This window comes from Sorex araneus, chromosome X (genome assembly GCF_027595985.1).
Source record: "Sorex araneus isolate mSorAra2 chromosome X, mSorAra2.pri, whole genome shotgun sequence".
Taxonomy (NCBI): domain Eukaryota; kingdom Metazoa; phylum Chordata; class Mammalia; order Eulipotyphla; family Soricidae; genus Sorex; species Sorex araneus.
In genome coordinates this window covers 106,509,596-106,797,953 of record NC_073313.1, presented here as the reverse complement: position 1 = coordinate 106,797,953, position 288,358 = coordinate 106,509,596, and the positions used below count along the sequence as shown (strand labels likewise).

The window sequence follows — 288,358 nt, the reverse complement described above, 5'->3', positions numbered from 1 at the left end:
TGCAGAATTAAATGTAAGAATGAATGGGGCGCCTTTGGAACCATATAAACTTTTCTATCAGCCATGATTTAGAGACTCAGAAATAAAACTCAAAAGAGATCTACAACTGTCAGAACTCTCCTGGTTCCTACACAAGGTTGATTAGACCAGAGCAACCCAGAGGGGGGTGGGTGAGCTCCCCTGCCCATGCAAATAGAGCCCTAGCATCCAAAAACCACACTCCACAATCACCACCATGCACCTGGCTGGACCACACTGCTCGGAGGAGCCTCATCTAGAAATTAATTTGCTGAAGCACTTGAAGCACTCAGGTATGAGGGTTTTGTGGCTGAAATCTCCAGCTCTCAAGGGATCAGGAATGGGCTACCTTCCCCAATATCTATGCACCTCTGGAAGCCCAGCAGTCATACAAATGCCCCAAAGCTGCCAGTCAGTTAAAAATTTAATTCCATCTGCATCACCCTGTTAGAAATTTTGGACACTTGGAGTGCATTACCATGATTTTAGCTGAGCAACATATCTAATTCAAGAACACTGTTAAGACAGGAGAAGCATACCAGATGGGATGGGATATAATGTGGAAAGCAACCAATCTCAATTAACAAAATGTAAACACATTTACAAAATGTAAACAAAATGTAACAACATTTTAGTAATCCCTTTTACAAGAGTTTAAGGACTCCATGGCAAGATAAAATAATCTTCACTAACTTTCTCCTAAGGAAACATTTTTTTTGATCATTCTTTTATCAAATTATTTATAACAAGCACTTTAAAATAAAATATTGAGGACATGTTGTGGGGGCAGGCTCAGGGGTGGTTTAGGAAATATGAAATAATGGTGGTGGGAAGGTACAATGCTGGTGGGATTGGTGTTGGAATATTGAATATCTGTAACTAAACTAAGGACTTAATAAAGTTACTTTTTAAAATAAAAATAATAAATAAAATACAAGTCAATAAAAAGCCTCCCTCTATTTTAGTGTTAATTGGAAATGGAGCATCAAGTGAAAAATATAGGAAATGAATGTATTTTCATTTTACATTTTCAGAATACATTGCTTTTACACAGTATATTGCCTTTCAGAATACATTGCTAGCCAGTATGCTTAGCAAAATAAAATATATCTTATTTTAAAAAAGAGTTTATTTTATATTTTATGTCTGTTTTTCTACCAGGTTCTAAACAAACCTTGTTTTGATTTTGAGAGAAATAAATCTTTTTTTTTAATTATACTATATTGAATCACCTTGAGATAGTTACAAGCTTTCATGTTTGGGTTGCAATCTCACAATGATCAAACACCCATCCCTCCACCAGTGCACATTCCCCACCACTGATATCCCGGGTATACCCCCAATTCCCACCCTCCTCTTACCTCTGTGGCAGACAATATTCCCTATACTCTCTCTATACTTTTGGGCATTATGGCTTGCAACACAGACACTGAGAGGTCATCATGTTTGGTCCATTATCTATTTTCAGCATGCATCTCCCATACCAACTGGTCCCTCCAGCCATCATTTTCGTAGTGATCCCTTCTCTATTCCATCTGCCTTCTCCCCTCCACTCATGAAGCACGCTTCCAGCTATGGGGAAATCCTCCTGGCCCTTGTATCTACTGTCCTTGGGTGTCAGCCTCATGTGATGTTATCCTATACGCCACAAATGAGTGCAGTCCTTCTATGTCTGTCCCTCTCTTTCTGACTTATTTCACTTAGCATGATACTCTCCATGTCTATCCAGTTGTAAGAAGATTTGAGAGAAATAAATCTTTTATGAAGTTTTAAAGGTTTTACTGCTGTGCTTAAATGGATAAGTGAGTATTGTTTTGTGGCAATTTATGTGTCAAACATTTTGTTAGACAAGACATCCCAGAAATCAAGATTCTAAGGAAAGTAACCACAATTGATTAAAAGGAAAAGCATGCGAAGAAAGTCTTAGACGAGCTCCTAAAACATTCGATAATAATTACTTTCTCAGCTGGAGACATAGTACAGGAGTTAATACTACTGCACTTTCCTTGCTAGTGGCTGGCAGGTTCAATCCCCTGCACCAAATATGGTCCCATTAGAACCACCAGGAATGATTCCTCAGTACAGTTGGGCATGACCCTAAGACAAACCAAGATAAATTTCCCCTAGTAGATATATAAGTATGTCAGACCAATTTAATATGTTAAAGATTCATTGGAGTCACTGTTGCATAAGAAATATTTAATTTTCTTAGCACATGTAAATACTAACAGGGAGTATTCCAAAAATTATATTAAATTCTTAAAACACCTATTTGTCCTAGGGATTTTAGGAAATTTTAGTGGACTGGAGTGTTAACACAGCGGGCAGGGCATTTGCTTTGCACGCTGCTGACCCAGGTTCGATTCCTTCATCTCTCTCTGAGAGTCTGGAAAGCTGCTGAGGGTATCCAGCCCACACGACAGAGCCCGGCAAGCTACCTGTGGTGTATTTGATATGCCAAAAAACAGTAAGAACAAGTCTCACACAGAGAGACATTACTGGTGCTCTCTCGAGTAAATTGATGAACAACGGGATGACAGTGATAGTGACACTGTCACCCCATTGCTCTTTGATTTGGTCAAGCGAGCACCAGTAACGTCTCCATTGTGAGACTTGTCGTTACTGTTTTTGGCATATCGAATGTACCACGTCTAGCTTGCCAGGCTCTGCCGGGTGAATGAGATACAATCTCGCTAACTTGCCAGGCTCTCTGAAAGGGGCGGAGGAATCCAACCTTGGTCGGTCGCATTCAAGGCAAATGTCCTACCGGTTGTGCTATCGCTTCAGCCAGGATTAAATAGACTTACAAAATTTTATTGTTCAAACTGTATGTTTTACTTATACAGGTTTTAACAACTCTTTCTTGAACTATGACAGCATATGAATAAATTACATCTTGTGAGTAAAAGTGAAGTATTTGCTTTTCTCTCTTTTTGACTCTTTTTGGATGTCAAGAAGTACTTGTCACATTTAGAATGTCAATAAATACTTCAGTGTCTTGATTGCACAGACATAGGGAAAACTTGGTTATGTTACTAAAACTTTTTATAGAGTTCCAATTTGTTAACAGGGTAACAAAATAGTTACTTCGATACTTTAAAACTTCAAACAGGGAATGATGAACCCCCAAACAAAAGCATTTCAGATGAATCTTATAGCACCTTTTTAATTTGTCATGCTAATTGGGACACTTAGTTTTCCTAAATTTCTGGCCTATGTAACTCTTTATTGCCCATTATGAGTACTAGAGAGGCACTAATATGGATCCAGAATAGGTAATATATAACCAAATTTATAACTTGAAAACCTAAGGGCTCAAAATATATGATTATGTAAGGGTAATGTCTTAAAGAAACAGTCTCAAATCAGCTGAAAAGAAAAGACATTTCTCTCTCTAAGATATAAAAGAACCCTATGATTAAGAGGACTGAAAACAGTCTTGCCTGAGGGCTATATAAAATATAACAAAATTCTCCCTGAAAAAACCACTTTACTGTAATTTTACTAAATCTAAAATACAAATTAAAGACATCTGCTTTATTAAGTCATTATTGTGCCTGTTTCAAAAGACCCATCACCTTTATTAGAAGTAAACTATCTTATAAAAATTTATTTATTTATTTAATGACTTATTTTTAATGAATCACAGTGGGAAATAGTTACAGACTTACAAACTTTTGTGATTAAGTTTCAGTCATATAATGATCAAATATCCATCCCTCCAACAGTGTCCATTCTCTACCACCAATGTTCCCAGTATCCCCTCCCGCCACGCCCACCCCACCCAGCCCACTGCCTCTAATTTTTTGAGAAATATTCATTTTGTTTTCCAAAAAGCTTAAACCAGTCGGCATTCCCACCAGCAGTGTAGAAGGGTCCCTTTCTCCCCACATCCTCTCCAACAGTGGTTGCTTTTGCTCTTTTGGTTGTGTGGCAGTCTTTGTGGTGTGAGATGACATCTCATTGTTGTTTTGATCTTCATCTCCTAGATGATTAGTGATGAAGAACAATTTTTCATGTGCCTTTTGGCCATTCATATTTATTCTTTGAGAAATTTTCTGTTCATTTCATCATTCCATTTTCTGATGGAATTGTATGTGTTTTTCTTGTAGAGTTCAACCAGTGCTTTGTATACCATTGATATTAACCCCTTATTAGAAGGGTATTGGGTGAATAACCTTTCCCATTCTGTATACTGTCTTTGAATTCTGGTCATTATTTCTGTTAAGGTGAAGAAGTATTTTAGTTTGAAACAGTCCCATTTGTTTATCTATGTTTCAACTTGCTTAGTCAATGGCATATCATCTTTGAAGATACCTTTAGCTTCAAAGTCGTGTAGGGTTTTGACAACCATTACTTCAATGCATCTTATGAATTCTAGTCTGATGTTGAGGTTTTAATCCACTTTTTCTTTTTGTGTCACACGAGGCATTGCAAAGGGATTATTTCTAAATCTGCACTGAGGAATTACTCATGGCAGTGCTCAGGGGACCATATGGAATGTTGGGAATCAAACCCTGGTCGGCCGTGTGCAAGGCAAACACCCTACCTGCTGTGATAATGCTCAGGCCCCTTTAATCCATTTTAACTGACTTTTCTGCACGGGGTTAGGTAGAGATCTGTGCCCATTTTTTTTGCATGTAGCAGTGCAGTTTTGCCACCATCATCAGCGAATGAGGCTTTACATGCACCACCTTATATTTCTTGATCACTTATCGAAGATTACATTACCATAGAATCAGCAAGATAGAAAATGTATCATCTACCTTTTGAGACCACGATTCACTTTCTATCACTAATTTCTATCACTGAAGATAGAAATTAATCACACAAAGAGGTGGAGAGTCAAATTAAACACCTGGAAATCAAACAAATCAATGTTGAACAACAGGTGGGTCAAGGAGGAAATCAAGGAAGAAGTCAAAAGATACCTGGAAACAAATGAGAATGAAGATACGAGATAGCAGGATCTGTGGGACACAGCTAAAGCAATGTTAAGGGGAAATTTAGCTCTGCAAGCATTTTTCAGGAAAGAAGAAAGGGACCACATAAATAATTTGACTTCACAGCTCAAGATCTTAGAAAAGGACCAGCAAAAGGAGCCCAAACCATGAAGAAGGAAAGAAATAATAAAACTTAGAGCAGAAATTAACGACATGAAAACCCTAAAAACAATCCGAAAGATCAATGAAGCCAGGAGCTGGTTCTTTGAGGAAATCAACAAAATTGATAAACCACTAGCAAGACTCACAAACAAAGAGAGAGAGAACCCAAAAAAAACTGAATCAGAAATGAAGAGGGGGATATCACAACGAAAACCAAAGAAATAAAAATGATCAGACATTACTTTGAAAATCTGGATGCCATGAAACAAGAGAAGCTAGAAGGAATGGATAAATTCCTGGATTCCTATAATTTCCCCAAGTTCAGCCAAGAAGATTTGGAAGACCTGAATAGGCCTATTACTATCAAGGAAATTGAAAAAAACAATTTTTTCAATTTCTTTTTCAAAAAGTCTTTCCAAAAGCAAAAGCCCAGGTTCAGATGGATTCACTAGCAAGTTCTTCCCAACCTTCAAAGAGGACCTACTCATAATCCCGTGCAAGCTCTTCCAAGAAATTGAAGACAGAGAAACACTTCCAAAAAGTTTATTGAGGCACACCAAAATACCAAAATGAGGCATACCCTCATGCCAAAAGCAGACAGAGAAACCACAAAAGAGAGAATTAAAGGCCAATATCCTCAATGAATACAGATGCAAAAATCTTCAACAAAATACTAGCAAATAGAGTCCAAAGACTCATCAAAAATGATCATACACTACGACCAAGAAGGATTTATTTCCGGGGATGCGAGGATGTTTTAACATTCCCAAGTCAATCAACATAAACACCAAATCGATAAACGGAAAGATAAAAACCATGTGATCATATCAATAGATGCAGAGAAGGCAGTGGACAAGATCCAGAACCTATTTATGATAAAAACTCTCAGCAAAATGGGAGCTGAAGGAACTTTCCTCAATATAGTCAAAGCTATCTACCACAAGCCCATGGCAAGCATTATTCTCAATGGGGAAAATGTAAAAGCCTTCCCCCTAAGAGGTCAGGGACAAGACAAGGATGCCCACTCTCACCAATACTGTTCAATATAGTACTGGAAGTACTTGCCATAGCAGCCAAGCAAGAAAAAGATATTAAGGGTATCCAGATAGGAAAGGAAGAATATCAAGCTCTCATTCTTTGCAGATGTCATGGTACTGTACTTAGAGAACCCTAAAGCTTCTACTAAGAAGCTCCTGGAAACAATAGATCTGTTCAGTAAATTCGCAGGCTATAAAATCAATACCCCAAAGTCCATGGCTTTTCTATATGCAAATAATGAGAGAGAAGAAAGTGATATGAAGAAAGCAATCCCGTTCACAATCATGTCTCAGAAAATCAAGTACCTCAGAATCAGCTTACCTAAGGAGGTAGAGGATCTGTACAATGAAAACTACAAAGCGCTAGCTACTTCAAGAAATAAAAGAGGACATGAGGAAAAGGAAACACATCCCCTGCTCACGAATTGGGAGAATTAACATTGTCAAAATGGCAATACTCCCCAAAGCATTATACAGATTCAGTGCAATCCCTATAAGGGTGCCCATGACATTTGTCAAATAAATTGATCAAACACTCCTGAAATTCATATAGAACAACATGCACTTACAAACAGCTAAAGCAGGGGCTGGAGTGATAACACAGAGGGTAGGGCTTTGCCTTGCACGCGGCCAACCCGGGTTCAATTCCCAGCATCGCATATGGTCCTCCAAGCACTGCCTGGAGTTATTCCTGAGTGCAGAGCCAGGAGTAACCGCTGTGCATCACAGGCTGTGACCCAAGAAGCAAGGAAAAGAATGGGGAAAAAGTCAATAGCTTAAGCAAATTCTGGGCTTAAAAAAGATGGGAGGTATCACCTTCCCCAACCTCAAACTGTATTACAAAACGGTGTAATAATTAAAACAGCATGGTATTGGAACAAAGACATATCCGCAGAGCAATGGAATAAGATTGAATATTTTTACATGCATTATCTTAAATATATGATCATCTATTCTTTGATATGGGAGCAAGAAATATAAAGTGGAACATGGAAAGCCTCTTTAACAAATGGTGCTGGCAAATCTGGACTGCTACAGAAAAAATAGGTTCAGACCTTTACCTAACTTCATGCACAAAAGTCAGATCAAAATGATTAATGACTTTAACATCAGACCAGAATCCATATGGTACATTGAAGAAATGGTCAGCAAAACCCACCATGATATTCAAGCTAAAGTTGTCATCAAAGATGAAATGCCACTGACTAAGGAAGTTGACGCAAAGATAACCAAATGGAACCATCTTAAAGTAAGAAGCTTTTGCACCGTAAGAGAAAGTGACCCATGAGGCTGACACCCAAAGAGAGTAGATACAACGGCCAGGGGGATTGCCCCATGGCTGGAAGACTGCTTCGTCAGTGGAGGCTAGAAAGCAGATGGAATAGAGAAGGGGTCACTAAGAAAATGATGGCTGGAGGAACAAGTTGGAATGGGAGATGCATGACAAAAGTAGATAATGGACCAAACATGATAAACTCTCAGTGTCTGTGCTGCAAGCCATAATGCCCAAAAGTAGAGAGAGAGTACGGGGAATATTGTTGGCCATAGAGGCAGGGGGAGGGTGGGAAATGGGGATATACCTGGGATATCAGTGGTGAGGAATGTGCACTGGTGGAGGGATGGGTGTTTGATCATTGTGAGATTTTAACCCAAACACGAAAGTTGTAACTATCTCACGATGATTCAGTAAATTATTTTTATAAAAAGAGAAACAGTGACCAGGATCCAAAGACTTCCTATGGAATTTCAAAGGATGTTCATCCAATATCCTTCTGATATACAAGGAACTGGTTGAACTCTACAAGAATAAAAGAACATCCAATCCCATTAGAAAATGGGGCAATAAATGAACAGAAACTTTCTCAAAGAAGAAATCTGAATGGCTAACAAAGAAGAAATATGAATGGCCAAAAAGCACATGAAAAAATGCTCATCATCACTAATCATCAGGGAGATGCAGATTAAAACAACAATGATGTATCATCTCACACCAGAGACTTGCACACATCCAAAAGAATAAAAGCAACTGGTGTTGGCGTAGATGTGGGGAGAAAGGAACTCTCTTTCACTGCTGGTGGGAATGCCGACTGGTTCAGCTCTTTTGGCTATCAGTATGGGCGATTCTCAAAAAATTAGAAATTGAACTTCCATTTGACCTAGCCATGCGACTTCTGAGAATATATCCTGGGGGCCCAAATATGCACAGCAGAAACACCATCTGCACTCCTATGTTCATTGTAGCACTATTCCCCATAGTCAGAATCTGGAAATAACCTGAGTGCCCAATAACAGAAAAATGGATAAAGAAACTTTGGTACATCTACACAATGGATGCACATTTATGCAACTGTCAGGAAAATAATGTTATGAAATTTGCCTAATCATGGGTGGACATAGTATCATGCTGAGTGAAATGAATTAAGAGTAGGGACAGGTATAGAATAACTGCATTCATTTGCAGTATATAAAATGTATAGTAGAAGATTAATGTCCATGACCAGGGGAAACAGGGATTAGGAGGAACGGTCAATGCTTGTAGCTAATAACTAACCACAAGTGTGTGTGGGGCTAGCGGTAGGTAAGAATCAGAAGAATCCAGTATGCAAATAATAGCTGGGAATGATCAGGCTGGACAAGAACTAGGGATAATAGCAGGGAAGGGATATTTTCAACAACCTTTCAATGTCAATATTGCAAATTACAATGCCCAAAAGGGAAGATAGAGAGAGAGGAAGAGAGGGAGGGAGGGAGAAGGGATGGAAGGAAAGAGAAGAAATGAGCCTGTAATAGAAACAGGAAGGAGTTTGGAATGGGGGGTGATTGGAGGGAACCCAGGGACACTTATGTTGGGAAATGTACTCTTGTTGAGGGATGAATATTTTATGACTGAAATCCAATCATGAAGAGTTTTGTAAGGTTCCTTACAGAAGCTTCCTAAAAAAAAAATACAAATGCCCAAAAGATACATGAAAAAATGCTCCACATCGCTAATCATCAGGGAGACGCAAATCAAAACAACAATGAGATATCATCTCACACCACAGAGACTGTGACACATTCAAAAAAACAAAAGCAACCAATTCTAGCATGGATGTAGGGAAAATGGGAAGCTCTTTCACTGTTGGTGGGAATGCCAACTGGTCCAGGCTTTCTGGAAAACAATATGGACAGTCCTTCAAAAACTAGAAATTGAGCTTCCATACGATCCCGCAATACCACTTCTGGGAATATATCCTGGGGATGCAAAAAAGCATAGTAGAAATGACATCTGTACCTATATATTCATTGCAGCACTGTTCACAATAGCCAAAATAGGGAAACAACCTGAGTGCCCTAAAACAGATGACTGGTTAGAGAAACTTTGGTACATCTACACAATGGAATACTATGCAGCTGTTAGGAGAGATGAAGTCATGAAATTTTCTTATAAATGGATAAACATGGAGAGTATCATGCTAAGTGAAATGAGTCAGAAAGAGAGGTACAGATATAGAGGGACTGCACTCATTTGTGGGGTATAAAATAACATCAAGTGAGGCTGACACCTACAAGGGCCAGGTGGATTGCCCCATAGCTGGAAGACTGCTTCATGAGCGGAGGGGATAAGGCAGATGGAATAGAGAAGGGATAACTAAGAAAATGATGGCTGGAGGAAGCAGTTGGGATGGGAGATGCATGCCGAAAGTGGATAATGAACCAAACGTGATGACCTCTTAGTGTCTGTGTTGCAAGCTATAATGCCCAAAAATAGAGAGAGAGTACGGGGAATATTGTCTGCCATAGAGACAGGGGGAGGGTGGGAAAGGGGTATATACCTGGGATATTGGTGGTGGAGAATGTGCACTGGTGGAGGGATGGGTGTTTGATCATTGTAAGATTGTACCCAAACATGAAAGCTTGTAACTATCTCACGGTGATTCAATAAAATTTAAAAAAATAAAAAATGGAAATGACATCTGTACCTGTATGTTCATTGCAGCACTGTTCACAATAGCCAAAATCTGGAAACATCCCAAGTGCCCGAGAACAGACGATTGGTTATTGAAACTTTGGTACATCTACCAATGGAATACTATGCAGCTGTTAGGAGAGAAGAAGTCATGAAATTTTCTTATATGTGGATAGACATGGAGAGTATCATGGTATGTGAAATAAGTCAGAAAAACAAGGGTAGATATAGAAGGACTGCACTTATTTGTGGAGTATAAAATAACATAACACAAGACAGACACCCAAGGACAGTAGATAGAAGGGTCAGGAATATTGGTCCTTAGTTAAAAGCCTGCCTTACAATCAGACCGGTAGACGACAGTTGGAATAGAGAAGGGATCACTAAGAAAATCATGGTTGGAGGAATCGGTTGGAATGGGAGCTGAAAGTAGATAAAGGACCAAACATGATAACCTCTCAGTATCTGCATTGCAAACCATATGCCCAAAAGTAGTGAGAGAGAGTATAGGGAATCTTGTCTTCCTTGGAGGCAATGGGAAGGTAGGAAAGTGGGGGCATACTGAGGAGATTGGGGGTAAAGAATGTGCACTGGTGGAGAGATGGGTGTTTGATCATTGTGTGATTGTAACTCAAACATGAAAGCTTGTAGCTATATCTCATGGTGATTCAATAAATTAATTTTTAAAAAAGGAAAAATTAAAACAAAAAAACAGGGCAAAAATAGGATGGCAAGACATGTAAGGTCCTGAAGAAGCTCCTAAATATGTAGTTGAAGGTCCCAGAAAGGGCAATCTGAGGGCTTCCTCACCTTAATGTAATGAGTAGAAGAAGCAGGAGATGAGAACTAACACCCTGCTCCCACGCCAACCGCAACTCAAGCTTCAGCCCAAGTTTTACCTGCCAGGAGAGACACACAGAAATGCCAGAGTTTGGAAGCTGTCCTGCCTCACTATTACCCACCCTGTAGCTGATCTCTAAATCATACGCCCTTCACTGACCACTGCCCATAGACAATGGTGCTGCAAATATTACTGTGGCAGCAAAAGTGGATCAACACATGGCCTGAGCAACTGGCCTGGTTTTATATGATTCCCGACTTGCGGACTCATTTTGGGGATGGTGGCTTGCCTGTTTTCTCATGTCAGATAAATGAAAGGGTTGAAACGAGACCCAGAGTGACAGTCAGAATGGAAAGCAAAGCTTGTCTGAAGAACGTTCCTTCACTCAAAAGGTGTTTCAGGGAATGTGCTGATAGCCAAATTTGTCAAACATCTGAGTCTTAAGACTGGTAGTTAACCTTTGTGTTTTTCACTTAGATGTCAGATGTCCAATATTTGTAGAAAAAGTCTCCCAATGCTGGCACATATTTGTAGACAAAGTCTCCCAATGCTGGCACAAGAAGTGCCATTATAAAGTGTCAGCACAGCAGAAAGAGATACATGACAGGGTTTGGAGCTATAATACAGTGGGGAGGGCATTTGCCTTGCATGCAGCCGACCTGGGTCTGATCCCCGGCATCCCATATGGTCCCCCGAGCACCACTAGGAGTAATTCCTGAGTTCAGATCTAGGAGTAACCCCTGTGCACCACAGGATGTGACCCAAAAAGAAAAAAAAAGAGATACATGACAGAATAAAAGACAGCCAGAGGAAGCAGGGCTCCAATTATGCCACAACTTAAGTGTACCAGACAAGTGTGCCAGAATTGAGCCCTTATGGGGAAAGAAAATGTCACAATGAATGGGAAAAGTGGTTTCTTATAATTGTATTCCTTGTTGTTGAATTTTTTCATGCTTCTGGCACAGAATAGAAAGCTAATTGCAATGCACCTTCTAGATTAACCTTAAATGGAAGACTTCTAGCATTGATGGTCCTTGTGGTATTTAACTGATCAACCTGTGCATGCAGATTTGTGGCAAGATCTCAAAGTCAAACTCAGGCTGTAGGAGAGGGGAAGGCAAGGGAAAACTTCATCCAACTGGGCATTAGATTTCTCATGAGTTGCTCCAAAACAACTTTCATAAATATCTTAGGAGTGCCCCAAGTATTCTTCAGTTGTCCTCTGGGTATCTGTATTTTACTTCTGAAGATTCAGAAAACCACATAAAGAAGCAGAGTGGATGCCAGAGACTAGGATTAACTGAGAAATTGGAAGAATTATGTCAAAGGAAAAAGTGGACAAGTTTGGCTGGAGAGATAGTTCAGAGTTTGTGGTACTTTCCTTGCCTGCATCCAACCCTAAGCCCTGCTAGATGTCATCTCTGGGCACAGAGCCAGGTGTAAACCCTGGAGTAAGAAAAATTTTACTCCTTTGTGGTGGGGATGGAGGCAGAAGGTGAATTGAAAGGTTCACTGGCAGAGATAAGATAAAATTATCTAGCCTTGCCAATTGACACACTCTTGGCTGACACCAAGTAGCACTTACCAAGGGCAGGCTATACTTTCTGGCCAGCAAGTTTTAAAAGCAAGAGATTAAACAAAAATGGCCTAACTGAAGTAGTTTTTATTAAAAATATAAGTGAAAGAAAGCAATAAAGCTCCCATGGCATGGGAGTATATCTCAAGATCAGAACATCCTATGAGGAGGGACTACTCTCTTATTTTTATACTACTCTAAGTAGAAATGTGAAAGAGCATTTAAATGTTAATTAAACCTAGATTCTGTCCAGTCCCCTGTCTCCAGGGCCCCTCTAGTCTTGATGTCCTGGAAAAAAGCAGACAGAATACTAAAATGGCTATTAACTGCCATTTGTGCAGATATGGCTATTAACTGCCATATCTGTCCTCATGATATTCTATCCTCACATTCCACTCTTGGGGAAATTCCCTTATTTTACCTTGCTTATTTTCCCTTTTCCTAGATATTGATTTACATCATGTGGATCTATCCTGTAATGACAATATATCCTTCAATATCCCAATTTTTATGCTCACAAGGGACCTGGAAATGATTCTTGTCAAAGTTTTATTTTGTGTAAATTTAAAAGAAACAATAAATTTGGAATCATAATAGCTCACCTTTAGCAATCTTGGAAAGTGGCTCTAAAAGCACAAAATAGTTAAACAAGTTGCTAAATAAATCCTGTTTGTGTCATCTGCAGGGCTTGGAGTACTTATTCCACAAAGAATTTGTTCATGGGAGGCTGAAGTCTAGGAACTGTGTAGTAGATGGGCATTTTGTACCAAAAGTGACAGATTATGGCTATAATGACATATTTCAAACACTACTCTCCCAAGAGCGACCTTCTGTGGAAGGTAAGCGGTGAATTATTTGGTGCACAAAAGGTAAATCCAAAGTTCAAATGAAAATATGCACTGAATTCAAGCCTCAGGCATATACAACTCCTACTTTTGTTGGAAATTTAGCCTCATTTCCAAGGCAAAAGAGTCAGAATGAAGTTTCCTGGCTGTAATTTCAGCATAGCATAGACTTCAGAACAAAGCTGATGCAATAATGTGGAGTTCCAGCTGCTGCAGGATTAGGTTGCATTGTTTAAAGACCCTAGGAGTCCCTAGAGGAACTTGCTGAGTGCAAGACACACAGTAGGTGCTCAATAAATACTTGTCAGATTGAATGGAAGGTAATTTGGTAGTTGGACTCCCACAAAGCACATTCTGCAATGGGATGTCACTAGAGCCTACCCACATTGTCTCTGTCTGAGAGAAAGAAGCAAGGAGGGGGCCTTTAGTAAGTAAATGCTCTGTGAGTTGTGTGTGGGTGACTTCAGACAGATCTCTGGCCTTCTAGAAAATAGGCTTGCCTATAACACCCATTTTGTAATTTTGTTTTCTGTCTGATGCACCAATGACAACACCAAACAGAGCCTGTAGAGGTCATAACAGATCAAAGAAATGGGAGAAATCTGAGACGGGAATGAGAACTACAAAGAAATGAACTGATGGAAAAGACAGAGGAGGAAATGAAACAAAAGGAAGAGAGAATGAATAAGGTTAACTATCTATAGGATACTTGGTCATAAAAATTTTAATTAATATTGCAAAGGTAAAATGATAGTGATCTGAAACATGAACAAACAATTTAAAAAAGAGACTGATTGGGAGATATGAAATTACAACATGTATTCTTCAAAGATTAAGGCTTTTCATTTTTAAGTGGCTGACTTCACTACATAGAACAACAAGGACTAAGAGGCACAGAGAGACATACACACAGATACGGACCATTAATCTATTCCTTGCTTGCTTCAACTTTGCTCTTTACAAAACTTGTGCCATTTCAAACTTTAGGGAATTATCTACTTCTATCCCATCATTCTGTAGATGAGATAACTGAGGCTCAAAATTTGCCTAATTCTTGCAGCAATTTCAAGATTTCAATTAAAGTTTCCTGAAGATCAGCATTTATACTCAGGTAAATTAAAATTCATAGTAACAATTTGCTATTTCTCTGCCCATTCATGTTATGAGGGACTTGGAGTTCCTGGTGATTACAATAAAGCACATGTGATATGGCTCCCGTTTCAGTTCTTGGTGATTTTTATAATATTAGCTGCAATTTAGCTAATTCCAATTTGAAAGCTTGGAATAGTTTCCCTACATTAGCATTACTGTATCAGAACAACTGCTGCAGAATGGGAATTACTCACCTTCCTGTCAAAATCTGTCATCTACAAACATGAAGCACAATGCCTGTCTTCTCAAAGTTCTATTTAACCCAAGGTTGGGAACTTTAAAATTAAAAAGTACATTCTTAGAGTAAGGTATACATAATGTATGTTCATGTGTGTTCTGTGATATTGTCTGCCTCCTTTTCTATTACTGTTATCATTTTATCTCACTTTCCAATTGCAGTGACAATCTGGATGCTCAATCCATTCTTCACATATGGAAGCCAGAGGGATTTTTCTAAAATGCAAATTTGATTATGCTATAGCTCTGCCAAATTTCATTGGATGGTTTCTCCTTGCTCTTAGGACTAAGTTTAAATTCCGTTGTATGGCTAAGGAGTCCTGTATGATCTGGGCCTTGTAGACCTCTCATTATGAGCTACTCTATTTCCTTTTCTATGCTCATTTCAACAGTACTCATATCCTTACAGATTTTTATTTATATCAGTATTTAAAAATAAACCCAGGCATATTAAATTCTAAGATTTTGTGCAAAACTCAATTTGAATTCAATCTAGTATACACTGATGGGTACCAGAGAGCTTTACAAAAATTAAGGCTTTTATTTCCAGAAGGAATAAGGAACAAGTAAGTTATATTAGGCCAAAAAAAGGGGGATTGCTTATTGATGGGATACTTTGCTCTAGGGAATGGCAATAGTCTATTAGACAGATTAAGCAGTGCTGATCAAGGTATGCAGGCTGGTTTAAGAATCTATTTCTGACACAGCAGAAACAGTAATTAAGGCTTGGTTTGGTGATATGGGCTTATCATAAGTGAGTCCTCTTTTTTAACACCAGTCTTTCTCTCACTTCTAGACACTCTCTGCCCATTAATTGTAATATTACTCTTTTCCCACTTTGGGATACACTCATCTGTGTCTGGCTGAATTCTGCTTCTTCTATGATTCAACATAAATACTACTTATTCAAGAGACTTAATGAGGTCTTCTTCTCTCCCATACAGTCTCAACTAAATTTCCCTTTTTATTATCCTTTAGGGCATTGACTTCATTGTAAAACAGGCTGACATGCATGTGTAATTCGCTTTCTTCTTTCCTTAGTGAGTCTATAATTTCTGTGAAAGCAAATTTTGCCTCCCTCACTGTCCTTTATTGATCTGAGAAAATGTTTATAGAATCAATGAATTGGTAAAATACAATTAAATAAATAAACTTGCTACTCCCTACCTTAGATGATAGGGCCAGTAGAGTCTTATAATTGGAAAGTCCTTGCAAATTGTCTGTCTCAACTTCCATTTTGCAGATGGGGAAACTGAGGTTCAGAAAAGTGACCTGATTGATGACAAGCTGAGATACTGAATTCAGGTATCTTGATTTCCAGATCTATGTTCATTTATAATATACTGCACTGGCTTTCCAATGTTGATTTTAACACCGTAGCAAAGGCCAGAGTTAATACTACTTCCAGTAGATACAAAACAGGCCACAGTGATATTTTTTCTAGTTTTCCTGAGACTTTAGGAATAATGGTAGATAGTAGCTCTTGGTTTTGCAGTGGGACCAGGAATTAGGGGTATGTTGTAAGTGTATTTATTACTGTCCTCTCTCAATTACATAAGTATGGTGCAGATAAAACCTCATTTTAGCCATTAACAGCATATGTGTAAGTGCTCTCTAAAAATACTATTTAGTAATGAATGTATTTTATCACCCAGCTTTTTACCAGAGAATTTTGTCCTCTTTTCTGTTCTTCTTGTGCTTTTAAATGTGCACAGAGAGAGGATGACAGGAATAAGCAGCTATAGATCATTTTTCCTGTTCCCTCCATCACTTGTTTTATGTCTGAAACCTCACCATCAGAAAAATAGTCCTTTGACCAATATTCAGTTTGGTCATTTTCACTCTTTATGGGTTTTACTTTCAAATATCCATCTGTTTAGGCGTGGAGACCTAAGGGCAACACCACTATGATCTGGTAGTTTGTGTATTAGAGATTTTGAGAGAGGTAGAGGAGTTGTGTGTGAGGACAAACATTGAGGGCACCTGGAGGACAAAGAGAAAAACAAAGAGAAAAGATGAGTGCATGATTGGAGGTAAGTTTATAATCCCTATTTTACCAGTTTGATCAGCACTGGCACAAAATAAGACTTTCTGAAGGGAGTTTCTCTTTCCTGGGTTTTACTAACAGAGTAAAACTATTGCTCACCTTTCACTTTCCGACTTGTTTCAAAGGAGCTTCCCCCTGGGATACCTTCTCACATCCAAATTTTTACATGGTGAAAAGTTAGTCAACACTTATCCCACTGCCAATCCAACCATTAGCATAATCTTTCTTCTGGATGATATTTCTGAATGCCAACCTGCTATTTTCTTCAACTGCCTCGCCCTTATTGAACACACCCAGCCTCTCTCCAGCCCAGGCACTTCCATTTCCATTGCATCTTTCTGATGTATCTAATTCCCAGTCCTGCTGCTGCCACCCACCCTCCTCTGGCCTCTTTCACCTCACTTCTGGCACTTACTATAGTAACTTCCTAGCTGGTCTCCCTGACTCCAGCCTCTCTCCCTCTTCAATCCAACTTTTGCAGGTTGCCAGATTAATCATCCAGAACACAGCTTTCATCAAACCTCTCTCCAGCCCCAGAACCCCTACTGCCTTTTGTATTCACTCCAAATACCTTCATTTTGATCTCAGGGCCTCTCACCTTCTGCCCTCATTCTTCTAGCTACCTTCTCTCTTCTACTTCATCAATAACATTTCTCATTATTCCTTAACAGAGCCCTTCTCTTTAGTCAAGCTAATCTTCTTACCACTACTTCCAGTCACAATTTGCTCCATTCCACCTCTTGTTCTTTTGCACGTACTGTTCTTTTCCCTGCAAAGTCCGTAACCTCTTAGCTCTAAGAAACTGCATCTTTGACCTTCTTAACAAACTTTGTAAAGATTTAACTTTTACAGCAATCCTACCAGAATCAATCTTATCACCTCAGTTTTTTTCTTAGCTTGACCCTTAGGGAATTGCCAATATTTAACCACTTTTGATCTACTTAAATCATAATTTCGTATGTTTAATGTAAAATACTTACTCTACCTTTTAACTACTCTACACTGATAATGTGAACTTGCTTCTGTGTTGCTTTATGGGGACCTCCTCTCAAATTTGAATATCTAACCTCAATAACTGTCTGAAAGCAGAGCAGTATTTTCCCGAGGAGGGCCTGGAATTCTTCAGTGCATTCAGAGTGCTCATTTGGGGGCTTCACTAGATTAATTTCCCTGTATCTTATAGTGGGCCTCATCATTCTCTGTTATATTACAATAAGGTGTGCAAATGCTGTCTAACCCATTGGCATGAAAACTTCAAGAGAAAGACAAAGTCTAATTCATTTTTCTCACCACCCTTGCACTTAGCACAGTACATAGTATATCACATACCCCTAGTAAATATTTGCAGAACCAAGTTGAAGGTATTTCTGTAACTTTTTGCTCTTGAAGGAAAAGAGGAGTCCTAGAATTCTTGAATCCTCTTAAAGGAGACCTAGAAAATACAAGTTGTGAAGCTCTGAGCCCCAGCACAATCAAATGATCAGACACATATAGATCTCAGCAACAATAACTCCATGGCAACCATTCTGGCAGTGCGCTCTCCTCTCCATGGATGTCTGCTGGCTGCTACTTGCAGGCTCAAGAGAGCAAGAAAGCAAGTGTCAAATAGTTTTTCTACCTCAGGCTTCTGTGCCTTTCCCCAAAGGTCTTCTGTCTCTCCCTTTGTTGTCCTGAGGAGGGGGAGAGTATCTTACTGTTTCTGCTTAGTTTCAGAGATTTAGAGTCTGGGAGGAAGAAGACTCAAATGCCATCTTATCTAATAAAAATATAAAGCAATCAATGAAATAGCACCCCGGAAACTCTCAAGAGCACTGAAGATGCTGTCAGTTAATTCTTCCTTCATTCAGCAAACAAAGCTTTCTTTTCAGAAGTGTTGTTGACAATCCCTGAACGGTTGAGAGCCCCAAGGGGCAGGAGGTTAGGTTCTTTTGTGGTAGATGTCTATAGCTTTGCAATCACGATGCAGGAAGTGATGGCTCAAGGCACCCCATTCTGCATGACATGTCTGCCTCTTGAAGGCAATGAGGAGGTGGGGAAAGGGCACCAGATCCCACTATAACCCAGATCATCAGGCTGACTCATACTGTTGTTATCCGCCAGAAGAAGAGTGAACACAGTTATGTATTTGTGCTAACTGCCTGCTAGCTTGTATTGTGTGCAGGTGGTACTTGGACAGACAGCTTTAGGCATTTGGAAGAAATTTCCCTACCAATTAAGCTTGGCCTTTTTCTAAACTGTGACATAAACCAAAGGTCTACAGTACCTATATCAGAACTTTTGGTTTTGTCTTAGAAACACCCTATACTCTTTTCAGACACTTTCTGCTAGGTGTTTTAGCATATTCCATGAAACTTCTAGATGCCAAGGCCCTCCCCTTTCTTCTCCATGATATGCCATTAGGCTTATATACTCAATTTTCATAAAAATACTTTGCTATCTGGTAAATTCATTGGGCAAAAGTTTGAAATATTAGCATAATCTAGATGTATGAACTCATAAAATACTAGATATAAATGGAAAAATGTAAGTTTATTAGCCCGGGATACTGCAGATACCACCATAACAGAGCAAGGTACAGCCATATGATAGACTCCCTGACATGATATGCTGAGAAGAACACAATGGCATATCTCTGAAATTCTTACCACAAATCATATAACCTCAACATATCCTAAGAAAACCTCAGATACAGGGGCCAGGAGATATTACAGCAACTAACTTTGATCCCCAGCACCACATGGTCTCCTGAGCATTGCCAGGTGCAGCCCTGGAAGCCTAGCAAGCTTGAGCATCACTATATTCTTAGGCTCTTTATTTGATCCACTGGTGTGGTTGGTCAAAAATCGCCTTTGGGGTTCCAGGGCTTCCTGAGTAGCACGTGAGTGCCAACTAACAAATAAAACATCAGATACATACTTATGAAGAAGCATTGCTCCAAGTAATTGTGCAGATCTCATTAAAATTATCAAAGAAGTGAATAATAGGAAAAGAATGAGAAAACACCACTAATTGGAAGAGAATTGGGCACAATAATTGAATGCAATGTTGGATCTGGAATTGGATTATGGGAGAGAAAAAGATTAGGGGAAATTTGATGAAATTCAAATGTAAATTCTAGACTAGGAAAAGTAGTTTACTAATATTGATTCCTTTGTGTTTTAATTATTTAAGTTACTAGCATTAGGGAAAGTTGTGTGAAGGATGTGCATGAAATTGACAATTGCACTTATTTTTAGGAGAGGCAGGGTACACTTGGGCCAAACCCTGCACTGCTTGGGGGCTACTTAGATGTCTGTGCTTGAATGTTGCTCTCAGAAACAAATTGTATTGTAGGTATAATATTTAAATACACATACGTTAGGCCACATATATAAATCTAGCACACTAAGCATAAAGGCATACCTAAGTGATACAAGAGCTCAGACTAACTTCTCACCCCTCCCCAGTTGTCAACTACTTTGTTGGCTACAGATCAGTTTTCTTTGCCAAATCTCAATGCTTTTAATATGATTTGAAAATATTTTTTAATTTATTTTAATATAGACAAAAGTCATAACTGTTGTATAATTCTAGAGTTGAAATTGATTAGACAACAAACTCCAATGTTGAAATCAATAGGTATAAAAATCAAATTTTATGTGAAAATTGTTAAGTCTGATCACAGAGTTATTAAGTTCTTGTCTAAGAAGTTACTAGAGCAGTTTGTTTCTAGTTGAGCCTTCTGTGTTATTGTTTGTTGAGTTTAATTGGTTTCTATGTTACTTTCCCATCTAATTTTATGTGCTTCTACTGGAATTTCCATATTAAGGAGTTAAGAGGTGATGCACAGCCATATATGTGGCTGCACAGTCCAGAAACTTCATTATCTATAGTCTGGGCCAATGAGTTGACATGGTGGCAGATAGGGGAGTTGGGTCTGGCTGCCAGGGCATGATATATGAAAGCACCAGAAGTGAGAAGGCACCAGAGTTCTCAGCCTGGACACTGGGGCACCTAAAATTATTCTCAGTCTGGTGATGACTATAGAGAATATTAGTAAAGTAGTGGAGTTGAACCCTTGCTATGTCAAGATTCATGTCTATGTAGATGGGCAGGGCCTCAGGACAATGTGTGAAAAAGTTTTAGTGATTCAGGGACATCTAAGAGACTAGGGAACAGAATGGAGCAAAACTAATAAAATTTCTCTCATTAACCTAACTGACATGAAGGGCAGGTGCTAGGGGACACTGTATTCTTAGAGCATATGGAATGCACAGAAACAGAAGTAAATCTTACCATGCAGGTCTTGGGTCATGTTTAAAAGGTCAAAGTTTCCCACTCTCCAACATCTGACAACACAGCAGCATTGTAAGACAAAGATAATTTACTAGGCTGATGACTCAGAGGGTAAAGTAACACATCTCATTCTTTCTCCTTATTTTACTCTTAAATTGCTGTGCTCAAATCCAAACACTGGGAGGATCCTACCCAGAGCACTTTCACTCAGACTTGAAATAATTGGAAGGATTGTGGAAGAAATGCTCAAGAGAAAAGAAAAAAAAAAGAATCCTGTGAATGTGCCAAGTTGACAATTAGGTGAGGAGGGTTGTTTGTTTGTTTGTTTCTTCGGCTACACCTTGCTGTGCTTAGGGCTTATTTCTGGCTCTGTGCTCAAGTATAACAATTGGCAAGGTAAGGGAATCTTATGGGATGCTAGGGATCTAACCTATTAGCTTTGTGCAAGGAAAGCACCCTACCCACTATACTCTCATTTTGACTCCACATGCGGACTTTAAAAATTCACCAAATTCACCACTCCTGCCTTGACATTGCAAGAGGAAATGTTTTTGTGATGAAGGGACACTCTCATCATCTTTGCATTTGGGGAATAAGAGTTCACTGTTTCAAATTCATGTTTTATGTCCAGTCAAAAACTTTCAGTAAAGGGAAGTTGACCAATATCATTGATCATACGCTTTGAATGTTGGAGCAATATTCTATCATTTTGGAAGACTTGATCTGGGAGCAGACTGAAGAGATGAAAAAAGAGAAAATATGAAAAAAACACTTCTAACACAGATGCTATCACTGCATGTGTGAACACCTGAGGAGTGTGAATCCTTGTAACAGTGTGTTCTATTAAAAATAGGAAAAATATTCATCAAATAGCTTCTCCCTCCTCTTGTCCTGCACCCTGTCTACTCCCATGGTGTTAAAGTCACACTTTTAAATCAAAGAAGAATTGGGAACCAAGGGAGGAGAGCACACTTCCTAATTTTCTACTACCCGTGAATCATGCTGGTCATTTAAGTTTTTGATGCCTTGGTTTTTCTATGTGTCATTTCATGACTTTGCCTGAAAGTTGGCCAATTAAAAGGAAGCAGTTATTTGAGCTCCTAGAGGGCAGTAGCAAAGTTGTTTTTCTAGTTTTTTTTTTCTCCCTTAGTAAAAATCTTATCTGTCGTTACATTTTACAATTTTTTTCTTCCGGCAGTTTATCAAGTTTTAACATGATGAAGGGACGAGAACTGAGAAAATTTCCCAAAGGCATAGTTCAAGTTATCTTTCAGTGTTGTATTCTAGAGCCTGGCACATTTTAAACACCCAATATATACTCATATAATTAATAAATATATGTTTACATCACGGCGACATTTTCTCCCTTATTGTTTAGTTGGCAGTGAATTTTGGAAAAATTGTTCTCTGGCAGATGTGTGTGGCATGGAGGGAGACTTGTATTCCCCGAGGAACAGCTGTGTCTTCTTTTCAGATCAGTTGCTAAATCTCTTCAAAAAGGCTACATGGTCAAACTTGAGAGCTTTGACTTGGTCACCTTGTACTTCAGTGACATTGTGCATTTCATCTCTCTTCCAGCCTTAAGTGAGCCCCTTGCGGTGATGAATGTTCTCAATTACCTGTGTACCACCATCTGCAATCGTGATGCCTACAAGGTAAGTAGAAAAATGTTACACAGAGAAAAAATTATATCAACTCATATGTGCATATGTGTACTCAAATAAAAATAGTTTTGTTGAATATTGTTATGTAGAAATTAAAATTTAAATAATATTGCACTTCTATTAGTATCCCTTTGTAAAAGAGGACCAGAGAAAATGAATATGCTATCACACTCTACAAAATGACAGTCTTAACCTAGCAAGATACTGCTGGTCAGATTTCTTTTGATCTGTTTATTCCAATTGTGACTGAGAAAAGGTTGAGGCCAAGAGGGTTAATACACTTCAGAAGGTGATGTTTTTCTAAGAAATGATGAAACTACAGAAGTATTGTGTCACCTATAGTTAGTGACTGCTACAGAGTTCATATTGGTAATGTTTGAGTAAATCTAAAATATACTGATAAAGTTTAGTTTATCTCCTTTAGGTAATGTTTTTATATAGGAGAGAACTCTCACATTAGAGCTACTGAACCTGAGACTCATTGAGTTTGCTATAGGGTAACCAAAAGGCCACATATTGGTCTGATGTCTGGGGAAGTGATTAATTGTGAGGTTACAACCCCCATGCTCCGACTTCCCTCACCCTTCTAATCTATTAATCTTCATTCTTCCTATCAGAGGTTACAGAAGTTGAGTAGAGAACAGATGGTTCTCTTCACACATTTTGGCTCCATGCTTCTTTACCCTTGATTTTATGTGTTGTCTTATCTCTAGGTAGAAAATGACTAAAATCTACAGACTGAACAAGGACATTTCCACATAAACAGCAACCTGGATACTTGTCTTATTGATGGAGAAAGATGCCCCAGGCATCCCAAACTTTAGACAGCTCCTCTGTCCCAGGAACCAAGGTAAAACTGGAGAATGAGTAGCTCTATTCATTGGATCCTTCACAGTCGTCTGAAGTGTTCAAACTCTTAAATAATACACAGGGCAGTGTGTTTATCTCATATAGACAGAGCTCTTTCAGGTCAGGCTGTGAGCCTCAGGGCTAGTCCAAGCCATCTAAATAGAGCTCATAAATAGACATCACACCTGTCAATCAGTGGTAGCTGCAAACTAATCAAGAAGTACACATGGAAACCACGGTGGAGGAAAAATCCAGGGAATCAGACTACCTGTCTTAACTTGTTGAACTTCAGAACCTGAAGAGAAAAACAAATCATCGAAAGCTAATTTAGTTGAAACTAAAGTCAAAGATAATTCAGCGTGGGAAGTTATACAGCCTCTGGTTTAATCAAACTAGCTGATTTTGTTCAGAAAACTGTTGGGGTCGTAGGGAGGAATGAAGCTATTTAGTATTTTAGTACTTCACAGCTGCAGTAGGGAGTTAGTGGGGTATTTACAAGACAAATAAGAGCTATGTGATCCAATTTTAAATATTATGGAATCTAATTTTAAATCTTGTTTATGAATCACAATACAATGCAAAATAAATGGAAATTAGTCAGTGAGTCACCAAAATTTGTTTGGTTTTCATTTTCTTTACCTTTAAAATTGGAATCGGGCTAGAGTGATAGTGCAGTGGGTAGGGCGTTAACTTTGCACGCAGCCAACCTGGGTTCGATTCCTCTGCCCCTCTCGGAGAGCCCAGCAAGCTACCCGTGGCATATTCTATATTCCAAAAAAAAGTAACAACAAGTCTCACGATTAAGATGTTACTGGTGCCCACTCAAGCAAATCAATGAGCAATGGGATGACAATGACAGTGATAGTAAAATTGGAATCATCTCCCCTGGTACTCCCATGGTAATCTGAAAATGGAAGTGAGAAGGCGACTGCTGAATTTTGACGCTGGTGGAATTGTTTTCAGATTTAGTTCTCCAGTCACCACCTTATCTCAACAAGACACCTTTTGTACCACCTCTTCCATTTTAGTGGTGAAATCAACAGTTTCCCCTAGGAATTACATATCAAGACCATAGAGCATTTTATTGTACCCATTGCTTTCCTCTATGCCGGCATCCATTTGAGGTCAGGGATCTGTTTCTCAAACAGTTCCATGCAAGGGAAGTCCCAAATGGAAGCATTTTGAGATACATAGTCCCATAGCTGCAAAATTCTGCTCATGTGGAAAGTTACTATGAAGGACCTATTGCTGATTACTAATCTTTCTTTGGAGGTGAGTGATAGCAATTCTACAACTGATTTCAAGATACTCCACTTTGGTGATGGTGATGACAATAATGTAACATAATATCAATATGGAGAATTTAACACTGGTGGTGTGATAATACCTTGAATCTGCCATCCACTGAAAGGTTTAAATTATTTGATATAGGTCTGGGTATAAAGTGATAGTACAACATGTAGGGCACTTGTCTTGCACTCAACCAATCTGGGTTCAATCTCTGGCACCACACATGGTCCCTAAGTTTCACAAGGAGTGACCCCTAAGCACAGAGCCAGAAGTAATCCCTGAGAAATTCAGGAATGGCCCGAAAATTAAAAGAAATATTGACATATCCCTAGAAAACACTTTGTAGTAAGGTTTTCCAACCTACACATATGTCATATATATTATGTGAGGACACTGAAGCACTGAGAGGTTTAATAACTTGCCTAAAGTCACACAATTTTAAATGGTATGACTAAGCAAGTCTTTATAACTTCAGAGTCACTCTCTTAACTATTGTATTCCATGACTGCACTTCTGTAGGCACGAACATAGATGATCACTACATCTGTAGTTGTAGAACCCAACTGACATTCTCAGAAGTACTGTAAGCTTACTTAAATCTTGGGCTTCCTTCAAAAATTTCAAGTTCTTATCACCTAAAAGAATGAGCACTCTTGTGCAAAACACAGTGAAGACAGATTTTATTTATTAGCCAGTGTACAGCTCTAACTGTTCCCTGCAAAGTGGTACTGTTTTCCCTTAAAATAGCAGTAGTAGATGAGCTGTAGGTAACTGGTTGGAAACGATCCAGTTTTTTTTTCTACCATGGACCTGTAATTAATTATTAGAATTAATTACCTTACAAAGGCAAAGCAGAACAAACATACTATGCCTCTTTCTTCTTTCCCATTTTCCCATGATTGCCTTAATATGGTCTCACCTGAAATCACTGGAGACATGTTTGATAGGGGAGAACCATAGTTACTTTCATTTGAGGTGCTCCACTAAATTAAGCACAATTCCATAAATCTTCTTCTTCCCTTTCTCCATGAAATTTTTGGGGTCTATTATTTCTAAACCCCACAACATATAAAGTAGCTACACTCCTTTTAAAATATATGTTATGGTGCCTAGACATCAACAATGAAAATACCTCCATAAGTGATTCTAATGTGCAGCAAATTTTGTGAATTGACAGTGCTTTCTATCTAGCAAGAGCTCATGGTCTTCATTATACCCCTAAGCTTCATATAAATAAGACTGAAAAGCAATTATTTGTTTGATAATTCTGGTTCCTCTAATGGGTAGATATGGTAGAGAACACTGGTGATATTTACAAGGTGACTGTAGACCTTACCAAGAGGGATGGCAGCAGGCATGAAGCTGAGATTGCAAACATGTCCCTGTATACACTGAGTTCTATGGATACTTTAAGATGCAGCACATGCCAGAAGTGCCAGACCTAATTTGAAAAAATGCACTCAGATAACCACAACCCTCTAAAGTCAGGAGACATCTCCATTGCCTCAATATAAGACTATAAAATAAAGGTGAGGGGAGGATAAATCTTGTCTGTTTATTTGGCATTTGGGTCATCCAAGTGTTTAGTGCTGTATAATTTTGTTTGCATTTATTTCTGTTTTGTGGGGAGACCACATCCAGAGATACTCTGGCTTTCTCCTGGCTCTGTATGCAGGGATCACTCCTGTCCTGCCTTAGGGTACCATATGTGGTGCTGGAAATTGAACCTGTGTGCCGCATGCCATGCAAATGCCCAATCGACTGTACGATCACTCTGGCCCCCAAAGAACGAGCAAATTATAATTTTTATAATGCCCATCCAAGTTTATTTTATGCATCACTTGCACTATTCATGTAGATGTCAGTTCTTGTTCAAAGTTCTGATGAGATTCAGGACAGGCTACTTAGGATAGGCCACAATGCATGTAGATTAGTTTGAACTGAAGAAAAGAAAGGTACAGAAAACTCAAACAGAAGTTTTGAGAATGAGACTTTCCTTTAACTAGAAGTTTTGGAGGAGCCTGAGCTACAGTACAGTGGGCAAGGCGTCTCCCTTGCATGTGGCTGAGTAGGGTTAGTTCCCCAGCACCCCATATGATCGACTGAGCCTATCTTGAGTGATCCCTGAATTAAGAACCAGGTGTAAGCCCTGAGCATAGCCAAGTGTGTTCCAAAAACAAAAGAATTTTGATATAGAACCTGGGCTAGGAAAGGAGTTATCACCATAAAGAACTATAGTACTAAAAGCTACATGGGGTAGACTGGGAAGAATTTAGCAAAGGTTGTTCAGAGTGTTCCCTGTGTTTTATTGTCTCTACACAACATACAAACATTTGCTTACAAATATTTGGCATTCATGGAGGCAGGGGGAGAGTGGGAAAGGGGGGATATACCGGGAATATTGGTGTGCGGTAATGTGCACTGGTGGAGGGATGGGTATTTGATCTTTGTGTAATTGTAACCCAAACATGAAAGCTTGTAACTATCTCACGGTGATTCAATAAAATTTAAAAAACAAACAAACAAAATATTTGGCATTCTTCTTATGAATTGCCTTCCTTGCTTTTAAAATTCCAGATTCCAACTTTCTTGCCTTAGCTCAGAATAACATATATATCTGATTTTGCCTTGAGGACTCTCATATTATTGAAGGGTCCACTTACATAATTAACTTTGTTTTTTTTCCTATCAATATGCCTGATGTTATTGTGTGTATTTCAGAACAAAATGAACCAAAATCAATCAAAAAGGGTTGGGGGACATTTACCTTTACTCAACATACAACCCCATCCTGCCTACTCTTCTTATTGGTATCAACATCCCTGTATTTGACCTAGTTATAATATGAACAGGCATATTTTGTATTTAGAATCTACTAGTTAAATTTCAAATTATGAAGTATTTTGTCCCATATTATTTCCCACTCATTTGAATATCTGCAGGATATTCTCTTCTTTGTATCTTTCCCAACTATTTCCACACATTCATCGACATATTAACAGATATCACATTTGATCTAGAAGGTGTCTTATTAGGAGCCCCTCTGACTCCTCTATCCACTCTATATCATCATTTTGCTTTTCTAGGTTCCTTTTCTTCCCTTATTATTTTCATCTTTTCCCAAGCACTTTGTTTTTATTATAATGCAATTGACATACAACAATATTTTACTTTCAGATCTATAGCTCAATCAACCATTTTGCATTGAAAACTGATAATCACAATAATTTACCTATAATTTTCATAATAATTTTCAAAACTTCAGCAACTTACTATTGACTATATTCCCCATGAGGTACATTACATCCTATAACTTATTTATTTTGTAATGGGGAGTTGGTATCACTCGTTCCTCGACCTACTACAATTACCCAATTTTAGATGTAAAAAAATATTGAAAGAATAATTGACAATTGTGTCATTTTACCATATCATCTTATTATCCCTCTTTAAATCTAGCTTTAGTCCTCAACACTTTCCTAAGTTCTTTCCCATTCTGTTCATATATTTGCAGCATTCCATATTTTAGTAACTGTCCCTGAAACTTCCCTCCATAGCCTTTTGCAGCACATTCCTCATTATTTCAAAAATGTTTATCTTAGTTTTATTTGGGGGGTTGCACCTGGTGATGCACAAGGGTTACTCCTGGCTCATACACACAGGAATTACTCCTGGCGGTGCTTAGGCGACCATATGGGATGCTGGTAATCAAACCCGGGTCAGACGCGTGCAAGGCAAATGCCCTACCCGCTATGCTATCACTCCAGCACACATCTTAGATTTTTTTTAGCTTTCACTTGTACTCTTAGCTTTTATTGTTCTCAGGAAGAGAATAGGTGCTGACCCCACATTTTCTGCATCAGTTGTGATCTTCTAGTGCTCTGCACATCCTAACAACTAATTTCTCAACAAACTCCAAATGGACTTTCATTTATGCCATTATCTGATAATCTTTTCTATCTCAGTCTGTCCTTTAAAGATTTATATTTTCAAGTTTTGTCATTTATACACAGCTTTTCTATGAATTGTCTTCTGAGCTATACTCACTTTACTCACGACTTAGTTACCACACATCTGATGATGATTTCCCATTCAACTGCTTCAGCTCATTTTTCCCTTAATTTTATGTCTCTTATATCAAACTTGATGCTAATATTTCCATATAAACATTCCACAAAAATTTCATGTTAGGCATATTGAAAACAAATATGTACTTCCTACAGAAATTTCTGCTTTCTTAGTAATAATAAGTACGTAAGTAAATAATAAATAAATAACATAGTTATTTCAGTTAGCGATACCCATATTTCACCTACTTATTTCAGTTATTCTTTCAAGTCTCCCTCCTTAACACTTCCCTAACCCTAACCTTCACTATTCAAGAAATTATTCTCTTGGACATAGTTCCTATTAATGTTTCCTGAATATGCCTTGTCTCTTCTATAACTTTACTTAAACACCGTGGTTTACAAAGCTACTCATAATGTTTTGGCCATTCAATGTTCTAGCACCAATCCCACCACCAGTGTGACTTTCCCTCCAAAATTGTCCTCAGTTTCCCACACAACTTCCTAAACCTATCCCCTTAGCAGCACAAAATAATTTATTTTATATTGCTTATTATGAAAGAATTAGTAAATGGGATAATAAAAATAGTTCTTCAAAAGAAAATGTGTGCTATTAAAGTCATTGTCCCTACTCTAAGAATATCCCAGAGTTTTCTGCCCTAAGACCGGTATAATTGTGAAATTCTTCGGCTTGGCATCTCTTCTGAGATTAGTTTGTCTTGTCTCTTCTTGAACCTTACTACTCTAGATCATCAGTAACTTTTACTTGAATCAATACAATAGCATCTTTTGCTTATGCATTTGTCTCTTCTTTTCATACTCATCAGCAAAATACATATTTGCTTGTCTGTACTTCCACTAGATTTTAAGTATCTTGTGGTAGGAACGTTAGATTACTCATATTTGTATCCTATGTATGAAATATATAGCAGATATTCAATTTCTTTTTTGAGGAGTGTCACACCAGTTGATGCTCAGGGCTTACTCCTGGCTCTGTGTTCAGGAAATTTATCCCGATGATTCTATATAGGATGCCGGGCACTGAACCTGAGCCAGCCATGTACAAGGCAAATATCCTACCCACTATACTATCACTGTGGCATCTTCATATTTTTTAAGGAAAACTCATGTCTTTCATGTGTTATTTAGTTTTTCATTTCAGCCCCCCCCCCAGCATGCATCTGCTTGGATGAGTCACACTTACTTCAGACTCACAGCTAAAACTTTTCCTTCAATTTTTTAAAAAATTTTTCATTTATTTATTTATTTTAATTGAATCACAGTGACATACACATTTACAAGGTTGTTCGTGATTGGATTTCAGTCATATAATGACTACACAGCTAAATCTCTGTCATTATTTTTTCATAAACCAGCATGAATCCTTAAGCCTATACCGGTTTTCTCATTGTTATCAGTTAATTAATCTGTTGGTTTTCCTATCCATAATATCTATTTTTTCACATATTTTGTTACTTCCTCCCAATATCATTTTATTTCCAATACTTACTATTTTTGATGGTCTCCCGCAGGATCTCAGGGACCCTCCTAAAGATTCTTGGTCAGCAGGCTGGCAGTTCAATGTGAGGGTCTGAACATAGAGTTCTGCTAGAATCCTGCAGTGGCAAAAATTACCCGGAGCATATAGCAGTGTTTGGAAGCCACAGAATTTCTTGGGGAGGTGTTGGATCCAGGGCTGCACCTAATGGTGTTCCAGGTACCATGATGTTCTAGAAACTGAACTAGGGTTGTCTGCCTACAAAGCATGTACCTTACCTCCTATGCTATCTATCTGCTCCCAATAATGACCTCTAGTTTAGATTACTATCTAATAGGTTTTCTTGATTTTGCTATGATGAGAAAGTGAAAAATTAATTTTATTATGTAGTGTCATGCTCAAAATTTTTCCAGTTGTTAAAGCCTTACTTTTTATAAAACCCAATGTCAAAGCTGTATTTTATTATTCATTTGAACTATGAAGACTGGTTTCTTTAAGAGCTTCTTCAAATTACATACTGAATCCCAACCATAAACTTTTAATTAATGCCTCTTTCATTTATCTTTTATTGTTTGGTTTTGGGGGCACACTTGGCTATATTCAGGGCTTGCTCCTGACTCTACACTCAGGAATTACTCCTGGAGAACTCAGGGGACCGTATGGAATGCCTGGGATGGAACTTGGGTCAGATGCATGCAAAACAAGTGCCCTAACTTCTGCACTATCACGCAAACTCCTCATATATCACTTAGGCTGTTCAAATCCTACTCTACTTTATCAAGATGCATGTCAAATACCATATTTTACACTGAACTCTTCTTGGCTGAGCAGTACTGGAATAGCATATCCCCTTCCTTTTCTAAACTATTATGGTACTACTACTTTTACCGTTTATCTTGCCTCAAACATAGCTTTTTCTTGTTGCTATTTTCTAACTGTTTCCTGTTTTATTGTCTCTATTTCAATTAAATTATAAATTTCTTGAGAACTGAAAGCATGTGCTATATGCTTTTGTCCCCATTTGTGACTATCAGTACTAAATGAATATTTCTGATTGAATGAGAAATAATTAAAATGAGAAAGAAAAGTTTTGTAGTTCTTGCTTAGTTTTAGAAGAAAAAACTGCTGAACCAAAAAAGTTTTTCTATAGCATTAAGCAGAAAGAGATAATACTGAAAAAATGTCTTTTATCTTCCCCCACTTTACTTAAATACCATGGTTTACAAAATTGTTCATGATGATTTGTTACAGGCACTCTATCGTCAAACATCAATCCCACCACCACTGTCACTTTTCCCCCACCATTGTCTCCATTTTCCCTACCATCCCTCAAGCCTGACCCCATAGCAGGCCCACAATAACTAATTTTATATTGCTTGTTTGCATTAAATTGAATGATCAAAAATAATTGAATGATCAAAAAATACTTCAGTAGAAGAAAATCTGTGAAAAATGTTGTACCTTGCCATGTGGATACTAAGTCCTTGTTTACTAAACTGTTGTTGCAAGTTTGACTTAGTAAATGTTAATGTTTTTGTGTTAATGTTTCTTTTAGTTGAGATTAGCTGGCTTCTATGTTACATTCTCACCCAATCTGGCTTGTTCCTACTAGGATGCTTGTCCTGTAGAGTTTGTAGATGTTGCTCCAGAAAATCCAGAAGATTTAACTTGGCAGGCCAGCAAGAGGAATGATGACAGCTGTTGACATATGAGTGCAGCTGCCAGTGTTTTGGTAGCGCCAGAGCTGGGCCTGACCCCTCCCGAGATTGTACCAGAGGTCTTAGCCTGAGTGGGTATCCAAGAAATTTTTGCAGATAGTTGATTTCTTTTATTTTTGAGTCAGGAATAAGGTCAGTAGATGAGCTTGCATGGTGGCTGCTGTGGGGAGTGAGTGTGGCTGCCTGGCTTCTGGAAGTACAGGGATGTGGGGAGATGTCACTCATCCGGACTTTGAGAAGATTCAGAGGGTTTAATATGGAAAAAACTTTAACATAGGAACAGAGCAATGACAAGGAAGATGAAAGTAGAGAAAAATTCTTAGTCCTGAAATAAGTTTTCAGTTTGGCTGTTGAGAGATTTTGAAATGCTGTCCACTCGCTAGATATCTCATATAAACAGCCATTAAAAAGTAAGAACGACAAATTTTCTAATAACAAATATAAAATATTTTTGAATGTCTATATTTATACTGTTTTTCCTGTCCCTAATACAAATGATTTAAAATCCACTTTACTTGTTTAGATTTGTAAACTGTCCTAGCAATAATTCTCTTTCATGGGCACAGTAAGACAGACTATCCAATGAGTATTTTCATACCTAAGGAACACACATGCAATCATTTACCCCCCCCCCCTGCAACAAATATATTTGGCTCCTGAGCCCTAGCCCAGGCATTCCTGGTTTAGGTTTAATGCTTGTTTTTCCTTGTTAATTGATATAAGTATCTTCAGCCTGTCACTGAAACAAAGGTATAGATCAAAAATGTGTATCATTATACACTTTCTCGTAGGGTAAATAGTTCATTATTTCCTACAGATTTCCAAAGTTAAAGAGAATTATTATTTTATGCATTTACATTTGCGATAGCACAGTGGGTAGGGCGTTTGCCTGGCACGCGGCCAACCCAGGTTCGATTACTTCGTCCCTCTTGCAGAGCCCAGCAAGCTATCGAGAGTATCCCGCCCTCGAGGCAGAGACTGACAAGTTCCCCATGGTGTATTCAATATGCCAAAAACCATTAACAACAAGTCTCACAATGGAGACATTACTGGTGCCCGCTTGAGCAAAATGAACAATGAGAGCACAATGCTACAGTGCTACAGTGCTACATTTTCCCCTTGTTCTTGTTTCTTTCTAATTATTACATGTCTACCACTGACAGTAATGTCAACTCCCTGCTACTCTACAGGCCAGTTCTTGCTGGAGTGGTGTTCCTCATTATGCCCAGGTGCTGCTTGTTTGGAGATAATGTGTAAAGCTTCCAAACAGAATCAAAGGGATTACTTTGAGTATCTATAGAGAGATGGGATAACCCTCTACTTTTGGGAAATTGATTATTACTCAAGAAAGTGAAAACACGGCAGATAACTTTGTATTTTAGCATTGAAAAATAATAATTTGAGAGGATTAAATTTCAATACACATTTTTTCTTCTCTATAATGAAAACCAGTAGGGGGTGATGTTGGATTGAACATGCACCTTTCTTTTGTAGAAACCTTAGCTAAGTGACATTTAAACAGTCAAATTGATCAAGACAACTGAAAACATCTTTTGGGTAAATGAAGAAATTAGTTGGTCTTGTGGGTTTGAGAGGAGAGTAATGTTGAAATATGAAATAGGTAAGAAACTGAAGTTCTTAGTTTTTCAACTAGTTTGTAGAAAAACGGAGCCAATTACCCCATTGGCTACCTACTGTTTGCTCTAGTCCTTTAAAAATGATATTTAGGTCATCAAGAATTCTGGCCTTACCAATTAATCTAAATATAGCTAGTAGTAATTCCTGAACCTATAATCTTGAAGTTCTGAAATATTTAATGCAAAATTGCATGTATATAAACACTTATCTTCTATAAAAATAGGTATCTAAGATACCTCTTCCACCTATCTTATTTGAGAACAAAAATGGAGAGCACTATGTTCTTTGTTGGTGGCTACTCTACTTGGTTAATTACTGTAATTATTAAGGCAATGCCAGATACACAATTTGCCTTTTACCTATTCCATGGTTGAGCAAAATGATAGTATAGAGGATATTGGTATATATAGGAAATGCATAGGAAAAGTTTACAGAACAATTATATATAATCTATAGCATATACATATATACAGTTTTCACAGATTTTTAAATACTTAAAAAGAGTTAATCCCTTTTTGGCCCTGATTTTGGAAGCTAAGAGGCAAGATAAGCTCTTCTCAAACTTTAGCAATATACTAAAACTCGTCTCTGGTGATATGGTGGCTATATCACAGTGGGTGGTGCCCTGTCTGACCCCTCTCATCATCACTCATGTGCAGAAACAGGCTTGCACAATGGGTTCACTCTTTGTTAATCTAGCCTGTGCAGCCATGATTAAGGAGGCAGCACAGAACTTAAAGGTTGTTGTCAGAATAAATTTTCTGACATCTGGGAAAGTCTTCGAATGCCACAGATGTGGAAGAGGCCCTGGGATTAGTCATCCAGGAATTGCTGCAAGCATATGACTTTGCTCTTGAAGGGCAACCCAAGATGAAGTGAAATTGGTCATGGAACTGAATTGAAAATTTGGCACAGTACTCTGAACTGGACTGGAGTGATAGTACAGCGGGTAGGGCATTTGTGTTGCAAGTGGCCGACCTGGGTTGGATTCTTCCGTCCCTCTCGGAAAGCCTAGCAAGCTATGGAGAGTATCCCGCCCACACGGCAGAGCCTGTCAAGCTACCCGTGGCATATTCAATATGCCAAAAACAGTAACAACAAGTCTCATAATGGAGACGTTGCTGGTGCCCGCTTGAGCAAATCGATCAACAATGGGATGACTGTGCGGCAGTGCTACTCTAAAGGGATGGAAGCTCATAGATAACTAGAACTTGTAGATAACTGAAGAGCAACCCCATGCATTTGATTTTGGAAATACAGAGATGAGAACAGAAATTGAATTTACAGATTTAGGCAGCACTCTGTCTAATGATCATCTAGGAAGAATACAATGGAATGAATCACACACAGCAGATATTTATTAAGTCCTGAATATGAAAGGGAGGCATTATGAGTGGTATGAAGAAGGAACGACATATGGTCTCTTAAAACATTGGTTAATGTGATTTTCTAGAAGATAATAACTATGATTAAACCATGGCATTAAGTTTTAAAGAATAACCGTAACCTCTCCCAACATGAAAATATAAAATCAGGATCCATCACAAATCTATTAAAATCAATTTCACCTATACATCCATATTGAATCCACCTTATTCGGATATGCAGGCAACGAGTCGCATGGCCTTGGAGTGATCATCTTTGTCACACACTGGGTGGTGATTGGAATGGACTATTTCTTTTAAGTTGTGTATAATCAGAGTTATTGCGGAATGACTCCTTGATGATGAGATGCTAGTCAAATAGCAACCAAATGGCTAGCTATGGACACACCAGCTGAGTGTATACCTTTTAGGTATGAGATGATTATTTTTGAGCATAGGCTTTGGGTAACTATGAACTTAATAAAGAAGATGTGAACAATGTTATTAAACTTTCAAGATCAGTAAAAGCATTAAGAGTACACAAGGCAGAAATTTATTGCAGTTTCTTCTAGTCATGCCAGTCTATTTAGATTATACTCTGCTTTTAAAAAATTGCTTTCTTTTTGAAACATGAAAACATATCTTGGACTTTTATTTAACTCAATTTATATCTTACTCAACAATATATTACTTCAGAGGATGATAGTTTTCAGGAAATTTAAGGATGTCAGTTAAAAAATGAATGTTCTTCACCAATCAATTACACTTAGGTTTTAAATAAAACTTTAAGTTATAATTTCCCCTGAAAGATCTTATCCCAGGTTGAGATCATAAGAAGGAAAATACTGTATTTGTGTGTGCAGATTTAGATGCAACTACCTAAAAGGCAGCTATAAATACACAGCTGTCACAAAATGTTTGTGACCAGTGGTCTTGGAACACTTCTCACAGATGTTTCACTTTAAATATAGTAATATTTAAAGAGAATTGTGTGACTATATTAGGAAAAGATTCTCTTTTTCCCTTAAGTAGGCTATGTAAAGCTTTGCAGTTCAGTCCTAGCAGCTGCCTGTGAGAGAAGTTGATTAGTGTAACAGCCTTCAGAAGAGGTCACATAATAGCTGAGAGCACAGTAGCGGTTGATGATTTCTCCATTAACCCTTGAATTAAATCAACACCTTTCTATTGCATGATCTTTCATTTGAAATAGCATCTAGGATACTGATATATGTTGTAGCTAACGCCTTCTTTGGGCCTGATGAGAAAAACCATCACTCTGCTTTATAAAATTTATCTCTCATGAATTTTTATTGGGGTCTCATTCATATTAAAATTAGAATCTCTATTACATTAATATTTTCTCATTGATCTTCCTGGAAAGGATCTAGTCATGGTCCTCTCTTTTTTATCTTCATTGTATCACATTCATGTCAGTCACAGTACTCTGACAATTTTAAAGTTCTGAGTGAGGGCTATAAAGTGGAGCTTTGAGCAAGCACAGGACTCACGGTATAAATCCTTTTGTTTTTTTGAATTGAACCACTCAGCCATACCTGCTTCTGGGAGGTCATGGTCTGCTGAAAACGCTATAATTTGAGCAGCATTTCCAGCCATTTTGTGGTTCCTGAAAGAGTGGTCCTTTCAAACTATTTATTTTTTATTTTAAAAATATAGCTTCATGGAGATGGAGAGAGTATAAGCTTGCATGTACCCATCACACCATGCTTTGATCACCAGAACCCTATATATTTCCCTGAGCAATGCTAGGAATTAATACTGAGCTCAGAGCCTGAACACAACTAGATATGGTCCAAAACCAAAAAGAAATAAAATAAATAAATTATGTCTATAGTGGGATGGATTTCTCAAAATCCTTTTCCATCTTTGGATAATAAATGAGCCTTATTATTTTATATTTTTGATTTAAAATACTATTAATAATGGTTTCTTACGGACATACTTCCAACATCCCATCCATAACCAGTGTACCCATCCCCTAATCTCAATGAATCCAGACCCCTTCCCTGTCACTTCCCCAACACAATTGGGTGGATCAGTTTCCCCATTATGTTGTCTTTGTCATTATGATTAGGATGTGTCTTGGAGTATTTTTGTTTGAATCTCTTTAGTTTGTACCCTTTGAGACTCCTAGATGTGGGAGCATGCACTCTATCTCTGGGAATTTCTCACCAATGATGTCTTTGACTGTTGCTTGTTCATCAAGGTTGCCTTCTTGGCCCTCTTGCACTCTGATGATTCTTGTGTTCTTCTTCTTTTTGAATTCATCCCAAAGTTCTCATGTCAGATGTTCATTTATTTAGAGCCCTTTCTCCCATTTTCTGCTGTTATATGGTGGTTTACCGCACTTTTTTCTTTTTTCTTTTTTTGCAAAAGCAGTAGGAGTTTTATTCCACTAAACTGGGGTCAACTATCTCACCCACAGAGTGGTCTCTTGATAGCAACTCTGACTTCAGGCAGCAAGCAGTTTATATAGGATTTGATTGCATAAGCAGTACATGCCTTATTGTTTCAGAAAGAAATCTTACTTAGCTACCAAACAAAGGTGTTTACTGCACTTTGTCTTGAAGCTTACTGATTCATCCTCAGAAGCTGTTTCTCTGCTGGTAAGGACTTTCAGTGATTTTTTCATTTCTCCCACCAAATTTTTAAGTTCTATCATTTCTGTTTGCAGTTTTTTCATTTCTGCTCTCATATTCTCTTGTGTTTGGTTGCCTGTCTTATTGTTTCTTTTGAACTCATTAAATATAATAAGCATTTCCACCCTGAATACTTTTTCTGAGATTATATAAGTGGATATTACAGAATTTTCCTCAGTATTAATTATAATATTTTCTTGCAATCCAAGGTCAGATTCTGAACTGCTTTCCCATAGTTCCTTTTGTAGTTTGTGGATGTGCCTTTCAGTGTCCTTCCCAATGCCAGGGAGATTTCTGGAGAAACTCTATTGTGGTAGGGAGAGAGGGCTGTCTCCTGAGGTTTAGAAAACAACAGTGCTGGTTTCTGACCCTGCTGTGTCTTTAAATTCCACATATAAGAACATCATTCTGTACATGTTCATTTCATTCTGATGGACTCAGCATGACATCCTATCATTCCATTCATGATGCTGAAAATTGCATGGTTTTGTTATTTCTTAGAGCTGCACAACATTCAGTTGTGTTTATATATCAAAACTTCTTAATTAATTCATCTGTTGTTGGGCATTCAGGTTATTTCCATATCTTGGCTACTATACTAAGGACAGTGATAAACATAGGTGTGCATATATCTTTTCAAACTATTTGTATTCTTGGGGGATAGATGCAAAGAAGTAGTATTACTGGACTATATAGGAGTACTATTCCGTTTTTTACTTTTATTTTTAAAAACCATCATATTTATTTCCATAGAGATTGAACCAGACATTTCCATGAACAATGGATAAGGGTTACTTCTCACTACAACCCCTCCAACATTGGCTATTTCCAGACTATTTCCAGATTTTTAGATAGGTGCCATTCCCACAGGCATGAGGTGGTATCTCATTACTGTTTTGATTTGCATTTCTCTAATTATGAGTGATGACAGGCAATTTTTTCATATGCCTCTTGGCCACCCGCATGTTTTCTTTGGGGAAGTGTCAATCTCTTCACCTCATTTATGGATGGGGTCATTGAATTTTTTGTTGGTAAGTTTAGTTTTTTGCTTTCTAGATCTTGGATATCAACTATCTTCTCTCATACTGTAGGGTGTCTTTTTATTAAGGATTGTGTTTCTTTTGCTTTACAGAAGCTTCTGTTTATTTATTTAATTGAATCATTGTGATATACACAATTGCAAAGTTTTTCCAGCTCCAGTTTCAGTCATACAATGTTCTAATACCCATTTCTTCACCAATGTATATGTCCTGCCATCAAAGATATAGAAGGCACTGGAAGAACTTTACAAGAAAAAAATCCAATCCATCAAAAATGAGTAAAAAAAATGAACAAAACTTTCCTCAAAGAAGAAATCTGAATGGCCACAAGGCACATGAAAAAAATGTTCTTCATCACTTATCATAAGGGAAATGTAAATCAAAAGAACAATAAGATATTACCTCACATCACAGAGACTGGCACACATCCAAATGACCAAGGCTGGTTTAGATGTGGGGAGAAAGGGACCCCAATTTTTTGCTAGTAGGAATGCCGACTGGTCCAGCCTTTTTGGAAAACAATATTGTCATTCCTCAAAAAAATTAAAAATTGATCTATCATTTGACCAAGAAATACTACTTCTGGGAATAAACTCTGGGGGTCCAAAAACACAGTACAAACACCACCAGCACTTCTGTGTTCATTGCAGCATATTAACAATAGCCAGAATCTGGAAACAACCTGAGTGTCTGAGAACAGACAAATAGATAAAGAAACTATGGTACAACTACATATTGGAATACTACACAGTTCTTAGGAAAAGTGAGGTCATGAAATTTGCCTATTAACAGAAGATCTTGTAGAGTATCATCTTGAGTGAAATGAGTCAGAAGGAGAGGTTCGATATAGAATTACTGCATTTATTTGTGGGATATAAAAAACAGTATCAAACTAATATCCAAGGACATGGAAAATAGGCCAGGAGGACTGGTTAATGGTTGGAAATTAACACAAGAGTGCAGGGGTTGGAGGGTAGTCATGATAGGGGAGGGTCCTTTATGACAACATTGATTTGGAAATTATCACTCTGGACAAGAACTGAGTGTTCAAAGTAGGTAAAGGGATAGAAATGATAACTTTTCAACATCTGTACTGCAGACCATAATGCATAAAATGAGAAAGACAAAGAGGGCCTGGCTTGGAGGCATGGGAGGGAAACTGAGGACACTGGTGCTGGAAAAATACGTTGATGGAGAGATGGGCATTAGGACATTGCATGACTGAAACCAAACCATGGAAAGCTTTGTAATGCTCTATTGTAGGATGACATTACTTTGTCCTCTCCCCCCTTGCCACAAGTAGCTTGTCCCAGTTTTCCCTGGAGTTTAGGCTCACCCCAGTCACACCCATCAAGGTGTTCCAGATTCTCTCCCATCCCTTTGTTTAGCTATAATCACTTCTCCATGCTCTCTTCCCCAAAAGAGTTAATCCGGGCTTTTCCTAAATCTGACTCTGCTAATTTGCAAGGTCAGACCTTCCTAGGATACTGAATTTATATTATATAAGGTAATATTGCCTTTCTCCTCTTCTTGTGCCTTTTGAATAATTTACTTTAAAGCTATGTCTGTTTTGTATAGACACAAGAAGACAATATTATGTTTTTATAACTTGGGAATTAATTGACCTTGAACATTATTCCCTCCCGGGCATCTGCTTTCTCCACTTAAGACTCAGTTGCCCTCAGTTCCTAGCACCCCAAAGTAGGGTCCCCGACGTGGGATGGGAAGGATCCAGGGCAAGCGGTGAGTTATGTGCTACCCTGGCATCGAGATGGGCCTGGCCAAAGTGCCTAATTCTTAACTATAAGTTAAGAGCTTGATCATAGACAAATGCTGTCATGATCCAACAGTAATTATGAGACTGGGACCCTGCCAGGGATAGGAAAGACTGATCTGGCCTGAGCACTGTAGTCTGAGATTGAGATGGCCCCAGGAGAGCAATTCTATAAGCTTTAATGCATCTCTTATTGAGTCCATACAAAATAATTAATATTATGAATTCTTATATGTTTGCTGGCTGAGGAGAAGAGAAACACATTCATGGACTCCGCCCTTGGGTGGATCCTCCTGCTGAAAGAGAATTAAGTCCTAGGAGGAGCATCCCCTGAGGGAAAGGACCTTACCCTATTGATTGTGACCACACCTATGGGTATGCCCCAACCCCTTCATGCCGTGGAGATTTAACTAGGCTGTAAGAGTGGGTCGGGGGCGAGATCCACGGGGGCCAGATCCACAGATCCAGAGAGATCCACGAAAGCGGGAGAGAAGCGGAGAGAGAGAATGAAATAAACTGATCGAGCAACCAGTCTGGCCTTCTTCCTTCCCGTCGTCTGCCCTTGACTGACAGCACACACAGCGGTTCCGGGGCACAGAAAGTGGGCGGTGAGACAGAGCCGCCCAGAGAGCCCCACAGTGCACTCGCCCCTTGGCGAGTCTTAGTTTTTTACACTCTATCTCATGGTGATTCAGTTAAGTAAAGGTAAAATGCATAGACAATGAAAAAAAAAGAGTTCTGAAGTCAAAGTTTAGAAGCCCTGATTTTGGAGATTATATTCTTTTCTGCTTTTTCTAACTTAACCTTTCCAACGGATCCTTGATATATTTTAGCAGGTGGAATGAATCACCAGGAGACATAGGTCACCTTCCCACTGCCACAAAGAGCTGGGTGAAGTGGTGGGGGTGGAAATATTATTTGGACAGTGAATCAATCCACTTAAGCTTTTTAAAAATCTCTTTTATATTCTATCATTTCTCAGAAAAGTAGGACAAAGGCAAAATGGTTTCCTTAAGGACTTAACTTTCTGTTTTGCTGGGCACGGATTTCTTCATTAAAAAGCTGAATTGCTAAAGAGGTGCCACTTTTGAATTTGAGAATGAAAAATATGCCACCATCACCATGACTTTATTGGTCCCACCCTCGTCAAATGCTCGTCAGAAACAATAATATTTTTTGATGTTTTAAGGACAAAAGCAGGACCTATTTCAGATAAGTCCTTCACCACTTCAATCTTTCCCCACCCCCAGGTTATTTGGGAATGGGTTATGAAAAGATGGAGGAAAAAGTAGGTAAAGGCATCACCTACAGCCAGGTCAGGTTTTGGATTAAGGTGTGTCAGTGGCCTTGTGAGAAAGAGTGATTGAAACAGAGAGAGAGAGACAGGGGGAGGAAAATGTACTGAAGGAAATTAGAAGATCCAGGGAGAAGTAAAGTACAAAGAGAAGAAAAAAAGATAAGAAGACCCAAAGAAAGGAAGTTTCTGTATGTTTTCTTATCTCCCCATCAGATACAAGTATTATATAGTAGGGGCGAGGGGGCCGATTTTCCTTATTACTGGTGGATTTTCAATACATTACAACTATATAAATCCAATAAAACAATATCAATCCAGTAAAACTAAGTCACTAGCACAGTACAGAAGTACACAAATTTGGATTCAGCATTTTTACCCTTCATTTACTCTGTACTGCTATGCAAGAGTTACTCTAGTACACGGGTGAGAAGGACTACAGTTCATAATCTTATAGCCAGCCAGGTATGGATAATGGCTTCAAAGTTGATGGCTAAAAGTCCTCTTCTTTCAGCTGGCTGATGTTTGAAATTTATCCGTGCCTCTTGGGCTCAAAGTGTGTGCCCAGTACCAATAACTCTAACCCTTTCTCATCTCTCTTACTGGATTGATAGGCATTAAGTTATTATCCATTCATAGAATCAAAGATGTGAGTTGAATTTGGTGAGAAGAGAGAACAGAACAAATTTGAGTAAATGGGTGAGTAGGGATAAAAGAAAGATAAAAAATAAGGAAACTGAGAAAGCTTGGAGGAGAATTCATTAGAAATGAGATTGTTAGTCTTTCTGGGGAGCTCCCACTATCCACTGTTTTGTACCACACTAGTAACCACTCTTTAGTGCTTTATGGAATAATTTTCATTTTCCAATATTTATCTCATTATGGCATAGCATTATGTCATTTTATTTCTATTACCTCAGTCTTTTTTCTGTTAACTGTTTTCCTTATAAGGTTGAAGTTCATAGCTAACTATATCTAGGTTTATAGGTTATATTATTAAAGTATATTAGGTAGATTTGCATTCTGAAAAGACATTTCCATATGTTTTCAATCTGTGTTGTCCTTGCCAGCAGGCACTTTCTCACCTTGTCTCTGAATTCTGGAGTTAAAAAATACTTGGTTTGCAGACCCATAATCAGAAGTTCTATTTTATTTGTGATATATTCTTTTGCCTCAACCTCTTATACCCCTTCGTCCACCCCTAACACAAAAACATGCACATGTGCAAACATGTGCGCTTGTATAAGTTCACACTCACATTACACACCAATAATTCAGCTAAGAAGTAATTAGGTTGTATTGACAGACATGAGGGCAGAAGATCTATCTATAATTCTAGTCCCATCTCCGATTCAATATGTGATATGAGAAAGTAATTTTATCCTCCCTGTGCTTCATTTCACCACATAGAGGCCTTCTCATATATATCGTTATCAGGAAGCTCATGAATCACAAACTTCAACATTCCCAATAGTTTCTTTTTGGCCTCGTGAGCTGTCTTTTGGCTATACTATGTTGAAAAAGCTATGCGATATGGAGAAATTATAAGATTGATATATATTAGAGTTGTGTTGAAGTCCCAATCCTGCTTGCCTATTGGAAAGTAATTTATTTCCCATAAACCTCAACATCTTTCTGTGCCAAATGAAATTAAAACATAATTTCCAGATTTTTTGGTGATAATTTAAAAGGAAGATATTTTGCAATGTCCTAAGAAGTATCAGGCTAAAGGAAGATGCTATTAAATTTTCAGGAAAAGTGTCTCTGGGATAGCCTTAGAATTGATATTGAACTAAAAAGTTTGTTTCAGGATTTACTTATTGCACAGTTGTTTATCTCCATCCTTTTCCCTTCAGAAGAATTTATGAATAAGTGTGGGTAAACAGAGAGGTATTATTTTAATAATTCTCCTGGATTGGCTCCAAAACCTTAGTGAGCCCCTAGAGCTTCCTTGTATGCTCTGATTTGGAAGCTTTCCCTAGTCCATAAAACTTCCATTATCTTTTGTAACCACCAGTTTTGGCATCTAAGTGTGTGTCTCAGGATCCACCAATCCTGACATTTTCAAAGTTGCCTTGAAGATTGGCATGCTCTTCTTATAATCTATAGATATCAAGATAAATATAACTTGGGATTGGGATTCTCAGGTTTCACCCTTAAGACTATGTTTTACCAAAATGAGGTCCAATTACACTTTGAATCTTGTAAGTGCTCAAGGATTGAAACTTATATTATTTACTAGGCAATTGTCTAAGACACTTCACTGTGGAATGTGAGGGGGAAACAAAGAATGAAGATGGAAAAAGAGTTGCTTCTAATGAGTTTAAGACTCCCCAAATTGCATGGTCGCTTATGTAACTATAATGTGATCTTTTTATTTATTTCCCATAAACCTCAGTGTTCCTGTTTGTAAAATGAAGTAAAAACATAATTTTGTCTTATGTTTTAATTCTATCTTTTAAGCACTATCTCTGTATTCCAAGTCCTGGCACATCAAGAATGAAATAAATGGAGTAACCATGATGAGTTGACTTTCAAGTTGCTCACTTCTTCTGAACACGGGGTACACTAGTTTGAGGGTCTTTTATATATTTATTTATTTATTTAGCCACACCAGTGGTACTCAGGATTTTCCTCTGGACCTGTGCTCAGAGATCTCTTCTGGAAGGCTGAGAAGACCATATGGGGTGTCAGGGATCAAATCTCTGTTGGTTACATGCAAGGCAAGAGCCCTCTCCATTGTTCTACTACTTTTGCCCAGAGTTACGGTTACTAACAAATAACTGGGCTACATATGGAGGTCTCTCTGGTTCTATCTTTAAGAAACTCTTCACAGGAAGAGAAAAATATTCCAGAACTGTAGATTTCTTAAAGAATTCAGGATGTTCGGGCTTATAAAACCCAATCACAAACACAGGCATCCACTTCTATTCCCTTTGGGGTCATTTGAACTATTGGGTTGTGGGGTGTAAGAGAAAGTGGACTCTGTACACAAATACTCTACATATTGAACAAAATATATCTTGCCTAATTCCATAAGATCAGGGAAAAACCAACAAAATCTTTCAATTGAGCATCCAGATGTTTAGTTCCTATAAAGTCTACACATTTCCAAAGACAGAATTGCATGGTGGTGACCAGATAAAACATCTGGATGGCAGCTTGAAATCATGTTCACTTTTATTTTTTTCTTTTTAAAAAAATTTTATTGATTCACCATAAGAATGCTGTTCACTTTTCACCTAGATGCTGTAGCAGTCTGGGGAACTCGTTTGAACTTCAGGTACATATAGAAAGGGAGCCATGTTTGAAGAAAGACCCCAGGTTGCGGTTACAAAGCAAAATGCAGAGGCAATTTCTTAATGGGGTGCTTTTATCGTATGGACCATAGTTTCTTTAGAAAAATTGAGTGTAACACCATTAAGTACTTTCATCTTTCCAAAAAAGGGCAAAGTAATAGAAGAGAACTTCTAGCTGCTTGGGAAAAAAAAGGTTTCACAAAGTATCTTCTAGTGATCCTACCTATGAGCAAATATGGATGATTTGAGTTCATATTTTGTCTTTCTATGCCCCGTTCAGTAACATTCTCTCCACTAACAATTTTTGTGCCTCTCCTTCCCTGTAGGCAAGTAGACCATGATCTACAACCAGTGGATATTGCAGCTTTTAAAGGAGGAAAGCAGAAAGGCGGTCAGGTGAAATAAATCATAAGGTACTGGCCAGCAGGAAAAGAGGAAATAAGCTTACCAAATTTTCAAAGCTATGGATCCCTTTGGCAGGGATTATGATATTAACCCACACTCTGCTGGCAGAGTATGATGATGAATTTGGTGAATTCCCAAGTTCTGCTGAGTTGTGGAAAAACCCCATGGAGAGGCCTGTTGCAAAGCTACACCCTAGGTCCCTAGGCAGCAGATAAGCTGTCCTGGCCTCAGAAAGACTATTGCCTCCTGCACTAACAAATTTGAGTATTACCAAGACTTGCCTTGCTGTCCAGTTATAAGGCGGGTACACCTGTTTCACTCACTGTTGAGCACCTGGAACACATGTTGGGCCACCTTCAGTCTTTTTTATTTTGCTTTTGGGTCATACCCGGCGATGCACAGGGGTTACTCCTGGCTCTGCACTCAGGTATTACTCCTGGCGGTGCTCAGGGGATCATGTGGGGTGCTGGGAATTGAACCCGGGTCAACCGCGTGCAAAGCAAACACCCTACCCACTGTGCTATTGTTCCAGCCCCACCTTCAGTCTTTTGAGATTAGATATATGAGAGCAATACAACAATATTGTGATCACACTCCTTTACCTGGAATCTATTGACAGGACGCTCTTAGGGGAAATCGTGCATTTCTTTTGAGGCACTGGCCATACCTTCTGATGTTAGATTGGCAATTAAACTAAGACTGGCCATTCCTTGCATGGCATGAATTTAGGAAAATTGGCCCTATTCGTCCTCCCCTAATAGAAGATATGGTTATGAAATAGCAACAGCACAATTAAGAATTCTCTCCATAGGTTTATTACTGATAGTTCCACCGCTTTCTTGTATTGCTCTCAGCATCTCTTTTTCCTTGCTTTCTTATTCTCTTCATAAAGAAACATTTACTCTAAGATCCAATGCTTTCTCCACATTTTCTTGGAAATTACAGTGCTTTGAAATTAACATTACAGACCACTGTTTTTTGTTCTCTAGTATTTTCAGAATAATCACAATTCTAGCAGCAACTATCAAAGTCATCAACATAATTCACATCTTCCTGCTAGCCTCTTTTGACTTTGTCAGTTCTCTATTTATCTTCTAAGGATATGTAGCATATGTTCATTTTGTAACTATCACAGCCATTTGCTACAAAGGCTCTGTCCTTTCCTACTGAACAGTCAAGCAGATAAGCATCTGGGCACAGTTAACCAACTTCCAGGAACTGGCTATTCCTTGGCTTCCTGGCAGGAGTTCAGGAAAATTGGCCCTATTCATCCTACCCTACTATTCCTGTGGGAGGGAAATGTACACAGACTCATAGTCTCAATCGCTTCCTTTCTCTCTCTTCCCCACTATCCACATCCCAACATCCTTATCAGCATGAAAGTGTAAACTCTTCAAGGGAATTCCCTTTGGAAAAGTAGTGCATTCATTGTAAGCAGTGCATTAGAAGCCATACATTCTTAAAAATGTTTGTGTTGGAGTTTTCAGTAGAAGACACTTCAGCTTACATACCGTCATTGGATGTGTGGTTGTTAGTGATTTTCCAGCAAGCAGATAGGTGTGCATAATGCCATTGACTGCCAATCATGTGGACTTCAGTGATAGAGGACAAGTTTCTGTGGGCTGTTAGCCATGTCGCTTATTAAATCTGTTGGGCCCCCCCCCCCCAGTAGACTTGATCTTTGTTCTTGACCTCATTAATCACCATGATAATTAACCGTTATGACCCTGGCAGGCAATTCAAATCACAAAAAAATGCTTTGGACCTCAAAGGTGTCTTCAGTGATCTAATGCCACTGGTAAAACAACACAGTCAAAAATAAACAAATGGTACTACAAAAAATTAAGGAGCATTTGCATGTCAAAAGAAACACAGGCTAATACTAAAAGACAGCTAAGTGAATGGGAAAACATTTGCATTCAACACATCAGATAAAGGTTTCATATACACAAAGAAACCAAAAACTCTATCAAAAATGGGTAAAGTAAATAAATACACTTCTTGAAGATAGTTGGATGGCCAGTAGGCATGTGAAAAAATGCCAGCATCACTTGTCATCAGAGAAATTTAAATCAAGAGGACAATGAGATACCATCTTACACCAGTGGGAACAGCACATGTCAAAAAATGTAAGAACAATCTGTGTTGGTGGGGAAGTGTTGAAAAAGGAACTCTAATACCCTGCTGGTGAAAATGTGTTCTGCTGAAACCACTGCAGAAAACAGTATTGAGAGTTTTCAGTAAACTGAGAATTGAACTTCCATATGACCCAACAATTTCACTTTTGGGCCTCTATCCCCAGGACATAAAACCTCTCTCAAAAGGATATATACACACCATTGTCCATTGCTACATTCAATAAAATTACTAAGATATGTAATCAACCTAGGTGGTCATGACAGATGAATGGATAATGAATATGTGGCGTAAATGCACAATAGAATGCTATGCAGATGCAAGGAACAATGAAATCATGCAATTTTCTACAACCTGGTTGGAAGTGGAAGATAAAATATTGAGTTAAGTAAGCCAGAAGAAGAAAACAAAGCTCCCAGAAGTGCGAGGCCACATTCGCAGCTGTGTGACCTGTTGTAGCCTAGTTCTCCCTCTCAGAGAACCTGGCAAGGTACCAAGAGCATCCTGCCCACATGGCAGATCTTGGCTTCCTCTCTATGGCGTATTCAGTATGCCAACTACAGTAACAATGATGGGTCTCATACCCCTTATCCTGAAAGAATCTCCAATGTGACACAACTGGGAAGAACGAGTAAAGAGAGGCTGCTAAATTCTCATGGCTTGGACGAATGGAGATGTTACTGGCGCCCGCTCAAGCAAATTGATGATCAACGGAATGACAGTGATACAGTGATACCTCATTAGTAAGTTGAAAGCTACCTTTATATTATTATGTTCCCCCTTATTTGTTCAACTTATAACATATTTAAAAAATAGTAACAGATAACTCCACAAACATGGTAAATGTCATAAGTTTTGTTTGTTCAACAACCTAGGAGAGTTTAGCAATTTGAAATTAGTTTATGGAGTAGTGGGCTGGGAGCTATAGCACAGTAGCAGGGCATTTGCCTTGCATGTGGCCGACCTGGGTTCGATTCCTCTGCCCCTCTAGGAGAGCCCAGCAAGCTGCCGAGAGTATCTCGCTCGCACGGCAGTGCCTGGCAAGCTACCTGTGGCGTATTTGATATGCCAAAAAGAGTGACAACAAGTCTCAAAATGGAGACGTTACTGGTGCCCACTCGAGCAAATCAATGAGCAACGAGATGACAGTGACAGTTATGGAGTAAACTGGTGTGGGACTTGAAATCAATCATATTGAAACCAATCATATTGAAATCAATCACATTGAAAGGTCTAGGGTGTAGAAGGTATACTAACTTTTTCTCTTTACCTTACACAGGAACAAAGGGGTCGAAAATTGGAGTCTTCTTTTAGTGAGGCGATGGTAAAACTCCTGCTTGACAAATTTTGTCCAGGAAATAAATTATTGAATGACTACTTCTGAAGATGACCAATCTCCAGTGCTATTTAAGCTTAATACAAGTATGGAAGGTTGTGTCTGAGCAGTAACTTAAATAAGAAATGCTCATTACACAGTTATCACCAAAAAGGACATTTGAACATAAAATGTAATTGAAATAAATTCTAAGTAAGGGTAGAAAATGTCAAGTTTAGTCACCCCCAAACAGCAGATCCAACTTGGACTAAGATTAGGTCACTTTTCACAGAAAAAAGTAGGAGGCCCTTTGTCTCCCTTTTCATTTCATTTGAGTCTCTAGAAATTTAATGAATATAATTTATAACTCATATACTCAGATTAGTGCCAGGAAGAAAATCTTCCAGCTAACATGTATCTGAATCCCACTTCACTATGACCTCAGTTGGATGGAATGCATAGGGGATAAGGAGAAGGAGATGAATCTGGTTAATTGTGTTGTCTGAATAACTTGATGGCTAAAATTTCCTTTGTCCTCTTATTGATTATTTTTCAAAATCTTTACCCAAACTATCAAGAGCTCTTCTCTTATTTAAGCAGGGAAACTTTAGGCAACACTGACTTGCCCTTGCTAGGATCATATTATGAACATGATAAGAAAAGATAAGAGATACTGCAGGGTAAACAGATAAAGAAGTCATATATTAAATCAAACAGTTCCCTTAAAGTTTTGTACTTTCCCTTCTTTCTCCTGCCCAACTTGCCTTTCAAGTTACAATTCATACTCATAAAATCCCTTTGAACATTTATTTTTGTCTTTTTACTTTCAGTTTTCCAGATTTTGCTCTCAAGGGGTTATTGGCAATGGCTTGCTAAAATCAAATGAACTGAAGCAATATGGATTTAGTCATAGGAATTTTTAAAATAGGGAAGCAAGTTTTGCTTCACAGTCATTGTAAAAAATGATCTCTATTAAAATATCTGAACTCCGACATATCAGCTGGTAGAGCAGTTAATTATTTCAGAACAAGACTTTTTTCTTTCAGTTTTATATGATGTTTATTTTCTGTAATCTCTTTTGACTAGGAAATTTTTTTTAAAATCTTGATATGTTCACTATTTTTTTAAAATTCTTTTATTGATTCACCATGTGGAAAGTTACAAATCTTTCAGGTTAAAGTCTCAGTTATAAAATGCTCAAACACCCATCCCTTCACCAGTGCACATATTCCACCACCAAGAATCACGATATGCCTCCCCCCTTCCCCCCACCTCCCCAGCCACCCACCTCGCATGTGTAACTGGTAAATTTCATTTTACTTTCACTTTACTTTGATTACATTCAATATTTAAACAAAAAAGTCACTATTATTGATTTGGACTTTCTCCCCCCTAAAGTCGATCTGCTGAAAAGAAAGCATTTGGTAATTTGTTTTCCATTGTTGAGAATGAAGAGATATGAGGTCAGGAGGCTGCACTAGCAGCAACATAGTTTTGGATTTCTGTATTTCTGTATTTTAGTATTTTAGTAACTAAGTCCAGAGAAATGTCTGCCAGGAATTGCAACATTGTAAGCTTGTACCTCCAGCTACTTTATATTCCACATATGAGTGCGATCTTTCTATGTCTGTCTCTTTCTTTCTGACTCATTTCACTCAGCATGATACTGTCCATGTTGATCCACTTATATGCAAATTTCATGACTTCATGTTTTCTGACAGCTACGTAGTGGAAAGACATCCCCTGCTCATGGATTGGAAGAATTAATATTGTCAAAATGGCAATTCTCCCCAAAGCATTGTACAAATTCAATGTGAACCCTATAGGAATACCCTTGACATTCTTCAAAGAAATGGAGCAAGTGCTCCTGAAATTCATATGGAACAATAAGCCCCCACGAATAGCTAAAGCAATCCTTGGGAAAAAGAAAATGGGAGGAATCAACCTCCCCAACTTCCAACTCTACTACAAAGCAATAGTCATTAAAACAGCATGGTATTGGAACAAAGGCAGAGCTGCAGACCAATGGAATAGGGTTGAATACTCTGACATACACCCACAAATATATGATCATCTAATCTTTGATAAGGGAGCAAGAAATGTGAAGTGGAGCAAGGAAAGCATGTTTAACAAATTGTGCTGGCAAAACTGGACGGCTACATGCAAAAAAATGGGCTTAGACCTCCATCTATCACCATGTACAAAAATCAGATCAAAATGGATTAAAGACTTCAACATCAGACCAGAATCCCTAAGGTACATTGAAGATAAGGTCGGCAAAACCCTCCACGACATTGAAGCCAAAGGTATCTTCAAAGCTGACACACCACTGGCCAAGCAAGTGAAAACAAAGATAAATAAATGGGACTATCTCAAACTAAGAAGCTTCTGCAACTCAAAAGAAACAATAACCAAAATACAAAGACAGTCTAAAGAATGGGAAAGGATATTTATGCAGTACCCATCAGATAAAAGGTTGATAACAAGGATATACAATGCACTGGTTGAACTCCACAAGAAGAAAACTGCCAACCCAATCAAAAAATGGGGTGATGAAATGAACAGAAACTTTTCCAAAGAAGAAATCCGAATGGCTGAGAGGCACATGAGAAAATGTTCAACATCACTAATCATCAGGGAGATGCAGATCAAAACAACAATGAGATATCATCTCACACCACAGAGACTGGCCCACATCCCAAAAAACAAAAGCAACCGGTGTTGGCGTGGATGTGGGGAGAAAGGGACTCTCCTTCACTGCTGGTGGGAATGCCGACTCGTTCAGCCCTTTTGGAAAACAATATGGACGATTCTAAAAAAGTTAGAAATTGAGCTCCCATTTAACCCAGCAATACCACTCCTGGGAATATATCCCGGAGAGGCAAAAAGGTATAGTAGAGATGACATCTGCATTTCCATGTTCATTGCCGCTCTGTTTACAATAGCCACAATATGGAAAAAACCAGAGTGCCCGAAAACAGATGATTGGCTAAAGAAACTCTGGTATATTTACACAAAGGAGAGCAAGACTTTTTAAAGAAAAAAATACCTATGGTGTAATTTGATACCTTTCTTACTAAATTTACTTTTTCTGTTACCAACTCAGTCAAACCTGAAGTTAGAGTCAAACCAGCTTCATAGCAATCCACACCCCCAACACATCTCCTGCCTTCAGTCAAAAAACCTTTTAATTACTTAAGTTAACTTCTCTCAGTGTCTGGTGGTCTATTTACTATGCTTACACTGATCAAGATAATGCAAACAAGGCTGACGTTACTTTTAAACCTCCTTGATTTGATTTTCTTTTTAAAAAATTTCCCAACATTTAATTTTATTAAAGCGTGGTGAGTTACAAAGTTATTCATAGCTGGGTTTTTGACACACAATATTCCATCTCTGATCTCACAACCAGTGTCAACTTCTCTCCGCCATGTTCCCAGATTCCATGTCCTTCACCCCTCCCACCCCCACCCCAGCCTGCCATCCTGACAGGCACCTTTTATGTTGGTTATTAAAGTTTGGTTCTCATTGTTTCAGTTTTGTTGACTCTGCAGTTTGGTTATTTACTCTAATTTCTTAACACTGCCAATGTACAGGAATCCCCTTGACCCCTGTCCCTGTTGCTTCCCATCTATCTCCTCTCCCCTTCTCTTTCACTCTATTTCTTTCCCTTTCCTCCTTATACTCCATGGGTGTTCTAAGCACCCACTCCTTATTAAAACATGGCATTTCTTCGTCCAGTTACTTTAAATACCTCCTATAAGCGATATTGTTCTGTGTGTGTCCTTCTGGCTTAAAGAGCTTCTGCATGGCAAAGGAAACATGGGCTAAAACTAAGACTGTTAACTGAATGGGGGAAAATACGTGTGATCATAAAGTACTCACAAAGATCATAATAAAAAATTTCAAAACCCCATCAAAATGAGGAGAAGAATGAACATACTTCTCTGAAGAAGACCAACAGATAGGTGGCCAACAGACACATGAGAAAATGCTCACCATCACTTGTTATTAGGTAAATCCAAAATGATCTGAATTTTTAATTCTTTTTCCTAGATATATCATAGGAGAATGATCAATAAAAACTCATCCACCACCTGTGGCAAAACTCAAGAAAATGTTGAACTTTTTAAAAAGACTTCTATTGCTGAGGATGAAGAGGTATGAGGTCGAGTGACCACACTTAGCGGCCTCTCAGTTTTGGGTTTCTGTAATTTAGTATTTTAGTAACTAAGTCCAGAGAGATATCTGCCAGAAGTTGCAGCGTTGCCAACTTGTACTTCTCAGTTACATTATATTCCACATATGAGTGCAATCTTTCTATGTCTGTCTCTTTCTTTCTGACTCATTTTACTCAACATGATACTTTCCATGTTGATCCACTTATATGCAAATTTCATGACTTCACGTTTTCTGACAGCTACATAGTATTCCATTGTGTAGGTGTACCAGAGTTTCTTTAACCAGTCATCTGTTTTTGGGCACTCTGGTTTTTTCCAGATTCTGGCTATTGTAAACAGTGCTGCAATGAACATAGAAATACATATGCCATCTCTACTATACCGTTTTGCCTCTCCGGGATATATTCCCAGGAGTGGTATTGCTGGGTCAAATGGAAGCTCAATTTCTAATTTTTTGAGAATCGTCCATATAGTTTTCCAAAAGGGCTGAACCAGTCGGCATTTCCACCAGCAGTGAAGGAGAGTCCCTTTCTCCCCACATCCACGCCAACACCGGTTGTTTTTGTTTTTTGGGATGTGGGCCAGTCTCTGTGGTGTGAGATGATATCTCATTGTTGTTTTGATCTGCATTTCCCTGATGATTAGTGATGTGGAACATTTTCTCATGTGCCTCTGAGCCATTCATCCTTTTCAGCAGGTCTGACTTTAGGGGAGAGACTCTCCAAACAATAATAGTGAGTTTTGTTGAAATATTGTATGCAATCAAAGTGAAAGTAAAGTGAAATTTATTAGTTACACAGGCGGGGGGGGCTAAGGGTGGGGGGGCTAGGGGTGTGGGGGGGTTAGGGGTGTGGGGGGCGGGGTGGAGCTATACTGGGATTCTTGGTGGTGGAATATGAGCACTGGTGAAGGGATGGGTATTCGAGCATTGTATAACTGAGATTTAAACCTGAAAACTTTGTAACTTTCCACATGGTGACCCAATAAAAAATTAAAAAAAAAAATAAAAAGACTTCTAAAGAGAAGCACAGCATAAGGGAAATTTCAAAGAAAGGCACCAACTCAAAACAAGATTTTTACTCCAAAATGAAATGGCACTTTTCTATTGTATTAACATGGAAGAAATATTATGGGCAAGAAAATGGGTATCCGGCTGCATTTATAGCCTCTAAGGATCAGAATTCTCCCAGACATAGTCCTAGTCCTTAAACCCCAAAGGTAAGCCTGCAAAATAAGGACTGTGCAGACACACTATTTTATTCAACAAAACAAATAAAGGATGGGTCGACACCTAAATATGTTCGAGTCTACCCTCTTCTTCAGTCTTTGTTATCTCTGTGATATAATGGTATCTTAAACCTATCTTATCAAACCTACTAATGAAGTGTTGTACATAAACATCCTTTTCTTTTTTTTTCCTTTTTACTAGGTAAATAAGCTCTGGCCACTTCTGGCTGTGCTCAGTGCCTACTCTTGGATCTGTGCTCATATGTCTTTTCTGGTGTTGCTCAGTGATAACATGGAGTGCCAGGATTGAACGTGGGGTAGGCTACATGTAAGAATAGCACTTTAACTATTCTATTCTCTCTCTGGCTCCAATATTCCTTTTCTCAACTATGTACGGCTCTTTTTATAAAAGCGTTCTGTTCTTTTTTAGATTCTTTGTCATTGAGGCTTTTCACATCAACCCAAGCTAGGTTTTTCCTTCAATTTCTCAAACTTTTATAATTATTTGTAGAAAACAAAAGCAATTTTTTAGCCCCAGGTACCATTTTTTATTTATTTAGTGGAGTATAGCATGAGTCTTATATACAACTGATTGTTTCTCTAATCACTGCTTGGTACTTGCGTAGTGGTTTGAGTTGATAGTTCACAGTTACCAACATAATTCTTTTAGGTTTTGGTTTGAGGGCCATACTTAGTGGTGCTCAGAGCTTATTCCTCGTTCTGTGCTCAGGCATAACTAGTAGTGGGGTTCACTGCATCATATGTGGTGCTGGGAATCAAACATAGGTTAGTTGCATGTGCTTAAACTCCTTATGGAGAATATTAAAATTTTTCCATATTAAAAATAAATATTAAAAATAAATATTTTGAGACAATAGTGTATTTATTTTCCAGATGAAATCAAACATATATTAACTTCCTTCTGAACAGCAAAAAATGTAGGCTATTCAACAATATAAGAACAATGAAGAAAAATATTAAACAATGTTTCAAGAAGATTTAGTCTCATTGGAAAAAGAAAGTAAAATATATTCTGCATACTTGAGGCTATATTGCACTTTTCAAATGTAATTTGATCAAATTGTAAACATATGTGAGAGCACTTTATTTTCCTTTTCCTTACATATATCTCAACAGCAATATGTGTTTATTGTGCAAAAATTTAGAAATACAGGAAGACACAAAGGAAATAACTCAAAACCTATTTAGAGTCTTTATTCTGTTTGGGTCTACTCCACAGATTATTGCTTGTGATTTATCTTACAAAAATATCGTAATTCCTCTGGTAGTCTAATTAGTTCATTTTACTTAATTTCATTGCTGGATTTGGTTGAATCTAAAGCCAAATGAATGTAGACAGCTTTCAGTGATCTGCTTTTTCCCTATTTCACTTGTAATAGGTAAGTGGGTTAGGTACCCACTTACCATTTGTGGGTACCTACCCACTTACCATTTGTAATAGGTAAGTGGTAATAGGTAGTTACCAAACTACTCTGTGCATTGCATTTTTGTCCTTAATCTAAATGATTAAGGATCATTGAGTGGTCATATCTATGTGTCATTAAACAATTGAACGTAATATAAAAAACTCAGTCAACTAAAGAAGGCAACAGGTCAGAGTAGAATAATCCTTTAAGAAAAATCTTCACCCACTAAAGCTGGTTGATGTAATCTAGTCTATTTCCCACCTGGCTCATTGATTCTACTTCATTAAAATGTGCAAACTGTGTAAATCTTTCATCTTTCATCATTTATCTGGTTCATGCCACCTTCTTAGACATAAAACCACTGTATCAAAATAGCATAATAGCACCATTACTCAGTATTGCACTCAGCACAATAGTTAAGATATGGAATCAATGGAGGTGTCCAGTGACAGATGAGTGGATTATGAAGATCCGGTATATATATATATATATATTTATATATATATATGCACAATGGAACACTATGTAGCTGCAAGGAATGATAAAATCATGCAATTTGCTACAACCTGGTTGGAACTTAAAGATATAATTTTGAGTGAAGTAAAGACAGAAGAAAAGGAAGTGCAAGATAATCTCACTTATCTGTGGTATACAGAACACTGGATGAGGAAATGTATTTAGTAAATGGGAGATGCCTAGAAACCCTAGATACCAGTGTTCAGGGAAAAGGACAGAAAAGGAAAGAAAACAATTGGGAAGAAGAGAAGGGGTAGTAATGGGTGAACAAGCAGCACGGCTTCAGTTATACTGGTGTAATGGGTGAGTGGTACAGCCATATATCCAAAACATAGACTCAACAAAACTGAATACTTGAGAGGCACACAAAAAAATCTCAGAACCGAGCAGCTTGCTGCAACAATGCCTCTGATCTTTGCAATAGGTTGATTTCACTGGGCTACTCCAGACAGGAGCAGGTGCTGTTCTGCCTGCACCCTAGGAATCTTGGCATCTGCCATCTTCCAGAACCCAATAAAAAGCCCAGGTATATGGGAGCAGTAACAGCAAATGCCAGACCTCATGAGATTGGGGATAGTAGGTCCCTTTCTTCCCTCCACCTCATGGGACCCTGAGGTGATGCCCACGAACAGCTACAATTTTATCTCCTTAACAGAAATGATCTAGAAACAAACAAAAAATCTTGGAATTGAACATTTCACTGCAGAGGTCTCTGCAGACCCTAATTATTAAAGTTTTAGAATTCCAGGAGCACACAACTGCTCTTGCGACATCATATGCTATTCCTAGCAAGCAATATAAAATAAATTGTCTAGCATTGCCTTTTTGGGCAGGTTTGAGGGGTGGCAGAGATTATTATTAAATAATAATGGTGGTACTGGTATCAAAATATTAAATGTAATCAAAGTAGAGAGAGAGTATTGTTAAAATTGTCTGCCACACAGGCAGGGTAAGAGTTGGCATAGGGGGAATATTGGAGGTTTTGGTGGTAGAAAATGTGGTGAAGGGATGGATGTTTTATCATTGTATGACTGAAACTCAAGCATGAAAGCTTTGTAATTGTATTTCATGGTCATTCAATTAAAAAAAACCTAAATACTTGAGATATAAGCTGAAACCACTGGAACATTGTAATGTACCTGTTAAGTTGACGGGGGGGGGTGACAGTTTGGGGTGGGGATGGAATATGAGAACACTGTTGGAGAGAAACTGACACTGATGGCGAGATTCCTGTTGAAATATTATGTGCTTAAAACTCAATTCTTAATAGCCTTATAATTCAGTTCTTTAAATTAAAAATTTATTAAAATAGTAAAATAAAATTTATTTTAAAAAATGACTGGTAGGTATAACACAAATATAAAAATAAACTACCTTTTTTGAAAACAAAGTATATATGCTAGTTTGGTATTGTGCGGATTTCATTGGCATAGTTTGCAAAAATATTATAATGTCACTTCTTTTAAATTTTGGATTTTCTACAGATCAAGCAGGAGTCTTTTCCGTTCTTTTAAAAAATTTTACTGAGTCACTGTGAATTACCAAGTTACAATGTTATTTATGATTGAATGTCTGATGTACAATGATTGAGCACCAATCCCTTCATTAGTATCCCCAGTTCCTGCCCCCTCCAGGCTGCCTCTCTCCTTTAAAGTATGCATTATGGTTTGTAATACTGTTACTGAAAGCATATTGTGAATATCACTTTACATCCTTTCAGCACCCAGTTCTCATCTAAATTGCCCCTTCCCCCTATCATTGTCATAGTGTCCCTTCCCTGTCAATCCTTAACCCCTCACGTGGCAAGCTTCCTACAAAAGATCAATTCTCTGCCCTTTGTTTCTATTGTCTTTGGGTATTATTCATCTACAATAGTTAATTTTTTTTAATATTCCATAAATGAGTGTGATCATTCTGTCTCTCTCTTTCCCTTTGACTAATTTCATTTGGCATGGTACTCTCCAGATCAATCCATATATCCAGAAATGTCATGACTTCATCTTTTCTAATGGCTGCATAGTGTTTCACTGTATATATATACCATAGCTACTAAATTCTGTCATCTGTTCTTGAGCACAGCAGTGTTTTTCTTTTAAAGAAGTGCTGGAAATAGAGGTATCCATTCAATTTTTCTTTCTCTCTCTATCTATGTATCTATTTATCTATTTATATGTATCCCTTGATTCCATATAAACTAGAGTAATAGAAGTTTCCACTGAAGATTTTTAAGATGTGACCTATTTCTAAGCGTATGACTTTGCACCAAATGTCATAATGTGGACAGTCTTAGGATCTATTAACCTTGTTCAAAATGTGGAAGATATCCTGGAATCATCACTAAGGAAAAATGAGAAAAAGCTAATAGGATCAGAGGTGACAGGGAAGACATTACAACAGACAACTAAGAATTGCAAACTAGCATAAGTGGTTATTATAAACAACATTTTACCACCAAACTTGAGAACCTAAAAGAAATGAGCATTTTTTAGAACAATATACACTCCCAAGATTGAATCAAATAGAAACAGAAAGATTTAATTTACCATTATTAAGGACAGAAATAAAAAAATAATTAACAACTCCATAAAAAGAAAACCTCAGGTCCAGGTGGATTCAGTAGTGAGTTCAACCAAAACTTTTCAATTATTTTTGGTTTGTAATAATATTAATAATGATTTCTCATGGACATGAATCACACACCACACCCATCACCAGTGTACCTATCTCCATCCCAAAGGACCCCAGTCCCCTTATTTCTCATCCCCCCCCAACTCAATTGTTTGGGTAATTTTTCCCATTATTTTGTGTTTGGGTCTTTGTTGCTACTTCACTATGTTGCTGAAAGTACAAATATGAGAAGAACATTTTGTATCTGTCCCTTTCATTCTGACTGATTTCACTGAGCATGATATCCTCTAGTTCCATCCCATGATTGCTGCAAATGATATGATTTTGTATTTTCTTAGAGTTTCATAGTATTCAATTAAGTATAAATATATATATGTATATATATATCACAACTTTTAACTCATGGTAGATTGGATTAAAGATGTTGAAATTAGAACAGAAACCATAAAATACACCGAAAAAAACATCGGCAGATCTCTCCAGGAAATTGACTACAGAGGAATTCTCAACAAGATGACCACAGTAGCAAAGACAAGAAAAATAAATGAATGATATTACATAAAATTAGAAAGTTTATGCACAGTGAAAGAAAGCCCAGTTCTAATAAAAACACAACCTACTGTATTGGAGAAACTAATAAAACTTTAAAGAACACTTAGTGTTCATTCTCTTCCAACTCTTCCAGTATATCGATGAAATAATTATCCTCCTTAGTAGAATCTAAGAATTCAATTTTACACTGACACCTAAACAGACACAGACAATACTAAAAAATCCCACAGACCAATATCCCTGAAGAACTCCAATGAAAGTATCCCAAACAATATTCTAGTGTACCAAATCCAGCACTATATCAAAAAGATTACATACAGTAATTAAATAGGGTTCATCCCGTAAATGCAAGGATGATTTAACATGCACAAATAAATATATGCAATGTATAATACCAACAAAAGAAAAAATAAAAATCATACTGTTTTTTCCATTGAAACAGAGAATACCTTTGACAAGTTCTAACACCCATTCATAATATTAACCTTGCCCAAAATAACGACATAAGAATCATACCTCAAGATAGCAATGGCAGCGTACAATAACCAATATACTCAATGGTGAAAAATTGTCTTTCCCCTGAGGTCAGGCACAAGGCAAGGATGTCCGTTGTTAGCACTCTAATTAAGCATACTTTTGTAAAGTCCTTACAACAGGAATCAGACAAGAAAATTTATTAAAGTGATACAAATTTGAAACAAGGATGTGAAGATGTTACTATTTACAGATGGCATGAAACCACTAAAATTTCCACAAAATTTTTTTAGAAACAATAGTAATACAGAAGGTTATAAAATTAATGCACAAAAATCTGTGACATTCCTTTATGGAAATAGTGAATGTGAAGAAAAATAAATTAATGACAGTTCCTTTCAAAGTGTGCCACCAAGCATCAAATATGTAGGGATTAATTTAACAAGGATCTGCTGATTTATACAGTGAATACTATAAATCACTGCTAACAAGAAAACAATACATGGAAATTAAAAGACATCCCTGTTCATTTATTGGAAGACCGAAGATTATAAAAATTATCTTCCTGCCCAAAGTACAATACAGATTTACTGAAATGCCCATTAGTTTTATCTTAATTTCTCAAAGACTTGGGATAAAATCCACTAAAATTTTTATAAAATGACAAAGCTTGCTTAAGATCCAAAGAAATCCTAAAGTGAAAAATTAAAATGGGAGTCATTGCATTTCCCAACTTTGAACTATACTATAAAACTATAATAATAAAAACTGCATAATTGTGGACTAAAGATAGATCTCCACGGCAGAGGAACAAAATAGAGCCTCCTGACTTAAACTGCAGATTTACAGACAGCTAATTGATGACAAAGAACTAAAGTATATGAAATGGAGGAGACAAATATCTTTAAAGAATGATATTAGGAAAATTAGGAAGCCAAATGCAAATAATAAATTTGGAACCCTACCTCACACCATTCACACAAGTAAATGCAAAGATGATCAAAGATCTCAAGATTAGACCAGAACCCATAAAATACAAAACTGAAATTGTATCAAATTTAAAAGTTTCTGCACAGCAAAAGAAACTACAGTTGTAATGAAAATGTTCCCTTCTGAATGGGAGAAAATATTTGCACACAATATATCAAAGATAAAGTTCTGATATCCAAAATCTATAAAACACAAAATTAAACAACAGGTGCCTAGAGACAGCATAGCAGGAAAGGTGCTTGCTCTTTATGCAATCAACCTGAGTTTGATCCCCAGCATCCCATATAGTCCCTAAATTTACAGGAGTAATTCTTGAACTCAGAGTGAGAAGTAATACCTGAGTATCACTGGATGTGGCCCCCACTGTCACTGTCACTGTTATCCCATTGCTCATCGATTTGCTTGAGCAGGCACCAGTAACATCTCCATTGCGAGACTTGTTGTTACTGTTTTTGGCATATCAAATATGCCACGGATAGCTTGTCAGGCTCTGATGTGCGTGCAAGATACTCTCAGTAATGGGGTGATAGTGACAGTGTCCATGGACATACAGCCATGGTGGCAGTGCGCGCAGTGGCTCATCTACCATGGGGTGATGTCAGCCAACCACCGGGTAACCTGGGACTCGGTGCAGGTGTTCAACCTGGCACAGACCCTCTGAGATAGGGTCCTGCTCTGCCAGCTGCTCAACAACCTCCGGGCGCACTCCATCAACCTAAAGGAGATCAACCTGAGGCCGCAGATGTCCCAAGAAGGTGCGTGTTTGTCAGTGTGCAAATCGTTACAACACGCCAGTCGACCAAAAGCTTATAGTCGGTAGATTGGGAACACCTGTAGAGGTGATTAGAGGCCTCCCCCAAAGACTCCATCCCTCTCAGAGAGCTCAGCAAGTTACTGAGAGTTTCCCACTTGCATGGAAGAGCCTGGCAAGCTAACCGTGGCATACTTGATATGCCAAAAGCAGTAACAACGATGGTCCTCATTCCTCTGATCCTGAAAGAGCCCCCAGTATGCCATCGGGCTACACTAGCATGCAACAGAGACAAAGGGAGACATTACTGGTGCCCGCTAGAGCAAATCAATAAACAACAGAATGACAGTGATACAGTGATACAGTGATAAGATCAGATCCATCTAAGGACACTGAATTTGTATTGTAAGTTATGTTTTTTTGCATAGTTTACCTTAAAGCAATTTTTTTTCTGTATGGACACAGGAAGACAGTTAATATTATGCTTTTTGTAACTTGGGTGTTAATTGACTCCAAATAATATTTACTCCTGGGCATCTGCTTTCTTGACTCGGTTGTACTTAGTTCCTAGCACCCCAATGGCATGGTCCTGATGAGGGTCTGAATGGAACCAGGGCAAGCTGTGTGCTACCCTGGCATCGAAATGGGTCAGGCCAAGCACAAAAATACTTAACTATATGTTAAGAGCACGTTCATAGACAAACTCTGTCATGACCCAAAAGAGGTAACCAGATAAGAACTAACCTGTCCTGAGGACTTGGTCTGGAAATATATAGTGAGATGTTCTCAGAAAGAACCAAACTTTAAATTTGATATACCTCTTACTGTGCTCATATAGAATAACATTGCTAGAAATATTAGAAGTAGATTTCCTATAACTATTTAAGTGGATTACTAGCAGAGTCCCCTGCCCCTGTGCCTAGCTGTCTTCATCAGGGCCCCTTGGAGGGGGGCAGGTTGAGTTTCCCTCCCTCCCCTGAGCAGAGCCCTGGCAGCCAAAGACCTCCAGAATCCAGCCACAGCCATGCTCAAGGCCTCTCTCCACACGTTCTGACGAGCCTCATGCATGAAGGAACCGGAAGAGGAATCCAGGTGTGCGGAATGTGGGGCTGAGATCTACAAGCCTCCTTGGATCGGGACTGGGCCTCCTCCACCCAGATCCCCCATTTTCCAGTAGCTAGGCAGTAACACCACAAACTTCTTCCGGCGCTGTTTAATCCCATCAATGGCCAAGATCCAGAGACTATGAAACAAAACTCCTGGAAGCGTGCAGCTGCATTTGTGGCTGCATGACATCTTATTGTCCACTTCTCCCACTCGGAGAACCCAGCAAGCTACAGAGAGTATCCTGCCAGCATGGCAGAGCCAGTCAACCTCTCTGTGTCATATTTGATATGCCAAAAAGAGTAACAATAATGGCTCTCATTACCCTGACCCTGAAAGAGCCTCCAATGCAGCACCATTGGGAAGGATGAGTAAAGAGAGGCTGCTAAAATCTCAGGGCTAGGATGAATGGAGACATTACTGGGCCTGCTCAAGCAAACCGATGAACAATGCATGACCGTGATACAGTGATACTACCTGAGGAAAGAAGAAAGCGACACACCCTGGATGGGACCCCATCCTTTAGAGAATCTCCTAGTAATCTGGAGTAATCTCTTTAGATGAGATTTTGTCCTTGAGTTAATCTACTGGAGGAGTGTATTTACCTCACTTTGTTGATTTGTTAATGTTCAACCCCACCTTTGTAACAAACCCCTACTTGCTTGCAATATAAACTAAGACTGTAAGATCAGAAAATCAGCTAGGAATGAAGGACGAGGAAAATCCAAGAATGAAGGGTGTGTGAGATGGGAGAGACGAGAGATTGAATAAACGGCAACTAATTAGCAATCAGCTTGGTCCTCGTTCCTTCCTTTGCCTGACACCAAGAGAGAGAGCCACCCGGAGAGCCTGCGAACACATCTTGCTTGTGTATATTTTTACAGATGACAAATAGGTATACAAAAATGTGTTCACTGTAATTTATATTAGAGAAATGCAAACAAAAACACAGATATAATCTCATACCAGTGAGAGTGACACATTCCTAAATGTCTGGAAACAACCAACATTGGCAGGGTTATAGTGCAGGGTTATAGTGAGAAAGGAACTTTCATCCACTGATGATGGGTATATCTCCTGGTTCAGCCTTTATAGAAACAATGTGGAGATCACCCCAAAGGGTAAAAAAGGAATTAGGGCATGAGCAATAGTATAGTGGATAGGGTACTTGCTTTGCACAGAACTGACCTGGATTTGATCCCTGGCACCACATATCATTTCTTTAGCTACAAAGCAGTGATCCCCAAAGATCCCAGAAAGGAACAGCGCTGTTGTATCCATTGATTCCAGGTATTTTGGGAATGAGTAAGTCCATCATGAGAAGTTATGGGTGACCTCAAGACCTGTGTTCTTGTATGAGAGATGAAAATAATGTTCTCTATGGTAATGTAACTCAACCTTTTTTTTGTGAACCCCTTCAAAGTTTTTTTTTCTGAGGTTCCCCTGTCATATCAGTTGACATCCACTCTCGTATTATGGCCTTTTCTGCAAGAATTTTGCTGGTGACCCCTTTGGAAAATGCCAGAGGCTGACAAATGCTGCTCTATAGTTTAGGGGACAATCTGATGGAGATTGGTTCTATATCTTAAATATCTTCACTTTGAATATCTTTTGTATAATTATGAAGTAAGACAAACTTTTCCATGTGCATAATAGGGCTGGAAAAATTGTTGGGATGTTATGAATGTTTAGAACATGCCCCTTTAGTCATATTTGAGTTGATTTGTCATAGCCCCATAGGACATACATTGATATCAAATATCTCCAATTTATAACTATAATTTGTAATACTGCTTTGATTTTTTGTGATAGTGAAGGGATATTTTCTATTTCAGTGACTCTAAAATGTTTTCATAAGATGGTTAAATTTCTCTAGAGATGTAACTGTGTCCAACTGTGTATATGTCTCTCTCTTTCTATATCAGTGAACTTTTTCTAAAATTAAAATTAAGATCTTATAAATTCTGCTTCCAAAAGTTTTAGTCTCCCTAATATTTCAGCTTCCTTAGCTCTCAACCTACCTTTTCATACTGTCCTTTGTATAGCTCATGTATGTTGCCTAAACTTATTACTTGCCATTTCCCCTGATCTTTTCAGATCTCATGCCCTTATTCATACGTTTAATGCTATTCATGATTCATGGCCATGTTTTTTTTTAAAAGCACAGTATTATTTCTGTTATTTTTTGTTAAGTTGAGGTAAAATATTTTGCTCTAAAGTAGAGGTTAAATATCTATAAAAGAGATCATCTCACACCACAGAGATTGGCACACATCAAAAAGAACAAGAACAACCAATGCTGGTGTGGAAGCAGGGAGAAAGGGACTCTCATTCATTGTTAGTGGAAATGTTGACTGGTCCAAACTTTTTGGAAAACAATAAGTGAATATCTCAAAAATCTAGAAATTGAGTTACCAGATAACCCAGCAATACCACTTCTTGGAATACACCTTGTGGCCCCCAAACACACAGTAGAATAATATCTGCACTTCTATGTTCATTGCAGTACTATTCACAATAGCCAGAACATGGAAACAACCCAATTCCCTGAGAACAGATGAATAGATAAAGAAACCATGGGAAATCTATACAACGGAATACTAACCAGCCACCAGAAAAAGATGAATATCAAAATTTGATTACAAATGAATGGACATTGCAAGTATCATATTGAGTGAAATGAGTCAAAAGAGAGAGATAGACATAGAATGATTGCACTCACCTGTGGAAAAAGCATTATATGAGAATAATACACAAGGATAGTAAAAATAAGGGCAAGAGGACTGATTAATGGATGGAAGATTGCCACAAGTGGAAGAGCAGGGGGCAGCGGAGGGCACGTAAGACAGAGCAGGGACCAGTAAAGAATGATAGAGTTTTCCTCTTATAAAATTTTATTGAATCACTATGAGATAGTTACAAGCATTCATATTTGGGTTACAATCACACAATGATCAAACACCCATCCCTCCACCAGTGCACATTCCCCAACACCAATATCCCCGATATACCCCCTGCTACCCCAACCTCCTCTGCCTACATGGCATACAATGTTCCCCGTACCCTCTCTCTCTCTACTTTTGGGAATTATGGCTTGTAATCACAGACACTGAGAGGTCATCATGTTTGTTCTATTATCTATTTTGGCACACATCTCCCATCCCGACTGATTCCTCCAGCCATCATTTTCTTAGTGATCCCTTCTCTATTCCACCTGCCTTCTCCCCTCCGCTCATGAAGCAGGCTTCCAGCTATGGGGCAATCCTCCTGGCCCTTGTATTTACTGTCCTTGGGTGTCAACCTCATGTGATGTTATTCTATACTCCACAAATGAGTACAGTTCTTCTATGTCTATCCCTCTCTTTCTGACTCATTTCACTTAGCACAATACTCTCTATGTCTATCCATTTATAAGAAAATTTCATGGGGCCGGAGTGATAGCACAGCGGGTAGGGCATTTGCCTTGCACGCGGCCGAACCGGGTTCGATCCTCGGCATCCCATATGGTCCCCCAAGCACTGCCAGGAGTAATTCCTGAGTGCAAAGCCAGGAGTAACCCCTGTGCATCGCTGGGTGTGACCCAAAAAGCAAAAAGAAAAAAGAAAATTTCATGACTTCATTCCTCCTAACAGCTCCGTAGTATTCCATTGTGTAGATGTACCAAAGTTTCTTCAACCAGTCATCTGTTCTAGGGCATTGGGTTGTTTCCAGATTTGGGCTATTGTGGACAGTGCTGCAATTAACATATAGGTACAGATGTCATTTCTACTGTGCTTTTTTGCACGATCAGGATATATTCCCAGAAGTGGTATTGCAGGGTCATATGGAAGCTCAATTTCTAGTTTTTGAAGGGCTGTCCATATGTAAACAATGATAGTTGTAGAAGATCTTTATGGACAAGAATTGAGTGCTGGGGCTGGAGCAGTAGCACAGCAGGTAGGGCGTTTGCCTTGCATGCGGCCGACCCGGGTTCGAATCCCAGTATTCCATACAGTTCCCTGAGCACTGCTCGGAGTAATTCCTGAGTGCAGAACCAGAAGTAACCTCTGTGCATCACAGAGTGTGACCCAAAAAGCAAAAAAGCAAAAAAACAAGAATTGAGTACTGAAAGTAGGTAAAAGACTATATATGATACTATATATGATAAACTTTCAGTACCAATATTGCAAACCAAAGTTTTCAAAAGGAGAGAGAGAAACAGAGAGAGACAGAGAAAAGTGGAAGAGAGGGAGAGAGAGAAAATTCCTGCCATAGAAAACTGGGGTGGGAGGTGCGGAGGATGGGGAGGGTGGCAGAAGGTACAGTGATTATGGGAAATGTACACTGGTGAAAGAATAGCTAAATCAATTCTTGAGAAAAAGAAAAAGGGAGGAATCAACCTCCCCAACTTCAAACTCTAGTACAAAGCGGTAGTAATTAAAATAGCATGGTACTGTAACAAAGACAGAGCTGCAGACCAATGGAACAGGGTTGAATATTCTGACACACCACCCCAAATATATGATCATCTCATCTTTGATAAGGGAGCAAGAAATGTGAAGTGGAGCAAGAAAAGCATGTTTAACAAACTGTGCTGGCAAAACTGGACAGCTATATGCAAAAAAGGGACTCAAATCTCCACCTATCACCATGTAAAAAAGTCAGATCAAAATGGATTAAAGACTTCAACATCAGACCAGAATCCCTAAGATACATTGAAGACAAGGTCAGAAAACCCTCCACGACATTGAAGCCAACGGTATCTTCAAAGCTGACACGCCACTGGCCAAGCAAGTGAAAACAGAGATAAATATATGGGACTAACTTAAATTAAGAAGCCTCTGCACCTCAAAAGATACAGTGACCAAAGTACAACGACAGCCTACAGAATGGGAAAGGATATTTACCCAATACCCATCCTATAAGGGGTTGATATCAAGGATATACAAGGCACTTGTTGAACTCCACAAGAAGAAAACTGCCAACCTGATCAAAAAATTGGGTGATGAAATGAACAGAAACTTCCCCAAAGAATAAATCTGAATGGCTGAGAGGCACATGAGAAAATGCTTGACATCACTAATCATCAGGGAGATGCAGATCAAAACAACAATGAGATACCATCTTATACCACAGAGACTGGCCCACATCCAAAAAAACAAAAGTGACTGGTGTTGGCGTGGATGTGGGGAGAAAGGGACTCTTCTTCACTGCTGGTGGGAATGCCGACTTGTTCAGCCCTTTTGGAAAACTATATGGACGATTCTCAAAAAATTGAAATTGAGCTCCAATTTGACCCAGAAATCTACTTCTGGGAATATATCTTGTAGAGGTAAAAAGGTATAGTAGAAAGGACATTTGCATTTCTATGTTCATTGCAGCACTGTTTACAATAGCCACAATCTGGAAAAAAACAGAGTGCCCAAAAACAGATGACTGGTTAAAGAAACTTTAGTACATCTACACAATGGAATACTATGCAATTGTTAGAAAACATGAAGTCATAAAATTTGCATGCAAGTGGATCAACATGGAAAGTATCATGTTAAGTGAAATGAGTCAGAAAGAATGATTGATTTCTTTCTTTCAGACATAGAAAGATTGCACTCATATGTGGAATATAAAGTAACAGAGAGGTACGAGCTAGCAATGATGCAACTTCTGGCAGAAATCCCTCTGGACTTAGTTACTAAAATACTAAAATACAGAAATCCAGAACCTCGTGGCCACTATTGTGGCCACACGACCTCATATCTCTTCATTCTCAGCCAATAGAAAACAAATTATCAAATGCTTTCTTTCCAGTAGGTCCGACTCTGTGTGTGGGGGGAACTCCAAACAATAATAGTGAGTGTTTTGTTTGTATGTAATCAAAGTAAAGAGAAGGTAAAGTCAAATTTATCAGCTTCACAGGCAGGGTGGGGGCTTGGGGGCGGGGGGGTGGGGGCAGGTTTACTGTGATTCTTGGTGGTGGAATATATGCACTGGTGAAGGGATGGGTGTTTGAGCATTATGTAACTGAGACTTAAGACTGAAAACTTTGTAACTTGGCACATAGTGATACAATAGAAAAAAAAGAATAGGTATTAGGACATTGTATGTCTGAGACCTAACCATACAGAAACTTGTAACTGTGTATCTCATGGTGATTCAATAAAAAACAAAGAAGTATCAGAAACAAGAGTAGTATTTATATTCGCCTTATAAAATTCCAAAGAGATAAATTATCACATTTCTATTATGTCACTATTGGTTATTTTTTCTTGCTGATTACTGTCATTTGATATCAAAAATATTCCATTAAGACATTTAAAAATATTCAGTTATTGTTTTCTATTATTCTACTTGAGGCATTGAGAGGAGCAAACTTTTGGAATTGTATTACTTAGACAATAAATGTAAAGACTAAGGCACTAAGTCTGATAGCTCTCTTGACATATTTGAAAAGATATAATGAGAGCTGAGTTTTATTTTGTTTTATGTAGACTCAGGAAATAGACTTGTGATCAAGAGATATAAATTAGAGATATAGTGTTAATATTAGGAACAAATTTGGAGTAGTCAGAATTCTACAAACATTAGTATTTAGGCTTAAGTGATGAGTTCTGTGTTATTCATTGTATTCAAACAGACTGGTCATGTGCTGGAGAGTTAGAACACCTAGAATTGTTTGACGGGTTGGGATAAATGATCTTTTAAGATCCTTTTCCACTCTGAGAAAATTTGGTTTTATGATTCTCTAACATGGTCCCTTAAAACAGACTGAAATTTTTTTGTTAGGGACACATAAAAATAGAAAAAGTCAAATTAAAAAGCAGCAAGTATATTGTCTGGTGCAATCCATTTGGAAAACAGTATGGAAGGTTCTCAGTAAACTTAGAATTGAACTGATACACAACCTAGAAATTCTACTATTGGGTAGCTTTCCCCAAGTCAGAAATATATTCATTCAAAAGGATATATGCACACAAGTTTTCATTGCAGATCCTAATATAATAGGAGTTGGAATCAATCTGAATTACTGATAGATAAGTGGGTTATGAACATGTGACATATACACTAAATGGAATACTATGCAGCTATGAGATACAATAAATCATGTAATTCTCTGCATCATGGATGGGACAGGAAGAATAATTACAAAAACACGATGATCTCATTTATATGTAATATTGAGAGAAAAAAAAACGGTTTAAAGGGGGATGTCCTTATGATCTTGGCCCCAGAGTATAGGGAGGAAAAAGAAAGAAATTGTGCGTGTGTGTGTGTGTGTCTGTGTGTATGGTGGGGAGAGGGGAGATGAAGAGACATATGAAAAGCTACAGAGGGCAGGAGTCAAGGAGATTTGGATACATTGGTGGTGTTGTAGAGTGGTATAGTGAAATATCCAAATCAGAGAGTAAACAACACTGAAATAGTGAGAATCAAACTTGAACAACCAAACTTAAAATTGCACCTCCCAAGACACAGTATGGGGATGGGGTGTAGTGTGAGAGGGGTCCCTGGTGGACAGAAGTTTACAATGGTGGTTGGATGAGTTGTGTAAACTCAAAACTCAACTGTGAATATCTGTAATTCACAGCGCTTTAGTAAAATCTTAAGAAACGAATAAAATTTTATAAGAAGCAAAACTAGAAACTTCAGGTAGCTCCATGATAAATCATTGTATCTGATCACTAAATCTTACTCTGAGTTTCTTGGCAGGTAAGGCAAAAAAAATGAATAAAATGATAACATTGATTCAACTGGTTCTCTGTTGAGGGAAAATTATCTAAGGGTTCATATCCCTAGGCAGATCTTTTCCTGCCACTGAATTCTAGAAAGAATCATGTAATTCCTAGAATAATGGATAGGGTATATTGTAATGAACAATGAGGTTTTACAAAGATACAGACATTGTCTTTAAATGGAAATGTCTTTTCTTTCCCTTCAAATTAAAAAAAAAACTATAAAATGTTAAATCTCAAATCAGCAGTCTTTTTCCATAAGAAAACTAAGATAGTATGTTTCAAGCAAATTGCTTTATGTTCCTCTGCTTAATAAGAATCCTGGCATAAGGAAACTACAAGAATGAACAATTAACATGATCCTTGTTGCTCTCATGTATCTCCTATATCAAGAGATACTTTGGATTCCCTCAGGAGTGTCTCTTGAAGTAAAACTAGGAGTCTACATATGCTACATATTTGGGGGTCTCTGCCAATTGCTTTTTGGCAAAGAACAGTAGAGAAGTGCATCCTGATCCGACATACCTCATAGGGATGCTATGAGGATGGAAGAAGAGAAAATTGATGTCAAAGCACTAGGGAAAGTTAGAATTTCTAATTAAATGTCAGGGCTGATGATAGTGCTATTGTCATCAGCCTGCATCTCACTAGGGTCAAGGCCTCAGAGAGGTCTTCGGTGTTTAGATTTTGGGAAAAGTCGTTATCAAATATGATATGAACGGTCATTACTTATATATAGGGGCAAGATCTTAGAGAAAGATGATTTTATAAAATTAAACTTGTTAAAAATTTTTTTATTAGTGAATCACCGAGAGGTACAGTACCAGACTTACAAACTTTTGTGCTTGCGTTTCAGTCATGCAATGATCGAGAAACTATCCCTCCACCAGTGCCCATTTTCCACCACCCTTACCCCATCCCCCAACCCCACTCCACCCCACCACTGTGGCAGGGCATTCCCTTTTGTTCTTCCTCTCCTTTTGGGTGTTGTGGTTTGCAATAGAGGCATTGAGTGGCCATTGTGTTCAATCTATAGTCTACATTTTGGCATGCATCTACCAACCCGAGCGGATCCTCCAAACACTCTTTACTTGGTGTTCCCTTCTCTATCTGAGCTGTCTTTTCCTCCAGCATGTGAGGCCTGCTTTCAAGCCAAGAGGCAAACCTCCTGGTCCTTATCTCTATTTTTCTTGGCTGTTAGTCTCCTATTATATTGCTTTATATTGCACAAATGAGTGCAATCTTTCTATGTCTATCCCTCTCTTTCTGATTCATTTCACTTAACATGATACTTTCCATGTTGATCCACTTATATGCAAATTTCATGACTTCATCTTTTCTAACAGCTGCATAGTATTCCATTGTGTAGATGTACTAAAGTTTCTTTAACCAGTCATCTGTTGTTGGGCACTCTGTTTTTTTCCAGATTTTGGCTATTGTAAACAGTGCAGCAATGAACATACAAGTGCAGATGTCATTTCTATTATATTTTTTTGCCTCTCCTAGATATATTCCCAGAAGTAAGTAGTATTGCTGGGTCAAATTGGAGCTCAATTTCTAATTTTTTGAGACTTGCCCATACTGTTTTCAAAAAGGGCTGAACCAGTCGGCATCCCACCAGCAGTGAAGGAGAGTCAAAATTAATTAATTTTTTTTTTTTGGTTTTTGGGTCACACCCGGCAATGCACAGGGGATACTCCTGGCTCTTCAATCAGGAATTACCCCTGGCGGTGCTTGGGGGACCATATGGGATGCTGGGATTAGAACCCGGGTCGGCCGCGTGCAAGGCAAATGCCCTACCCGCTGTGCTATCGCTCCAGCCCAAAATTAATTAATTTTTTATGGAGTAAGGGGCCCATGGCCTGTATTATAGTAGTGTTTTTGTCAACCCTTGGTCAAGCATCAAAGTAAAAATAATTCAAATCCTCATCTTAATTAAACATATAAAGGGAATTCAGTACCGCTCACTAAAATCTCCTGTTCATTCCTCTTTTAACCATTGTATCAAATTCTATGCTTTTCCAGTGTCTTTCAATTAATCACCCCACTACGGCTTTTCCTGGTCTCTTGGCTGAATACTTCTCTTTTCTCAATATTTCCTCCTACCCCAGAACATTATTGTGTATATTGGCCTGGAATGTATCCTGCAGGCTTTTTTGTCCTGCCTTTCAAGTGCTCTTGTTTCTTTTTGGATCAATTTTGCAAAACATAGGAGATAAAAGTAGAAACCATGAGAAACTAATAAAACAAAATCTAGCCTTTATTGATGCTGCAGTGGAAGTGAGGGAAGCAGGCATATCTGTATATACTATCTAGGTGGTTCTTTTAAGGTATGATTGGTCTTTTAAAAAAATTTATTGAGTCACTATGAGATAGTTACAAGCTTTCATATTCGGGTTGCAATCACACAATGATCAAAAACCCATCCCTTCAACAGTGCACATTCCCCACCTCCAATATCTTCGATATACCCCCCTTTCCCAACCTCCCCCTGCCTCCATGGCAGACAATATTCTCCATACTCTCTCTCTACTTTTGGGCATCATGGCTTGCAACACAGACACTGATAGGCCATCATATTTGGTCCATTATCTACTTTAGGCACACATCTCCCATCCCTACTGATTCCTCCAGCCATCATTTTCTTAGAGAGGTCAGCAGAAATAGAGAAGGGATCACTTAGAAAATGACTGGTCTTTATCGGGGCAAGTTGATTGGATTTTATCTGAGCTATTTAATTTGTCATTATCTAGGCTCTCTTATTGATCATTTTGTGTAACCAATTTGATGGGTGTTCAAACCTTCATTAGTATTGATTATAAACAATTATGCAACAGGTTCAGGGGCACATTAAATATATTGTCTCAGCTCATGAATCACTGGCAATTGCAGTATTGCTAGAAACTGTTTCTGGAAGAGAGTTCTAACAAGATAATTTCTAGAGAGAAACTACTTCTGTGGAGGAAGAAATGCTTAGAGAGAACTGCTGAAAGGAAGCTATTGTTGGGGTCCCTGGTAATAACTTCTTTTCTATTCCAATTTATAAACCAGGTTTTCCTACAAGAGTTAGATATATGAATATTTGGTAACATATTTAATTTTATCAAAATGTTGGAGGTGACTAGAAAAGGCATAAAGTCTTGTTGAAGGGCTGAGATTTCTCTTTGTCTGGTCTTGTATATCATTATGAGAGATGTCATCTTCAATATACTAGTGGGAAGAAGGAGGGGTTTGGCTGAACTTTCCAGTGCTTTTTAATTTTGTTCTTTACAGAACAACTTCAATATTTGTTTTGATGTGTGAAGTCCCTAAACGTTAGGAATAGTTATTTGAATAAATACACAATCCCAAATTCTATATCAAATGTATGTAATTATTTCAGTAAGTGATGATCACTTTATTGTTTGTTAATTAAGACTTTGACTATGAGATTGAAACTATGGAATTGAAAGAACTTTAAAGGTATGCATACAACATCTTCAAATTGATTTATGGCCCTAAAATTCTAGTGACATAGTTAAATAAATATATGCTTTTTCACATTATTTAAAAAGGTAAAACTATTTACTTTATGCAAATTTCTAGATATCTACAGATTTCCTCCCAGATCAACAAAGTAAATCACTTTAATAGTAGTTTTTATCTTCCTATTTCATGTAAGTAGTAAGATGCTGATACCAGATGGGATAAACACTCTCATTATAGACATGGGGAGTAGTAGTTGGCATAGACACAGCAATGAGAATAACTCAATGATTCATAGCAGTGCTGGCACACTTTTTCAAGCACTTAACTAAAGCTCTGACATGTATTAATAAAAAATCAGGTCAGTTTAGTGGTTTATGACAATGATCTACATTTTTAATCAGCTACCAAATATCCCACCTACAGGTCCCTAGATATAGTTTTTGTACCATGCTCATTTTTTACGGTCCTAATAAATAGATTATTAAGATGTCAGAGCTGGAAGGAATCTAAAATATCATTTTGCTCAACTTTCTTATTCAAAAAGCTTGGGAACTTGTTCAGAGAAGAAAATAACCTCCCAAAGTTTATACAGCTGGTTAGTGACAGACCTGAGACTTGAAGTTTCTTTTTGTTTCAGGTGCATAGTTAGTTACAAATTCAAACACTGGCTGTCTGTAGAGTATCCACTATCAAAAAGACATCAAATATCCTTAGTAACTTCTGTACTTCAGTTCAATATATTTTGGTTCCATAAATTATGAAGCCAATGAATCATTAGTGATTAGTTAGATCTTAATGTGTCACTATAACTTTTAGATGGATTCATAATTTTACATTTTCTACTTTCTTCTTTGGCACTGGTTGAAAACTCTACACAAACTATTTTTGGACAAGCTCAGTTGGTTAGTTATATCACATCAGTAGAAAGGAAAGGCTTCAATTTTTGATTATTTAGTCTACACTCTTAAGAATTTCCTGACTTATACTTTCTAAATGGACTTAGTCTTTAGACCTTTCAAGAAACTAAATCATGCTTATGAGAATAATATATTTATTCAGCTTTCTCTTCCCCATAGGAGTCAGATTTGAAATTGCCAATCTATGGATCACTTTAGGATTACATATTGACAACTAATTTCTAAATTCTCTGGCCCAAATCTTCCGAATATATTTCTTAGGTGAATTAGTTTTATTGTTTGAAATTAAAATTGTTTTTAGACTACTCAAAACAATGTGTTTATGCTAGTAAATAAACTTATTTTTAAATCATATCTTTTATTTGTGCCAGAGAATGCAAACTTGCTTACTTATGTCTTTCAGTGTGGTGGTATTCTCTATCTTCAGAAAGATAGAGAATTGAATTTATTAAAATATCTGTAGGCAAAGGTGATATTAACTTCCATGGAAATGTAGTTATAACCTGTCCTTTTTTCCCTCTGGTTAATCACATAGAGATAAGCTTAATTTCCAGAAGTCTTATTTAATATGCTAAATGTTAAGCAGTGAAACAAACTATTAACAAGAGGTCTATTATGCCATCTAACTACCTGACTATATTTGGACAAGTAGGGATAAGCTGTCTTCCAGATTCTTTCCAAGGTATTAGTCATATAAAGTAACTGGGTAGTCTGCGTCCTGTGAGTTTAGCTGAACAGGCTACAATCTGGGCCATGTGCCTGGGAGTTTCTCCAGTCATTTTTATCTCACTGTCAAAGAGGTAGTGCCAGATGAACAAACATTGGAATTTGTTGCTCTTATATTCTTATCATTGAGCCAAGGAATCAAGGCAAGATTGATGCATAGCACAAAGGGTTCTGCGAAATCTCCTGTTAATGAGATCTAGAAGCATACAAACCAGACAGTATCCAGAGAGAATTTTTATGAGAAAGATCCTGAAATAATCTGGGTTTGCCTACTTATAAGAGATCAATTAACTGTGGAATTTGCAAAACTTGTTTCCTTTTTTAGTTCATCATATTTGAAGTAAACATAAACTGTGACTTTTAAATTCAGGCATCATTAATTTACTGGAGAGCCTGATAACTACAGGTCATTTTAAAATAATTAAAATAAAACTAATAGTTCTTTGTAGCAGAAAACCCCATTATCATCAGCACTACTACTATATAACTACTATGTGTCAGAAAATGTACACATATGATTTACTCTGAACTTTATAATAATCCTAGGAGACAAGTATTATTACTTCCAATTCACAGTGGAAGAAACTGAGTCTAAAAGGGAATTTTACGAGGCCATAAAGGGGTAGGTGGCCAGTGGAATCAAAACCAGATTCATCTGATACTGAAACCCATTCATACACAAAATATGAAATTACTGAAGGGACCAAAATAACATTTTCACTTCATACTCTGCAAGGCAATAGACTTATTAGACTTATTGGAATTCTTAGTTTTGGGAATTTATTTCCTCCTTGTGGAAGCAATTTCCTATTTCTGATTTCATAGTTCTATAGATTATTTATCGACTAATCAATTCTCAGAGAACACAGAAGAGAAGGGCAAGATAATTTTTCAGAGTGATTTTGTGATCTCTGAGTTTTGGCTGGCTGGAAAGGTGGAAATTATTTTTTTCCTTATCACTTCAAATAAAATGATCAAACATAAACCATTTTATCACATTGGTATTAACTAAATATTTAATCAATTAAAGAATCTTCATTTAAAAACATTTAGCAAACAGAATATTTTTTTCTATTTTTAATTAGTGAATCACCGTGAGGGTACAGTTACATATTTATACAATTTTATGCTCATGTTTCCCTCATACAAGGTTTGAGAACCCATCCCTTCACCAGTGCCCATTCTCCACCACCAGTAAACCCATCATCCCTCCCACCCTCCCCAAACCCATCTCTCCCCACCCCACCCTGCCACTGTGGCAGAGCATTCCCTTCTGTTCTCTCTAATTAGCTGTTGTGGTTTGCAATAAAGGTGTTGAGTGGCCACTGTGCTCAGTCTCTAGCCCTCATTCAGCCCGCAACTCCCTCCTTCCCCCGCATGGCCTTCGACTACATTATAGTTGGTGATCCCTTCTCTGAGTTGCCCTTTCCCCAGAATGTGAGGCCAGCCTCCAAACCATGGAGTCAACATCCTGGTACTTATTTCTTCTATTCTTGTGTGTTAGTCTCCCACTCTGTTATTCTATATACCATAGATGAGTGCAATCTTTCTATGTCTGTCTCTCTTTCTGACTCCTTTCACTCAGCATGAAACTTTCCATGCCGATTCATTTATATACAAATTCTTGATCTCCTTTTTTCTAACAGCTGCATAGTATTCCATTGTATACATGTACCAAAGTTTCCTCAACCAGTCATCTGTTCTAGGGCATTCGGGTTTTTTCCAGATTCTGGCTAATGTAAACAGTGCTACGATGAACATACATGTGCAGATGTCGTTTCGACTATACTTTTTTGCCTCTCTGGGATATATTCCCAGCAGTGGTATTGCTGGATCAAATGGGAGCTCAATATCTAATTTTTTGAGAATCGTCCATATTGTTTTCCAAAAGGGCTGAACGAGTCGACATTCCCACCAGCAGTGTAGAAGAGTCCCTTTCTCCCCACATCCTCTCCAACAGTGGTTGGTGGTTGTTTTTGTTCTTTTTTTTTAAGCATTTCTTTTTCTTTATTTTTAATTAGTGAATCACCGTGAGGGCACATTTACAGATTTATACACTTTTGTACTTATGCTTCCCTCATACAAATTTCGGGAACCCATCCCTTCACCAGTGCCCATTCTCCACCACCAGTAAACCCAGCATCCCTCCCACCCTCCCCAATCCCATCTCCCCCCACCCCACCCTGCCACTGTGGCAGGGCATTCCTTTCTGTTCTCTCTCTCTAATTAGCTGTTGTGTTCTGCAATAAAGGTGTTGAGTGGCCACTGTGCTCAGTCTCTAGCCCTCATTCAGCCCGCAACTCCCTTCCCCAACATGGCCTTCGACTACATTATAGTTGGTGATCCCTTCTCTGAGTTGCCCTTTCCCCAGAATGTGAGGCCAGCCTTCAAGCCATAGAGTCAACCTCCTGGTACTTATTTCTACAATTCTTGGGAGTTAGTCTCCCACTTTGTTATTCTATATACCATAGATGAGTGCAATCTTTCTATGTCTGTATCTCTCTTTCTGACTCATTTCACTCAGCATGAAACTTTTCATGCCGATCCACTTAAATACAAAATTCATGACCTCCTTTTTTTCTGACAGCTGCATAGTATTCCATTGCATAGATGTACCAAAGTTTCCTCAACCAGTCATCTGTTCTAGGGCATTCGGGTTCTTTCCAGATTCTGGCTATTGTAAACAGTACTGCGATGAACATATATGTGCAGATGTCGTTTCGATTATACTTTTTTGCCTCTCTGGGATATATTCCCAGCAGTGGTATTGCTGGGTCAAATGGGAGCTCAATATCTAATTTTTTGAGAATCGTCCATATTGTTTTCCAGAAGGGCTGAACCAGTCGGCATTCCCACCAGCAGTGTAGAAGGGTCCCTTTCTCCCCACATCCTCTCCAACAGTGGTTGCTTTTGTTCTTTTGGATGTGTGCTAGTCTCTGTGGTTTGAGGTGGTATCTCGTGGTTGTTTTGATCTGCATCTCTCTGATGATTATGATGTAGAGCACTTTTGCATGTGCCTTTTGGCCATTCGTATTTCTTCCTTGGTAAAGTTTCTGTTCATTTATTCGCCCATTTTTTTTTTGATGGGGTTGGATGTTTTCTTCTTATAGAGTTCAACCAGTGCTTTATATACCATTGATATCAACCCATTATCTGATGGGTATTGTGTAAATATCCTTTCCCATTCTGTAGATAGTCTTTGTATTCTGGTCACTGTATCTTTTGCGGTGCAGAAGCTTTTTAGTTTAATGTAGTCCTATTTGTTGATATCTGTTTTTACTAGATTGCTTAGTTCCGTGTCATCTTTGAAGATACCTTTATCTTCAATATCGTGGAGGGTTTTGCCGACCTTGTCTTCAATATACCTTACGGTTAGTGGTCTGATGTTGAGGTCTTTAATCCATTTTGATCTGACTTTTGTGCATGGTGTCAGGTCAAGGTCTAAGCCCATTTTTTGCATGTGGTTGTCCAGTTGTGCTAGCACCATTTGTTAAAGAGGATTTCCTTGCTCCACTTCATATCTCTTGCTCCCTTATCAAAGATTAGATGATCATACATTTGGGGTTGTGTGTAGGTATATTCCACCCTGTTCCATTGGTCTGTGGCTCTGCCTTTGTTCCAGTACCATGCTGTTTTAATTGTTACTGATTTGTAGTAAAGTTTGAGGTTGGGGAGGGTGATGCCTCCCATCGTCTTTTTCCCCAGAAATTTTTTAGCTATCCATGGACGTTTGTTGTTCCATATGAATTTTAGGATTGCTTGGTCCGTTTCTTTGAAGAATGTCATGGGTATCCTTATAGGGATCGCGTTGAATCTGTATAATGCTTTGGGGAGTATTGCCATTTTGACAACATTGATTCTCCCTATCCACGAGCAGGGTATATGTTTCCATTTCCTTATGTCCTATTTTATTTCATGGAGTAGCGTTTTATAGTTTTCTTTGTAGAGGTCTTTTACTTCCTTGGTTAAGCTGGTTCCGAGGTACTTGATTTTCTGGGGCACGATTGTGAATGGGGTTCCTTTTTTAATGTCCCTTTCCTCTGCCTCATTGTTTGTATATAAGAAGGCCATGGATTTTTGGGTATTGATTTTGTAGCCTGCAACTTTACTGTATAAGTCTATTGTTTCTCAGAGTTTCTTAGTAGAGGCTTTTGCTTCTCTAGATATAGTATCATGTCGTCTGCAAATAGTGAGAGTTTGATTTCTTCCTTTCCTATCTGGAAGCCCTTAATCTCTTTTTCTTGTCTAATAGCTATCGCAAGTACTTTGATTACTATATTGAAGAGAAGTGGTGAGAGTGGGCATCCTTGTCTTGTGCCTGATCTTAGAGGAAAGGCCCTTCGTTTTTCCCCTTTGAGGATAATGCTTGCTGTAGGCTTGTGGTAAATGGCTTCGACTATCTTGAGGAAATTTCCTCCAAACCCCATTTTGGCGAGGGTTTTCATTATGAAAGGATGGTGGATCTTGTCAAATGCTCTCTCTGCATCTATTGATATGATCATATGGTTTTTATCTTTACTTTTGTTGATATGATGGATTATGTTGATTGATTTCTGAATGTTAAACCATCCTTGTATTCCCGGGATGAATCCCACTTGCTCATGATGTATGATCTTTTTGATGAGGTGTTGGATTCTATTTGCTAATATTTTGTTAAGGATCTTCGCATCGGTGTTCATCAGGGATATTGGTCTATAATTTTCTTTCTTAGTGGTGTCTTTGTTTGCTTTTGATATTAGGGAGATGTGTGCTTCATAGAAACTGTTTGGGAGAGTTCCTGTTTTTTCAATTTCCTGGAAAAGTTTGAGGAGAACTGGCAACAGGTCTTCTTTAAATGTTTGGAAGAATTCACCAGTGAAACCATCTGGGCCTGGGCTTTTGTTTTTGGGGAGGTTATTGATTACAGTTTCAATTTCCTTAACATTGATGGGTCTATTCATGTATTCCAAGTCTTCTTTGTTCAGTCTTTGGAGATTGTAGGAATCAAGGAATCCATCCATTTCTTTTAGGTTCTCCTTTGTTGTGGCGTATAGACCTTCAAAGTAGTCTCTAATATTCTTTTGAATCTCACTGGTTTCTGTTATGATGTCCCCCTTTTCATTTCTGATTCGATTTATTAGAGTTGTCTCTCTTTCTTTCTTTGTGAGTCTTGCTAGCGGTTTATCAATCTTATTTATTTTCTCGAAGAACCAGCTCTTTGTTTCATTGATCTTTCGGATTGTTTTTTGGTTTCGATGTCATTAATTTCTGCTGTAATTGTTATTATTTCTTTCCTTCGGTCTGGTTTGGGGTCCTTTTTCTGGTCCTTTTCTAAGGTCTTGAGTCGTGAAGTCAAGCTGTCTATGTGGGCCCTTTCTTCCTTCCTGAGGAATGCTTGGAGAGCTATAAATTTTCCCCTTAACACGGCTTTAGCTGCGTCCCATAGGTTTTGGCAGCTAGTGTCTTCATTCTCATTTGTTTCTAAGTATTTTTTGATTTCTTCCTTGATTTCCTTCCTGACCCACTCATTGTTCAACATTGAAGTGTTTAATTTCCAGGTTTTGATTTGATTCTCCGTGTCGGTGAGTGGTTATCTTCTATCTTCATCGCATCGTTGTCTGAAAAGATGGTTGATACAATTTCTATTTTTCTGATTCTATTGAGGTATGTTCTGGGGCCCAGTACATGGTCTATTTTAGAAAAAATTCTGTGTGCACTGGAAAAGAATGTGTATTCTTTCTTTTTGGGGTGTAAATCCCTATATAGGTCCATTAGGCCTCTCTCTTCAATCTCTTCTTTCAGAGTCAGTGTTTCCTTGTTGAGTTTTGTTCTTGTCGATCTATCTAGAGGCAATAAGGCCATATTGAAGTCTCCAACTACTATTGTGCTGTTAGTGATGTCCTCTTTGAAGTCTATTAGGAGTTGTTTTAAATATTTAGCCGGTCGTTCATTAGGAACATATACGTTTAAGAGTGTGATTTCTTTCTGTTGTACATATCCCTTGATATATAGAAAATGACCTTCGCTGTCCCTTTTAATCTTTTTCATCCTGAAATCTCTGTTGTCGGATACTAGGATGGCCACTCCAGCTTTTTTAAGGGGTTGTTTGCTTGCAGGATTGTTTCACATCCTTTGACTTTGAGTCTATTTTTACTCTGTTCAGGTGTGTTTCTTGCAGGCAACAGAATGTTGGGTTTAATTTCCGGATCCATGTTGCCACTCTGTGTCTCTTGATAGGTGCATTTAGGCCATTGACATTGAGAGAGATTATTGTGATGGGGATTTTTGTCATCTTTCTGTGGGATTTGTTGTTCTTATGGGGCTCCTACTTGTCTCACAGTAGCCCCTTTAGACCTTCTTTCAAGTTTGGTTTTGAGTCTATGAAGTTACTGAGCTGTTGTTTGTCCGAGAAATAATGTATGGTTCCTTCGAGTTTGAGTGAGAGTTTAGCCGGATAAAGTATTCTTGGTGAGGCATTCATTTCGTTGAGTTTTTTCACTATGTCCCACCATTGTCTTCGGGCTTGGAGGGTTTCCTCTGACAGGTCTGCTGTAAATCTGAGGGGTGCTCCTTTGTATGTGATTTCCTTCTTTGACCTTGCTGCTTGCAGAATTGTGTCTCTATCCATAGCATCCATCATTCTGACTATGATATGCCTTGGAGTCTTTTTATTTGCGTCTCTTTTTGCTGGTACTCTTCGGACTCCTTGTATCTGGATGCCTGCCTTCTCCAGCTCTCAGAATTTCTTAGCAATGATGTCTTTGACTGTGTTTTTTTTCATTGGGGTTACTTCCCTGTGTTTCTGGTACTCCAATGATTCTTATGTTGTTCCTCTTGAAGTCATCCCCCAGGGCTCTGATTCGCTCTATAGCCATTTTGAGGTCTTTGGCCATGATTTGTTGTTGTCTATAAGCTTTCTGTAGCTCATCTTCCAGGTCGCTGATTCTGTCTTCGGCTGTAGTCATTGAGGGCATCTAGTGAGATTTTCAATTCATCTACCGATTCCTTTATTTGTGTGACTTCCGTTCGTAGGTTTGAAATTTCTGCTCTCATTTCTTCCTGAATTTTCTTGGTAGACTGTTCCAGTGCTTAATTCATCTCCTCCCTTAATTTATTGGATGTCTGTTCCATGTTTGCTTGGAATAGGTCGACTCTCCTCCAGATTTCCTCTCTGAATTGTTTATCTGAGAGGTCGTAGATGTGAGTAGCCCCTATTGATGTTTCTGGTATCTTTTCTTCTCCCTCTCTTGGTGGAGGGGATTTTCGCTTCTTATTCATATTGTTGTGGAAGCATAGAGTTGGAACTTTGTAGTTATTTATTCCTGTTCCCTCTTGTGGAAAGAAGGGGCTCTGATTGTGCTAAACTTCCCTTATTCACTGACAGCTTTTATAGTGTCAAACTAAGCTAATGGGTATTTTGCGTAAGTGTTTGAAATCGCAAAATTGAATTTTCAAAGAAATACACAGTACCGATTGAGCTGAGGTAACAAAGAATAACTGCCACCAATCTGACAGGAGGCCACACCCACTTTGACACCACGCCCACTAAGACACAGGCCACGCCCCCAGTGTCTTCCTGATAGAGAGTTTGGTACCTGATGGGTGGGCGCAGGTACAGAGCCAGATCGGAAGACAGGGTGCGCGGGGCACGCGGGGTGTGGCTTCAGGAACTCGGGGAACGCAGACGGCGGTGGGAAGCCAGCAAACAGAATAATTTTTTTAACCTTCCCTATTACAGATGACCGTCAGCATTTCAATAAGTTCTACTTTTTTTCTTCAATAGATATTGAATACTGAACATTTTATGGAAACAAACCAGGACCCAAAACTAAGATGAAGTACACACATTTCTAAAGTTATATCTCATCAACTGAAGTCAAATACTCTCACTAAACTATAAACTGGATAAAAGTTATTTTTTATTTTATTTTATTTTTAAAATTGTATTGAATCACCATGAGATAGTTACAAGCTTTCATGTTTGGGTTACAATCGCACAATGATAAAACACCCATCCTTCCACCAGTGCACATTCTCCACCATCAATATCCCGGGTATATGTCCCCTTTCCCACCCTCCCCCTAACTCCATGACAGACAATATTCCCCATACTCTCTCTCTGCTTTTGGGCATTATGGCTTGCAACACAGACACTGAGAGGTCATCATAGTTGGTCCATTATCAACTTTTTTTTAAAATATAGCACTGTACTTTACTGTTGTTTTTTTAATTAGTGAATCACCGTGGGGTACAGTTACAAACTTAGGAAGTTTCATGTTTGTATTTAGTTTACATCTCTCCATTCGGCACACATCTCCTATCCCAACTGATACCTCCAGCCATCATTTTCTTAGTGATCCCTTCTCTATTCCATCTGCCTTCTCCTCTCCACTCATAGAGCAGTCTTCCAGTCCTTGGGTGTAAGCCTCATGTGATGTTATTCTATACTCCATAGATGAGTGCAGTCCTTCTATGTCTATACCTCTCTTTCTGACTCATTTCACTTAGCCAAAGTTATTTTTTAACATACAGTGAATTGATTCAACTAAATCAGTCCTCAGTATTCTCTATAGAATGCAGAACACAAAATATTGAGCCCGAACTAACCCATAAATTAAAAATATAGAACTCAAATGGAATTGTTATATTTTCATAGTGTAAATATGATAATATAAGTCCCTTTTTGCTGGTGTTGTCACTGAGCTCCCAGATTTAGTTCCCTATTCTGGAGGATTCAAATCTGCTTTGACTGAGCAACTCAGTCTTACTGTCTGAAGAACTTCAGACCAAAAACTTATTCAATTTCTGAGAGTTAAGTGGAAAACTAAGATGAAAGGATATTGTCTGCTGTGAAATGTAGATGTGTGTGAATGTGTCTATAAAATATACACTTACATCCATGCTGCTCCTCAGACATACCACATATACTTATATCAGTCTTTGTATATTTCATAATCTCTGGAATTAATTTGTCCCTACATAATTTGCCCTTTTCCTTCTTTTGTCTCTCTAATCAAATACCACTTAAAGCAACATGCTTTCTATGATTGTCATATCAATAGCATATTCTGTCATACTTTTCCTCTTCTTGATTTTACTATAGCATCAGATACTACTTGACAAATTATGTTTCTATATTTTATTGTCCCTTTCTATTATACAAGAATTTAAGCTCTATGAGAAAAAAATTTGTGCTTTGCACTGCCCTATCAAACCTCTTAAAATGTCATGTCATATGTATTTAATAAATATTTAGAAAAGCAGGAATTGTTATGTAAGATAATGAGAAACAGTCTGATGAACATAGCTTTTGGAGTCATAAGATCTTAGATTTAGTCAAAGGTAGGTCATTACTTTGCTGTGCAAATTATATTTCCTCTCTGGAGTTCAGTTTCCTCACTGGTCAATGGAACTTTTGTTTCTTCTTTACCTAATTCATAGGGATGTTGTGAGATTAAAAATTTAACATATGTTGAGGTCTTTGGAACAGCATGGAATACTCGATTTGTGTATGTTTTTCTCCATATTATTGAGGTCAGGTGTTGCGCAAGAAGTCATTTTCACAGGTTTAACCTCCTGCTAATGTCATGCTGTATTCTCATATTCCTATATTAAGATAAGACCCTGGGGATATATATCAAATAAGTAACTAGTCAATGGATCTGGCCAGCTTTGCTGCTTGGCTGAATGTGCCTTAAGGCCCAAAGGCCAGTCTAACTGAAGCCAGAATCCAAATTGATTCTGTTTGCCAAAACCTGTACTGGTCCTGAAAGTGAACTTCACATTTGCAACAGTGACTCAAAGCAATAACCTATTGGTTTCAGCAACCTTAAAACCAAGCTAAAGGCCCCCTAATCTTTCAGGATTTGGTTAATCATCAGTCTCTCAAATGGTCTAAGACCATTAGGCCCAAGGAAGTAAGAAGTTGACCTCTTCCCTGGCATTCTGTTCTACTCTCCTCTGGCTTGCCACAGACATACACTGAACAAGTCATCAGAAGTCATCAGATATCTTGAGGTCCTGGCGGGTGTCCACCCGCTCCAAGACCAAATTCAATACGGTTAAACAACAAGCTGTTGATGAAGCCTCTGAATTAAATTTATGTGAAAGGTGCTATAGTCTGTACATACAAAGATTCTTATTCATGTTCCATCCATCACCTTGGCATGCCTTTAGGGATCACAGGCTGGCATGGTTACTTTGATGAAATATGAAAATAAATCTGCTTTCCCACAAAGTTTCAAATAAATTCACTGCAAAATCATTGGCTAATACCCCAAATGAGACTGACTACCCATGTTACAAGGAGGATTCTGAGTTTTCAGAAGACAGTGACAGTAAAGGAAAAAAAAAAAAACAGGGGAGTGGTGTATTAGAGCTGAAGCTGTTTCTTTGAATAAAATAGAGAACAAAAGTAATAAGTAAAAAGTCCTCTGTGTTCTAATGCCTTGGAGTTAAAGATAACTAATTGGCAGACCCAGATCTGAAAAAGGGGTCAAAAATCTGACTACCATTCTTGCTTCTCACAATTCTTCTTATTCCAACTCTGCTTCAGCCACTCACCACTTTGATCTTTGGTTTCTGGAGGAGGTAGAGTGGGATGTGGATGGTAAAAGAAACCCATCAGGGCTCTTAGGAGTCAGATGCCATTGATCACCCCTACCTATCCTGAGATGGACCCTTATTTCTTTGCTTCAGGTGGAACACACAAATTCTTGGCTCAAGAATCTAAGAGTTCTTGGCATGTCTTCTTATCAACTATCTCCTGGCCTACACTTGCTGACTTTGAACCAGTTTAAAGTGGCACCAAATTGAGCTCCATAGATTAAATTATTTTTATCCGTTTTAAATGACAAAGATCATGTGTACTTGCTGACACATTCTCAACAAACAAACATAAACTAAAATTGGAAAATTTATTTTGATACCTCAGCATTTTTTCTAGCAGTTAATTGTGTACATGGCTTGCTATGGATATCCCAAGACAATTTTCTATGTAATGTTTGTTCAATAAATGTAAGATTATTACAAAATCCAGGAATATTTGATGTTGACTTCAAGTAATACTAGATGCTCTAGACAACTAGAAAAAAATAAGCAAGGTCAAAAAGTCCTGTTAAGCATGGTAAGGTAGGGCTCTCTAAGATCCTTGATGATAGGTGGCAATCTATATGTTGTTTGTTAAGGAGGTATTTTGTGAACCATAGGTGGGACACCTAGAATTCAGGAAGCTATAATGAAGTATCCTTGAATCTAGGTTGAATATTCTTAGCTTTCCTTATAATCCTTGAGTTGTGTGTTGAAGTCAAACATCAATTCAAAGTTAAGAGACAAGATGTATTACTGAGGGCAGGAAGGGTTGGGTGAAGCATGGGAAAAAAGAAAAGGAAAAAAAAGGATGCACTACTGAAGGTAAAAGACCATAAAGACAACAATTTTGGGTGCAATATTAACTTCTGTGGATCTTTGTCCACTTCTGTTTGCTCTACTTTGGTCCTTTTCCTCAAAATAAGCTTAGTTAACTTAGCTAATTAATCACTCCTTCTTGGTGAAAGAGTCCCAAGTGCAACCAAGAAAAGTAACATATATAAATATTGAGTTTATGGCAGGGGTTAATTAACTGTGATAGTTTACATTGGAAGGAATGGAGATCTATAAGTTTATAATATATGAGATTTTTAAATTTCTCCCTTCATCCAAGGAATCTCTCCAACCTTTAAATATTATTCACCTTTCTCTGCCTCAGATGTTTTAAGGTGTGGTACTTTCTTGGGTTACCAATAAGAAAACAATATAAAGTTGGAGACTAGATATTTAGTCTACAGTAAGAGAAGTATGGGAATCTTGACAATGGAAAAAAAACCCAAGATGGTTAGTGAAAGCAATTAGTTGTGTACTTCATAGTATGCTGCTTCATAGAAATGGATTCAAGAGAGTCAGGGTTTTAGTCAGCTTTTATGAATTCATTCACTGACACCACCTCATTTAATCAAAACTTGAGAAATTCAATAATCACAGGTACTCTATTTTACCTTAATCTTGCTTCACTTGGGGAAAGCTACACCTTTTTGCTTCATTCTGGATAATTCATTAAGCAGCATGGTTGTGTTGTGATTAGGGATTGTAGAACTCATATTTCTAAAGTCAGTGGTTTAAAAATTAAGTTGCCTTTTTTTCAGGGCTGTCCCAGGCTAAGCATGAAATTTAAATATCACTGCAATTGGCAACCTATAATATGTACAATCTCTGAATTACAGAGCTTAAGTGGACAAAGATCTATAGCTAATCTTCTGAATTTTAACCTAGTTCTGGGAAAGTCATAACACATGGATTCATCACCCTCTACTGTGATTACCACTGGTCTAGCAAATATCAATAGTTTTGGATCATGGGAAGGTCTCTTACTGCCATGCACCTTTTTGTTACCACTAATTTATTAACATTGCTTTTATCTTTACTTTTAGCTGCTCCACAAAATGAAATCTTTTATACAGGACATTGAGGTAGAAAACAGTAATTTTCATAACATCCCAAGCAAATTTTCTGATCTAACTCGTTACCAATGCCAAATTCCCTTTTGGGGTGTCACCAGTGAAACAAATTATTTTTTAATATTATCAACAGATACAAGAATGAACCTGAGAAATGTGTGAGGTTCACATCATGAGGCGATTAATTTACCAATAATTCTGTAGTTACCCACAGTTCCATTAATAAACAGTCATGGTGTGTGCTTCTTTCTCTAAGCATCTCATTAAGTGTTTGAGAGAGCAATTAATAGCATTAGCACCACTAATACCTGATACTTGCTGTGTTTCTTACATCTGTGTTGCTTGATTCTTGCATCTCCTTCAGGGGAGGAAGAAAATTTGAGAAAATTAGCAGCAAACAGAGATAATAAAACCTAAATTCGGAACAGGTATATTAAAGAAAACAAAGTGGATAACTTCTTCCAGATCCTCTCAGAGTTTTGAATTTAATAGACAAGTACAAAACATTTACTATATAAAGCAGAGGTTGGTCAGCTTTTATTTTGCAAATCAAAAATCTCTCTACAAGCAAAAGTCATTATTTTATTTTAAATGATGTTCTAACTCTAAAATGACAGGAAAAGTAAAATTAATTTAGAGAAAGTTTAATCCATGAAAAACTTATTTTTCTGATTCATCTCATTTTAACACAAACCAGTGGAATCATGGTCACAAAGTGGTTCACACAATGGCATTTAGAAAGGTCTGGTCTACATAAGCACTATCAACCTCAGATTTATGGATTTCCTACCATGCTATTCTGAAGTGCTACTTGCTAGTTTTCTAGAACATCCCCATGTAAGGACACAGGATATGTGTCTACTAAAGTATGATTCTGGCCAAAAGGGCAGAAAACTGGAAGGATGGCTATCTCCACTGTCCTTCTGAAGCATAAGGATATGCTAAAAGCAGTATGTCCTGTGAATTGAAAAATAGCATTTTCTGGCATAACTCTTTTGTAGTTCCAAAATAAGAAAGAGTATGATAAGTATGATAGCATTGGCCAAGTTCTCACAGCATGTTTTCTTCCTCACCCTTCCAAATTTGCATACATACTTAGGATGACCCATCTTTCCAAATATGGCTAACAGTTATGAAAACAGCCTTTGACATAGAGTCTAAATGCTCTATGTCTCAGTCCTGGTTGTGCCACTAGTTAGTTGTATACTTTTGACAAGTTTTATCCTCTCTTAGTATTCAGTTATTCATTGGCTCTTCTGTGTGTTTGCAGTGACAGGGTTTGGACCTAGGTACATATAAATAAGGTATCTACTCTACTGTTGTGCCACATAGAATTCCTCATTAATGTTGAGTAGTTTGTACTATACTAGTTAGTAAATCTTACATGCTTTCCACAAAAATTTACCACTCCTTCTAACTGGTATCAGCTCACTTCGTAGCATTTGCTTCATTTAGAGCGAAAAAAGCTTTTCTGGGAGCTTACTTTTTATTCATTGGCATTTCATATCTGTTTTCTGCTTGATTGGTAGTGGAAGCTTCCTCTCTGTGTTCATACTTTTCTCCTGCATCCTTAGAAATAAGCAAGGTTAGTTTAGGACAGCACTTTTCCTACAGTTGTTCATTATATCATCAAAAAGAGTGATTCATACTGGGATTTGTTAGATGAGAAACCAAGGTCACTCCACTAATTGTCCATGGCTCTCTACTTATATTCTATTTACCAAAAGACTAATTTATTCATTTATGATAGGCAATATTGCATTTAGTCCAGAAATTCTCTCTGAATGGGTGTCTCTGTGACATAGAGGCTTCTTGTAAACCAAATTGCTGCCCTACATTAGATACTAATGTAGTTCTGCTATCTAAACAAGGAGAAATGTAAAACAGGGGTATTAAAACAGTGGAAGGATTTGGAACAGACAAAGGGTGAAGTGGAGTTGATGCTGAAATCCCATTCTTCTCAGTATTCCTTTTTTGGACTCTATAATTGTCCTCCTTCAGGGGCACAATAAGCCAGCCAGGCCTGAATTCAAGACACTGCTTTAGCAATTTTCTTAGCACATTCTTAGGTTGCAAAGATGGAAGGATTTTTATACTTATTTTATGAGAATACATATGATATAAAGTCATTGACATATAGTAAGTACCTATTCAATAAAGGCTAACTACTGCACTGCATAAAGGAGCTCTGTAGAATTCTCTACTACCATATCATGGTACTCTTGCTGTACTGTTGGGAAGAGCAGGATAAGAGCACCATATTAGAAAATAAGCTGGTCTTGTTAGAAGGGTGTAACATATGAGGTACAACAGTAACTCTTAGGCAACCAACTTTAACATACATATTATGAAATATAGCTCACTGAAAGGCATACTATTCCAGGCATAAGGGCATCATGGGCAACCCAGCCTAAAAGTGTTGGAAATATGGAGATCTATAAATATTCAAAATAGAAAAATGACAATTATAAAGGTGTCTCTTTCCTATTTATATCTGACATAGGCATTTCTAATTCTGACAGTATGTCAAGATAAACATTGCGGGGGCCAGAGCTATAGCACAGCGGGTAGGGCGTTTGCCTTGCACGCGGCCGACCGAGGTTTGATCCCCGGCATCCCATATGGTCCCCCAAGCACTGCCAGGAGTAATTCCTGAGTGCAAAGCCAGGAGTAACCCCTGAGCATCGCTGGGTGTGACCCAAAAAGCAAAATGATAATAATAATAAAAATTTTAAAAAAAGAAGATAAGCATTGCATCTCCATGTTACCATTAGAAAAAGAAGAACATAATAGTTGATTATCCTAATGTGGTCTTAAGATTGCCATTATACCTATTATTTTAGATCTGAGATCATGTCAACGCATAGTGTTCTTCAGTTATATACATTTTTCTGTGTGGTAAGGTGCTCTTCTAGGAGACAGGAGAGACGTAGTATGAAAATTGAGGAAATATAATTATAGACATAAACTCTGTGGAGTTATTTGCTCACCAAATCCTGTTAATTTTTTTCTTTTTGGCCTCACAGGAACATTACATTGCCTATATTATCTTGAAGTTCAATAGAGCCAGGTCCATGTGATTGAAGTCTGACATTGGTATATAGAAGAAATGGTTTAAAGTATGCTCTAAACTGGAACTTTAAAAGATTTCACAAGGATCTTCAGCCATTTTGCCCCTATTGCAGAAATGGTGAGCCTCACGGTGAAATGGTATGATCACAAAATGGAAAGAGCTTGAATACTCAGTCTGCCCAAGTGGGAGGCTAACCTCTGAGACTTCATCAAATTTATGGGTATCTGAAAGAAACATTAGTTGCCCCATATCACTGAAATGTCTATCTGTTATTTTCTTGATAAATATATATATAAGCAACTCATGCATATTTATAAATACATTCATATTCTAATGATTATGTAGAGAGAAATAACAGAAAAAATAGTTTGGCATATCAGAGATGGGGAGATAGGTGAATGACAAAATGAATGAGAGTACAGCATTTTGGACATCTAGAGTCAAGGGTTTGCAGAGTGATAATCAGAACACCAAAACAAGGATGCCCAGCCCTCAATATATCCTGCTTCAGTTAGCAAGCCTTATCTATAACTCCTGCTGAAGTTGTTACATCAGATTAGTTGTAACCAGTTGTTACAGATAGGCAGAACAATTCCTGGAGAAGTTTCCATTTTATTAAGTGAGGCTTGCATATTTTAAGCATTCAGATTTGGCAGATGATGATATTCAAAAACTCTGTGAAATAGGAGCAATTTTGCAAATCACTGAGTATATATTTACCTACATATTCTGTAGAAGAACTATCTAATTTTAAGCCATGGTTCAGACCGCCAGCTTCCTTCATCAGGTGAGTGGACCACAATGGCATATGATTCATTCCCCACTCCTGCGCCCCAGCCAGGCACCTGGACCCCAACTCCTCCCAGCATGCTGCAGGACCTGTATCCTGCCCCCAGCTGCCGCCCCTCCAGTGCCACACCGCCAACCTCCTCCATCAGGTTTGTGGACCCATATCGAAGCTCCCCCATCTACTCATCTAGAACAACTTCTAAACCCCTAACCAAAAAATGGCGTTGGCATACTTTCTCTGCACCCCACATTTGAGGCACTAGTTACCCCAGGTATCACACAAACCTACCAATAAGCCAAGGCAACTCACAAAAGTAGCCCGATTGAAGGGGAAATAGCGTACAACAAGAGGAGATAAAACTCCAAAATAAAAAGATTACCATGGTAAAACAACAGAGAAACTCACCAAGCCTAATGATTTAATTTGCTAGCCCAGGTCAATCAAACAGTAACAACGAAATCTATAAACTCTCAGATAAGGAATTTAAAATAGAACTCTTAAGGATGTATAAGGAGCTCAAAGAAGCAATGGAATGCACTGCTGATAAAATACAAGAGGATATGAAAGTGTAGGTGAGGAAAATGAAAACAAAAATACAAGCAGAAATGACAGACCTAAAATACTTGGTAGGTGAAGTGAAAAGCTCAGTGGAAGGCCTCCACAACACAGTAACAGCTATAGAGGATAGAATCAGTTAGCTCCAAGATGAGTGCAGAGACTCTCCAAACAACAGCAGAAAATGGAAAAGCCTCAAAATGAACCAAGAGATGTGAAGAGAAAAATTGGGATGAAGCCAAGAGGAATAATATAACAATCATTAGAGTCCCAGACGGACAGGAATAAAACCCTGATGAAGAAGAAATCGTCAAAGACATCATTACTAAGACATTTCCAGAGCTGAAGACCACTTGCAATCAGATCCAGGAGGCCAGAAGGGTTCTAGCTAAAATAAATCCAAATAAAAATACTCCAAGACACATCCTGATAAGAATGACGAAAAGCATAGACAGAGATAAAATTCTGAAAACAGCAAGATTAAAGAAAGAAATTTCTTATAAAGGAGCATCCTTAAGATTCACAGCAGACTTATCCAATGAAACCCTAAGGGCCCAAAGATAGTGGTGGATTATAGTGAACAAACTCAATGAAATAAATGCCTCACCTAGAATAATTTACCCAGCTAGACTCTCATTCATATTAGAAGGAACAACACACAGCTTCAGACTCTCATTCATATTAGAAGGAACAACACACAGCTTCACAGACAAACCACTCAGGAACTTCATAGCCTCAAAATCATGGCTACAAATGCAACTAAATGGTCTACTTTAAGACAGGACAAGCCCCCCCCCAAAATACACCAAACTTTGGCAGAAAGATGAAACAAAACACCATAACAACAATCTTTTCAATGTCAATGGGCTAAATGCACCAATTAAAAGACACAGAGTGGCAGGATGGATCTGAAAAGTGAACCCAATATTCTGCTACCTGCAAGAAACATATCTGAACAGGCAGAACAAATATATACTCAAAGGGAAAGGATGGAAAACAATTCTACAAGCAAACAACTCCCTTAAAAAGTGGGAGTGGCCACACTAATATCACACAACATAGACTTCAGACTGAAGAAGGTTACAAGAGACAGTGAAGGTCATTTCTTAATGATTAAAAGATCTGTACACTAGGAAGAACTCACTCTTTTAAATGTATATGCACCTAAAGAGGAACCAGAAAACTACTTAAAACGACTCCTCATAGACTTGAAGACATTGACAGCAACAGAATAATAGTTGGAAATTTCAACAATGCTTTATTACCTCTCAATAGATCAACAAGACTCAAACTCAGCAAGGATATACTTTATCTGAAGGAAGAAATGTTAGACAGGGGTCTAGCATATATATAGGTATATAAATATACCTATATATATGTACACATATATACATATATATTAGAACATTTCAAGCCCCCAAATCAGAATACACACTCTTCTCAAGTGCACATGGGACATTCCCCAAGATAGACTACATACTGGGCCACAAAAAATACCTCCATAAAATAAAGAGGATATCAATAATCTTTTCAGTATCAATAATCAATAATCTTTTCAGACCATGATGCACTGAGAATTGAAGTAAATCACACCCAGAAACAGAAATTCAAACCAAACACCTGGAAATTAAACAGCTCATTACTGAATAATGAGTGGCTTAGAAAGGAAATCAAAGAGGAAATAAAAAGATTCTTGGAAATGAATGAGAATGAAGAATTGAGTTACCAGAAATTATGGGACACAGTAAAAGCAGTGCTAATAGGAAAGTTCAAAGCTCTACAAGCATTTCTCAGGAAGGAAGATCGAGTCCACATAAATAATTTTACCTCACAGTTTAAGATCTTGGAGAATGACCAACCAAAGGAGCCCAAACCGGAAAGTAGGAAAGAAATAAAACTTAGAGCAGAAATTAATGACATGGAAACCCAAAAAACAATCCAAAAGATCAGTGAAATCAAGAGCTGGTTCTTTGAGAAAATAAACAAGATCAAAATACCACTATCAAGATTCACAGGAATGAGAAAGAGAAACCTCTAATAAACAGAATCAGAAATGAAAAGGGAGAAATCACAAAAATATCCACAGAAATTCAAAGGGTAATCAGAGATTACCTTGAAAAGCTTTATGCTATGAAACTAGACAACCTCGAAGACATGGATAAATTCCTGGACTCCTATAATCTCCCAAAGCTGACCCTAGAAGATTTGAAATACTTGAACAGATCTATCACTATCAAGGAAATTGAAATGGTAATTAGAAGTCTCCCAAAAAACAAAAGCCCTGGCCCAGATGAATTATTTAGTGAATTTTTCCAAACCTTCAAAGAAGACCTACTCTTAAACATGTTCAAGCTTGTCCAAGAAATTTAAAAAACACAAACACTTCCAAACAGTTTTTATGAGGCAAATTCCACCCTCATACCAAAAGCAGAGATACCACCAAAATAAGAGAGAATTACAGACCTATATCCCTCATGAATATAGACGTGGAATATAAAGTACCATAATATGAGACTAACACCTTAGGATAGTAGAGATAAGGGCCAGTAGGATCACACCATGGTTTGGAAACCTGCCCCATGTGCTTGGGGAAAAGGCAATTGGGATGGAGAAGGAACCATTTAGTAAATGGTTATTGGAGGGATCACCCTGGATGGGAAATATGTACTAAAAGTAGATGAAGGACCAAGAATGATGACTTCTTATCTGTATTGCAAATCATAATGCCCAAAATCAAAGAGAGACTAAGAAGGATTGTACCTGCAACAGGGGCAGGGAGTGGGGTGAGGTGGGGGTGGCTTGTGGAACACTGGTAACAACAGTAGTGGAAAATGTGCACTGGTGGAGGGATGGGTGCTCGAGCATTGTTTGATTTAAATGCAATCATGCAAGTTTGTAACTGTGTCTCACATTGATCCAATAAAACTTCTTAAGAAAAAATAAAGCCATGACCCAAACCATCCAGGTTGCTGATTTGATTGCAGGTGTCAAATATTACTTTGGATAATGACCTAAGGTCATTATCCAATATACGGTATAAACATATACCTTATATACCACATAAGGTATAACATATAGTCCCCAGACTGCCAGTGATATACTCCAGAACTGCCATCCATGACCTTATCTAAGTCTGTGTCACTGTTGGCCAGCAATTCAGACTGTCCTTTAAAGAACCCCTAAATTTATATGCTGCAGTTTAAGAACTCTTATTGTTGACGGAAATGGGGAAAGCCTACTCCCCATTCTGGCTAATCACCTCCGGGAAGTTTTGCTTCTTCTCTAGAAGACAGAGCTTATTGCTTTTCATTAACCTAGGAAACCTTCCCTTTTGGTAATGCATCCCTTGGTGAGTATTCTGAACCTGACAGCACTTGTGTCCTTTCCAATGTGTAAGGAAATCATTGTGCATTTTACAACTCAGGAATGAAGTCTTAAAAGAAAATGAAATCTCTGCTAGGTTGGGCCATCTACAGTGTCCCAGGGGATTAAATAGTGGCTTGAGGAAAACCTCACCCCAGCCTATTACAACACTATTGCCTTGCCTTGCCTTGCCAATGTACACAAGGCCATTCACTGTGCTTTTCCTTAAGCTGAGCTAAAGCAATGGCAAGGAAGAGTGCAAGAATAGCAGGGATTCCCTTCCTAAGAGACAAATCAGATGGTTGGCCTCAGGCCAGTCAGTATTGTTACATTAAGGAAGACATTGCAGCCAACTGGGCATGCTAGACATGCTGAAAACAGCACAGACTTTCAAGAACTGCCTTGCATTTCTGATCATACAACATATACTTAAATGAATTAGAGATTTTTTAACAGTTTTTATTAAAGCACTTTGATTTACAAAGTTATTCATAGTTGTAATTTAGACATACAATATTGCAGCATTGATTGCACCACCAGTGTCAAGTTCCCTCCACCAATGTTCTCAGGTTCCCTCCCAATTTCCTCCCCAGCCATCCCCTGTAACCTGCCACTTTGACAGGGACCTTTCAAGTTTGGTTATAAAAGTTTGTGTTTCTTGATTTCAGTGGTGTTAACTCAGATTTAGACACTTGGTTCTAGCATTTCTTTACAACACTTTTTTTACCTGACTCATTCTATCTCTTCTCCCTCTTTCTTTCAGTCTTTCTTTAAAGGAATAAGGAGGTTTTTTAAAAGCTGTATAATGAAGGATTTAAAAATTTAAAGAATAGAATAAGAGATAAGTAGAGAAAGAAGAGGAAGAAGGAGAGGTTATTGAGGAGGGAAGAGAAAGAGGGTGGAAAGAGGAGGTGAAGGGGCTTAAGAGAATGAAGAAGAGGATGCCAGGAAGAGAAAGAAGGAAAAAGAGGAGGTGGAGGAAGAAGAGGGAGGAGGAGGATCAGGATATTAAGGAGGGGAAGAGAGGAGAAGAAAAGGAAACGAGTAAGGAAGTAAGAAAAAAGTAAAGGGGCAAAACTTATCCCTTTATTCCTGAGCTATAAAATAAGCTGTGTTTAGGTCATATTTGTGCATAGCCAGTCAGGATATACAAGTATGGAAAATTTAGAGCACTTGAATTATATTGGGAACTTAGAATTGAGAGAGCTCATTGTCTATTATGCCTTATCCAGTTATTAAAAATATCCCAAAGGACATCTGGACATGAGACAGTTTTTGAACTTTATGATAATTCCAAGAAATTATAGCAGATATAAAATATATAATCCAAAGGGATTTATAGAAATACATAGGTTTTTTTCCCCTTATACAGCCTAATGCCCTAACACTGAGATGGACTACTGAATTTCAAGTCTCACTGTCTTAATCTGTTGGCACACATTATTCTCTACCACCACCTGGAAAACCTCCATGATCTTCTTCTGGCAGCATCTTTGAGTAAGTCTGATATGCCTTACTGAAATTTTAGGGGAAAAAACAGATAACAGCAACTCTATATCCATGACACTTGATACAGCAAAGGAGACAGAGACATTTGGATCAAAATTATATCGTCCTATTATCAAAAGGTTAAAAACATCATATCCAAAGGGTCTGAGAGGGACTGTACATAGGCACAGGCCCCAAGCTGGCAGTGGCACTGGTTTACTGAGTCAATCTGCAAGGCTGCAATTTTCGGACATTTCAGGTTAGCACTCTGGGGGCTGTGATCTTCTGAGTAGCATCCATGTAATTTTTATCATATCCAATTATAATCACAGATTAGGCTCTGATTCAAAACTCAGTAGGGCAGCCTGACCATATGAACCATATTAGGCCCTACTCCAATCAACATTCCCACACAAAACAGAAAAGCAATGTTGAGTGCAAGAATCCAAACTGCAAACGTCACAACTGCACAGAAGTCAGCACAGAAAACCACCAATCTTAGTGAGTGTGAGTTTTCACAGCACCACAAGAAACAATACATAAGAAATAAGACATCCAACAGGAGAGAGAGCAAAAGGGAATACCCTGCTGCAGAGGCAGGGTGTGGTGGTGGGTGTTGGGGTGGGCGTGGTGGGAGGGATATGGGAACATTGGTGGAGGAGAAGGGGCACTGGTGGAGGGATGTAAACGAAATGCAAACATGAGAGTTCATAAGTTTGTAATTGTACCTCATGGTGATTCACTAATAAAAAATTAAAAATTAATTAATTAGTTAATTAATTAATTAAAATAAAAAAGAAATATTAATTGTGGGTTGTTGCAAAGGCAGGCCTGTTCACAGGCTGGGCACAGGCAGGATGTGGCGATGGCCTTCAGCGGACCTGGAGCAGCCTCCTCAGGAACAGGGACTACAGGCGAAGGATGGGTGATGGGCAGACTCCCTGGAATCATCTGATCTCTCCTTTTACAGCATAGTCATAGTTGTTCTTACAGCTGTAATCTCGGTCATCAGAGTTCCATCATCTTAGTCTCCTCACAGATCTCAAAGTTTCTAAAGTCTCTGTTTTTCTCCTCTTGTTGTCTTCTCTTTGTCGTTGTACTCTCTATCTTCCTTTGTGCTCTGCTTCTATGTGTACTGTTGTGCTCTTATCTATCTGTCTTTCTAGCCTCTATCTGACTCTCTACTCTGAGGTCTCTCCTTTGGTCTCTGTTTCTGGTCTCAGTCTCTCCTCTCCAGTCTCCGAAGTCTGTTCTCTTCTAACTTCTATCTTCTACTTCTAACCTTGGCATTGTGCTCCTCTATTTTTCACATTTTTAAAATTTTTTAATTTTTTATTTTTATTAATCAGTATGAGGTACGGTTACGGACTTACAAATGTTCGTGATTAAATTTCAATAAATCAATGTTTGAGGACCCATCCCTCCACCAGTGCCCAATCTCCACCACTAATTTTCCCAGTGACCCTCTGGGCACTACACCTCTCCCACCCCCTGCCTCTGTTGCAAACACATTCTTTCCTACTCTCTTTCTCCTTTCGGGTATTATGGTTTGCAATATAGGCACTATGTAGCCATCATGTTTGGTCCATAGCCTACTTTCTGTTCTCTTCTCTTAAGTTCTCTGTCTTCTCTCCATTGAGCTCTGTCTCCTATGTCTTCTCTCTTCTACTTCTGATCTCCTGACCTCTCTTAATCTTCTGACCTTCTTTTTTGTGACCATCTGAACTTCTTCTCAGCTTCTGACCCCCCAGACCCTTACAGCATAGTTTATATAGAAATCATGTAGGGTGGAGATACAAAGGTGGGGTTGAACATTTAAAAAATCAACAAAGAGAGGTAAGGCTACTCTTCCAGGAGATTAACTCACGGACAAAATCTCATCTAAGAAAGATTACTCCAGATTACTAGGAGATCCATTCAGGGTGTGTTGCTTTCTTCTTTCCTCAGCTAATAATCCACTTAAATTTACTTCTAATATTTCTAGCAATGTCATTTTGTATGAGCACAGTAAGAGATATATCAATCTTAAAGTTAGATTCTCCCTGGGGACATCTCACTATATATTCCAGACCACAGTCCTCAGGCCAGGTTAGTCTTCCTAACCCCACCATCAGTTACTTCTTTTGGATCATGATAGAGTTTGTCCATGACCGTTCTCTTAACTTATCGTTAAGTATGATAGTGCTTGGCCTGGCCCATTTTGATGCCAGGTAGCTCACAGATTCCCCTGGGTCCATAAGTTCCTCGCCAGGACCCTGCTCTTGGAGTGCTAGGAACTAAGGACAACTGAGGTTTAAGTCAAGTAAATATAGATTCCTAGGAGTAAGTATTATTTTCTTCACTCCCATTCCTTCCCATTCCAGTTGTCACATGATGTTCTTGAGAGTGGCACTGAAGAGATTCAGTGAAATGTTATCACCCTGCTGAACCCCTATCTTTGTACTGATGGTCACTTCATTGTAGAATGGTGAGATACTGGTGGTAAACCTGTAATAAAGCTTGTGGAGGACCTGATGTACTGAGTTTGAACGTCCTGTTTGGCTAGGGCTTCAATGACCGCTTCAGTCTCAACAGAATAAAAGGCCTTCTTTAAATTGATGAACTCTAGACAAAATGGAATCTTGAACTCTCTCGAAACCTCAATGAGCTTTGTCACCACGTGGATATGGTCAATTGTGCTGAATCCTTTTCCGAACCTGGCTTGGTCGCATGGTTTCCTTCATCTAGTGTTTTGCCAATCCTGTTCAATATGACTCGAGTAAATAACTTGTAGACAATGGACAACAGGCAGATCAGGCAATAGTTGCTAATGTCATGGATGTTTACCTTCCTGTGCAACAGAACGGTTATGCTGGTTTTCCATTGGGACACGGAACCTTACATTAAGACAGTATGCATGTGAAGAGCTGAGCCAGTGTATTGACGAGTGCTGATGGCAGATTCTTCAAGTGTTTGGGTCGGACCTTGTCTGGACCGGGTTCTATATGCTTCTTTACCGCCGAAATGGCATGTCAGATTTTGGAAGGGAGTATGCTGGGAATGACATATCCATCCTGCGAAATTTGGTATGTGGGCATGGCTATAGAAGAGATCCGAGTAGAAGTTGTGGATAATCTTTTCCATTGCCCTTCTGAAAGATATGATAGATCCATCAGGACAATTGAAGGGCAATAATCTTGGTCTTATACTTGGCGAAGGACAGGTGAGCGTTGCAAATATTTCTGCCACATCGGCCAACACTGCTGCTCTTCTCTCTTTGAGGTGTTCCTTCACCACTTCTCTGCACAGCTTTGCAAGCTTGGACGTTAGCTTGTGATTGTCTGAGGATCACACCAAACCACATTGGCGAATGAGCTCGAGAGTTTCTGAAGACAGGCGTCTTTTTTGTGGCTTTCTCTCTCTTTGCATTCCTTGCACCATCGTGGAGGTGCTGAACCAGTGGGTCATATTCCTCGTCTATGTTGTCAATGATGGCATCTTCACATATTGCCACAATAGTTCCAAAGAGCTCCCAATTGGTGGTCATTCGGGGAGTTCTTTTCTTAAACTTTGCAGCCCTTTCTGCCAGCTTCATGAAGTAGAATTTCGTCTGAAGGAGATGGTAGTCTGATCCTGTTTCGAATTTGGGGACAACAGAGACACCAGTCAGGCAAAATCATCGATTGAATATGTTGTGATCAATTTTGTTGTGGAACTGTCCACAGATAGACTCCCATGTGCAACGTTTAGATTTAGCCTTCTGGAACTGCGAGTTACCATGGATGGTCTTGGTAAGCATGATGAACTCAGATATGTCTCACCCTGGTCATCCCATCCTAGGCCGTGGTTCCTGAAGGGGAGTTCTTCAGGAGACCTTCTCAGTCCTATTTTGGCATTAAAATCACCAACAATGACCTTGTAGAAGGTGTGGTCTTCTTTATAGAACTTTTCCATCTCCATGTAGATCTTCTCAATTTCTTCTTCGTCGTAGTTGGGTGTCGGTGTGTAGATGGTGAATATAGACACTGCCAACTATGAGCCACATATATTCAAACGGAAGCGTTTGATTTGGGTTGTTGAGCATTCCAATAAATCAATGCTCATGGCAAAGTTCATGTTGACGAGGACACCGACACCACTGATGCCTCTATTGTCACATGTTCTGAGCAACAGTTCTTCTCCAGTGTCAAAAACGGTGTGATGTGACCAATAACTTCTTGTCTCAGTCAGTCCAATGACATCTTACTTGATCTTCTGCACTTGCATCATCAGTCCTCAATGGATGCTTCCAATGCCAGCATATGTGCTTTAAAAGTGCAGTCATTTTGGTCCTTCTTTGTTTTGGCATCTTAGTTTGGCCCTGAGATTTTAGCACCCTCTCCTTGCTCGTCCTTCTCAATGCTGCCATATTGGGGGCTCTTCCACGGTCAGGAGAATGAGATAGATGGTCGGCAACTACACCACCATTGCTTCACTGGTGACATTGTTCTAATAACACCAAACATTAGCCACGCGGCACGAATGCTGGCTGACTTCGACTGTGAGTGTGGAAATGTTGGACTGCAGCTGAGTCTCATGAAGACAATGTTCATGAGAAATGAATTAATTCTTGATGTTCCATTTGCTCTCAACAGATTGAATATCTCTGAATGCAGCAGTTTTGTGTACATAGGTCACGAACTCAACATGAACAACCTGGCACCTGAGCTGAGCAGGACAAAAAGAGAGGTGTGGAATGCCTTCAAGAGCGTTGAAGAAGTTGTAAAGAGGAGAAAGAACCTCCAGCTCTGGGCACATCTTTTTGACTCCACCATTCTTCCTGCACTAACATACGCTTCAGAGACCTGGTCCTTACAAAAAGAGGCTAAGAATGCTATTCGGGTCTCCCAAAGAGGAATCAAAAGAGCCACTCATGGAATATCACGCTTCACTCAAGTGAGAGAAAAAATCCGGAGTTCCAACCTCCATGGATGATTGAGAATCAGGGACACTGACTCATTTGCCAAGGCATTGAAAATCAGATGGGCTGGACACGTAATGTGATTTGGAGATGACCACTGGACTAGAGCTGTTACTGACTGGGTTCCATGGGATGTCAAAAGAACGCCTGGATGCCCACCTACAAGATGGTCAGACCTCTTTGTCAAGACCCTGAATGAGCTGTTTGGGGCTCTTCATGTTCCTGGAGTGAGTGAGCAGATGCCATTGGGATACACTAGCATGCAACAGGGACAAATGGAAACATTACTGGCACCTGCTCAAGCAAGTTGATGAGCAACAGGACAACAAGAGATACAAGTGCTACAAATGTTATTTTGGAGTCAATTAACTCTTATGTTATATAGCATAACATCAATCATCTTCCTGTGTCTATACAAAAAGGACATTGCTAAATAAACCATACAATTGACATAAAGGAAAGAGGACATAAATATAAATTTATAAAAATATAAATTAGTTATGACTTTGTTTCACTGTTGTAGGAATGTTTCAATAGACTTTAAGCTCCCTGTGGGAGCAACAAGAACAACCCAGTGTTATCCAACAATTGAGGACTCTGGCAAAGAAGAACCAGCAAGTAATAATGAGCTGTATAAAGTCACTAACAAGCGATTTTATATGGAGCTGTTAAGGATACATAAGAAGTTCAAAGAACTAATGAAATCCACCACTGATAAAATGCAAGAGGGAATGAGAGCAAAAAAGAGGAAAAGGAAAATGAATATACAAACAGAAATAATGAATCTGAAAAACCTGATATGTGAATTGAAAAACTCACTGAAAGGCCTCAGCAGCAGAGTAACAGTTGCTGAGAAAAGAATCAGTAAGCTCCATGATAAAGTGTAGAGAATATCAAGACATTGGCAGAAAATAGGAAAGAACCTCAAAATAAATCAACCGATAAGAAGAGAATATTTGGATCAATTTAAGAAGAACAACATAAGAATCACTAGACTAACAGAGGGGCAGGAAGAAAACCCTGATTAAGAAGCAACTTCAAAAGCATCATTACTGAAAAATTGCCAGAGCTGAAGAGTAGTCCGCACTCAGATCCAGGGGGCCCAAAGGGTACTAGCTTAAAGAAATCCAAATAAAAATACTCCAAGACACATCCTAATTGAATGATGAAATCCATAGATAAAGATAGAATACTGAAAGCAGCAGGATTAAAGAAGAAAATTACTTACAAAGGATTATCCTTAAGATGTACAGCAGAATTATAAGATGAAAACCTGGACCCCAAAACAGTAGTGAGATACAGTAAAAAATTCAATGAAATGAACACCTCACAAGAATACTTTATCCAGCCAGACTCTCATTCATATTTGAAGAAACAGTACACAGCTTCATAGATAAACAGCAACAAAACTATCCTTGAAGGGACTGAAGTAACTACTGCAAGGCAAGGCAAACAAAAAAAATTTCTACAGAAAGATGGCACAGAACCTCATGACAATAATCTCTCCATTGTAAATTGACTAAATGCACCAATTAAGAAACAGAGAGTGGCAGGACATATTAAAAAAATTAAAGCCAACACTCTGGGACACACAAGACACACATTTGAACACCCAGAGCAAACACAGACTTAAAGTCAAAGGCTGGAAAACAATTCTATAAGCAAACAACTCACTCAAAAAAAGCAGTGGGGGCTATATTAGTATCGCAACACATAGAACTCAGGCTGAAGAAAATTATAAGAGACAGTGACGGTCATTTCTTAATGAACAAGAGATCTGTTTATCAAGAAGAATGCACACTCCTATACGTATATGCACCTAATGAGGGAACAGCTATATACTTAAAAAACTGATAATAGACTTGAAGAAAGACATTGACAGCAACACCATTTTGTCTTTCCACAGATCATACAGACTAAAGCTCAGCAAGTAGATAATTTATTTGAGGGAAGAGATGGAAAAGAGGGGGTCAGCAGCTATACATATGACTTTCATCCCCCAAAAGATGAACGCATATTCTTCTTCAGTGCACATGGGATATTCTCCAAGATGGACCACAGGCTGGGCCACAAAAAAATACCTCCATAAAATTAAGAGGAAAGAAATTGTATCAACAATATTTGCAGACCATGATGCACTGAAAAATAGACTTGAATCACACACAGAAACAGAGAATTAAATCAGGCACCTGGAAATTAAATAGCTCTCTATGGAACAACGAGTAAGTTAGAGAGCATATCAAAGAGGAAATCAAAAGATTGCTGGAAAAAATGAGAATGAGGACACAAGTTACCAGAATTTGTGGGACACAGCAAAAGCAGTGTCAAGAGGAAAGTTTATAGCTCTGCAAGCACTCAGCAGGGAGTAAGAACGGGCCCATAAATAACTTAACCTAAAGCTTGAGATCTTGAAAATAACCAACAAAAGAAGCCCAAACCAGGCAGGAGGAAGGATATAATAATACTTAGAACAATACTCAATAAAATCAATGGACTGGAAACCCCACCCCAAACAATCCAAAATATCAATGAAACCAAGAGTTGATTCTTTGAGAAAATAAATAAAATTGATAAACCACTAGCAAGATTCAGAAGGAAAGACAGAGAGAGAACCCTAATAAACTGAATGAGAAATTAAAAGGGGGCATCACAACAAAAACTATAGAAATTCAAAGGATCTTCAGAGATTAAGAATCTTTTACACAACAAAGCAAGATAACCTAGAAGAAATGGATCAATTACTATATTCCTATAACCTCGAAAGCTGAACCAAGAAGATTTGGAATTCCTGAACAGAATTATCGGCATCAAAGAAATTCAATCAGTAATCAAAAATATTTCCAAAACAAAAACCCAGTCCTAGATGGATTCACTAGTGAATTATTTCAAACATTTAAATAGCACTTACTAGCAATCATTTTCAAGCTTTTCCCAGGAAATTAAATAAACAGCAATAATCCCAAAGAGTTTCTCTGAAGCAAATATCACCCTGGTACCCAAAACAGAGACACCACAAAAAAGAGAAAATCACCACACAAAAATAGAAAATTACTGACCAATATCCCTGATGTACACAGAGCAAAGATACTTTACTCAACAAAATACTAGCAAATAGAATATAACAACTCAAGAAAATGATCATACAACATGAGCAAGTAGGATTCATTCCAGGGATGCAAGTATGGTTTAGAATTTGCAATTCAATCAATGTAATATACCCTATCAATGAAAGAAAAGATAAGAACTATATGGTCATATCAATAGATGTGGAAAAGCATATGACAGTATCCAGCACCCATTCATGATAAAAACTCACAACAAAACGGGAGTTGAAGAAACCTCCCTCAACATAGTCAAAGCCATCTGCCAAAAGCTCACAGCAAGGATTATTCTCAATAGGGGAATAATAAAGGCTTTTCTGTGGAAGTCTATGTGGAGGTCTCGTTCTGTTCAGCAGGGAGAACCATTCGTGGGGCTGAGAAGGGGACGCAGCTGAATGAACAGACGCAGAGCCCGAAGGAGGGAAAAAAGGCATTTATTCTAAGGCAGTTACAGTATTTATACCTCCCTGCTGGGAGGAGGTGGTACAGTATGCACACCGGGACCCCCAATAGAAATGCAGGGTGTGGCCACGGGCTTTAGCTAGTAATAAACAAATGCTGATAGGATAAGATCAGTAAGATTAGGAGTGGCAACCTTTGCTAGGTGTGGCATGGGGTTAGCTAGTGATAAACAAATAGTGACAGGATAAGATCAGTAAGGTAAAATGGCTCCCTACACTTTTCTCCTTATATCAGGCACAAGACAAAATTGCCTGCTCTTGCCAGTCCTATTTAATATAGTACTTGAAGTACTTGCCACAGCAATTAGCTGAGAAAAATATATTAAGGACATCTGATAGGAAAAGAAGAAAACAAGCTTTCACTATTTACAGACAACATAATATATATAAAATATATATTATATACATTATATATATTTATATATATAAAATCCCAAAGAATCTACAAAAAAGCTCCTAGAAGCAAATAGATCTGTATAGTAAAGTGGTAGTTTACAAAATCAATGCACAAAGTCCATGGCTTTCCTATATAAAAATAATGAAAGAGAAGAGAGAGAGAGATTAGAAAAACAGTGTCATTCGCAATTGTTCTTCAGAAAAGCAAGTACCATGGAATCAGTTTAACTAAAGAGGCAAAGGACATATACGAAGAAAATTACAAAATATTACTTCAAGAAATAAAAGAGGGGGGCTGGAGTATAACACAGCAGGTAGGGGATTTGCCTTGCACACAGCCAACCTGGGTTCAATCCCCAGCATCCCATATGGTCACCTGATCATCACAAGGAGTAATTTCTGAGTGCAGAGCCAGCAGGAGTGACCCCTGTGCATCACCCAGTGTGACCCAAAAAGCAAAAAAAAAAAGAAATATAAGAGGACACAAGAAAATGGAAACACATCCTCTGCTCATGGATTGGGAGGATTAACGTTGCCCAAATGACAATACTCTCCATAGCATTATACAGATTTAATAAAATTCCTGTAAGGATACCCATGGAATTTTTCAAAGAAATAGATCAAACTCTCCTGAAATTCATAAGGTAAAGCAAACCCTCATGAATATCTAAAGCAGTCCTTGGAAAAAAGAAGATGGGAGGCATCACTGTCCACAACTTCAAACTGTCCTACAAATCAATAGTAAATAAATCATCATGGTATTTGAATAAAGACAGACCCAAAAATCAATGGAATAGAGTCAAATATCCTGACACCAATCCTCAAATATATGATCAACTCAGTTTGGTAAAGGAACAAGATATATGCAGTGAAAGAAGGAAAGCCTCTTCAACAAGTTGTTCTGAGAAAACTGGGCAGATACATGCAAAAAATGAACTCAGACCTCTTTCTATCACCATGCACAAATGTCAAATAAAAATGTATTAAGGACCTCAATTTCAGATATGAATCCATATGGTACATGGAAGAAAATGTGGACAGAAACAACCATGAAATTGAAGTTAAAGGCATCTTCAAAGATGAAACACTATTGACCAAGCAAGTGGAAGAAAAAATAAACCAATAGGGCTACATTAAGGTAAGACATTTCTGCACCTCAAAAGAAACAGTGATCAAGATAAAAAGAGAGTCTACATATTGGTAACAAAATACCTATGTAATAAGTGGTTAATATCCAAGATATAAAAGGCACTGGTAAAACTTTACAAGAAAAAACACCTCCAACCCCATCAAAAAACAGGGTGAATAAATGAACAGAAACTTCCACATAAAAGAAATACAAATGGTCAAGAGACACATGAAAAAATGCTCTACATGACTAAATGTAAGAAATACTATCGCACGTGTGCTCAGAAGGGGATGATGTGTGTGTGTGAGAGAGAGAGTTGTTAGCAGGCTCTCGGGGCAGCTCTCTCTCTCTCTCCTTTCTCTCTCTCTCTCACCACTCGCGTTTGGTGCTCTCGAGCCACTGTGTATGGACCAGATTGGGATGGCTCCTAATTTGTGCTCTGCTTCTGTGTGTGCCGCTGTGCTTTCTTCTGTCTGTCTCTCTATCTCTGACTGTCTCTTTAGTCTCTCCTCTGGTCTCTTCCGACATCTCTCTCTGTTGTCTCTCCTCTGGTCTCATCCGACCTCTCTCTGTCTCTGTCATCTCTCCTCTGGTCTCTTCCAACCTCTCTTCTTCTGATCTCTCTTTCCAGAGCCCTTCTGCTTCTCTCTCTGGAGCCGCACTCTCTCACTTCTGACTCTGCCCCTTAATTCTGACTCTGACCACTACTTCTGACCCTGACTCTTACTTATGACTCTCACTCTTTTTGTGCTCCTGGCTACGATGACTACCTGATTGTCTTTCACCTTGTACTCTGTTTCTGTGTCTTCTCCCTCTACTTCTCTTACAGTCTTAGTTTATATAGCAATTACATAGGGTGGTGACACAAAGGTGGGTTGAACATTAACAAATCAACAAAGAGGGGTAAGACCACTCCTCCAGGAAATTAACAAAATTTCATCTAAGGAGATTACTCCAGATTACTAGGAGATCCGCTTAAGGGCTGGATCCCATCAAGGTGTGTGGCTTTCTTCTTTCCTCAGCTAGTAATCTATTTAATTAGTTGTAGTAAATCTACTTCTAATATTTCTAGCAATGCCATTCTATATGACATGAGCACAGTAAGAGATATCATCATCATCATCATCATCATCATCATCATCATCATCATCATCATCATCATCATCATCATCCCGTCGATCGTCAAATTTCTCGAGCGGTCTCAGTAACGTCTCCATTCATCCAAGCCCTGAGATTTTAGAAGCCTCTCTCTACTCGTCATTCCAATGATGCCATAATGGAGGCTCTTACAGGGTCAGGGGAATGAGACCCAGCTTGTTACTGGTTTTGGCATATTAATACACCATGGGGATCTTTCAGGGCTCTCCCATGTGGGCATGAAACTCCCAGTAGTTTGCCAGGTTCTCCCAGAGGGAGAAGTAGGCTATAAGATATTGCACAGCTGCTCTGGGAGCTTGCTTTTAAGTCTCTGGATGCTGGCCATTGACAGGATTACATGGCGCTGGGGGCAGTCCCTGAGTGTGACCACCTAGCTACTGGGAAATGGGAAATCTGGGCAGAGCAGGCCCAGTCCCAATCCGAGCAGCCTTGGAGATCTCAGTCCCGGGTCCCACACACCTGGGTTCCTCTGCCGGTTCCTTCATGTGTGAGGCTCGTCCGAATGTGTATAGAGGGGTCTTGAGCATGGCTGTGGGCAGGTTCCAGAGGTCTTTGGCTGCCGGGAGCTCTGCTTGGGGTCAGGAGGGAAGCTGGAGCTCAGCCCCTCTGAGGAGGCCCTGGGGAAGACAGCCATGTGTGCGGGCAAGAGACTCTCTTAGTCAATAAGAGATATATCAAACTTAAAGTTTGTTCTTCCTGAGGACATCTCACTATATATTCCAGACCACAGTCCTCAGGCCTGGTTAATCTTCCTAAACCCAGCAGGGTCCTACTCTTATCATTACCTTTGGATCATGACAACATGTGTCTATGGCCTTGTTCTCAACTTATAGTGAGTATTGTGGCGCTTTGGCCTGGCCCATTTCGATGCCAGGGTAGCTCACAGCTTGCCCTGGGTCCATTCAGTTCCTCGTTGGTTCCCTGCTTTTGGGGTGCTAGGAACTAAGGGCAACTGAGTTGAGAAAGCAGATGCCCAAGAATAAATATTATTGGAGTCAATCAGCTCCCAAGTTACAAAGCATAATATTAACTGTCTTCCTGTATCCATACAGAAAGGTCATTGCTTTAAGGTATACTAAGTTCCCTGCGACAAGTCTAAAAGGACAAACCTAATGTTATCTTACAACTAATCATCACAAAGAAGTAAATAAAAACAATGAGATATTATCTCATACCGCAGAGACTGGCACACATCAAAGAGAACAAGACCAACCAGTGCTGGCATGGATCCAGGGAGAAAGGGACTCTTCTTTGTTGTTTGTGGGTATGCCAATCAGTTCAGCCTTTTGTGGAGAACTATACGGGCATTTGTCAAAACACTAGAAATTGACTTCCATAGGACCCAGCAGTAACACTTGCGGGAAATTATCCTGGTGGGCCAAAAACACACAGTAGAAATGCCGTCTGCACTGCTATGCTCATTGTAGCACTATTATCAATAGCCACAATCTGGAAACAACACTATTGTCCCAGAACAGATAACTGGATAAAGAAACCATCATACAACTACACAATGGAATACTATGCACCTGTAGGATAAATGAAGTCATGAAGTTTATTTATAAATGGATAGACATGGAGACTTTCATGCTGATTCAAATGAATCAGAAGAAGGACAGACAGAATGATTTGTACTTATTCATGGGATGTAAAATAACAGAATATGTGACCTAACCAAGGACAGTAAAAGTAAGGGCAAGGTCCTTGGTGGGAACCACCTTCGGGTGCTTAGGGAAAAGGCAGTTGAAATAGAGAAGGGATCATTATGACAAAGATAGTTGGAAATGATCACTCTGGATAAGAACTGCATGCTGAAAGTGGGTTAAGGAGCAAAGATAATTATGTCTCAGTATCTATTGCAAACCATAATGCCCAAAAGGAGAGAAAGAGAGCAGAAAAGTGCCTCCCATAGAGACAAGCTGGGAGGGGATGGCAGGAGTTTAATGGGAGACATTGGTGGTGGAACTTGTACGCTGGTGCAGGGTTGAGTGTTGGAACATAATATAACTGAAACTTTATAACTAACAGCCTTGTAACTGGTTATCTCATGGTTGTTCAATTTAAAAAAAAGGATCACTGTATCACTGTAACACTGTCATCCCATTGTTCCTCGATTTACTTGAGTGGGCAGAATAATGCCTCTATTCCTCTCAGCCCTGAGATTTTAGCAGCCTCTCCTCACTTGTCTTTCCCAATGATTGGAGGCTCTTTCAGGGGCAGGGGAATGAGTCCTATCCTTACTGTTTTTGGCATATTGAATAGCTTTCCAGGCTCTGCCCGTGTGGGTGGGATACTCTCAGTAGCTTGCCTGGCTGTCCGAGAAATAAATAAATAAAATGTGAAGAATAAAATTAACAGACAGGTCCCCCTACAGAAAATCTGTGCGCTTTCTTTAAAATAAAGCAAAAAAGCAAACAAACAAACAAAACAAAACAAATGGACTGAGAGAAACAAGAATATTCTCTGAAAAATTGAGGATAGAGGTGCTGAATAAATGTATATGTGCATGTGTGTTCTTTTCTCGGTTCCTTTGATCTCTAATATTTAATAATTAGCACTGCCTTTTCAAATATACTTTTTAAAGAATTGTCATTGTCATCCTGTTGCTCATCAATTTGCTCAAGTGGGCACCAGTAACGTCTTGATTGTGAGACTTGTTTGTTACTGTTTTTGGCATGTTGAATATGGCACAGGTAGCTTGCCAGGCTCTGCCGTGTGGGTGAGATACTCTCAGTAGCTTGCAGGGCTCTCCGAGAAGGGCAGAGGAATTGAACCCAGGTCGGCTGTGTGCAAGGCAAACACTCTACTGCTGTGCTATCGCTTCAGCCCTTTACTTTTAAAGAATACTTTTAAAAATTCATTTTAAAGTAGAAAAGAGTCATAACTGCTTACACAATTCTAGAGTTAACATTGATTAAATAACAAAGCTGTAATGTTACAATAAATAGATATAGAAAATACATTTTTGTGAATATTTTATATCTGATCACAGGGTTGTTAAGTCTTTATGTAAGAGATTTTAAAGTTGTTTGTTGCTTTAGGAGTTATACCACGGTTCAGACACTTCAGGATCTATGGTCTGGGCCAATGAAGCAACATGAATGAGGCTGTTGGAGGTAGGCTTCTGGGTGTGGCTGCTGGGCTTCTGGAAGTATGGGAGGTTGAAGGGAGGCTACCCACCCTTAGTCTGAAATAAGCAGTTCTCAGCCTGATCACCAGGTACCTTTGTTTAATTGCAGATTGTCATCTCTGCAGAGAATACTTGTGAAGTGGTAGAGCTGAGTTCTTGGTGTGGTTTTAATGGTGGGATGAGGGTATTGCTGCCTGAGCTTCTACTGAGTGGGTATTCAGCCCAACCATTTCCTGTGGGCACATCTTAGGCATTTTGATCAAATTTCAAATAATTATTGCCTATTTCCTCTCTTTTCCATTTCAATGGGGAATGACAATAGTTTGTTGCCAAGTTAGGTAAGGAATAGCTGAAAGCCATGAAGGAATTTACACTAACTTGTTCTGTACCTATGGCTTTAAATTTACCTTCACTGTAAATGTAATAAATTTGTATCATAGGAAATTGGCACAATAATATAATATAATATAATATAATATAATATAATATAATATAATATAATAATTGGATATTATTCTATCTTTGACCCATATTTGTTTTGTTATGTTTGGGAGACCAATATTCAGGGCATACTCCTATCTCTGTGCTTAGGGATCTCTCCTAGTGGGGCTCAGGGAATGCTATAAGATGCCAGGGATGGAACTTAGATGACGGTGTGCAAGATAAGCGCCTTGCCCACTTTCCTATCTCTCCAGCCCAGTACTTTTATTTATTTATTTTGTTTGTTTGGGGGCTCAGGGCAGAGCCTGGCAAGCTCCCCGTGGCATACGCGATATGCCAAAAACAGTAACAATAACGGGTCTCATTCCCCTGACCCTGAAAGACCCTCCAATATGGCACCATTGGGAAGGACAAGTAAGGAGAGGCTGCTAAAATCTCAGGGCTGCAACGAATGGAGATGTTACTGTTGGTGTCTGGTCGAGCAAATCAATCAACAACGGGATGACAGTGATACAGTGATGTTCTTTTTAACTCAATTTCATGACCAGAAATAATATTTTGTAGTGAATAAGCACCATTTTATTAATTTTGAATATCCAAACCCTAGAACAATTCCTCACCTGAGCACTGCATAAATGTTCACTTAATGGAAATAACTATCCTCTCATTTTATTTTTGAAACGTCCTTCTTAAGAGGGTGGGCATGATCTTATTCAAGGCATTATTCACAGCGCTATATTTTGAGAGTGGGGGATTGAGTGATGGCTGGAAGTGTTCATGTCTTACTCCTGGCTTTATGCTTAGGGAACACTCCTGGCAATGAATGACTGTATTGAACCAGTCTTGACCACATGAAGCACAAACTCCTTAGCCCCTGTACAATCTCTCTGACTCCTATTCCTATTTTGCATGGATCGAGAGATCAGAAAGATCATACCGTGTTTGATAGTTTGGAGAAGCCTTCTCAAATGTTTAGGAGTTGACTTTGGAAACAGTTCTGAGTTCCAATTGGATGTGGTTACTGATAAGACATTCATCTCGAGTCAAATGCTAAACTTCTTCTTCCTCCTCCTCCTCCACTTCCTCCTCCTCCTCCTTCTTCTGTTCTTCATCATCATCATCATCATCATCTTCTTCTTCTTCTTCTTCTTCTTCTTCTTCTTCTTCTTCTTCTTCTTCTTCTTCTTCTTCTTCTTCTTCTTCTTCTTCTTCTTCTTCTTCTTCTTCTTCTTCTTCTTCTTCTTCTTCTTCTCCATATTTCCCAGTGTTGTTTTGATGGTGAAATATGATTATTTATTTAAACAAATAGTTACAGGCTTGAAAGCAATCCTCTTTTTTTAAAATAATGTAGGAGTACTTCTATTTATTTAGCCATTGATTAAGCTGATTGAATTGGGCATGAACTCCACATTACTTTTTTAAATTCTATTCTGACTGTTAACTTTATTTTATTATTATTTCCCCTCCTTTTATGATTCATCATGAGATACAGCTACAAAGCTTTCATGTTTGAGCTTCAGTCATATAATCATCAAACACCCATCCCTTCACCAGTGCACACTTTCCACCAGCAAAATTCCCAGTATTCCCTCTGCCCGTTCCAACCTTTCGCCTGCTTGTGTGGCAGACAATTTTCCCCATACTCTCTCTACTTGGGTTACATTTGATATTTCGACACCATTCTCACCACCACTCAAACCTGCCAAAAAATCAGTGCTAGATTATTTGTTTTGTATAGCTTGTTATGGACAGAATATAATGTCCAGGAAATGCTGTGTCATTCTCTTCCAGGAGCTTTAGTTTATAGTCTCTGGTCTTGGCCATTTGGTGAGATTACATGGTACCAAGGGAAGTTTGTGGGTGTGACTGCCAAGCTTCTGGAAAACTGGGAACCTAGAGGGAGGAGGCCCAGAACCAAACTAAGTGGGCTTGAAGATCTCAGTCATGGGTTCCCGCATATCTGGGTTTTCCTGCCAGTCTGATCTCTGGTGAGGTTCATCCTTTTTTGGGTGAGTCTCATGCCCTCTTGGGTGAGGCTCATCCGAGCATGTGGAGAGTGGCCTTGGGCATGACGGTGTTTGGGTTCTGGAGGTTTTCGGCTGCTGGGCTTCTGGTTGGGTCAGGGAGGAAACTTAGCCCACCCCCTCCGAGGTGTCCCAGTGAAGACAGCCTGGCACATGGTCAGGGCATTCTGTAGCGCTCTTTTCTGGGAGCTTCAGTTTATAGTTTCTGGGTCTTGGCCATTGATAAGATTACATGGCGTCAGGGACAGTTTGTGGGTGTGACTGCCAAGCTACTGGAAAACTGGGGACCTGGAGGGAGGAGGCTGAGTCCTGATCCAAGTGAGCCTGGGGTTGTCAGTCATGGGTTCCCACTTACCTCTGTGCTACAGGCCCTAACTGCATCTTTTGATCTCTTTTGAAATTTATGGGTCTCTGAAATAAGGCCAATAAATGAGCTTATATAGCTGAGCTAGAGGTGGTTTGTGGGTGTGTCTCCCACATACCTAACTTTTGACCGTTTAATTCTTGGTAAACTTGGCCCCAAGTTGTTGGGGTCTGGCCAAAGGCACAACAGCAATTTGGGGGTATCTGAAAGTCTGAAGGCATCATCAAGCTGCTGATGCACTCTCCCCCCATGTACTGGTTTACCGGCTGGTGGCACCATACCCCCGAAGGCAATCCTTTTATAACTCAGTTATATTGTTAATAAAATTAGACTCTCTTTCAATTCCAAGTTTCCTCAAGAATGTAGATAACTGTATACCTATATACGTAATATACCATATTGTGCTTATATCTATGCCCACGTATGTATCTATATCTATTACCTGGCTTCTTAGACTGTGGGTAACAGCCACATATGGGGTTGCATAGCCTTTACATTTATGTTTAAAAATTTCTTTATGATTTATTATTAATAAATGTTTGATATTTACACCTATTGTAAAGACATATATACCTAGGATAGTAAAAATTACTTTGACAAAAAGGGGTTGTGCATGGGAAAAAGTAAAAGTGATAGTTGAGGTAAAAGCCAAAAGGACAGCATAGCTGCTGATTACAGGATGAAATCTGAGGCATAATATTCCTGCATTTCAACTTCTAATCCATGAAACAGAGCTAAACAGAGGCCCATATTGGCCTGTTTCCTGATTTCAGAAACATAAATCCAATCAACTGAAATGCCTTCTGTTTATACTGGCTACCCAAGGCCTCTCAAGACTTTACACAGGAAGTCATTAAAATTCCTTATACTCTCACCCTCCCCAGGCAAAATCTAACCCAGTCATGCATCTTCCCTCCAACCTGAGTAGATATAGGTATCTAGCTGCATTCAAAATCCAAGAAAGATAATATCTGTCAAGATATTTACAAATTTTCTCATTTGGGAGTTTTCAGTGGCAGTGGAAGCAAAACACCCAAGGATTCCTGACAGACCCAGAAATCGTCACTTATCTCTGCAATTGTACCTGAAAAAGACTATATTCTCTCCTCACAGAGCTATACAAACTGATTGCTCCCCCCTATTATAGTCACACCTGAAAAAACAGGGCCCCTTTTCAAGCTGAGATATACAGCCCTAGAGATCCACAAACCTTCCGTCATCAGTGTTCAGAAGACTAAAAGACGAGATCTACATTTCCATTTAACTGTTTGAAACACAAAGCTTGAAACATCTTGTTCTTTTGCCATATCTACTTCTTTACCATGTATCTAGTGCTGCTACAATGGGGTAGAGTATGAGTTAGAAAGTACCCATTTTATACTCTACATATGGCTTGTCATCAACCTACAAGGAGAGCTCGAGCTAAATCACAAAATTCCGTTCATTCCTTCTTTTATAACTAACAACACATATCCATTCACTATCCTCACTCTCTTTAGGGAATTCCCTCCTTTCACAGAGCAAAATAACAAAGATGCATGAAGTTTAGGCTCCTGGAAACTCATGGATTACCCAAGTATTATATTCGTACCTAAAAGGAGTTCCAAATTATGTGTCTGTACCTAACTGTTTTCCTCTTGCTCAACAAATATCCAAATTCATCCTGAAAAGAAAAGTATAAGGGCACTTGCAGTTGTGTGATTTCTTGGACGTGCTGCATAGCCTCACACTGAATACAGAGATCAAGTAAATATATTCTGACCCAGTCCTTTCCAGGTAAACATTTTGACACATCAACCCAAACAGATTTTCTGGATCTCTCCAAAAACTTCCAGCACATTAACTACTTTATTTTTGTTTGAAGCATAAGGTTGTAAAATGATTTGAGAAAGAACTATAGACACGGAGACAGAGAGAGGTCTGTTTAACCCACACGAATAGAGATTGGTGACATAATTTGATGGAGAGTTATTTGATAACTTAAGGATCTTCTTCAGGATACACAGAACACAGAATGACTAGAAATCTTTGTCACACACATATTTCTTTTGAGCTTTATTTCACACTCATAGGATGTCCTAAATTCTATCTTGGAAAGTTTCTATGCTTGGCTACAGACCTCCCACAGAGCCAATGTCTGGTGAGGGGCTGAGGAACAGCTATTCTTAAGTCATACTAAGATCTGTTCTTAATGGACATACAAAAACATTGACATAAATAGGACCTGGGGGTTGTTTTCAGACCACAGGGCCACCTTTGGAGCTCACAAGAAACCCTCTATATCTGTACAAATGCATACAAATGTCTCCCAGATTACACAGAGAGCTCCCATGGGAAATATCCTTCCCCTTGTCTCTAGTAAGTGGATTCTAGTAACTCGTTTTTTTTTTCACCCTGTGATATATATCATGGTCTATTGGGTTAAAAGGTGACACTCATGATGGTGTCACAGCTGCAGGGGCGCTAGTGGCTGAAGAGATAAGTACAGTCAACTTTAACCCCTATGTGTAGGTCAAGAGAGGGACAAACACAGCACAGAATGACACAAAGAAGGAAAGGGGAAAGTGTTTCAATATATTTAACAGGATCTGAAGAGTCCAATTTAGAAGCCATGTGCTCAGGGCCATGTCTACTTCATGTCCAAATTGTGTCTGCACTAAAGGAATATATCAGTCTTTGACTGTCAGTTGGTTTCAAGGATTTTCTCAAAGAAAACTACCTTATATCTCTGCCCTGATGATTACAGGATACTATGTTGATTCTATCCTTATTCTAAGAATAACTGGAATGCCAATGATTATGGTGGTAATTTTTTCCAAGTTTAATTTAGGTACATGATTTACAATGCTGTTAATAATAAAGCTGTGTGCATACAATGTCCAAACACCACATCCACCACCAGAGTGTCAGTGTCTCTTCATTGATATCTCAAGGTATGTCCCACCACCCCACTTGCTGCTCAATTGGTAAACTCAATTATGTATGCCAACTCAGGCTATGTTGTTATTGGTTGTTTTTTACTATGCTTATTTATATTCCACATGTGAGAGAAATCACTGTTTGTTCCTCGCCTTCTGATTGGTATCACTTATTCTATATATCTCACAGCAAATTGTTTAATTTGATCTTTTTTATGGCTAAGTGCTATTCTGTTGACATATAAATAGAGATTTAATTTATCCTTTATATATAATATTCCCATATATAATATAATTATAATATATATAAAGTTTTGTTATCCTGTCTTTTGTTCTTGGGAACTTGGGTTGTTTCCAGATCATGCCTATTATAAATACTTCACAAAGCTAATAGAAGTTCATATATCTTTTCAAAATATTGTTTCTAATACTTTGAGGTCGATCCAAAGCAGTAAATATTTTGTGTCATTTTAAATTACAATTCTTAATTTTTTGTAAAGTCTTTAGAGAAGTCTCTATAAAAGTGACTTTTTTGTTTTCCATAAAAGCCGAACCAGAAACACTCCCAGTAGTGGATGAGGGTTTCTTTTTCCACATGCCCCCACCAGCACTGTTGATTCTACTCTTTTAGTGTATGTCAGTTTTACTGATTTTATGTGGTATCTAATTGCTGTTTTGATTTGAATTTCTCTTATGGCAAGTGATAAGACTGCTTTTCATACACCCATGTTGTGCCCATCTGTATGTCTTCTTTGAGGAAGCATCTGTTTAGCTCCTCTCCCCAGTTTTGATGGGAAATTTTTGTTGTTATGTTTTACAAATGCCTTATATGTCTTGGAGGTGTATTGCCATGTGGTGTCATTTTGTTCTAGTCATTACATCTTTCACAAGGCAAAAGCTTATGTTTTTGTATCACTTTATCACTGTCATCTCGTTGTTCATTGATTTACTCGAGCAGGCACTAGTAACGTCTCTATTCCTCTCAGCCCTGGGATTTTAGAAGCCTCTCCTTACTTGTCTATACCAATGATTGGAGGAGGATCTTTCAGGGTGAGGGGAATGACACCTATTGTTAGTATTCTTGGCATATTGAATACACCATGGGTAGATTGCCAGGCTCTACCCGTGGGGACGGGATACTCTCGGTAGCTTTCTGGGATCTCTGAGAGTTATGTATATATCTGTTACTGTATTTGGGATATGAATACACCACAAGGAGCTTTCCAGGCTCTCCCTTGTGGGCAATAAACTCTTGATAGCTTGCTTGTACATATCTACTAATATGTTTTTGTATTATATGCATATTATATAACACACACATATATGTGTGTGTGTATATATATATATATATATAATACACACAATTGAATTCCCGTGAGATATCTATTTCAATCTCCTTGTTAGTAATTGGCTTGTTCAGGTGTTGTGGTTCTTCCAAACTCAATCTCAGGATGTTATATAATACAAAATTTAATAATTTATTTATTTATTTATTTTTGCTTTTTGGGTCACACCTGGCGATGCACAGGGGTTACTTCTGGCTCTGCACTCAGGAATTACCCCTGGCCATGCTCAGGGGACCATATGGAATGCTGGGATTTGAACCCGGGTCGGCCGCGTGCAAGGCAAACGCCCTACCCGCTGTGCTATCTCTCCAGCCACCAATAATTTATTTTAATTTATTCAATTTTGTGACAAAATGATTTTCATAGTAATCTCTGATTTGTCATTTTTGTTTATTCTTTAAAAATAATTTATTTTTTGGGGGGGGCTGGAGTGATAGCACAGCGGGTAGGGCGTTTGCCTTGCACGCGGCCGACCCAGGTTCGAATCCCAGCATCCCATATGGTCCCCTGAGCACCGCCAGGGGTGATTCCTGAGTGCATGAGCCAGGAGTGACCCCTGTGCGTTGCTGGGTGTGACCCAAAAAGCAAAAAAGAAAAACAAAAAAAATAATTTATTTTTGAAATTCTTAAAAAAACTTTCTAGTTTTTGGGGCTGGAGCGATAGCACAGAAGGTAGGGTGTTTGCCTTGCACATGGTCTACCCAAGTTCGATTCCCAGCATCCTATATAGTCCCCCGAGCCCCACCAGTAGTGGTTCCTGAGTGCAGAGCCAGGAGTGATAGCCGGGTGTGATTCAAAAAGCAAATAAATAAAATTAATTAAATAAAAAAGAAGTTTCTACTTTCATTGGTCTTAAATATACTGAGGTTATATTCCATTGACGTCCACATTGATTTTATTATTTAAATCCTTCTGCTTTCTTTGGGTCTTTTGCTTATCTTTTTTCTCGTAACTTATGATATGTAGTTAGGTTATTTGTGTCATCTCTATTTCCTGATGAATACTTGCATTGCTATGAACTTCCCTTGTAGAACAGCTTTTGTTGTGTGTTCCCATATATTTTGTTAACTCATCTACTGATTCTCATTTGTTTCCTAGAATTGGGTTTACTCCTCTATTTCCTTTTAAAACCAATTTTATTTTTTTCTGTATTAAATTGTTTGTTCTCCAAGCATTTGAGATTTTCCCCATTTTATATTTGTTATTCATTTCCACTTTCAAAGTATTCTAGTCTGCAAGAGACTTGTATATCAGCATGTGATCTATCTTAGAAAATGTCCCCATGTGCTTTGGAGAAGAATGTATAATTTATCATTGTGGGGTGGAGAAATCTATACATGTCTAGTTGTCCCAGCAAGTCCATTTATTTCTTTAAGGCAATGTATCAGTAATTATTTTTGCCTAGTTTGTCTATCCAGTAGTGAGAGAGAAGTGATAAAATCTAATACTATTGTATTGTCAATATATTTACTCAGGTCTATTAGTAGCTTTATACATTTTAATGGCCCTACATTAGCTGAATATCTTTATGAATATAAAGTCTCTTTGATGTTTAATTATCTCGATCATTTAATGGCTATATCATCTTTTATTATTTTTTAAAAATTTGACAACTATGTTGTATTGTCTGATATAAGTGCAGTTATCTCAGCCCTTTTTGGGCTATTGTGGGCCTGTAAGATTGTTTTCAGTCCTTGACTTTGTACCTACTTTTATTATGACTATTCAGATGTGTCTGGATAGATAGAGCTGGAGCAATAGCATAGAAGGTAGGGCTTTTGCTTGCATGCAGCCAACACGATTTCGATTCCTCTATCCCTCTAAGAGATCCCGGCAAGTTACCCAGAGTTTCCCGCCTGCACAGCAGAGCCTGCCAAGCTCCTCGTGGCATATTAGATATGCCAAAAACAGTAACAATAAGTCTCATAATGGAGACGTTACTGATGTCCATTTGAGCAAATCAATGAACAACTGGACGGCAGTGCTACAGTGCTATTCAGATGTGTCTCTTATAGCCTCAGAAAGTTAGGTTCAGCTTTCTTTCCTTCCTTCCTTCCTTCCTTCCTTCCTTCCTTCCTTCCTTCCTTCCTTCCTTCCTTCCTTCCTTCCTTCCTTCCTTCCTTCCTTCCTTCCTTCCTTTCTTTCTTTCTTTCTTTCTTTCTTTCTTTCTTTCTTTCTTTCTTTCTTTCTTTCTTTCTTTCTTTCTTTCTTTCTTTCTTTCTTTCTTTCTTTCTTTCTCTCTCTCTCTCTCTCTCTCTCTCTTCTTTCTTTCTTTCTTTCTTTCTTTCTTTCTTTCTTTCTTTCTTTCTTTCTTTCTTTCTTTCTTTCTTTCTTTCTTCCTCCCCTCTCCTCTCCTTTCTTTCTCTTTCTTTTTTTTTGGCCAGATTGAGCGATCCTCAGACATTACTCCTGACTCTGTGCTCAGGAGAACATATGAGATGCTGAGATTTGAGCACGGTTTAGCATATGTAATGCAAACACCCTAACTGCTGTACTCTCTGTACTATCTGGAGTTCAACTTTCTGATCCACCTAACCGCTCTGACTCTTCTTTTTTTGGGTCACACCTGGCGATGCACAGGAGTTACTCCTGGTTGTGCACTCAGGAATTACGCCTGGCAGTGCTCAGGGGACCATATGGGATGCTGGGATTCGAACCAGGGTCAGCCGCGTGCAAGGCAAACGCCCTACCTGCTGTGCTACCGCCCCAGCCCCCACCACTCTGACTCTTGATTGATTTTGGCCGTTTGATGTTATTATTGAGACGAAGAAATTTATTGGTAACATTTTGTGAAAATTACCTATGTTTATAAAGTTTGTGTTGATTTCTAAACGTCACTTAACTGCTTGGAAATCTTTGAGCTTCTTAAGCTATTGCTTGAGCACAAAACTGTCATTTATTCCAATTTGAATGACTGCCTACTGAATATGGTACTTTTTTGTTGAATCACCAACAGATGCACAGTTACAAAGTTTTCATGATCAGGTTTCAATCATACAATGATCCAACACCCATCCCTCCACAAGTGTGCAATTCCCACCACCAATATTTCCAGTTTCCCCTACAACACCTCACTTCCAGCACTTGTTTCTCTCCCTCTCTCTCTTTCTCTCCTTTTTCTTTTCCCTTTTGGGCATTATGGTTTGCAATGCAAATACTGAGAGGTTATTATGCTTATTCCTTTGCCTAGTTTCAGCGAGCAGTTCTTAGAGTGATCACTTCTAACCATCATTACCAGAATGGTTCCTTCTCTCTACCAACTGCCATCTCCCACAGCTCCATACTCAAGTAGAAATACGGGCTAGGAAGATTGGTTAGTGGTTGGATAGGTTGTTCATGTTGGGGTGCTTATTTCATCAGCTTCTCAGCAGCATTGCACGATTTTCTTTTTCCTCATAGAATATCTTTTGATCTTTGTTAAGATGCTTTATTATAATTTCTTTGTGTCACTGTTTTTTTGGGAGTGAGTTTGGTTTTGCGGGGAACATCTGGCAGTACTCAAGGGCTACTCATGACTCTGCTTATCAGTGATTCCTGGAGGTATGTGGGGGACCACATATGGCACCACTGTGTTGGCTGCATGAAAAGCAAGTGCCTTGCCTCTTGTACTATCTATGAGGCCTACTTTGTATCACTGTCAAACTCACAGTGTAGAAGAGTATCCAACTTTTGTGTAGATCAAATTACCCTTCACCTGACCCTCAAATGTTACTTAACACCTTCTTGGTTTCAATATATTTTTTACTTTCTCCATAATGTGATCAGACCCATAAAAGATACGTTGAGGGTAGAGACATAGAAAATTAACCCAGTGAGAGTCCCATTTATCTTAATAATAATCTTGTCCATAGCCTTGGTGGTATAAGTGTTTAGGGATGGTGATCAGAGCCATCAAATCATAGAACTGAACATGCTGCAATTTTATAAAGTTACCGCCTACATATTTTAGGGAATAAAGACTAACATAAACTGTAAAGATGAGTATTTCTACATTCCAAAGTTGTTAAAAATGAATAGCCTTTTTCTCAGTTTGGGAGCCACAATTGGTGGTGCTCAGGGCTAACTTCTTGCTGTGCACTTAGGGATCAATACTAGGACTGCTCAGGGGATCATATGACAGGAATTGAACATGTCAATTGGACCAGTTGGGTCAGTAATACACAAGACAAGTGCCCTAGATGTTGTACTTTCACTCTGGTCTTTGAAAGATAGCCTTAATGATAGCATCAAGCAATCCATGATGCAGGAGAAAATGTTGATAATCTTGAAGGAAGTATAACTCTCATGGTTCCCTTCCATCATAAACATGGACACATATGAAGAAGGTGAAGAGAGAAGAGATTATGTTCCTCCGGCTCAAGTGAACTTCTCTAAGAGAGTGAAAGGATTAATGAATGGAATTTTACAAATTCAACATAAGAAAGATTCCACTTGATGCTGAAAATATTTCACTCCTCGAAGATGGAAGTGGACTTTGATCACTGACAAGCTTACCTTGCTCAGGTTTGACAATGCTGTTAAATTTCCCCTGGCTGGAATCATACATGTAGTAGATATGATTAAGGTAGCCATAAATACTGACACTATCTTCTCTATCCCACTCAAAACAATCAAATTAAAATTTCCATACTTATCATGCTGAGTGAAATGAGTCAGAAAGAAAGAGACAGACATAGAAAGATTGCACTCATATGTGGAATATAAAGTAGCTGAGAGATACAAGCTTACAATGTTGCAATTTCTGACAGATATTTCTCTGGACTTAGTTACTAAAATACAGAAATCCAAAACCGTGCGGCTGCTAGTGTGGCCTCTTGACCTCATATCTCTTCATTCTCGGCAATGGAAAACAAATTATCAAACGCTTTCTTTTCAGCAGATTGACTTTAGCGGGAGAAACTCCAAATCAATAATAATGAGTTTTTTGTTGAAATATTGAATGTAATCAAAGTAAAGTAAAAGTAAAGTGAAATTTATCAGTTACACAGGCAGGGTGGGGGGCTGGGGAGGTGGGGGGACGGGGAGGTATACTGTGATTCTTGGTGGTGGAATATGTGCACTGGTGAAGGGATGGGTGTTCGAGCATTGTATAACATAACTGAGACTTAAACCTGAAAGCTTTATAACTTTCCACATGGTGATTCAATAAAAGAATAAATTAATTTAAAAAAATCCATACTTAATTATCATGTTTCTAGAATGTGACTGGTACTGAAAAATATGGTGCACTTAAGTAGTGAGCCAAAAGAATAGGCAGTAGATCGTATGATCAATCGTTGGGTACTAGATTGGGCTATGAGACTTTTCTAGTCACCAACAAATTAACAAATTTCATTTACTGAACAAAATTCTAGTTTATACTAGCATATGGAACCTCCTATGCTTAAATCACTCCACATAAAGATAAATGAACAAAACTACACATGATACCTATAAAGGAGTCATCTATCATCAGGTAGAACAACTCACTAGCCAAAAGTGCCTCCATGTTGACTCACTCAGTAACAGTCCACATTCCCTTAACGCCTATTAGAACCTTTAACTTCTCTTCTCAGACGTTTTTCTCTATCACATCTTCCAATCTCTCCTTAGAGCAGTTTGCTTTACTTACCCTATTATCAGCATTATGCAAACCTTTAGGGAAGGAGTGTGATCCATATGATTATACTTGAAATGGTGGTAGATACATTACATTTAGAATATTTTTGTCTTCCTTTCTATCTGTGACATGGATCTGATCTTTACATATCATCTAACATTAATTATTCTCTAGTTGCATTCTACCTTTAATTTTTTGTCAACGGTTCACCGCCTCATTGTGGCGAGAGGGTGGCAACGGTGCCAACAGGAGAAGAGCAAACCAAAAGGTGCTGCTCAGAGATTCAGGCAGGTAAAGGGCTGGACTCCTTGTATCAACTGTGTCAATCTGGCCAGTACTTTCTGTATGTGAGCAGCACGTCCATGCACAAGGTGTGGGGCATGTTTGTCAGCATGCGGATTGTTACAACATGCCACCTGCACAGCAGAAGAGCCTGGAAAGTTACCCATGGTGTATCTAATAAATCAAAAACAGTAACAAAAATGAGCCTTATTCCTTTGACCCTGGAAAAACCCCAATACAGCAGCATTGAGAAGGATGAGCAAAGAGAGGCTGCTAAAATCTCAGGGCTGACTAGGATGCCAAAACGAAGAAGGAACAAAATGACGGTCTGTACATTTAACGCACATATGCCGGCATCAGAAGCATCCAACCAGGACCTGATGGTGCAAGCTCAGAAGACCAAGTACAGTGTCATTGTATTGAGCAATATGAGAAGGCATCAATTACATCACGCCATTTTGCACTGGAGAAGAACTGTTCCTTGGAACATGTGACAGTAGATGCTTTGGTGGTGTCAGTGTCCTTGTCAACACAAACTTGGCCAAAATCATTGATTCATTAGAATGCCTAACAAGCCAAATCGAACACTTACATTTGAATAGATTTGGCTCATTGCCAGCAGTTTCTATCTTTATCGTCTATACACTAACATCCAATTACAATGAAGAAGAAATTGAGAAGTTCTACATGGAGCTGGAGAAGTTCTATAAAGAAGACCACACCTTCTACAAGGTCATTGTCTGTGAGTTTAACGCCAAGATAGGACCAAGAAGGTCGCCGAAGAACTACACATCGGGACCCAAGGCCTAGAATGGAACGAACAGGATGAGAGACTATCTGAGTTGATCATGTTGACCAAGACCATCTATGGTAATTCACAGTTCTAGTAGGCTGAATCTAAAAATTGCACATGGGAGTCTTCCTGTGGATAGTTCCACAATGAAATTGACCACATCATATTCAATGGAAGTTTTTGCCCAACCAATGTCGCTATTGTCAAAAATTCTAAACGGGATCAGACCACTGTCTCCTTCGGATGAAATTCTACTTCACGGAGCGGGGAGAAAGGGCTACAAAGTTTAAGAAGAAAACTCCCAGAACAACAACCAACTGGTATCTCTTTGGCAATATTGAGGCAATATGGGAAGATGCCATAGTTGACAATATTGACAAGGAATACGATCCACTGGTTCAGCACCTCCATGATGGTGCAAAGAATGCTGAGAGAAAGAAAGCCACAAAAAGACGCCTGTCTTTGGAAACTCTAGAGCTCATTTGCCAAAGTGGTTTGGCACGATCCTCAGGCAATCACAAGCTAATGTTCACACTTGTAAAGCTGTGCAGAGAAACAGTAAAGGAAGACCTTAAAGAGAGATGAGCAGCAGTGTTGGCTGATGCAGCAGAAGCCAGAAAAAGTATTTGTAATGCCCACCTGTCCTTCTGCAACTATAAGATCAAGATGACTGCTTGTCGACGTCCTGATGTATCTATCATATCTTCCAGAAGGGCAATGGAAAAGATTATCTACAACTTCTACTCGGATCTCTTCTATAGCCATGTCCACCTGCCCACATTCAAATCCCGCAGAATGGATATGTAGTTCCCAGGTTGTCCCTTCTGAAATCTGACACTTCATTTCATCGGTAAAGAAGCATACAACACCTGGTACAGACAAGGTCAGACCTAAACACTTGAAGAATCTGCAACCAGTACTCATCATTAGACTGGCTTGGCTCGTCATACACTACCTGTCTGAATGTAAGGTTCCATCCCAATGGAAAACCAGCAGGACCGTACTGTTGTACAAGAAGGGAGACATCCACAACATTGGCAACTACTGCCAGATCTGCCTGTTTTCCATCGTTTACAGGCTGTTCACTTGAGTCATCCTGAATAGGATTGGCAGAATACTAGACAAAGGACAACCATGCGAGCAAACCGGGTTCTGAAAGGATTCAGCATGATCGACCATATCCATATGGTGACTAAGCTCATTAAGGTTTCCGGAGAGTTCAAGATGCTACTCTGTCTAACATTCATCGATTTAAAGAAGGCCTTTTTTATAATTTATTAATTTTTTAATTAGTGAGTCACAGTGAGGGTACAGTTACAGATTCACACATTTTTGTGCTTGTTTTACCCTCACGCAATGTTTAAGAGCCCATACCTCCACCAGTGTCTATTCTCCACCACTTATGAACCCAGTATCCCTCCCACCCCCCTATTCCATCCCCCCACCCCACTCTGCCTCTGTGGCAGAGCATTCCAATTTGTTCTCTCTTTTCCCTTTTGGGTGTCATGCTTCGTGGCATACAGACTCTCAAAATAGTCTCTGATGATCTTTTGAATTTCATTAGTTTCTATTGTGATGTCCCATTTTTCATTTGTGATTCTGTATATTAAGTTTCTCTCTCTCTTTCTTTGTGAGTCTTGCTAGTGGTATATCAATCTTGTGTATTTTCTCAAAGAACCAGCTCTTGGTTTCATTGATCTTTGGGATTGTTCTTTGGGTTTCCATGTCGTTAATTTCTGCAATAAATTTTATTATTTCTTTCCTTCAGCCGGGTTGGGGTTACTTTTGTTGATCTTTTTCTAAGCTTTTTTTTATAGTTTATTTTTAATTAGTGAGTCAACGTGAGGGTACAGTTACAGATTTATACATTTTTGTGCTCATGTTTCTCCCTTACAAAGTTTGATAACCCATCCCTTCACCAGTGCCCATTCTCCACCACCAGTAAACCCAACATCCCACCCCCCCTTCCCAGTCCCGTCTCCCCCCACACCACACTGCCACTATGGCAGGGTATTCCCTTTTGTTCTCTCTCTCTGGTTAGGTGTTGTGGTTTGCAATAAAGGTGTTGAGTGGCCATTGCGTTCAGTCTCTAGTCTATATTTGGCCCGCATCATCTTTCCCCCACATGACCAACAACCACATTTTACTTGCTGTTCCCTTCTCTGAGTTGCCCAGAATGAGAGAACAGCCTCCAAGCCATGGTGACAACCTCCTGGTACTTATTTCTACTATTCTTGGGTGTTCGTCTTATAGTCTATTATTCTATATTCCACAGATGAGTGCAATCTTTCTATGTCTGTCTCTCTCTTTCTGACTCATTTCACTTAGCATGATACTTTCCATGTAGATCCACTTATATGCAAACGTCATGACCTCATTTTTTCTAACAGCTGCATAGTATTCCATTGTGTATATGTACCAGAGTTTCTTCAACCAGTCATCTGTTCTAGGGCACTCGGGCTTTTTCCAGATTCTGCCTATTGTAAACAGTGCTGCGGTGAACATATAAGTGCATATGTCACTTTGACTATACTTTTTGGCTTTTCTGGGATATATTCCCAGCAGTGGTATTGCTGGGTCAAATGGGAGCTCAACCTCAAGTTTTTTGAGAATCGTCCATACTGTTTTCCAAAAGGGCTGAACTAGCCGGCATTCCCACCAGCAGTGTAGAAGGGTCCCTTTCTCCCCACATCCTCTCCAACAGCGGTTGCTTTTGTTCTTTGGATGTGTGCTAGCCTCTGTGGTGTGAGGTGGTATCTCATGGTTGTTTTGATCTGCATCTCTCTGATGATTAGTGATGTAGAGAACTTTTTCATGTGTCTTTTGGCCATTCGTATCTCTTCCTTGGTAAAGTTTCTGTTCATTTCTTCGCCCCATTTTTTGATGGGGTTGGATGTTTTCTTCTTGTAGAGTTCAACCAGTGCTTTATATACCCTTGATATCAACCGCTTATCTGATGGGTATTGTGTAAATATCCTTTCCCATTCTGTAGATAGTTTTTGTATTCTGGTCGCTGTTTCTTTTGCGGTGCAGAAGCTTTTTAGTTTAATGTAGTCCCATTTGTTGATCTCTGTTTTTACTAGATTTCTTAGTTCCGTGTCATCTTTGAAGATACCTTTATCTTCAATATCCTGGAGGGTTTTGCCTACCTTGTCTTCAATGTACCTTATGGTTTGTGGTCTGATGTTGAGGTCTTTAATCCATTTTGATCTGACTTTTGTGCATGGTGTCAGATCGAGTTCTAAGCCTATTTTTTTTTTGCATGTGGTTGTCCAGTTGTGCCAGCACCATTTGTTAAAGAGACTTTCCTTGCTCCACTTCACATCTCTTGCACCTTTATCAAAGATTAGATGATCATACATTTGAGGTTGTGTGTGGGGATATTCCACCCTGTTCCATTGGTCTGCAGTTCTGCTTTTGTTCCAGTACCATGCTGTTTTAATTGTTACCGCTTTGTAGTAGAGTTTAAGGTTGGGAAGGGTGATGCCTCCCATCATCTTTTTCCCAAGAATTGTTTTAGCTATCCGTGGGCGTTTATTGTTCCATATAAATTTCAGGATTGCTTGCTCCGCTTCTTTGAAGAATGCCATGGGTATCCCCATAGGGATCGCATTAAATCTGTATAATGCTTTGGGGAGTATTGCCATTTTGACAATGTTTATTCTCCCTATCCATGAGCAGGGGATATTTTTCCATTTCCTCATGTCCTCTTTTATTTCATGAAGTAGCGTTTTATAGTTTTCTTTGTAGAGGTCCTTTACTTCTTTAGTTAAGCTGATTCCAAGGTATTTGATTTTCTGGGGCACGATTGTGAACGGGATTGCTTTTTTCATGTCCCTTTCCTCTGTCTCATTGTTTGCATATAGGAAGGCCATGGCTTTTTGGGTATTGATTTTATAGCCTGCGACTTTACTGTATAGGTCAATTGTTTCTAAGAGTTTCTTACTAGAGCTTTTAGGTTTCTCTAGGTATAGTATCATATCGTCTGCGAATAGTGAGAGCTTGATTTCTTCCTTTCCAATCTGAATCCCCTTAATATCTTTTTCTTGCATGATGGCTATTGCTAATACTTCCAGTACTATATTAAAGAGAAGTGGTGAGAGTGGACATCCTTGTCTTGTCCCCGATCTCAGAGGAAAAGCCCTTAGTTTTTCTCCATTGATGATAATGCTCGCCATAGGTTCATGGTAGATGGCTTTGACTATCTTGAGAAAAGTTCCTCCAAAACCCATTTTGGTGAGAGTTTTTATCATGAATGGGTGTTGGATCTTGTCAAATGCTTTTTCTGCATCTATGGATATGATCATATGGTTTTTATCTTTACTTTTGTTGATGTGTTGGATTATGTTGATTGATTTCCGAATGTTAAACCAACCTTGCATCCCTGGGATGAATCCCACTTGGTCATGGTGTATGATCTTTTTGATGAGTTGTTGGATTCTATTTGCTAGTATTTTGTTGAGAATCTTCGCATCGGTATTCATCAAGGATATTGGTCTATAGTTTTCTTTGTTAGTGGTGTCTTTGTTTGCTTTTGGTATTAGGGAGATATGTGCCTCATAGAAACTGTTCGGAAGGGTTCCTGTCTTTTCGATTTCCTGGAAAAGCTTAAGGAGAACTGGCAACAAGTCTTCTTTGAATGTTTGGAAGAATTCGCCAGTGAATCCGTCTGGACCTGGGCTTTTGTTTTTGGGGAGACTTTTGATTACCGTTTCGATTTCCTTGATATTTATGGGCCTATTCAGGTATTTCACGTCTTCTTGGCTCAGTCTTGGGAGGTTGTAGGAGTCAAGGAATTCATCCATTTCTTTTAGGTTCTCTTGTTTTGTGGCATACAGACTTTCAAAGTAGTCTCTGATGATCCTTTGAATCTCCTTGGTTTCTGTTGTGATGTCCCCCTTTTCATTTCTGATTCGGTTTATTAGGGTTTTCTCTCTTTCTTTCTTTGTGCGTCTTGCTAGCGGTTTATCAATCTTATTTATTTTCTCGAAGAACCAGCTCTTTGTTTCATTGATCTTATGGATTGTTTTTCGGGTTTCCATATCGTTAATTTCTGCTCTAAGTTTTATTATTTCTTTCCTTCGATCTGGTTTGGGTTCCTTTTGCTGGTCCTCTTCTAAGATCTTGAGCTGCGAAGTCAAACTATCTATATAGGCCCTTTCTTCCTTTCTGAGGAAGGCTTGCAGAGCTATAAATTTTCCCCTTAACACAGCTTTAGCTGCGTCCCATAGGTTCTGGTAGCTTGTGTCTTCATTCTCATTTGTTTCGAGGTATCTCTTAATTTCTTTCTTGATTTCCTCCGTGACCCACTCATTGTTCAATAGTGAGTTGTTTAATTTCCAAGTGTTTGATTTGGTTCTCCGAGTCTGTGCATGATTAACTTCCATCTTCAGTGCATCATGGTCTGAAAAGATAGTTGATACAATTTCTATCTTTCCAATTCTATTAAGGTATAACTTGTGGCCCAGAACATGGTCTATTTTGGAAAATGATCCGTGTGCACTGGAAAAGAATGTGTATTCTTTCTTTTGAGGGTATATAGCCCTATATAGGTCTATTAGCCCTGTCTCCTCCATTTCTTCCTTCAGGGCCTTCGTTTCCTTGCTGAGTGTTGTTCTTGTCGATCTATCCAGAGGTGATAAGGCAGTGTTGAAATCTCCAACTACTATCGTGGTGCTAGTTATGTCCTCCTTAAATTCTGTTAGGAGTTCTTTTAAGTATTTCGCTGGTCGTTCATTTGGTGCGTATACATTTAGGAGTGTGATTTCTTCCTGTTGCACATATCCCTTGATGAATATAAAATGACCTTTGCTGTCCCTTCTGATCTTTTTCAGCCTAAAATCAATGCTATCGGATACCAGTATGACCACCCCTGCTTTTTTTTTGAGGGGGCTGTTTGCTTGCAGGATTGTTTTCCATCCTTTGATTTTTAGTCTGTGTTTGTTCCGGCTATTCAGATGTGTTTCTTGTAGGCAGCAGAAGGTTGGGTTTAGTTTCCAAATCCATTTTGCCACTCTATGCCTCTTGATTGGTGCATTTAGCCCGTTAACATTAAGAGAGATTATTGTCATTGGATTTTGTGCCATTTTTCTGTAGGGTTTGTTGTTCTTATAGGTCTTTTTCCTTGTCTTATAGTAGCCCTTTGAGTCCTTCTTTTAAATTTGGTCTCGAGTCTATGAAGTTCCTGAGCTGTTGCTTGTCCATGAAATAATGTATGGTTCCTTCAAGTTTAACTGAGAGTTTAGCCGGGTAGAGTATTCTTGGTGAGGCATTCATTTCATGAAGTTTTTTCACTATATCCCACCATTGTCTTCGGGCTTGGAGGGTTTCTTCTGATAGGTCTGCTGTGAATCTAAGGGGTGCGCCTTTGTATATGATCTCCTTCTTTGATCTTGCTGCTTGCAGTATTGTGTCTCTATCCACGGCATCCATCATTCTGACTATGATATGCCTTGGGGATTTTCTATTTGGGTCCCTTTTAGCTGGCACCCTTCGGACTCCTTGTATCTGGATGTCCACATTCTCTAGCTCTGGGAATTTTTTAGCAATGATGTCTTTAATGGTGTTTTTTTCATTGGGATTGGTTCCGTGTGGTTCCGGCACTCCCATGATTCTTATGTTGTTTCTCCTGAGGTCGTCCCCTAGGACTCTAACTCGCTCTAGAGCCATTTTGAGGTCTTTTGCCATTATTTGCTGTTGTCTATATGCTTTGTGCAGCTCATCTTCAAGTTCACTGATTCTGTCTTCGGCTGTAGTCATTCTACTATTGAGGGCTCCTACGGAGTTTTTAATTTCATCTACTGATTCTTTTAGTTGTGTGACTTCTGTTCGTAGCTTTGAAATTTCTGCTCTCATTTCTTCCTGGATTATCTTGGTGGAGCATTCCAATGCGGCATCCATATCCTCCCTTAATTTATTGGATGTTCGTTCCATAGTTGTGTTGAGTTCATGAATCATCCTCACAATTTCCTCTCTGAATTCTCTATCTGAGAGGAGGGTGTATTTCTGGGAGGTCGCTGCTGAGGTTAGTGAGATATTTTCTTGGCTCTCTCCTAGTGGTGGGGATTTTCTCAGTTTCTTCATGTTGTTATGGGCTTTACTATCTGGAGCTCTCGTTAACTTGGGAGGAACCTCGACTAAAGATTTTTGGTTATGCTCTTTTGACAAAGTACTTTTCCGTGCAAGTTGATGTGTTCATTGACAGTTTTTGTGAAGTTAGGATAGGCTAGGTTAGTTGAGTATCAACATATAGTAACTAAGATGATGAGGGAGTTCTTCGGAGAAATGGGGTCAATCAATTGTAGCCAAAGGACAATGCGTGGAATGGTAAGAAAAATATCTGCGGCCGCGTTAGCGGCCTGTGCTCCGGAAACAGGCCACGCCCACTTTAAGGCCACGCCCCCAAATGACAGGAAATGCCCCTAACCTGTTCGGACATGGGAGGGCGGGATCAGGCGCGGTGGGCGAATGACTGGGACCTGCCCGGCGGGGAGGGGGTGCTCCGAGCTGTCCCGCTGCCGCGGGCGGGCACGGGACCTCTTTTTCTAAGCTTTTGAGCTGTGAAGTCAAGTTTTCTATGTAGGCCCTTTCTTCCTTCCTGAGGAATGCTTGCAAAGCTATAAATTTTCTTCTTAACACAGCTTTAGCTGCTTCCCATAGGGTTTGGTAGCTCGTGTCTTCATTCTCATTTGTTTCCAGGTGTCTTTTGATTTATTCCTTGACTTCCTTCCTGACCCAGTCATTGCTCAACATTAAATTGTTTAATTTCCAGGTGTTTGATTTGGTTCTCCACGTCGGTGTGTGATTAGATCTATCTTCAGTGCATCGTGATCTGATAAAATAGTTGATACAATTTCTATCTCTTTAATTCCATTGAGGTATGTTTTGTGACTCAGCATGTGGTCTACTTTAGAAACTGTTCTGAGTGCCCTGGAAAAGAATATGCATTCTTTCTTTTGAGGGTATAAAGCCCTGTATAGGTCTGTTAGCCCTCTTCTATTTCTTCCGTCAGAGCCAGTGTTTCCTTGATGAGATTTATCCTTGTTAATCTGTCTACAGTGACAAGGCAGTGTTGAAGTCTCTGACCATTATTTTATTGCTAGCAATGTCCTCCTTGAAATCTGTTAGCAGTTGTTTTAAGTATTTTGCTTGTCCCTCATTAGGTGCATATACATTTAAGAGTGTGATTTCTTCCTGTTGTATGTATTCCCTGATAAATAGAAAATGGCCTTCAACTATCCCTTCTAATCTTTTTTCAACCTGAAATCTATGTTGTCGGATAATAGTATGGCCACCCTAGCTTTGTTGAGAGAGTATTTGCTTGCAAGATTGTTTTCCATGCTTTAACTTTGAGTCTGTGTTTGTTCTGATTGTTCAAATGTTTATCTTGTAGGCAGCAGAATGGTGGTTTCAGTTTCTGGATCCATTTTGCCACTCTATGTCTCTTGATAAGTGCATTTAGACCATTGACATTGAGAGAAATTATTGTCATGGGGTTTTTTGCCATCGTTCTGTAAGGGTTTGTTGTGCATATGGGTGTTTTCCTTCTTGTCTTACAGGAGTCCTTTTAGTCCTTCTTTTAAGTTTGGTTTTAAATATATGAAGTTCCTTAGCTATTTATCAATATAATGTTGTAACATTCCATCGAGTTTGAGTGAGAGTTTAGCTTGATAACATATTCTTGGTGGGGCATTCCTTTCATTGAGTTTCTTCACTATATTCTACTATTGTCTTCAGGCTTGGAGGGTTTCCTCTGATAGGTCTGCTGTAAATCTAAGGGGTGCTCCTTTGTATGTGATTTCCTTCTTTGACCTTGCTGCTTGCTGTATTGTGTCTCTATCCACAGCATCCATTATTCTATGATATGCCTTGGAATGTTTTTATTAGGGTTTGTTTTAGCTGGCACTCTTCTGGTTCCTTGGATCTGGATGCCTGCATTCTCTAACTCTGAGAACTTTTCATTGATGATTTCTTTTACTGTGGCTTTTCATTGGGGTTGCCTCCCTGTCCTTCCGGTACTCCAATAATTCTAATGTTGTTCCTCTTTGAGTCATCTCCAAGGTATCTGATTCGCCTTAGAACTATTTTGAGGTCTTTTCCCATTGTTTGTTGTTGCCTGTAAGATTTCTGCTTCTCATCTTGAAGTTTGCTGATTCTCTCTTCAGTTGTAGACATTCTACTGAAGGATGTCTACATGTGTTGAGGATACCCACTGAGTTTTTAATTTCATCTACAGAATCCTTTATTTGTGACATTTCTTATTGTAGCTTTATTTCTGCTCTCATTTATTCCTGCATTTTTTCAGCAATCTGTTCCACCATTTCTTTCATTTCTTCCTTTAATTTTCTGTATGTCTGCTCCACTGATTCTTTGAGTTTCTTGAATATCCTCAGCATGTTATCTCGGAATTCTTTGTCGGAGAGATCATACTTGTGGGCAACCCCTGTTGAAGATTCAGGACTCTTTTCTTTGTCCTCTACTCGTAGTGGAGATTTGTGCTGCTGTGAAAACGCTGTTGTGGTTATATAGAGGTAAAACCTTCAAGTTCACTAGCACTGTTTCCTCTTATTGCAGGAAAGAATTCTGAATAAGCTTGGTCGACCATGGTCAAACTTCTTCCCTTCTAGAGTACGTCCTTCCTCTCAGACATAATTCTTTGACTTATGATAGGCGTCTATTGAAGCATTGGAGGAGGTGTTATTTTATATTGGGCTTTGTACAGCTTCTTGTGTACACTGGTCTTTTGGTGGAATTGGAGTAAGCCAGTGGATTATTGTATTGTGTTGGAGGTGGCCAGAATGTTTTCCACAGACTTAGATAATAAAGATTGGGACGTGAGTCTCTTGACTGGGAATGAGAAATATACCTGCAGCCGGAGAGAAGTTCACACCCACTTTTGGAAGGCCACGCCCCTACAGAGGAGGCCACACCTCCAGGCAGTCCAGATGCTAATGTCTGGATCCACAGACCTATTGAGAAAAGCAGCTGGCAGTTGGGCAGGTGCTGTGGGCAGAAGTCAAGGCAGGTGCCCCTGGGTCTGGTCCTGGCAGCTGGCGTTGGGGTGCGCAGGGCTGGGCAGGGAGGAGGCGCCAAAGGGCATTCACAGACCTATTGAGAAGAGCAGCGGGAGTTGAGCAGGTGCTTTGGGGGAAAGTCAAGGCAGGTGACCCCTGGGCTGGTCCTGGCGACTAGCCTTCAATCTCTTTTCAGCTTCTTCTTCATTAACCAAAACTTTTCAATATAAATTTTCCCCATGGTTATCTTTTTCGACTTATTCTTTTGTCATCCTTATTTTTCTTGAGTTAGGTCATCCATACACATGACTTTAAAGCCCTTTAATATATGGCAGTTAAAACCTCAAAAGCTATATCACCAGATCGAATTTCTTCCTTTTTCTATATTTATGACTGCTATAGTGGATGTCCAATGGCAGAACCTGGCAAGTTCCCCGTGGCATATTCGATATGCCAAATATAGTAACAATAATTGGTCTCATTCCCCTGACTCCGAAAAAGCCTCCAATCATTGGGAAAGATGAGTAAGGAGAGGCTGCTAAAATCTCAGGGCTGGGACAAATGGAGATATTATTGGCTCCCGCTCGAGTAAATCTATGAACAATGGGATTTCAGTGATACAGTGATAATGCATGTCCATTGGATGTTTCTAGCCATTTTACACTCAGTATGACTTTAAAAATCATTCAATTAACTTTTCCCTTTTCTTTCCCAAATACTCCACTCCATTGATTTCTCTATCTTTAAAAACTGATTTTGTTGCTGTGTGTGGCCACATTTGGTTGTGTTTGGGGCCTTTTCCTGACTCAGTAATTGGGACACATTCAGTGGCACTTGGAGGACCATGTTTTACTGGCGATTGAAAGCAGAATTTCCACATGAAAAGCATGTTTAGCACTTTTGAAATATTTTCATAAGCCTTCATTTTTTTCTTTTTTAAAAAAATTTTATTGAATCACCATGAGATAGTTACAAGCTTTCACGTTTGGGTTACAATCTCACAATGATCAAACACCTATCCCCTCCACCAGTGCACATTCTCCACCACTAATATCCTGGGTATACCCCCCCACTTTTCCCACCCTTCCACTGCCTCTTTGGCAGACAATATTCCCCATATTCTCTCTCTACTTTTGGGCATTATAGCTTGCAACACAGATACTGAGAGGTCATCATGTTTGGTCCATTATCTAATTTCAGCATGCATCTCCCATCCAAACTGGTTCCTCCAGCCATCATTTTCTTCTGATCCCTTCTCTATTCCATCAGCCTTCTCCCCTCCACTCATGAAGCACTCTTCCAGCTATGGGGCAATCCCCCTGGCCCTTGTATCTACTGTTCTTGGGTGTCAGCGTCATGTGATGTTATTCTATATTCCACAAATGAGTGCAGTCCCTCTATGTCTGTCCCTCTCTTTCTGACTCATCTCACTTAGCATGATACTCTTCATGTTTATCTATTTATAAGCAAATTTCATGACTTCATCTCTCCTAACAGCTGCATAGTATTCCATTGAGTAGATGTACCAAAGTTTCTTTAACTAGTCATCTGTTTTAGGGTACTTGGGTTGTTTCCATATTTTGGCTATTGTGAACAGTGCTGCAATGAATATATAAGTACAGATGAATGATCCTCCATTTTTAAAAATGATAATTGGGTGGCTGTGTGGCTGTAAGGATCAGATTCATGCCATTGCACATATTAGGGATGTACCGTTATAACTGGAACTATCTCGTCAGTCTCTGACTTCTCTTTTACTATTCTCTAGTTATTCAAAAAGAATCCTGGGTGGCATCACTGATAACTTTATTTTTTACATTTCCCACGTGAACTAAATAATTGAATCATATCAATTCTACTACCTAAATGCTTCCCATCTTCATGCCTCGTTTTTATTTTATAGGCTATTATTAATCCTTATTTGTCTGCCAGCAGGTTGCACTTTCTTTTGTTGCATTCCCCAACACTGGATAAGGTAATATTTCTAAAATAAATATGTGAAAATGACTTTTCTTTGTTTAAATGCATTGTTGACTCATATTTTACATTGCTTCTCAAACTTTCTAGAGAGAAAATACCCCTAGGAGATTGAGATAGAAGTAGAAGCAGCCCAGTATAAGAAAAAAGTTTTCTCTTTTTTAATTTAAAAACATATAATCAGAAATCATTATATTCCATATTGTGTCTGAATTTATGATAACATATAAATTACATTACACTAATTCACATAATCTAAAATAATATTTAAATACAATGAATAGTTCAAAATTAGTCATATTTGTCATAGAAACTAAAATATTTCACATCATCTACTGTGTTTTGAGATGTATAGTTTCTATAGGATAAAATTCAAGGTTATTGGCAAAGTAAGAAGTATACCAGCCTTATACTTGAGGGTTATACAAGTATATACTGCCGAGATGTGACCCCGGGGGCTGCACGCGCGTGCGGCTCCTCCGCAGCTGCACGAGCATGAATCCAGACCCAGCTGAACCAACTTCAACATGGGCAGCTCCTTGAAGATTGTCTCCAGCCAGAGAACTAAGCCGCGACCTCATGCCCACCCAGGAGGGGAAAGGTATTTCTCTCGCGCGCCTGTCCCTTCCCAGGGATGAAGGGCGTGGAGACTGCCATATTATGACGACCACAGATGGGGTTTACAAGCTTGCAATGATCGAATATCCGGAAGAAATCTCCAATTACAACTGGACTTAGTTGTTAAAGTACAGAAATACAAAGCCGTGCGGCCGCAGTAGCATTTCCCTTCACAACAGGTCTGACTCTAGTGGGGTGCTCCTAATAATAATGGTGAGGTTTGTGTTGAAATATTGAATGTAACCAAAGTAAATAGAAAGTAAAGTGAAATTTATCAGTTACAAGCTGGGGGGTGCGGGGGGTGGCGGGATGGGAGGTGTACTGTGGTTTTATTTTTTTATTTTTGTCTTTGGTGGTGGGATATGGGCACTGGTGAAGGGATGGTTGTTTCAGCATTGTATAACTAAGACTTAAGCCTGAAAGCATTGTAATTTTCCACATGGTGATTCAATAAAATAAAATTAAAAAAAGTATACCAGTACCACATGGTAAAGTATAAAGTATAAAAGTATTCAAGATCAAGTCTGGGCTGGAGCAATAGCACAGCAGTAGGGTGTTTGCCTTGCGTGCGGCCAACTCGGGTTCGATTCCTCCACCCCTCTCAGAGAGTCCAGCAAGCTACTGAAAGTATCTCACCTGCACGGTAGAGCCTAGCAAGCTACTGTGGCATATTTTATATGCCAAAGCAGTAACAACAAGTCTCACAGTGGAGACATTACTGGTACCCACTTGAGAAAATTGATGAGTAATGGGATGAGTGATGATCAAGTTAGTTATCATAGTAGTTAACTAACTACAGTAGTTATCATCTAAGGGGAATGGAATGTCTCCTTAAAGAGATTTTAGAAAGATGTATATATTCTAGAATATTTTTGATTATCATAATAATTGGAGGGTACTTACAGTATTTAGTCATGAAGGAAAAGGGATATATATTCTGCTGAGACAATATCACATAATGAAGAATTGTCCTGCTGATACTTCCAATCTGCCTCTCCGATCTCATTTCTCATTAAAAGCTCTCTTCATATTCTACCATGTTGCAATTTCAGATAAAACAGATTTTCTTAAAGGTCAAGTAATTTCACATATCCAAATCTTTGCAGATATTTCTTCCTTTACCTGGGCCATCCTGCGACAATTTCTATCTTCTCTAACATGTAGAATTACATATTATATAGCATCAAAATGATGCATGCAAAATAGATACACAGAACATGTTACAAACTTTTTGAATGACCAGGTGAGCAATTATCAATTGTATATCTGCTGATTAATTTGCATGCATAATGATTTACAGCAGGAACAATAGCCAGGCTCTGCTCTCATTTGGGATCATTATGTTAGAGAGTGCTGGAGCCATAGCACAGCGAGTAGGGCGTTTGCCTTACAAGTGGCCAACCTGGGTTCGATTCTTCCGTCCCTCTTGCAGAGCCCAGCAATCTACCGAGAGTATCCCGCTCGCACGGCAGAGCCTGGCAAGCTACCCGTGGTATATTCGATATGCCAAAAACAGTAACAAGTGTCAAAATGGAAACATTACTGGTGCCCACTTGAGCAAATCAATGAGCAATGGGATGACAGTGATACAGTGAAGTTAAGAGAAACAGAGAAATAAAGAATTGGAGACCAAAGGTGCAAAAAAAAAAGAAACCATGGGCTGTTATTCATTCAGGACCTCGAAATCAAACTTTGCCAATCTTAATTGGCCTAACTTTCCTCATTGCACTAGAGGATAGATCTGTTGTTCAATATCACACTCCCATCATTCAATAACCCACTAGGGTGGTGTTCCCCATTTTGAGAAACACTGATCTGAACTATCATACATGAGGGGTAAATTGCCCAGGAGATAAGGATTAGAAAGAGGAGATAAGAAAAGTCAAAGGGGAAATTGTGCTATCTTCAGAGATCAGAAGCCAACACTTTTACACTGATGTTTCTCTTGTTTCACTTTTACACTGATGTTTTTCCCTGATTCTGTTTTTTTTTTTCTTACAGCTATTTCCATGGACTTGAGCTAAAGGGAATTCTATACTACACTAATTTTATTATGAACTAATAAAATGTTAAAAGTTTATAAAATAAAGGAATCTAAAATCATTTTTGTTTTGTTTCTTGAGTTACACATTTGTGCCTAGGGCAGTGCTCAGAAACCATACATGGTGCTAGAATTGAACTGAGTGCAAGCGACTTACCTCTTGTACTACCTCTCTGGCTCTGAAATTCAATATTATAAAATGAACTAAAAACAAAACTATAAAGATACAAAGTAACAAACAGAAATCCTTAAATATCAGGACCTCTTTTTTGAGGTAATGAGTGCTAATGTTTTCTTCTTTGTATGTCTTTTTATTTAATCATTTAAAAAAACTTGATCATACCATAATACATTGATGATTAATCTTATGTGTGAACTCATAGGGTTATAGAGGTCCTTCAGATATTTTTCTAAATATTACTCTAGTTGTGTATGTGAAGGTGGGCTAGAGCAATAGCACAGAGGGTAGGGCATTTGCTTTGCACGTGGCTGACCTGAGTTCGATTCCTCCGTCCCTCTCGGAGAGCCCAGCAAGCTACTAAGAGTATCTCGCCCAAGTGGCAGAGCCTGACAAGCTTCCTGTGGCATATTTGATATGCCAAAAAGAGTAACAATAGGTCTCACAATGGAGATGTTACTGGTGCCCGCTTGAGCAAATGGATGAGCAATGAGATGACAATGATACAGTGATACAGTGTATGTGAAGGTATTTCTAGATAAAATTCACATTTGAGTGGATAAAATGAGCAGCAGAAATTGTCTTTCCTAATGAAAGTGGACCTCATTTAATCATTTGAAAACCTGATTGGAAGAAAGAAGCTGGACTTCTTTCAAGTAAGAGGAAACTCAGCTCCTGCCTTAGTGTATCAGTTTATATCAGTTCCTGTCTGAATTTGTATCTTAATGAAAACAACAGCTCTTCTTGGGTATTAAGTTTTCAGTTTTATAATTGGAAGTTACATCAGTGGCTATCTGGGTTCCAAGATTGTGTTGTAGATCTTGGATGTTCAGTATTCATAATCATATGAACAAGTTATTTATAGTAAGTCTCCCTCTTCCTATGCCTCCCTCTCTCTCAACCTCTCCTTATTGTGTGTATTGTTTTGTCTGTGTGAGTTCTGTTTTGTCTATTTGTCTAGAGAACCCTGACATATATATGTACATATATATACCATATCATATACACATATATATATATATCACTATAACAAGTTTTTATCAACTCAAAAGTATGTTTTAAAGCTATTTAGACTGAACATTGTTTGCAAAAATGGTGTGGTATTGTACATTAGCTACATGATAATATTCAACTAGTTGATGGAGAAATGTTATTACTAATTTTTAAATGATTAGTAACTCTACAATGGAGATGACTATGCAAAGCTGTGTGAATATATCTTTAGTATCTAGTTTATATATGTCTGTTAAGGTAGTTGCAGGATCAAATGATATGCACATTTAAAAATTCTTATTAATATTGCTACTGGTGTGTGTATGCTCACGTGCACATGTCCACTCCCCATGTGAGCTGCTTGTGTGTGTGTGTCCACTCCCCAGAGGAGCTGCATATGTGTGTGTCCATTCCCCAGAGGAGCTGCATGTGTGTGTATGTCCACTCCCCAGAGGAACTGTGTGTGTGTGTGTGCGCGCATGCTTGTGTGTGTATGTGTTGTGTGTATGTGTGTGTATGTGTGTGTGCGCACGCACGTGTCCACTCCCAGAACATAACCCACCTGAACTTGGTTACTGATGAAGTCCTAAATGGCTAAACTGGAAAAGTGGGGTGATGTGAAAAACTAAGGCACGCCGACAGGTGTGTGCACAGGTGTGTGCACTCGCTGGCTCTCCTGGCAGCTCTGTCTCACCGCCCATGTTTGGTGCTCTGGAACCGCTGTGTGTGGCTGTTGGTCAAGGGCAGGCGACAGAAGGAAGAAGGCCAACCTGGTTGCTCCATCAGTTTATTTCGTTCTCTCTCTCTGCTTCTCTCCCGGTTCTGGATCTCTCTCTCTCTGGATCTTCTTCCATCTCCTTATTCTCTCTCCCCTGTATTCTTCTTCTGTCCCCCTTTCTGCCCCACAGTCTCAGTTTATATAGCAAATTACATAGGGAAGTAGCACAAAGGTGGGTTTAACATCAACAAATCAACAAAGAAGGGTAAGACCATTTCTTGAGGAGATTAACAAAATTTCATCTAAGGAAATCTCATCTAAGGAGATCCACTCAAGGGTGTGATTCCAAATAAGGGTGTGTCAGGGTGTGAGCTAGTAATCTGCTTAAATAGTTATAGTAAATCTACTTCTAATATTTCTAGCAATGTCATTCTATATGAGCACAGTAAGACATATAAAGTTTGGTTCTTCCTGAGGACATCTCACAATATATTCCAGACCACAGTCCTCAGGGCTGGTTAATCTTCCTAACACCAGCAGGGTCCTAGTCTCATCGCTACTTTTGGATCATGACAGCAATGTTCATGATCATGCCCTTAACTTATAGTTGAATATTGTGGCGCTTTGGCCTGGCCTATTTCGATGCCAGGGTAGCTCACAGCTTGCCCTGGGTCTATTCCGTCCCTCGTCGGGACCCTGCTCTTGGGGTAATAGGAACTAAGGGAAACTGAGATGAGAAAGCAGATGCTCAGAAGTAAATATTATTGCAGTCAATCAACTCCCAAGTTACAAGCACAGTATTAATTGTCTTCCTGTGTCCATACAGAAAGGACATTGCTTAAAGTTAAACTGTGTTCCCTAAGTCAAGGCTAGAAGGACAAACCCCATGTTATCCTACAGGGTGATAGGTTAGGGATGCATGCAATCTTAAGTTGGTTACTGATCAAGTGATGAAAGTATGAAAGTGGGGTGCTGGGGCAGAGATGTAATAATAATCTCGGCTGGTATTAACAGATAACATCCCCCAGGGCTTGGGCCTGTCAAACACCCTGCCCCATGCCCTCCGCTCTCTGTGCTAACTCCCTCTGGTGTATTGAAGTATAAGAATAAGTAAATGGAGGCTTGGTCCAGGGTCCCCAGGAGCAGGACAGAACTGGTTTCCACATGAGTCAGGCACATCACTAGCCTGCCAGGCTTCACCACATTGCTTTCAAATCTTCCCCTCTGCTTCTTAATCTATAAAATGGTACTAAAATCCTGGGAACAGTTACAAAATAATGAGGCCCAAAAAGTGAACTACAATTGCACCTCCCAGTAACTGCTTGCTAATACAACTATTGTACAATGTGTATATCGTTAGACACACATATGATAAAATATTTATCATTATATAACTAATACAACAGCACTGATTCTGGGGATATCACAACAAAACTTCACTAACAATGCAACCAGCCAGTACTGATTCAGGAAATGCTACTGGAGAATTATGCCCTGACCGATACCCAGCACTGACCCAGGAGGCGTCACCATGACGTGGCTGTGACCTGTTCAGCTGATCAACACAACTCCGTGGGCCTGAATGGGCAGATACTGTTTCAGCAGGTTTTAGAAATGGGCTATGCCCATTCCTGGAAGAATCTGAGAAACAGGTCGAGATCTGTTCTGGGTGTCACTAATGAAACTGAATAAAACGAGTTTCTGAATACAGGCCATGCGCCAACTGCACAAAATGTTTAAGAAAGAGCAGATCTGCATGAAATTTGCTTATAAATAGATATACATGGAGAGTATCATGCTAAGTGAAATGAGTCAGAAAGAGAGGGAAAGACATAGAAGGACTGCACTCATTTGTAGATTATAGAATAACATCACATGAGGCTGACACCCAAGAACAGTAGATACAAGGACCAGCAGGATTTCCCCATAGCTGGAAGACTGTTTCATGAGTGGAGGGGAGAAGGCAGATGGAATAGAGAAGGGATCACTAAGAAAATGATGGCTGGATGAATCAGTTGGGTTGGGAGATGCATGCCGAAAGTAGATAATAGAAGAAACATGATGACCTCTCAGTGTCTGTGTTGCAAGCCATAATGCCCAAAAGTAGAGAGAGAGTATGGGGAACATTGTCTGCCATGGAGGCAGGGGGAGGGTAGGAAAGGCGGGGTATACCTAGGATATCGGTGGTGGGGATTGTGCACTGGTGGAGGGATGGATGTTTGATCATTGTGTGATTGTAACCCAAACATGAAAGCTTGTAACTATCTCACAGTGATTGAATAAAATAAAATTTTAAAAAAAGAAAGGACAGATTTGATTTCTTAAGATACCGCCCAGGACTTCTCCCAAGCTACAGCTTCTCTTGGGTCCATAAACACAATCCAAACCTTGTCCTGCCCTCCTCCCTTCCCGAGGAAGAGGAACGATGGGAACTGCTCCGTGAAGCAAAATTCCTACGCTGAACTCCACACAGTGAACTTCATACTCTGCACTATGGACAGTGAACCTTGTGCAGTGGGTCTCCCACACTGAACTGCGCACACAACACTCGGCACAGAGCACTCGGTACACTGTCTTATGTTCAGCAAAGTTCACACACTGAAGTCTCCACAGCACCACTGGTACAATGCACCGTGCACAGAGCACTCTGCACACACGTTCATACAGTGAACTTTGCATCATGAACTTTGTGTCATGAAGAAGCCAGTGCAGTGCCACAACTCTAGTGCGGGAGCAGCAGTGTTGCAGGGAGCCTAGCCCACAGCACCAGGATCAAGGTGCAGGAAGGCTTCGAACTCTTATGAGTGTTGAGATCCTCCTCTTAGGGTGATCAGCTGCTGCTAAAACTGCTTCATTCAAGTACTCTAGGCGACAGACTTTCACACTTCCTGAGGTCAGCAGAGTCCCTGCCGAGTGCACAGTAGGACCTTAGGGAGGAAACTTTTACAAGATGAAGACTGGTCTTTGCTGGTTGGCAGGGACCGCAAAGATATCCCTGCTCAGGCTGAGAAGGCCCAAAACTTCCTGGTGCTGGGAAGTGGCTGATTGGATGATGCTTCTCCCAGCACACATGCCTCTGTGTGTGTGTGTGTGCATGCAAGCTTGTGCATGTATGGGTGTGCATGTATTTGTGTGCACCTTTTTGGGGATATATTCATATGTACATGTGTGTGATATGCATATGTGCAGGGTATGTGCATGCAAGTGTGTATGTATGTGTGCATGTGTGCATTCATTTACACTGACATGGAAGGGACTGACGTATCCATTTGCTACTGTGCCCTGAGTAGGATCTATCTGGGCTTACAAGATTATTCCAGTACTAACAAATCTTAGTACTTGGGATCTTCACAAGTGTTAGGCGGTATTTGCTACGTGTGACCATTCTTGGGTTGGCTTGTGAGAGAGAGAGCTCTTATTCCGAAAGAACAGAAAGAAGATCGTCCAGCTGTTTCAGAGTTGATGCAGATTACTCAAGAATTAAGACTTTTAGGGGCTGGGGTGATAGTACAGGTTTGGTCCCCTGAGCATCCTCAGGAGTGATCACTGAGTGCAGAGCCAGGAGCAGGCCCTGAGCACTGTTGCATGTGACCAGCCCCCTGCCCTCCCCCTCAATAAAATAAAAAAGGATTAAGACTTTGAAGCCAGAGCTTTTTAAAAAAGAGCCTGCATTGTAATCCTTAGCAGCTATATTTTTCATTAATTTTTTATTTTAATAAAGTTCATGATTTATTACTTTCAATATTCCAACACCAATTCCCACCACCATTATTTCCAATTTTCCCAAATATCCCTCAAGCCTGCCCCTATGCAGCTTTATTTTCAACAATAGTTTAGCCAGATTATAGATAGCAACTTCAAGATAGTTTTTCTATGTGAATTAAAAAAATCAGTCTACATATACATATACATCTTCTTATCATTAATATATCAAGGGTGTGTGTTGTTTGTGTGTGTAAATGTATTTTTTTGCTGACAGTAGCAGGATTTGCAAGTCCTTTGTGGGGGATGAATATAATAAATATTACCGTGAAACCGACCCACTAGAAGTGGTGAGTCACATTCCTTCTATATCGGCATATCTCTGATATACAGAGCACAGATAGATGCCCTGGCCAGCCACACTCTGCTCTGCCCCCTCTGCCTGCCTTGCCCTTCTCTGGCCGAAATTGCCCTCCCCACGCCTGGCTTCGCAGTCTCAGCAGAGTCCATTCTTCAGGGCCCCGGGCCAGCACTTGGCCTGGTCCTGGAAAGACTTTGCACGTCAGCCCTCTGCCGCCTGTCTCAGCATCTTCCCCTCTCCTGGACCGGCCTTGCTGCTCCATCCGTCCATCTCATGGTGGGCTGACGGTGGCTGGGCTCCCACGCTGACCTTGGTCATCACCTGGCCACCTGCCCGGGCCAGTCAACACGTATTGTGGCGACAACACCCAGGTTGTGGCTGTGAAGACAAGCAGGGACTAAAGCAGTGTCAGTCCATCCCCCAGGGCTGGCCACCCTGCCGGCTGGAATCAGAGCCAGGGTGCACCCAGGAGCTTGCATTTCAGGGGGATGCTCAGAGTGCGGCGGGACAGTTGCTGGAATCCAGGAACCCGGAAGCAGAAGTGTTGACCTCCTCAGAACTGCTCACGGGCTTTGCTAGCACAGGACGGCTGAGCCCTGCTCTAGACCCTCGCTGCTCTCTCCCCTTACTCAAGGCAGAGGGAAGGGCAGGCCTTCACCTGATGCAGGCCCGTGAAGATGGGTCTGAATCTGACGGTGTGTCTGGGAGAGCCCAGCAGTTGTAAGCCTCGGATTTTAAAACGGACGCTTTATGCAGATTCCTAGGAGCCCTTTTTAGGTGTGGCCGATGACAATTGAGCTGTTGGTCCAATGGTTAGCTATTCAAGGAAGTGAACTCTAGGGCTTGTCATTTGCTTGCTTTTTTAACTTTTTTCCTTTCCATGTCCTGTTTTTCTCATCTGGCATAAATGAGTAGTCGCTGCTTCACTTCGGCTCCGCCACACTATCTCACTGCTGCATTCACAGCCTTTGGGGAAACCGACGTGGAGACACTGGTTAGACTTCCATGATTCTGAACTAGTTCTGTATAACTATAATTAGAACTTTTCATATAAAATGATCTATATAGTTTGAATTTATTCTTCTTTTTAGGATTTCTGTTTGTTTTAATTTTTTTAAGCTGCAGAGAGATGTAATATTAATAGAAAATTAAGTAATAAGCAACAAGCTTGTCATTTGAGTTTCTACCTTTATACTAATGTGTATTGGTAGAATAGATATTGTTTTTTTCTCATTTGGCGTGAATACCCAGAAGTATAGTTGATGATCGTGTGGTATTTAACTTTTTGAGGAAATTCCAATCTGCTTCCTAGAACATCAGCACAATTTTATATTCCTACTGAAATGTTTGAAGGCTTTTGTTTCTCTAATCCTTGTTAGCATTTTATAGTATTCAATTTAAAAACTTTTAACTGTTCTACTGAATTTAAAGTAGGATCTGATTGTGGTGGTCTCTGTCTTTCTATTTTGGGGACATCCCTGACCGTGCTCGGGTCTTACTCCTGGATCGGACTCAGGGATCACTTCTGGCGGGATTGGGGAATAGTTTGTAGTGCCCAGAATGACTGACAGCCACTATCTTTCTCTGTACTCTCTCTCTCTGACCTTGATTGTGGTTTGATTAGTGTTTCCTTTGCTTCTTCACCTATGCTTTTTGATCTTTTGGTTTTGCTTTTTAGAAAAATAATATTTAAATTCTGTGCTCAGTTTTCTTGTTTATCTTTCCCACCCACATTTGTCTTCAAGCATGCACTACTTCCAGCATGGTGCTTGGTCATCATTTCTTGCAAAGGGTGCACCATAGACCATGAGGTATGGGATCAAATTGGGGCCACATGCATTCAAACCATGTATTCAAACCTGTCTGTGCTGTCATTTGTCTATCTTTCTGTTGTGTGTTCACTTAAAAATTAGGTTTTTTTTTCCATTTTTTGTTATAAATTGTAAAGTTTTTTAATATATTTTGAATACTGAATATTTACCAGATTCATAGGTTGTCACTATTGTATTCTCATTCTACAAGTTGTTTTTTTTCCCACAAAGCGAACAAAAGTTTTGATTTGAGAGCCATTTTTAACTTTATTTTTGATGAATTCTCTTACTGCTTGTCCTTTCCTCTTTTGAGCATCTTTCTTTTTTTCTCTTTGGGTCACACCTAGCTATGCACAGGGACACAGGAGTTACACCTGGCTCTGCACTCAGGAATTAGTCCTGGTAATGCTCAGGTGACCATATGGAATGCTGGGAATCGAACCTGGGTCGGCCGCAATCAAGGCAAACGCCCTACCAGCTGTCCTATTGCTCCAGCCCTATCTTAATATTTCTTAAAGAGGCATTTTAAAACTTTTTAATGTGAATCAGTACATTGCATATTCTGTTACTATTATTATTTTTTTTTCTTTTTGGGTCACACCTGGAGATGCACAGGGGTTACTCCTGGCTCTGCACTCAGGAATCACCCCTGGTCGTGCTCAGGGGACCATATGGGATGCTGGGATTTGAACCCGGGTCAGCCGCGTGCAAGGCAAACACCCTACCCGCTGTGCTATCGCTCCAGCCCCTGTTACTATTATTAACAGAACTCAACCAAGCTCACAGAAGTGTGCTGCTGCTTTGTGGCCACACAACATGTTATGGCCTAGTTCTCCCTCTCAAGAACCTAACAAGCTACTGAGAGTTTCCTGCACACATGGGATAGCCTGGCAAGCTCCTCGTGGCGTATTCATATGCCAAAACAAGTAACAATGATGGGTCTCATTCCCCTGACCATGAATGAACCTCCAATGCAGCACCGTTGGGAAGGAGAAGTAAAGAGAGGCTTCTAAAATCTCAGGACTAGAACAAATGGAGATGTTACTGAGACCACTTGAGAAAATCGATGATCAACGGGATGATGATGATGATGATGATGATGAATATTGTTAAATTATAAAGGTAATACATATTTTCATCAATAGAATATTAGAATAATTATTACTCCACATCTTTTAATGACAATTTAAAATCAATTTTAACCTTTTTGGCAATACAATAAGTGAATCATAACACCACAATTTCATCAACTTGTTCACTGCAAAAGATGTATCAATTTAGTTTCACTTCATTCAAATGACTTCCTCCCACACACACTCAGCAATGCCTACATGTTATTCCTGGGTCTGCACGCAGAAATTATTTTTGGTGATGTTTCAGGGACCATGTGGGATGCTAGGGATCTAAACTGAGTCTACCTTGTGCAAGGAAATTGCCCTACCTGCTGTGACATATCTCCAATTCCCCAAATGATTTTACATATCTGAAGTCATATAAAATTTTTCTTGAGAAAATTCTAATTTAAATTTACTTAAGATAAACATTATGCCTATAGCTAGGCACCATGAACCTACCGCATTCTTTTGGTTCACTAGCTAAGTCCCAGTAAGATTTTCATTAATCTATTTTCGAGAGCGTTTTCAAGGAATAAAAACTTCTTGCCCAAATTTCCCCCTCCCCCACACATACCTTTCATATTATCAATGTTTAAGAAATAAATTTAACATGATTTCAAAAGAAAAATCCAGAAAAGTAAATCATATTACTAAATAAGATTGCTCATTCAAAAACAGTTGCCTTAGATAAAAAAAAAATCCTGAAAGATTAAAACTATATACTATACTTTCAAATAGCAGTTTACCAAATGTTCAATAGTCATGCTCATATCTTTCATTATAGCCCTTTTGGATAAATATGGTTAAGATATACTGAGTAACTAAAATGTTGAAGTTTATTTCCAAATGTATTAATCAAATAACTACTTAATATGTTTCCTAGTTCTAATGAAACAGAACCAATTAGAAAGGACTCAATGCATTTAGTAAGTTGTAAAAGAGCATGACTATGTCAACAAAACTATTTCTTTGACACTGAGAAAATGACATGACTGCAATAACATGGCTGTATTGTGAAGGTCACTATGAGCAAGCTACTGATAAATCACACACGACAGTCCCACAACAAATCAATGATAACTAAACAAGCTTCATTTTCAAACAGAAGGATTAAATTGAAGAAGAGCCATTAAACCTAGGCTCCTTGGAGATCAACACTGGAGGCTTTGATAGTAACTTGAAAGAAAAAAATGCATGATCTGCTGGCCTTTATGCTTTAGGCTAACAACATATGGCAGTGAGTAAGGAAATGGAAGAAGTCAGTATTCTCCCATCTGTACTGGAAATGTTTACATCTGCCTTATTCTCCATAACTTGTAACTTACCCAACCTGTTCTTTCAAAATCTCTCTTGCCTCTCTTCCATATGCCTAAATTTTTTTTTACCCCACTGAAAATTGATAGTTTTACTCCACTCAGAATTAATAATTTTATTTGAAATACCCATGACACACTAGATGCTTCTTTAAGGAGCCAGGTATCCATGACCTCCTTTCTTAAAGATAGGATATTGGAATGATCTTTCATGTTTTCCAGACAAATGACTTTACTTCCCAGAAGTGAAGAGAAAGTGCAGTATCTCTATAGCGACCTAAGTATATGCAAGAGAGTTTCCTAGGTAAACAGTTTACAGCACAGTAACTCAGTGTCTGATTATAAAGTTGACCTTCTTGATGGAATCCATCAGTGACTTCAGTTATTAGAAAGAATGTAATGAACTAAATTAATTGAAGAAAATATTTGGAGGAACATTTTCTATTGCATTTTGACATCTGTTAAGGTTGCTACAATTAGTGACTGCATTTCAGCTGATCAATGGATAAGCATTTATACATTCCTTAGTTGGAAATCATTCTATTAGGTATAACAGAGAGATGCAACATATCTAATGTAGTTTTTGTAATGAAATACTGTCTACAAAGGAGGAAAGACGTATGTAAATTAAAGTTTCATGGATTTTTAAGGATTTAGCATGGGAAGGAGTAAAATAGGTGGAGGGGAGAGGCATTCAGCTAAGTTTAGAATGTTATTGCTTTTGGTCTCAAGTCTTGTAAGGCATACAGGGAGTAGATATAATGTACTCTCAAAAATAAATGACAATAAGCAAAAACACAAGTTAGAAGGCTCATTATGAATTTAAGTTTAGGAAACATTTTAAGTTTCTTTAAATAAAACAAATGGTCAGATTAATAATATAGTTGGATTAATAGTATACAAATGATTTTAGTTTGAATTTTTAAATGATTGACAGAAATTAAGAATCTGTTGGTTATGAAACTGCCTGGATCAAAACTAAATCATTTACATCTTCTAGCATTCCATTAAAGTTGACACTAGCTAAAAATATTTATCCAGCTTCCACCGAAAGTTCTAGTATATTTGCTGGTAACTAGAATCCATAATTTAGAGTGATAGAACATTATTTTAACACAGCCACAAATTAACCAGATTACTAGAGGAGCAGAGTATGCCATCTCAAAAAGCAACATGTGTAACTTGAGAGCTGATTGATTTTAGTGCAAGGTAAGACTTACCAGATAAACTATTTTTATACTCTATTCCCAGATATGCAACCTGACCTCTCCCTTTTTCCCTAACATCTCAGTTTAGATATTCCTATTTGCTACAACCTTCCCTGCCTTTTCTTTTATGAATTCATACCCCCTTTAACTCTAACCTCCCATTGCTTTAAAATTATTTGAATGCATGCTATTATCTTTTTCTCCAATTAGTGTGAAGCCTCCATTGGAATGAAGATTTTTCTGAGACTTTATTGGCATACCTTCATCTCCAAGAATGAGCATGGCACATGGCTTAATAACCATCTGTTAAATGAATTGGTGTTATGATATTTGAAAAAAACTATTCAAATTATAACAAGCTATTGAATATATTATCAATCAGTAATATCATATAGATTAATTAGTGCTATTTTTAGAACTGGCTTGGGATTTGGGAAGAAACAAACTGCACCTCCTCTAGATTATCTCACACCACTTCCACCACCACTTCCATGAAACCTCTGTTGGTTCTCAGGTGACTTAATTGTTTTTGTGAACACTGAATGTATAGGCAGAAAGTGAATCTTTTTGTAAAGACTTGGAGAAGAAGGATAACACTTAATCTTTGTGTCCTAATATTCTTGGCATAGAAAGACTATATAGTAGGCATTAAACCATTGTACCATTAGTTAATTTATTCTATATAGGAAAGCTAGCAATTAAGAGTTGTTGGAAGTGAACTTTCTTTTTTCTAAGATAGTCTAATCATCAACGGGCATTAAAGATTACTTACAAATCTTAACAAATAATTTTAACTACAAAGGTAAATTTGATCAGGCAGTGTCCCCTGAGCACTCAATGCTTAATAATGAGTAAATTAGGGGCCTAAAGTAAATGAATTACAGGATAAAATCTTTTGGCATTGATGTCAAAAGAACATTAACTTTTCAGGGATAGCCAGCCTGCAAAGATCACCTAATGCCTTTTGCTTTATATATTTATTCTTCTATGAGATGGATGTGAATTCTGTTTAATTAAAAATATTTTGGGGACCGGAGAGATAGTATAGTTGGTAAGATGCCTTGCACTTGGCCAAACTGGGTTCTATTCCCAGCACCCTAAGCAACACTAGGAGTCATTCCTTAGTGCAGAGAGGAATAACTCCTGTACGGCATTGGTTGCAGCCCAGAAAACAAAAAAACATTTTACTTAATCATTATGATTTATAAAGTTGTATGCCGTGTTTCTACTGCTAGTCCCATACCCAATGACCCCTTTCCTCCACCAGTCAGTGACTTGAGATTCCCTCCAAATCCCTGTAAAGTATATTTTTTAAGCTTAATTGCTGTAGTATGGATCATGTTTTCTGTTATTTTTGATCTAGTTGCTTAGCTATGTTTACATAACTTTCCTCCACATCAAAGTGGCAGATAATATTTTACCATCTTTGATACATTATAATCCCTAGACAAGCAATTCTCTGAGACAATGTTTAGTAAGAACATATGGTATTTGGTATTTGTTCTTGCCCTTATGATGTACTTCATTTAAAACAAGATTCTTCATCATTTCTTATGGATACATAGTACTCCATTGGGTATACTATGTATGTATACAATCACTACATTCTCCACTCTTCTGTTGTATAACTGTGTTGATTTCATCTCCTTGTTATTGAGATACATTCTGTAATAAACATAGAGGTGTATATGTTTTTTAAATAAATGTTTGTGTTTTGGAGATGTAGATACTAAGCAATGAGAGTATTAAACATATGAGGGCTCTATTAGTTTCTGTAAAAGTTTTTGTATTGTTTTCTATTAGGAGCAGAAACAGACAACATTCCCAGAGCAGTGCATGAGAGTTCCTTTTTCATTACACCCCTATCAGCACAGGTTGTTCTTATTCTTTTTGATATATGCCATTCTCACTGTGTGAGGTGATTATCTCATTGTAATCGTAATCTTTATATATCTGATAATAACTGACAATAAACACTTCCGTATGCTTGCTGGCCATCCATCATGAATCCTCTTCAGAAAGTATGCATTCACTTCCTCTCCCCATTTTTTGTGATTATTGAATATATTGGTGTTATTTTTATGAGTGTTTTGTATTTCTTAGATATTAAACCTTCATATAATGTATTGTGTGCATATATTTTCTCCCATCCACTAGAATGTCTATTGATTTTATCTTACATTTATTTTGCAATGCAAATACTTTTTAATTTGATGTAGTCCTGTATTTTCGTTTGTTTCTGCTCTCTTTTCCAATGAAGTCATCATTGAAAACACCTTTGATGTCCATACCCTGCCTATATGTTTCTCAATGTACTTTTTTTAATCTGGTCTAGTTTTTTCATCCACTTTGAGTTCACTTTTGTATAAGGTGCAAGATATAAATTCAGGGGTGGAGCAATAGCACAACGGGTAGGGCGTTTGCCTTGCATGCAGCCAACCCGGGTTCGATTCCCAGCATCCCATATGGTCCTCTGAGCACCGCTAGGGGCGATTCCTGAGTGCAGAGCTAGGAGTAACCCCTGTGCATTGCCAGGTGTAACCCAAAAAGAAAAAAAAATGATATAGATTCAATGTCATTTTTTAGCATGCAGCTATCTGGTTTTCCCAAACACATTTATTGAAGATGCTGTAGTTGCTTCACATCATAGACCAGATTTCTTTGCAATTAGCTATCCATATATCTGAGGGTTTATCATTAGGTTTTTAATTTTAACCCATTAGTCCTATAATCTATCTTTACTCCAGCAATATGTGGTTTTTGATTACTGAAGCTTTATATAGTATAGTCAGAAAACACAATGCATACCATTTTTTATTTCTTAACAAGGCATTGCTTTTCTGGGTGTTTCATAATCCCATACAGATTTTTTCAGTGGCTGTTCTAAGTCCTTAAAAAATGCCATTAGTGTTTTGATGGGGATTGCATTGAATCTATGTAATAATTCAGGTAGGATACAAATTTTGACAATATTGATTGCTCCATTCCATGATTATGGAATTTTTTTCATTTTAATATTACTTTTACATTTCTTTTTAATTTCAATTTTTTAATTATTTTTACTTAATTAAAAATGAATGCTTAACATATTTGTGTTTCATCTTTGTGCAGGTGCCATGCTAATCTCTGTATACTTTCAATTTTCGTATATATGTTGCCAAAGTGATAATTTCTATTTCTTTTCTAAGTGACTATAGTTATTCAGGTAAAGATCTTTGCCTTCATTTTAAAATTAATTTCTAGATATTTGGTGTTTATGAACACTAATTTGGACAGACTGATCTCTCTCTTTACTTTTTTTTTTTAAAAGACACTTTTATTGAAGTCTTGGGATTTGCAATGTTCTTTACAACTGATGGTAGAGACCGAAATCAACATTCTTATCAAGTTGCTTTCCATCTTCAATGCTGGTAACCTCTTAAATTCTTGGAGTTGTGAGAGTTTACATAACTTTGACACACTTTTGATTTTTTTTTTGTTTTTTGTTTTGTTTTGGTTTTTTTTGGTCACACCTGGCGATGCACAGGGGCTACTCCTGGCTCTGCACTCGGGAATTACTCCTGGTGGTGCTCAGGGGACCATATGGGATGCTGGGAATCGAACCCGGGTCGGTCGTGTGCAAGGCAAATGCCCTACCCGCTGTGCTATTGCTCCAGCCCCACACTTTTGATTTTAAATAAATCTCCTCTTAGGAGAAGACATATTTTTGGTACGCAACCTGAATGAAAATTAAACTATACTAGATGAGAAATTAGTGGAGCTGTTGTCTAATCTGGTTTCATAATTCAGTTTTGAACTGAAGACTTTATAACCCAAACAAGTCACTTGCTTCTCATTTCTAACAAAGAAATTCTGTATTTTAATATTTTATTCTTTTCAGTTCTTTTATAAAAACATTGCTTAGGTATGTGACTCAGTGGTATAGTGTCTGAATTATATTAGGCCATGATTTCTAGTCACAAGTTACTCCTGACATTAGCCCATATGACTGTATGATTCCCAAAGGCACTGTCTTTGTGATCCCTGGTGCTATGACAAATGTATGATCACTGATTTATCACAAATAAGTGTGTATTCTCTCTGAACTTTACAATTAACAAAAATCGAACAGAGAAAGGCATTAGTGATACTAGTGATACATTTTCTATGTATATATAAATATGTATATATACATATATATATACTTGCTTTATATGTATATATACACAGGCGTGTGTATATATATACACACACACATATATACATACATACAGGATTTTTATTAAGTCAGTTTCTCAAACTTCAGTATGCATACATATCATCTGGTGGTTTGTTAAATGCCTTATGTTTCTAATTCAGTTAATTTGGGTTGAGGCATGAGCTTCTGATTTATTTTAGAAGTTCCAAGGTGATTGATTTCCTTGCTGAACTTTGAGTAGCTAGGAGCCAGGATATCTGTGGTTTTTAACTAGGTATAATTTTACCCTCCTTTCCAGGCAAGGTTTCCAATTAAATATACATTGCTATACCTGGCAATCCTGTTTCCATGGAACATTGGACCTATTTTTAATTGTCACAAGGGAGGGCAGGAGTGCTACTGGCACCTAGTAGAAGAAACTATGATACTGGATTCTACAGAACTCCACAAAACTCAGAACAGTCTCCCTCTCCAAGCTAAGAATATGACCCCAGGTGTCAATGACCTGAAGGTTGAGATATAGTGGACTAGATATAACTTAATATTTTCTAATATTTGCATCTTTGTATATGAGTCTGGTATATATGATTCCTGATGACAATAGGAACTTTTCTGAACATATTTCAATATTTTGTTTTCACTTTATTTCTCTGAGAGTAACAATTTAGCATGAGGATAGAAGGAAAATGAGGTTATGAAGTAACTTCACTAATCAATTCAGCACACACTTCAATTCGTAGATGGAGAAGTAATGGCGCCAAAAGGGTAGGTGTTGGACAGCTTTTGTTCTTTTATTTTCTGAGAGGGGGGAATCACATCCAGCAGTACACAGAGCTTACTCCTGCTCTGTGCTCAGGAATCACTCGTGGTGGGGCTTAGTGTACTATATGGAGTGTCAGGGATTGAACTCAGGTCAGCTGCATGAAAGACAAAATGCTTTACCTGCTGTACTGTTTCTCCACACCCGGGCTGTGTTTTTTTTTTTAAATTTAACTGGGATTCACTGGTATACCATGCTATTAATGACAAATTCTTATGCACAGAATTACAACACCATACTTATCACTCATGTACACTTTCCTCTCCCAAGGACCCAAAGACCCTTCATCTTAATCTTCCCTCTCAACTCAATTGTGTGGATCAGGTCCTTTATTATGTTGCCTCTGGACCTTTTTTGCTACACTGCCATGTATTGTTCAGTGCTTGATATAGATCATTTTGTACCTATCCCTTATTTTCTGACTGACTTCAATCAGAATATCCTTTAGTTTTATCCATGTTGGTGCATATGCGTGATTTTGTTCTTTCTTAAAGCTGCATAACATTCCATTGTGTGTTTATATACCACAACTTATTGATCCATTTATCTGCAGTTGGGCATTTGGGCTTTACTTGGTGAACGTAGGTGTGCATATATCCTTTCAAAATATTTTTTGTGTGTTTTGGAAATGATACTATATCTGAGACTGTTAGGATTAATTATTTATTTATATAATGCCAGTATCACTGCATGCTTCTAAATGCCATATATCATCAAAATAACAGCATCAGGGGATTTATTCTCCTCTCATTTGAAGATCACACCCTTCCCATCCCTTATTTTAATATCCACATGGTGAGAATGATGTAATTAGCTTAAGTTAATTCATTCACTGACTACACTCTATAAATGGACAAGTTTTGAAAAAAATAACTGACTTACAGTAACAATGATAAATGTCTAAGATTTGCAACTACTGGGCTTTGATATAAGTGCTTTACACAAAAAACTTCTCTTTCCAGTTGATAATTCAGAAGCAAGAAACTGAGGAACAAAATATTATGTCAACTTCTTACTCTTATGTAGTGAGTAGTGGAGTCAGGTCATTATATTGGCAGTTAGATCTAAGGTACATGATAAATTAGATAGCAGATAGATGATAGCAGACATCAAAGCAGATAGCCTCTCAGAGTTTGAGTTTTACTATGTATTGGGAACTACTTGAGGAAAGAGAATATGCTTGTTGTCTTTAAATCCTTAGAGCTGAACGTAATAATTAGCATATAGTTGGAGATATTACCTATAGGTTGTATGATAAATTAATGAATGTTAAGATTTGGAGCTCTCAGAAAAGAAACCTACAGGCAAATGAAATTAATTTCTGCTTATTACATTTTCACCATCTGTAAAAGAACTTTCATGAAACCTGACTCTGTTGTCTGAAGATTTAGACCATTTATACCGTAGGCAAATTTTTATGTCAGGAATTTATAGTGAGAACAGTAAATTCTATGAAGAACTAATCTTTTGGCCTAAAAGATAGTCAGTCATAAGAGAATGAAATTGGAGGAACATTGCCCTCACCTCCTCCTGTTTTTGATGCCTTATCTTTATAATACCTGAAAACTCAAACACACACCAATGAGCCTAAATTCATGACAGTAAATACCTCCTTATCATGAGAGGTGTGCATTCAAGACTAAGTTCAGATGGTTTTTTTTTTGTCTTTTTATTACGGCAGACTTTTCTTATGAAAAGATTATGGACCTTGTAATTCAAAAGATCTAGAATAAGACACTCTACTTAATCCTTAGGTAGTAAGTTCTGCTACTTATTATCTAAAAATGCTGACTTCTACTAATAATAGTTTTCTTCAACTCCAACTTATTTTACCTATAATATGGAAGGTAAAGGATTTCAATGTACTATATGAAAGTTGACCATATAATGCTGAAAATCCAGAAAAAATATCTTCAGGTTTCAAAAAACCCAAATTATATAACAATGGATAGATAACTATTGTAATGCAAAACCAGAAGAGTAAATTGAATAAAAAGAAATAGTGAGAGGCCCAGCCACAGTCCGTGAAAACTGAAGGAAGACTAGATGTCCAAGTAGGATTCATTCTGAGAATGCAATGCTGGTTTAACACATGTAAGTGAATCAACATAATCACTGTCACTGTCATCCCGTTGTTCATCGATTTATTCAAGCGGGCACCAGTAACGTCTCTCAATGTGAGACTTATTGTTACTGTTTTGGGCATATCCAATACGCCACGGGTAGCTTGCCAGGCTCTCCGAGAGGGGCGGAGGAATCGAGCACGGGTCGGCTGCGTGAAAGGCGAATGCCCTACCGCTGTGCTATCGCTCCAGCCCCAAATCAACATAATACACCATATAAATAAAAACAAAATTAAAAAAAACCATCTGGTCACATCAATAGATGCAAGAGATAGCATTTTACAAGGTCCAGCAACCATTCATCATAAAAATCTCAACAAAATGGGAATTGAAGGAACTTTCCTCAACATACCCAAAGCCCACAGCTAGCATTATTCTCAATAATTAAATTGAGAAAATTAAACTGGTAAAATTAAAGCCTTCATTTTAAGATCAGGCAAAAGACAATTTTCCCACTCTTAGCACTTCTATTCAGTATACTACTGGAACTACTTGTTATAAAAATAAGCAAGAAAAAGATATCAAGCTCATCCACATAGTAAAGGAAGAAATCATTCTCTCCCTATTTGTAGAGGGCATGATACTATACTTAGAAAATCGTAGACTCTACAAAAATCTCCTAAAAACAGTGGATTTGTATAGTAAATTGGCAGACTACAAAATCAATACCCTAAAGACCATGGCTTTGCTGTATGCAAATAATGAAATAGAAGAGAGATATATTTTAAAAAAACAAACCATTCACAATCGTGCCTCAGAAAATCAAATGCCTCAGGATCAGATTAACTAAAGAGGTGAAATATCTATACAACAGAATGTACAAAACACTGCTTCCAGAGATAAAAGAGAACACAAGGAAATGGAAACATATCCTCTGATTATGGATTGGAAGTAACAATATCATCAAAATTGCAATACTCCCGAAAGCATTGTACAGATTCAATGAAATGTCCCTATAAGGATAGCCAAGTAATTTTTAACAGAAATATATCTGTCCTGAAATTTGTACCAAACAATAAGAACCCCTTCTGAATATCTTAAGCAGTCTTTGGGAAAAAGGAAGATGGGAGGCATCACTCTCCCCAACTTCAAACTGTGCTACAAAGCAGTAATAATTGAAACAGCATGATACGTCGCCTTAGATCAATGGAATAGACATGAATATCCTGAGACATACCCTCATTTACATGATCATTCCATCTTCTACAAAAGAGCAAATAATATGAAGTGTAGCAAGGAAAGCCTCTTCTACAAGTGGTGTTGAGAATCTGGTCAGCTACATGCAAAAAATATACTCAGAAGGTATATAGAGGAAAACATAGCAAAACTCTCCATGACATTGAAGCTAGAGGCACATTAAAGAATGAACACTACTGACCAAACAAGTGGAAGAAAGATAAATGGGACTACATTAAACTAAGAAGCTTCTGCACTTCAAAAAAAAATAATGACCATAATACAAAAAACAGTCCACAGAATGGGAAAATTACTTATCCTGCGCTCATCTGAGAAGGGGTTAATATTTTAGATATGCAATGCACTGGTAGAATTTTATAAGAAAACATACAACCTTATCAAAAATGGGGAGAAGAGATGAACAAAAATTTCCTCAAAGAAGATGTACATGTGGCCAAAAAGCACATGAATAGTCCTCTAAGTCATTAATTATCAGGGAGATAAAAGTCAAAACAACAATGAAATCTCATATCACACCACAGAACCTGGCACACATCAAAAATAACAACCAGTGCTGTTGTGGATGCAAAGTGGAATGGACTCTCATTCGCTACTGATAGAAATGCCAGTTGGTCCAGCCTTTCTGGAAAACAATATGGACATTCCTCAAAAAAATAGAAATTGAGTTTTCACATGACTGAGAAGTACCTCTCCTGGGACCTTAGCAGTCCAAAATCAAAATGCAGAAAAGCCATCTGTGATCCTATGTTCATTGCAGCACTATTCACAATAGCCACAATCTGAAAACAGCCCAAGTTCCCCAAGAACTGATGAGTGGATATGGAAAATATGGTACATCTACATAATGCAACACTGCACAGATGTTAGGAAAAATAAGTCATGAAATTTGCTTATTGTACATGTATGGACATGGTGAGTATCATGCTGAGTAAAGTAAGAGGGAGAGGGACAAATAGAGAATGATTGAACTCATTTGTTGGATATAAAAAACAACCAAAACATAGGATGTGAATAATACCAAAAGAGAACAGAAAAGGAGCCATGAGGACTCTTTCATGGTAGTAAGTCAGCCATCAAGAGAGAGGGTTGTATAGTTAGGTGAGAGGAGGGGCCATTATAACAATGATAGTTTGACCTAATCACGCTGGGCAAAAGTGAGTGCTGAAAGGAGGTAAATTGATGTGCATAATACCCTTTCAGTAACAGTATTCTAAGCCAAAGATCGTACAAGGAAAATAAGAGATAAGGAAGAAAAATATCTGTGGTAAAGAGGGCTGTGCCTGTGGGAGTGGGGAAGGTAGGAGGGAAACTGGGGACATTGGTGGTGGGAAATGCATACTGGTGAAGGTATGGGTATTGAAACATTGACTGTGACTGATTCATGAATAAATTTGTATATGTTATGGTGATTCAATACACTTTTTAAAAAATTTTAAGACAAAGAAAAACCCTAACAAGAACAACAAACCCTACAGAAAGATGGCACATAATCCCATGACAATAATCTCTCTCAATGTCAATGGTCTAAATGCACCAATCAAGAGACACAGAGTAGCAAAATGGATTTGGAAATTAAACCCAACTTTCTGCTGCCTACAAGAAACACACCTGAACAGTCAGAGCAAACACAGGCTCAAAGTCAAAGGATGGAAAACAATCCTACAAGCAAACAACTCACTCAAAAAAGCTGGGGTGGCCATACTAGTATCTAACAACATAGATTTCAGGCTGGAAAAGATTAGAAGGGACAGTTACAGTCATTCTCTATTCATCAAGGGATATGTATAACAGGAAGAAATCACACTCTTAACCGTATACGCACCTAATGAGCAACCAGCTAAATATTTAAAACAACTCCTAACAGACTTTAAGGAGGATATCACTAGCACCACAATAGTAGTCGGAGACTTCAACACCGCCTTATCACCTCTGGATAGATCAACAAGAACAAAACTCAGCATGGAAACAATGTCCCTGAAGGAAGAAATAGAAGAGAGAGGGCTTATAGAACAATACAGGGCTTTATGTCCCCAAAAGAAAGAATATGCATTTTTCTCCAGTGCACAAGAAACATTCTCCAAAATAGACCACGTGCTGGGTCACAAAACATACCTCAACAGAATCAGCAAGATAGAAATTGTATCAACCATCTTCTCGGACCATAATGCACTGAAAATAGAAGCTAAGCACACACAGACAAGGAGCACCAAATCGAACAACTGGAAATTAAACAGCTCCCTGTTGAACAACGAGTGAGTCAAAAAGGAAATCAAGGAAGAGATTAAAAGATGAAAAGATACCTCGAAACAAATGAGAATGAAGACACAAGCTACCAGAACCTATGGGATGCGATAAAACTGTGTTAAGAAGAAAATTTATAGCCCTGCAAGCATTCCTCAGGAGGGAGAAAAGGGCCTACATAGAGAGATTGAATTCACAGCTGAAGATCTTAGAAAAGGACCAGCAAAAGGAACCCAAGCCAGACCGAAGGAAAGAAATAATAAAACTTAGAGCAGAAATTAACAATATGGAAACCCAAAAAACAATCCGAAATATCAATAAAACAAAGAGCTGGTTCTTTGAGAAAATAAACAAGATTGATAAACCACTAGCAAGACTCACAGAGAAAGAAAGAGAGAGAATCCTAATAAACTGAATCAGAAATGAAAAGGAGGATATCACAACAAAAAAACAATGAAATTCAAAAGATCATCAGAGAATACTTTGAAAATCTCTATGCCATGAAACAAGAGAACCTAAAAGAAACGGACAGATTCCTTGATTGCTACAATCTCCCAAGACTGAATCAAGATGACTTGGAATACCCGAATAGACCCATTAATATCAAGGAAATTGAAACTGTTATCAAATGTCTTCCCAAAAACAATAGCCCAGGCCCAGATGGATTCACTAGCGAATTCTTCCAAATATTTAAAGAGGACCTGTTGCCAGTTCTCTTCAAGTTATTCAAGGAAATTGAAGAAACAGGGACTCTACCAAACAGTTTCTATGAAGCTCATATCTCCCTAATACCAAAAGCAAAAAAAAGATACCACTAACAAAGAAAACTACAGGGCAATATACCTGATGAACACGGACGCGAAGATTCTCAACAAAATACTAGCAAATAGAATCCAACAACTCATAAAAAAAATCATACATCATGATCAAGTAGGATTCATCCTGGGGATGCAAGGATGGTTTAACATTCGGAAATCAATCAACATAATCCATCATATCAACAAAAGTAAAAATAAAAACCATATGATCATTTCAATAGATGCAGAGAAAGCATTTGACAAGACCCAACACCCATTTATGATGAAAACTCTCACCAAAATAGGCTTAGAAGGAACTTTCTTCAAGATAGTCGAAGCCATCTACCACAAACTCATGGAAAGCATTATCCACAATGGAGAAACACTAAGGGCCTTCCCTCTAAGGTCAGGGACAAGACAAGGATGCCCACTTTCACCACTTCTGTTCAACATAGTACTGGAAGAACTCGCAATAGCAATTTATCAAGAAAAAGACATTAAGGGTATTCAGATAGGAAAGGAAGAAATCAAGCTCTCACTATTTGCAGATGACATGATTCTATACCTAGAGAATCCTAAAACCTCCACTAAGAAACTCCTAGATACTATAGACTTGAAAAGCAAAGTTGCAGTCTATAAAATCAATACGCAAAAATCCATGGCCTTCCTATACGCAAATAGGGAGTCAGAGGAAAGTGACATTAAAAAAAATCCCATTCCCAATTGTGCCCCAGAAGATCAAGTACCTAGGAATAAGACAAACTAAGGAAGTAAAGGATCTCTACAAAGAAAACTACAAAACACGACTCAAAGAAATAAAAGATGACACGAGGAAATGGAAACATATTCACTGCTCATGGATAGGAAGACTTAACATTGTCAAAATGGCAATACCCCCCAAAACACTTGACAGATTTAATGCGATCCCTATAAGAATACCCATGAAATTCTTCAAAGAAATTGATCAAACACTCCTGAAATTCATATGGACCAATAAACGCCCACAAATAGCTAAAGCAATTCTTGGGGAAAAAAGACGATGGGAGGCATCACACTCCCCAACTTCAAACTTTACTACAAAGCGGTAACAATTAAAACAGCATGGTACTGGAAGAAAAGCAGAGCCGCTGATCAAAAGAACAGGGTGGAATATCACTACATGCAACCCCAAATATATGATCATCTGATCTTTGATAAGGGAGCAATAAATGTGAAGTGGAGCAAGGAAAGCTTCTTCAACAAATGGTGCTGGCATAACTGGACAACCACATGCAAAAAATTAGGCTTAGACCTCGACCTAAAACCATGCACAAAAGTCAGATCAAAATGGATTAAAGACCTCAACATCAGACCACAATCCGTAAGGTACATTGAAGACAAGGTAGGAAATACCCTCCATATTGAAGCCAAAGGTATCTTCAAAGATGACACGGAGCTAAGCTATCAAGTAGAAACAGAAATAAACAAATGGGACTATATTAAACTAAGAAGCTTCTGCACTGCAAAAGATACAGTGACCAGAATACAAAGGCAATCTACATAATGGGAAAGGATATTCACCCAATACCCATCTGATCAGGGGTTGATATCAAGGGTATACAAGGCACTGGTTGACCTCTACAAAAAGAAAACATCCACCCCATCAGAAAATGGGAGGAAGAAATGAACAGAAACTTTCTCAAGGAAGAAATACCAATGACTAAAAGGCACATGAAAAAATGCTCTTCATCACTAATCATCAGGGAGATGCAAATCAAAATAGCTATGAGATACCATCTCACATCACGAAACTCTGTAACTGCACCCTCAAGGTGACTCATTAATTAAAAAAAATTAAAAAAAGAAAATAATTCAAATTGCAAATTTTTCTTATAAAATTGTGAGACTTGTTACTGTTTTTGGCATATAGAATACACCACAGGGAGCTTGCCAGGCTCTGCCGTGTGGGCGACATACACTCAGTAGATTGCTGGGCTCTCTGAGAGAGGCGGAGTAATCGAACCCGGGTCAGCTGTGTACAAGGCGAACTGTACCTCATGATGATTCAGTAATAAAAATTTTAAAAAATTACTTTATTCTTGGATGGCAAAATAGCGTTACATCTTCTCCTTTCGAATAGTATATTCATAGGCAGTATATAAATAGATATCACTTCACCCTTAATATATATGGAAATAATGTAAATAATATATATGGAAATAATGTCGATTATAACACTGCCTATTATTTTTTAAGAAAAATTTGTAATTTGAATTATTTTCTTGATCAAAATATTTGGCATTTTTGTTACTGCCATGTCATTGCACTCTTTAATATATTGACAGCTACTTGGAAGTATAAAGAAATAAACACTTTGAAATTAACAAAAAATAGTTTTGTGAATCTTTATATTCATTTATATTTATACTTCCTTATACCGCTCCATGGTTCACTGCCTCATTGAGGTGGGGGGTGGCAACAGTGCCAACTGGCGAAGAGTGAACCAACAGGTGCTGCCCAGATACACAGTCAGGTGCATGTTTGTCAGCGCGCAAATTGTTACAACATGCTAGTTGACCAAAAGCTTGCATTGAGTAGACTGGGAGCATCTGTAAGGGTGATTAGAGGCGCACCCAAAGCCTCTGTTCTTCTCAGAGATCCCGGAAAGCTGCAGAGTGTATCCCGCCCATATGGCAGAGCCTGGCAAACTACCTGTGGCATATTTGATATGCCAAAAACAATAAAAATAATAGGGCTCATTCCCCGGCCCTAAAAGAGCCCTGAATACAGGAGCATTGGGAAGGACAAGTAAGTAAAGGCAGATAAAATCTCAGGGCCGAACTAGGCTGCCAAAATGAAGAAGGAATAAAATGACTGTCTGGACTTTGAAAGGACATATCTTGGCATCAGTAGCATCCATCGAAGACCTGATGGTGCAAGTGGAGAAGGTAAAGTACGACGTAACTGTACTGACCAAGACAAGAAGGCATTGATCACGTTTTCGACACTGGAGAAGAACTGTTCCTTGTAACATGCAGCAGTAGAGGCATTGGTGGTATTGGTGTCCTTGTCAATACAAATTTGGCCATGAGCATCAATTCGTTCAAATGTCTAACATCACGAATCAAACACTTATGTTTGAATAGATGTGGCTCATTGCCGGCAGTTTCTATCTTCATCATCTACACACCAACATCCAAACTGACAAAGCAGAAATTCAGAAGTTCTACATGGAGCTGGAGAAATTCTATAAAGAAGATTACACCTTCTACAAGGTCATTTCAGTGATTTAAATGCCAAGATCGGACCAAGAAGGTTACCCAAAGAACACAACATGGGGACCCACGGCTTAGAACGGAACAAATAGGGTGAGAGATGTCTGAGTTCATCATGTTGACCAAGACCATCCATGGTCACTCACAGGTCCAGAAGGCTGAATCTAATCGTTGGACATGGGAGTCTGCCCGTAGACAGTCCCACAATGAAATTGACCACATCATTTTCAATTGACAGTTTTGTATAACTGATGACACTATTGTTCCAAAATTCCAAATGGGATCAGACCACTATCTCCTTCATGAGAAATTCTACTTCAGGGAGCAGGGAGATAGCTGCAGAGTTTAAGAAGAGAACTCCCAGAACTGGGAGTTCTTTGGCACTATTGCAGTATGGGAAGATGCTATCGTTGACAACATTGATGAAGAATAAAATAGACTGGTTCAGTATCTCCATGATTGTGAGAGGAACACTGAGAGAAAACCACAAAAAGATGCCTGTCTTCGGAACTCTCTAGCTCATTCACCATTGAAGTTTGGCGCAATCATCAGGCAATCACAAGCTAACATCAGAGCTCACAAAATGTGCAGAGAAGCGATAAAGGAAGAACTCAGAGAAGAGCAGCAGTGTTGTTTGATGTGGCAGAAGCTGGGAAAAGTATTCGTACACCTGCCTGTTATTTGCCAACTACAAGACCAAGATGACTGCCCTCTGACATCCTGATGGATCTATCACATCTTCCAGAAGGGCAATGGAGAAGGTTATCCACAATTTCCACTCAGATCTCTTCAATAGCCATGCCCACCTGCCCACATACCAAATTCCTCAGTATGGATATGTTGTTCCCAGTGTTGTCCCTTCTGAAATACGACACACCATTTTGTCGGTAAAGAAGCATACAATACCCGGTCCAGACAAGGTAAAACCGAACACCTGAAGGATCTGCCACCAGTACTCGTCAATACCCTGGCTCGGCTCTTAACTCGCTACTTGTCTGAATGCGATGTTCCATTCCGATGAAAATCCAGCAGGACTGTTCTGTTGTACAAGAAGGGGGCATCTACAACATCGGCGACTATAGTCTGATCTGCCTGTTTTCCGTCATCTGCAAGTTGTTCACTCGACTCATCCTGAATAGGATTGGCAGAACACTAGATGAAGGGCAACCATGTGAGCAAGCCAGGTTCTGAAAAGGATTCAGCATGATCGACCATATACACAGAGTGACCAAGCTCATTGAGGTTTCGCAAGAGTTCAAGATGCCGCCCTGTCTAACGTTCATCAATTTAAAGGCCTTTAATTCTGTTGAGACTGAAGTGGTCATCGAAGCCCTAGCCAAACAGGGCATTAAAACTCAGTACATCAGGATCCTCCGCAAGCTGTATTATGGATTCAACACTAGGATCAAACCATTCTTCAAGGAAGTAATCATTGATGTAAAGAGGGGGGTTCGGTAGGGTGATACCATTTCACCGAAAATCTTCAGTGTCACCCTCAAGAATGTCATGCGACATCTGGGATGGGAAGGAATAGGATTGAATATAGACAGTTGGCAATTACACCACCTCCACTTTGCTGATGACATTCATTCTAATAACACCAAATAGCCAAGCAGCACAAATGCTGGCCAACTTTCACCATGAGTTTGTAAAGGTCGGACTGCAGCCAAATCTCATGAAGAAAATGTTCTTGAGAAACTGACTAGTTCCTGACGTTCCATTTGCTCTCAACAGAACGAACATCTCTGAATGTAGCAGTTATGTGTACATAGGTCGAGAACTCAACATGAGGAATGACTTGGCCGTAGAACTGCACAGGAGGAAGAGAGTGGTGTGGACAACCTTCAAGAGCATCAGAGAAGTTGTTAAGAGGATGAAGAATCTCCCACTCTGCACACATCTTTTTGACTCCACCATTCTTCCTGCACTTACATATGCCTCAGAGACCTGGGCCCTATGAAAACAGGATGTGAATGCTAATAGGGTCTCCCAAAGAGGAATGAAAAGATCTATGGTTGGAGTATCACGTTTCACTCAAGTGAGAGAAGGAATCCGGAGTTCTAACCTCCATTGGCAATCGAGGATCAGGGATGCTGCTTCATTTGCCAAGGCATGGAATATCAGTAGGGCCTGACACATAATTTGATTTGGAGACACCGCTGGACTGGAGTTGTTACTGATTGGATTTCATAGACATCAAAAGAACACCTGGCCACCCACCTATAAGATGGTCAGACTTCTTTGTCAAGATTCTGAACATAAGGTTTGATGCTCTTTGTTTTTCTGGAACAAGCAGATGCCATTGGGATACACTAGCACATGACAGGAACAAATGGAGACATTACTGGCACCAGCTCGAGCAAATCGACAAGCAACGGGATGACAGGTGATACAGGTGATAATTAAGGAACATTTTACAGACATGCTGTTTTACTGTACAAAAGGATTTTCTTTTAAATTTTTTTTTAAATTTTATTGAATTACCGTGAGATAGTTCCAAGCTTTCATGTTTGGGTTACAATCTCACAATGATCAAACACCTATCCCTCCACCAGTGCAAATTCCCCACTACCAATATCCAGGGTTTAACCCCCTTTTCCAACCCTCCCCCTGCCTCTATGTCAGACTATATTCCCCATACTCTCTCTCTATTACAAAGGATTTTCTAACTCATAGTAGTCAATGGAATTACCTTTATAACTGGGAGATAGAATATGAGCAAAGATGATAATTCTTGGTCATGTTGGGCCAATATTATTTCTGAGAGCAGAAAAAGTGCCACTAGGAATTAGAATCTTGATAATATATGAATATATCAAGCCACTACAGCCATCCATGATTTCCCCCTCAACATGGTGGTATTTTACTTGGTTCACAGATACTCTTATGGCAAACATTTGCTGTCAATAACTCTGTTTTTATTGAAGTAAATTTGATATATAACATTATATTAGTTCTAGATGTATAACATAGTTATTTCACATATGTTCATATTGCAAACTTATCACCATAATGCATCTATTCCTATATTTCTTAGAAATGGTAATATTTGGATTATGACTATAAGCCCCAAAGCAACATTACATATTGCTGACATACAGACAAACTGTAATTTTAATACTCCTCTCATTTATCCCTACCCCAAGAGTCTTCCCTGCTGCAAATCACCTTGATATTTTCTATATTTTTATGTTCTGTTTTATTCCCTCGTTTGATTTTGTTAAAATTTCACATAAAATATTTCACACACGTTATTTGTTTTTCTCCATCTGGCTTATTTCATTCAGCATAATACCTTCCTGGTTCACCCATATTAGTGGCAGAATTTGATTATGCATTTTTAATGAATAAGTAATCTTTGTTTATATGTGTGTATGCATATATCATATCAAATTTATGTTTTCTTTATCCATTCTTCCACTAGTGGTTACAGGTTGTATTTATGTCTTAGATATTATGAAAAATGTTGCAATGAATATTTGGGTATGTATCATTTTGGGAACTCTTGTTTTAATTTTCTTTGAGTAATTTCAAAAAGTATAATTGTTGGATCACATGATAGTTCTACTCTTAATTTTTAATATTTGAAGAACTTTAATAATGTTTTCTATAGTAGTTGAATATTTACGTTTCCACCAACAGTATGCTACAATTTGCTTTTCTACACATAGTCACTAATATTTGATTTTGTTCTTTTGTACATTAACAACTTGATGGCAACTTTGAGATGAATTCTCATTGCAGTTTTAATTTGAATTTATCGGATACTTAGCGATACTTAGCATCTTTTCACTTGTCTTCTGTCTGGACGTTTTCTTCTGGTGACAAAACAGGTCCACTGTCTCTAGATTTTTCTGGACCACACCAGTGGTGCTCAGAGATTACTCCTGGCTCTGTGCTCAAGGATCAATCCCAGAAGTCCGTGGGTATCACATTATGTCAGGGCTAAAACTTATGAATTATTCATGAAAGGTATCAATTTACTGCTCCAAAATTAGTTTTCAAAGGGTATTTTGTTTTGTATTATTTTGGTTTTGCTTTTGCCCACATCTCTCTGTACTCCTGGCAGGGCTCAGGGGATCATATGTAGTATCAAGGATTGAAAATGGGTCAGTTGTGTGCAAGGCAAGTGCCTTACCCACTATACTCTTTTTATAAGTTCAAGTTACAAAGCTTTCATGTTTGAATTTAAGTCATACAATGATCGAACACCAATCCCTCTACCAGTGTATGTTTTCCACCACCAATGTTCCAAGTATCCCTCCCCCCATCATAATCTTCCCCCCTGCGCCTACGGCAGATAATTTCCCTATTTCTCTCTATCCTTTTAGCCTGCCTCATGAGCTGGGGGAGAAGGTAGTGGGATAGAAAAGGGATCACTATTTCAATGATGGTTGGAGGGATCTCTTGGGATGGATGTGCTGAAACTAGACAAAGGACCAGATACTATGTGCTCTCAGTATCTGCATTGCAAACCACAAATTAATTTAAATTAATTTACCATATACGTGGTGTGTTTATTTTTAGGTTGTCAATTCTGTTTCATTTAGGTATATGTCCAGTTTTTCATATCATATCATACTTTTTTAATTAATTTAGCTTTGTTGTATAGTTTCAACTCAAGGCACACAAGTCCATTAACTTAGTTGTTCTTTTATTACAATTTCTTTGATTATTTGAGATATTTTGTGACCCCATAAAAATTGTGGAAATGTTGGACTTGAGATATAGTACAGAGGTTAAGACACGTGTTTTTTGTATGGCTAAACTCATTTATTACTTAGAACTACATGGAACCTGAGCATTGCAGTGTACAGTCTCAGGGGTCTCTGAACACCACATGGAAAGACCCTAGATGCTCCCAAGTGAGGCTCAATTAGCGTACCATCCTGTTTTGTTATTTTTATTGAACTGCTGGCCAGATTGATAAAGGATCACTAGAAGGCGCTCCTAGGCCTCCTGAGAACTGCTTGGAATACATCAACAATTTTAGAGTTGGTTGTTCTAGTTCTTTGAAGAACGAAAATTTTGCCACTGAAATTTTCATAGGGATTACACTGAATCCGTAGATAAATTTGAATGATATATACATATTAACAATATTAATTCTTCCAATTAATTTGTATGGAATGTCACATCATTTATTTTTGTCTCCTTAATTTTTTTCATTAGTGTATTATGTAGATTTAAGTCTTTTACGTTCTTGTCTAAGTTTATTCCTGTCATTTAGCTATTTTCTATGTAACTGTAAATGGGAACGTTCTCTTAATGTATCATTCGGTGCTATTAATTGCTTTTTAAATACAAGATAACCAAAATGCATGTTAGTCAGATTTGTAAATTTTTTCATGGTTTGGAAAAAAGGTTGTAGATTTTTTTCTACAATAAGAAAGCTGCTATCCCGTGTCCTCTGCGCCCCGGCTCCTCCCTGGGCCCCCTAACTGCGGCCCGCCCTCTCAGGTACCTTCCCGGACCCTCGGCCACGCCCTCCCGCGCCCCGCTTCCCGCCGCCTGGACTCCCCGAGACCTTCCAGCCGCCCCAGCCCGTGTTCTCTGCGCCCCGGCTCCTCCCCGGGCCCCCTAACTGCGGCCCGCCCTCGCAGGAAGACACTGGGGGCGTGTCCTGTATGTTAGTGGGCGTGGTCTAAAAGTGGGCGTGGCCTCCTCTCAGAGCGGCCAACGCTAACGCGGCCGCAGTTATTCTTTGTTACCTCAGCTCAATCAGTACTTGTATGTTTTTGAAAATTCACTTTTGCAATCTCTAACACACAAAATAGCCATTAGCTTAGTCTGACACTATAAAAGCCCTCAGTTAATAAGGGAAGTTTAGCACGATCAGAAAACCTTCTTTCCACAAGAAGGAAAAAGGAACAAATAACTACAGAGCTCCAACTCTATACTTCCGTAACAATATGAAGAAGCAGCGAAAATCCCCTCCACCAAGAGAGGGAGAAGAAAAAATTCCAGAAACATCAATGGGGGCTACTCACATCTATGACCTCTCAGATAAACAATTTAGAGAGGAGATCTGGAGGAGAGTCGACCTACTCCAAGCAACCATGGAACAGACATCCAATAAACTAAGGGAGGAGATGAATGAAGCGCTGGAACGGTCTACCAAGAAAATTCAGGAAGAAATGAGAGCAGAAATGAGAGCAGAAATTTCAAATCTTCTAATGGAAATCTCACAAATAAAGGAATCGGTAGATGAAATAAAAATCTCACTAGATGCCCTCAACAGTAGAATGACTACAGCTGAAGAAAGAATCAGCGACCTGGAAGATGAGCTGCAGAAAGCTTATAGACAACAACAAATCATGGCCAAAGACCTCAAAATGGCTATAGAGCGAATCAGAGCCCTGGGGGATGACTTCAAGAGAAACAACATAAGAATCATTGGAGTACCAGAACCACAGGGAAGTAACCCCAATGAAAAAAACACAGTCAAAGACATCATTGCTAAGAAATTCCCAGAGCTGGAGAAGGCAGGCATCCAGATACAAGGAGTCCGAAGAGTACCAGCAAAAAGAGACCCGAATAAAAAGACTCCAAGGCATATCATAGTCAGAATGACGGATGCTATGGATAGAGACACAATTCTGCAAGCAGCAAGGTCAAAGAAGGAAATTACATACAAAGGAGCACCCCTCAGATTTACAGCAGACCTGTCAGAGGAAACCCTCCGAGCCCGAAGACAATGGTGGGACATAGTGAAAAGACTCAACGAAATGAATGCCTCACCAAGAATACTTTATCCGGCTAAACTCTCACTCAAACTCGAAGGAACCATACACTACTTCTCGGATAAACAACAGCTCAGGTCCTTCATAGACTCAAAACCAAACTTGAAAGAAGGTCTCAAGGGGCTACTGTAAGACAAGGTGGAGCCACATAAAAACAACAAATACCACAGAAATATGACACAAAATCCTATCACAATAATCTCTCTCAACGTCAACGGCCTAAATGCACCCATCAAGAGACACAGAGTGGCAAAATGGATCCAGAAATTAAACCCATCATTCTGCTGCCTGCAAGAAACACACCTGAACAAACAGAGTAAACATAGACTCAAAGTCAAAGGATGGAAAACAATCCTGCAAGCAAACAACCCCCGTAAAAAAGCTGGAGTGGCCATCCTAATATCCGACAACATAGATTTCAGGTTGAAAAAGATTAAAAGGGACAGCGAAGGTCATTTTCTGTTTATCAAGGGATATGTTCAACAGGAAGAAATCACACTCTTAAACATATATGCACCTAATGAGCGACCAGCTAAATATTTAAAACAACTCCTAGCAGACTTCAAAGAGGACATCACTAACAGTACAATAGTAGTCGGAGACTTCAATATGGCCTTATCGCCTCTAGATAGATCAACAAGAACAAAACTCAACAAGGAAACACTGACTCTGAAAGAAGAAATTGACGAGAGAGGCCTAATAGACCTATACAGGGCCTTACACCCCCAAAAGAAAGAATACACATTCTTTTCCAGTGCACACGGAACATTTTCTAAAATAGACCATGTACTGGGCCCCAGAACATACCTCAATAGAATCGGAAAAATAGAAATTGTATCAACCATCTTTTCAGACCACGATGCGCTGAAGATAGAAGCTAACCACTCACTGACACGGAGAATCAAGTCAAACACTTGGAAATTAAACAATTCAATGTTGAACAATGAGTGGGTCAGGAAGGAAATCAAGGAAGAAATCAAAAAATAATTAGAAACAAATGAGAATGAAGACACGAGCTGCCAAAACCTATGGGACGCAGCTAAAGCCGTGTTAAGGGGAAAATTTATAGCTCTCCAAGCTTTCCTCAGGAAGGAAGAAAGGGCCCACATAGACAGCTTGACTTCACGACTCAAGACCTTAGAAAAGGACCAGAAAAGGGAACCCAAACCAGATCGAAGGAAAGAAATAATAAAAATTAGAGCAGAAATTAATGACATGGAAACCAAAAAGACAATCCGAAAGATCAATGAAACAAAGAGCTGGTTCTTCGAGAAAATAAACAAGATTGATAAACCGCTAGCAAGACTCACAAAGAAAGAAAGAGAAAGAACCCTAATAAATCGAATCAGAAATGAAAAGGGGGACATCATAACAGAAACCAGTGAGATTCAAAAGATCATTAGAGACTACTTCGAAAGTCTATATGCCACAAAACAGGAGAACCTAAAAGAAATGGATGGATTCCTCGATTCTTACAATCTCCCAAGACTGAACAAAGAAGACTTGGAATACCTGAATAGACCCATCAATGTTAAGGAAATTGAAGCTGTGATCAAAAACCTCCCCAAAAACAAAAGCCCAGGCCCAGATGGCTTCACTGGCGAATTCTTCCAAACATTTAAAGAAGACCTGCTGCCTGTTTTCCTCAAACTTTTCCAGGAAATTGAAAAAACAGGAAATCTCCCAAACAGTTTCTATGAAGCACACATCTCCCTAATACCAAAAGCAAACAAAGACATCACTAAGAAAGAAAATTACAGACCAATATCCCTGATGAACACCGATGCGAAGATCCTCAACAAAATACTGGCAAATAGGATCCAACAACTCATCAAAAAGATCATACATCACGACCAAGTGGGATTCATCCCAGGGATGCAAGGATGGTTTAACATTCGGAAATCAATCAACATAATCCAGCATATCAACAAAAGTAAAGATAAAAACCATATGATCATATCAATAGATGCAGAGAAAGCATTTGACAAGATCCAACATCCTTTCATGATGAAAACCCTCGCCAAAATGGGGTTTGGAGGAACTTTCCTCAAGATAGTCGAAGCCATCTATCACAAGCCTACGGCAAGCATTATCCTCAACGGGGAAAAACTAAGGGCCTTTCCTCTGAGATCAGGCACAAGACAAGGATGCCCACTCTCACCACTCCTCTTCAATATAGTACTGGAAGTACTTGCGATAGCTATTAGACAAGAAAAAGAGATTAAGGGCATCCAGATAGGAAGGGAAGAAATCAAACTCTCACTATTTGCAGACGACATGTTACTATATCTAGAGAAGCCTAAAACCTCTACTAAGAAACTCTTAGAAACAATAGACTTATACAGTAAAGTTGCAGGCTACAAAATCAATACCCAAAAATCCATGGCCTTCATATATGCAAACAATGAGGCAGAGGAAAGGGACATGAAAAAAGCAATCCCATTCACAATCGTGCCCCAGAAAATCAAGTACCTCGGAATCAGCTTAACCAAGGAAGTAAAAGACCTTTACAAAGAAAACTACATAACGCTACTCCATGAAATCAAAGAGGACATGAGGAAATGGAAACATATACCCTGCTCGTGGATAGGGAGAATCAATGTTGTCAAAATGGCAATACTCCCTAAAGCATTATACAGATTCAATGCGATCCCTATAAATATACCCATGACACTCTTCAAAGAAATGGATCAAGCAATCCTAAAATTCATATGGAATAACAAACGTCCAAGGATAGCTAAAACAATTCTTGGGAAAAAGATGATGGGAGGCATCACCATCCCCAACCTCAAACTTTACTACAAAGCAGTAACAATTAAAACAGCATGGTACTGGAACAAAGGCAGAGCCGTAGACCAATGGAACAGGGTGGAATATCCCTACACACAACCCCAAATGTATGACCATCTAATCTTTGATAAGGGAGCAAGAGATGTGAAGTGGAGCAAGGAAAGCCTCTTTAACAAATGGTGTTGGCACAACTGGACAACCACATGCAAAAAAATGGGTTTAGACCTTGACCTGACACCATGCACAAAAGTCAGATCAAAATGGATTAAAGACCTCAACATTAGACCACAAACCATAAGGTACATTGAAGACAATGTCGGCGAAACCCTCCACGATATTGAAGATAAAGGTATCTTCAAAGGTGGCACGGAACTAAGCAATCTAGTAAAAACAGAGATCAACAAATGGGACTACATTAAACTAAAAAGCTTCTGCACCGCAAGAGATACATTGACCAGAATCCAAAGACTATCCACAGAATGGGAAAGGATATTTACACAATACCCATCAGATAAGGGGTTGATATCAATGGTATATAAAGCACTGGTTGAACTCTACAAGAAGAAAACACCCAACCCCATCAAAAAATGGGGCGAAGAAATGAACAGAAACTTTACCAAGGAAGAGATACGAGTGGCCAAAAGGCACATGAAAAAGTGCTCTGCATCACTAATCATCAGAGAGATGCAGATCAAAACAACTTTGAGATACCACCTCACACCACAGAGACTAGCACACATCCAAAAGAACAAAAGCAACCGCTGTTGGAGATGATGTGGGGAGAAAGGGACCCTTCTTCACTGCTGGTGGGAATGCCGACTGGTTCAGCCCTTCTGGAAAACAATTTGGACGATTCTCAAAAAATTAGATATTGAATTCCCATTTGACCCAGCAATACCACTGCTGGGAATATATCCCAGAGAGGCAAAAAAGTACAATCGAAACAACATCTGCACATGTATGTTCATCGCAGCACTGTTTACAATAGCCAGAATCTGGAAAAAACCCGAATGCCCCAGAACGGATGACTGGTTGAGGAAACTTTGGTACATCTATACAATGGAATACTATGCAGCTGTTAGAAAAAAGGAGGTCGAGAATTTTGTAGTTAAGTGGATGGGCATGAAAAGTTTCATGCTGAGTGAAATGAGTCAGAAAGAGAGAGACAGACATAGAAAGATTGCACTCATCTATGGTATATAGAATAACAGAGTGGGAGACTATCACCCAAGAACTGTAGAAATAAGTACCAGGAGGTTGACTCCATGGCTTCGAGGCTGGCCTCACGTTCCGGGGAAAGGTCAACTCAGAGAAGCGATCACCAACTACATTGTAGTCGAAGGCCATGTGGGGGAAGGGAGTTGCGGGCTGAATGAGGGCTAGAGACTGAGCACAGCGGCCACTGAACACCTTTATTGCAAACCACAACAGCTAATTAGAGAGAGAGAACAGAAGGGAATGCCTTGCCACAGTGGCAGGGTGGGGTCGGGGGGAGATGGGATTGGGGAGGGTGGGAGGGATGCTGGGTTTACGGGTGGTGGAGAATGGGCACTGGTGAAGGGATGGGTTCCCGAACTTTGTATGAGGGAAGTATAAGCACAAAAGTGTATAAATCTGTAACTGTACCCTCACGGTGATTCTCTAATTAAAAATAAATAAAATTAATTAAAAAAAAAAGAAAGCTGCTATCAATAACCAGAGGGGCAGATATATCTCACTTAACATAAAAATATACCCTATATTTACAGAGCTACTTACAAGAGGGAATATTTAAGAAACACCTCATGTGCTTTTCAGTATACTAGTCTTGTCCTTTTGGCTCAGATCTGTCACTATCTAACTTTATGATTTGGGGTATTCACATTTCTGGACCTCAATATCCAAAATTATTAAAGGAGGTGCCTGTACTGGACGAATATCTTCTATCACTAATATATAATTATATGGATGTTGAAACTGGCCTCACATGCTGGGGGAAAAGGCAGCTGAGATAGAGAAGGGAAGACCTAGTAGAGAATGTTGGGAGGGCCCACTCGGGTTGAAAGCTGCATGCCGAAAGTAGAGTATAGATCGAGCATGATGGGCACTTGATACCTCTATTGCTAACTACAACATCCAACAGGAGAGAGAACAAAAGGGAATGCCCTGCCGAAGAGGCAAGGTGGGATGGTGGGGTTTGGGGTGGAGGTGCTGGGAGGGATACTTGGAACTTTGGTGGAGGAGAATGGGCACTGGTGGAGGGATGTAAACGATCACTGTATGACTGAAATGCGAACATGAAAGTTCATAAGTTTGTAACTGTACCTCACCTCATGGTGATTCACTAATAAAAATTTTTAAAAATTACTTTATTCTTGGATGGCAAAATAGTGTTACATCTTCTCCTTTCAAATAGTATATTCATAGGCAGTATATAAATAGATATATTTTTCTTACAATGTTCATGAAAAACGAACTAGTACCTGACATTCCATTTGCTCTCAATGGAACGATCATCTCCGAATCCAGCAGCCATGTGTACCTGGGTTGAGAACTCAACATGAGGAACTACTTGGCACCAGAACTGTGCAGGAGGAAGAGAGCAGCGTGGAACGCCTTCAAGAGCGCCGAAGAAGTGGTTAAGAGGACAAAGAACCTCCGGCTTCGGGCACATCTTTTCGACTCCACCTTTCTTCCTGCACTAACATACGCCTCAGAGACCTGGGCCCTATGAAAACAGAATGAGAACACTATTCGGGTATCCCAAAGAGGAATCCAAAGAACTATGCTTGGAGTATCACGTTTCAGTCAAGTGAGAGAAGGAGTCTGGAGTTTAGACCTCCATTAAAGGTCAAGAACAGGGATGCAAAAAAAAAAAAAGGACAGGGACACGCTGTCTCGATTGCCAAGGCGTCAAAAATCAGATCGCAAATAATGTGATTCAGAGATGACCACTGGACTAGAGCTGTTACTGAGTGGATTCCATGGGATGTCAAGAGACTGCATGGCAGCCCACCAATGAGATGGTCAGACTTCTTTGTCAGAACTCTGAATGAGTGGTTTGAGTCTCTTCCTGTTCCTGGAGCAAGCAGATATCATTGGGTTATATGAGCACGCGACAGGGACGAATGGAGATGTTACTGGCGCCCGCTCGAGCAAATCGAAGATCAATGGGATGACGAGTGATACAAGTGATATTTTTCTCATTCCAGAACTACCAGTATGTTACTGGGTGGTTAAGAAGAGTTATAGCAAGTTAGAAACAGAAACCAATACTTGTGCCTACGTCTATGCTCTGAGTCTTTGCCATGCGTTTTATATTTGCCTAGATTTATACATGGCCTAAAACCTATTTGTTCTATGCTGTAATTGTTGCAACTTCTAACCATTTCATTGGTTTTTATAAAAAAACATCTTATCCAATTTACTTTTTATTCATTTATTTATTTTACTTTAATCCAATTCACTCTGTTTTGGTCATTAAAATTCAAATTGGTTTCTGGCTTTATATACAATCCACTTTCTTTGATAAAAGAATTAACCTCACTCCCAAAGTGATGGTTGAAAACTTGAAAACAGGGTACTTACTGTTTCTTCGTTGCATTCATAGATAGTGTCCTATCATTTACCTTCATTTAGATTTCCTCCATTTAACTGTATCAAGCATCTTTTGCCTCGAATTCCTCTCTTAAGTTTGAGGAGGCTGAGTAATCAAGTGCTTTTGGGGATACACTGGTAGGACTGCAAACACAAATGGATCTGACAATAAGAAATTGAACTATAACAATCTAGTCATAGTCCAGTAAAAATTTTCTACTGTAAAAGGGGTTCAACATTTGACAAAATATAAAACTCTTTCACACCTGTGCATATAAATGAGAACTTACATTAGTCATAATCAAATGTCAGTTTATCCTGCCCAGAGTAGGTTGGTAATGATTAACACCTGCCTTTGTGTGTATGTTGTGTGTGTGTGTGTGTGTACGCACACACTTGTGCATGTGCGCAAAAGTGATGATTTATAGTCTTTGTTAATTTCCATGGTGAAAATACTACCACCACGGTTGACTGTAGACTATCAGTATGACATCACTAAATATGGAGTTGGAAAGAAATAAGCAAATTGATTCTTGCAGTGGCTGCAAGCAAGCTGCACCTGTATTATGGGTCCACACAAAGTATTCAGATTCAGGATCTCTGGTACTGACATGGATTGGTGAGGACAGAAAGAGTTGTGCATGTATACTATATTACATTTCTAATATGCAACTTGGGAAAGATACCAGAAAGTAGATAAAAGTGTGGTCATGGAAATTAGTTGGGGTCACTATGGGGAATTGTGAGTTGAGTTCCTACTTTGATTGAGTCACTTCATGCTTAGAAGATGTTTATCTGGTGATCATATCCTGCTTAGATGTAAGAGAAAAAATTTTAAGATGTTGAGTACAATTTTTGCCATATGGAAGGAAGAACAAAAAGGGATATTAAATCAGTGTTTGTTCTTCAGCCAACTGTGATTTCCCTACAAAGTTACATATATGGCTCTGCTGTAGTAATGTGGAGAATAAAGCTAGTTTCAAAGACATAACACATCAAGAACTTCAGGGCTTAACTTCATACTGACATAAGCTAGCTAAACAAAACATGGCCATCTTTGCAGCTCTTTAAGCTGTTTGTTGCAAAATAACCACTGTAGCTCTAGTTTAAACACAATTCTATAGATTTTGCTTGTTATATCTTAGTCAAAGCAGGGATTGCTATCTTTAGTTCCATTGTCTGTGAAAAAAGATGCTTAGATTTATGTATGGTATATTACTAAGGTCAACCCAATATTCAGAATTTTAATTGTTAAAGCTGGAAGAATTGCTCCTCATTCCAACCAGGTACCAGCCAGGAGTACAGGGCTCCTTCTGGAGCTGAGTGTCTAAGTAGACCCTAGCTCAGCTGGTTTTCATCCTTGATCTGCAGGGAATGGGAACTGAGGCACACAGCATGGGCCCAAAACTGCAATTTCAGGCACATGCTCTCCTTGTCCCAAGCAGGTAACCGCCCAGTATCCAGGCCTCTTTCCCGGAGCTGTGGCAGCTAACATGGCTAGAAGTTAGGACTGGAGCGATAACACAACAATGGGTAGGGCATTTGCCCTGCACGCGGTCAACCTGGGTTTGATTCCTCCATCCCGCTCGGAGAGCCTGGCAAGCTACCGGGAGTATCCCGCCCGCAAGGCAGAGCCTGGAAAGCTACCCGTGGAGTATCCAATATGCCAAAAATAGTAACAACAAATCTCACAATGGAGACTTTACTGGTGCCCGCTCGAGCAAATCGATGAAGAACGGGGTGACAGTGCAGTGCTAAAGTGCATATCCTACAAGAACCATAAGTTACCCTCTTAGGCGGAACTTTCACTAGGTTAGCTTAACCATCAGAAACACATTAGCCAATAATTCATTAAGCCCACCTCAATACTGCACCAAAAGCAGAATAGTTACAATGAGCGTGAAGGACTAAACCACACAGGTCACAATGTTAAAGCAACGCGAAAGCCCACCAAGATTTACTTATTGAAGAGGCTATCCCAGAAGACGCAAACAGTAATGAAGTGCTAGACAACATCTCTGACAAGGATTATAGAAGAGAGCTACTGAGGATGCATAGGGAGCTAAAAGAAGCAATGGAAAGCACCACCAATAAAATACAAGAGGATCTGAAAGAGAAATGCAGAAAATGCAAACAAAATTACAAACAGAAATGTCAGATCTTAAAAACTTGGTAGGCGAATTGAAAAACTCAGTAGAAGGTCTCAGCAGCAGAGTAACAGTTGTTGAGGACAGAATCTGTGAGCTTGAATGAAGTGGAGAGACTTTACCAACTACCAACTCTACCATGAAACTTCTAAAAACAATAGACTCATATAGTAAAGTTGCAGGCTATAAAATCAATACCCAAAAGTGCATGGCTTTCCTATATGCAAATAATGAGAGAGAAGAAAGTGACATGAAAAAAGCAATTCTGATGACAAACATGCCTCAGAAAATCAAGTGCCTCGGGATAGCTTAACTAAGGAGGTAAAGGACTTGTACAAAGAAAACTACAAATGCTACTTCAAGAAATAAAAAAGGACAGGAGGAAATAAAAAGATATCCCCTGCTCATGGGTTGAGAGAATTAAAGTTGTCAAAATGGCAATAATCCCCAAAGCACTGTACAAATTCAATGTGATCCCTATAAGGATACCCATGGCATTCTTCAAAGAAATGGATCGAACACTCCTGAAATCATATGGAAAAATAAGCCCTCACGAATACCTAAAGAAGATGAGAGGAATCACCCTCCCCAGCCTCAATCTGTACTACAAAGCAGAAATAATTAAAACAGCATGGTACTGGAACAAAGGCAGCAGACCAATGGAACAGGCATCAGTATCCTGACACACACCCTCAAATTAATTATCATCTAATCTCTGATAAGGGATCAAGAAATGTGAATGGAGCAAGGAAAGCCTCTTTTACAGATGGTGCTGGAAAAACTGCAGAGCCACATGAAAAAAGGGCTCAGATCTCTACCTAACACCATGTACAAAAGTCAGGTCAAAGTGGATTAAAGATATCAACATCAGACCAGAATCCATAAGATACATGGAAGACAAGGTTGCAAAACCCTCCATGACATTAAAGCTAAAGGTATTTTCAAAGATGACATGTAACTGACCAAGCAAGTGAAAACAGAGATAAACAAATGGGACTATCTTAACCTAAGAAGCTTCTGCAGCTCGGAAGAAGCAGTGACCAAATTACAAAGACAGTCTACAGAATAGGAAAGGATATTCACCCAATACCCATCTAATAAGGGGTTGAGATCAAGGATATACAAGGCACTAGTTGAACCCTACAAGAAGAAAACATCCAACCCCATTAGAAAATGGGGGGTGGAAATGAACAAAAATTTTCTCAAAGAAGATATCCGAATGGCTAAAAGACAGATGAAAAAATGCTCTACATAACTAATCATCAGGGTGATGCAGATTAAAACAATGAGATATCATTTCACACCACAGAGACTGGCCCACATCCAAAAAAAAAGCAACTGGTGTTGGCGCAGATGTGGGGAGAAAGAGACTCTCCTTCACTGCTGGTGGGAATACTGACTGGTTCAGCCCTTTCGGAAAATAATATGGACAATTCTGAAAAAATTAGAAATTGAGCTCCCATTTTACCCAGCAATACCACTCCTGGGAATATATCCTGGAGAGAAAAAAGGTATAGTAGAAATGACACCTGCATTTCTATGTTCATTGCAGCACTGTTTACAATAGCCAACATCTGGGGAAAAACCCGAGTGAAAAACCCGAGTGCCTAAAAACAGATGACTGGTTAAAGAAAATTTTGTACATATACACAATGGAATACTATGCAGCTGTTAGAAAAGATGAAGTCATGAAATTTGCCTATAAGTGGATCAACATGGAAAGTATCATGTTAAGTGAAATGAGTCAGAAAAAGAGAGACATAGAAGTATTGCATTCATGTGTGGAATATAAAGTAACAGAGTGGGAGACTAACACCCAAGAGTAGAGATAAGGACCAGGAGGTCTGCCCCACAGCTTGGAAATTGGCCTCACATGCTGGGGGAAAAGGCCGCTAAGATTGAGAAGGGAACACCAAGTAGAGGATGTTGGGAGGACCCACTCTGGTTGAAAACTGCATGCTGAAAGTAGATCATAGACTGAACATGAAGGCCACTCAATACCTCTATTGCAAACTAAAACACACAAAATGAGAGAGAACAAAAGGGAGTGCCCTGGCTCAGAGGCAGGGTGGAGTGGTGGGGTATGGAATGGGGGTGGGGTAAGGGATACTGGGAACGTTGGTGGAGGAGAATGGGCAATTGTCGAGGAATGGGTATAATCACTGTATGACGATCACTGTATGACTGAGATGCAAACACGAAAGTTCATAAGTTTGTAACTGTACTTCACAGTGATTCACTAATAAAAAATAAAATTTAAAAGAAAGTCCTCAATATCGGACATGAATTAGTAAGGTAAGTACATAGAGGATAATTTAAGCCAGACCCTGCATGACATTGAAATGAAAAGCATCTTTAAGAATTTAACACCACTGACCAAGTAAGTGGAAACAATCAGAAACAAATGGGACTACATCAAACTAAGAAGTTTCTGTACTTCAAAAGAGACAATGGCCACCTCAACATCAGACCACAAACCATAAGGTACATTGAAGACAAGGTCGGCAAAACCCTCCATGATATTGAAGCTAAAGGTATCTTCAAAGATGACATGCAACTGACCAACCAAGTGGAAACAGATAAACAAATGGGAATACATTAAACTAAAAAGCTTATGCACCCCAAAAGATACAGTGACTAGAATACAAAGACAATCTACAGAATTGGAAAGGATATTCACCCAATACCCATCAGATAAGGGGTTGATATCAAGGGTATATAAGGCACTGCTTGAACTCTATAAGATGAAAACATCCAACCCCATCAGAAAATGGGGCGAAAAAATGAACAGAAACGTTCCCAAGGAAGAGATATGAATGGCCAAAAGACACATGTAAAAGTGCTCTAGATCACTAATCATCAGGGAGATGCAGATCAAAACAACCATGAGATACCACCTCACACCACAGAGAATGGCACACATCCAAAAGAACAAAAGCAACCACTGTTGGAGAGGATGTGGGGAGAAAGGGACCCTTCTACACTGCTGGTGGGAATGCCGACTGGTTCAGCCCTTTTGGAAAACAATATGGACGATTCTCAAAAAATTAGAAATTGAGCTCCCATTTGACCCAGCAATGCCACTGCTGGGAAGATATCCCGGAGAAGCAAAAAAGTATAGTCGAAATGACATCTGCACTTATATGTTCATTGGAGCACTGTTTACAATAGCCAGATTCTGGAAAAAACTCCAGTGCCCTAGAATAGATGACTGGTTAAAGAAACCTTGGTAGATCTATACATTGGAATACTATGCAGCTGTTAGAAAAAATGAAGTCATGAACTTTGCATATATGTGGATCAACATAGAAAGTATCATGCTAAGTGAAACGAATCAGAAAGAGAGACAGACACAGAAAGATTGCACTCATCTGTGGAATATAAAATAACAGAGTAGTAAGGAAACTAGCTTCCAAGAATAGCAGATATAAGTACCAGGATGTTGATTCCATGGCTGGGAAGCTGGCCTCACATTCTGGGGTAAAGGCAGCTCAGATAGAAAAGGGAACACCAAGAAAAATGTGGTTTGAGGCCACACGCGGGAAGGGTGATGGGTGCTGAAAGTAGACTAGAGACTAAACACAATGGCCACTCAACACCCCTACTGCAAACCACAACACCCAATTGGAGAGAGAGAACAAAAGGGGTGGGGGGAGATGGGATTGGGGTTTGGGAGGGATACTGGGTTTATTGGTGGTGGAGAATGGGCACTGGTGAAGGGATGGGTTCTCGAACATTGTATGAGGGAAACACGAGCACGAAAATGTATAAATCTGTAACTGTCCCCTCACAGTGATTCACTAATTTAAAAAACAAATTAATTTAGAAAAAGAAACGGTAACCAGAATACAGAAAGAGCCCACAGAAGGGGAAAGAATATTTACCCAATCCCCATATGATAAGGGATTAATATCCAGGATATACAAGACACTAGTAGAATTATGTAAGAAAAAACCCTCCAACCCCATCAAAAATTGGAAGAATGTATGAACAGAAGCTTCCTCAAAAAGGAAATACAAATGGCCAAAAGGCACATGAAAAAATGCTCCACATCGCTAATCATCAAGGAGATGCAAATCAAAACAATGAGATATCATCTCATACCACAGAGACTGGCACACATTCAAAAAAACAAAAGCAATCACTGCTGGCATGATTGTGGTGAGAATGGGATGCTCTTTCACTGTTGGTGGGAATGCTGAATGGTCCAGCCTTTTTGGAAAACAATATGGACAATCCTTCAAAAATTAGAAATTGAACTTCCATATGACCCCTTAATACCACTCTGGGAATATATCTTGAGCCTGCAAAAAGCACAGTAGAAATGACATCTGTACCTATATGTTCTCTGTAGCACTGTTCACAATAGCCAAAATCTGGAAACAACCCGAGTGCCCGAGAAAGACGACTGGTTAAAGAAACTTCGGTACATCTACACAATGCAATATTATGCAGCTGTTAGGAGAGATGAATCATGAAATTTGCTTAGAAGTGGATAGACATGAAGAATATCATGCTATGTGAAATGAGTCAGAAAAAGAGGGACAGATATAGAAGGACTGCACTCATTTGTAAAGTATAAAATAATATAACACGAAACCAACACCTAAGGGCAGTAGAAAGAAGGGCCAGGAAGTTTGCTCCATAGTTGTAATTATGCCTCATGAGCAGGTGGGTAGAGGACAGCTGGAATAGAGAAGGGATCGCTAAGAAAATTATGGTTGGAGGTATGGGCCGGATGGGAGATATGTGCCAAAGTAGGTAAAGCACCAAACATGATAACCTCTCAGTATCTTCATTACAAACCATAATGCCCAAAAGTAGAGAGAAAGAGTATGGGGAATACTGTCTGCCGTGGAGGCAGTGGGAGAGTGGGAAACGTGGGAGTATACCAGGGATATTGGTACTGGGGAATGTGAACTGGTGGAGGGATGAGTGTTTGATCATTATGTGATTGTAACTCAGACATGAACGCTTGTAACTATATCTCACAGTGAATCAATATAATTTTTTAAAATGCTGGAAGGACCATGGAGAGCAATATTTAACTTCTGTAGAAGCAGTTTTTCACATGACAATAAATATTATATCCTAAAGTTATTCTACAAAAACATCTTGAAAAAATGGATGAACATCATAGCCAAAGTTTATTTTGAATGTTACAAAATGTTCATTGTATTCAACTTTAGGCACACATTTGTAGATAACTCATCTTGTAGATATTGTTGCTGGCTAACCTCTTTTTGTCCTTAGCAATATCGATATAGGCACTTAAGGCAGGTATTCTCATAAAATGCAGTTATTTGACACCATATAATGGCATCCAAATGGTAAGTTCAGGAAGTTATGTTAAGACTGGAGAGACAGTCAATTCCCACAATAGGCTATTGTTGTAGCATTAGAATTGAGTATAAAAAGTCATGTACCTTAATCTTAAAGAATGAGATTGATTTCAGAATATTTTTATGTTTTACATCTATAATTTCTATATGGGTAAAATGTGTTATTGCATTTCAAAAAATCCTTTAAAGAAGACCTATTTCTATTTAAGTCTCAACTCCTTCTCTAGAGTTTGTAATAAATGCTTTGAAAGTCCTACAGAACTGAGAGACATATGGATCAAGAGACTGACTAAACTATGACTATAATATAGGAACTAGAAGACAAATTGATTGTCACACACTTAATATGATCCATTTATTTGTTTAAATATCTAACGAGTTTAACAGTTACACTTTTTCAGATTTATTAGCTGTGTGACTACTTGTTGAGAAAAGAACTCACAAGTAGTTTCTAAAAATTGTTTTATAGAGTTCAGATAACATTTTATTGAGTACTTGTTCTGCATCAAGCTTGATTTCAAGGGTCGTATATGTAATACACAATACTAAATGCCCTGAACATAATGTACTATTATTATCCTTTATATATGAAAATGGAGGCATGTAGTGAAGTTTTATTGCCCATTGTCACAGTGGTAAGTGGTAAAGCCAGGACTCAATCCTTGTCAAGCTTAAAAGTACTTGTATCTGCTTAATATAATAAAAGTTATATTACCATATGCAGAGTTGAATTTAGAAATAACTGTAAACTCTCCTAGGTTTGAAGTCAGGAAAGATGAGTTTTGAGTGTAGCTCAGCCGGGTGACTCTGGCTGCACTCTGTGATATTGATGTAAAATTCTTCTAATTCTTTGCTTTTACTTCTTTTTGTATTTGCGACACACCTGGAGTTACTCAGGCTATATTTCTGGCTTGTCCTTGGGGATCACTCTCAGCAATGCGTAAGGGACCATGGGTAACAAAACTTGAACTTGGGCCTTGCATAATAAGCTCTCCAAACTATTGAGCTATCTCTCTATTTCTTTGTTTTTTTATAATTTAATTTATTTTATTAGTGAATTACAGTGGGGTAGAGTTAGAGACTTATAAATTTCTGTGTTCGCATTTCAATCATACAATGGTCAAGTATCCATCCCTCCACCAGTGCCCATTTTCCACCACCAATGATCCCAGTATCCCTCCCACCATTTGCCCGTCCCCATTCCCCCTTACCACATCTGTGGCAGGGCATTCCCTTTTGCTCTCTCTCTCCTTTGGGATGTTGTGGTTTGCAATAGAGGTATTAAGTGGCCGTCATGTTCGGTCTATAGTTTGCTTTCAGGGTGCATCTCCCATCCCAAGCGATCCTCCTAGCACCATTTACTTGGTGATCTCTTCCCTGACTGAACTGCCTTTCCCCCAGTATGTGATCCTGGATTCTAAGCTGTAGAGTAATCCTCCCAGTACTTATCTCTAATAATCTTGGGTTTTGGTCTCTCATTCTGTTACTTTATATCCCACAAATGAGTGCAATCTTTCTATGTTGGTTCCTCTCTTTCTGACTCATTTCACTGAACATGATACTTTCTATGTTGATCCACTTATATGCAAATTTCATGACTTCATGTTTTCTAACCGTCACATAGTATTCCATTGTGTAGAAGTACCAAAGTTTCTTTAGCCAGTCTTCTGTTCTTGGGCATTAGGTTTTTTCCAGGTTTTGGCTATTGTAAACAGAGCTGCAATGAATATACAAGTGCAGATGTCATTTCTACTATATTTTTTTACATCTCCAGGATATATTCCCAGAAGTGGTATTGCCGGGTCAAATGGGAGCTCAATTTCTAATCTTTTGAGAGTCGTCCGTATTGTTTTCCACAATGGCTGAATCAGTCGTCATTCCCACCAGCAGTGAAGGAGAGTCCCTTTCTCCCACATCCACACCAACACTGGTTGGTTATGTTCTTTTGGAAGTTGGCCAGTCTGTGTGGTGTGAGGTGATTTCTCATTGTTATTTTGATCTGCATCTCCCTTATAATTAGTGATGAATAGCATTTTTTCATATGCCTTTTAGCAAATTTGGATTTCTTCTTTGAGAATGTTTCTGTTCATTCCATCTCCCCATTTTCTGATGGGGTTCAATGTTTTTTTTGTAGAGTTCATCCAGTGCTTTGATATCAACCCCTTATCAGATGGGTATTGGGTGAATATCCTTTCCCATTCTGTTGTCTTTGAATTCTGTTCACTCTGTCTTTTGAGGTGCAGAAGCTTCTCAGTTTGAGGAAGTCTCATCTTTGTTTCCACTTGCGTGGCCAGTGGAGTGTCACCTTTAAAAGACCTTTAGCCTCAATGTCGTGGAGGGTTTTGCCGACCGTGTTTTCAATGTACCTGATGGAGTCTGGTCTGATGGTGAGGTCTTTAATCCATTTTGATCTGACTTTTTGCATGGGTTAGGTAGATATCTGAGCCTATTTTTTGTATGTAGCTGTTCAGTTTTGCCAGCACCATTTGTTAAAGAGGCTTTCCTTGCTCCATTTCACATTTGTTGCTCCCTTATCAAAGATTAAGTGATCATATATTTGAGGACGTTTGTAAGGATATTCCACCTGCTAATTGGTCTGCAGCTCTGTTTTTGTTACAGTACCATGATGTTTTAATTATAACCTCTTTGTATTAGAGCTTAAAGTTGGGGAAGGTGATGCCTCCCATCTTATTTTTCCCAAGAATTGCTTTAGCTATTTGTGGTGGTTTGTTGTTCTATATGAATTTCAGGATTTTTGATCCATTTCTTTGAAGAATGTCATGGGTATTCTTATAGGGATCGCATTGGATCTATATAATGCTTTGGGGAATCACAGGCTATAAAATCAATACCCAAAAGTCCATGGCTTTTCTATACGCAAATAATGAAAAAGGGACATGAAAATAGCAATCCCATTCACAGTCATGTGAACTGTTAACTCAGAAAATCAAGTACCTTGATATCAGCTTAACTAAGGATGTAAAGGACCTGTAAAAATAAAACTATAAACGCTACTACAGATATTAGCTCCACACCTTTGAGCTACTTCCCCAGTCAGAGTTCTTCTGTTTCTCTATGGCTACAAATATCAAGAGAATGTGATTAAAAAGTTAGAGCCATGAATGTTACTGCTTTTCACCATCTTTCACAGATTCTATGAAAGAGATTTAATTTTCCTGGCTTTTGTTTTGTATTTTGACCCCCATTGTTATCCTTTCAGTTTCTTCAGGAGAGAAGTTCTTAGAAGTTAGACATGAAAAACGTCCAGCAGAGCAGTTAACTACTTGCTTGCTCAGGCAGGAATGCTCCCTGTGATACACCCCATGTGTTTTTATTCAGTGTTTACAATTTTCTTAACAGAGTACCCTTTTTCCCTTTGTGAGAACTATATGTATATAAGAAAGAGGGTTGTATTCTTCAAATTCTGGGACTGATAAAACTGTGAAGCACTGACTGAGAAATTGTTTCTTGAAGCTCTAGCCATGCTCATTCTTTAGTAACATCTCCGGTGTAAACATGATGCTGAAATTTGGATGCATCATGAAAAACACTCTTGTTTTCAGGAAAATAGTACAGTTTTGGCCTCTGCCAAGGTGAGAGCAACCCCAAGTAACTAGGGCTGTGTGTACTTATTATTGCTTAAACTAATAAAGAAGTGACAGCAAACCATACTCCTATGTGAAATCAAGCACCAACGTTGGTAGCTATATTGGTGCAATATGAAATTAAATATTCTATGTCACCTTGCCATTTTGTTTACTATTTTCCTACTAGAGAGATTCATGAACAACCATTAAAATTCAAGTTAAGATGAATATATAAATTGCTGTTTAAGTCAAGATTCTCTTCAGATAATTCTCAGTTGAGTCTAGATAGCAGGTGTGAATTGGGCTGTCTTGGGCAAACAAACCATTTTCCTTATCCTGGGTAGTTAAAAACTGGACGTCGTTAAAAACTACCTGGGGGTACTAAAATATGAGGTATAGTTTCAAAGTAAAAGATTTCCTGTGCTCAGACTTGACATCATGGGGCATTGCACATTTTCCCAGGATAGTACAAAAATAAGAGCCAGTTCCCCAGACCATACATCCACTAAGTATATCAGTTGGGATTTTTACATCTGCGGATTTGTGCAACATATTTTACAGATAAAATTTCCATACTGATTGCAGAAAGGGAGAACAATTAGCACATTAATTAATTAAAATATTGCTTTCAATTCTGCTATGAAGAGTAATCTTTTGTTAACTAGAATGATATGCTAAGCTTGCCCTAAGATTTAATTATAGTGCTATTATTTTAAAATATTGGCTGGTTTTGCTCCAAGATACAAGCGTGTTTAAATTTAAGTACTCTAGAGGTAATATAAACAGTTTATAATTTACTGACGGGTACTAATGACCCAGAGGATTCCAGATTGCTTAGTTGAAATAAATAATTAAGATGATAATAGACCCTGAACTATGCTGATCACATTTTAAAATTCTCTTGGCCAGGGAGCATGAGTACCTGTAAATATAATATATAAATATATTATGCCTGTTTCTGAACTGCCTTGAGAGACTGTAGCATAAGTGTGTTGGAGAACTGCAGCTTTTTCAGGAGCTCTGACTTCATTGTTATTTTTCTATTGTACTTTAAGCTCTACTAGCTGTGTGAGTCTTGGCAAGTGACTACCTCCTCTAATGTTTAGTTCCACATGTAAAGGGAGATTAATGATGTCATTCTCAGGGGACCATTTGTGAAGATGAATGAACCAATATATGGAAATTGATGGGCACATAGTAGACTTCTGATTACACATGTATGATTTGTCATTGTGTGTGTGTTTGTGCTTGGGCCATATCCAACTGTGCTCAGAGCTTACTCTTGGCTCATGCTCAGAGACCTCTTTTGATGGTGCTCAGGGACCATGCAGGGTCTCTGAATCAAACCCGGATCATCTGTGTACAAGAAATTGCCTTACCTACTGTACTGTCTCACTGGCAACTATAGTTGTGTATTCTTGTGTGCCTCCATGTTTATATCTTTCGAGTGTCCAAATCTGAATTTGTACCTACATACCTACATAGGTATAGGTAGATATACATAGGTATACATGTGTGTATTTATGTGTATGGTGGCAAGTAACTATCTGCGAATCTGTTACTGTAGTTATCTAAACATGCTCTGACATCTGTAAATATTGAGGGAGAGTCCCCCTATGAAAAAATTGTTAGATCCATATAAACACAGGGATATCTCTGTGCTTTATGTATTTCAAGATCTCACACTAAACTGTGGAGGCTACCTTAGGCACAGCTACTTCACTTCCCACAGCATCTTAAATTCTATAGTCTTGAATTTTATTTTTATTAGGTTGCCTAGGTGAGACTTGTTGTTACTAGTGCCCACTCAAGCAAATCGATGAGCAATGGGATGACAGTGACAATGATACAGGTTGCCTAGATAGAGGGGGGATCATTTGTCTTTTATCCTTTATAATAATTTGTGCATATAAGAGTGTATTTTAGAATTCAGAGCTCATTATGTACAATTAATAAAATTCTTTCCCTCGCTCTCCTCATCCTATCCTTCCTCACCCCTTCCAAGTATCTTTCCCTTTCCTTTTCCTTTATATCTATTTACCTTTTATCCTACTCTCATTAATGTGTCTTTATATACTCTCATTAGGGAAAAGAATACTGAAATTAAGTGGTCCAGCAATTCTTGGCTCTAAAATAACTGTGCTTCATTGAGAGTTCAAATTTGGGTTCTTATGGGTTAAACAGAGTTGCACATAAGAGGGAGAGTTTTGTTGCTTGTAAAACCACAAGAGGTTGGTTACTACCTTTGTGGCATGATTTTAGATAACCACAAAGTCCGCTTAATAGAAAATCTGTCTGATATTTGTATTGTATGATATCTAAAGGTTCACTACAACATCTGCTGTATAACATAGGTTTTTCCATGTTCTACAGACACATCTGCATCAGCCATCTTTGCAGTATATCTGTGGTATTACCAAGTTAAAGTTCTATCTCATTCAATGAACCCATAATCTCAAGTTCTAACATGTTTTAGAAGCTTTCAGGTTCATTTTGCTGGCATTCAAATTATCAATAAAGGGAGGAATTACTAAGTACAAACAATCTGTTTATTCCTTTCTGTCTTCTCCTGATTACAAATGAACAACTATTTACAAAGTTTCATGAAGTTTTAAGTATCTAGGCCCTAGGTTGTATGTGGTCACTAGGTACAAATATGGTCTTGCTTTCCTCATTTCCTCCTCTCCACTTTGTAGTGTTTAGACTGTTCTTAATTCTGCTACAGGCAAAGAAGAGCAGATAGACCAGCAAGGGATTGTTTGTATTGTCCTTTCCCATGAGTTTTGACATTAAAACAAAAGTGCCTGGGGGATATCTTTGTACATTTCTGCCACACTCAATCTATACTCCTACAGTCTGAGATTAGCCTTCTCTTTGTCCCTTGCTTAAACCAATCTCACATTTCTCCCACAACAGAGCCCATATATTTGTTAGGAAGTAAGCATTCTGATTAAATTAATTTGATTTAAGGTGAAGATGATAGCTGGGTTAATGTGTTTACTTTCCAAAATAAATGTGTGGTTTGAAGAGGAACTTGCTAAGAAAAATCAGTAACGCTTAATAGTAGGATTTTAGTAGAAATTGGGCATTTCAATGACTTTCTTGGCCTCTCAGGAGATAGCAACAAACTAAACAAGTCATTATTTTAATGTTCATAAAATACTAATATTTACCCAATAATTCTGGGAAGACTTTAGTTTTGAGCAAGTCTCACAGCCATAATTAATAGTGCAAGATTACATAAGATTTACCTTGAGAAAGGGCTGCAAATTTCAATAGAAGAGTCATGCCTTACATATATAGAGGAACAAGGGTGGCAGGAAATCATTTTTATGCAGGACTTCAAAGGTAGAACTGTAACCTAGTTCTGTAGACCCACGTGTGATTGTTGACCCAATTTCCCTAAATTTTAAGAACTTTCCCTCTTTACCCTCTACTTTTCTTCTATATGACTGCATCATATTTTTTTGCTTTTTGGGTCACACTCAGCAATGCATAGGAGTTATTATTAACTCTGCACTCAGGAATAACTCCTGGTGGCATGTGGGGACCATATGAGATGCTGGGGATCAAACCCGGGTCGGCAGCATGTAAAGCAAACACTCTACCCACTATACTATCACTCCAGCCAATATATGACTACATCTTCAGGAAACAGTTAAGATACTAATTCGTGGGGGCTTATATATGGAGATGCATAGCTGAGGATCTGACTTGTGAGATTTTATGCTAAAAACTTGAGGAGTATTTTTTTAATGTGAGACAGAGATGGCTAGTTATGCTAAGATATGCTGTGACAGATTATTATTTTAGAGCTACTTTCCATTGCCCTTCCTCTCATTATTGTTGTGACAACCATGGGTCACAAACATGCCTGGCTGTGTTGCTCCCCCATTTAGCTATGATGATTTGTAGAAGTTACAAATAAATGGTGCTTGTATATTTGGTCACCATGCTCAATGAGGTTTTCACTTCTTAGTGCAAACAAAGTGTCACTCACTGATGCTTGTATGTGTGCTCAGTAACCAGAATCTTCACAACTTAGATGTGGTATAGTGCACGTTTGGTTGCAGCTAGCTGGAAATAACTTGTGGCGCAGGGATCATAATTAGCATACAGAGCTATCAGACTCAAACAGCAGAACTGCCAGGATTATGCTCACATCATAGAGCTCGCTTTGGAGATTGAATTCATGACTTTACTGCAAGACAGATTCTCCAAACATTTGCAATATTCCTCTTGACCCCTGTAAGGTAATTTTTTTTGTCTTAGTGCCACACTTGGCAGTGTTCAGGGCTTTCTCCTGACTCTATGCCTAGTGATCACTCTTGGTGGGGTGGGACTGTATATGGTACTGGGGATTGAATCCAGGACTGCCACGTGCATGGTAAGCTTCTCACCCACTGTGCTGTCACTTAAGTCTAAGATTTTTCTTAATAACTAATATGAACTAACACTAATAATGGCTAAAATTTAAATACTTGGTCTGTGCTTGACACTGTATTAAGTGTTTGGCATATGCCATATCCTCTACTCTTTGGAAGCACTGCAGGGTTGTTGTTAAGAAAGTCTTTATTATTCACAGTAGTCAAAATCCAGTATTAACCTAGATGCCTGTTATCAGATGACTTAATAACTACACTATGATATATAATAAACTCTATTCTGCCACTAAGAAGATGAAATTATGTCTTTTGGACAAAAAAGGATGAATATCATGTGATAATGTTAAGTAAAATAAGTTAAGGCATGAGAAACAATTATCAGATGGTTTCACTTTTCTGTGGAGTATGAAACAAACTAGCAAGAAAGAACAACTAACAGACTCAGTCAAAACTATGATGGTTAACAAAGGAAAGGAGGAGGATAGGTTAGGAAGTAGATGGATCTTTTATGTGTTAGGTGGGAATAGAACTTTGGTTGTGATAATGGTGATAATTATACACATGGGGGTATTAAATTAAACCCCTCATTTGTATACTTTGTAAACTAGTGATTTAATTCATTTAATTGATTAAATGAAAAATTAAAGGCATATGTTGAAATGTCAATTGCTCTGATATGTGTGACTTTTGGTAAACATGCCTTTGTCTAGGGAGTCTTACAAGGTTAAAATAACAATTGCAACTGTTTTATTGGACAACTAAGAGGATTATATGAGAAAACTCATTTAAAATGTTAAAATGATTCCAGACTCCCAGTAGTTGACCAATTGATGGTATGTACTGTTAATAATTCTTCCATTAACCTGTAATATAGGTTTTATTTTATCATCCCCTTAAAGATTATGAAATTGAGGCCCAAAGAATTAAATCAACGTGGTCAAAAATTAACAAATAGTCAGTTGGAGATCCGAATTCAAACTTAACGCTCATGTGACTTCTCATTGAACTACTTTGCTACTTTCTAATGTATAAGAGAGAGAAAAACGATGATCAATATGTGAATCCTTGTTTTATTTATTTTTTGTTAGGTGTAATAATAATAACTTGCTTGTTTTTTATGTTTTTATGCATTCATCAAGATCATTTTTAATATTAGTAATTATAAATTCATTATCATTAATATATGCACATTAAATATTTGTGGAATAAAAATTTTTATTCCACAATAGAGACCTAAGGACTTCTGACACTTTCATATCCTACTACCTGTAATCAAATCAAAAGCTAGAATTTTACATAAGCAACTATTTTAATGCATCAGTGCCTTATGGGTAGAATTCTGAGACTTGAATACATGAGCTCTTCATTTCTATGTCCCTTTCTGCTAAATATTTGGTCAGAACAAATCTTACCAATGTATTAAGACATAATAAACATATTTTAGTAGAAACAAGAAAATAAGAGTATGATCAGTGAGGACAGAATAGGAGTGAGTGTATCATTGTCCAAGTTAAGCCAATAAAACCCTGTTGTACAATCCATCTTAGTAGACTGGAGGATTAATGGTATTTTAGAATATGTTTAGGAGAAAGACCATTTGATTTCCTGAAGGAAAAATATTCAAGGGAGAATATACTGTTTTGGGGGAGGTTCAGAAGCAGAATTGAGATGTGTCTTCAGGGAATGTGAAGCAAATGTGCTTTCACATATAACGTGTAGCCATAAAGTCATGCATGGAACTTCTTTTTTATGTTATTTATTTATTTATTTTTAACTGAGAACAGTTACAGGTTTTCAGGGTCAAGTCTCAGTCATACAATGATAAAACACCCATCCCTTCACCAGTACACATGTTCCACTACCAAGAACCTCAGCATACCCTCCCTCCCACTCTCCCTCTGCCTGTGTGGCAGATGATTTTCAATTTACTCTCTCCTTATTTTGATTACATTCAATTTTTGACAAAAAATTCACTATCATTATTTGGAGTTTTCCCCCCAAGAGTCAGACATGCTGGAATGGCATCATTAGATCGTATATTTTCTATTGTTGATAACAAAGAGTATATGATGTTGCATGGTCGTGAAAGCGGCCACCCAGTTTTGGGATTCTGGTATTAAGTCCAGAGGTATTTCTGACAGCAGCCGCTGCATTCCGAGATTGGTTTGTGTGCCTCTGGGATCATGGCTATTCAGGAGCGGAGGAACTGTTCATGGGCGGCTGCTCGGGGTCTCATCTGGACAGGAAGCAGGGCCAGTTCTGCTCCCCCTCCCCCCATTGTGAGATTCCCCATGTGTCCCATCACTGCAAGCTCCTACCTCTCTGTCCAATTAGCTCTGAAAGGTGGTGTTCGCCATGCTGCCGCAAAAGGGAAATGGCTGAGGGACAAAAGCCCTTCCCCTCCCGGGGCTTCCCGTGGCAGTAGCTTAGTTCACAGTCCAGGAGTATATCTGCCAGCAACCACTGTGCTCCGAGATTGGTTTCTGTGCCTCTGGGATAATGGCCACTCAGGGGTGGTGGAGCCCTTCTTGAGCATTTTTGTTGTTGTTGTTGTATATCAGGAAAGGTCGTGAGGCTGCATAAGTGGATCTGCGGATTGAAGAAATATCTCAGTCCCACATATTGGAGCCATGTTAGTAGAAGGTCAGTGTCGTCGGGACTCCATCTGGAGAAGGCAGGTTGGCTTCACCTTCTCCGCCTGGTACCCCGCTGTTGTTGGCCCAGTCTGGAGTCCAGAGCATTCTCTGGCTTGTGGGGGCCGCCAGCCAGGATTCTTCACTGCTAGGTTCAGCTAGATGGTGCCGAGGGTGGGTTAGGGCTTGACTTCCAGCAGCAGGGTCTGACTGGAAGCTGGGCTGGTGCTTCCCCATTCCAGTTCCCTGCATAGGACTTCTTCTGATGCAGAGGTACTTGAACTTTGTATGCCACAAGTTTTGCTCCCTTCATTTTCCCCCAATGTTATTAAACAATTGTTATTTTAAAAGTTATTGATGGTTGAGTTTTAGGTATATAATATTTCAACATAAATCAACACCAGTGTCAACTTTCCTCCATCTGTGTTTTCATGTTCCCTAGTTACCTCAACAGCCACTATATCCTCACCTGTCAATTTGACAGGAACATTACAAAGTTTCAGTGGGTGCAGCTTATATTTTATGTTTTCAGTTTTGTTAAGTATGTGTTTGGATATACAGCTATACAACTCACCCATATCACCAGTATAACTGAAGCCCTGATACCTGTTCACTCATTATTACCATTCTTGTCTTTCCATAGGCTTCTTTTCTTCTCTTTCTTCTCTCTAAACACTGGAGTGAAATCGATGTAGGCACCTCCTTTTACTACATTCTTCATCCAGTATTTTAGTACATTCTTCATCCAGTATTCTATATACGACAAATGAGTGAGATCATCCTGTGTCTTTCTTCTTGAGTGAAAATTCTCCTTCTTCAAATCAGACATGATGGGGATCTAGAAATTTAATTCAACTTAACATAATTGTGAGAATTCTCTTCTGAAATCTCCTTTAGAGATCACTGTAAAAATTGGCTATTTCCTTTAAAACATTAAGTAGAAATAAATAGCTGATATGTAAGAGTAATATGAATAAATAGAATAAGATTCATAATACATTAAGATGTTTGATTACCACTTGGGAAGTTGGAAAGTCTATCTGCACTCCAATAAGGTAAAAATGTAGTCATGTAAATTGATTGGAGATGGTGAGACTTATATCTTCTTCCATATCTTACTCCATCATTTCATTCCCATATTTTACCTAGGTTTATTGATGGTAATCATCCAGATTTTTATTGAAAATGGAGGATTAAATTAAAACCTTTAACCCTCATTACCATTTATAAAATAGACTCCATGCAACTAAATTAATTCCATTTATGCCTTAATATGTAGAGGAAAAAAGCAAGAGTCTTTACAGAGAGAGTCGGTGTGAGTTTCCAAGAAAAGGTGTGTGGGCACATAAGGACTCGAGCTTTCTGAAGCTAAGAGCCACTTCCCCAAGCCAGATGATGGCAATGGACAGATGAAGGACCAGGTAAATGGAGAAACTGGGATCCAGGATGGTCAGCAGTTAGTTTATTTCTTTCCCTTCCCCAGCGTAGTCTCTCCCTTACAGCACAATCACAGTCATAGTTTTGGTCGTAGTCCCAGTCATCATAGTTCCATCATCCTAGTGTCCTCATAGGCCTCAAAGTCTTCTCTTTTTTTATCTCCTTCCTAGTCTCATCATAGTCTCATATTCCTCTAGCTCCAGTCATCTTTGTCATCTAGTCCTCCTTCTAGCCCCAAAGTCCTAAAGCCCCAAAGTCTCAGTTATCATCTTCCCCTCTTTCCCCTTATAGCATATTTATATAGAAATCATGAAGTGTGGGGATACACAAAGGTAGGGTTGAACATTATCATAACAATAAACAGATGTAAATCCACTCCTTCAGGAGATTAAGTCAAGGACAAAATCTCATCTGAAGGTTCAACACTCCAGATTACTAGGAGATCCACACAAGGGCAAAATTCCATCCAGGGTATATTGCTTTCTCATTTCCTTAGCTAGTAATCCATTCAAACAATCATAGTAGATTTACTTATAATATTTCTTGTAATTTAATAACACAGTAAGAGTTATATTAAGCTTAAAGATTGGGTCTTCCTGGGGATATATTGATATATATTCTAGACCTCAGTCCTCAGGCCAGTTTAATCTTTCCTAACACCAGCAGGGTCCTTATTCAGATACTTCTTTTTGGATCATTTTAGAGTTTGTTCCATGATGGTGCTCTTAACTTATTATACTTATGGCCCTTTTCTTGTCTCCTTCCAATGTCAGGGTAGCTTACAGATTGCTCTTAATCCATCCAGTCATTTTATTGGGACTCTGCTTTTTGAGTGTTAGGAACTAATGGCAAATGAGGCCTAAGTCAAGTAAATATAGATACCCAGGAGGAGATATTATTTTGGAGTTAATTAGCTCCCATGTTACAAAGCATAGCATGAACTGTTTTCCTGTGTCTATAGAAAAAGTACATTGCTAAATAAACCATGCAAATGACATAAAGGAAAGTGAAAAGCAACATAGGATTATTAGTGCTTGATGGAATTGGGTGTGCCTAAGGGGCACTGTTGTAGGAGTAGCTCAATAAACCTTAACCTTCCTAAGGGAGAAGCAAGGACAACCCAATGTTACCCAACAAGTTGGTATAATAAAAAATACAGGTATCATTGAGAATTTCAAGGGGTTTGAGGCAAATTGGTTCAGGACTTTTATCTTAAAAACCCATTAAAATTGTTTGATATAGCATCTGCACTTGATTCTCTCAAATACTTCAGTGAGATCTACGTAAAATAAAACAAATAATTCCATTTAGAGTTAACTATTAAAATGTGTAGAAAAGTCATATATAGTCTAGTATGTAGCTCGTCTTATAAGTATGTCATGAGACAAATGTTATAGGAAGTTAGTTACATAAGGATGAAGGATGCTACAAAATTTTATAAAGATCTGTTATGCTCTATATTCTTTAAATATATTCTTTCAAAAGAATCCTGTGGACTAGAGATTACTGTACCTATTTTAATGAAGAATGGAGACTAAGAGAAGTAAAAATAAGTTACTGATAGATATATGACTGTGATTGATAGACTTAAAATTTAACATATCTTATTGATTTCAGTTGTCAGTCTATTCATTAGTATATAAAATAATTATTTAATGATGGATTCATATAATAAAAATTGGGTTTTGTTGAGTAAATAAATTTTATATAAGAGGGAAAGAGAAAAGGTATGATGTTCAAGGAGAATGCAGGTTTCTCCAGGGAGAGCTCCAAGAAATTTGAAAATCGTCCAAACTAAGTCAGAATGCATGCGATTCCAAGGTGGATTTCATGTAAAAGAAACAGTTTTAAAAATGACCAGAAAGGGGCTGGAGCAATAGTACAGCTGGTAGGGCGTTTGCCTTACACGCGGCCAACCCGGGTTTGATTCCCAGGATCCCATATGGTACTCTGAGCACCGCCAGGGGTGATTCCTGTGTGCCGAGCCAGGAGTAACCCCTGTGCATTGCCAGGTGTGACCCAAAAAGCAAAAAAATAAAATAAAAATGACCAGAAGTTTAGTGGGAGAATACTTCAAATACGGGAAGCATTGGGATATCAGTTTGGTGTTGCCATAGACAGGAAAAGTAGGAGGAAGAATTAAGCACTGTTTTCAACAGAGAGAGTAAACTGATAGCCTGTTGGCCAGCTCCTGCAAGCACACTTATTTTGGCCTTCAGAGTATTTCCAAAATATTTAATAATTCTTACATTTTAAAAGGGAATTTTTCACATAAAATTTGTGTTTCCAATTTTTCTCTTAAAAATAATCTAGCAACATGGTGGCTGTGATTAAGCTTGGAAAAAGCAACTACAAATAATATCTTAGGTAATAACATATCAATTTTTGTTTATTTATTGTGTTTTTCGGTCACATCCAGGGGAGCTGAGAGATTACTCCAGTTCTGTACTTAGGAATCACTCCTGGAAGGATTCAAGGAGCCATCTAAGGTGTTGGATATTGAACCCAGGTTGACTGCATGCAAGGCAAGTGTCTTACCTCCTCTCTTATTTCTCCAACCCAAACTTAACCAAGTTTTGGTCTTTGCATCCTGCACTTGGGTAATTTTACCCATACGTTTTAATAAACCTTTTTAATGATTACAATAAATACCTTCCAACTTTCTTTGAAGAATAAAACATTCTCTGAAAAAGATAACAATGAAAATAGGGCAAAATACCTTTCATGAGGCAGGTTAAGATGCTTGTTTATGTAGTTCATCTGACTACTGTTTGAGAGGAGCCAGACCGCTGAGGTGCCATCAGTCTAGTTAGAGAATGTTACATTCTTCTTTGGTTGTTTGGTTTCTTGGATACATAAATAGGGGCGTTCTGTTTGTTCCTAAGTTGTTCATAATGTAGGGTTGGATTATGAATAACATTTGGTTTATAAGCATATCGAACGGTGAAAATATCCTATCTCTTAGTTGAGGTTGGTTTCAGCAAATCAATAGTAGGATATGTAATTCATTGTAAAGAATCTATAGTGGGAAGAATAGTTAGTTCTCCCCAAAATGGAGGCAGCAGTCTACAAGTAGTAGAGGTAGCTTGTAGAGGTAGTAGAGGAGGTAGTAGAGGTAGCAGAGGTGGAAGATTGTCTAACTTTGGTAGGTGTTAGAAAAAAATTCTGAAAAATAAAATAATTATCCAAGAAGATGCTTAGTTTTGCAAAACACAAATTTACTGAGGAGTTATACTTTAAGCTATTATAAACTTATAAGTAGAAAAAATAACCCAATTTCAAAAATGAACAAGTTGTTTGAAGAGACAAATGTCCAAAAAGTAGTACATAAAAGGTACTCAATATTGTTAGTCATTAAAGAAATGTAAATCAAGACCACATTAAAATACCACTTCATACTCATTAGATTTGCTAAATTCAAAGAGATAGATGATAGTCAGTGATGCTGGGAATATGGGGAAACAGGAATTAATTTATTGTCAGTGGCGATGTAAAATGGTACAGCAAATTTGTATAGTAGTATGGGAGTTCCACAAGCAGTTTGACATAGATACTAAATAACCAGAGACTCCATTCTTAGTGGGTCTACCTAGAAATGAAAAGATATGTTCACACAAAATCTGGTACAGACATAGTAATAGTAGTATTATTAATACTAGTCCCAAAGTAGAAACAATTCCCAAAGTATCAACAAAAATTGCACAAGAAGTACAAATAAAATAGAATTTACACAGCCATAGAATGTAATATTACTCAATTTTTTAAAGAAATAAAGTACTGATAAATGCTAAAAAAGAATGAATCTTACAAAACAATATCCTAAGTTAAAGAAGAAAAATAGAAGGCATAAATTTGTCTAATGTGAATCCTTCGACCTTCATTCAGTGGGACTTGGTCACAGAGAATGAGATAAAAAGGCGACAAACACACACATGCAGAAATCTGGAGCCGCTGAGCGTGAAGCAGACCCTCTGCGCCTAAAGACTTTGATTCCAGAGATCTAACACATTCGGGCATCCAGCGCTGCATCTAATAGCAATGCACTGGGACTGCGAACTGGGCTACAACTCTGTGCTGCCCGGGGTGGATTTTTTCCTCCCCACCCTGTCTTCCTGCACAGAAAGCGGCGGGCTGGCGGCACCCACGTGGCAGGCACCATCTTCTGAGACTCCAAACCCAGAGGTATTCGGTTTTTGCTCTTGGGGCTCCCAGGAACTCATGGGAAGGGGGCGTAACCGGCACGCCCTCGGCCCAGATAAATCCAGAGCCGCTGAGCGTGAAGCAGACCCTCTGCGCCTAAAGACTTTGATTCCAGAGACTTCTTACAGCAATGCACTGGGACTGTGAGCTGGGCTATGCAATTTCTGGCACAACTTTCCCTGGACTTTATACAGAAATCCAAAACCGCTCGGACGCAGCAGCATCCGCGTGACTTAACATTTATAATTGTCAGCAATGTGAAACGGTTCCTTTTGAACAGGTCTGACTTGGGGGTGAAACTCCAAATAATAACAGTAAGTTTTTGTTGAAATATTGAAGGTTATTAATGTAGCAGCCACCTCTCTGGACTGTGAACTAAGCAAAAGCCCCACGCTGCCGACGCGGCGTGGCGTACACCATACTATGAGGTGGGGGAAGGTGGATGAGGGGAAAAAAAAAGGAAAAGGAAAAAGGAAAAAAAAAGAGAGAGTTATGTACTTGTAGCAGTGGGGCTACATATCTCTTCATTTCCAGCAATGGAAAACTAATTATCAAATGCTTCCTTAGTAGTATGTCTGTCTCTCTTGGGTGGAAACTCCAACAACTATAGTGAGTTTTGTGTTGAATTATGGAATGTAATCAAGGTAAAGAGAAAATGAAGTGAAATTCATTAGTTATATAGTAGGGGGTAGGGATTGGGGTGGGGGGTATACTGGGGGTTTTGGTGGTGGAATATGGGCACTGGTGAAGGGATGGGTGTTTGAATATTGTATAACTGAGATATAAACCTGAGAACTTTGTAACTTTCCACATGGTGATTTAATAAAAGTTTAAAAACAAACAAACAAACAAACAAACAAAAAGAACACATGCAGATTGCAAGCTTTATGGGAGCCTGAACAGTAGTCTCCAAGGTAGGCCACTTTTTCAATACTACATCAAGCCCACCCCTGGGTTCTCAACAACTGAACTGACAGACACTAAGGGCAGTTAGTAAGTACATCAACCTAAAATAGGTACATGAAGAGAATGTAACTATTGATTTTGTTTTATATTTTGGGCCACACATGGCTGTACTCAAGGCTTACTCCTGGCTCTCTGCTCAGGTATCACTACTGGAGAGACTTGGAGAACCATATGTGGGTGTTAAGGATCGAACCCTAGTTCATTTCTTGCAAGGCAAGTACTCTATCCATACTATCCCCCTTATCACTACAGCTCCCTGATCAGAATCTATAAATGTATATGCACTCCCATGTTCATGGAAGCAATAGTTAGCAAACAGAAACAGTGTTTTTGTAAGACAAAACATATGGAAAGAGTGCCTACTGAAAATTTAATGGGTAAAGAAAGTATGGTATATACATGCAATAGAATATTACCCACACTTAAAAATACCTACTATTTGTGACATAGATAAAAATGAGGAAAAATTGATGAGTAAAATAAGTAGTCACAGACGGACAGATACATGATTTAACTGATATAATGGATAGTAAACAAAACAAAACAAAAAACTGTCATCCCATTGTTCGTTGATTTACTCAAGCAGACACCAGTAATATCTCTTTCCTCCCAGCCCTGAGATTTTAGCAGCCTCTCCTTACTCGTCTTTGCCAACGATTGGAGTCTCTTTCAAGGGTCAGGGGAATGAGACCTATCGTTACTGTTTTTGGCATATTGAATACGCCACAGGTAGCTTCCCAGGCTCTGCCCACGTGGGCAGGATACTCTTGGTAGCTTGCAGAGCTCTCCGAGAGGGGTGTGTGTGTGTGTGTGTGTGTGTGTGTGTGTGTGTGTGTGTGTGCGTGTGTGTATACATATATGTATGTATGTGTATATATATATATATACATATATATATTACTCCCTATGATTTGTTGCCTACTGTCTGAACTCTATCAAATATGGTGTGGTAATTATGGAAAATGAAATGGGTAGAAAGTGTCTTATAATGTGTCTTCATTCATGCAGGAGGCTTGGCCGGAGCATCTGGAAAGCAGCCTGGAGTGTGGCGGCGGTTGGGTAATGGAGGTCGGCTGCTGGGGCTGGGTCCCTTGGGCCAGGGAGGGTTCTCACCTGCCCCCACTCTGGGGCGCCCTGAGTGAAAACAGCCTGATGTGAAGTCTCAATGAATAGTAAAAGTAATTAAATTCATAGAAATAATACAGCAGTGGTTGTCAGAGATTGCACAGTAGAGAAAATATGAGCTTGCTATTCAATGGCAATAGTTTTAGTTGTACTAGATAAATAAGTTCTAGAGATTGCTGCAGTTATAAGTACAGTATTATACACTTGTACTCTGAGGCTATCTCTCATATTAATATACAATTCTGGGATCTATTGTTATATCTATCACCATCATTATGGTGCTATTGCACAATGCATGGTTGACTATTTTTGATGTAGCATAATTACAATGCAGTATGTCAAAGCAGTAAATATGTTCCATTTCTTTGTGTATCAACCACATCCCAATAAAGCTGTTTTAAAATGTTGCATGAATCCATTTACATAGCATGCCAAGAACAACTGAATCTATAGAGACAGAAAGCAGACTAGAGGTTGGTTGCCCAAGAGTCACGGGAAGGGCTTGAAAGGAAATTGGAATAACTGCTAATGTATATAATGTTTCTCTTTGGGAATGATACAGTGTTGATGGTTGCACAACTCTGAATACACTAGAAGCCATTGAAATATATAATTTAAATGGGTGCATTTCATGGCATGTAAATTTTATCTTAATAAATGTAGATAAAATGAATTTATGTGGTATGGGAAGATAGTACTGTGCTTGCCCTGCACATGGTTGATCTGGGTTGATTCTTGGCACCATATGTGACCCCTGAGAACCACCAGAAGTGATTCTGAGCACAGAGCCCTGAGTAAGTCCTGAGCAAAGCTAGATATGTTTCCCCAAATCCCCTCAAAAGTAAAACACAATTAAAATGCATTATTGAAACATTTGCTCACTTGCTATACAATGGGATTATTCATTTCAGGCAAGCTCAGTTAAGAGACAATCCTTTAAGCAAACATCTCTATGATGAAAGTGAGTGCATAGTTTTCTTTTGATATGTGGTGTAAGAAGTATCTCATCTCATCTGGCAATTTCTTCTATTGCAAAACATAAAGAAAATAATCAGAAATCGTGGAAGATACCTAAGAACCATTGACCTCTAGGAAAAAGCTTGATGAGTTTTTAAAAAGTAAGTGGTGTGAAGAAAATAATCATTTCGGGGGTGATAGAACTAGTCATTACTGGGGAACTTATAGACAGCTGTGGGCAGCTATTTTAACTGTAAGAGCAGCAATACTTTGCTATATGTATAATAAAACATTTTATTTGTATGCAAAATTTTGACTTTAAACCGAAAACTCCTTAGGCAATTCCTAGTTTTAGCTACAATTTCCCATTCTCAGAAACTCAATGATTTCCTTCTGTGGTTTTATCAGTGGGTCAAGGGTCTGATAATATTTATCTCCTATGTTGCTCATGTTTTCCTAAGTCTTCCTCTCTCTCTCCTCTCTCTCTCTCTTTCTCTCTCTCTCTCTGCCTCTCCCCTTCACTAGGTTTCAAAAATTTCAGTGATTCTTGAAACTTTAGTCTAGTTTTGCCTCTGGCACAATTCAAGTTCAATCTGGTATCACTAAAGACAAAAGATGCTCCTGCCCCTCCTGGAAGCTTTTGTTTTCACAAATCAAGTCACATATTGGGCCCAAAGTTTACATACATGATGCTACTTATCAGCTTCTCAATTAATGGTGAGCATCTGTATACTTTGTGTGTTTTTTTTCCAGAGCTGCATATGGATCCCTGTTAGATGTTCACTGGCTTGGGCTCCAGCTCCCAGTGGATCTGAAGAGAACATTTTGTTTTGGCTGTTAGAATTTTGTTGCTTTGCGTTGGTGTCTAGACTGTTCCCTATTACTCTACCTGATAGTCTGTAAGGAATTATCCAGCACATGATGCAGCTTTGAAACAAAAATATGGGAGCACAGAAACAATCTTACCTATGTAGTATCTCATTTCTACTCCCACCTCTCCATAATGCTAGACTGGTTTGGGAAAGGGGTGAAGTAAGGTGAGGTGATATTTTTGCACCAGGAATTATATCTTTAAGGACTATGGAAGGTTAGGTTTATACGTTAGGTTCACTTGGAAAGTTATGTGGGACAAGGACTCTCTGGCTCTAACCCATTATTTCCCAAACTTAGCAATACTGTCCCCTAAAAGTATTGGGGAAATATCACTGTATATCACTGTCATTCCATTGTTCGTCGATTTACTCTAGCGGACACCAGTAACATCTCTATTCCTCTCAGCCTTGAGATTTTAGCAGCCTGTCCTTACTCGTCTTTCCCAACAATTGGAGTTTCTCTCAGGGTCAGGGGAATGAGACCTATCGTTACTGTTTTTGGCATATCGAATATGCCACGGGTAGCTTGCCAGGCTCTCCCGTGCTGGCAATAAACTCTTGGTAGCTTGCCAAGTTCTCCAACATGTAGAAGTAGGCTATCAGATATTTGGAGCTTTGTTTTATAGTCTCTCCATGTCGGCTGTTGTTGGGGCTGGACTGAGCTACCAGGGCAAGTCCATGTATACTGTACTGTACTACGGACAGAAACATAGGGACCCATGAAAAAGGGGGAGATTTCTCCTGTGTCCTGACTGGTTTGGATGAAGCTGAACATTTTCCCCCTTCAAGCTGCCTTCAGAAAAATAATTTCAGTATACTGAAAAGAGCAGTTTTCCTTCTCTCACAGACGCCTGGCTGGTCTTTGACATGCAGATGGTGTTAGCCAGGCCTGACCTTTGATATTGTAAATTGTAGGCTCTGGCCCAGCTTAGTCTTTGGGATATAGATTTCAGGTGCAGGGCCCATTTTTGTCTTTGGGATGTAAATCCATTTGCTTTTAGCCCAAGGAAGGTTTCAGTTTTGGTTTTGCATCTTCTTTCTGGAGGCCTAGATTACTGGCCTGCAGATACAAGGAAATAATGTTGCCTCAATGTTCTTCCTGTAACATCTTTTGATGCCTTTGGTGACGTCACTATATTGTGCCCTTTAGAGCTACCATGATCAATAAAAGGAGGTCCACGAGGCCCTCTGCCTTTGCTAAGAGCCAGAGAGAGCCTTAGTCCTCCAATCAAGACATTTATTCCGCGTTCCTTATCTCAGTGCCTCAGACCACACGAGAACGTTCACGCAACAGGCTGTTACTGGGATTACACAGAAGCCTGGGGTAGTTCCTGATTGTGACTGTCTAGCCACTGGAAAATGGGGAATCTGGGTGGAAGAGGCCCAGTCCCGATACGAGTAGCCTTGGACATCCTGGCCCCAGGTTCTGCACACCTGGGTTCCTCTGCTGGTTCCTTAACACGTGAGGCTCACCTGAGCATGTGGTGAGTGGCCTTGAGCATGGCTGTGTCTGGGAAAATATAGCAGTCAGTAATTCCTTGGGTGCAATTTAGGTGTGCTTCTATTTGCTTAATGAAGGTAGATTTTCAGGGCGGGGTGGGAGTGGTTGTTGTTGTAAAGTGTCTTTTTACTGAAGACTGTCAAAATGCCAAATAAATTTGGGAGCCCATACTCTAGCCTCTTTGCCTCCCTTCTGGGGATGGGAATAATAAGCAGAACACAAGATAACACATGCTTCAAAATTAGGTATTAACTTGAGATTCAAGGGTACTTTGGGCATTCTAGGCTTTATTGGATTATTTTATGCAGGATTTCTGCTATTACTGTAGCTCACATATGTCAAGAACCAAAAGAAGTGACCAAGAAGTCTGATTTCAGAAAAATCTTAGTAGTTGAAAGTAAGGATCAGTTTATAAAGGTGAAGAGTAAGAAACCATTCTAAAATTTCTCCAAAGATTTACTGGTGTCTAAATTCTGTATGCACTACTCTAGAAATACTTACTGAATTGAAAGGGAGAATGAAGTTATATTTCTATTAAGTTTGTATAGAGTTTTTATGTAGGGAATAAAAAATGGATCTATATTCATCTTTAGGACTTCCAAAACTACATACTATTTGCACTACGGTTATATACATTTGTAGGCAAAATTTCTTGATCATAAGGGCAAACTCCACTTGCTACATATTTTAATCCTTAAATGACTAATGTATTATTTGATATTTGAAGAGGTGAAATGATTTATTTTATTTTTTTTAATTCTTTTTTTATTAGTTTATTTTTAATTAGAGAGTCATTGCGAGGGTACAGTTACAGATCCATACATCTTTGTGCTCATGATTTCCCCATACAAAGTTCGATAACCCATCCCTTCACCAGTGCCCATTCTCCACCACCAGTAAACCCAACATCCCTCCCCCCCTCCCCAGTCCCGTCTCCCCCCACCCCACCCTGCCACTATGGCAGGGAATTCCCTTTTGTTCTCTCTCTCTGATTAGGTGTTGTGGTTTGCAATAAAGGTGTTGAGTGGCCATTGTGTTCAGTCTCTAGTCTGTATTCGGCCCGCATCACCCTTCCCCCACATGACCTCCAACCACATTTTACTTGGTGGTCCCTTCCTTGAGTTACCCAGAATGAGAGACCAGCCTCCAAGCCATGGAAACAATCTCCTGGTACTTATTTCTACTATTCTTGGGCGTTAGTCTTATAGTCTATTATTCTATATTCCACAGATGAGTGCAATCTTTCTATGTCTGTCTCTCTCTTCTTGAAAGACTTTATTCTTGAAATAAAACTTCTTACTTGAGTATAGAATTGATGAAATAACCATACCTAGATCTACATTCTATTTTTTTGTGAAAGCAATTTATTTGTATTTGTTGTTTGGTTTTTATTAAAGAACTGTGATTTTAAAATGTATTGATAACTGAGTTTTAGGCATATGATGTTTCAACACCAATTCCACCATTAGTGTCAACTTCCCTCCACCAGTGTTCCCATATTTTCTACCCACCACAACTCACCTTGCCTTTCAATTTGACAGGAACATTACAAAATTTCAGTGATTGCAGCTTAGATCTCTTGTTTTCAGTTTTGTTGAGTCTGTAATTTGGGTATGTGGCTATTCCACTCAATCATATCAGTGGCATAACAGAAGCCCTGATGCCTGTTCACTCATTACTTTCTTTTCTCTTCTTCGCCCCCCCCTTGATTTCTTTCCTTCTCTGTCCCTCTCCTCTATAAACACTAGGATCAAGGGTGATTTAGGCATCCCCTTTTACTACAATACATTTCATCGTACCAGTAATCTATGTTCCACAGATAAGTGAGATCGACCTGTGTTGTCTTTCTTCTTCTAGCTTATTGAACGTCTATAGTTAGGCAAGGTAGGAGGTGCAAAGTAACAAACTAACTCTTGTTCTACTTAGAGAATAACTTTCACACTCTGGGCACACTGGTGATTATGGAAATTTTGTGTGCTGAAGAGCTTTGCATATTAGGAGTTTAAAGATAATCAGGGAATGGAAATAGAACTATAGTGACTTATCAGATGCAAAATGCCTTCCCACAATTAAACTGTATTTCTAGGAATTTCAGAGTTGTAAAAAATTTAACAATTTAAGTTTGCATATTTCATGATTAAGATCTTGCCATATCTTGTCTCATGTGTTTCCATTGCACGTTTACTTTTGAATACAAGTATCTTTTACATTTTGTGAAATGTTAAGTACTACAATGGTTCTTTTGAAAAATTATTTTCTTTATTGAAAAACAAAAGTTGAAAGCTTGCATTCATTGATTTATAGGGAAGCATGCTTTAATTTTAATGACACTGTATCCAAGTTGTTGCTAGCCAAACCTTATGTTTCTGCTGTCTGTCCTCCTCCCTTTTTCCTGTCATTTTTTCTATTGAAATTATATAAATAGTGTAATGTTCAATTTGACTGGCTTACATTTATGACTTTCCCTAAAGGCCTTAGCAGAAGACCTGGGGATGAGTCAGTATTTCATTTTGGTTTTGAAATGTACCCCAGAGGTTTCTCAAGTTTTGAGTCTGCCAATCTGGCCTACCAATCTTTCCCCAAATCACTTCTCCTGCTGTTCTCTCTCCCTTGGACTTCCAGGGTATCTGTTCAATTGGGTCCTTGTATTCTAAGAGGCTCAGGTATGCTGCTATCTGATGCGTAGCTAAACAAACCCAGCAGGGAATGGGGAGCTGCCTTTGTTACCACCATCAGAAGAGCCATTGACCTCATCCATCTTTCATCACAATTTCCAGTAAACATTAAGCACTTGGTTGCAGAGGAAAAGGCACATTCCCTGGACTCCTGAGGTTCCCCTCTTATGAAGCCCAGGGACATATTAATTCTACATACATGCAAACACAAACAACATGACTGGGAAATGCTGAAAGGACAGCATTGAAAATGTGTGTGTGTGATTGTGTGTTTATGTGTTTAAAGCTACATGAGTTGAGATTGTCTTTTTCTAGTATATGAATACTTTAAAGAAAATTTATGTCAGGGATAGTCATAATCTAAACTATATATGTATACATATCTGTATGTTAGGAAAAAGCAACTGTATTGATATGAAAACTGTTTGCGAGGATGTCTGCCTTTGCAGTTTGGTGAAGAAGTCTAAAAAAGAGGAAAAGAAGAAACGGATGCCTTTTTTTGGGGGAAGGGCTAGGACATACCTAGCACTGTTCAAGGTTTACTACTGGCTCTGTGCTCAAGGTCACTCCTGTTGGTGCTAGGGGAACCTTTGGAGTGCTGGGGATCAAAGCCTGGTTGGTCACAATCAAGGCAATTACCTCTCTTCTGTATTATCTCTCTGCCCCATCCCCTAATCTGGTGTTATGCCTATCAGACTTAGGGTTGCTATAACCTATGCAGGCACTCGGGTTCTTGTCTTCTAGTAGTCAAGATTAAAAGCAAGACACAAGAGATTGACTGGTCAAATTCATAAAATATTTTATTTAATTTTAGGGCTGGAGCGATAGCACAGTGGGTAGGGCATTTGCCTTGCACGTAGCCTACCCAGGTTCCATTCCTCTATCTTTCTTGAAGAGCCTGGCAAGCTACCGAGAGTATCTCTCCCACACAGCAGAGCCTGGCAAGCTACCCGTGGTGTATTCAATATGCCAAAAACAGTAACAACAAGTCTCACAATGGAGATATTATTGGTGCCTGCTCGAGCAAATCGATGAGCAACGGGATGACAGTGACAATGACAATTTAAGGTAAAGGAAAGAAATTTAAAAGATGACAGGTAAGTTCCCAGATTATGGGAGGAATCTCCTGAAGAAGGATTCCAGAGAAGGGCAAAAAACTTTCACCTATTTTATAACTTTGCTTATCAAAGAACAGGTGGGTGAACATTTTTTCATTGGGCTTAAAGGAGATGGACTGGTAAACCAAGGGTGAGTATGTTGACATTATTATCTTCTGGTGTCTGGCCATCTAGATTATTCAGTTGTCTAGGTTATTTGGTAGGACCTAGATCATCCAGGTTATAAGATATCACCTAGGCCCACTATTGTGATATTCCATACTAATAATTTTCTCACTAATAACTTATTTTTAGGGCAATAGACCTAATATTGCCCCATCTGTTTACATTTTGCTTCTAGCATTTCCCCCTCTTCAGGAGAAGGCTACAAATGTGGCACATGAATAAGATCAAATTGATCATCTGACTGCTTCCTGCTAAAAGGTTCAGGCCACATGTAGAGCCCCCTCTGTCCATAGCCTTCTGTAGAAATCAGATCGAATGTCCAATCTTGGCTTCATCAGCATCTGTAACTTAAAGATTTTGAACAAGAGACATTATATTAAAGTTTTTAAGGGTTTGTCTCTAGGTATTTAGGTTCTGTTTGATGTCTTTTAATTGTGGCATTGCTTACCTACTATTGCATTACTGTAAAAAACACTCTGAATAAAAGAATAACCTCTAAGAGCCTACAATTTCTCGTGTGTCTCCAGACTTATATCCCCTCTCAAGAGAGATATCCATGCCTTTGTTTCCCTCTCTAAGTCACATGACAAGGGGGTGAATACTCTCAACTACAAGGTCTGACACCGCTAATAAAGGGACCAAAAGAAGAACTACTTCAAGGTTGTGGGAGGTAGTATAGAATCAAGCATTAAATAAGATTTTGGGTCTTTCCTTTCTTAGTCACATAAACATATTTGACATATGCCTCCTAAAAACCCATAGTATTTTTTAAAAGAAGGGAGGATTGTTAAAATTTGGATTTCTTGATTTTAATGTTATTGATTCTGTAGTTGGCATAGGATTCTTTGGCTCTATAATTTCTTAACATCACCTTTTTACCTGACTTCCTTGACCTGTATCCCATTGTTTCTCAGCTGTCTTTTTAGGTGGCTAATCCAGTAGAGCAGTGGGAAATGGAGAATATACGAAGAACTTAAGGCTCATTCAGTTAAACTACAAAGAATGAGTGATATGTGGTGGGTTATAGTCAATATTCTAGGATAGTAAGATCTGATTATAAGCACGCAGTCATTTGTGACACTCTTTTATCATACTACATAAACATGGTAGTGGCACATCAAATATATTTCATGGTAGCTACACATTCAAATATTCACTCTTATGTTTTGTTGCCATAAACACAATTATAGAATCAATTAGTTTATTGTTTGGAGAATATGATAGCCTAATGCATTCTGAATTACTAGAGAATGTAAAATTCGTGCAATGAAAGCACTGGGTGAAGGAAGTTTTTCAGTCGTTAAGGAATATTAGGGTTTTATACATTATTGAGTAGGTTTTTTATACTTCATAGGCACCAGCTAGGTATCTTTCTCCCTGACTCTTCATGTTCCTTTCCTTATCTTCCTCTCAGTTTCTCCAACTGTAACCACATTTTTAGTAAGTGGACATTCTGGTGATGAGTGTGCTAATGGGATAATGCAAGCATGAAAGTATCATTAACATTGTTGTAAATAATGGTATATCAATTAAAACGTGATTTTTTTACAAAACCTGTGAAAAGCCGAAAGAGGAGATGAGGATAAGCTTATTCTAATAAAGCACTGAAAATATCAAAAACTGAGCATGGCAAATTTATGGGGGAATTAAAGTAGAATAAAAAATAAAAGACAATTGGAAGAAGGTCTGGAGCCAGGTACACAAAGGAACAAAACAGGAAATGAACATCTATGGTTAAGAGTAAAGGTAGAGGGTGCATGGACTCAAATGAGGGCTTAAGGACTGTAATTCATTTTCTTCAACTGCTTACTATATTGTGTTTGAGTGTGTTGGACCTGTATAATGGCATGGTGTCAGAACCTCTCCTGATTTGCCCAAGTGAAAACTTTTGACTTTCTATGGATCATTCTTGAGGTGGAGAGCTGGTTCCCACTAGTTATCTGACAATCTGAAGCTTCTCTTTTGTACTAGCTGTTGCAACTGCTCATTATGAAGAGTTTCAGCAGCTACTCATTCCCCAGCTCCTTGTTGTCATGCAAGGGTATGTGTCCATAGGGAGTGATAAGGAAGACTGAGCTTAGCCAATAGTTCTGGAAAACACCTACTCACTATGTACATAGGTATAATATGGAATGGAAGTGAAAGGGCTTTATTTTTTTTTAGGTATAAATGACTGCAGCCACATCTTCAATTACTTAGAATAGATATGGTATAAATCAGGAGATAATATGATCAAGTAGTTAAAAATTGAGGATTGGTGGGATTGATGTTGGTATATCATATACCTATGGTTCATTTATCAATTACTTTGTAAATCACAGCTCTAAATTAAATATAAATAAATAATAAAAATTTACAAATAATTTTTAATAATTTTTAAATTTTAATTTTTAAATTTTTTTATTGAATCACCATGTGGAAAGTTACAAAGCTTTCAGGTTTAAGTCTCAGTTATACACTGCTTGAACACCCATCTCTTCACCAATGCACATATTCCACCACCAAGAATTACAGTATACCTCCCCCCACCCCCCACCTCCCCAGCCCCGCCCCGCCCCGCCTGTATAACTGATAAGTTTCACTTTACTTTGATTACATTCAATATTTCAACAAAAAACTCACTATTATTCTTTGGACTTTCTCCCTCCAAAGTCGGACCTGCTGAAAAGGAAGAATTTGATTTGTTTTCCATTGCTAAATATGAAGAGATATGAGGTCGAGTGGCCGCAATAGCAGCCGCATGGTTTTGGATTTCTGTATTTCAGTATTTTAGTAACTAAGCCCAGAGAAACTTCTGCCAGAATTTGCATCATTGCAAGCTTGTACCTCTCTGCTACTTTATATTCCACATATGAGTGCAATCTTTCTATGTCTGTCTCTTTCTTTATGACTAATTTCACTCAACATGATACTTTCCATGTTGATCCACTTCTATGCAAATTTCATGATTTCATGTTTTCTAACAGCTGCATAGTATTCCATTGTGTAGATGTACCAGAGTTTCTTTTACCAGTCATCTGTTTTTGGGCATTCTGTTTTTTTCCAGATTGTGGCTATTGTAAACAATGCTGCAGTGAACATAGAAATGCAGATGTCATTTCTACTATACCTTTTTCCCTTCCGGGATATATTCCCAGGAGAGGTATTGATGGGTCAAATGGAAGCTCAATTTCTAATTTTTTGAGAATCGTCCATATTGTTTTCCAAAAGGGCTGAACCATTCAGCATTCACACCAGCAGTGAAGGAGAGTCCCTTTCTCCCCACATCCACGCAGACACCGGTTGCTTTTTATTTTAGGATGCGGGCCAGTCTCTGTGGTGTGAGATGATATCTCTTTGTTGTTTTGATCTGCATCTCCCTGATGATTAGTGATGTTGAACTTTTTCTCATGTGACTCTCAGTGATTCGAATTTTTTCTTTGGGAAAGTTTCTGTTCATTTCATCACCCCATTTTTTGATCGGGTTGGCAGTTTTCTTCTTGTGGAGTTCAACCAGTGCTTTGTATATCCTTGATATCAACCCTTTATAGGATGTGTACTACGTAAGTATCCTTTCCCATTCTGTAGATTGTCTTTGTATTTTGGTCACTGTTTCTCTTGAGATGCAGAAGCTTCTTAGTTTGAGGTGGTCCCATTTATTTATCTCTGTTTTCACTTGCTTGGCCAGTGGCGTGTCGTCTTTGAAGATACCATTGGCTTCAATGTTGTGGAGGGTTTTGCCGACCTTGTCTTCAATGTACCTTAGGGATTCTGGTCTGATGTTGAGGTCTTTAATCCATTTTGATCTGACTTTTGTTCTTGGTGATAGGTGGAGATCTAAGCGTATTCTTTTTCATATAGATGTTCAGCTTTGCCTGCACAATTTGTTAAACATGCTTTCCTTGCTCCACTTCACATTTCTTGCTCCCTTATCAAAGATTGGATGATCATATATTTGGGGGTGTGTGTCAGGTGTTCAACCCTGTTCTATTGGTCTGCAGCTCTGCCGTTGTTCCAATACCATTCTGTTTTAATAACTACCGCTTTGTAGTAGAGTTTGAAGTTGGGGAGGTTTATTCCTCTCATTTTCTTTTTCCCAAGAATTGCTTTAGCTATTCGTGGGGGCTTATTGTCACATATGAATTTCAGAAGCATTTGCTTCATTTCTTTGAATGATGTCAAGGGTTTTCTTATAGGGACCACATTGAATTTGCACAAAGCTTTGGGGATTATTGCCATTTTGACAATATTAATTCTTCCAATCCATGAGCAGGGGATATCTTTCCATTTCCTCATGTCCTATTTTATTTCCTGAAGTAGTATTTTGTAGTTTTTTATTATACAAGTCCTTTTCCTCCTTAGTTAAGCTGATTCCAAGGTACTTGAGTTTTTGAGGCACAATGTAAACGGGATTGCTTTTATCATGTCGCTTTCTTCTTTCACATTATTTGCATATAGGAAAGCCATGGACTTTTGGCTATTGATTGTATAGCCTGAAAATTTACTATGTGTGTGTACTGTTTCTAGAAGTTTCTTGGTATAGGTTTAGGGTTCTCTAAGTGTAGTATCATATCATCTGCGAATAGTGAGAACTTGATTTCTTCCTTTCCTACCTGAATGCCCTTAATATCTTTTTAAAATTTTTAAAAGAATTTAAAACAAAAATAAAAAGACCTGAACTTGAATCTTTGTTTTGCTAGATAGTATTCAGATTGCTACAGGTGAGACACTCAATATTTCTGTGTCTCAGTGTCCACAGTTGGAAAATATGGATGATGGTATTCATTACATAAGATTGTACAACAGTTTAAGTAAGCTTATGAATGTGAATAATTTAGCATAATAACTTGTGATACAGTGTTTGCAATAAGTAGTAGATATACACATATTCAGAAAAAAGCTGACATCTGGTTTCTGAAGCTTACCTGAAGTATGTGCTTTCCCTTGAGGCCTCAGAAAGGATGGAGGAGTTCACCACAAACAGCTGATGCTTGGAACCTGATCTGCCCAAAAGGCAAAAGCTGGATTCGGTTCCTGATTCAGGCAGCTGTTAACATGTCTTTAGTACAGTATTCCTCCACCCATATACTTCCTCCAGAGACCTCTCTGACAGGGTCAGGGGAAGCTGACTGTGATGTTGAAAAGTCGCAACTCAAAAATATGTGTGTTCTCACCTGTATGAGATGGTATCACATTGTCCTCTTGATTTGGATTTCTTTGATTATTACTGATGATGAGCAATTTTTTCATGTGTTTGCTGACCATTTGCCTGTCTTCCTCTGAGAAGTGGAATTATTTTTTCTCCCAAATTTTGATGGGGTTTTTAAAAATTTTTGTTGATCTTTGTGAGTACTTTTGATAAACTGGATATCAAAACTTTATCTGATATGTTGAATATAAATATTTTTCCCATTCTGACAGCTGTCATTTAGTTTTAGCCATGTATATTTTGCCATGCAGAAGCTCTTTAGTTTTATGTAATCCTATTTATTTTTTATTTCCTTGCTTTTGCCAGTGGTATCAGATCATTGAAGATGCCTTTGAGCTCCAAATGTTAGAGTTCTGCCATTACTTTCTTCAATTTACGTTGTAGTTTCTGGTAGTATCTCAAGGTCTTGATCTACTTTGAATTGATTTTTGTGTAAGATATAAGAAATGGATTAAGCTTTAATTTCCTATATGTAGTTATCCAGCTTTCCCAGCATCATTTGTGGAAGAGGTTATTTTTAACTCCAGTTTATGTTCTCAGCTCCCTTATATAAAATTATCTGTCCATATAAATGGGTTTGTCACTGGGTATTTGATTTTGCCCCATATTTTACCAAAGGGCATATCCTTATTTCAGTAGCATTCAGTTTTAATCACAGTTTCAAGAAACATTCTCATAAGATTGATGAAAACCATAGAGACAGAGTACTGAAGGCAGAAAGATCAAAGAAGGAAATTATATACAAAGGAGTACCTTAAGACTTAAAAAAGGTTTACCAAAAGAGACCCTCCAGGCCTGAAGAAAGAACTGGGATATGGAAGAAAGGAAGAAAGAAAGAAAGAAAGAAAGAAAGAAAGAAAGAAAGAAAGAAAGAAAGAAAGAAAGAAAGAAAGAAAAAAGAAAGAAAGAAAGAGAAAGAAAGAGAGAAAGAAAGAGAGAGAGAGAAAGAGAAAGAGAGAGAGAAAGAGAGAAAGAAAGATAGAAAGAAAGATAGAAAGAAGGAAGGAAGGAAGGAAGGAAGGAAGGAAGGAAGGAAGGAAGGAAGGAAGGAAGGAAGGAAGGAAGGAAGGAGAGAAAAATGAGAAAAGAAAGAGAGCAAGAGAGCAAGAGAAAGAAAGGAAGGAAGGAAGGAAGGAAAGAAAGAAAGAAAGAAAGAAAGAAAGAAAGAAAGAAAGAAAGAAAGAAAGAAAGAAAGAAAGAAAGAAAGAAAGAAAGAAAGAAAGAAAGACTCAATGAAGTGAATGTATCACCATGAATACTCTTGTATTTGATTGTTTTTGAGCCACATCCAGCAGTGCTCAGGGGTCACTCCTGACTGTGCATTCAGGAATCACTTCTAGCAGGCTTCAGGAACCGTATGGAATGCCAGGATTTGAACTCAGGTTGACCCTGTGCAAGGCAAACACCTTACTCACTGGCTCCTTATCAAGAATAGTTTACCCAGCCAGACTCTTGTTTAGATTTAAAAGAATGGTATACAGTTTCATAGATATACAACTCAAAAAATTTATGGACTCAAAATCATCTTTACAAGAAAAACTTAGGAATTTTCTTAACAAATCCTCAAAACATGCCAAACTTCTACAGAAAGGTGACACAAAACTCCATTGCAATAATAATTCTCAATATCATTAGGTTAAATGTACCAATTAAGAGAAACAGAATGGATTTGATAATTGAATCCAACATTATGATGCTTGAATGAATCATTTTTGAGGAGTTGGAGCATATGTAGAACTCAAGGTCAATGTTTAAGACAATTTTTCAGTAAACAACTCCCTAAAAAGACCTGAGTGGCCATATTATTGTCAGACAACACAGACTTCAGGCTAAAGAAGACTATAAGAGCAAATGAAGGTCATTTTTAAATGATCAAGGATCTGTACATCAGGAAGAGCTCACATTCCTAACAAATATACACCTAATAAGGGACCAGCAAAATGCTTAAAACAACTGCTAATAGACTTGAAGACATTGATAGCAACACAATAGTAGTTGGAGATTTCAACACCACTTTGTCACACTTTCATAGATCAAGTAAAGTTCAGCAAGGAAGTGCTTTATTTAAGAGAAGAAATGGAAGATAAAATGGATATATCTATATACGGATGGAGTGATAGCACAGTGTGTAGGGCGTTTGCCTTGCACGCGGCTGACCCACGTTCCATTCCTCCATCCCTCTTGGAGAACCCGGCAAGCTACCGAGAGTATCCAGCCCACACAGCAGAACCTAGCAAGCTACTCTTGCTTAGTGTATTCGATATGCCAAAAACAGGAACAACAAGTCTCACAATGGAGACATTACTGGTACCCGCTTGAGCAAATCAATGAACAACTGAATGACAGTGATACAGTGACATCTATATACATGTATATATACATAAATATATACACACATATATATAGTAGGGGTTAGTATACACACATACACTTATCTTTCATTTACACATGACCATACTTCCTCAAAAGGCCCAGTACATGTTCTTCTCCAAAGCACATGAGACATACTTCAAGACAGACCAAATGCTGGAGTCTAAGGTTTGGATATTTAGCTTTTTTACTCCTTGATCCCTGCCACCAGTTGCTTCTCATCTGTCTCTTCTCCCTCTTCCATTCAGTTTCTTTCCTTCCCTTCCCTATATTCTGGAGTCAATGGTGATCTAGGCATCTCTCCTTTAGAAAATTGCATTTCCTCATCCAATTATTATAAATACTACATACTAGTGATAACATCCTGTTTATCCGTGTTCTCGGGCTTACTTAATTTTACAAAATATCTTTTGGTTCCACTCATGTTGCAGCTAATTGCATGATTACATTTTTTCATGTTGCAGGTAATTGTATTGTTTCTTATTGCTGTTGGTATTTCATTATGTATAGCACATTTCCACAATTCACTAATTTTCCTTGGGCATCTAGGTTGATTTCAAATCTTGCTGTTGTACTGAGTACTTCAATGAAAAATTATTTACGTAAGTGCTTTTGAATGGTTGCTTTTCTGTACTGGGGATTTATATCCAAAAGTAAAATCACTTGATCATAGGTAGCTCAATTGAAAGTTTTCTGAGAACCCCCCTCATTCTCCATTCAGTTTTCCATAGGGATTCAACCAGACAATGTTACCCTCAGCAGTGTATGACAGTTTCTTTTATACCACATTCCTGCCAACACAGATTTTTTTCCAATATTTTTGATATGTGACTTTCTCAATTTTCTGAGATGGGTTCTCATTGTAGTCTTGACTTAGATTTCACTAATAAATGATGACAAGAATTTTTTTTCCTGTCTGATGGCCATCCAGTGATCTTCCATACAGAAGTTCCAGTTCATTTCCTCTTCTCATTTTTGATTGAGTTTTAGTTTTTTGTTGATATTTGTAAGAATTTTATAGATCCTGGATTTCAATATTTTATACGATATATTGAATGCAAATATTTTCTTCCACTCTAATGTCTTTTAGCTTAAACACGTTTCTGATGTTCTGCAGAACTTTCAGTCTTATGTAGTCCCATTTGTTTATTGTGGATTCTGAAACCTTTACCAGTGGTATTCTATCAATGAAGAATACTTTGAGGTTTAGTCTTGAAGAGTTCTGCCTAGATTTTCCTCAGTGTACTTTACAATTTTGGTCTGATCTCAAGGTCATTGATCCACTTTGAGTTGACTTTGTGTAAGCTGTGAGCTACAAATCCAGCTTTAATTTTTCACACAGGTTTATCAAATTTTCTGCACGTCTGCCTCCCTGCAGACAGTGAGGAAATTCTCAGCTATTATCTCTCTCACCACTTGTTCTTCACTTTTCACACATTTGCTAGTATTATTATAGCTCATAGATTATGCTTCATGTCATTGCTAATTAAGTACTTTACATTTTCTTACATTCTTTTGCTTCTCTTTTCTTTTTGCACTTCTTAATTAGTGCTGGCTCATATGTTGTCATCTTTAAGTTAATCTATACAGTTTCCCCTGTCAGATTCAACTAATATGGCTTGTTAGTGTGTTTGTTAATGCCTTCAATTCCATTCATATTGACTTATCCTGTGAAACAGTTCTCTGAGTTGGTTGAATTTTTTATCTAGTGACTGCTTAATTTTGCTTTCAGTGTTTGCTGAATTTCTAGCCAGTGTAGTTAATGTTGAATTGAGGTGCTTATTGACCAAGCTCAAGAGTTTTAATGGGCTGGAAATTTGCCTGGCTTTCTGTCTCTGAGACTGCAGCTGAGATCTGTTGTTTCCCTGGTTATTTTTCAAGTTGTATGTATATTAATAGTAAAGCTTTATATTCCCAGTTTCCAGAGAACTGATCTACTCAGTTGTTTATTTCTTTCTTTCCCTCCTTTAAAATAATTTTATTTGTTTATTATTTATTTTTTAAAAAGTAACAAGTCTCACAATGGAGATGTTACTGGTGCCCGCTCAAGCAAATTGATGAGCAATGGGATGACAGTGACAGTTTTTACTGAATCACTGTGAGATAGACCTTTACAAAGATATTCATGATACAAAGCTGTTCAGTCATGCAGTGTTTAAACACCAATTCTATTTACCAACCAATGTACATTACTCAGCACCTGTGTCTCCATCACCCCCCACCCTACCCCCACTTCCTGCCTCTACAGCAGGTACTTTTCCTCTCTGTCTCTGTCTCTGTTTCTCTATCTCCTTTTGGTCATTGTGGTTTGCAGTATTGATACTGAAAGGCTATCAAGAATATCCCTTTACCTACTTTTAAGACTAGTTTTTGTCCCGTGTGATCATTCTCAGCTATTATTGTCATACTGGTCTTTTCCCTCTGTCCCACACACACTTGTGGTTGACCAGTCCTGATAATCCCTGTTTTCCTTGGCTATGGAATATTAGTATTCTACTATATAGTTTTTTATATACCACAAATGAATGAAGTCATTCTATGTCTGTCCCTCTGCCTCTGACTCATTTCACTCAACGTGATTGTTTCCATGTCCATTCATTTATAGAAAAATTGCATGTCTTTATTGTTCCTATAGCGGTGTAGTATTATGATGTGTAGATGTGCCATAGTTTCTTTATCCATTCATCTTTTCTCAGGCACTCAGGTTATTTCCAGATTCTGGCTACTGTGAATAGTGCTGTGCTGCAATGAACACAGGAGTGGAGATGGTGTTTCTACTCTGTGTTTTGGGCTCTTGGGGTATATTCCCAGAAGTGTTATTACTGGGTCCAATGGGAGATAAGTTCATAGAGACATTTTAATAATTGTTCAAAACCTAGAATACTTGCCACATTTTAGTCTCACTATTGTTCTTCTCTAGACAAGTTAGGAGACCCTGAAACGAGTGTTTGTGTTATGATGCTCAGGGGAACCTAAGGCAACTCTTCAACATTGGCACACCTGATAATGGCCTTGGGGCCTCCAATAAGGCTGCCTGTGCAGCTCCTGGGCAGGGGAAGGGGCTGTCTGACTGAACATCTCTGGAGAGGTTGATGTACTTTAGAGTCAGTGACCAGGAGGGATGCATCCTCTGAAACACAAGTGCTATTCACCTAGAAAAGAAATTTCAACTAGCAGGCACTTGATCAAAGAAGTGAGTCTAAGGTGAAGCTGCCTCAGAGTCCCTCATGTGGTGTACTTGTTGTGGGGATCCTGGTTCGTACCTGACTCCTTTTGTTCAGAATGTGGTTTTCTTGAAGCCATTCTTGGTAGACTTATGTAGAAGACTTATGTACCTAATGTGGACATCACATGCAGTACCCCAAAGTTGAAGAGGATAGTAGTTGGGACATGAGTGTGAGGTTTTCAATGAAGGCTGCAATGCACACAAAATGTAATTGAACGTAGGCACATGTTAAATGATGAGTACATGGGCCAATTCGGAGGGGGGTCATAATTAGGCCATGGAGAAGCTACTTGTAACCTCCACTGAGACCACTTTGAAGATCACTGTCACCTTATCACTGTATCACTGTCATCCCATTGCTCATCAATTTGCTCAAGCAGGCATCAGTAACTTCTCCATTGTGAGACTTGTTGCTAATGTTTTTGGCATATTGAATACTCCACAGGTAGCTTGTCAAGCTCTGCTGTGTGGGCGAGATACTCTTGGAAACTTGCCAGGCTCTCCGAGAGGGGCAGAGAAATCAAACCCATGTCAGCTGTGTGCAAGGCCAATGCCCTACCAGCTGTGCTATCGCTCCAGCCCTTCAAAGTGGCAAAGTGTCAAAGTTGCCACTTTGAAGATGCTGCATACAATATCCTAATGGTAGGAACGTCCCCTCCCCTTCCTAAATGCCTGTGTTTGGTAATTCAAATGAATCCTGGATGCCTTCATAACCTTTAAATCATGCCCCGCCCCTCAATAGCACATGTCACCTTTCAGTCATTATGTGGTCAAGGGAAAGGTGGACCCAGTTGGTGGATGTGTTTCCAGGCAGAAGGGCATTTCCACGCCATAGGAAACCTAGGGAGTTGTAATATGCCCCCCCTGCCCCCTTACCCTCCCAGTCTCCAGGGTGAGCGAGGCTTTGTGACATCAGAAATGACTGGACTATATAGGAAGGTCCCATGGCCTCCACTGCTGCTATTGGCCTTCAGGGCAAGCTTCGCGAAGCTGCCTTGGAGATAGTTCAGCCCAATGTGTTGCCTCAGAGCTGGAGTCCCAGCCGGCATAGAGGTGGCAGTGGCAGTGGCAGCGGCCATGGAAGCCATGGTGGAGGCTGTTTCAGCAGCAGTGGCAATGGAAGCCTTTGCCACAGTCTCCTTCAAGGAATCTGTCCTCAAAGCAACAGCCACCATTGACAACTCCAACATTTTCTAGGCGACACTGCCACCGCCACTGCGAAAACCACCCCTACTTCCACCTGAGTCAAAAAAGTTGAGCTTCACTCACGGAGGGATGATGCTGTGTTTCACCAATTATATCCCAGTCTCCTGAGGGCCATCCACAGCATCCTGCGTATTCCCTGCTAGGCCATGGCCATCCTGGATTGCATAGTGAAGGACAACCTCCAATACATCCAGAAGGAGGCTTCACATCTGACATGCTGTGTGCAGCATTCCACCGGAGAGACGTCCAGATTGGACTGGGGAGGTGATGGGAACCATATAGGGGTTGTCCTGATACTGTTACCATGGGCCAGTTTGTTACAGTTTGTAGCCCATCAAGACTCAGAAAGTCCTTTATCTTATCACGATATTATTAGTTTAGTGAAATCTGAGGACATTTCTTCCCATCCAGCGAATCACCTCAGTCAAAGGCCCTCCTCTGTCCGTTGGATACATCTCTTCATGATCAAGTGACAGAAGTCAGAATAGACAAGAGCAGAGAGGGTTCCTGTATAGCAACCAAGTAAAATGTATGTCCCATATTTCAGAGGGTGAACATTTTTCAATGGCTAAAGTTGGTACAGGTAAGAAAGATATATAGAGTACACTGCAAGAGGGCGAAGGATACTGAAGAGAGCAGTCACTATCAGGATCAGGGCTATGACATTATATACCTTAGAATAGAGTGACATTGCTTGGAAATAGTGGAATTTTTGCAGCGTTTTTTTACAGTGGGCAGTGTTTATTTAACACTTATTTGGACTACATAGATTTTTTTGCCTTTATTTTATTTTTTTAATTAATTTATTTATTTTTAATTTGTGAATCACCATGAGGGCACATTTACAGATTTATACACTTTTGTGCTTATGCTTCCCTCATACAAAGTTCGGGAACCCATCCCTTCACCAGTGCCCATTCTCCACCACCAGTAAACCCAGCATCCCTCCCACCCTCCCCGATCCCATCTCCCCCCACCCCGCCCTGCCACTGTGGCAGGGCATTCCCTTCTGTTCTCTCTCTCTAATTAGCTGTTGGACTACATAGATTTTTAAATCGTGGGGATCCATATCATGAGCTCATGGTTAACAAAACTGCAAAAATAGTTTATTTCCCCCAGCCATTAGTCTAACTAGTTACTCCAGAGATCTCCTCATCATAATTAGAGAAAGATTCAGAAAAAGGATCTCTTTGTTAGGACTATTGAATCCTCTGGAATTTGATAATGCTCTTATGAAAAATCATAAAAATAATTTGCATGCCAAAGACCCTGGTCAAGGGGCCAGAGTGATAGCACAGCAGCTAGAACATTTGTATACAGTAAACCCGAGTTCAATCCCAGATAGTACTATGCTCACAGGGCACTACCAGGAGTAATTCATGAGCACAGAGTCATAAGTAACCCCTGAGTATCGCTGGGTGTGGCCCGAAACCAAAAACCAAAAAAGCCTGGTCAATGCAACCAAAAAACAAGTGTAAACAAATATTTCTGGGTGGTGTCTCAAGACATGCACATCCAACACATAATAATAATCAGGCAAAGCTCAGTTTAGAGCCACCACATATATAAAGTCAGAACTATGGAGTTTTTAAAAACGTGATTTAGATAATTTGGGTAATTGCTATCATTGCAACATTTTTTCCTTCAAATCCCACTGTCAATCCACATGACATAAATCGTTTTGTAAACTTCTCCATACTGGTCTCTTGCATATCTTACCCTGTAAGAAGCAATAAAGAAGTTAATTTTTCTATGGTATTATTGCTATTCTGTGTAATTTGCAGTCAGAAATTCAGGAATCAAGTACTAGTATTTCTCAATTTGGTCTATTTTATTTTGTTTCAGTGTTTGTGTCACACCTGACTGTGATCAAGGGATCATTCTTGTGTCTGTGCTCAGCAATCATCTTTTGCAGCACTAAGAGGACCATGCGTGGTGCCACATATAGAAACTGGGCCAGCCTCATGTAGGATAATGCTTTTACCAGCTGTGTTCTCTCTCTGACCTCTCAAATAGGAGTTTTAATCAAACAAAATAAGGGGCTGGAGTGATAGTGCAGATGGGAGTTCTCTTGCTTTGCATGAAGTGTGTTGTGACAGGAGTTGGCTAAATCAATCACACCAAAATATTCATGGTGAAAGAACAAGGAGGTCTTAATTTACAACAGTTAATCAGACAGGTGATTCTAAGCTAGGCAAACACCTAAAACCTTAGACAAAGATCAGGGGTCAGGACCCATTTATAGGGCATTACTGAAAACTCCTGATGATCATATATCATGTACTAAAGTAGGAGCATGCTTACACCATATCGTCTTATCAGCATTTTTGTTGCTTGGAACAGGGAAGTTCATTCCATTTTCAGATAGGGTGGGCATCTTTGAAACTTTTCACCCACAAACAAAGTGATCTCTAAGAGTACATATTATAAAGTCATTGCTATAAAAATCAAAGCTACAGATTCATATCCTAAATTCCCATTATAACAGGCAGACCTGGGTTTGATCCCCAGTACCCTATGTGGACTCCTGAGCCCTGCCAGTAGTGATTTATCTGAGAACCAGGAATTACCCCCGAGCACAGTTTGGTATGACTTCACCCCAAAAAAGATATAATAAAACAACATCAAAAAAGAACCACACACACAAATGAGTAAAAGCAACTAGTTGTACTGACAGAGTTGTGTCATAAAGAGAACCTTTATGCGCTGTTGGTGGCTATATTACCTTGTTGAGCCCCTGTGGAAGACAGTACAGAAACTTTTCAAAAATGTGTTTACAATCTACATGACCCTATGATTCCATTTCTTGGAAACTATCCCCAAGAAGCCAAAAATATTTCCAAGAAATATTGAATTTTGGTGATCTCTGTAACAAAATTCATTGTTGCCATGATACAGAAACAATCCATTGAGGGTAAACAGATGAGTGCATTCATAAAAACAAACAAACAAAAACCAGAAAAAATATTCTGTGGCTTGGGCCAAAGAGATTAAGGGCTAATAGGCTTATCTTATATGTAATAGATACCATTTTGATCCCTGTCACCACAGGGGTCCCAAACACTACCTTATGTGAGCCAAACCCCACCCACAAAGGAACTGTAGTGTACATGCACAATGTAATATTCCTAGGATAAAAGGAAAGGAAGAATGCAATCTGTTGCAGTAAGGATGAAACAAGAGGATATTATTTGGAATGAATTTGGTCAAAGGGAATGAAGGAAATACAGTATGCTGTCTAATGTATAGAGTAAAATGAAACAATGTAAAGTAATGGTAATAGACCTTAAGCATTACCTACAGAACTGAGTTGACAAAGTCAGTGGGCTGTGGCTTATGAGAAGGGACACTAAGAGACATATACACTGTAGTGGTTATTGTGGCTTTGAAAAATTGTATACCTGAAACATTGTGTGCCTGAAATTATTAGCAACCAATCATGTTGCCTCTCAGGCTGGAGTGATAGTACAGCATGTAGGGCGATAGCCTGGCAAGAGCATATCTGGGTTCAACCCCAGACACCACATATCGTCCCTGGAGAATCATCAGTAGTGATTCCTGAGTGCAGATCCAGGAATAATTCCTAAGTGTGAACAGATGTAAATAATATTCTATTTCCTTGGTGATAGTGAAAGTCCCAAACATTCTACCTATACCATGTAGGCTATAATGAGAACCATGGGGGAAATGATGCAATAAACTCTATGGTTCTTTCTTTATATGTATTTCTTTTAAAATTATTTTTATTGAATTATGGTGAGATAGATGTGTATTTCTTTATTTGAGTCAGTGTGCGCTTCTAGTATTGTGGATGAATATATACCATGTCAGAGCCCACAAGGAGAACCTTATCACGACAGTTGAGAAACACTTATCTGGATAGGCATTTTTTAACAATTTTTGCACCAGCATGCCAGTTAAAATAGAAAAGATATATTTTTGACTGGAAAAACTATGTATAAATTTACTCACCACTGCTTATACTCACCATCAAGGCTAGTGATATACTTACTACAGCCAGTTGCATGATCAAGGAAGTCCAATGCTTTTGTAATTAAGGAAATTTTTCAGCTGTTTGCATTTCAAAATAAATTCTGTTATCATTTTCCCTGCATTCTATAGTTGGGCTTTAGAAGGTGAACCTCTCCCATACTCGGGCAAGATTTGAAGGACCTTGATGGCATTTAGCTCAGTATTCTGACACAGAACTAAATTCATAGTTCTATGGGCCTTCAGACCACTATTTTAGATTTGGGCAAAAAAGGGTTCCTTGGAGTGTTTTATTTATTTATTTTTTGGTTCATTTTGGTCCCAGTCTCCATGCCTGAAATTTGTATTAGTGCTGTTTGTCATTTTCTTTGAAGTTTTGGGAGTTAAACTTAAGGTAGTTCTTAAAGAAACAGGATAACAAGAAGTGGGCTGGAGCAATAGCACAGCGGGTAGGACATTTGCCTTGCACGTGGCCGACCCGGGTTCGAATCACAGCATCCCATATGGTCCCCCGAGCACTGCCAGGAATAATTCCTGAGTGCATGAGCCAGGAGTAACCCCTGTGCATCGCCAAGTGTGACCCAAAAAACAAAAAAAAAGAAGTAGAAAAACAGAACTGATTTGTTTCAGGGTACCTGAAACTACAGAATGGAAAAAAAACACACCCCAGCATCACAGGCAATATCAGTTGACCCTGGATCTGGGTTGATGGATCTTCCACCAAATGAAGTTATTATTGATGGCATCCCTACAAATAAAGTTTGACTACTGCACTATAGGCTCAGATTGCTATCTGATGTCTGGCTCCAAAGAGCTGCTCTACTGTTTGGGCACCACAAATGCCAAGCCTGTCTGATTCATAAACGGTAAATTCATAAATACCATTTTTTGTAGTTGGTCTCCATCTCTGTAGAACTATGCATTGAAAATTCCAAAGAGGAGGAATGGCACCAACTGGTGAGCTAATGGAAAGAAAATCGGAGTCTGCCTGACCCTATTGCCATGGCCCAATGTGCCACAGGATGGGAGTTTACCAAGTCTCAAAAAAGTCCTGTATCCTAACAGGATGTGATTGGTGGAATGTAAATGGGGGACTTTTATCCCATTCAGAGAGTCACTCCAGACAGATGCCCACATTTGTCCTTTGGATGCTGGTATTGACAATCAAGTGACAGAAGTTGGAATAAATGGAGCAGGAAGAGGGTTCCTGTATGGACAATTAAATGCTATGCGTTACTGGTGTTTTAAAGGGTGAGAATTTTCCAAAGGATAAAGTTGGTTCAGGTAAGAAACATATTTAAAGCACACTCAAGAGAATGGCAATACTCCCCAAGGCACCACATAGATTTAATGCTGTCCCTGTAAGGATACCCATAACATTTTTTAAAGAAATAGGAAAAGCACTCCTGAAATTCATATGTAACTGAAAACCTACAGGGATAGCTATAGCAATCCTTGGGAAAAAGAAGATTGGTGACCTCACCTTCCTCAACACCAAACTGTACTACAAAGCAGTAGTAATTAAAACAGCATGGCAATGGACTAGAAACAGACCTGCCGGACAATGGAATAGAGTTGAATATTCTGGCACAGACTCTCAAATATATGATCATTTAATCTTTGAAAAAGGATCAAGAAATGTGACATGGAGCAAGGAAAACCTCTTCAACAAGTGGTACTAGAAAAAGTGGACAACTGCATGCAAAAATAAAATTAACTCAGACCTCTGTTGAATGCCACGTACAAAATTCAGATCAAAATGGATTAAACAAAGTAAAGTGAAAGTAAGTGAAATTTATCAGTTACACAGGTGGGGTAGGGGACTGGGGAGGTGCGAGGGAGGGGGGAAGTATACTGTGATTCTTGGTGGTGGAATATGTACACTAGTGAAGGGATGGGTGTTCGAGCATTGTATGACTGAGACTTAAACCTGAAAGCTTTGTAACTTTCCACATGGTGATTCAATTAAAGAATAAATAAATTTAAAAATGGATTAAAGGTCTTAATATTAGACCTGAATCCATAAGGTACATGGAAGAAATTGTAGGCAGAATCCTCCATGACATTCAAGATAGTGGCATCTTGAAGGACGAAACAGCATGACCAAGAAAGTGTAAACAGATAAATAAATGAGACTACATTAAACTAAGAAGCTTCTGCACCTCAAAAGAAACAATGACCAAAATACAGAGATCCTACAGAATTGGAAAATTTGTTTATTCAATACTTATCAGATAAAGGGTTAATAGCCAGAATATATAAGATACTGGTAGAAATTTACAAGGAATAAAACTTCCAACTCAATCAAAAAATGGGGATAAGAAATGAACAGAAACTTCCTCAAAAAATAAATACAAATAGCCATATGGCACATGAAAAAATGCTCTACAACACTAATCATCAGGGAGAACCTAATCAAAACAACAATGATATATCATCTTACACCACAAAGACTGGCACACATCAAAAAATAACAAGAATAGCCAGTGCTGGTGCAGATGTGGGAAGAAAGGGACTCTCATTCATTGTAGGTGGGAATGCCGACTGGTCCAGCCTTTTTTGGAAAATAATATTGGCATACCTAAAAAACACTAGAAACTGAGATTCTATCGGATCCAGTAATACTACTTCTGGGAATATATCCCAGGGATTTAAAAATGCATATCTGTTCCTTGCAGCACTGTTCACAATAGCTAGAAACTGGAAACAGCACAAGTGCCTGAGAACAGATGATTCCTTAAAGAAACCATAGTACATCTACACAATGGAATACAATGCAGCTGTTATAAAAAGATGAAATCATGAAATTTTCTTATAAGTGGATAGAATGGAGAATATCATGCTAAGTGAAATGAGTCAGAAAGAGGACAGATAGAATGATGCACTCATTTGTGGAAGATAAAATAACATAGCATGAGGCTAACACCCAAGGACAGTAGAGGCCAGGGTCAGGAGGAATGGCCCATGGTTGGAAGCCTGACTCAAGTGCTGGGAGAGAGAACTGTTGGGATAGAGAAAGGGCCACTATGTCAATGATGGTTGGAAGCATCACTTGAGATGGAAGATGTGTGTTGAAAGTAGACAAAGGACCCAACAGGATCACCTCTCAATATCTGTATGACAAACCATAATGCTCAAACTAGAGAGATTAAAATGGAAAATGCCTGCCATAGAATCAGGGGCTGTGGTGGGGTGGGGTGGTGGGAATGGATACTGGAGACATTGGTGGTAGAAAATGTACTGGTGGAGGGATGGGTGCTTGATCATTGTATTACTGAAACTCAATCATAAAAACTTTGTAACTGTATCTCACAGTGATTTAATAAAAGTAAATTTTAAAAAATTAAAAAAGAGGACCAAGGGTAGGACTGTAGAGAACAGTTGGAGCCAGTGTTGTGCTGGTGGAATTATACAATTTAGAATATAGTGTATTCATTTGTGGGATATAAAATAGTATGAAGCTAATATCCAAGGCCAGGGTATTTGTCCCAGGATGATTGGTCAATAGTTGGAAATTACCACAAGGCTGTGGAGGGTCAGGGTAGTTAAGATAGAATAGGGTTCCCTAGGACAGCATTAGTTGGATATGATCACGCTGGGTAAGAACTGATTGTTGAAAGTAGGTAAAGGGATATACATGATAAACTTTCAGCATCTGTATTGTAAACCATTATGTCTAAAATGAAAGATAAAAAGAGAAAGAAAGAGAGTGAGAAGAGAACTGCCTGATATATAGGCAGGCTGTGGTGGAGGTGGTTTGGGTGTGGGAGGAAAACTGGGGACATTGATACTGGGTAATTACACTGGTCAAGGTATGGATGCTGGAACATTGTATGGCTGAAACCCAATCATGAACAGCTTTGTAATGCTCTATCTCATGGTGATTCAATAAAATAAAAAGTTAATATAAAAATAATAATAAAAAATAAAGACCGTCTTCCTTTAAAAAATAGAATAGAGGGACATAAATTGTAGATAGTAGTGCTTTTATCTATAAGCCTTTACAGTAGACAGTGTTTATTTCCCCTTCTCAGACTAGGTAATTTTTTTTAATTGTGGAGATCTTTATCACAGTGCAGGATTTTTTTTCACCCATAGTATCAGCTGGTGATCAATGAGTATAAAAACTTTTGTTTTCTTAGTGGTTAGCCAAATTCTTTATTCCAGTGGTCTCCTTATAATTAGAGGAAAGATCAGATAAAGACATCTTTTTGTTCGGACTAATTGCTCTGAAATTTGGAAATGGCACTATAACAGAAGAAATTGAAAACATAATTTGCATCCCAAAGAGCCTGGTCAGTACAACCAGGAAAAATCTATAGAATATCTTTCTGTGTGATGCCTCAAGACATTCTTACACATCCAAAACATAACATTAGTTGAGACCAGCTCCAGTGTACTGTACTCATAACATATTTGTAGTCAGATCTGTGAAGTGTTTTATAAACAGGGTTTTAACAACTCAGGAAATTTATAGACTCAAAAGTGTTATTGTTATAAGAAAAAATAAGTGGTTACTTTAAGACAAGACAAGCCACCCCCAAACACCAAACACCTGCAGAAAGATGGCACAAAACTCCATAACAATAACTTCTCTCAGTGTCAATGAAATAAATACACTAATTACCAGGCACAGGACAGGAATGATAAAATTGAACTCAATACTCTTCTGACCGGAAGACACATATGAATAACCAAAGCAAATGCAGATTCAAAGTCAAAGGTTGGAGTAAAATTCTTCAAGCAAACAATCCCCTCAAAAATGCCAGGGTGGCCATACAAGTATCATACAACTTAGACCTTGTACTGAAGAAGGATAAAAGTGACAGTGAAGGTCATTTCTTAATGATCAAGAAATAATACATCAGGAACAACTCAAATGATACTATATTTAGAAACTTCTAAAGGCTCTAAAACAAGCTCCTAGAAAGTAGAGATTTGTATAGTTAAGTGTCTGCCTAAATATTTATTCAAAAAAGTCCATTTCTTTCTTATGTACAAATAATGAAATAGAAAAAAGAGATATTAAGAGAAAGAGAATCCCATTCGCAATTATGCCTTGGCAAGTAGAGTACCTTAGAATCAGCTTAACTGCAGCAATGACCAACTCAACTTCTTAAATGCCTGTCTTTGGTAACCCAAATTCTAAACGCATCCAAACCTTTAAGCCATGCCCTGTCTCCACGAGCACACTTCATCTTTCAGTTATTCTCTGGTTATGGTCAAGGGAAGGATTCACCCGATTGGTGAATGCATTACCAGGCAGATGGCATTTCAATGCCATAGGAAAACTGGGGCTTTATGACAGCTCTCCAGCCCCCACCCCCTCCCAATCTTCAGGGAAAGGATAAGCTTTGTGACATCAGAAAGGAAAGAACAATGTCGGAAGACCTGTGGCCTCCACTGCCGCCATTTGTCTTCATGACAAGCTTTGTGATTCTGACCTCAGAGATCGTTCAGCTGGACTCTGAGCCACCTATTGGTCCATAGAGGAGTTCCTGTCCCAGAGGCAGCACCAGAGGCAGAAAAAATGACTGCAGCAGTGGCAGCAGGAGCAGCAGTAGCCTTCTGCAAGGAATCTGTGTTCCAGGTTCCACTGCCAACTATGACAGCATGGTGTCCTAGGTGATGCCATGGCCATAGCCGGGAAACCCACTGCAGCCTCCACCAAGACCAAACCCTGAGTTTCGCCAGTTATACCTTCAGGATCTTGAGGAGCATCCACATCGGTTGTTCTCGTTCACCTCAAAGTCACAACATGGTGTCTACACACAAATGAGGTCTGTTTGACTCAGAGGGTTGGGGGCTGAAGCAATAGTACAGTGGGATAGGGAACTAGCCTTGCATAAGACTGACCTGGGTTCCATTCCTGACATCCCATATGGTCTCCCAAGACCCATCAGGAGTGATCCCTAAGCACAGAGCCAGCAGTAAGCCCTGGCATTTGCTTTTATCTTTGAACTCTTACCTATGAAAACAACTACATGACACTTATAATAATAGTGCCTTCCAACCTAATATAGGTCCACCCAGAACCTCAGGATGTGACCTCATATGGAATAAGTCTTTGTATATGAATCAGGCAAGGATTCAGAGATGAGATCACCCTACATTGTGCTTAAGGAGTGTGTTCATAAGAGTCAGAGCAGGAGACAGAGGTACCCAGAGAGAGAAAGATCGGTGTAAGACAGGTGGGGATTACAATTGTATTGCCACAAGGAATGCCAAGAGACTGTAAAAGGAAGGAAGGATTCTCTGGAGGCCCTGAAGTGGGACCACGCCTACTTAACTTTGAGCGTCGACTTCTGGTCCCCAGGACTGGAGGAATAAACTTCTGTTGTCTCCAGACATGCAGTTTGTGGTGAGATGCTATAGCAGCCATGGTGGACAAATCACAACCTTTCCAGAGAAGACAGGTCTGTATCTTAGCATGCTGAGGCACCTGCACCAGAGTCTTGCCTTATGCAAAGTCTCAGGGCTCCATGATGCCCGCCCAGGTAAGGAGAAACAAGCCTATTTCTCCAATGTGGGAGGTAAATAGGATCTGATGCTTTCCTTCCTAGAAAAGATTGAACACTTACTTGGCTGGTAACTGATTGAATTGCCTGTTAGGCCTCACTCGTCCAACTTCTGTGAATGGTTTGGACAATTAAATGCAATGCATGTTTGGTGTTTTAGAGGGTGGGAATGTTCCAAAGAATAAAGGTGTTTTTTTTTTGACAGGTGCCTTCCATGCCATTCGTTTCTTTCATGACACAGCCTGGTTTGAAGTGCTTTTCATGGTCTTGATATCTCCTGTAAGTTCAGTTCTAGCTTTGAAGGTATGTAGCATGAGAGTTTGAGAGCTACCTTATACACAATAGCTGGATAAAGAGCAAAAACGAACATAGCCTTTTAATATCTCTTGAGGGCCAGGAAATTAGTACAGCAGGTAGATCATGCACATGACACAACCCAGGGACAATATCCTGCACACCATATCATTACCCCTGAACCCCTAGTAGTAAGCCCTGTGCACTGATGGGTGTGGCCAAAATAGTTTACTAAATAAGTGATTTTAGAGTTACAGAGTTTTTTTCATCCTGATAATTCCTCATAGCATGACCCAAGTGTTCCAGACTGCCCACATTTTCTTCCATGTTGCTTCATATTTATATGATCTATATATGTTGCTCAAACAGTTTTCATGTACCTCCATTTCTCTTCTTTCTTGGTCCAGTCCTTCATCCCCAGCACATGCTAATGGCCAAGGACATTTTCTAGCAGTTATATATATATATATATATATATATATATATATATATATTAATGAAACTGTGAGATTCAGTTACAGACTTACAAACTTTCATGATTACATTTCAGTCATACAACGATCAAGAAGACATCCCTCCACCAGTGCCAATTCTCCACCACCAATGTTCCCAGTATCCCTCCCACCACACCCACCCCATTGCGCCCTTTGCCTCTGTGGCAGGCACATTGCCTTTTACTCTCTCTCTCCTTTTGGGTATTATGGATTGCAATACAGGTAATAAGTGGGCATTAAGTTTGGTCTATAGTCTACTTTCAGCATGTATCTCCCATCCTGAGTGAGCCCTCCAAGCACCATTCACTTAGTGTTCCCTTCTCTACACAGATGCTTTTTTTAAAATTGTATTGAATCACCATGAGATAGTTACAAACTTTCATATTTGGGTTACAATCTCACAATGATCAAACACCCATTCCTCCACCAGTGCACATTCCCCACCACCAATATCCAGGGGATATCCCCCTTTCCCACCCTCCCCCTGCCTCTATGGCAGAAAATATTCCCCACAATTTATCTCTACTTTTGGGCATTATAGCTTGCAACACAGACACTGGGAGGTCATCATGTTTGGTCCATTATCAAATTTCGGCATGCATATCCCATCTCAAATGGTTCCTCCAGCCATCATTCTCCTAGTGATCCCTTCTCTATTCCATCTGCCTTCTCCCCTCCACTCATGAAGCAGTCTTCCAGCTATGGGGCAATCCCCCTGGCCCTTGTATCTACTGTCGTTGGGTGTCAGCCTCATGTGATGTTATTCTATACTCCACAAATGAGTGCAGTCCTTCTATGTCTTTCCCTCTCTTTCTGACTCATTTCACTTAGAATGATACTCTCCATGTCTATCCATTTATAAGCAAATTTCATGACTTCATCTCTCCTAACAGCTGCATAGTATTCTAATGTGTAGATGTACCAAAGTTTCTTTAACCAGTCATCTGTTTTAGGGCACTCGGGTTGTTTCCATATTTTGGCTATTGTGAACAGTGTAACACAGATGCTTTTATCCCAGCATGTGAGACTGATTTCCAAGCCATGGAGCTATCCTCTTGGCCCTTCTCTCTATTATCCTTGGGTTTTAGTCTCCCATTATGTTACTTTATATTCAAAAAATGAGGACAGTCATTCTGTCTGTCCCTCTCTCTCTGACTCATTTCACTTAGCATGATACTCTATGTTGACCCACTTACATATAACTTTCATGATTTCACATTTTCTAAAAGCAGCACAGTGTTGCATTGTGTAGATATACCAAAGTTTCTTTTACCAGTCATATTTTCTTGGGTACTTGGGCTTTTTCCAGATTCTGGCTATTTTAAATAATGCTGCAATAAACATACAAGTGCAGATGTCATTTCTACTGTGTTTTTTGCATCTCCGGGCCATATTCCCAGAGTGGTATTCTTGGGTCAAATGGGAGCTCAATTTCTAGTTTTTTGAGTAATGTCCATATTGTTTTACAAAAAGGCTCCAATTTCCTGAAAGTACTGGAATATAACTGTAAATAAGTCCTTTTGAAATGTTTGGAAGAATTCACTAGTGACTTCATCTGGGCCTGAGCTTTTGTTTTTGGGAAAACTTTTGATTATTGTTAATTTCCTTAATCATAATATGTCTATTTAGGTATTCCAAATCTTCTAGCAGTTTTTAATTCAAAAGAATTCTACTATATTTTTTTCCTGCATTCTGTAGTTGGGCTCTTGCAGGCGAGCCTCTACCCACACGTGGGCAATATTAGATGGACTTTGATGGCATTTAGGTCAGCGTTTTGACTCAGAGCTAAATTCATGGTGCTGTAGGCCTTCAGACCCCTGTTTTACATTCAAGCAAAAATGGTTTCGTTGGAAATTGGGATTGGGGGTAGACAAGCTCCCCAGACATGCCAAACTCTTGCAGAAAGATGGCACAAAACTCAATAACAATAATCTCTCTCAATGTCAGAGGAATAACTACACCTATTAAGAGGCACAGAGGTGCACAATGGATGATAAAATTGAACCCAACGGTCTGCTAACTGGAAAAACACATTTGAATAGCCAGAGTAAATACAGACTCAAAGTCAAAACTTGGAGGACAATTGTTCAAGCAAACAACCCTACAAAAGGTTAGGAAAAATATAAGAAAGCAAAACTAGACTTCAGGCATCAATCAAAACACTCAAACAATAGTAATAGACTTGAACAAATATATTGATAGCAACAAAATAGTACCTGAAGACTTCAATACTGTTCTGTAAACCTTTCATATAACAATTAGAACTGAAACTCAATTAGTGAAACATTTCTTTGAATGAGTGAAGACACATGGGGTCTATAATATATGTATATGTATATATCTATAAAATTATTCAACCCCAAAAGTCTAATACACATTATTCCCCCAATGAATATTGTACATTTTGTACATTTTCCATGATAGACTACATGAAGGACCACAAAATCTACCTTCACAAAGTCAAGAGGAGAAAAATCATGCCAACTTTCTTCTAAGAGCATGATGCAATAAAATAATTGTAATCACAAACATAAGTGTAGAGATAACTCAAACACATAGAAATTGAAAAGCTCAATTTGAAAACCTGGTGGATGAGATAGAAAATGAAAAGAGTGTTAGGGACGGGACAAAGGAACAAATGAGAATTGCATGAACTACCTAAACTTGTAAGACACAACAAAAGTGGTGGTAAGATTAAAGATCACTTTGATATCACTTTTGTGCATGTTGTTAGGTAGAGTTCTGAGCCCATTTCTTTTCATGTAGCTGTCCAGTTTTGCAGCACCATTTGAAAAAGAGGCTTTCCTTGCTCCACTTCACATTTTATGCTCCCTTATCAAAGATTATATAATCATATACTTGAGGGTGTGTGTAAGGTTATTTAATCCTATTCTTCTGGTCTGTGGATCTGCTTTTGTTCCAATGCCATGCTACTTTGATTACTATCAATTTGTAGTACAGCGTGAAGGTGGGGAAGGTGATACCCCCAATTTTTCCTCAAGAATTGCTCTGGCTATTCATGGGGGTTTTCTGTTTCATATGAATTTCAGGAGTGTTTGATCAATTTCTTTGAATAATGTCATGGGTACTCTTATAGGGATCACATTTAATCTGTATAATGCTTTGAGAAGTATTGCCATTTTGATAATGTTAATTCATAATCAGGGGATGTGTTTTCATTTCCTTGTGTCTTCTTTTATTTCTTAAAGTAGCGTTTTGTAGTTTTCTTTGTATATGTCCTTTACCTCCTTAGTTAAGTTGATTCTGGGGTACTTGATTTTCTGAGGCATTATTGTGAACGGGATTACCTTTTTCATATCACTTTCTTCTTTCTCATTATTTGTGTATCAGACCAGAATCCATAAGGTACATTGAAGAAAAGGTCAGAAAATGCTCTACGACATTGCAGCTAAATGTATCTTTAAAGACGAAATGCCAATAACCAAGCAAGTGGAAACAGATAAACAAGTGGGACTATATTAAACAAAGAAACTTCTGTACCTCAAGAGAAACAGTGACCAAAATACAAAGACAGTCTACAGAATGGGAAAGTACTATACTTTCACCTAGTACTGCTCAGATAAGGGGTTAATACCAAGGATATATAAGGCACTGGCTGAACTCTACAAAAAGAAAACATCTAACCCCATCAGAAAATGGGGCATTGAAATGAACAGAAACTTTCCCAAAGAAGAAATCTGAATTGCCAAAAGCACAAGAAAAAATGCTCTTCATCACTAATCATCTGAGAGATGCAGATCAAAACAACAATGCAATATCTCACTCCACATAGACTGGCACACATCCAAAAGAACAAAAGTAACCAGTATTGGCATGGATGTGGGGAGAAGGGGACTCTCCTTCACTGCTCGTGGGAATGCTGACTGGTTAAGCCTTTTTGGAAAACAAAATGGACATTTCTCAACAAAACTAGAAGTTGAGCTCCCATTTGATCCAGCAATACCAATTCTGGGAATATATCCTGAAGATACAAAAATACAGTAGAAATGACATCTGCACTTGTATGTTTATTGCAGCACTATTTACAATAGCTAGAACCTGGGAAAAAAGTGAGTGCCTGAGTACATAGGACTGGTTAAAGAAACTACGTATCATGGTGAATCAATAAAATAAAATTTTAAAAAAAGAAGAAAAAAACTTTAGTATATCTACAGAATGGAATACTAGGCAGCTGTTAAAAAAGATTAAACCATGAAATTTGCATATAAGTGGATCAACATGGAGAGTATCATGCTAAGTGAATTAAGTCCAAAAGAGTGGGATAGACACAGAATTACTGCACCCATTTTTTGAATATAAAGTTACATAATAGGAGAACAACACCTAAAGATAGTAGAGATAAAGGCCAGTAGGATGGCCACACGGCTGGGAAGCCAATCTCATGTGATGGGGGAAAAGGCAGGTGGGATGAGAAGAGACCACTAAGTAAATGATAGTTGGAGGGATCATTCAGGATGGTAGATGCGTGCTGAAAGTAGGCTATGGACCAAACATAATGGCTGTTTAGTTCTTAAATTAGAAACCATAATACCCAAAAGGGGAGAGAGAGTAAAAGGGAATGTGTCTACCGCAGAGGCAGGGGGTGGGGAAGGGTGGAAATGGCGAAGGGACACTGGGAACGTTGGTTGTGGAGAATGGGTACTGGTGGAGGGATTGGTCCTAGAACATTGTTTGATTGAAAGGTAATCACAGAAATTTGTAAGTCTGTGACTGTATCTCACAATGATTCATTAAAATAAAAAATAAAAAGTAAAGATCATGATTTTCATTTCCCAATGAATACTATGCAAGTTTTCATTAGGAAAGAATAAAGGGCCCACATAAATAACTTAAAAACAATATATGACAACTTAGGAAACTAAAAAAAATCAACAAAAGTAACCCAAATAGGCAATAATAAGGAAATAATAAAACTAAGAGCAGAAAGTAATAACTGGAATAAAATAACTATCAAAAAGTTCAAGGAAACAAAGAGATGCTTCTTTGAAAACATAAACATGATCTATAAACCACTAGAGAGACTTAGAAGGATTGAACTCTAATAAACTGAGTAAGAAATGAAAGGGGATATCACAAAACTATCATATAAATACAAAGGGTCACCAGAGATTTCATTTAAAATCTTTATGCCACAATATGAGAGAGCCTAGAAAAAATGGATCAATTCTTGTACTTCTATAAATACCTATGTCTGAAACAAGAAGATATGGAACTCCTTGACCAACCTATCACTTTAGGAGAAACTATAATGATAGTTTCAGAAGTCTATCCCAAGACAAAAGCTCAGGCCCAGATGGATTCACTAGTGAACTCTTTCAAACCTTTAAGGAAGAACTATTTCCAATGTTTTTCAGGCCCTTTTGGGAAATTTAAGAAGCAGAAACATTCTCAGTTTCTATAAAGCAAACATTGCATTGATACAAAAATAGACAGAAATGCCACAAAAGAGAATTTTAGATTGATACAACTCTTGAACATATATGCAAAGATCCTCAACAAAATACTAACAAATCAATTCCAAAAAAGATTAAAAAATGATCATATATCACAACCGAGTGTGAAATATACTAGGGATGAAGGGAAGTATCCTTTGGATGAGCATGCAAGTCAATCAAAGTCATATACTAATCAATAAAAGAAAAATATAATATGGTCATTTCAATAGATCCTGGGAAAGTATTTGAAAGAACTAACACCTATTCATGATAGAAACTCTCAACAAAATTGAAAAGTTGTCTACTCTTGTCACTTCTATTCAATATCGTACTAGAGGTACTTGCCATAGCAATTAGGGGGAAAAAGATATTAAGGGCACACAGATAGGAAAGGAAGAAGTCAAGCACTCACTACAGATTACCACAGCGGGTAGGGCGTTTGTCTTGTTTGTGGCCAACCCAGGTTCAATTCCCCCATCCCTCTCAGAGAGCTTGACAAGCTACTGAGAGTATCCCACCTGCAAGAGCCTGGCAAGTGCCCATGGCATGTTCAATATGCCAAAAACAGTAACAACAAATCTTACAATGGAAATATTTATGGTGCCTGCTCGAGCAAATCGATGAACAATGGGAAAACAGTGCTACATACTTAGAAAACCCTAAAGTCTCTACCAAAAAGCTCATATAAACAATAGATTTTATAGTAGAGTGGTATGGTAGGTTACAAAATCAATACCTAAAAGTACAAGCCTTTCTTATATGCAAATAATGAAAGAGAAGGAAGTGATAATAAAAAATGAACTTATTTACAATTGTGCCTCAGAAAACTAAATTACCTCAGATCAAATTGATTAAGGAAATAAAGGACTTGCACAAAAACACTACAAAATGCTACTTTAAGAAAAAAAAAGAGGGCATAAGGAAATGGAGAGATGTCCCTTGCTCATGGTTTGGGAGAATTGACATTGTCAAAATAGCAATACTCCCCAAAGCATTGTACAGATTCAGTGAAGTCCCTATAAGGATAGCCATGGCATTTTCAAAGAAACTGATAAAATATTCCTGAAATTCAGATGAAACAATAACTCCTCACGGATATATAAAGCAAGCCTTGGAAAAAGAAGATGGTAGGCATCTCCTTCTTCAAATTCAAACTGTACTACAAAACTGTAGTAATTAAAACAGCATGATATTGGAATAAATACAGATCCACAGACAAACGGAATAGAGTTGAATATCCTGACACACACCCTCAAATATATGACATTTATAAAGAGGATCAAGGAAGACCTCTTTAACAAGTGATGCTGGGACAGCAACATGCAAAAAATGAAATCAAACCTCTATGTAATGCCATATCAAAAGTCAGGTCAAAATCGATTAAAAACCTCAATATCAGACCCGAACTGATAGGTTCATGGAAGAAAATGTAGGCAAAACCCTCCAAGATTCTCAAGATAAAGGTATCTTCAAAGATGAAATGCCACTGAGTTAGCAAGTAGAAACAAAGATAAACAAATGAGACTACATTAAACTAAGAAGCTTCTACACCTCAAATGAACCAGTGTCCAGGATGCAAAGACAAACTATCTAATGTGAAAGTATGTTCACCCAATACCTTTCTGATGAGGAATTAATATCAAATATATACAAGGCACTGGTAGAACTTTACAAGAAAAAACACCCAACCCCATCAAAAAATGGGGAGAAGTGAACATAAACATCCTCAAAGAAGAAATACATGCAGTCAAAGGCACACGAAAAATGCTCTTCATCACTAATAATCAGGGAGATGCAAATCAAAACAACAGTAAGATATCTCACACTACAGAGAGTAACACACATACAAAAAAGCAAGAACAAACAGTACCGGTGCAGATGCTGGGAGAAAGGGACTTTTATTCATTTCTGGTAGAAATATTAACTGGTCTGGCCTCTTTGGAAAAGAATATGGACATTCCTCACAAAACTAGAAATTGAACTTCCAATTGACCTAGCAATACTTTCTAGGTAATATTCAATATATTCTAGGAATATAACCTGTGGACTCAAAATCACATAGCACAAAGACCATCTGTATGCCTATGTTCATTGCAACACTATTCACAATAGCCAGAATCTGAAAACAACCAGAATTCCCAAGAACAGACGATTGGATAAAGAAACTATGGCATAGCTACACAATGTAATATTATACAACTGTTAGGATATATGAAGTAATGAAATTTGCCTATGAATGAATGGACATGGAGAGTATCATGCTGAATTAAATGAGTCAGAAGGAGAGGGACAGATATAGAATTCATTTTTGATATATAAAAAACTTAATAATAGAAGACTAATATCCCATGGCCAGGGAAAACAGGGACTAGAAGAACTGTTAATGTTAGGGATAAATCACAATTGTATGAGAGGCAAGGGGTAGGTAAGATAGAGAAGAGACCAGTATGACAATAGGTATTGGAAATGATCACATTGGACAAGAACTGAGTGCTAAAAGTAATTAAAGGGATATACATGATAACCTTTCAGTATCTCAGTATCTGTATTGCAAACCACAATTCTCAAAATAAGAAATAGAGAGAGACTGAGACAGATAAAGAGAAGAAAATTTCCTGTCATGGAGATAGGCTGGGGATTTGGGGGGTGTTGGGAGAGAAACTGAGGTCACTGGTCTTGGGAAATGTGCACAGGTGATGGAATGAGTATTAGAACACTGTTTGGATAAAACCTTATCATGAACAGCTTTGCATGGGTCTCACAGTGATTCAATAAAAAGTCTTAAAAAAACAAAAGCAAGCAAACAAAACTCGAGAAATCTAGTGATTGAGTTTCCCTATACTTAGAAATTTCACTCCTTGGAATATACCTCAAGGACCCAAAAGCACAATCAGAAAATACATCTGTAGAAGAGTCAACATCTGGAAACATTCCACATGTCCATGAATAGATGACTGGATAAAGAAACTAAGGTACATATACACAATAGAATATTACTTGGCCAGGGGCTGGAGCATTAGTACAGTGGGTAGGGCATTTGCCTTGCACATGGCTGACCCGGGTTCGATTTCCAGTATCATATATGGCCCCCCAAGCACCAAAAGGAGCAATTCCTGAGTGCAAAGTAAGGAGTAACCTCTTTGCATCGCCACGTGTGACTCAAAAAGAAAAAAAATAATATTACTTGGCTATAAGAATATGTAACATCAGGCAATCTGCTGCTACGTGGATGTGTGTAGGCTATCATGCTGAGTGAAGTTAGTCAAAGGAGGAGAGACCAATACAGAATTTTCTCTCTCATATTGGATATAAAGCACCATTGTTAGGGTATAACAATGCTCAGAGATAATGGAAACAAAGGACATGAGAACTGGTCTTCAGGAGGAAACATGTAACTTGGGGTCAGAGCTGGGGACAGGGGTAATGACTGTAGTGGAAGAAAGTGTTCAGATGGGAGGAGGAGGTGGTGCTGCAAGATGCTAAAGCATTATGCAATGAAACCCTATCAGTAACAGTACTGTCAAACAGTGCAAAATGTATTCTTAAAACATCTCTCAGAGGTAGGTGGGAGGAGAACAAAGGTGGAGCATTGCTAGAAGGAAGTGAAAACTGATGAAGGGAATGGTGTTGAAACATTCTATGCCTAAAATCCAATCATGAATAACTTTGTAATTTCATGATAAAAAAAGAAAATGAAAACTAATATCTGAAATTTCTACTCCACTATATGGAATCTACAAGAGTTGATTAATGCTTAATAATGAAAATGTCATGGACGCAAATGACTATTTTAGTGAATTAGTTGTCAGTGTCTTCTATGTGCAGAAAAGCTTTGAGCAAAAACTCCATTGTAGCAACTAGGAGAAACCAGACATATTGCTCTACAACATGTGTTAGCAGAAGTTTAGTCTAATATTCCTTGGCAGTGGCCCAGGGTCACCTCATTTGATGTTGATAGGGACCTTAGCTTAGTAATAGGTAGGCCCAGAGTGCAATGTCTTAGAGACCACTGTGAAGATAGTTCAGGATTTTGAAGCAAGTTAAGCAATAGCCAGAGGGGTTAATCAAAATTAATTAGCAGACTTAATAGGAGTGAAGTGAATGGGTTCAAGTGAGTGGTTTCAACTGTTGATGAAAGGGCTCTGAGGACTGGTATTTATATTTGTTGATTGCCAGTTTAATCTAGTATAGATTAGTTGGTTTGAGTTGGTTGGTGTGGGCCACTTTAGTAAATTAGTCAAACCTATGGAAGGAGATCATGAGAACCTTTGATTTCTTGTTTTCATATGATCATTTTAAATTATTTAAATATATTTAAAGTACCATGATTTATAAAGTAATTGATAACTGAGTTTAGACATTTGATGTTCTAGTAACAATCACACCCCAAGTGTCAAATTCAGTACCCAGTTCTTACCTATCTACTCCTCCGCCTTCCATCTTGACAGGCACATTACAACAATAACAAGAACATTTTAAAATTTGGTGGTTGTGGTTTGAAATCTCATGTTCTCAGTGTTGTTGAGCCTGTCGTTTGAGTATATGGCTATACTACTCATCATCATTACTAACAGACCAGATTCCCCTGGCCCCAATCCTTCTTTATTTCCCTTTCTCATGTTCTTCTTTATTCCCTAGTTTTCCTCTCTTCTTTGCCTTTCCCCTCTCTGTACTCTGAGGTTATGCGTGATGTAGGCATCACCTTTTACTACATTGCACTCCCTTGTCCACTATATACCAGCTATAAGTGATATACTGTTTGTCTTCTTCCTTTTTTTAAATTTTTTATTGAATCACCATGTGAAAAGTTACAAAGATTTCAGGATTAAGTCTCAGTCATACAATGCTCAAACACCCATTCCTTCACCAGTGCCCATGTTCCACCACCAAGAACCCCAGTATACCTCCCACTCCACCCCCACCCCCCGCCTGTGTAGCTGAAAATTTTCACTTTACTTTCTCTTTACTTTGATTACATTCAATATTTCAACATAAAACTCACTATTATTACTTGGAATTTTCCCCCCAAAATCGAACCTGCTGAAAAGGCAGCATTTGATAATTTGTTTTCCCTTGCTGAGAATGAAGAGATATGAGGTCGTGGAGCTGCTATCTCTTTTTTGGTTTTGGATTTCTGTGTTTTAGTAACTAAGTCCAGGGAAATTTCTGTCAAAAATTGCATCATTGCAAGCTCGTACCTCTCTTTAGTGGGCCTTATAAGATGGCGGTCGCCACGCTGCCCCCCCCCCACTGGAAAGGAAAAGGCGAAAGAGAAAAACCTTTCCCCTCCTGGGGAGTCATGGAGCAGTGGCTTAGTTCACAGTCTGGAGGCATTTCTGCAAGAATCTGCTAGTGCCGAAGGTAGTTAGATGGCCTCTGGGCTCATGGGCATTCAGCAATGGAGGGGCTGTCCTTCTTCTTCTGGTCGATATAACTAAACATATTTTCCAATTTCAAAAAGCAAATTGCTTGATTTCATAATTTCTTGCCGCTGCATAGTATTCCATTGTGTATATATAACATCGTGCCCACACGGCAGAGCCTGGCAAGCTACCCATGGCATATTGGATATGCCAAAGACAGTAACAATAAATCTCTCAATGAGAGATGTTACTGGTGCCCCTTGAACAAATCGATGAGCAATGGGATGACAGTGACACTGATATATAACATATCTTCAAAATTCATTTATATGTCATTGGACACCTGGGTTTATTCCATTCTCATGTATTGTACTCAGTATAAAAATGAACAATGTTCATATCCCATTTTCTATGAATTCTTTTGTGTGCTGGGAGTAGATACACAAAAGTGGAATTGCTGTGTTGCACGACAGCTCCGTTGTAAATTTACTGTGATTCTATAGACTTTTCCATAGAGACTGAAGCAGACAATGTTCCAATCAGAAAGATGGTAAGTGCTACTTTTATACCATATCCAAACAAAAATATTGTTCCCACTATTTTTAATATGTGCTATTATCACTGGCAGGAGTTCATATCTCATTGTCCTCTTCATTTTGCAAGTGCGCATATATCTTTTTATTTTTTAATAAATAATATTTTATTTTTCACTGTGATGTACAGTTACAAACTTATGAACTTTTGTGTTTGTATTGGATATGCCAAAAACAGTAACAATAAGTCTCTCAATGAGAGATGTTACTGGTGTCCCCTAGAACAAATCGATGAGCAACGGGATTTCACTCATAAAGTGATCTTATACCCATCCCTCCACCACTGCCCATTCTCCTCCACCAATGATCCCACTATCCCTCTCACCACCCCCACCCCATCCCCCAAAACCCTACTCTGCCTCTGTGGCAGGGCATTCCCTTTTGTTCTCACTTCTTTTTGGTGTTGTAGCCTGCAATAGAGGCATTGAGTGGCCCTCATGTTCTGTCTATAGTCTACTTTCAGCTCACATTTTCCAACCCGAATGGGTCCTCCCAACATCCTCTACTTGGAGTTCCCTTCTATAACTGAACTGCCTTTTCCCCCAGCATGTGAGGCCAGTTACCAAGCAGTGGGGCAGACCTCCTGGTCCTTATCTCTACTACTCTTGGGTGTTAGTCTCCCACTCTGTTATTTTATATTCCACAGATGAGTGTGATGTTTCTATGTCTGTCTTTCGCTTTCTGACTCATTTCACTTAACATGACACTTTTCATGTTGATCCACTTATATGCAAATTTTATGACTTCATCATTTCTAACAGCTTCATAGTATTCCATTGTGTAGATGTACCAAAGTTTCTTTAACCAGTCATCTGTTTTGGGGCACTCCGTTTTTTTCCAGATGTTGGCTATTGTAAACAGTGCTACAATGAACGTACAAATGCAGATGTCATTTCTACTATATCTTTTTGCCTCTCCGGGATATATTCCCAGGAGTGGTGTTGCTCAGTCAAACGGGAGCTCAATTTCTAATTTTTTGAGAATCGTCCATATTGTTTTCCAAAAGCGTTGAACCAGTCAGCTTTCCCACCAGCAGTGGAGAGTCCCTTTCTGCCCATACCCACACCAACACTGGTTGCTTTTGTCCTTTTGGATGTGGTCCAGTCTTTGTTGTGTGAAATGATATCTCATTGTTGTTTTAATCTGCATCTCCCTAATGATTAGTGATGTAGAGCACTTTCTTATGTGTCTTTTAGCCATTCGGATTTCTTCTTTGAGAAAATTTCTGTTCATTTCCATCCCCCATTTTTAAATTGGGTTGGAAATTTTCTTCTTGAAGAGTTCCACCAGTGCCTTGTATCAACCCCTTATCAGATGGGTATTGGGTGAATATCCTTTCCCATTTTGTAGACTGCCTTTGTATTTTGGTCACTGTTTCTTCTGAGGTGCAGAAGCTTCTTAGATTAAGATAGTCCCATTTGTTTATCTCTGTTTTTACTTTCTTGGCTAGTGGCATGTCATCTTTGAAAATACCTTTAGCTTCAATGTTGTGTAAAGTTTTGCCAACCTTGACTTCCATGTATCTATGGATTCTGGTCTGATATATTGAGATCTTTATTCCACTTTGACCTGACTTTTGTACATGGTATTAGGTAGAGATCCGAGCCCATTTTTTTGCATGTAGCTGTCCAGTTTTTCTAGCACCATTTTTGAAGAGATTTTTCTTGCTCCAATTCACATTTTTTCCTCCCTTATTAAAGATTTCGTGATCACACATTTGAGGGTGTGTGTAGGACATTAAACCCTGTTCCATTGGTCTTCAACTCTTGGGAACAAGAATATGGGAGGAATCACCCTCCCCAACCTCAATCTCTACTACAAAGTGGTAATATTTAAAACATCATTGTCCTCTTTATTTGGATTTTCCCAACGGTAAGTGGTGTTAAGTATTTTTCATTTTTCTATTAGCCATCCATCTGTTTTCCTCCATGAAGTTTTTGCCCATTTCCTTTCCCAATTTTTGAAAGGGATTTTAGATTTAATATGACTTTTATGAGTACTTTATATATTCTGGACTCTATCTGTTTATCCTGAATGAAAATATTTTCCCCATCCATTTAGCTCTTTAATTTTGGCTCACATTTATTTGTCAACGCAAAAACTGTTGATTTGATATAGTCTAATTTTCTAATTTTATTCTACTGCCTTTACCATGTGGCATCATATTATTTAAAACACCTTTGAGGTCCAAATCTTGGAGCTTTATTTATAAATTTTTCTCTATGGACATTATGGTTAGAGTAATATCTCAAGGTTTTTGTTACACCTTGAATTTGCTTTTGTGTAATGTCTGACATATGGATCCAGCTTTAAGTTATTATGCATGGTTATCCAGTTTTCCCAGAAGAATTTGTTAAAGAGGCTATATTAACTTCATTTCATGTTTTCAGGTCCTTTGTCAAAAATTAGTTGTCCATAGACTAGGGATTTGTCATTGGATATTAGATTCTGACTCATTAGTCAGAGTCTATATTTATTCCAGTACATAGCTATTTTGATCACTATGGCTTCATTGTACAGTTCCAAATTAGGTAATGATATACCTCCCAGTTTTTTATTTATTCAATATGGCTTTCATTACTTGGCATCTCTTATGATTCCATGCAAAGTGCAGATAGTTGATATCCTTGCCTTTTATCTGATCTGAGTAAATTATTTATTTATAACACCATTAAGAACAATATTGATTGTGGGCTTGTTATAGGTGACTGTGACTATTTTGAGGAAGGTTCCTTTTAAAACTATATTGTTCAGGTTTTAGTTTTTATCACGAATGGATGTTGGATCTTGTCAAAATCATTCTCTCCATCATTTGATATGATCATTTGTGATATTTTGTTTGTTTCTTGGGCACATCTGAAGTGCTCAGGGCTTACTCCTGGCTATGTGCTCAGAACATACTCCTAATGGACTCTGGTGACCATATGGGGTGCAAGGGCTCAAACTTGGGTCAGCTGCATGCAAATCAATTGTCTCACCCAGTGTACTATTAGTCCAGATCCTGAACATGTGATTGCATACTTTCATTTTATTGATGTGGCATATTATGTTAATTGATTTGTTTGTATTGAACCATCCTTGCATCCATGGGATGAATCCCACTTGATTGTGGTGTAATATTTTTGATATGTTACTGGATTTGGTTTGCTAATATTTTATTAAGATTTTTATATCAATTGTTAATAGGGAGGTTTGTTTGAAATTTTCTTTTCTGGAACTGTGTCAGTATGTTTGGTTATTAGTGTGACTAACTTCATAGAAGATTTTAGGAGGTATACCTGTGTCTTTAATATTTTGAAAGAACTTAAGGAGTAAAATCAGTGAATCTCTTCTGAGTGTTTCATAGAACTCACCAATAAACACATGTTGACCTGAAATCTTGTTTTTGTGGAGATTCTTAATTACTATTTCAATTTTTTACTTGTGATTGGCTTGTTTAGGCTTTGAACTTCCTCTTTGGTTAGCCTGTGAGATTACATGACTCTAATAATTGATCCATTTCTTCTAGGTTCTCTAGTTTAAATGCATAAAATTGTTCAAAGTAACCTGTTATTAAGATTTTAATTTCTGAAGGATATGTTTTAATTTATCCCCCTTTGTCTCTGATCCAATATATTTGGACCTGTTCTCTTTGTTCACCCTGAGTCTAGCTAAAGATTTATCTATCTTGTTGACTCTTTGAGATAAACTCCTGGTTTTATTGATTCTTTGAATTGCTTTCTTGGTTTCTTTGTCTTCATTTTGGCCCTAATTTCTACTACTTCCTCCTTCCACTACTGTTTGGGTTTATTAGCTATTCCTTTTCCAGATGTGTGTGTGTGGTTAGGTTGTTGATTTGGGCTTTTTCTTAATTCTAAATGTATTCCTGCATTTCTGTGATCTTAATATATTCCTTCATTTCCGCTTAGTACAGCTTTTGCTGTATCCCATCGATTTTGATAGATTCTCTCTTTATTTTCATCAGTTTCAAGGAATTAAAAATTCTTTGATTTCCTATGTTATCAAGTTGTTGTTTGGGATTGTTTTGTTCAGCTTCTGAGTTGGAAATTTCCCCAGTCTTATTTCTATGGCTAATTTCTTCTATTTTCAAGGCACTGTGGTCTGAGAAGGTACTGTGTACTATTTCTATATTTGTAAAATTATGCATCTTGTATTTTTGCCCTAGTATGTTATGTATCCTGGAGACCATTCTATATGCACTAAAGAAATATGCTTATTCTTAATTTGTGGGACAAACAGTCCTGTGTATGTCTAATAACTCCACTTCTCTAGTCCTTAATTTAGGAACTTTTGTCTCTTACTGATATTCTATCTTGTTAATCTGTCTAGTGGTAAAAGTGGAGTGTTGAAGTCTCCCACTATTGTTGATACTCTTGTGTTTCCACAAATGTGTTTCTATAGATTTGTTAGCAAAATCTTTACAAACTTGGCTGATCTACATTAGGTGAGTATATGTTCATCAGTTAGAACTTCCTGATCTAATGTTCTCTTATCCAGTAAGTCTCTAATTACTTTTATATTATATACAATTTGGTATAACTATGGCTGTCCCACATAATTTTTGCCTGCCATTGGCTTCTATGATTGTTTTACATCCTTTCACTCTGAATCTGTTTTCATCATCTCATCTGAGCTTATATGTACTAACTGTACACTGTAAACAGCTTGGTTTTCTTTCGTTTTTTTTTGGGGGGGGGTTTCTTTCATGATTCATTGAGCTACTCTGTCATTTTTTAAAAAAATATTGAATCACTGTGAGAAACAGTTACAAAGCTTTGATGATTGACTTTCAGTAGTATAAAGATTGAACACCAATCCCTCCACTAGTGTGTCTATAGGAGAGTTTAGACAATTGGCATTAAGAGAGATTATTAATATAAAGGGTTGTGTTAACATTTTTGTGTATGTATGTGTGGAATCAAATTGTTTTGACAAGTGTCTGTTTAATTTTTATAGGTATCCCCAGTAATTCTTGCAGGAATTTTTTAGTTGTTAGAAACGCTGCTAGTACTTGTTTGTCTGAAAAGTTCATCCCTTCCTGAAGTTTAAATGCCGAGTTAAGTCATTCAGAATGAAAGTGACAGATGCAGAATGCTCAGTATCGTATGTGGTACTTAAAGTTACACGGCAAGGTAAAAACAAATAACCAAGGGCAGAATAATGGGGGTACTGATCAATATAGTTGACTTGGGGGGTGAGAAGTAGGGCAATTTGGATCCTGGGGGAAGGGAGATGAACATGCTGTTGATGGCTGTGGTGTTGGAATTACACTCATGAAAACCCATTGTTAATAGTATTATAGCACCCCCAATAAATGAAATTTTGAAAAATTGAAAGCTTGACAGTGTAGTGGATTTTAGCCTGGAATTTTTTTCATTCAATACTTTGAGTACATCATTCCACACTTTACTTGCTTGTGTGTTATTTTTTGGAAAGTCTGTTGTGATTCTTATGTTATTTCCCTTGTTTTTGAGGTTTTTCTTCTGCCTTGTTGCTTGAATAGTCCAACACTGTCTTTAAGCATTTTTATTAATATGTATCTTGGTGTTGTTTTGTTTAAATCTATTTTGTTTGGTACTTTTAAGCCTCTTGAGTCTGTGCAGAAGTTTCTCCAGACCAGGAAAGTTCTCACTTATTATTTCTTCCATCACTTCTGCTCCCCCATCCTATTTTTATTTCTGGTGTTCCTATAATTCGTAGATTTTCTCCTAGATATTATTTATCAAAAACATTGATTTTCTTGTGGCTGAAGAGATAAGTCCATTTGATAGGGTGCTTGACTTGCACATGACTGGCCCACGTTTGTTCCCTGGAACCCCATATAGTCCCTCAATACAGCCAGGAGTGATGGCTAAGTGCAAAGTCAGGAGTAAGCCCTGAGCACCAGCCAATGGAATACCAAAAATACAAAAAATATAAAAAAATACAACCAAACTGGAATGTTACATTCTCTTTATTTATTTATTTCTCTTTTCTTTTGATACTTCATTATTGTAGATGGCTAATATCTTGTCTTCAATATAACTGATACAGTTCTCCACATGCTGTATTATTTGCTGTGGCCTGCTGTATAATTTTTTGAGTCCTTCAATTCCAGTTGTATGGACTCTGACATACTTGATAAGTTCCAACTTGAGCTGATTTAATTTTTCTTCCAGTGATTGCTTCATTCCCATTGCCATTACAGTTAGTATTTATTTGAGGTCCTTCATGAGCCTTGAGGCTTTATTTGAGCTAAATGATTTTCAGAAACTCTGTACCTCGATTCCAGAGCAGGTTAATTTCTTTTTTACCTCACTGACCTTAGAGATTTGTGGGTGCTGAGAATTGATCTTCATACTTCCAATGATCTGAAATCTAATCTGATTCATTATTGTTCAGTAAGTGATTACTACTGTTATTCTAACAATTATTCTAACAATTTTAACAAACTAACAATCAGTTGCTCATCGATTTGTTTGAGCGGGCACCAGTAACGTCTCTCATTGAGACACTTATTGTTACTGTTTTTTGACATATCCAATACGCACTGGTAGCTTGCCAGGCGCTGCCGCGTGGTCTTAATACTCTCGGTAGCTTGCCGGGCTCTCCGAGAGGGGCAGAGGAATCAAACTCGGGTCGGCCGCGTGAAAGGCGAACGCCCAACCGCTGTGCCATCCCTCAATTTCTGTGCCCTTGAGATGGTATTTCAGTGATCATGTATGTAAATATATTATTACTCCCATTTACATGCCAGAGTTATTATGGACATATTTGAGGACAGAAATTTAGCAGGGTAGAAGGAGTAGAAACATATCTACACTGTTTTGTGCTGTGGGCAAGGGCAAGGCAGTAGATCTTCCCTAGTTCACAGGATTGAAGAAGAGGTACACTGGTATTGACTGCTTGGGTGCTCTTGAAGCACCTAACTGACATCAGACATAGGAAACAGTCCTGCAGGTCCATAGCAGTGGGTTCTTTGGTGGACAACAGGGCAGCTGGGCTTCCCTGATCTGCAGAAGCAGTTAAGAGGTGATCATTGGGGATGGTGTGATTTCATTTTATTCAATAGTAAAACTAAAATATTTGTCCAAATGTCAAGCTATTTTAGCCAACATTAATAATAATAATAATAATAATAACAATAATAAACAATAATGCTGTTTTTAACACCTCAGTGAACACGAAAATGGTGTACTGGCTGAAATTATTACTTAGAGCTCTGTTGTCATTGATTCATGGAGTATGATATGTTGTGGCAACTAATCTATTTTTTCTTAGCAGCCGGTCAGAATGTTTCCCCACTTCATTACTCAAAAACTACATGTGAAACACTTTAATTTTACTCTTACTTTTAGCCATTGCACTTTTTTTTAAATTTTAGAAACCATGATTGTTTTATACTGTTATTGATAAATTTTCACGCATAATGTTTCCTCACTACACTCTCCAATAGAGTGTGACCCTATAATCTACACTGACTCCCCAACATGGTAAGCTTTCTTCTGTAGATTAGCTCTTGGACTCTGTGCATTTGATCATTTGTTATTCCCTCGGTATATTTTTATGTACCATATATAAAAGAGATCATTTTGTATCTTTCTCCTTCTGACTTACTTCACTCATCATGATACTCCCCATATAGACATTCAAATAGCAGGAAATTGCATGCTTTTGATTTTTAATAGCTGAGTAGTATTCCATTGTGTTCAACTACCATAGTTTCTTAACTCAGTCATATGTTCCTGAAAACTTTGGCTTATTACCCTATTTTGGCAATTCTGGATATTGTCTCAGTAAACACAGGAATACAAATTATCCTCCTAATAAAAGAAGTCTCAAGGTTAAACTATTTTCCTGGGTGAAACAGTTTATGTCATAGAATACTAAGGGTTTGCAAATGTGCAGCCAGTATAGAATACAAAAGCAGGAAAGACTAGGAAAAAGGACAAATATATGAAACTTGCAAACGGGAGCCCAGAAAAGCATAGAATAAAACAGTTTGGGGCCTTTACATGTGGACAGTAGCAATAAAAAAATAGAATAGGAAACTGTGACAACTTTATATTTTAAAGGAACCTGCAAATTGGCTTTGTGAAATACCCCAGCTTCTGCTCTTCATGTGCTGTGGGATTTGATGTTATCTCTAGGTGTCCAATTTTGTCAAAATTTAGTTATATTTAAGAATGACACCTTGCAGGTTCAGAGAATTACATGATGTGGGGAAAAATGATCTACACAATTGGTAACTAGAAATGTCAGAAATAATCTATCCCATGTAAAGGTAAAGACCCACAAGAAAGGAACAAATATTAGGAAGAGTGGGTTTTTTCCTATACAGGAGGAGGAATAACTTAGACTTTCCTTTAGATACATTAAAAGAAAATTTAAATAAATATATGCAGAAGAGAGTTGCATTTTGGCTTTTGTTGTATGAAACAACTGAATAGTTTAATGAAAAAGAATCCAATAAGATAACTAAGTTATTAAATAAATGAATTTTTGTTTGCATTATTTTAAAAGCACAATCTATGTAGTTTTAAAATCTCCAGGCTTATTTGAATTATATGAATTCTATCAATCCTTACAAAGAGAATTAATTTCAACATTTTGCACTTCTTCTGAAAATAAAAAAGTAAAAAGCTGACCAGTTGGTCTGTGGGTCCAATAAAACTATTATACTGAAACCAGAATAAGGTATCACAAGAAAATTATATATCCATGTTGCTTATGAATACAGATGCATATATCCTCAATAAAATAATAACAGATTAAGTTCAAGAACATATAAAAATAACTATATGCTTCTTGAAAGCTTACCATGATGGATAGGGGAAATATGATAAGGAGTGGACACTGAGAGAGTGGTGGAACGAAGACACTCCAGTAGAGAGTGTGATTCTGGAATGCATTGTGCAAGAAATCCTAAAATCACTGTTCCTAAAATAAAACAAAATTCTAAAATATAAAAATACATAAATAATTAGTCCACTAATAAGATATGTGAAACATTATATCATATTAACTCATAATATATTACATATTACATATACTAGTTATGTATGTGAACATTATATTGGTTTGCATAATAATGCATGTAAACATTAATATTATAAGCTTCACAGTAAGAAAAAACAAATAGCCAAAGGCACTGAAATTGGCAATTTTGTCTATAGAACTGAGCTTACTTGGAGAGAGTATGGATGGGATGGACATTTGGGACACTGATGGAGAGAGGCAGGTATCTGGTGATGGTGATGATGTTGGAACAGTATGTGCAAGAAAACTATAATTGATAGTACTTTTTTGTTAGGGGCCACACCTGGCAGTGTTCAGGGCCTATGCCTGGCTTTGCACTCAGGGATGACTCCTGGTGGGGCTCAGGGTAATATATCAGGTGCTGGGTATTGAACCTGGGTCCACCCTGTGTAAGGTAAGTGCCCTACCAACTGTTTTTTTCTCTCCAGTCCCTAATTAATGTTATTATAAATCATAGTTCTTCAGTACAATTGGATTAAAATGACTACTTCTCACAAGTAAGATTTGTCCCAGGAATTTAAAATTTGTTCAATATTCTAAAATTAATAAGAATGACAAGATAATCCAGGACAAAACCAAATAGCAGCCAAGAGACACTGTGATAATTGAATAGAAGAAGCATGCAAAATGGAAGAAAATGATTTTTTTTTGCTTTTTAGGGTCACACCCAGTGATTCTCAGGGATTACTCCTGGCTCGGCACTCAACAATTACCCCTGACTGTGCTTGGAGGACCAGATAGGATGCCAAGGACTGAACCTGGTTCGGCCACATCCAAGGAAAAAGCCCTAACTTCTGTACTATCGCTCTGGCGCTGAAAAGGAATTTTTTCAGCCTGATAAATGAAAATGGCTTCTATAAAGAACCAAACTATAATACAATACTTAATGGTTAAAATGTGAGGGGTGAGAAATCAAAACAAAAAGAGAAAAGGGATCATAAGTCTAGAAATCTGGTACTGGACTGAAAATTCAGAAAGGAATGTTCGGAAAGTTCAAAAAGGAAGAGTGAGTTGAATCCGAAGAAGTTACAGATCTTCAGTTATTGCCAGCATTGCTAAATCAAAAACAGGTCTCTGCAGCACTACTTAAAGGGTCGAGACTTCCAGTGCCAGAAAAGAACGGTCATTCCAGAGGCAAGCTGTGTCCAAGAGGGCTGCATCTGTGCCTCTGCTTCCCCAGTTGATGCAGCCCCACCGCACCACCTGACAGATTCCTTCTGACTGATTAAGCTTTTCACAGGATTCATTTTTGTGTTCAAGCACATGAGTTGCATGCAGAATCTCTAGATTTATTTATATGGTTTCTTTGCAACATAACCCACTAGTGCTCAGGTTTACTACCAGCTCTGTACTAAGGAATCACTCCTGTTAGTGGTCAGAGGACCATATGAGATGCCAGAGATCAAAACTGGGTTTGCCATGTGCAAGGCAAACACCTTAGCCACTGTACGTTCTCTCTGGCCCTTTAGACTTCTTAAACTTAACAGGTGGTGCAACCATACATGACCCAAGCTGGTAACAGCATTTCAAAGGTGGGAACCTCCCAGCAGGGTGTGGAAGGGCCCCTTTCCAATGTTTTCATACTCTTGGATCCAACAGATAGGTCCAGTTGTTCATGTTCCACGTACCAGACAATCCAATAGGTTTGTAACATAGCAGCTGCCAGCCCAGAACCAAAGTAAAGTAAACTAGGTATATTAGAACTAGCAGAGAGGATATAGAAGGTTCATTTTGTGCCTATACCCACAATGTCATAAACACACTAAAAGTTGACATACATAGAGTACATAGCAATGGCAGGGTACAGTCATGTCCAGGTGACAGCTGGGAGCAACCATTCCACAAAAGGCAACTGAGAGCCTCCATCCCAAGACACAAGAGCAAGTAGACATCCCAAATGTGAGCTCTTCTCATCAGGCAGTTATTTATTGAAAGTGGTAGCTATCAGGATCAGATTGCTGAATACATGTGGTTAGATACACATGATCACAATCCCTATTTACTACCCATTTCAGTTTGACTGTGATGCTACATCAACTGCCAATCACCAGCAACTGTGAACCCTAAGCTAGAGCCCAGGACAGTTAGAACTTTATACTTTTATAAAGCGCATGGGTGCCACAAATGTCCTTTTCTTTCTTGAAGTACACTTAAATCAGAGCCACGAGTACCAGGCTGATTTTGCATTTAAGAAATCCTCACAGGGCATTGCTGGCTGCCACCAATCAACATTTTCATGGGCACTAGCCTGATATTGTGAATGGGGGAATGCATTGCTACTAAGACTACTTGGAACTAGCAACTCTACCCTAACTTCCCATGAAGCACAAAGAATAAAGAAAAATAAATTAAAGAATTTTAGTCACATCACCACAGGGGACAGAAACACAGTGATGTCATCAGAACTTTTGATGTTCCCTAATGATGATGTCAGAGTAACAGTCCTCCCAATTTTAACTGAACTGAGGAAATAATTTGAGACATTCCATAAACTTGAATAAAGATTGATAAAACCATTAAATAATTTATTCAAGCTGAACTGAAGTAGCTAAAGAATACATTATCAGGACTCAGTATCAAAATGAAAGAAGCTAAAAATCAAATCTGTAACCTCAAGGTAAAGGCACACATATCATCAGTAAAGAAGATACAGGCACTGGATAGATACCAAAGCGGACAGGGCTCTTGCTTTATATTCAGCTCACCCAGGTTTGACCAAGAACAGCCTGTATGGTTCCGTGAGAACTCCCAGGGGTGATCCCTGAAGTAAGTTAGAAGTAAACCATGAGCACTGCTGAGTGTGGCTCCAAACAATAAAAAGAAGAGGTAATAAAAAAGAGATTTCCCCCCTTCATTTTATTTTGTGAAAACACAATGATTTACAGAATTATTCACAGTTGGATTTTACAACTATGTTCCATCACCGATCCTGCGACCAGGTTCATCTCTGTACATGTGTTACCAGTTTGCTTTCCCATCCCCAAGCCAATTCAGCCTGCAATCTCACCAGGCACCTTTTAAAGTTTGTTTATTTAAGTTATTGTTCCATCAGTGTTGTTGATTCTGTTGCTTGCATATTTAATTCTAACATTCCTTAATACCACCAATGTACATTGACCCTTGCCCCATGTTGGTTCTCATCTATCTCTTTTCCCCCACCTTCACTCACTATCATTCCTTATCATCCCCATACATTGGGAGCAAGGTCATTTAGGCAACACCTACCTTTAAACCATTGTATTTATTTGCCCAGTTACTATAAATAACAAGCATAAGTGATATAATTATTTATTTATTATTCTTATTCTGGCTTACTTCATTTAACACGACATCTTCCAGTTCTATCCACGTTTCAGCAAAATACACTCTTTCATCATTCTTTACTGCTGCCTAGTGTTCCACTGTATATATGTATGACATCTTTATGCTCCCCCCGTCCCCTGTCAGACTTGTGGGCTGATTCCATATCTTAGCTATTGTATCGAGTGCTTCAATGAACAGTTGTATGTGTACATCTTTTTGAATGTATGTTTTACTGTCCTTTAAAAAATTAAACTAAATTCAACTTATTTAGTGGACAATAGCAAGTTACGAGCTGCAAATCATAGGAATTTAAGGAGAGGAAAGAGAGAAAGGGAAGGAATGGCCAATGGAAGACATAGTAGTTGAGAATTTCTTCAGTCAAAAGAGGGAGACTTGTCACTGGCATAAGAGATCCAAAGAGTTCCAAACAAAAAATAAAATTAAATAGAACAATGAAAAGACGTATTTTCTTGCTTGTAATTAGCCTGTTCAGGATTCCTATGTTCTTTTCATTCTTGCCTTTACACAAATTTGACCAATTGATACCTAACATCTCATAAGGATTCTCTGAGCACTACTACCATTTTACTGTGGGTTTGTTGCTTCTGAAATTGGCCTGCTCTGACGTTTCACAACCAAATCTCCAAAGAGATGCAAACTAAGCATCTAAAATTCATGGAAACACTGGTTCTTATAGTTGAAAACTCCTGGGCACCTCAGATATTGGGGAAGCCCATTACCTACCCTGATGAAGCCCCAAAAGGCCCACCACATACTACCTCTGCAGTCATGCCAAGACTTCAACTCCATTACTTCACTAATATTCTTGGTTGAGATGCGAAACTGCAAAAAATTTCAGGTGTTCTGGTGCCCTGGCTGAGATCTCTGGTGTTTTCTCAGAAACAAGGTGTACAGCTACTCCCACCCCATGTGCCTATTGGCCTTTGATTGTCTTCTGAGAACTGTCTGTTCATTTTATCTCCCCATTCTATGATAGGGTTTTTTATTGTTGTTGTTGATCTTCGTGAGTACTTTGTATATCCTGGATATCAAACATTTATCTGGTGTGTTGGTTGCAAATATTTCCCGGCCCAGTTAGCACTCTTTTCATTTTCTTTTCTTTGACATTCAGAAGCTCTTTAATTAGATGTATTCCCTTTCATCATTTGTTATATTTTTTGCTGCTTTTGCCAATTGTATCAAATCAATGAAGATGTATTTGAGGTCCAAATCTTGGAGCATTATTTCTATATTTTCCAAAATGGACTTTATAATTTCTGGTAATAACTCAAGGTCTTTGCTCCACTTTGAATTTACTTTTGTGCAAGGTATGATATGTGAATCCAGCTTTATTTTCTTCTGTGTTATTACCCAGTTTCCCAGTACGATTTGTTGAAGAGGCTATCTTTACTTTATTTCATGTTCTCATCTCCTTTATAAAAAATAAAATGTCCATATGTATGGGGTTTTGTTCTTGAGTATTTGATTCTGAACCATTGATCAGAGAAGTGGGCAATGTATTTTTGAAACTGAATCACCATGAGATACATAGTTACAAAGTTGTTCATGTTTGAGTTTTAGTCATACAATGTTCTTTTTTATAAATTTTAAAAAATTTTATTGAATCACTGTGGCATAGTTATAAGCTTTCATGTTTGGGTTACAATCTCACAATAATCAAACACCCAGCCCTCCACCAGTGCACATTCCCCACCACAAATATCCCAGGGGTACCCCCCTTTCCCACCCTCCCTCTGCCTCTATGGCAGACAATATTCCCCATACTCTCTCTACTTTTGGGCATTATAGCTTGCAAGACAGACACTGAGAGGTCATCATGTTTGGTCCATTAACTACTTTCAGCATGCATCTCCCATCTCAACTGGTTCCTCTAGCCATCATTTTCTTAGTGAACCCTTCTCTATTCCATCTGCCTTCTCCCCTCCACTCATGAAGCAGTCTTCCAGCTATGGGGAAATTCCCCTGGCCCATGTATCTACTGTCCTTGGGTGTCAGCCTCACTTGATACTACCCTACACTCCACAAATGAGTGCAGTCCTTCTATGTCTGTCCTTCTCTTTCTGACTCATTTCACTTAACATGATACTCTCCATATTATCCTTTTATAAGCAAATTTCACAGTCATACAGTGTTCTAACACCCATTCCTTCACCAGTGTAAATTCTCCACTACCAATCTCCATAGCAGTCTGGACACAAATGAAAATGAAGACACAAACTACCAGAACTTATGGGACACAGTCAAAGCAATCTTCCTGGCAGTCTGCCTCTATGGCCAAAACTCCCCTCCCTTCTCTTTTTCTTCTTTTTCATTTTATGCACTCTTATTTTCAATACTGTTACTGAAAGGGTATCAGACATATCACTTTACCTCCCTTCAGTACTCAGTTGTTGTTCAGAGGGATCTTTCCCAATCATCATTGGCATATAGTGGTTCCTTCTCTGTCCTGACTATACTTCCCTACCTCACCTGCTTTGTAGCAAACTTCCTATCATGAAACAAGGGACAGGATGCCATGCTTTTAATGTCTCTATGGAATCATATTATTAATTTTAGAGGAATTTCCACACCATTTTTCAGAGAAGTAAAATAAAGCAACAGTCTCACCAACGGTATCTGAGTTTTCTTTTTTCACTGTAACCCCACCAACTCTGATTGGTTTTGATTTTGGTGGAGGAAATTCTCACTGGTATTAAGTGATATATCATTTGCATTTTAATTTTTCTGATAATATGCAATGAATAATACTTTAATTATGTCAGTTGCCCATCTTTATATATTCTTTGAAGAAATATCCGTGCAGTTCTTATCTCACTTCTGATGGGATTGTTTGCTTTTTTTGATCTTTGTGAATGTTTGTGAATCTTCTTTATTTTTATTTTTTGGCCACAGCTAGTGGTGCTAAGGGCTTAGACCTGGCTCTGAGCTAAGGGATCTATCATTCCTGGAAGTGTCTGGAGACCTATAAGGGGTGCCTGGGATTAAATTCAGGTAAGCCAATTGCAAGGAAACTGTTTTACCCTCTGAACTTTCTGGTAACAGAAATTAATTCTTTGTATAATATATCATATGCAAATAATATATACCATTTATTAGAGTATAACGTTATTTTTTGCTGTGTAGAAGCCATAAAATTTGACAGAGACCCATTTATTTCTTTTTTGTTTTCTTGAAGACTCCTCTTAATCAAATATTGTTGAGAGTTTGGCCTAAGTTTCTGGTAGTTTTTGTCTTCATTTTCATTTGTGTCCAGAAACTTTTAATAAATTAAAATATTTGATTTCTTCTTTGGTCCAGTAATAGTTCCATGTGTTTACCAAGTGTTTCAATATGCATAGTTTTGTTTTTTTTTGTCTTTTATTAGTCTACTAAATTTAGGATGACTTTTTTTATAAGTTAAAAAAATACATTATTTTTGTGTGTCTGTTGGGTCACACACAGTAGTGTTCAGAGCATACTCCTATCTCTGTGCTCAGAGATAACTTCCGGTAAGCAAAGGGGTCCATAAGGGATACTGGAATAAAACCTATGTTGGTTGCATGCAAGGTAAGTGCCATATGCACTCAACTCTCTATCTCTCTCCTTCCCTCTCTCACTCTCTCTCTCTAGTCCCTACAATAATCACAGCTTCTAAAAGAAACGATTTAACTTTTATTAATCCACTTGCATTTATATCCCTTTCTTGATTGTTTTGCAATAGTTAGAACTTACAACATAAGTTTAATAAGAGTAATTATATAGACATTCTTTTTTATTGAATCACCATGTGGAAAGTTACAAAGCTTTCAGGCTTAAGTCTCCATTACTCTATAGACATTCTTGACTTGTCATAATAGGGGTAGTCATTCATTTACTTTTCAGTAATGTTAGCTCTAGGTAATTTATTTTTGCTTTTTGGGTCACACCCGGCGATGCACAGGGGTTACTCCTGACTCTTCACTCAGGAATTACTCCTGGCAGTGCTCAGGGGACCATATGAGATGCTGAAAATGGAACTCTGGTTGGCCGCGTGTAAGGCAAACCTGCTGTGCTATCGCTCCAGCCCTTCTAGGTCGTTTTTATGTGAGGAAATTTCCTCTGCCTGCTTGTCTGCCTATCTGCCTTCCTGCTTTCCTTCCTTCCTTCCTTCCTTCCTTCCTTCCTTCCTTCCTTCCTTCCTTCCTTCCTTCCTTCCTTCCTTCCTTCCTTCCTTCCTTCCTTCCTTCCTTCCTTCCACCACACGTCCTGGAAGTGCTCAGGACATAGTCCTGGCTCTGTGCTCAGGAATTACTCCTACCAGGACTTGAGAGATTGAGTCTGGGATAGTTGCATGCAAGGCAAATTCCCTACCTGCTAAACTATTGCTCTGGCTCTAGTTGCTATTTTATGAGAAAGATTATAAAGTATGGACATTGAATTTTGAAAAAGTTATTTTATACATAAATTGATATTATCATGTATTTTCTTTTTAACCTGTAAATTGGCAGATATTTATTTTGTAAATATGAAGCAACTTTTCATTCTTATAATAAATATCATTTGATTATGGTTATTTATTGCTGAATCATAAATTCTATATTATTGAGGGAGTTTTCAGCTTTTATATATTCGTGAGGGATATTGTAGTTTCCCTACTGTACTACATTTTAATGATATAGCACCAAAATAAAATGTGTTTTATAACATGTTTACATTGAATGCATGAGATTATATTGAACTTTGGTTAATTCCTTAAGTGTTTGATCAAATTCTTTATTGAAATCATTTGGATTGGGAGATTCCTTATTGAGAGCATTAAAACCAGGATTTCAATTTGATTAATATATTTTAGGACTATTCAAATAATCAGTTTCATATTGAGTAAGTTGTGGTAGTATTAAAATGTTAAACAAATAGTCTATTTTATCTAGGTATAGAGGGTTATTTTTAGAATTCTCATATTTTTGACTTATAGTAGTAGACATTGTTGCTTCGTTATAGATACTGGTAAGCTGTATTGTCTTTTCATTCTTAGTCTTGCTATCACTTGTATCACTTGTCATCAAGTTGATCTTCGATTTGCTCGAGCGGGCACCAGTAACATCTTCATTTGTCCTTGTCGCATGCAAGCATAGCCAAATGATATCTGCTCGCACCAAGAACTGGAAAAGCCTTGAACCATACATTCAGGGTTTTGCTGAAGAAGTCTAACCAACTCCTTGGTGGGTTGCCACACGGTCTTTTGATGTCCCGTGGAATCCAATTGGTAACAGCTCTAGTCCAGCAGTCGTCTCTGAATCACATTGCATGTCAGGCCAATCTGACTTTTGATGCCTTGGCAAATGAGACAGCATCCCTGACTCTTGATGGTCGATGGAGGTTGGACTTTGGATTTTTTTTCTCACTTGAATGAAACATGATACTTCAAGCATAGCTCTTTTGATTCCTCTTTGGGATACCCGAATAGCGTTCTCATCCTGTTTTCATAGTACCCAGGTCTCTGAGGCGTATGTTAGTGCAGGGAGAATGATGGAGTCGAAAAGATGTGCCCAGGGAAAAAGTGCTCTACGTCACTAATCATCAGGGAGATGCAGATCAAAACAACCATTAGATACCACCTCACACCACAGAAACTGGCACACATCCAAAAGAACAAAAGCAACAACTGTTGGAGAGGATGTGGGGAGAAAAGGACCCTTCTAGACTGCTGGAGGGAATGACGACTGGTCCAGCCCTTTTGGAAAACAATATTGACACTTCTCAAAAAATTAGAAATTGAGTTCCCATTTGACCCAGCAATACCATTACTAGGAATATACCCTGGAGAAGCAAAAAAACATAGTTGAAATGACATATGCACTTACATGTTCATCACAGCACTGTTTACAATAGCCAGAATCTGGAAAAAAAGATTTCCCGAGAACAGATGAGTGGTTAAAGAAACTCTGGTATCTATGCAATGGAATACTATGCAGCTGTTAGAAAAAATGATATCATGAACTTTGCATATAAGTGGATCAACATGGAAAGTATCATGCTAAGTGAAATGAGTCAGAAAGAGAGACAGACATAGAAAGGTTGCGCTTATCTGTGGAATATAAAATAACAGAGTATGAGACTATTATCCAAGAATAGTAGAAATAAGTACCAAGAGGTTGGCTCCATGGCTTGGAAGCTGGTCTCACATGCTGGGGAAAAATGTAGCTCAGATAGAGAAGGAAATACCAAGTAAAATGTGGTTGGAGATCCCGCACGGGAAGGGAGATGCATGCTGAAAGTAGACTAGAGTCTGAACACAATGGCCACTCAATACCCCTGTTGCAAACCACAACACCCAATTTGAGAGAGAGATCAAAAGGAAATACCTTGCCACAGAGGCAGGGTGGGGTGGGGGGATGGGATTGGGGGGTGAGAGGGATACTGGGTTTATTGGTGGTGGAGAATGGGCACTGGTGGAGGGATGGGTTTGTGAACATTGTATGAGGGAAAAACAAGCTCAAAAATGTGTAAATCTGTATCTGTACCCTCAAGGTGACTCAATAATTAAATAATTAAAAAAAATATGAGCCCGCAGCCTGAGGTTCTTCATCCTCTTAACCACATCTTCGACTATCTTGAAGGCGTTCCACGCTGCTCTCTTCTTCCTGCACAGTTCTGGCACCAAGTCGTTCCTCAGGTTGAGTTCCCGACCCAGGTACACATAGCTGCTGCATTCTGGGATGTTATCACCATTGAGAGCATATGAAACGTCAGGAACTAGTTCGTTTTTCATGAACATGTTTTGCTGAGATTCAGCTGCAGTTCAACCTTTCCACACTCACGGTCTAAGTCAGCCAGCATTTATGCCACTAGGCTAATGTTATGAGAACGATCTCATCAGCGAAGCAGAGGTGGTGTAGTTGCAAACCATCTATCTTCACTCCAATTCCTTCCCATTCCAGTTGTCGCATGATGTTCTCAAAGGTGGCACTGAAGAGTTTTGGTGAAATGGTATCACCCTGCCAAACCCCTCTCTTTATCTCAATGATCACTTCCTTGTAGAATGGTGAGATCCTGGTGGTGAATCTGTAATACAGCTCCCAGAGGATCTTGATATAATGAGTTTGAATGCCCTCTTTGGCTAGGGCTTCGATGACTGCTTCAATCTCAACAGAATTGAAGGGTTTCTTTAAATCGATGAACGTTAGACAGAGCGGCATCTTGAACTCTCACGAAACTTCGATGAGCTTGGTTACTGTGTGGATATGGTCCATGGTGCTGAATCCTTTTCAGAACCCGGCTTGCTCACATGGTTGTCCTTCGTCTAGTGTTCTGCCTAATCTGTTCAGTATGACTCAAGTGAACAACTTGTAGACGACAGACAACAGGCAAATTGAGTGATAGTTTCCAATGTCATGGATGTCTTCTTTCTTTTACCACAGAATGGTCCTGCTGCTTTTCTATTGGGACAGAACCTTGCATACAAACAGGTAGCATGTGAAGAACCAAACCAACCAAACCAGTGTATTGATGAGTACTGGTGGCAGATGCTTTAGTTATTTGGGTCTGACCTTCTCTGGACCGAGCGCTGTACTCGTCTTTACCGATGAATTGGAGTGTCAGATTTCAGAAGGGTGTGCAGTGGGAATGACATATCCATCCTGCAGAATTTGGTATGTGGGCAGGTGGACATGGCTGTTGAAGAAATCTGAGTAGAAGTCATGAATAATCCTCTCCATTGCACTTCTGGAAGATGTGATATATCCATCAGGACATCCGAGGGCAGTCATCTTGGTCTTGTAGTTTGCGAAGTACAGGCAAGCGTTGCAAATACTTTTTCCGGCTTCTACTGCATCGGCCAACACTGCTGCTCTTCTATCTTTCAGGTCTCCCTTTACCGTTTCTCTGCATAGCTTTGCGAGCTCGGACATTAGCTTGTGGTTGCCTGAGCTAATGTATGTCGTTTTGTATCTTATCACAGTACTGTACAGGTTCATTGTTTCTAGGGATTTTCTTGCAAAATATTTAGAGTTTTTTAAGCATAATATCATGTTATATGCAAATAGCAATAAGTTGGCATATTTTCTAAACTGAATGCCCTAAATATCTTTTTCTTGTCTACTTGATATCGCAAAAGCTTTCAATATTAGATAATAATAATGGCAAGTTTCCTAAAACTTTTCTTGTGACTAACCTTATAGGGAAGGCTTTCCATTTTTTACCACTAAATATAATCATTAAGCATTACTGTTAGCTGTGGGTTTGTTTTGAATTGTTTTAACTAAATTCAGGAAATTAATTTAAAAATTGTTTTAGTCGCCTTAATTGATAATAGAGTTTATGCTTATATCCCTACTCTCTACAAGTATGTCTGCTTCCCTCCACCATTCTCTCATGTGCTTATGGCACCATATATAGTGGTGGTGATTGAACTCGATTGGCCACATGTGAAGCAAGTGCACCTAATTTCTGATATAGAACACTGTCATCCTGTTCATCAACTTGCTTGAGCAGGCACCAGTAACGTCTCCATTGTGAGACTTGTTACTGTTTTTGGCATATCGAATATGCCACAGGTCGCTTGCCAGGCTCTGCCGTACAGGTGGGATACTCTTGACAGCTCCGAGAGGGACGGAGAAATCGAACTTGGGTCAGCTGCGTGCAAGGTAAACATCCTACCCACTGTGCTATCACTCCAGAAATTGAAAAAAAATCCAAACAAGTTCAGATATAATTTACTAGAATTCTCTTTCTTTTTTGTGAGTCTAAGGAATCATTTTTGTCTTGTCTACTTTTCCAAAGAATCATCACTTGACTAAATTTATATTTTTAATTTCTTGTTTGTATTTCATTGATTTCATCTCTAAATTTATTATTCACTTGTGTCTTCTTGTTTGGGGTTATCTTTGCTGGTCTTTTTCTAGCTGCTAAAGCTGTGCTGCTAGATTATTTTTTTGAGCTCATTCTTGCTTCACAGTAAATATTTACAGACTGTAAACTTGACACTTACCATCAGTTTTGCAGTGCCCTAAAAGTTCTACTAATTCATGCTGTCCTTTCTTGTCTCCAGAAATCTTTATTTTTTCTCTGATTTCCTCTTTCTCTTACTGTGTTTTTCTGTAGCAAATTTTTTAACTTCCAATATGTCAACTTTTTCCTTGTTTGCATTTGTAATAAACTTCCATTTTTCAAAGAGTAATTGTTTGAGATAACATTGTATATAATTTCTATATTCTCAATTTATGGATATATATTTTGTGACCTAGTATGTTTTCTATCTTGAAGAATGTCCTGTATACACTGGAGAAGAATGTGGACTCAATATTTTAGATACGAAGATCCCTTAATTCCTTAAAGAATAACCTATAGGTTTATCTCTTCCATTTCTTCCATTAAAGCCAGTATTTAAGTTTTTGCCCATTATTCTATGCAGTAGTGAAAGAGTAGTAAAGTCTTCTACTGCTGTTTTTCTGTCATTATATTCATTCAGGTACATCAGAAGTTGTTTCAACTATCTTGAAATTCTATCATTAGGAGCATATATATCTAGGAGTGTGAGCCCGTCTTGTTGTACTGAGTCCTTGCTCATTAAAAATGATGGTTCTGGTCTCTTTTTTTGTGGAATCTATGCATGTCATATAATTAAGGTCACTCCAGCCTTTTCAAAAGAATTGTTTGCCTGTAAGATTGTTTTCCAACCTTGGGGCTGGAGCAATAGCACAGCAGGTAGGGCGTTTTCCTTGCACGCAGCTGACTCAGGTCGATTCCCAGCATCCTATATGGTCCCCTGAGCACCATCAGGAGTAATTCCTGAGTGCATGAGCAAGGAGTAACCCCCGTGCATCGCTGGGTGTGACCAAAAAACCAAAAAAATGATTGTTTTCCAGCCTTTACCTTTGAGTCTGATTTTACCCTGAATGTTCAGATATGTGTAGTCTAGACAGAAGAAAGTTGGGTCTGTTTTCTGATCCATACTGCCATTCTATATCACTTGCTTGGCAAATTCAGGACATTCATGTTGTGTGAGATTATTGCCATAATTTTGTGGTACTTATGGATGTTTGTGAATATTGTCTTGTATTTTATTTTATTTTTATTTATTTATTTATTTATTTATTTTTATTTATTTATTAATTTTTGTAACTTTTTATTAAATCACCATGTGGAAAGTTCCAAAGTTCTCAGGTTTATATCTCAGTTATACAATATTCAAACACCCATCCCTTCACCAGTGCCCATATTCCACCACCAAAAACCCCAGTATACCCCCCACCACACCCCTACCCCCTACTGTATAACTAATGAATTTCACTTCATTTTCTCTTTACCTTGATTACATTCCATAATTCAACACAAAACTCACTATAGTTGTTGGAGTTTCCACCCAAGAGAGGCAGACCTAGTACCAAGGAAGCATTTGATATTTAGTTTTCCATTGCTGTAAATGAAGAGATATGTAGCCCCACTGCTACAAGTACATAACTCTCTTTTTTTTTTACTTTTTCCTTTTCCCTTTTTTCCCCCCTCATCCCCCTTCCCGCTTGATGTCTATGTCACCTGCTATTAGTATTGCCACGCCTGCTTTTTCATTTGAACAAATTCCTTTCCAGCCTGTGGCTTTGAGTCTATCTTTGCTTTGACTGTTAAAATGTATTTCTTGCAGAGTGTTGGGTTCAATTTTCTCATTTTTCCCACCATTCAGTGCCTCTCAATTGGCACATTTAATCCATTGACATTGAGTGAGATTGTTTTGATGGAATTTTGTGCCAGCTTTTTCTAGGAGTTTGATGTACTTATGGAACTTGTCTGAACATAGCCCATTTAGTTCTTCTTGTAACAATAGTTTTTAGTCTATGAAGTTTCTGAGTTGTTGCCAATTGTATATTGTTCCTACAAATCTGAAAGAGTCTGAATCGTTAAGAATTCTTCGTGAGGCATTAATTTCATTGAGTTTTTTTTTTTTTACAATATCCCACTACTGTCTTTGGGACAGGAACGATTTATCATACAGTTTTAAGGATGCTCCTTTATAAGCATTTCCTTCTTTAGTCTTGCTGCTTTCTGTCTTCTGTCTTTATTGATGGTTTTCACCATTCTGATTAGGATGTATCTTGAAGATTTTAGATTTAAACTTATTTTAACTGCTACTCTTCTGGCCTCCTGGGTCTGGTTGCATGCACTCTTCAGCTTTGGGAGCTTCTCAGCATTAATGTCTTTGACAGCCGCTTCTTCATCAGGGTTTTCTTCCTCCCTCTCTGATACCACAATGTTTCTTATTTTGTTCCTCTTGAATTCATCTTGTTGGTTTAATTTGAGGCAATTTTCCATCTTCTGTTTTCTGGAGATTTTCTCCACCTCATTTTGGAGCTCACTAATTCTGTCCTCAACGTCTGTTGCTCTGCTGCTAAGGCCTTCCAATGAGTTTTTCATGTCATCTGCCAGCTATTTCAGATCTGTTCTTTCTACTTATATTTTTGTTTTTAATTCTCGCATTTATGCTTTCATATCCTCTTTTATTTTATTGATGGTGTGTTCAGTTGATTTTTTGAGCTCCTTTTACATCCTTAACAGTTCCATTCTAAATTCCTTATCAGAGAGATTATATAAATCATTATTATTGTGAGGTCAATTGGGCTAAGTTCTTCACTCACAAAACCTGTTCAGTTTCTGTGTGGCTTTACCATTGTGATCTTTGCACTTCAGAGTTATTCGTTGCTTTTTGTGTGTGATTTGAAGACTACAGTAGGATATCTTTGTATTTTTACAGTGAGTTATGAAGAAATGATAGGTGTGTCACTCTGCTTTTCTCTATAGCCATGCTCTTCGCAGGCAGGATTCACTGGTAACCTGGTCCAAAGCCAACCGTGAAGCACACACTTGCCTATGTTTTTATTTTTCAGGTCCTGTAGTTGAGGGGGACTGAGTCAGAGTGGCTAACCTCCCCCTCTATTCACATATTCACATGCAGGGTTCACTGTTACCTGGGAGCAAATCCAGCCCCAACATGCATGCCTACTGTCATTTTTAGCTTTCCCTGTAAGCAGTTTTAAATACTTTGATGGTCCTTCATAGTCCATCATTAGAGAAATTCATTATATATATGCATATATATCCTTTTATCATTAGAAAATGTCCTTCCTTGTTCCTTATAGTTTAAAAAATATTTTATCAAAAAACTATGATTTACAAAGTCATTGATAATTGAGTCTCAGGTATACAATAATGCAACTCCCTTCGTTGTATTACTGTCATCCCATTGTCCATCGATTTGCTCCTTCGGGCACCAGTAATGTCTCCATTCATATCTTTACAGAGATTTTAGCAGCCTCTCCTTACTCATCCTTCCCAATGGTGCCATACTGGAGGCTCTTTCAGGGTCAGGGTAATGACATCCATTATTGTTACTGTTTTTGGCATATTGAATACATCACAGGGAGCTTGCCAAGCTCTGCCATGGGGGGGTGATACTGTCAGTAGCTTGCCGGGCTCTACAAGAGGGACGGAGAACATATACAAGAGAATACAAGCAAATATGCTAAAAAAAACCACATGTGTCCTCACTTAGTGGGCTAGACCATAAGACATCCAGGCCATGCACTTCCGGGAGCTTTGTTTTATATTGTCTCTGGATCTTGGCTGTTGATGGGATTGCGTGGCTGGGGGGGGGTGGTGGCGCAGTTTGTGGGTGTGAATGCCAAGCTACTGGAAAATGGGGAGTCTGGGTGGAAGAAGCCCAGTCCCGATCCAAGCAGGCTTGGAGATCTAAGCCCCAGGTCCCACACACCTGGTTTCCTCTGCTGGTTCCTTCATGTGTAAAGCTTGTCCAAGAGTGTGGAGAGTGGCTTTGAACATGGCTTTGGCTGAGTTCCAGAAGTTTTGAGCTGCTGGGGCTCTGCTTAGGGCAGGGAGGGAAACTCAATCCACCCCCCTCCGAGAGGCCCCAGTGAAGAAAGCCTGGCGCAGAAGCAGGAGATTCTGCATCTCTCTCTTCCACAACTCCCTTAAAACGTTTTAAACTTAAAGTCTATGTTATCTAAGTATGGCCATTTGACCATTCTAAGGTAAATGCTTGTGTGAAATTGGTCTTAAGGCTGTGAACTTACTGGAATTTTGCTTACATGTGAAGCTCTGCATAGTTTCTTCAAATCTGAATGATAACCTAGCTGAGTAGTATATTCTTAGTAAGGTATTTTTATTATTGAGACGTTGTTTTCTTTTCACAATAGTCCACTGTTCAATTCTTCTGGCCCATAGAATCTCACTTAGTAAATCTATTGTGTTTCTTAAAATCATATCTATGTAATTTCCTTCTTTGATATTGCTGCTTTTAATATTTACATTTTTCATTTTTGTCACTATGATTATGATGTATCTTGAAGTATTTTTATTTGGGTCCCTTCTGAATTGACTCTTCATGACTCTTGAACCTGGTTGCATGACCTACTCAATTCTGGGAACTTATCAGCAATGATTTTTTAAACTAATGATTACTTATCAAAATCTTCTTCCTATTTCTTAGGGACTTTGAAGATAATTTAATTCTTACTTTTAAATTTTTTTTGCTCTTTTTGCTGCACATATGCAGTGCTCAGTTCTTATTCCTGGCTCTGGTGTCAAGGATCAGTTCTATCAGTGTTTAGATGTGATGTTTTAATTTAGGTACATATATTTTTATTTTGTTTTTCTTGTGGGACTACAGCAGTTCTCAGGGTTTACTCCTGGTTCTATGCTCAGTGATCACTCCTAGTGGTGTTCAGAGGAAACTCATGAGATCCCAGGTATCAAACTCTGCTCAACTATGTGCAAGGCAAGAGACCTACTCACTCCACTGTACGATCACCCTCGTCCCTCACAGAATCATGTATGGTGCAGGGAATAAAACACAGATTGACTTGTGCAAGGCAAATGCCTTAAATTCTGTACTATCTCTTCAGTCCTTGTGATAATTATTCATTGACTGATTGGTTTGGGGGCCACACTGTTAGTGCTCAGGACTTACTCCTGTCTCTGCATGCAGGGATTGCTTCTGGTGATGTGCAGGGTACAATATGGGGAGGCAGGTATTAAAATTGCATTGGCTGTGTGGAAGAAAAGTGTCCTGCCACAGTTTTATCACTTTAAGTCCTTCCTGTGATGATTCTTATGTTTTTTTAACTCATCTTGTAGTTTTGTCATGTGTTTTTCATTTACTTTGACACATTTTTCTGTCTTCTGTTGTTTGCTAGAAAATGCCTGAAAATCCTGCAACCCATTTTGGAATACATGATTTTATCCTAAGCTACTATTTCACTTTTACAAGGCCTTCCACTGAGTTTTTGTTGTTTAATTTACCAAACTCTTTAGTGTCATTATTTATAATGATAGTTCTCTCACTTATGACCCCATGCTTTCTTGTACTTGTATAATTATTTTTAGCTCACTAAACATCCTTAACATGTTATCTTATAAGTCCTTTTTAATTATCATTTGTTTTTTTTCTCTTATGCTATTTCTTTCTTTTTGAATTACCACAAGTTATAGAGTTATTAGGCTGTTTCTGATCAGAATTCAGTCATACAATGTTCAAATATCCATTCTTCCACCAACATATTTTTCCCACCACCAATATCTAAAGTGTCCATCCCATTGTACCCTCTCCCAACCTCCAACCAGTATCTATGGCAGGCACTGTTCTTCGTTCTCTCTATTTTGGGGCCATTATAGTTTGTAATACAGATACTTAGAGGCCACCATGTTTGGTGCTTTACTCACTTTCAGCATGCATATATCATCCAGAGTGATAACTTCCAACCATCAATTTTTTTAAAAAATATTTTATTAGTGAATCACCGTGAGGTACAGTTACAAACTTAAGATCTTTTGTGTTTGTGTTGCAGTCATACAATGGTCAAGCACCCATCCCACCACCAGTTCCCATTTTCCACAACCAATGGTCCCAGCATCCCTCCCACCACCACCCCTGTCCAATCCCACACCGTCCCTGTCACAGGGCATTCCCTTTTGCTCTCTCTCCTTTTGGGTGTTGTGGTTTGCAGTAGAGGTATTAAATAGCCATCATGTTCTGTCTATAGTCTATTTCAGCCCGCATTTCTCATCCCAAATGTGTCGTCCTAGCACCCTTTACTTAGTGGTACCTTCTCTATCTGAGCTGCTTTTTCCCCAGCATGCGAGGCCGGCTTTTAAGCTGTGGAGTAATCCTCCTGGTGCTTATCTCTACTGTTCTTGGGTGTTAGCCTCCCATTCTATTACTTTATATTCCACAAATGAGTGCAATCTTTCTATGTCTGTCCCTCTCTTTCTGACTCATTCACTTAACATGATATTTTCCATGTTGATACACCTATAGGAAAATTTCATGATTTCATTTTTTCTAACAACTGTGTAGTATTACATTGTGTAGATGTACCAGAGTTTATTTAACCAGTCATCTGTTCTTGGGTACTTGGATTTTTTCCAGATTCTGGCTATTGTAAACAGTGCTACAATAAACATATAAGTGTAGATGTCATTTCTCCTATACTGTTTTGCATCTCCGGGATATATTCCCAGAAGTGTATTGCTGGGTCAAATAGGAGCTCAAATTCCAATTTTTTAAGACGGATCCATACTATTTCCCAAAAAGGCTGAACCAGTCAGCATTTCCACCACCAGTGAAGGAGAGTCCCTTTCTCCCCACATCCGTGCCAACACCGATTGCATATAGGGAACAATAAGCCCCCACGAATAGCTAAAGCAATTCTTGGGAAAAAGAAGATGGGAGGCCTCACATTCCGCAACCTCAAAATCAGGTTGCGGAATGTGAGGCCTCCCATATTCTTGCTCCACTTCATATTTCTTGCTCCCTTATCAAGATTAGATGATCATATATTTGAGGGTTTGTGTAAAGATATTCAACCCCATTCCACCGGTCTGCGGCTCTGTCTTTGTTCCAGTACCATGCTGTTTTAATTATTACCGCTTTGTGAAGTGGAGCAAGGAAAGTCTCTTTAACAAATGTTGCTGGCAAAACTGGAAAGCTACATGAAAAAAATGGGCTCAGAACTCGACCTAACACCTTGCACAAAAGTCAGATCAAAATGGATTAAAGACCTCAACATCAGACCAGAATCCATCAGGTACATTGAAGACAAGGTCAGCAAAACCCTCTACGACTTTGAAGCTAAAGATATCTTTAAAGACAACACACCATTGGCCAATCAAATAAAAACAGAGATAAACAAATGGGACTATCTTAAACTGAGAAGCTTCTACACCTCAAAAGATATGGTGACCAGAATACAAAGATGGTCTACAAAATGGGAAAGGATGTTCACACAATACCCTCTGATAAGGGGTTGATATCAAGGATTTACAAGACATTGGATGAACTCCTCAAAAAGAAAACATCCAACCCTATCAGAAAATGGGGCGATGAGACCAACTATCATTTTTATAGTGGTCCCTTCTCTATTCCAGTGTCCTCTCTTCTAGCACTTATGACAGGTTTCCAATAACGGAACAATCCTCCTGGTTTTTGTTTCTATTGTCGTTGGCTATTAATCTGATACTTGTATAACTTGTATCACTTGTCATCCCGTTGATCTTCGATTTGCTCGAGCGGGCACCAGTAATATCTCCATTTGTCCCTGTCGCGTGTTAGTGCAGCCCAATCATATCTGCTTGCTCCAGGCACAGGAAGAGACTCAAATCATTCATTCAGGGATTTGATGAAGAAATCTGACCATCTAGTTGGTGGGTGGCCACGAGGTCTTCTGACGTCCTGTGGAATCCAGTCAGTAACAGCTCTGGTCCAGCGGTCGTCTCTGAATCGCATTACATGACGGGCCCATCTGATTTTTGATGCCTTGGTAAATGAGACAGTGTCCCTGATTCTTAACCGTCGACGGAGGTCAGAACTCCGGATTCCTTCTCTCACTTGAGTGAGACATGATACTCCTAGCATAGCTCTTTCAATTCCTCTTTGGGATACCCTAATAGCATTCTCATCCTGTTTGCATAGGGCCTGGGTCTCTGAGGCATATGTTAGTGCAGGAAGAACGGTGGAATCGAAAAGATGTGCCTGGACTCGGAGGTTCTTCATTCTCTTAACCACTTCTTCGATGCTCTTGAATGCATTTCACGCTACTCTCTTCCTCCTGCGCAGTTCTGGCACGAAGTCGTTCCTCATGTTGATTTCTTGACCCAGGTATACATAGCTGCTGCATTCAGAGATGTTTGTTCCATTGAGAGCAAATGGAGCTTCAGGGACCAGTTCGTTTTTCATGAGCATCATCTTGTTGAGATTCAGCTGCAATCCGACCTTTCCACGCTCGTGGTCGAAGTCGGCCAGAATTTGTGCCGCTTGGTCAATGTTTGATGTTATGAGAACGATGTCATCAGCTAAGCAGAGGTGATGTAATTGCCGACCATCTATCTTCACTCCCATTCCTTCCTATTCCAGTTGTCGCATGAAGTTCTTGAGGGCGGCACTGAAGAGTTTTGGTGAAATGGTATCACCCTGCCGAACCCCTCTCTTTACATCAATGATCACTTCCTTGTTGAATGATGAGATCCTGGTGGTGAATCCATAATACAGCTGGCAGAGGATTTTGATATACTGAGATTGAATGCCCTGTTTGGCTAGTGCTTTGATGACCACCTCAGTCTCAACAGAATCGAAGGCTTTCTTTAAATCGATGAACGTTAGACAGAGCGGCATCTTGAACTTTTGCGAAACTTCAATGAGTTTGGTCACTGTGTGGATATGGTCTATTGTGCTGAATCCTCTTTGGAACCCAGCTTGCTCTCATGGTTGTCCTTGGTCTTGTGTTCTGCCTATTCTATTCAGGATGACTCGAGTGAACAACTTGTAGACGATAGACAGCAGGCAGATTGGGCAACAGTTGCCGATGTCGTGGATGTCTCCCTTCTTGTACAACAGAACGATCCTTCTGGTTTTCCACTGAGATGGAATCTTGCATTCAGACAGGTAGCATGTGAAGAGTCGAGCCAGTGTATTGATGAGTACTGGCGGCAGATTCTTCAGGTATTCGGGTCTGACCATGTCCAGACCAGGTGCTGTATGCATCTTTACCAACGGAATGGCGTGTCAGATTTCAGAAGGGAGAACGTTGGGAAGGACATATCCATTCTGTGGAATTTGGTACGCGGGCAGGTGGACATGGCTGTCAGAGAGATCCGAGTTGAAGTCGTGAATAATCCCTCCATTACCTTTCTGGAAGATGTGATAGATCCATCGGGACATCGGAGGGCAATCGTCTTGGTCTTGTAGTTGGCGAAGGACAGGTGAGCATTGTGAATACTTTTCCCAGCTTCTGCTGCAGTATCATAGTATCATAGTATAGTACAGACGTAGTATCATAGTCTGATACTGTGTTTTTAAAATATCTTACAAATGAGTACAATCATTCTTTGTTCCTCTCCTTCTAATTATTTTCACTCAGCATGATAGCCTCTATTTCCATCCAGTTATAAGCAAGTTTCTCGACTTCATTATGCCTAACAGCTGCATAGTATTCCATTGTGTACATGTACCATAGTTTCTTTAACCAGTTGTGAGTTCTCAGGCACTCAGATATTTTCCAGATTCTGGCTACTGTGAACAGTGCTGCAATGAACGTAGAAGTGCAAATGGTATTGCATCTTATAAGTCCTTATCTGAGCATTTATAGAGCTATTTAGCCCTAACCCCGTGGTTTGGGCTAACTACATCCACTCAGCTTGGAGGTTTTCTACACTGCTTTTCCATTATGTGTATTAAAGTCTTGGAATGTTTCTTTATAATATAACATCTGTGCATCATGTCTTGGAAATCTTTAAGGTATTCAGATAACTGTTTCTCTTTTCCTTCCCTACTGGAGTTATCACAACCATTGTTAAAAAATTTCTAACTAGTTGTTTAGAATTTCGTGTGAGAGTTTCAGAGTAACTTTCAATGTTATTTGCTCTATTCCTTCTATGATTGCAATTTAGAATTCTATAATTTCTTATCTATGCCTAGTTTTGTGAGTTTTTGTTAGAACATGTGATTGCAGCTAGGATTAAGTGATCATTTGTACAATGTAGTTGAAGAGAACTATGATACTTCAGATTCTATGGGCTCATTGCAAGAGTCCTAAGTGTATTCTATATGAAGTATGAAGGAAAAAACCAATTGGTGATTCTGTTATTCTGGGTAACGTGTAAGGGACAGCTCTTATATGCTGGTTCCTTCCCTGGGTTTTCAGATGCTCTACTGGAGGATGAGAAAGACATTTTTGAAATTCTATTACTGATTATATTGTAAAATATAGTGCCCAAATAAAAAATTATTTGTGGGGTACTCTCATTTTTGATGTGTGTATGATATTGGACATTTTTATAGTTTCATCATATCATGGTTTTTCATGACAGCTAATGATACCTGGGAGGGATGGCTTCCCTATGACTTCTGGTCATAGGTAAAAGGGGTCTTTTCCACTTGCTCCCTCTCACACCACTCTAAACAGGACAGGGGAGATGTGTTTCGTTACTGATCTGTGTCAGTGGAAATCTATGTACCAGCCAGATCATTTCCACTGACATTTTAACAGATGAATATTTGACCTTCTTATCAACTGGCAGTGATGAATAATCTATTTCTCTATTTAATCTTATCTAACACCAGAATGATGAAGATGGGTAGTGTTGATTTTTTTTTTTGTTTGGGGCCACAACTGGCATTTTCAGGGCTTATTCCTAACATTTTCTTCTTTTCAGCTGTGGTTATGCATAGCCCCCCAAAAGTTGTTTTTTACTTATCTCAAGAAGTCACATTGCATTGGCATAGGCTGTTTTATGGAATGTTTCAAAACACAGAATGCTGGAGACAGACACTTTGACTTTGAGTTCCAGTTCTGTCTCTATGAGATATCGGGCAAGTTAACTTTTCCCTCCTTAGTTTATTCATCTCTAATATGTAGATAACTGTAGGATCTATCTCATAGAATGAGAATAAGAGCTAAATGAAATAAATATGCAATTATCCATTCAACTATTTAGAATGTTATGTGGTTTATTATTGCCAAACTGATATATAATTAAAAGTGTTATGCTGGCATTCTATATCATCAAAATTATGTTTTCTTCATTCCTATCCTCCAAATTTCACCCACTATCTCAGTTTCATCTTACACCTTTCATTATGCATTTCACTGTTTTCTAGGGCATTATACTTTAATCATTTTGGTTCAATTTCTTAAACATGTCCTGTACTCTTTTAGCTCTGGACCACACTATTATAATCAGTCATACTTCAGATCTTAGACAATCTCTTTCCTGAGTTACTCCAACCAGATCAGTTCTCCCCACTTTTTTTCTAAAACAAAACCCCAAATATATGCTACCTGTGACTCTTATTTCAAGGACAGTCAGATCCAGCAGAGATTGATTTTTGTTTCTTTGTGGCCTTAACTCAAGGCTCTTAAGTTATAAGCAACAGCTTGTGATAATAGCAAGCACAGCACTGGAACTATTAGTGCTGTGTCTAAGATATAGTTTGAGACTATTTTAAGCACAGTTTTGAATAAAAAATTTTGTACGCAAAACAGGGAAAACTTAACAGAGAAAAACAAGAGAAAATACACAATTAACTTCATTAAATCTGATTTATAATTTCATTTTAAATGCAGATTCATAGTCATTAAACTTTAAAAAATAAGTGCACATGCAACAATAACTTAGTTAAACAGAAGTTACAGGTGAGTTTCTAAGTGCATAAATGTATTATTTGTATGGAAAGCCTGAAATTAAGAGTGAATAAATGCTGGTTTGACAAGCACATTCTCAAAGGCTGCCAACATCTGGCTTGAATGTTAGATGACCCAGTGTGTGTCCTAGTCTCCCACAATCGCCATTGCCTTATGCCTCTCATATCAGAGGTCATGTGTGCTGAGAGCCCATCAGTCCTTTATTTCATGCTATTTTCCACTTTATTTCATACAACTTTAATCTTCCTCTCCATCAGTATACCCCTTTAAGCCCTTTTGTTATATCGCATTTATCTTTCTGTTGTGTTCCAATTTTTTCTATACCACCAATTCTATTCTTTCTTTGGATGCATGCTGGGAGCAAACAAAATGTGCAGCAACTATGCTACCAGAATTTATCTTTGTCTATTTTTTATATAACACTGGATTACTACTTCAAATTAAATTAAAAGTTTCTAATTTTTATATATTCCGCAGGAATATATCTAAAAGAGCATCTATCAAATTGGTGTTCCTGGAATGTTGTCAATATTCCTCCATTTGTTCAAGTGAAAACCCTGGTCATTATTCTCTTCTATAAATCCCCCATTCTCCCTTTTCTACATAATTTAACTTACAAGCACCAAATAATGCTAGTTCTTGTAAGCTTTATGAACTTGCCTTCTTTTTATTTATGCCTGTTTAAACTGTTGTTGTATTTCACCATGACTTTTGCCAAAACATTAAAATGCATTTCTAGACTTTAATCTATTTTGTTTTACAATAGCAATTCATACAAACTGATCTTTCTAAAGCACATATCTGATTATATAAAGTACCCACACAAAAGTAAAGATTGTTTTCCATTGTCAATAGGACATGGGTCAAAATCTTCAGTACAAATATTTTTCTTGGTGGACCCAGATCCAACTTTATAACCTCATATTTTAACACTTTTCCTCATACTGTCTATGCTCTTTTAACATTTCTTTCTTTTTGGGTCACAACCAGCGATGCACAGGGGCTACTCCTGGCTCATGCACTCAGAATTAACTCCTGGCAGTGCTCGGGGGAATATATGGGATGCTGGGAATAAAACCTGGGTCTACCGTGTGCAAGGCAAATGCCCTACCTGCTGTGCTATCTCTCCAGCCCCTCTTTTAACACTTAAGTACTGTCACTTCCCAAATATATCATCCTTGAAAATCAAAACTACTGGTCTGTAGAGATATTACAAGTTTTAGGATGATTTCCTTTCATGCTACGAATGCAGTTTTGATTCCTCACACCACATAAGGTCTTCCAAACACCACCATATCCATGTCATCCTTTAGTGAAACCACTATGATATACCTAGTTCATTTTCCCCTTAACCAAGTTCTTTATATGAGAGAAAGCCAGTATTAACTTTATTATTTTTCTTGTCTCAGAACTTATAATATGTTTACTTTGTTGTTTAATGCATGAAAATGAATGTTTCGTTCTCCTCTACACTCTGTTGAAGTTCAGGGAAAAATGGAATTTGGTTGTTTAGTCACCTGACTACCTTAGCAACAATTTCATATGGTAATATCACTCAGTTACATTCCTTTTCACTTGCAAACAAATATTTAGACAGTACATCTGCACATCTTCCAAAATCTTATTTCAAATATTAAAAATATTAAAATGGAAGTGAATTTTTATTTATAATATTCTTGTATTACTGCCCCCTACTATATGTGTATAGCAGGCAGTAGCACATATTAATCTAGAAAAGCTAGAGAGTGTGAGAGAAACAGAGACAACAGCATTATTTGTCTGACTTAATTAATAAACCAGTTTTAGTTTCTGTAATCCCTACCATATCCCATAGTGGTTTTCATTTTGAGGGATTGGTAGAACATGGAATTAAGGTAAATATGAAGCAGAAGCAAAGATTACTTTGTTATGAATAGCCTGTGACTGAAATTTTATTATTTCACTGCATAAAACCATTTTAAAAATCCATGAAACAACTTCAGGTAAAAAGGAAGTGATCTGTGATGCATAATATTTGAGCATAAACAGCTCACATGACCTATGAAAAAGATCCTAGAGCAGGTATATGGTGGTTGTCACATAATGTTGCTAATAGACTGTCTTAACTCTACATACCTTAACATACTAGCACCCAATAATGATATATTGAAAATGTGCTTTGGTTAATAATGAGACTAGTTTCTCAAAGCCAAAAAGTTTTAGAACAAGTTGTATTTGGCAGGTTGCCATTGTACTGAGTAATCTTATTACTTTGGGATGTCAGAGTCCATACACACAAGTTACTTCTCAATTATATAAAAAAGTAAAAATATATAAAAATATAAGTCTTTACATTGGATGAGAAATTTAAATTAGTTTCTAAGAGAATTTTCTGTTTGCAGTGTAGATGTGATCTAGTAAAACTGGATTAAAATACCAACACTCTTAATCTCTTCTTTACAACCTAGTCTTCTCTCTAAATTTATTTGCTCTTTAACCTACACCCAGCCTATTTAAATTCAGTCAGTAGAGAGTTGTGGTTTGCTTAGATTTTGGAATTACTAAATTTCCATTAAGTTGATGGATTACAGGGCAAAGAAACAGAATCATAGATGCTTTAGATTCAAAGACAGAACCCCTACTCAGCATCTATCTTGATTTGGAAGGTAAAATAAGGGTTCCTAACAATGAAGAAAATACTGCTTCCCACATAGTTCTCATATCTGCTATTACAGACTTCTTGCTAAGTTCCAAACATGATATTAAAAATAAAAATAAACCAGGCAAAAATGTAAACATATAAGATAAGCTAAATACATACTAACCCTACTTCGATTGAGGATAATTAAACAAGCAATAAATTAACTTTTTCAATAAGACTCTACATCACTAATCATCAGGGAGATGCAGATCAAAACAACCATGAGATACCACCTCACACCACAGAAACTAGCACACATCCAAAAGAACAAAAGCAACCATTGTTGGAGAAGATGTGGGGAGAAAGGGACCCTTCTACACTGCTGGTGGGAATGCCGACTGGTTAAGCCCTTTTGGAAAACAATATGGACGATTCTCAAAAAATTAGATATTGAGCTCCCATTTGACCCAGCAATACCACTGCTGGGAATATATCCCAGAGAAGCAAAAAAGTATAATCTAAATGACATCTGCACTCAAATGTTAATTACAGCATTGTTTATAATAGCCAGAATCTGGAAAAAACCCGAGTGCCTGAGAACAGATGACTGGTTAAAGAAAGTTTGGTACATCTACACAATGGAATACTATGCAGCTGTTATAAAAGATGAAGTCATGGGGGCTGGAGCAATAGCACAGCGGGTAGGGCGTTTGCCTTGCACGCGGCCGACCCGGGTTCAAATCCCAGCATCCCATATGGTCCCCTGAGCACGGCCAGGGGTGGTTCCTGAGTGCAGAGCCAGGAGTAACCCCTGTGCATCGCCAGGTGTGACCCAAAAAGCAAAAAAAAAAAAGATGAAGTCATGACCTTTGTGTGTAAGTGGATCAGCATGGAAAGTATCATGCTTAGTGAAATGAGTCAGAAAGAGAAAGACAGACATAGAAAGATAGCACTCATCTGTGGAATATAGAATAACAGAGTAGGAGACTAACACCCAAGAATAGAAGAATAGTAGAAATAAGTACCAGGAGGTTGACTCCATGGCTTGGAAGCTGGCCTCACATTCTGGGGAGAGGGCAACTCAGAGAAGGGATCACCAAGTATAATGTGGTCGGAGGCCATGCGGGTGAAGGGTGATGCGGGCTGAATGTAGACTAGAGACTGAACAAAGTGGCCACTCAACACCTCTATTGCGAACCACAACACCTAATTAGAGAGAACGAAAGGAAATGCCCTGCCACAGTGGCAGGGTGGGGTGGGGGGAGATGGGCTTGGGGATGGTAGGAGGGATGCTGGATTTACCGGTGGTGGAGAATGGGCACTGGTGAAGGGATGGGTTCTCAACCTTTGTGGGGGAAACATGAGCACAAAAATGTATAAATTTGTAACTGTACCCTCATGGTGATTCACTAATTAAAAATAAATAAATTTTAAAAAATAAAGAAATAAAAAATATACTCAAATGGATAATTTTCCAGAAGAGGCTTTCATCTCCTTTCAATAACAATATATTTTATATATTTTATGTTCTTAGTTTCCTATCAATAAAAAGTCATTTATTGTCTTAGAATTCAGTAAAAGATTTTTATTAGGTAATAACTTATTGACCACATGGGTACCACTGCTATAATTTGATAAGTAAAGCCAGCATTCCACTGTCAGCCAGTATATATTTATTACTAGACACAAGATTAGGCTCTTCAAACATCCTTCAAGGTGGCTTCTTTCTACTTTCTGTTTAACTATGGCTATTAAGATGACAATAACTGTTACATACTCTAAGTGATGCTTTACCATTATGCTTTCATTATAAGTTTCCAAACTTGGTAAGCTTCAGAACTTTAGCCATTCACATATTACTCCTTGAATTTTATTATAGCACATAATGCCAGTAATTAATATCTGTGTGAAAATAAAAAAATGGTTTGCTTTGTGACATCTGGCAGTACTTAGGGGCTACTGCTGGATCAGTGCTCAGGGATTGAACCCAGACCACTTGCATGCAAAACACGCAAAATTCTGCCTACTAAGCTATGTCTCTGGCTCTTCAACTAATTTTAAAAATTGGTGCCTGGTGCTATTTTAAACTATATTTATTTACTTTATGAAAGTATGTGTATAAAGTAATATGTGTATATCTAATGTATAGCATGCAGAGTTATAAATTTATACTGACATATATTTATGTATAGTAAATGTGAACCACTGAAAACTATCCTAATACCAGTGATGTATATGTATATATATGTATGTAATGTGTGTGTATGTACGAGTGTGTATGTGTGTAGCATCGCATGTGGAGGGAAATCACTTAAATGAAAACTGAGATGATTTGATGGGATAGAAGATGACAATTCTTCTCTTCTATTTCTTTGAAACTTATTTAAACATCTTTATTTACAAAGCCATTCATAATATGGTTGGTTCAAGCATTCATTGTTCCAACACCAATCACCACCAGTGTGACCTCTCCACCAATGTCCCCAGTTTCCAAAGACTACCTCCTTAGCAGGTGCAAGAAAGTTTACTTTATATTGCTTGTTACAGCAAATTAAAACATAACATTATTATTGTATTAATAATCCCCTTTTACTGGTAGTCATTACTCGGATGGATGGGTAGGCACACACGAGATGGCTATTTGAGGGGAGGGTGCACACTTATTCTAGCTCTGTGACATCACACCTGTGTGCTGGGTATTTTTTATCATTTTTAAATTAATTCATTCTTTTATTAAATTACCATGTGGAAAGTTACAAAGCTTTCAGGTTTAAGTTTCAGTCATACAATGCTCGAACACCCATCCCTTCAGCAGTGCATATATTCCACCACAAAGAATCACAGTATACTTCCCCCCCACCTCCCAAGCCCCTCACCCCGCCTGTGTAACTGATAAGTTTCACTTTACTTTCACTTTAATTTGATTACATTCAATATTTCAACAAAAAAAATGACTATTACTGTTTGGAGTTTATCCCCCCCTAAAGTCTGACCTGCTGAAGAGGAACTATTTGATAATTTGTTTTCCATTGCTAAGAATGGAAGAGATATGAGGTCGAGTGGCTGCACTAGCAGCCGCACGGTTTTGGATTTCTGTATTTTAGTATTTTAGTAACTAAGTCCAGAGAAATATTTGCCAGAAATTGCATCATTGCAAGCTTGTACCTCCTAGCTACTTTATATTCCACATGAGTGCAATCTTTCTATGTATGTCTCTTTCTTTCTGACTCATTTCCACTTATATGCAAATTTCATGACTTCATGTTTTCTGACAGCTACATAGTATTCCATTGTGTAGATGTACCAGAGTTTCTTTAACCAGTCATCTGTTTTTGGGCACTCTGGGTTTTTACAGATTGTGGCTATTGTAAACAGTGCTGCAATGAACATAGAAATGCAGATGTCATCTCTACTATACCTTTTTGCCTCTCCAGTATATATTCCCAGGAGTGGTATTGCTGGATCAAATGGAAGCTCAATTTCTAATTTTTTGAGAATTGTCCATATTGTTTTCCAAAAGGGCTGGACCAGTCTGTATCCCCACTAGCAATGAAGGAGAGTCCCTTTCTCCCCACATCCACGCAGACACCGGTTGCTTTTGTTTTTTGGCATGTGGGCCAGTCTCTGTGGTGTGAGATGATATCTCATGGTTGTTTTGATCTGCATCTCCCTGAAGATTAGTGATGTGGAACATTTTCTCATGTGCCTCTCAGCCATTCGTATTTCTTCTTTAGGAAAGTTTCTGTTCATTTCCTCACCCCATTTTTTGATCGGGTTGGCAGTTTTCTTCTTGTGGAGTTCAACCAGTGCATTGTATATCCTTGATATCAACCCTTTATCGGATGGGTACTACGTAAGTATCCTTTCCCATTCTGTACTTTGTCTTTGTATTTTGGTCACTGTTTCTTTTGAGGTGCAGAAACTTCTTAGTTTGAGATAGTCCCATTTATTTATCTCTGTTTTCACTTGCTTGGCCAGTGGCGTGGCTGTGCTGGTTATTTGAGGTTACCAGCATACATGGCTACAGAACTTATTATTTTAAGTGCACACACTGCCGTTTCCACCCACACCTCAAGCCTGCCCTTTAGCATGCAAAAATAATTTACTTTACATTGCTGGTTAAAACAAGGAATTATGAGGAAATAGATGAATAAAAATCTATATGTAATCATTTTTATATCTCATAAATCATTGTCTGAGGATTTACTGTGGATTGATGCTAGTTGAGCCTTCAGTGTTACTTTTCTTGCTCATTGAGCTTAGTGACCTCCTATACCTTTTTTTTCACTAAACTTTCTGTGTTCATATGGGCTGTCAGTACTATGAAATTTGTTATATAGCCATGCATTCCAGAAGTTGAAACAAATTGGTGATGTGGTTGCTTGATGGAGTTCAGTTGTGGAGCTGGCTCATTTTATGTCAGAAAATGTTAGATGTGAGTGGGAGAGAGTGGGGTAAGGAATCTTTCCACCCCCATTCTAAGAAGACCCCAAAGATTTAAACTTGGACCAGTCTACCTGGAAGGTTCAGCATCTTGGTGTCCTTTATGTACAAAATATAGCAATCTTCTTAGTCATCTTGAGACTGAGAACAGTTGTGTCAAAAATCACTCATTTGCCATCAAATCCATTCACACTTGCTTGAGTAACTTTTTCATTTTGAAATTAACTGTCTAGAACTTTTTGCCCCTAAATGTGTCGTTCTATTAATATTTGTTACCAATAAAAGCAATCAAAGGTGACCCTTATCATTTACAAGGCAAAGCTTTCAAGAAGCATTGTAACTTCTCTGTTTTCTTTATCCTCTGTCAAGCTAGATAGAGAGAAATAAAGGGACATGGGATGCAGATTCTCTCTATTGACTATGGATTAAAATCACAAGGGGAAATTTCAAAATATACCAATGCCATGTGCTATCCCAAACCAGTTGCACTATAATCTCTGAAGATGACATCATTAAGTTTAACATTGTAAAATGCCAACTATCTTCAGTTTAATTTTTACAACCAGTATGATACAACTCATACAAATCTTTTGGATTTATTCTTTGTAGAAATTGGGAAATTGATTTTAAAATTTAAATGTCAACAACCTACTGTCTGTCTGTCACTGGCATCTTGTTGTCCATGGATTTGCTCGAGCAGACACCAGTAACGTCTCCATTGTAAGAAGTGTTGTTAGTCTTTTTGGCATATTGAATACACCACGGGTAGCTTGCCAGGCTCTGATGTGCAGGCAGGATACTCTCGGTAGCTTGCCAGACTTTCTGAGAGAGATAGAAGAATCGAACCCGGGTCAATGCAAGGCAAACACCCTACCCACTGTGTTATTGCTGCAGTCCAACAACCTACAATAGTCAAAATAACAGTGGAAAGGAGAACAAAACTGGAGGACTACACCATCTGATTTTTTAGGGGAATGTAAACGTGGGATTGTTCATGGCTTACTTCTAGTTCTAAATTCAGGGATCACTCCTGGTGGGTGAAGGCTAGGGGATAGGTTATGGGAGATGAGAATTGGACCCAGATCTGCTGCTTGCAAGGCAAGATCTTATATGCTATACTGTTTACCCAGAATATACCA

At 38.6% G+C, this 288,358-nt stretch overlaps 1 non-coding gene across 1 annotated transcript; it reads right to left on the bottom strand.

The window, feature by feature from the left end:
• Nucleotides 1-154,691: 154,691 nt before the first annotated feature.
• LOC129400513 (U6 spliceosomal RNA) lies at nt 154,692-154,795 on the bottom strand. The gene has a single exon (XR_008627741.1). It is a non-coding gene; the product is annotated as a U6 spliceosomal RNA (small nuclear RNA).
• Between the last annotated feature and the right edge of the window lie 133,563 nt (nt 154,796-288,358).